Raw genomic sequence first — 288,358 nt, 5'->3', positions numbered from 1 at the left:
GGTGAGGAATTGGAGAAATCCTGGAACTATATTCTTCACAAAAACAGGCACTCAGATAAGCTGTGTAGAAAGAGAATGACCCAGATGTGTCCATGTTGAGGAGTAGCACCTTATGTAGTAAGAATCAATGCAATCATAGGCTCACCTATAAAATACAAACAGAGATAAGAGAGAAAATATTAAAGAAAGGCACGAACAGGCACTCGAGGATTTTTCAAGTCTATAGCCAAATTCATGGCCCAGTTAACACCGTTGCTGCCCTACAATGGGCCTTCAGTTCTGCAATATTATTTTTTATTTGTAATATATTTGTTTATTGCACACTTTTGTGAGAGCAATCTAAAATCCACTGTGTGACCAAGATAGGGAGGAGCCATTTCTCTGAGCTATAACTTGTAGTTTGTTGAGCACATATGCACTCTGCTAGGATTTAGGGACTCAGTGCTAGCAAACATACTCAGCCCTCACCAATAAGCACTGATGAAATTGGAATGCCAGGATTTTCTCTTTGACTAACAACATTTCTGCGAGTAACTGAGCAGTCCCCTGGGACACAGGATAACGGGGCAGATCTTGATGCAGAGCCAGGTGTGGTGTAAGGTGAAGTTCATCATTCCACTTCTCATCCGACAAGAAAATCCATAGCATTACCTGATGGTCTGATCATAAGCATCCAGCCCCTAAATGAGGTGAGCAGAGTGAATGTGCAGGGGTGAGAGGCAGGCCATTGGTGGTCTCTCTCCCAGTCCATGCCACTGAACATCCTTTCATTCAGACCACAATGCTTAAAGATGCAGCTGGAGCCAAATTCACTTGTGCAACTTAACAGCTTAGTAACCTTGAACATATTACTTGGTCTCTCTGAGCTAATGCATCTCAACCCTAACTGCAGTACCAAGCACATATTTAAAAATCCCTTAGATGGTATATGAAATTTGGTCATTGTCATGAATGTAAATTCTCTAACATTCTGGAAACATCTGGAAATATGCCTTCTGCATATTCTGTAGGACATTCAAATAAATACTGACCTGCTATTGGGTTATGGATGGTGCAAAAGGCACGACCCAAGAACAGAATCTGGGAATCTGCAGCTGCTATATCATGGGCATTATGGATGGAATTTTGCACAAAGTTAGTCCGTGGGATTCTGCCACAGTGAGTTTAGTAGATGCGTCATGAGGTTGGTGGAAGTATTTCCCCGGTATTTCATATGCCTGATTTGTCTCCTGGTTTAGAGGGTATTGTCCAAGCCCATGAAATTGACCTTCACCCCTTCTCTGCCCACCCCCAAGAGTCTCAGGGTTGAACTGGCCACCATGCCAGGAGTTGAGTGAAGAAGAAAAGTAAACCATTTGGGTGAATTCTTCCTCTACATAATGTACATTATTAGGTGAGATCCAGGCTTATCACATTTCAACAAATTCCAGAGTCAGGAAAGAATCAGTAGAACAAAGTGGCCTTTCTGAAATGAGGTGACTACGAATCATTGAAAAGCATATTGTAAGGAGTTTGAGTGGCTACCAACTGTCAGTTAGGAGAGCAGTGTGTCCCAGGTGTACTGCGGGCCACCAAACCCGCCCGCCGCTCACCTCCTGCGGCGAGCTGCCTGCTCCCATGTGTATCTCCCAAGTTTGCCACTCCCAACCTTTCCTGCATCTGGTAAGGCAGAGGGTGGCCACGGAACTTCCATGCATTTGATGTAAGCCTGTGACTTCCTGACTACTGCCCATGTAACATCGTGACCATTGCCTAGCATGGTGACCATACATCATGGTGCAGCGGGTAAGGGTTCCAGCTCTGGAACCAGAGCGTGAGCTCCAATATGGTTCTGCTATAGCGTGTAGCTGGCAGGCACACGGCTGTACCGCAACCAGTCCCTCCTCAAGCAGCGATGAGGCATTGATCCTGATGTGGGCAGGGAAGAGTGTCAGGAGGACGAGAGATGGTCATCATGCTCTTGCAGGCAGCTGCTCTATCCCACAGCAGTGCCATCAGCCCCGCTGGGTTCCCTGCAGGCAAATCTGGCCTCTTAGTGAATGTCTGGCTCCCCAGCATCCAGAAGTCTTGATAGAAGAACTTTAACACAGCACTGGAGGGGGCTCAGACACCAGGAGAAAGCTAGCTCTCACTGCAACTAGGCTAGCTCAGACATGCACCCCACTTCTCACATCAGCCCCTGTCCAATCACGGAGGAGTGCCTTGTGTCCCTGCATCTGTGGGCCCTGAGGGACTGGCGTCCTCCACTCACTCAGCATGGTCGTCCTGGCCCTTTATCTTGGGTCCACGGTGCAGCTTTGCCATGAGCAAATGGCTTTCTCCGGTGATCCCCATTTGCTCTGTTGGATCTCTAAAAACAGTTCCCAACACAAGCAAGTCTAAACATTTTCGAAGTGGTTTCATTGCCCTTTTGAGGTAACTTAAAATAAAAAAAATCAATTGGACTTGCAGAATTTTTCAAGATTTTATTATTCTCATGCAAACAAATTATAAGGATGAGAGTCAATGCCATGTTTTGAACTTGCCTCAAAAGTGTGATTTTTTAAAATCAGTTCTATTGAGGTATATTTACATACCAATAAAATACACTCATGTTAAGTGTGCGGTTCAACAAGCTTTGACAGATGCATGCACCTGTGTAACCTTCGCCACTTCTACCACTGGAATATCTTTCTCATCCCCAGACTTCCCTCCTTTCCTTTCAGGAGTCCACAAAAGCCAAAATATCTCCTCCCACTCTAGGTTAGTTGGACAGAATCATACCCTATGTAGCGCTCTTTCACTCAGTGTAATGCCTTTGAGAATCATCATTTCATGTGCATTGGTAGGGCATTTCTTCCTGCAGATGAGCAGGAATGCTGTACCCCATCACATGGATGTAGCACAATCTGCTCATCCTTCCACCTGCCAATGGTTCTCTCTAGTTCTCAGTGATCATGAATAAAAGAACAGCACAGTGTTTATGTGGACATATGTTTTTCTCTTGGAGAAGTACCCAGGGGTGGACTTCCTGGATGATATGGTAAATATACCCTTAAATTTATGAGAAACTGTCAAAAAAACTATTGAAATGTTTCCCAACATAGATGTACCATTTTCCATCTCCACCGGTGGCTACACATATTTGTTTTCATTTGCTTTACATCTTTGTCATTACTTAGTGCTGCCAGTCTTTCAAAATTTGGTTACTCCAGTGGTCTTAATTTTAATTTTTCTGATGTCTAATAATGTTGAACATCTCCTCCAAATGTGCACATGGACCACATATGTAGAACATATAATACAGAATATATAATATTGTATATACATCTTCTTTTGTGAAGTGTCTGCATGAATCTTTTGACTTTAAAAAATCACTTTATTGAGTTATAATTAACATACAAAAAGCTGTGCATATTTAATACACACAATTTGATGAGTTTGGAGGCAGGTATCTACCCATGAAGCCATCATCACAATCAATGCCATCAACAGATCCATCATCTCCAAAAGTTTCCTCCTGCATTCTTTACTTTTTTCTTTTTGTGATAAGAACACTTAACATAAGCAAATTCATATTAACATAAGCAAATAAGTAGTGTTAATTAAAATTAAAAATAGAACTAGCATATGATCCAGCAATCTCACTTCTGGGTATATATCCAAAGGAACTAAAATCAAGATCTTAAAAAGATACCCACTCTGCCCTATTCATTCCAACATTATCCACAATAATCAAGACATGGAAGCAACCTGTATGTCCATCGACAGATGAATGGATCAAGAAAATACATATTTACATACAACTGAATATTATTCAGCCATTAGAAAGAAGGAAATTCTGCCATTTGCTGCAACACAAATGAACACAAATTATGCAAAGTGAAAGAAATGAGTCACTGAAAAATTCTGTGTAATTCTGCTTATATGAGGAATCTAAGCAAGTCAAACTCATAGAAACAGTAGAATGTTAGCTGGGGAGGGTGGACAAAATGGGGGGTGTTAGTCAAAGCATACAAAGTTTTAGTTATGCAAGATGAATAAATCCTAGAGATCTACCAACTATTTTTAATTGTGTTGCTTTGCTTTTTATTATTGAGTTGTAAGAGTTCTTTATATATTCTGGATACCCGCCTATATATATGTATATATATATATATAACATATATATGTGTATATATGTATATTTCTATATACTAGCTACAATAAGTATCTAATTTTGATGAAATCCAATTTATCAGTTTTCTTTTCTGTAAACTTTGGGCTTATTGTCTGCCGGCCTCAGCCTGTCAATAACCAGTGTCAGGGCTGGACTGGTCCTTGTGGTTCTCATTATGATTGCAAGACTCCCTCAGCAATAACCATCAGGAAACTTTGGAAGAAAAGGTTTCTTACTGACAATATCTGGAAATTACACAACACACCTGGGCCCACAAGCAAGGTTTCTGAGGAGCAAGCAAAGGCCTAGGATTCTGTTCTTTATTGGGGTCCAGGAGGGTGGAGGCTTACTCCGTCTTGGTGAATTTAAAATATAAGAGCAGGAATTCAAAGCACGGGAAGAAAAAAACAAAACAAGAAACCCAAAAAGTCAGTTATCAAAAACAACCAAGATTGCTAAGACTAGGATCCTGGGGTAGGGGCAAGGGTGGCCCTGCTCTCCATCTAGCTGGCAGGGGTCTTACTGGAGAGAGTCCCCTTCCGAGAGCAGACCCCCACCATCGAAGCTTAACTCAGGCACCTGCCTTACAGAAAGAAAAGCCAGCGGTCAGGGCTTTCACGACAGTCTTTTTGTGTCCTACGTAAGAAATCCTTACCACCACCAATATCACAAGAACTTCTCCTGTATTTTCTTCTAGAGATTTTATAGGTTTAGCTTTCTCCTTGGGGTTTATTCTTTTCTCTTTGGACATCCAGTTTGTCTCAACATCACGTATGTTGAACGTCTCCTTTTTCCCTCCATTTCATTACCTTGACAGCGTCTTTGAAAATTCGTGTACTATTTAGGTTTGCTTTTTTTGGCCCCTATTCTGTTCCATTGATCCGAATATCTGTTTCTATGACAACGCTACCCTATCTTGATTATTGCAGCTTTACAGGAAGTCTTGAAATCAGTTATGGTAACTCCTCCAACTTTGTTCTTCCCCTTCAAGATCATTTTGGTGATTTAGGGTCCTTTGCATATTCATATAAATTTAGAATCAGCCTATCAAATTTGTAAAATAGACAGAATTTTGATTAGGAATGCCTTGAATCCATATATCAATTTTGGAGACAATATCTATCTAAATAATATTGAGTCTTCCAACCCAAGGACATGATATATTTCTCCATTTATTTATTTATTTATTCTTAAATTTATCTCAAAAAGAAAAAAACCTTATATAGTTTTCAGTGCATACGTAGTGAATGCATTTTGTTAAATGTATTCCTAAGCATGTCGTTTTTTGATGTTAACATCAATGTGACTCTTCTCTTAATTTCAGTGCCTCATATCAGGAGGCATCAATGTGTCTTATCACTGGTGATGTTAATTTTGGTCACGTGGCTGATGTACTTCCTGCCGGATTTTTCCACAGTAAAACTACTGTCTTTCCTGTTGTAATGGGTGACTATTTTGCAGGGAGACACCTTAAATCAGTGGAGATATCCAGTGTCTCCACTAATTTTAGCATCTTCATCACTTTTGGCTATAACAATTTTTGCTGTGGTATTTGCTCAATGGTGATTTTCTTTTGTATCATTCCACTAAATGTATTAATTAGAATTCCAGTACAAGAAAAGCTGACCCTTCTCCTCTGTTCATTGATATTAATATGGACTCATAAATATTTATTCTATAGCTTATTATTCTTGACTACCACCATTTCCTTTCTTCTTCAAATTGTTCCAGATTCAGTCGCTGTGATCTATGAAGCCCATGCTCTAATAAAGTCTTGAGGAAACACATGGGCACAGGGTTCCCTTACCTCTTCATATGTTGAAAACAGCTTTCCAGAAGTCTTGATACTTTTTTAAAATGCTGCTTTATTTTTGTCTTCCTTTATGTTCATTTTTGAAGAATCAGATGCCAGTCTAATTCTTTTATCTTTGTAAATTATTTGATCTTTTTGCTTGAGACTCTGAGAAACCTTTTTTATCTTTGAAATCTAAGCATCTCACTGGGGTGCATCTCAGAGTTGATTATTCTGAATTAATGTTCCCAGGTGCCTGATAAGTCCTTTCAAGGTACAGATTGAAGTGATCTTCTCTTTTTTTTCTGGAAGGTTTTCTTGGGTTATAGTTTTAAAAATTAGTCCTGTTCTCTTTTCTTCCTTGACCCCCAAAATAGAAATGGTTTTCCTACTTTGCCTGTCCTCCATTCTACTAAATTTTTTTGATGCTTTTATTTTTTTAACCTCATTTAAAAATTATTTTTATCATTTTCTTAACTTTTTTCAATGCTTCTCATTAAATTTTCATTTGAGTCTATCTCTTTTAATTCATTACTAAAATCTGAGATAACTTCGTCTTTTCTTTAATTTCTTTCCTGAGTTTAATGAACTCTTTTTTGTTTTATTTCTCTCTGGGTGTTTTTTGTTTGTTCATTTGTGTTCGTAGTTTTCAGGGTTCTTTCTCATGTCCTCAAATGCTCATCTGGGTCCATGCAACTCCACTCGGAGTTTCTTCTGCTCCATGATGATTTGTCAGGTGGGGAATCTACCTTAGTGGGTGTGTGTTGATTTGAACTTTGGTGGGGTTTTTTGCAACAACTTGTGGAGACATGTTAAACTTTTGCTGTTCATTTTTGTGGAACTAAAGTCGTTCACCAAATTCCAAGTTTAACAATGCCCCCCATTTTTAGTGAAGCAAAGTTCAGGGACTTCAGAGGATTTGGTTTTAGTGTGAGTATGTGTGGTGGGGGAGAGGGGCTATGTTTTTTCTGTTTTTGCAGCAGGACCTTAGAATGCCCCCTTCACTCATTCCCCTTCATCACCCAACTGCCAAGGTCATGTCTCCCTTCCTTTGCCCTGTTCCTTCCTACCTAGAAAATCATTCATTTTGAAGACTATCCCTTCATTGTGTGCATACTTTCAAGTCCCTTCTGGTACTCCAGACTCTTTCTAGCAGTTTCAGACTGAGGGCTGACTCAGTCTTTCTGGCCATGGTTTTGGGTCAGCCTGGGTCTGGGGCTAGCCTCCTTCTTTTCTCTCCCTGCCCTTGGGACTGGTCTGCCAGGGGGCAAGGTGTGTGTGGGGAAGGAGCATGAGAGGCTGAACCCCCGAATTTAGGACCCCTTACTTTTTAAGGTACTGATTTTGAAGTATGAGCATTTTCTGTTATTCTGAGGGTGTGGTTTTTGTGTGCTTTTAATCTTCCTTCCTTGCTGTTCTCCATCTCTTCTGGACAAAAACTGGGCAGATAGTGATGAAGGCTGTTGCCATTGTCTTCAGCTAGTCGGACCTCATTTATTATGTTCTTCCTATACTTACTTTTGCTTGATTTTTCCCTCCTCTCTCTCTTTTTACCTTTCTAAGTTGAAATATTCAATTACTTATTTTTAGATCTTTTGTTTACAAGTTATAAATTTTTTATAAACCCTGCTTTCCCTGCACGCCCCCAAAGTTTCTTATGTTGTTTTTTCATCTTCACTTAATTCAAACTATTTTCTTGTGTTTTCCTTTTTTTAAAAAAACCTATGGGTTATTTAAAAGTATCTTGTTTAATTTCCAAACGTTGGAGGAGTTTGGAATATCCTTGTTATTCTATTTCAATTCCATGTGATTCAGAGATTGTATTTTTGTATGATTTAATTCATTTGAAGACTACTGAGAAATGTTTGGTGTCCTGGGAGATGGTCTATCTTAGTGAATATTTAATGTATGATTGAAATTATGTGAATTTTGCCACTAGTAGGTGGCATGTAGCATAAATATCAATTAGATCAGTCGATTGACAATGCTGTTCATGTGTTCTGTATTCTTACTGATCTTCTGTATATTTACTCTATCAGTTACTGAGAGAAAAGTTATAATTTAGCTACCATGGGAGATTTACTTATTTCCATTTTCAGTTTTCTTAGTTTCTGCTCTGTGGATGTTGAAGCTCTGTTATGTGGACATACATTTAGGAGTATTAAGTCTTCTTTTTTTTTAAAAGATTTTATTTATTTATTTGACAGAGAGAGACATAGTGAGAGAGGGACCACAAGCAGGGGGAGTGGGAGAGGGAGAAGCAGGCTTCCCGCGGAGCAGGGATCCCGAAGCGGGGCTCAATCCCAGGAACCTGGGATCATGACCTGAGCCAAAGGCAGATGCTTAATGACTGAGCCACCCAGGCGCCCCTGGATGTGCGCATATGTATCATTCATTATGCAATGTCTTTCCTGACCCGCCAGTGTCCCCTGCTCTGAAGTCCGCTTTGTGTGATACAGTTATTCGTGCTCTGGCTGTCTTGTAATTAGTGTTGGCCCAGTCTTGTTTCCATCTTTTGTTTACTTCTAACATATCTGTATCTTTATGAAATGTGTCTTGTGCTTCTTTATTAATCTAAACTCTCACCTTCTACTTTGTAAATGGAGTGTGTAGACCACCTACATGCCATCTATTTGTTTATTGTCAATATTTTCCTTTTTCCTGCCTAATCTTGGATTCAGTATATTTTACAAGTCTATTTTTTGCCCATATAGGCTTATTCACTATACTTCTTTTTTTAGACAGTTCACAATTTAAAATGTATCTTTTACTTCTCGGAGTCTACCTTCAAATAATAATATACCATTTTTAGATTTAATGTAAATACCTCATAACAGTATATTTTAATTTACTCCTTCCCATCTTTTGTGCTATCATTTTTATACATTTTATTTCTGCATAAACTGCCCAAAACATTATCATTTTTCTTTAAAAACTCAGTTACTTTTAAAGATTTTTTAAAAGAAAAAGTTTTTATTTTTATACTTACTAATATATCTACAATATCTGATGTCCTTCCTTTCTTAATGTAGATTCACCTTCTCATCTGGTATCAGTTTTCTTCCATCTGAAGGATTTCCTTTAACATTTTTTAGTCTGCAGGGAGTTGAATCATTGCCTAATCTCATACTTGCTCCAATGTCATATTTACAATGTATAAGCTAGAGCCTAGAATGCTCCCCAAATTTGGAATTAAACACCCCTTAGAATCTCTGCCCCTTTCCTTCTTCCACTTGTTAAAATACTTTTAGAACCCAATGAGCTGTTGGAGTCTGTGGTACAATTCTCAGGTCCTACCTCTCGCCTCTAGTGCTCAATAATTAATTTACCCAGATGCTGGAAATGTTGGCTATAGACAGCTGTTACCTGAATCTCTCTCTGGAAATTGTTCTCAGATGAAGATAGTCTTCTCATCTAAGGTCATGGCTCTTTCTGGGGATAGCCCACATCCAATGACACTTGACTTCCTGTCCTTCCTTTAGGGCAACCCTGAGGAGCAATCTCATCTCCCCACAGAACCTGCAGAGGCCCTTTTATAAGTAGGTCACAGTTCAGCTTCTGCTGCTACCTTTCCTGCATCCATCACTCCCCCATGGGTGTTGATCTCAAGGGCATAACCCAATAGATGTCTTTCATAAAAATCTCTGTCTCGTGGTCTATTTCATGGATTACCTGATCTATGACATCTAATCAGGAGTGGTCTGAAGAAACAGACTCTAAAATGGAATCTGGGATCATCTGGATCATTTGCTGGTGGGCTGGCAATAAGGACTGTAGTGATGGTAGGTAGAGCATAGTGAGCCCCTGGTCTGTGGTAGTGACGCATTTACTAGAACCTTCATCAGTGGTGGAAGAGGACAAGATACCAGAGGAAGGAAATGTACTGGCTGGCACGAAATGCAGTTTCTCAGTTATTAGAGAAGTATGGGGAAAGAGCAATTGCAAAGATCATGGAATTAGATGATAGATGAGTGGGAGAAGAACTAAAGTGGCTAAGGGTCATTAATCATCAATTAGAGTCTCAGTGTGAAAACCAGGGGACTTCTTTAGCAGTATATAAAAAACCTTTCATCTTCTGATGAGCCGAAGGGCAGAAAACAAATCTGTGTATCAGGTCCAGAAACTACTTATAAATAGAGCTCCAGAGAAGGTTAATTTTCAACTCTAGGAGGAATGTTCTGCCAAGGTCAAAGCCATGATTGAGAAGAGTGGGACCTTGAGGCTCAGGATAGGGAAATCTGGGAGTGTGCAATGGAAAAACCTTGGATTCTAGACCCTGTGGGTCTATAGAAGGAGCCAAATCCTCCCAATTAAGTCTAGTGTTCTGTATTTGCTTATAGATGATGTGGAAGATTTTGGTTACAAAATGACACATGTGCTCCCTGACCCCTCCATTCCTTCCCATTCCCAGGATTGACACACACTTTCCCTCCTGGTCACTAGACCAATAATAAGGGACCAATCGAAATGTAACCAGGCTGGAAAAGTTCTGGTTCTGCCAAAGGAGAAAGGGACTATATACTGAATAAGCTCTAGGAATTAGTCAGCAGGGCTAGCACGTGCCAGCAGAGCGTGTATAGGTCAGGATCCTGAGGATGCTGAGTCAAGGCCCAGAATATAGGGCTAGACAATGAAAGTTTATTTATGTGGGAGAATGCTACCATGACACAGAGTTTAGCATCCTAACAGCACCTCAAAGAGTGAGTGCGGACAAGCTAGTAAGATAGCTCCGGGAAGCCTGATAAAGCAATGACCCACACCAAATTAAGCACCAATGCCAGAACTTCCATGTCACATGGTGATAGAAGGGATCAAAGACTCAGAGAAGTTGGTATTTTAATGTGGATATATGACCATAAAGGCCCAAGCAATAAGCTGTGCAGTGATGAGAAGGACACCAGCACTATGGAGAAGCTCAGTGGTGGTCGTCTTCTGTCAGATAGAGCTGATGATAGAAGATGTTTTTACAGAACTAGACTCACTATTATTCATGGGGATGATGGGATCCCTAAATAATAGAAACAAGATGACAATGCATAACCATCAGGGGCAGGGTGGGACAATTATTTAATAAGTAGCAAGATCGCAGTGGCAGTCAGAGTTTCTGATACCAAAAGAGCTATGGATGTAGTTACTAGAACACAGTATATGTCAGATCAAGATCGAGTGGCAGCCAACAAGGATTTATCAACCCAGAAATCAAGGATAAATGACCAAAAGGCTGAAAGGAGCCGCCCTAATAAAAAACATGATCCATGGCCCAGTTTCTAGATTTTGCTCATTTTTCAGACCCAGAGCCCATTGACTGATGGGGAGGCCTTCTGCCTAGGTAAAAGATCTTGAACACCATAACAGCCATAGACAATAATGATTTACCCAGGCTTTCCCCAGGGGGGATTATGGTCATTTATGTAAGTAATACACCCTGATGGAAAGAGAATACTACATATTTTGAGAACTCTTGGACAGAGGGTCCCAAGGATATATATGTCATCATGACCCTGCCCACCAATACCTGGTGTTATGTGTAGGGGGACAGATAATAAATGGAATTCTGAGGCCAGAGTGGTATATGGAGCCATCATCAGGTCCAGGGACATACTCGTGGATATTTCCTGGTCGCTGAATGTGTAACTGAGATAAATACACAAATTGTAGATGGAAGAACCTCTTTGTTAGTTCTTGGCTTATAAAATGAGAACTATTGTAGTGGAGATGGCCAAGCAGAAGCCTTTGAAATTATGTCTTACCTCCCTGCCAGCTTAGTAAATTAAAAATAATACTGCATCTCAAAGGGAATGTAGAGATTAGTTCTGCCCTCAAAAACAAACGGAACTCAGTGGTGGTACTCCCCATCATTTCCTATTTAATTTACCAACCTGGACCCCATGCCCAACTCACCTAAGTAGTAGCTGTACTTGCAGCTTCTATGACAGTTGTGGCATCTTTGCTAGAGCAGATTAACACAAACTCAGGTGCAGAGTATGTGACCTCTGATGTGGGAAATGTATTCTGTTCCATTTCTATTGAAAAAGGAAATCTCAGTCACTTGGAACAGACAACAGTATACATTTATGGCCTGTCTTCACAGTGCCATGAACCTTGCTACTCAAAGAGAACTACACCGTCTGGATATTCTGCAGAACATCACATGCACCAGTATATTGAAGACATCATGTCACCTGGGACAGAAGTAGCAAGTTCACTGGAGGCCTTGGTAATAGATGTACAGTCCAGAGTTCAGAAGTAAAGATTAAAGGGCTCACCATATTGCTGAAATGCTTAGGGATCTCGGACTTGCCCTCCCAATTAAGAATAAATTAATATATATCTTCTCACCATGAAGATGGCAGCACCATGATGTGGGTCCTGAAGGCAGCATGTTCCACACTTGGGAATACTGCTCAGGCCCATACACCAGATGATTCTTAGGCTGTTAGGAGGTCCAGGGTATGGTACAAGCCTCCTTGACACTCAGGCCATAGAACCCAGAAGACTCTGTGTCATTAGAGATATCTATGGTGGAAAGACTCTGGGTAGTTTATGCAAACCCCAGCAGGAGAATCACGACCTCAATTCCTAGAGCTCAAGAGCAAAACCTTGACATCTATAGAAGAGAGACATGCATTTTACAAAGCAACTCATGGAGCGCTGCCATGCCTGGGTAGACATGGAGGGTTTGGACAAGGGACATCAAGTGACCATGTAGCCAGAACTATCAAAGCCAGGATCTTGGCAGTGTTAGGATACTGTTAACTAAATAACCAGTTTGGGGGTGCACTCATTTGTTTTTTCCTTGGTGTTTTGTTCTATGACATTTTATGGCATGTAGAAGCACCACAAGTATCCAGAACCATCAAAACAACTCCCCCATCCCACCTCTTTATAGTCTCTCCTTTCTCCCATCATGAACCCCTAATCTGTTATCTATCACTATGATTCCATCCATACAATGGAATAACTCTCAGTAATACAAAGGAACAAACTATTGATACATGCAACATTTGGCTTTTCTTTTTTTATTGAAGTGAAATTCATATAACATAAAAAGGAAAACCATTTAAAGCAAACAACTAAGAGACATTTAGTACATTTACAGTGTTGTGCACCCACTACCTCTATATACCCCAAAAGACTTTCCCCCTTCCTTGTCTCCCCAGCTCTTGACAGTGAGTAAACTACTTTCTGTCTCTATGGATTTATCTATTCTGGACATTTCATATAAATGGAATCATACACTATGTGACCTCTTGTGTCTGGCTTCTTTAGCTTACAATAATGTTTTGAGATTCATCCACATGGTAGCATGTATCAGAGCTTCGTTTCTTTTTATGGATTAATAATATTCCACTGCATGTATATACCGCAGTTTGTTTATCCCTTTTCCATCGATGAATGCTTCAGCTACTTCTACCTTTTGGGCATTTGCTGTTGTGAGCATGCATGTACATTATTTGTTTGAGCACTTGTTTTCAATTCTTTTGGGTCTATAACTAGAGTGGAATTGCTGGGTTATATGGTAATTCTATGTTTAACTTTATGAAGAATAGCCAACCTGTTTTCCATGGTGGCTGAATTATGTTAGGTTCCCAACATCAACATCCAAGGGTTCCAATTTCTCCAAATCCTTGCCAACACTTGATATTTCATATTTTTTATTATAATAATTCAAGTGGGTGTGATGTAGTAACTCATTGGGATTTTATTTGCATTTCCCTAATGTCTAATGCTGTTGAGCATTTTTTCATGTGTTTACTGATCATTTGTAGTCCTTCTGTGGAGAAATGTCTCATGAAGTCCTTTGCCTACTTTTAAATTGGATTGTCTTTTTGTTATTGAGTTGTAAGTGTTCTTTATATACTCTGGATACAAAACTCTATCAGATATGTGATTAGGCTGTCTTTTTGTTTTCTTGATAATACCGTTTGATGCACAAAGGCCTTCAACTTTGATAAAGCTCATGTTATCTGTCTCTTTTGTTGCTTGTGTTTTTGGTAGGGTTATCCAGTTATCCCAGCAGCATTTACTGAAGAGACTATTCTTTCTCCATTTCATGATCTTGGCACCTTTGTCGCACATCATTTGGACATAGATGGATGGGATTTTTTCTGGAATCTCCATTGCTCTATACTCCTGTCCTTATGCCAGGACCACTGTGCCAGGACCACTCTGTTTTAATTGCTGTAGCTTTATAGTAAGTTTTGAAATCAGGAAGTTTGTGTTCTGCAACTTTGTTCTTTTTCATGATTGTTTTGGCTGTTCTGGGCTTCTTGTGATTCAATGTGAATTGGAGGGTTGTGCCAGGGTTTGTCAGCTTATGGGTGTTTCAGTAGAGGTACCAATTTCTTGAGTGTCCTACTTCACCATTTTCCGTGATGTCACCCGACAGATGATTTTTTAGTTGGAAAAAAAATTCTTAAAGCTGGAAATCTTGGATGAAAGGAAAAACATTTTTATAAAAACATATATGTAAAATTAATGTAAATCTCCCTGGGATGCCTGGATGGCTCAGTCGGTTGGGCGTCTGCCTTCAGTTCAGGTCATGGTCCCAGGGTTCTGGGATCAAGTCCCACATTGGGCTCCCTGCTCACGGGGAGTCTGCTTCTCCCTCTCGCTCTGCTTGCTGCTCCCCCTGCTTGTGCTCTCTCTCTCTGACAAATAAATAAAGTCCTTAAAAATATATTTATAAAAAATGTAAAGCTCTCTATATTCTTAATTACAATTATGCTTTGAAATGGTACATAGGGAAAGGATAGATTATAAGAAAATAAACCACATATTGAATGATTATTTTTAGGAGAAAGAATTGTAGGTGATATTTACTTTTTATTTTCTCTGTGTATTTTGTGTATTTAAAGAATTCTTCATGATAAGAGTGTATTGCTTTTAGAATAAGCAAATGTATACTGCTTCATTTATTTGTATGATGTTGATTACTTTCTTTTTTAACTCATAATGAGTGGGGATTAAACCAGATAAATTAGATCTATTTTAATACTTGACTCTTTCAGTTTTAATTTTTAAAGTCTGTATTTTGAAGACGATTCCCCTATAAAACTCTTAAAATGAAGTACTTTTCTTCTTTCTCCTATTTCTTTTAATAGAAATGGCATTTGTCCTATGGCATATAACCAGGCATTTCAGACAAGACTAAAGGATAAATACACATCCATGAATTTGAGATCCAATCAGTTTTCAGAGGTTATATTGAAGTCCATTATTCAAATCCCATTAGAGGTTTAGCATCAGGGGTGAGGTAGTACTTTGATAGAACCAGAAAATTCAAGTTAGGTTAACTACATTAAAGAAGCAAAATAGAAATCTATTTAACCATAACCTAAACTGAGGCGATGCCTAATGCATCCTGAAGAAATAATGGGAAAAATAGCAAACGAGTCTAAGGCAAGCATCACTATAATTTGAAATGTAGACCTCCCTGGCCAACCTCTTGAATTTTAATCAGTTTTTGCCAAATGCCTTGTTCAAAGGAAGAGCTGATCACAGAAAATACACTGGTGCCATTGCATTAGATAAAAATATTTTTGCTGCTATTTCCAATTAGTCTATGAATAATCAAAGATTTACCATTTGATAATTGTGAGAGTTCATACATTTTTAAAGTGTTTTCGAATTGAGTCCTACGTCTTTATATCCTAGATTCTAATGTGGAAGCAAGCTTAAAGGGCAAGTGAGCATTCTACAAGGAGGGAATGACAGGAGCCGATAATACTTGTATTGAAATTCCCACCTATGGAGCCCATCCCTGCCCACCTCAAATGCTGCATCCCACAGTGCATGCACTCACAGTGTTCTTGCTTGATCCCATTAGTAACCTATTCGTTAGTATTCATGTATTACTGACCTATTTATTCTTTAGGGTAGAGGCCAACTTTCATTGTCCTATAAGTTCCCTAGCAGCAGGGCTGAAGACAAGGATTCTTCTCCATGCGATGTATTTGTTTTAAAGATTTATTTATTTAATTGAGGGAGAGAGAGAGAGAGCATGAGCACAAGGGGCAGAGGGAGAGGAAGACAGAATCTCAAGCAGACTCTGTGCTGAGTGTGGAGCCCGATGTGGAGCTCAATCTCATGACCCTGAGATCACAACCTGAGTCAAAACCAAGAGTCGGATACCTATCCGACTGAGCCACCCAGGCGCCCCTGTCCATGTGAGGTATTGAAGGAGTCCTCTCAGGAACAGGGAAGTGAGCAAAGCACAATTGGGCAGGGTAAAACAGTAAGTAAGCTTATGTGGTCTTAACTGGAAACTCCCTTCTAGATGAAGGGAGTTGCTGAAGGAGGTGGAGTGATGCCCCCCAGGATCTTAGTCCTTTGTAGTGTTGCTAAAGGATACCTAAGCCCTAGGAACCCTCTTCAGTTGTTGTGGAGCATTTATTTGTACCCAGTCCAAGGGCCAGTGTCCTCAAAGGGAACATGAAATTATTGGGAACATGAGCAACTCAGAGTGTGGGCTAGTAATATGCAAGGCAGAGACTGATGAAAAGTGAGAGTGAGCCAGAAGTCCTGCTCCAGGAAGTGACACCCAGGTCAATATTGTTTGAAATGGCCTGAGGCAGAGCTAGAGGGATGAGAGAGAGACCAAGTCATACAGGGTCACCTGTGCCTGGTAAAGGAGCTTAGATGTTCCTCTGCACTCACTGGGGAGCCACTGAAAGGTTTTAGTTGGGGAATGACAAGGTCACTCTTGTATTTGAAAAATACTGTTCTTCCAGCTGGACAGTGGGGAAAGAATTGATAAGGAATACAGATGGGTGGCCCAGTGGGAGGCTATTACACTGGTCTGGGCAGTAGATGATGAGGACCTGAAGTCCCACATGGTGGTGGAGGAGAGAGTGGAATGGATTCAAGAATTATGGAGCTGAAATCGGCAGGACTTTCTAACTCACAGAGGTGGTGAATGACTCCCAGGTTTTGAGCTTGTTGAGTGGCCAGAACGAAAGATAACTAACAGTGAATAAGAATCAGTTAGGGGAAAAAAAAAAAAAGAATCAGTTAGGAAGGTGAGCTGGGATGTGCGGAATAAGCAATGGCCCAAGGACAGCTTGAGTTGGAAGCCATGGTCTAGGATCCTTGGCCCCACCAAGCCAGTGGAATGGGAGTGTCAAGGCCATAGGCCTTTCAGTATTCAACATGTGGAAGCCTCTGGACTCCTGATGAGGCTTAGAGAGGCCTCAGTGGATGGGCCTCAAGGAATGTATATGCACTCTGATGGGCCACCGATGACATGCATTCCATTCACCTTCAAGCACAGCATGAACATGGTCATGGTAAGTGGTTGTCTCACACTCTCTCCAGCCCTGGCAGGATCCCATCAGTGTTTAGTTATCTCATTTTCACTCCTACCTACAATTTTATCTCTGATGCAGTTTCTTAACCCGAAAACTTGTACCTTTGGCTTAGGCACCTGCAAGGCACAGATACAAGGAAATACGGAAATGCAGCATTTGTTAAAATATTTAAAACAACCCAGTGACTGCCACAACATTGCAGTTTGTAAGAAGCCACCCTGAAAAAAACACAGGGCATTGTATTCAAAAGCCACAAAATCCTAGGGCCTCCTTGGTTGTCTGGAGACACATGGAGTACCAAGGTCTGGAAAAACCTTAAAGACATTCAAATCCATGGGACTCCAGGGAGAGCTGTAGTCATTGTCATCCAAGCTTCTTTCCTTGACTCTCATCTGCTTCCGGACACCCTTTCCTTTATCTTTAGACCTTCATTGTCCTCTAGATTTTTTTTTTTTTTTTTTGGTCCCCACGATTGTCAAAGCAAAAATTGCCCCAAACCAAATTAAACAGAAAAAGAAGACTTTACTCCAGGCTATCTCAATAGCAAGGAGAAAAGATAACACAGTCTGAACTCACCTCTGCTGAAACAAAGGCTGAGAGCGTTTTTTTTTTTTTAGGGGCTGGGATGGGGGAAGGAGCACAGAACACCTGTATTTGCTACTTGGCCTTCACCAAAGGAAAAGCAAGCTTCCTGTCTCTTCCCAACAGGAGGTAGCTTAATGACTGGGAGCAAGGCATCCACCAGAGTCAGGCTCCCACCCCTGCAGAGGCGGAGACTGAGCACCATCTCCTCAGATGGGTACATGTCAAAGGGATAGCGCCCACCCCACATCCTTGAGAAAGACAGTTCTGGGTTGTAAAACTGGCAGGAGGCTTTAAAAAGGATTTACATCTCCAAGGGGCAGAGAAAGAATTTACACTTACATCTTCTAAGGAAAATGCTCTAGAAAAGGGAGGTCTGGGGCCAGAGCCAGGAAGAAGCTGTTTAATGCTTCCTTGGGCTGAGGGATCCATAAAGCCATCCTGGTCGCCATAATTAATGAGTCAGTCTTATCGAGAATGAGGTTACTCTCAGCAGCAGCTGAGATAGGCTGGAGAAGATCATGGACAGAAAATCAAAAGAATCGTCTTTGAATTCTGGTACAAAATCCAGAGTAAATAACCTTGTTGTCAGATTCTGCTTCTGTAAAATGGATAAAAGGGTGATTCATTTAGGCCATTTATTTTAATCCTGAAAACACGTTAGAACTGTTTTTTTCTCTAACGCAGCTGCGAGTTGCCCCACGCCGATGGGTTCGGTTGGGGAACACACACTACCTGGAACTTGCCAGAATTCAGTTCTTCCGAGGCTCCCTGGAATGTGCGGGGTAACCGTGCCCCTAGAGGCCCAGGATGCCGGGCATCTGATACAAATCTGGAACACGATGGAACTCTCGAGGCACACACCTGGGCCCATCCCTGGGGGTGACGACCTGCATGCAGGCACAGAGGTCACACGTTCACCACACCACGTCTGTGTGTGTAGGCTGGCTTGGGAGATCAGAGAACATGGAGAACAAAGGATCCTCATGAGCGACTCAGGCCAGGAAAAGTAGGAGGGCTCAGTCCCAAGCTCTGGGGCATCTACAGCCCAGCTCCTGAAAGTGGGAGGCGGTTGCCTGGCGGGAGAGATGGCCCCCAGGAAGGGGTTTTCCTCCTGGACAGCTCTCCCCCACAGCACCAGTGTCTACCTCAGTCCTAGGAGCCCAGAGCAGAGCAGGTGGACAGCCTCAGCCTTCTTTAGGCTCCAGTCCTAGAGAGAGATCTGAAGCCCGGTTAACAGCTGTGGGCAGAGCCCCTCTGTCGTGAGGCTCATTTGGGCAAACCAGTGAGAATTTCAGCCTTCTCTGGTCTTTGTCCACGAAGAGAAGTAAATGCACTCCCTTTGCTAAAGACACAGTACCCCTCACAGCCGTGAGGCCTCAGAGCCCCTCAGGTCTGCGCTGAGTCTCCCTGGGTGGCCTCTGATCTTCCTGCGTAGGACGAGGGTCCACAGCTGCTGAAACTCCCCCACTTCAAATGTGACCCCTAGAGACCCTGCGGGCAGCACTGGAGGGAGCTCCCCAACCCTATAAGGCCCCAGAAACAAGCCTGGCCCCCACCGGCCCACAGAGGCCTCGGGAACCCCCTGCACCCTCTCCCAGGAGGAATAAATGACTGTTCTCCACTGGAGGAATACAATTAAAATGCAGATCTCTCCGGGGAGGACCAAATATGTTTTATTCATGACCCACATTAAATACACATTAAGTATCTACCCTATATGACATTAATATATATTAATCCCATTTAATACTTGGGGTTTGGGAGATAAAGGAAGGATGGAGAGGACATTTAATTCTGATCACTGCCGACGCAAAGGAAGGCAAAGCACGTTCTGTCTCTAACGCTGTGAGGCCAAAGATCTGAAATATGGTACATTTCCACCAAAATGCTCCGCGGTGGAAGCTTTCTGCGATTTAATTTCGTATCTAGGTGGTGGGGCCAAATTACTCGACACATATTTGTAAAACACCTGTGGCCCAGTACACGCTGTGTGTTATTGTTCTTAGTAACGGAGACAAAGACGATAAATATTTGAGGATGTTCAGGAAGAAGCAGAGCATCTTAGGGATGACAGCCCATCTCCTCCCCCAGGGAGGGGTGCCGTGAAGGCTGGGGAGGGCATGTCTGCACGGCATCGAGCCCCCAGTTTACCTGTCCTTTCTCGTGAATCCTGGTGGGAGGGGGCGGCTAACAGGAAAACCATGTTTTGGTTTAATCCTGATTTCTGAAAGCTTCTCCCTTCCACTTGGCAGCCATAAGAAGTAGAATCTAACTGACGGAATTGTCTCTCTTCTCGGGATTCCTGGTGCACGTAAGTCTGCAAGGTTAAAGCAAGACGCAGGAGGGAGAGACCAAGACCCCGCCTTCCCTCCTCCTGATGCTGGTTCCTGTATCTGGATTTCCCTCTCTCCTTCCCTAGCCTGCTTCGATCTCTAGCCCCCAGCAGGGCCCATTTCTTCGCTTTCTGCCGATCTCGTTTGCCTGTCCCTCTGTGTTCCTGCTGAAATCTCTCCTTTTTCGTGGTGTTTCCCTGATCCCTGTCAACACGGAATAGGCAGTCCTCTGCGCTCCTCGGAGACAACAGCGTAGCCGAGGCTTCCATAGTGTTCTATGTGGGTTTTCTGTGGGATTGAAGGGACAGGATCGGCATGCTGCTAAGAAATGTAAACCCCCCCAAGGGCTTTAGAGTCTTCACAATCCAGGCACCTGGCTAGGCACGCGGAAGGGGTTCCTAAACATTTCCTGGTTGGACATGACTCATTGTCCCTCCACAGGTATCCATTGAGCACCTGGCCCCTCCACCAGAAGATGAGATACACCGTGGCCATGCTGGTGTTGTCCTTGCCCCCAGGGGAAAGTACCTTCATTACATGGGCCTTGCCAAGGGTAAGACCTGCCTCGTTTCCAGCTCCTGGCTTCCCTTCGCTTCTTCTTACCCCACCATAGAGGCCCCGGGTGTCCGATACACAGCAGTCTGAAAATGCAAAAAAACCCGCTCAGCCTGACAAAGAAGCCAAAGACAGCCCTGAAGGAACTTGGTGAGATGCATGAAGAAGTACCTAGGCCGGGATTTTTGACAGCCTCGAGACGAGCCAGTGATTAACCATGCAGCCTCCACTCACAGAACTATAATCGAGGGAGGAGGAAAGGAAATGTAACATTTTGACAGCAAAATAATGAGTGGGCGACGCACACTCTGCTGGCGCTCATCAGCAGGTGGTAGCCGGTTTAAAAGCGGCCTGTGCGCCCAGCCTTGTGCAGCGCCAGACCAGGTCTGCACGGAGGGTCCCCGAACCCTGGCGGGCCACCACTGCGGGGACACGCAGGAGGAAGTGTGACGCGGGCCACCGTGCAGGTGCAGTGGGGCACGTGCAGGTACGAAGCACAGGTCCACCGAAGAGGGAAGGAGAAACGAAGCGGAGTTCAGCAGGGGGCGTGCGGGAGAGGCGCCAGGACCCCACGGGCAGGCCTGGCCAAGCGGGGTGCACGCAGAGCACGCACCTGCCAGGGCTATGGCTCGTCCTTGGTCCCAGCTCCTCGCAGGCCAAGGGGGTGCAGCGGCCTTGGGGACACTCCACAATATTCCCTCATTCTTTTAAAATCCAGCCAGCGTTTCAGTATTACCAGTAAAAGTGATCCGAGGAAAAAATGCACCACTGTCTTGAGCGCTCTTCTAAATCCTTATCCCCCCAATACATATTCATTTTGAAAACTGAAGGAACAACGTTAAGACGGGGATAACAGAGTTCTCTGAGAGATTCCGCAACAGACATCCTCCCGGCAGTCACCCCCCTGTGGCCTCTCCTCTTCCTGTCCTCTTAACCTCTGAGGCTCGAGAGACACAAGCGGGGGCTCAAGGGGGCCCGCCTGACTTAAAGGGCAAAGAGTTTCCAGCTTGATTAGGCTCTCCCGGGGCTGTAAGGTCTGCAAGGGGAGGACAGCTGTTCTCACTGCGGGCAGGCAGGGGACATAGGCCACGCACACAATTATTAAACGGGAGTGTTTCCATTCTTGGAGAGAGTGCCCCAAACTGACAAGTGGTTTTCTTAACGTGGAGGAAAGACAGAATGACGGAGTCTGGCACAAACACTCTGCCCCCACCCCAAATGGGAGGGGAGCAATGTGGGATCAGGGAGCTTCTGAGGAACCCCAGGAATACCAAACACAGTTTTTCTCAAACCCACGTGCATGAAAGCACAAAATTATCTTCTTACGTGTCTCTTCAGGTAAAGGCAAAACATTTGCAGTAAATATAATTAGACCTGTTTTACGAATCTATTCACTAGCGACCAGGTTGGGGTTCTCCTCCCTTTCACCTGCGGCTGCCAGAAAAGGAAGCATGATTCAGTGTCAGGAGTTTCTGGACTGATGATGGACACATTAAGCCTGTTGACGCATCATCAGGATCTGTCGCGGGCTGTGAATCCGCGTCTCACCCTTGGCTCACCTCCTCCTTGAACTGAAGAAAAATGAAGCCTTGGGTTGGCTTAATGGGACATGATTTGCTATTATATTTGAATTTTTCTGGCTTACAAAGTCAGACTGATTTGTTTTAACACTTGAGACTGCAGTAGACAGGAAAAATTAGATCTGCCCAGTGGGAAAAGCAGAACGAAAACGTAACACCCTGTTTGGGTAACGTTATATCTCAGGGAAATGTCAACGTCCCCCTGTGGATCGAGGTCTTGCCAAGTGGCCTCTGGGGATAGTTGCTGTTCCTTTGGCTGATTATCTGGGGAAGCTTCCAGAAGGCAACATCATGGTATGATTTCCAATTAAGTCTGAACCCCTCATGAGATTGAACATCCACAACTCCTACTTTGGGGAAAGGTCCGGTTTCCATGGCAAAGAAAAGAGAAGATCGTCACATTGGAGCACTTGTAATTTTCTTCAAAGTGTTTTCTGTATCTATTATCTCATTCTGTCCTCAGAACAACTCTGTGCAGTGGCAAGGGCAGGCTTTGTCCCCAGCTGGGAGAAAGGAAACAGTGAGTTTGCCTTGCCAGTCAGAGCCAGGAACATAATTTGCTCCTGGCTCTCAAATCCAGCATCAGAATCAAATCTTGACACCAGATGAGATTTAAATTCGAGACAGCAGAAGAGGTCATTAGACTGCACTTCTAATTCTTCCTACACCCCCAGTGACTCTGCACGGCACGTCTGGCCACAGACTCTTAACTGCCACCAGCAAGCCTGAACTGCCACCATCCGTCCCCTCCAGGGAGCAAGTGAGTGCCCACCCCTGGCCCTTAGCTCATGCTGCTCCCATCACACGAACATCTGGCTGTTTTTCTCCATATCTCTGAAGACTAGCTCAAGTCTAACTTCCTCTGGAAGGCTTTGCCCTGCTGCCCAGAGTGATGGTTCCGCTGTCAGAAGCCAGAAGCAGCCCTGGCTCAGGCTCTACTCTTGTTATTTAGGTGTTTTTTCAAAGATTGGGCAACTGTGCATGCGCTGCCACGTGTCCCGATATCCTTAAAGCACCGTGATTCCAAGAGGGTGGGCCAGGGACATTCTCCATGCCCTACACACATGAAACAATTGTAACAGTTTGAAAAAGTACTTAATTAAGTGCTTAATTGTGTGGAACAAAAATTACATCCTGTAGAAGTCCATAATGGAGGAGATGAAGTGAGCCATGGTCCTCTGGGAAGATTGTGGGGAAGATACCCACTGGCCACGGGTCCCCCTCTGCCTGGCATACAGCACACACCACCCTCTCCATGGAGAGTGAGCTTGAAATGCCTGTCGTGTATTAAACACCTTGCCTTCTTGGATGCTGCAGTTAACACTTCATAGAATAATTTGATTGTTCCAATAAGAACACAAGGCAGATAATTACAAATCTGTCTCAGAAATAAGGAAATGGAGGTATAGAGAGGCGAGCAAATAGATCAAGATTGCAGAACTGGTCTGTTGATTTGAAAATCTAACCTCAAGGTTAGGATCCAATGTGAGGATTTTTTTTTAGAGAGGGAGAGAGAGAGCATGTAAGTGGGGGGCAGAGGGAGAGAGAGAATCTCAAGCAGGCGCCACGCCCACCACGGAGCCCGATGCAGGGCTCGATCTCATGACGCTGAGATCATGACCTGAGCTGAAATCAAGAGTCAGAGATGCTCAACCAACTGAGCCACCCAGGCACTCCTGTGAGGATTTGAAATCAGAAAAGACATTCTTATTTGTTAATAAGAAATGCACATGAGAGAATCCATCTTGAAGAACCATCACATTGCCCTTCCTTGCCGCAAATCCCCCTGCAGCAGGCTCAGGCTCCTCGCCACATGTACGTCTGTGGCCTGAGTCCTGAGCCCCGCCGCATGACCTTCCGTCACCTGGGCATCGGGCTCTCGTCCTGCTGCAGGCAGCTCTATTACTGATTTTTACTTCTCTGGTAAGTCTTCTCTCACTGCATTGATCATGTGGCCTGATGGGGAGAAGGACACTTTGCTGGAGGTGTAACAGCAACAGCAAAACTCTCTGCTTAGATCATCCAATGTTAGAAAGCATCTGGCCCAAAATGCTCAGCGAAAAGATGAGGAAGCTAAAGCCCAGAGAGATTAAGGGACTTGCCCAATATCACACAGCAACAATTCAGGCCCTGAGTGTTGAATCCTCGTGCACCAGCTGATCAGACTACCAGTCTGGTGGCCCAGGTGAGGGATGTGTGAATAGGCTCTTACATCTCCAAAAGTCTGAGAACATTGACACCTGAATGACAACTATTGTAAAGCAGGGGACTCTCCTGAGACTCAGGCTCTATGTGGCCTTTGAGAGATACTGTCACAAAGCCACCCAGAGAAGAGGGGTCACAGAGGACTCTGAACCACACGTATCACCTGCAGTCCACCTGTCTGCTAACCCGTGGCTCTCAGTGAACAGGGCCAAATCCACACCTTGGGTCCAAACTCTTCTCTCCTCTGACAGGAGGGCTGCACCCAGCTCGGCTCTTGACTTCGTCACTACATAATTGTTCACCAACAAATCTGGCCACTTCTCACTTGTATGAGATCACCACAGACCTGTACCCCCAGGCCTGATTTCTCCTCTGATTTCCACACACAGGAAGGAGACAGGACTTTAAGAGTCAAGCAGATACGGTTTGAGTCCCAAATCTTCACTCACTAATCCTGTAATCTGGGCAACAGGTTGGAGTTCTGTGAGCCCCAGTGTCCTCCGCTGTCAAATGGGAGTGCCGACCGAACCCCCTTTACAGGGTCTTTGTGAGGGTTAATGATACAAGAGCTCCATTCCACGTACCGTCTACTGTGGGTGAGTTCTCTTAATTATTACCACTAAATGCGGGTAGATACTTTGGTGTGACTATTCCATTAGAAACTTAAACCCAGAGTATGGAAATGCATAATGATTATACCTCCAATAAGACTACAGGAGGGGCACCTGAGTGGCTCAGTTGGTGAAGTGTCCAACTCTTGGTTTCAGCTCAAGTCATGAACTCAGGGTTGTGGGATCGAGCCCCGCATCGGGCTCCATGATGGGCGCAGAGCCTGCTTGAGATTCTCTCCCTCTGCCCCTCCCCCCACTCGCGTGCATCCTCTCTCTCTACCTCTAAAATAAATAAATCTTTAAAACAAACAAAAAGCCTACAGGACATAGAGCAAAATGGTGTTTCCTGATCCCACTTGATAGCCTGAGAGATGGGCCATCTGACCCAGCTCTCACTGAACCTGGACAGAGGCTGACGATTCTCAGCCTTAAGCGGCACCCTGGAATCTCCAAGGAAGCTTGAAAAACCACCTATGCTGGGTACCAGTACCATCCCCAGCTGTTCTCTTATTCTGAGACGCAGCCCGGGCGCCTGGACCCCACAACTCCCAGGTGCCGATCATCATCCCATAGGCAGACGGAGCGTGGGGCCAGAACAGACCCCGCTGAACCAAAACACTAATTTTTATCAGGAAAAAATGCTAGCTGCCTAAACACCGGTGAATGGCCTTTACATAGGAGTCTGAAAGAAAAGAGGAAAATATGCGACATTCTGAAAGACTGAGATCTTGCTAAGAAAAGCAGAAGTTTCTTGAGCAGGAGAATCTTGTCTCTTGTATGGTTTTTGCTGCTCTTTGAGCCTGCCTGCTGGGGTTCCTGTGATGGCCACGGCCACCGAGCCTCAGACACAGCTCGCTCCGTCTCTAGGGGAGTCTGTAGAATACACGGGGCTAGATGGTTCTGAGCATTTTATTTTCATAAGCTCATCACGGTTTTTCCTGAAGATGTTCAAATAAATTATCTTGCAAAAATGGCTTTAGCTTTTTCAGGTCCAATTTAGGTAACATCTTTGGTGCCGTTATTTTATAAACCAAGATTTAGGAGAAAAACCATGCTTTATTAGAAGGTGTGTATTTCGTGAGGCGGTAGGAGATAGGGTTTATGCAATCACATCACCTATATTATTATACTTCTACGTGCAAGGGAAAGGTTTTTGTTGGTTTTTGTTGGTTTTGTTTTACATGGTGGGCAGACCAGGACAGATGTTGACAGATCTCTGAAGGAAACCCTTCACTTGCCTACTGTTCTTCCTGATCTAAAAAGAAACCATAAGCCTGAGGGTTTGGGAGAGATTCTTGGGATTTTTGCTCAGGCATTTTTAAAGGTTGTTGCACATGAAACAGCGTCAAGGCTTGTGCACAGGGAAGTGCAGAGTTCAGACCAGACCGGTTCTCAGTTCTTTCCCCAGACTATTCCAAGTCTAGCTGGGAGCCTCCAGGTAAGCCACAAATTATGTATGCTGTTTGTATTTTTAAAGGGGCTTTATAATAGATCCCTATAATTTACTTAGACATGCGTGTGGGGTTTATTTTTTTTTTTAAGAGAGGAAATTTGCTATGAATGATGTTCAGTCTTTTCCATGAAACCGTTGGAGATGAGGCCCCAGTTTAGATCCAGCCAAGTCCGAGAGCAAGTCCCATAAACTGGGGAATGGAGGGATATTCCCTCGTTTCTGAACTCGGCTCCACACCGATTAGCGCAATGCCTTGCTCTTGGTGGGTACATCCCTTTTCTTGGATGCATTTCGTCCAGGATCAAGCAAAGTCATATTAATATGCTTTAGAAATGGGAACTGTTTAAGAGGCGTGGTGAAGTGCTCGGTTGAAGCTGATGGACGAAGGTGCGCATGGTCCTTAGCTTCTGTGGTCCACAGGGAGCGGGGGGCTCTCAGCGCATGCGCTCCGGGAACAGTGATGGTCCCCGCGCTGGATGGACGCCAGTGTGGGAGCCCTGGCTTGCAGACCTCTCCTCCCTGGGGACACCGTGCCTGTCCCACCCCCGGGGAGCACCTGCACTTGGACGCGCAAGCGACCTACATGGGTAAAGAGACTGCTAAGCCCTGATTCTTCCTTCCATAGTTGTCCCCTAGGCCACCACCTATGAAGATTTTATTTTCTCTTTTAATATTTCATTGGGTTTTCCTTTCGAACTGCAAAAGCGATACGTGCTATTGGTTGCACCACGTGAACTCAACAGTTCACGGCCGGGAGTCACAAAGTCAAAGTCAACCATTTCTCCATCTCGCCTCCCCTCCCCCACCCCTCCCTTCCCCCACCCCTCCTCCAAGGTAATCAGCATTAACACTTTAGTAAACGCCTCCTGAGCTGCTGTCTGTCCTCACACAAATGCACACAGCCACACAAACAGAACACACACACACTCAAAATACAAAGACTCCTTTTAATTCGTACGTATTTCTCAGCAAATTGCCTTTTTTCCAATCAACACTGCCCCGTCTGTATCCTCAAGAGCTGCATCATACTCCACAGACCAGGTTATTCATCTGATGTCCCAGACTCTCTCTTTTGTCACCACTGGCAATAATGCCTCAGTGAACATCTTTGGTTACATATTCTTACAAACTAACGCTATTGTTTCAGGAGGAGAGGGTCCCCAAAGGCGCTTTGCAGCGTCAAAATGCAAGTGTATTTTTACTTTAATATAAGGTTCTGTCGAGTTATTTCCCAAAACCACTGTAGCAGTTTATAGCCCTGCGGACAGCATAAACACACTAGCTTTTCCCCTGCCCTAACAGCATTACCGCTTTCCCAGCGCACTGTCCTGAAGATTTTAGAAGGATTCAGTGTCTGTTTCCGGGAGGAACTGCTTGTGGTCACAAAGAGAGAAAGACCTGCAGGGCGCGCTGTCCTGCGTCCTTGTTGGGGCCCAGGCTCCGCAGACGAGCAGCCCCGTGGGCACGAGGCTAGAGCTCGGCTCTGCCAGGAACCAAGGCCTGGCCTCACCGCCCGGCAGCCTGACGTCCAGACCCCACAGAACCCACATCTGCTCCCTCCCGCCGGCCTGGACAGACTTTGCCATGACAATGACTGTGCCCCATGTGCACGCAGCGGACAGAGTATCTCAGTCACCTCTGTGTGCCCGGGGCAGCGCTCAGAGCACGGGGCAGACAACGTGGTGCCCACACGCCAAGCTGGTTGTACTAGGAGGTTCTATCACAGCAATGAGTCCCTTGGAGCTAATCAATGTGATGGCATGCACCAAAGAGTTCTCACAAGACCTACTGAAGAGGGCAGAGTGAAGCCAGGCCACGCCACCTCCCTCTCTCGAGTGTGGATAAATAAGTATAATCAACAAGAAAAACAATAAATAGATTAAATGGGGCTCAGTGTAGCCCCACGTCTTGCCCCCGTCCTTGCCTCAGGAGCCGAAATGAGGAAAGGTCAGTCAGAAATCTTAAAAATTCTCCCTAATCACTTATGATTTGGAGCAGCCTTTTAAAAAAGCTCAAGGGGAAGATTAGAACGCAGCTTACCTATGGGACAGCTGGAGACAAGAGAAGGGACCCAGGACGTGCCACTTTGCAGAACCCTGATTTGAGCTGGAAGAACAAGGCTCTTTATCATTATTATTTTTGAGATTGAACACTTATTGAATATTAACTTTAAGCCCCATTTAAAGGTGTTCATTTGGATCATCTCACTATTTCTCAGCTTTGAAGGAGTAGGATATACCACAGTTTCAGGAAAATAAAGTAACTTAAGTTCTAACACTCATTTACTCATTCGTTAATTCAGCAAGTGTTAACCGAGCCTGTCTCAGGCACTGTCGCAGGGCCCAGCGTGCTGGGAGGGCGTGAACCCCCTTCCTCCACGGAGCGGACGATCTACCAGCAGGTGTGGGCACACACTAATAAACAGTCAAATAAATGATGTGTCTTGTTAAAGAAGATGTAAGTGTAAGGAAGACTATTCTAGACCATTGCACTACAGACAGGGATTGTGTTCAACTCCAAACACACAATGACGTGTGGGGATTTACAGCCAAGGAGCAGAGCGGGGCGGGGGATGGAAAATCATTAAGGGAGACATCAAAGGTAGGGGGATTCTTGCTAAATTGACCTAACAGGAAACTTGCTGAAGGCAGTGAAGGACTTAGACATCGAAGGTGGGGAGTGCGGACCTTGATCAGGTGTCAAGGATGTGGGATTCTCGCTAAGCTGACTTAGCAGGATTCTTGCTACAACTGGGCTGTGCAGGCTGATGACAGGGCCAAGGACAAGTCCTCCTTGAAAAGAGGGTCAGAGAAGTCTGTCGACAGTTTGCTCAAGGAGGTCCTTGTCGGTCTGAGGGATGAGAGAGAGTGAAACCACACATTCCCCACACCAGAGCCTTCAGGCTATAGAAGAAAGTAGCTGGGGAGCTATACTGTCTTTAACTATAGTTTGTTGGAAGGGGAAGGGAATCTGGAACAATTTTTTTCTCTTTTTAAATTTTAATTCCAGTAAAACTAACACACAGTGTTATATTCGTGTGTATAATATAGTGATTTGACATGTCCATACATCACCCTGCACTCATCAGAACAAGTGCACTCCTTCATCCCCATCACCTGTTTCCCCCGTCCCCCCAGTCCCCTCCCTTCTGGTGACCAGCAGTGTGTTCTCTAAAGTTAAGAGTCTCTGTCTTGGTCTGTGTCACTCTCTTTTTTTTCCCCTTGTTCATTTTTTTGGTTCTTTTTTCTTTTAAAGATTTTATTTATTTATTCATGAGAGACAGAGAGAGAGGGAGAGGCAGAAGCAGAGGGAGAAGCAGGCTCCCTACAGAGCAAGAAGCCCAATGCGGGACTTGATCCCAGGACCCTGGGACCACTACCCGAGCCAAAGGCAGCCACTTAACTGACTGCACCACCCAGGCACCCTGTTTTGTTTCTTAAACTCCACATATGAGTGAGATCCTATGGTATTTGTCTTTCTCTGACTGATTTCACTTAGCATAATACCCTCTAGTTCCATCCATGTCATTGCAAATGGTAAGATTTCATTCTTTTTTAGGGCTGAGTAATATTCCATTGTATGTATGCATGCATGTATATATTTATACATGTATATATGTATATATGTATGTATGTGAATCTATATCTATATCTATCTATATATCTCACATCGTCTTTATCCATTCATCAATCAAGGGACACTTGAGCAGCTTCTATAATTTGGCTATTGTAGATAATGCTGCAATAAGTATAGGGGTGCATATATCCCTTCAAATTAGGGTTTTCATATTCTTTGGGTAAATACCCAGTAGTGCAATTCCTAGATCATAGGGTAGTTCTAATTTTAACTTTTTGAGGAACCTCCACACTGGTTTCCACAATGGCTGCACCAATTTGCATTCCCACCAACAGTGCACGAGAGATCCTTTTTCTCCACATCCTCGCCAACACTTGTTGTTAATTGAGTTTTTTATTTTAGCCATTCTGACAGATGTGAGGTAGTATCTCATTGTGTTTTTGATTTGCATTTCCCTGATGATGAGTGATGTTGAGCATATTTTCATGTGTCTGTTGGCCATCTGGATGTCTTCTTTGGAGATATGTCTGTCCATGCCTTCTGCCCATTTTTAAATTGGATTATTTGTTTTTAGGGTGTTGAGTTGCATCGTTCTTTATCCATTTTGATACTAACCCTTTATCAGATATGTCATTTGCAAATATCTCCTCCCATTCTGTAGGTTATGTTTTAGTTTTGTTGGTTGTTTCCTTCACTATGCAGACATTCTTTATTTTGATGTAGTCCCAGTAGTTTATTTTTGCTTTTTCAGGATTGCTTTGGCTATTTGGGGTCTTTTAAGGTTCCATACAAATTTTAGGGTTGTTTGTTCTAGTTCCATAAAAAAATGTTGTTGGTAGTTTGACAGGGATTGAATTAAAAGTGTAGATTGCTTTGGATAGAATAGACATCTTAACAATATTTTTTCTTCCAATCCATGAGCATGGGATGTCTTTCCATTTCTTTGTGTCATCTTCACTTTTTTTCCTCAGTGTTTTATAGTTTTTAGAGCACAGGTCTTTCACCCCTTTGGTTAAGTTTATTCCTAGGTATTTTATTATCTTTGGTGCATTGTAAATAGGATTTTCTTAGTTTCTCTTTCTGCTGCCTCATTATTAATGTATAGCATAAACTATTTCTGTATATTGATTCTGTATATAAATAAACAGATTTCTGTATATTGATTTTGTATCCTGCAACCTTCCTGAATTCATTTATCAGTTCTAGTAACTTTCTGGTGGAGTCTTTAGGCTTTTCAATGTATAGTATCATGTTATCTGCAATTAGTGAAAGTTTTACTTCTTCCTTGCTGATTTGGATGCCTTTTATTTCTTGTTGTTGTCTGATAGCTGAGGCTAGGATTTACAGTACTCTCTCGAATAAAAGTGGTGAAAGTAGACATCCTTGTCCTGTTCCTGACCTTAGGGAAAAGGCTCTCAGTTTTTCCCCATTGAGCATGATATTTTTCATATATACCCTTTATGATGTTGAGATATGTTCCCTGTAAACCTACTTTGTTGGGGGCTTTTATCATGAATGGATGTTGTACTTTGTCAAATGCTTTTTCTGTATCTACTGAAATGATCGTATGGTTTTTATCTTTTCTTTTATTGATGTGATGTATCATGTTGATTGATTTGCAAATATAAAACCACCCTTGTGCCCCAGGAATAAATCCCACTTGATCATGGTGAATGATTTTTTAATGTATTGATGGATTTGGTTTGCTAATATTTTGTTGAGGATTTTTACATCTACATTCATCAAGGATATTGGCCTGTAGTTCTTGCTTTTTTGTTTTGTTTTGTTTTGTTTTCTTTATCTAATTTTAGTATCAGAGTAATAGTGGCCTCATAGAATGAATTTGGAAGTTTTCCTTCCTTTTCTATTTTCTGGAATAGTTTGAGAAGAATAAGTATTAACTCTTCTTTAAATGTTTGGTAGAATTTGCCTGTGAAAACATCTGGTCCTGGACCTTTGTTTGTTGGGAATAGATCTGGTCCTATTTAAGGTAAAAATTGTCAGAGCGTATTCATGTACACCATGTCAGACCCTCAGAAAGTTTTGGACAAAGTGACCTATATTAAGTTTGCAGAAAATGAAAACAAATATTGTCATCTGAATTCAGCAAACAAACTATAGTCAAAACAAAGGAGAGAGACTGAGAGAAGGAGCAAGGGGAGGAGGAAGAGGAAGGAATCATGGCAAATAAAGGATCACAGCCTATAAAAGAGAAAAGGAATTAATTCTTTCTTTTTATGACTGACTAATATTCCATTATATGTATATATACCACATCTTCTTTATCCATTCATCTTGCCATTTGCCACGTCATGGATGGTGCTAGAGAGTATAATGCTTAGCAAAATAAGTCAGTCAGAGAAAGACAAATACAATATGATTTCACCGATATGTGGAATTTAAGAAAGAAAACGGATGATCATATGCAGAAAAAGGGAGAGATGCAAAGCATAAAACAGACTGTTAACAATAGAGAACACACTGAGGGTTTCTGGAGGGGAGGTGTGTGAGGGGATGGGCTAAGTGGATGATGGGCATTAAGGAGGGCACTTGTTGTAATGAGCATTGGGTGTTATATGTAAGCGATGAATCACTAATTCTATCCCTGAAACTACTATTACACTGTATGTTAACTAACTGGAATTTAAATAAAAAGTTGAAAAAATAAAATAAAAATAATAGATTCCTCGGTGGGCGGGGGGAGGAATTAATGCTGGAGAAAAACTGTAGTCCAGAGCAGATATTGTAGGAATAATGATAGCTATAGGGGTATAATAAAACATAGAAATAGAAAACAGAAATATTTAATAAAACAAAATTTTGACTTAATAGAAAGTCAATAAAATTTTAAAATCACAGATTAAGTGATCAAATGTATAGATTAAGTAATTAAATGATAGATGAAATTATAAAAATATGATGAAAAGGGAGATAATAGAGCTAAGGAAGGAAAATGAGAACACAAAATATATCATTACATATCTAATCAATAAACTAGTAGATTCAAGTTATCTAATTTTGGGAAAACAGCAACATAAGAGACATGTATCCTTCTCATTACATCACATTAAGAACGACATCATGTGCTGTCTTGGCTTGTTCCATTATTAGAGATGTTAACTTTGCACACTTGGCAAGGGTGGGGGCTGCCAGGTCTTTCCCATATAATGTGACTGATTTTTCCTTTTGTAATTAATACACAATTTCTAAATAAATGTTTGGAGATGATACAGATATTTTTGACTTATCAAACTCTCACAAACTAATTTTAGTATCCATTGATAATTCTTAACTAAATTAATATTTACTACAATGTTTACAAAATGATTATTTCCTAACTCTGTCACTCCTACATTAATCAGTTGACGTTTCACTGTAAGGAATAGCTTTCCCTCCCTCCCTCACCCTCCCTCCCTTCCTTCTTATTATCTCAGATTCTTGTTTCATTCAGTGGGTTATGATTATGCACTAATATTCTTTCAGTGAACAAATGTCCCCAGGTTTGGCCAGTGATGGTCCCTGTGTTGTCAGGATGTGGCCCTATTTTCCTCTGAGCCCCTCCTTTCTTTCTGGCACAAAAGGTTGTTTCAGGTTTATCTTGAACTTTCTTTGCTCCAGACCTGGAATAAGTGATTGCTCCGAGAAGCCCTAGATGATTTAAATGGGAAATCATATTTAAAATGCAATGATCTGGGTGTTAGATGTGTGGAGAGTTGTTAGCATTTTACCATTCTGTAAGTGTGGATGTTTCTAGGTGACAAATACATGGTAAAGATCAGTGGATCCCATTGGCTTATGCTCATCACTCCATTTCATTTACTATAAACCTTTCCTTGGACTGTGGTAAGGTTGCTTGGCATATCAGGAAGTCTGTAAAATCTCAAATAGCGGTGCTGGTGGCAGAGAAGGAAAGGAACACCCGTATCTGGAGTAAGCATAAAAGCACATTTCTGGCCACCTCCAGGACGGAAGGGTTCTGATTCAATTCATCTGCCACCAAATGACTCATGGAAAAAAGGTACCATCTCAGGGGTCAGCATTAGTCTCAGCTACTGACAGTTTGGGCATTCAAGTGTGACAGTAGCTTGACCTGCCTTAGTGAGATGGAGCCCATGCTATTCTTTCATACAAAGCTGAAGTCCTCTGTCTCTGCCACCATGGCTACTATATTCATGGGCCCATTTTGCAAGCTCTGCAATAGTCAAAGAGGGAGCCTGATTGGCATCCATAGGTCAAACCATCATGTTCAGTAAGTTGTGTTAGTAGCTTCTCTGCAGTGAACCCTCTCTGGTGGGTACTAATGTGAGACAAAGATCCACACACTTTAGGTTCATTTCATGGGCCCACACACATACCCCAGACTTACTTTTCCCTAACTTCCAGTCATGTTCCTTCTAGGTCCCTGATATGGTTTAAGACCTACAATTAAGATATAATACTATGTACTGTCTTGACATTTGAATCTATTAACCATCCTAAGAGATCTTGGAAGGTCAAGGCACTCTTCTTACCCATTATGGTAACTATATCCACTTGGCCTCTGACCATAAATGCTTTCAGTAGGTCTGTGCAATTCTGGAGTCATCCTCATTCAATCTGTGGAGCCCACTTTCACGGCAGCAATTTCCAGCCTCAGTTCTTGCTTAATGAGAACAACCACACGGAAGAGCTTTTGAAAAATCCAAGTGCCTTCCTGTAAATGCTTTCCTTATTACCTTAGTGAAAAAAAAAATGTCCTCTGGGTCCTGTTGGGAAACATTTTTAGTGGCAGGTTCCCAGGTCTTACATAATAAATCCATCCTACTATTCCCTTTCCCTTTTATATTCTGACTCTTCTTCAATACTAAGCAACATCTTCATCTCATTTACTGAAGGATGTTACCATTTTCAAGCTTCAAGGAGCCATCTCAACAGATGACTAGATGACCTATAGATGTCCTTGAGCATTGTTTCCTATAGTTTGCAAGTATCCCCGAGTCAACAGTTTTTTTCCTAGCCAGTTTTTTTCCTAGTTTTTATCCCACCCACAGTGATTCAACATCCTCAAGATCCACTCCCACATACATTTCCCCAGTTTCTACTGGGAAAACTAACCAGCTCCCATATTCCCTTTTAGTGTATAATCTACTTACCTCCAGGCTTATTAGTCCTCAGCACAATCCAAACTAGGAAGCAGAAACACTGCTCTGAAATGTAGGAAGAGTGGTTTTGGCATGTTTTAATAAAAACTTCAGGTGAAGTCATGCTGCGTTCTTCAGGTAAGGAGAAGCTTCTTTTCTCTGACAATAGGGAAGATGCTGCTCTTGCATCCTGAATAGTTAGGTAGAATTTAGGATTTAAAGGTCCTTAGGCTCATCCATCCAGACCTAATCATCCTGGGTCCCATGTTGCCCCTATTTTCCCATCATTGACTTGTCAATGCTGTGCATTTGGTCTCTTTTGCACCCTTCCACTTTACAGTGAGATTCCGGACCTCATTTTCAACCATTTCAACCATTCTGTCATAAGACTACAGCAGGTGACACTTTCCCAGTCTAATGCTATGGAGGTGCTTTAGCTTTCATCTCTGTGACACTCTTCATGTCTTAAGTTAGCATTTTGATGTCCTGGGCCTATTATGTACTTTTTGAAATGTTTCCAATATTGTTAATAAAACTGGACTACTTCACAATTCTTATAAACATGATTTCCCCAATACTATGTGTTACAATCCCCACACATTCCAATGCCTCATCTTCCACCTATACCTTATCCCAATTAACCACAGTGATGCCACTCCATGCCTGGGATTATGAGCACTCTTCCACTTACCACCAGCATTGAGATCCTTATTGCCATCAATAAGCTCAAAAATACCAAAACACCATTTTGAGCATCGGCTTTCTTCATGACCTAGGGCCATTTCTAGTACCAATATCGTAGAATGAATCCAGCATTAAAAAACACAAAAAACAAAAAAAACCTGAGGCCAGAGCTTATGCACTATTACTATCTGAAGAAGTACACTTCCAGAAAGCTAAAGTAGGAATATGATCAGGTAGACAAGGCAGGGGGAGGCAATGTACAAATGTGTTATCCAGCAGGCTATTTCCAAGTGTGAATTCTTGCCTGATTCATAGGAATGTGACCCCAAGAATATATAAACTTCATCTCAAGATCACCCCTGTTTGGGGATTGTGGGAAAATAAGGAACCCTCTAATATTGGCTTTCTTTTTCCATTGTCCAAAAATGGAAATCCCCCGAGTGTTCATTGCCCTGCACTTTTGGGTCACGTATGTGCCAAGTAGGATCATATGGGGACATCCACAGAGGATCCTCAGACTGGGAGTGGAAATGCACAACATGGCAAGTAGTGACACACTGTCAGGTTATTTCTTTCTGAGACGGATCCTAGCCAACGCAAAACTGCACCAGGGCACAAGTGAGGCCCCAAAGATCTGAGTGGTGCCGAAGAGGGAGCGGATTCCCTAATCTTCCTGGGGATTTGAATAAAATGAATATTTATCTGAATTTGAACTCTTCCTTAACTTTTTTCCTCTTAATAAAATCAAAGATTATTAAATGTAACACTTTTAAAATTAAACATAATACGTATGGTCTGAACCTATAGTTGGAAATCTCTAACTTCCTCCTCATCCTTCTATTTATATATCTGAATAGGGAAATACCTGAAATGATATTCACAAAATGACAACACTAGTGTTTTTGAGGACTCAAGGTGATTTGTGAATTTCTTTATACTTTTCTGAATTGCTCGAGTGTTTTATAGTGAGTATGCATCATTTTTATAAATGCAATAAAGTCATCATTCAAATAATAATGTTGGCACCATGATCTTTGATGTCACCATGGGTAAGTGAACCCTGCTTAGTTCCTTTCCAGTCATGAAATTCAACCAAATTCATTCAGAGCAGGAGAAATTCACCTAGTATTTGCAGTAATAGGCAGCATTGCAAGCAATTTTCCGAAATTTGCTCCAAATGCCTAGAAACTTTCTGTAATGTTTGGGCTAATAGCTGGACTAAAAGGTCAGAATGTGTGATTTACAAGTCAAATATCCATTATTCCAATTCCTTAAAATGCTCAAACTTAGGATAGGAACTACCTAGTAGCTTATTAGAAGAACAAAGATGTATCTAGCTTTCCATTTGATGAATAGAGTTAAGACATATGCCAAATCTGAAAGGATAGGTGTTAATTTCAGAGTAAGGGAATTCCTCTTTGAAACCAAAATGTATCCTAACTACACACCAGCTAATCTCAGGAATGCTCATCATCTATATCAGCTAGGTATGGTTGCACAATCAAATCTAAACTTAGTGACTTAGCTACTCATTTGTTGTCTCTTAGAGTCAGTAGCCACCTGGGGGTTCTGATCTATAGGCTCTCTCATGCATCTGTGATTGGCAGGGGCCTTGAATGGGTCAGCTGCTTGCTTTAGGGTGGCCCGGCTGGGCTGATAGGGCTCTGCTCCATGAGGTCTCTCATGCTCCAGCAGACCAGCCTGGTGTTCTGACATGAAGGGGAGAAAGCAAATGCATGCAGATTCTCTTGGGGTCTAGGTTTGGACCGAGCACTCCACCACTTTCTCCATTATGTTGGTCAAAGCAAGCCCCAAGGCTGGCCCAGATGCAAGATTGGGAAATTAGACTGAGCTTGTTGGTGGGAAGAGCTGTAAAGATGCGCTGTACCAGAAAGGGGAGAATTGAAGCCACGTTTACATCCACTCTACCGTAAAATGTGAAAATTGGAGATCTCTCGAAAGTGTGCCATGTAAAGGCCATTCCTCATTACAGCTGAGCAAACTAAGCACTGACATAGCTCTGTAGCTTCTTCAACATTACAAAGCTAACGAGGGACAGAAGTGGAACAACAGTCAGTTGCTTATGTAGCAGCTCCAGAAGGCAGAATTATCTTATTTTACTTAAAACATGGATGAAGTGCCCAAAACACTCAAAACCAAGTAGACATCATAATACTATCTAATGAAGCAAAGTCCCTGATGGCCCTCACTTTTCCAATGGCTCATTTATTTTGTTGCCTGGTCTCCTGCAGACCTTCACCTTGCTCACAACTGTGCAGAATTGCTACCTCTCCTCCCCATGCATGGTGACCATTTAGCACTGACCTATGCTCTTGACCTTCCTCCTCAGTGTTTATTTTGCTGTCACTCTGTTTCTTCAGGACCCTGTTTGATGTGTGAAACAGCAATAATGCCATGGAATTAGGGCATTACTTCAGGGCCTGTGGTAGTCAAGGGTGAGAGGCTGTGGACCAACCCAAGGTGGTGGGGGACTCTTGTTGTTGCTTGAGAGCAAGACCTCCTCCCTTGAAGCAGCAGGATTGGCAGAACCATTCTGGAAGATGTTCCGGAAGATGGCATTTCATAGCAGGAGGGTGGAAGAATGGGAAAGGGGACCTGGAGTGTGGGAGGGGCATGGGATGGGTTCAGAGGAGTCCTGGAGAGACCCCAGGGAATATTTCCATGCATTCATACCGCACCTTTCCATACTGGTAGTAAACAAACCCAGAATTCGACAACTGTGGTATATTTACCCATTTGAAGAGCAGATTTAGGACTGGTTTGTTTGTTATTTTGAATTCCATTCTCTTTAATGGTAGGTTTGATAAATGGCGACTTACATAGATACTATAAAAAAGGATAATTGATTTTGTGATGGTTTTTAGAAGTAGTTCATTCACATGCAAATTAAAATGTGCTGCAGCTGCTGCCCTCACAAAGAAAACTAGGTTCAGAGAATTCAAACATTAATTTCCTATTCTGCAAGTGTTTGGCTGAGGCTTCAGCCTCTGCCCTGACCCCAGCTGCCTCCCACTTGCCATCGGGACAGAGGGAAGCTTCTCATCCCATCATGGGCCGTTTGGGAATCAAGGCTCCTTTCCACTGAGGAAATCACCTCGTGTCTTCTCTTCTTCCCCAAGCCCCTAGGCTGTCCTCTGCTTATCCCAGGCCACTTGCTCTGATTTCAGCAAAAACAAACAAAGAAGAGGATCTCTTTACTCTGTGTAGGAATGGCTCACAATCAGGCTTTGAATGAAAAAAAAAAAAAGAGAGAAACATGCAAGAAAGAGTCATTGTATGTGTTAATGCACCAGAGTTGAGCAAACACAACAAGCCCCTAATCTCCTGCGGGGTTTATATTCTATTTGAGAAGACTCTGAAACTATGAATAAAGAATTATAATGTTAGATGCTGACATTGCTATTAAGAAAACAGAGCAGAGAAAGGGGACAGAGAATGTTTAGGATGGTAGAAATACCCTGGGGCTGAAGGAGACCTCTGATTCTCAGACAGTGTTGTGTGTGGGGTCCACCCGGAGACAAGGACATAAGCCCATCTGTCATCCAGCCCTCCACGTGAGGTTTCACTAGAGGGACCACCTTTCCTCACAAATGAGGTGTTGGGAAAAAACCAAATGTGCAGGTCATTCAGAAATTTCCCCCAGAGTGACGTGTCTCCAGTGAGAATCTGGGATGCGACACCCCACATGTGAACAGTGGGGTCAAAGTGGCAACAAGATGACCACATCCCTGGAAGTGGCTCGTGACAGAAGAGGGACTGGGGTCCATTGACCAGTCTTCCCTGAACTCCTCCATGTTACGGTTACCTGTTAATAATTACAGGTAATAATGAGCTCAACGACATTACACGGCATGGTGTTTGTGTGTTTGTGTAAGTCAGAAATATGATAGAAAACAATGGAAACAACTCTTCCATCCCAATCTTGGAGCATCAGCTGTTCTGCACGAACATTTTGGAACTTAAGTGGACTGCTCTGAGCTTTCTCTAGATGAGTCCATGACTCGGGTTATAATCTCTCACAAAAGTGTTTAGGGAATAGAAATCTGTGATTTGCATGCACACCTCAGAGAGAGAGCGCACAACCAACAGGAAGGGCTCAAGCCTCGGTTTACCACAGGCTCTTCACAAGGGCTCCTTCAGAAAGCTCCAAGTTGCCGTCTGTCTCAGCGCACAGACAGACCCCATTAGAAGCGGTGGGAAAGCATCCAGTTAAATCTCTTTGTTCCCTATAAAGTATACATGACATTTAAAAAAAATATTAATTTAAAGGTAATGTATTACTAATGTGTAATAATTTTTTATTTTAAATAACGTCAAATCTATGGGTTTTAAGCTTCGAAGTTTGCAGAGAGGATTGTGTTTTTCACTGCATCTCACAGAGAGTTTTGAGCCAGTGACCCATGCTGTTGGGAGTTTTCGTATCACTGAAAAACCGATCACGCTTACCTCATTTTAGTGATAAGTAAATGTATGGGGCATCTGTGTGAAATACCACTCTAGCCCTTTGCACGAGCATCTCGTCCAGCCTTATGATTAATTTCATTTGTAAAGAGCACACAGTGGTAGTGGGGGCAGAATTTGAATGAAGTCCTACAGCTAATCAATGGTGGAGCCAGATATGAACTTAAGCAGCCTCGTATCAAAGATTTTTGCCTCCTCCCCAAGCTAGACCAGTGGACTAAATTATGCCTCAGGGTGAGCGCCCAAAAACCCTGGGAGCACCCAGGACAGGACAGGTCATGGCTGCGGAGAGCCTTGACAGCAGGAACACATAGGAAAACCAGCATTTGTTTTAATAATGAAGTTTCACACAAAATTTAATTTTTTAAAAGATTTATTTATTTGAGAGAGAAAGCACATGAGCAGGAGCAGGGGGAGGGGTGCAGGGAGGGAGAAGCAGGCTTCCCACCGAGCAGGAAGCCCGATGCGGGACTCGATCCCAGGACCCCGAGATCATGACCTGAGCTGAAGGCAGACGCCCAACCGACTGAGCCACCCAGGTGCCCCACACAAAATTTAATTTGAATAACAGTTCTAGGACTTAAAAAAAAAAAAGTTTGAGAAAAGTTTGAAAGAGCTAAAGAGTTGCATTTTCTCTGACGATTCTTGCTTATGCCATTTTCTATGGTGACTACATATAATTTTAAGTTGTGTTAAATTTAGTCAGTTGAGTTGTTACAATTTACGTCCCTGAAAAGAAACCACAATAATTATGTCAACATAAAATGCCATTTTTTCCTTTATTGCACTGTCCTGTGAGACGTGTTAATTTCCAGTTAGCAGCAAGCCTTGCCTGGAGATGTTACACTCCTATTGTTCAAACCAGGAGGCATCTGCAATATACAAAAACCAGGGGCTTGAGTAGGTGGACCTTCTGGTTGAGTGAACGTTTTGCTTGATTAAGTCCTGGGAGAAAGATTTTTGTCTACAGCGTTTGAATCTTCTACTCTGTCTTGCTATATCAGAGCCCAAATCCAGTGACTTTGGGACATCGGACTCACTGCCCTAAACATGTGCCCTCATTGCCAGAATCCCAGGGGCAGCTGTCGAAGGTAGGGATCCTGCCAACGGAAGCCTAAGCCCCAGCACACGGCCTGGAATTTAATGATGCTTGTTTATTTGCTTTACACACGTGCCTGCTATTTGCTGCTTTAGGAAGTGCTTCCATCACAAAAACAGAGTTTGGTTTTAGGGAGAAAAAGCCTTTGGCTACGTGACAAGGTCAGCCACACATCCACATCATTCCTAGATTGCTAACATCTGTTCGCTGTTCCTGGCCTTGAGCTGACCTATGCGTGAGGATCAAGGGAAGGGGCTACTTGTGGAAGCTGGAGCCTGATCCCTGAGCAGCCCCACCCGCAGGAGGTCCATGTCCCTTTTGCACACTGGAGCATAGCTGATGTCAGATGTGGACTTTGGCCCCTCAGCAGTAGACAAAGTCAGGAAGCAAGGGCCGCGGGAGGAAGCCAGGGGCATGCTGGGAGGATCCCCGGAGCATCACAGACAGCGCCATCCCCTCGTAGGAGTGCGTGTGCGCGTGCATGTGTGTTTGAGGGCAGTGGCTTGGGTGGTGGAATTTCTGTAACAGAAACAAGCCATGTTCACTGCAGTGGCCGACACCCTCTACGTAGGAGCTTGTCTATCACGGGAGAGGGTGGCTCCCAACCAACACAAGCAGACAGCTCCCGTTGGCCACAAAATAAACAGACATGTCCCATTTACCACAAAAGTTCACTCTGAGAAACGTTACCTCCATCCCCACCTTACCCACTGACACGTACACACAGGAGGCGCTGGGTTCCTAGGGTTTTTCCAGGGTCATCTTCTCTGTGTGGTTCACATACTTTCTCTTAAGAATAAGCCCTGAAAACCCCAAAGATACAAAAGTAGGGACCCGAAAGGCTATGTGCACTCCGATGTTTATAGCAGCAATGTCCACAATAGCCAAACTGTGGAAAGAGCCAAGATGTCCATCAACAGATGAATGGATAAAGAAGATGTGGTATATATATACAATGGAATATTATGCAGCCATCAAAAGGAATGAGATCTTGCCATTTGCAACGACGTGGATGGAACTGGAGGGTATTATGCTGAGCGAAATAAGTCAATCAGAGAAAGACATGTATCATATGACCTCACTGATATGAGGAATTCTTAATCTCAGGAAATAAACTGAGGGTTGCTGGAGTGGGGGGTGGGGTGGGAGGGATGGGGTGACTGGGTGATGGACACTGGGGAGGGTATGTGTTCTGGTAAGCGCTGTGAATTGTGCAAGACTGTTGAATCTCAGATCTGTACCTCTGAAACAATGCAATATATGTTAAGAAAGAAAAAAAGAAGGAGAAGAATGTAGCAGGAGGGGAAGAATGAAGGGGGGGAAATCGGAGGGGGAGAAGAACCATGAGAGACAATGGACTCTGAAAAACAAACTGAGGGTTCTAGAGGGGAGGGGGGTGGGAGGATGGGTTAGCCTGGTGATGGGTATTGAGGAGGGCACGTTCTGCATGGAGCACTGGGTGTTATGCACAAACAATGAATCATGGAACACTATATCTAAAACTAATGATGTAATGTATGGGGATTAACATAACAATAAAAAAAATAAAAAAATAAAAAATACCTGGAGACAAATTAAAAAAAAAAAAAAAAAAAGAATAAGCCCTGAAAGAAATGCCTAATATTATTGCTCATCAACAATAGACTCATTAGCAAAAGAAATACTGTTTATTAAAAATAGAACAGGGCCACATCATTAAGGAAATCATTTCACTTGCTAAGTTTTGCAGGAATATTATTATTAATAATACAATTCAAGAGAAACAAGAAAACAAAAGCTAAATGATTCTGGGAAATGCCATGATTACATATGATCTTTCAGAGAATCCCATCCTATGATAAATATCTCGCTTGCAGTAACAGGTGCGGGGGTGGGGCTGGCGACGGGCTTCCTGGTTCTGGGTTTTGTGAGTAGAGGTGGCCCCTTGGCACCAGGGCGCTTCCCAGGGAGGAACTGGACCCAGAAATGAAATGTGGGGAAGCTTCTCTACAGTGGCTCTGGAAGACTCGGAGCAGTCTGGTTCTTGTCTTGTCTTTCCTTGGTTGTTGATTTATTGACCTGTTTGGAAGCACAGCAGATGGTCACATTAGGAACCACAGGAGGTGTGCTGGACAGTAGTAGGTCTTAGTGGTCAGGGACCAGGGACTTGGCGTGATGGCCTCCAAGGTGTGAACTGGCCATCTTGGGCTGATGCAACTTCATCCCTTTCCTCCATGCTTCCCACAGGCTGATGGCAGCCTTGGTGTCTTGATGGGTTATGGGAACAGGGACACAGCGAAAGCATTTCCGACTAGGACACCGGTGGCCGGTGACTCAGACTCGCTGTTCTCAGTCTCCTGTCTATGTCACAGTGATGGTCACACCTGGACTAACAGTTGTCAGTGGCACAGTAAGGTACAAACAAGATAAAAGGTGTCAGACTGCCACATAGGTATTAGATGATGCTCATACCATGTTCGCCCTGGGAGGGTAACACAGAGCAAAGCTCAGATCTCACTCAGAAGTGATTTCGTCAGACACACTCCTTGTTAGCTAGATAGATCAGAGAACCAGAAGGTGCAGGGTGTCTGGGGATGAGGGTCCCGGAAATGCAGGGACTCAAGATGGTAAGTGCTTAGGTGACACCAGCTGGACCCCTCGTGGGCAGGAGGCCCGCCTCTGAATGCACTTCTGTTGCCTGTCACTGCCCAGGCTCGGATGCACATCTAGCCAAGGAATTCCTTCCCTGAGTGGATGTGGCAACGTGTGTGCGTGCCCCCCTCCACCCCGCCCCGCAGTGTGGTCCCCACAGTGCGACAGATACTGTGGGGTTTTAAGTATTTTGGCTTGGTGCAGTACAAGCCTGCTTTTTTTGACTTAAGATATTTCCCCACAATGTCAAGCTTTAATCAGGGATTCACCTTTTATAAAAAAGCACCTTGTAAAATATCTACCATGCATTTCCATAAATGATGTTTAAACATCTGGTGGATGTGGGATGCAGTTCTATCAGCTACAGAGCCTGACTCGTACAGAGACGGGACCAGTAAAGGTTGTGTCATCGGCCACAGCGCATCTCCCTCCTGCCCTGGCGCCCTGCTCTTGTCCTGTTAGTGTCATTGCAGGGTGGGTCAGGGGGTCTCAGAGACATCTCTGACTCCCTCCCCAGAGCACCGTGAACGCCTTGAGAGTAGAGGGCATGCTTTCACCTGCGTTTCTGTTCCTAACTCCTAGCACAGCACTTGGAACCCAGTGGAGACCAAAGAAATGTGTTTTAACTTGAAATGAAGAGAATCGTGGCTGTTAAAAGAATATTTCAAAAACATATGAAAGTATATGCTAAAGAATTGTACTCAACATAAATTATATAAAATATCAATAAATGATCTAAAATACCAAGTGCCATAATGATATGCAATTTGCCCAACTTGTAAGAGGATCTCATGTGGTTTGAGATTATTCTTCCTTTGATATTTCATGAATGTATGTATTTGAGGTGCAAAGCCATGAACCGAGAGAAATCTCACAATAGATAATAAAAAATCACTTTGAAATTTCCAGAATAGATGCTGGCATCTACAAAATGTGAAGGGAAGTAATAAGTATCAGGAAAAGCGTTTTTCTGAAGGCAAGCACAGCAAGAACCCCATTCACTGCATTTACAGTAGTCTAAATAAAATGTATGATAGTGACGCTTACATCAGACCAGGGTTGGTAAGTGCTTCCTATCAGTCAGTTGGCCAGTCTCACAACACATGTTAACTACATGCCTGATGTGGAGAAGGCATCGAGTGGAGGGATGGGAGCATGAGGAGGTCCCTGGGGTAGCAGGCATGGTTTGCTGTTATTAGCACGTAACGATGGTAAATAAGTGAAGTCACCATATACTTTTGTGTTAGGTTCTGCAGCACACACACGGAAGGCATGGAGGTTGTGGAGAGAGGAATGGTCAAGGGCGGGCTTCCCCGTGGGTGTGCAGCTGGAACCGAGTCCTAAAGAACGAGTGGACTTGAGGGGGAAGGGAAGAGGGGAGTGAAAGCCCTCGGCAGGGGTGAGGGAGGGCACTGGGAGGGTCAGGGAAGAAGCTGTAGCCATGGAGTAGGACCTTGAAGTCAAGAAGAAGAATGAATTTGAAAGCATAAAAACTGGGACCCTGGAGAGGATTATAAGGAGGGAAATTCCCGAGGGAAGGTGGTGCTGACGAAATCTTCATCTGGACGCAGAAGCCAGGATGCTGGCAGCAGAATATTAATCCCATTGTGTCTTAGAGTGATGACGACAGTTTGAATTGCAGCAAACCACCCCCTTCCTTCCCTGGGAGCTTCCCGACTGATGCTGGCAGACCCTTCATTCTTTTGTGGGCATCAGCCCTAAGAGGTCCACTCAGACCCCCTGCTCAGAAGGAAGTGGGTTCATCATTCTGGGAATGTTTGGTATCCAGGAGGATACTCCAGGAGGACCTTAACGCCAAGAAGAGGAAGAAATGGTACCACCACACCTTCCACGGGCCAAGCTTGTGTCTGGAGAGTTAGGCTCAAAGAAGAAGGTTGTCTGGGAATAATCTGGAAGAGGAAAAATTGGTACTACCTGAATAGCACTGTGTTCTTCAGCATCCCTAGGATCCAAAGACGAAAGAAATGAAAAAAGGTCATGATGTAACCTAGTGATGCTGAAGGCTATGCTCTTGTATGTAGAATGTGTGCATGCATATTAATCAGAATCGTGTATGACATTTTCAGGAGCCCCAGCCCGTGTCCTGGAGGCATCACCACATTAGGACTGTGCCGTGGCCCCTTCCAGTCACTCACACATTGTCTCTTTGGTAGCCTGGGTGTGAAGGACGCGTGTGTGCTAGGACACACACGAGCCCAGCTCGCTCCCTGGCCGCTGGAGCAGCTCCCGCGACTGCACGTTTGGATCCTTCTCGTTAACGTTACACTTTTCTGGTGCTGCTGTGGATCACATAAGCAGGTGCTGAGCAAACAGACAATGGGTCTGATGGTTGTCTCTGTGTGTGTGTGTTCCTCAGAGTTTCCTTAACTCCTTTAAAGCTCAATCTGTTCCTCAGTAACTTCTGCCAGGAAAATAAATAATTGAGAAGACGCCAACCGTAATTCAAATGTCCTGCCCCCCATTTAGCTGCAGATGGAGTTGTGTCTCACCTTTCTCTGCTGGAAGATTTGAGCGGACGCTACTCCCAAGACCAATGCCCGTCCTACAGTGGGCACGCTTGTCTTGCCCGGGTGAATATTACATGCTAATTGGTAAGCTTTCCTAATGCACTAAAGACTTAGAGCGCAGTAAAAATGATGGACACCTCTTAAGATATAAGCACCATGCAAAGGTAATTTGTGGACACCATTATTATTCATACGCCAGAGAAAATTTCAGTCCGTTACCTCAATTCAGTACACCTTGTCCTTTGCATACATAAGAAATACCTGAAAGGGGGTGGGATGCGATGATTTGTTACTATCTGGGGATTTAGAGTACTCCCTATCCAGTCATTAGCACATTCGTACTTTAATGAAAAATCCTTTCACTAAAAGATGTAGGTAATTAATTTACCCTATGGATGTAATTGGAGCCGCTGCTTTGAACTAGGCACTGAACCGCACCGAGCAGGGGCTACAACCGTAAATAAAATTCCGAGCCGGCCCTCACAAGACATTCCCTGTCGCTGGGGAGGCTGGTCGAGGAGCACGTTCAGCACACTGCGCCAGACGCTGCCTCGGGTAAGCACAGGAGGACGTGCAACCTTGGGGCTGGGGGTAGAAGCGGCAGGACCTGTGGGCTCCCGACTGGGTGTGGGAGGGAGATACGAGAGCGGGGTCATGTGTTCCCGGGTCGGGGGCTGTGTGGCCGGTGTGCTTTTCTGCTGCAAGGAGGCCCCCCTTCTGTTGTTCTGCCTCGTGTGACTGGCCGCGGGGGGAGGATGGGAACAAGGTGGGGTTTTTCAGGAACTGTTTAAACCATAACATGAAAGCAACATTTACTCTGCCTGCACTTACACCCAACACTGAAGAAAGTAAAAAATTGAAACCTTAACAATAACAACAGAAACAAGAAAGCTCAAGTAGATAAAGAGAAAAGTGGGAATGAACATTTATTGGATGCCTACCATGCGCCGAACGCTATATTCATGCTGTATGTTTAATCTTCGAAACAACCCCGAGTTACCTCCATGTTTCGTGTATAAGAAAACTGAGGCTCCAAGACATTAATTAGCGAGGCCAGGATCACAAGGCTCTTCAAGGATTCAAATCTCATTCTGAGTGTTTGAACTCCCTTGATTTTTCCCCCACAGTATCTCTACTTCTAAGAATAAATGCATTAAATGAAGTTTGCAGGCCTGGAAATGCTTGAGCAAGTTTCTGTCTGCCCAGGGGAAGCCATCGGCACTTTCTTTTCTACACCGTTGGCTGTGCCAGGCTTACCAGATCAGTCTCTAGGTTTGAAGAGAGAAACGCCCAGGCCCCAGCCCTTCTAGTCCTGGAAAATAATTTTCCTAAGTAAGACTGGAGTTGTTCTCGAGACTTCTTCACTTGAAAATGTAGAAAGAGGCAGGGGACTGGCATGCTATTATCAGATGCATCCCTAAGATCCGTATTGTTTCTACTTTTGATATCAACATTTCTTATACCAAAGACAGTCACTGGGATTTTTTTTTAGATTAATCCATCTATGTATAATTCATATGTCATAATTTGTTAACAAAGTTATATTTGCACCATGTGGTAGATTGCAAAGTGGAAGAATTATTCTGTAGCCACCCCCATTGCTATATGACTTTCTGGTCATCTGGTTAGGAAGTGGCTTCAATTGTCCCTCCCTTTGAGTCTGAGAGGGCCCTGGGACTTATTTTTCCTAACAGAATGTGACTGAAGAGACAGTGTGCCCCTTCTGAGCGGAGACCTCAGGAGCCCTGCGTGGCACTTCACCAATGCTTAGCAGAACGAAGCTGATCACAAAAACACGAACAAGGTCAGTGGAGATCAGAAGAGCTGCCCAGCTGAGCTCCACCTAATGTGCCAGCCCATTGGATCATGAACTAAATAAACTGCTGGGTTTTGAAGTGAGTTTTGCTATGCAACATGAGCTGACTGATACATACTTCAAACTAACTATGGAGTATCTTCTGTCCCTCCAGAGTTGAGTTTCCAGATATTTGGACAAAGGTAAAAGGAAGCAACAAGCAAGATTGAGCCCTTCCTGAAGCAGCATTAAAATCTACTTAAAGAGAAAACACACACACAAACACACACTCCCAGTACCTAATGAACCAAGCAAGACAGTAGATAATTATGTGATAATCTGTATGGACGAGGAGCCCAGAGAAGGCAGAGATAAGTAAACGGAATAAATCAGCTAATTTTCTTACCTAGAAGTTATTCAATTTCTGCCAGCATGGATCATCCCAGTAGCCAAACTGTTTTCCTTTGGGGAAAACTTGGCCAGTAATGACATTATTAGTAAAGACTACCTCAGTGATATCCAGTGGACTGCGCTATCCATCCAGTGTCATTTGCTTAGGTCTGGCAAGAAGAGATATACTCAAAGTATCTAGGTTAATAAATATTAATGTAGAGGAATTTTAATCCATTATTTAGTCCTCACCATCTGCATAATGTCCTCTCAGGTAAAACTAATAAAATCTTCATAGAATTTGCAGTTCGACAAAATCTCCAAACAGAAATCCACTGAAAACAGGATAGAAGCTACCCAGAGGGAGAACACTGACTCTTTTTTCTGAAAAACCTCAAAAGAATTTTCAGAAAATGTGACTGAGGCATCCAAAGCTTAGAAATCCATCCCACGTCCATAATGGGTCCTGAAGAGAGAAGTACTCAATCTTTTCCTGCAAGAAGATGGTCCTTCTTTCTTATTCCTCCCAAGGTAGTGCTGTGGTAAAGAAGTGTTGCCAATCCTATCAAAACCCCCATATGAATGGGACATTCCAGAAACATCTCCACATCGACAGGACAATAATATAACCCAAGAAACTAGGAGCCATTGAGCCAGTATTCAGGGCCATCCGTTCAACATGATGGACTCATAGGGATTTTGATATAGGATAAACTTCAAGAAAAGACAAGCTCCACAGGGTCAGAGATGTTGTGTGTTTGGGACACTCATGTGTCCAAAGTTCCTAAATATGATAGGCACTCAGCATACTCATCCAATAACCCAACACCACAGAAGCCACCGTACTCCTGCATCCAGTGAAGCGATACTATTTATTTCCCTCTATGAGTTGCTAGAAGTTAAGGTTATTTGGAACTTGTATCTCAAATGCCTAACCAGATGGAGTATTATTTTTAAAATCATTCCTGTCAAAATTCATTTCTTAAAAATCATTAACACATATTTGTATTTGCCCCTAGCATATAAGGATGCTCAGTATGTGGCAGAGAAGAAATGGATTAATAATAAATAGCCTTAAAAACTGGCTAGCCATTGTCAAAGAAGAATAAAACTTTATCTCTACCTCATTGCTCACATAGAAACAAAGCATTAAAGGATCAAATGTTAAAATGTAAAATAATTCAACCCAAGAGTACAAAATCAATATGTTATTATCTTGATTGTTATTGAATCTGAATTATATAATCCAGCATCTTCTCATAACAAAAGTCAGAAACACTAAAAAAAGATTAATGAATTTGAGCATGACAAAGTTTTAGACTTCTATACAGAAAAACTGCAATAAAAAGGTTAAACACAAATGCCAACCTGTGAAGAAATTTATATTTTATGGTATCTAATCCACTGTCTGTTGTACCATGTTTCACACAGATCAATTAAGAAATAAAAGATGAGGTTGCAAAGTGGAAAATGGGCAAAGGACATGAATGGGCAATTCATCATAAAATTGCAAATGGTAGATAAACATATTGTGTTTCTTTTATTACTGGTAAGGCTGAAAGTTGCAATGATGATATTTTACCTATCAGATTTGCAAATATTTTTAAAAGTGACAAAATGCAATATTGACCAAGATATAGGGGATGAATACATACCTGCGTTGGTTTAGGAGCACAAACAGAAACTTTCTAAATTACACAGTAGCTAATAACATTTTAAATGGTCACACAGTCTCATACAGACACACAGACACATGCCCTCAAACCTCCTAAGGAAAACATTAATTATCAGAGCTCCGTGAGGAAGGAGAGTATATTTCTAAGTGCCTCCCAATGTGCAGGGAGCCCATCACTCAAAGCAGTACAACCGGTTCTTGTCTTGCTAACTAACAGCATTGGTTTCTTTCCTTCATCCCTGACTTACAAGTTGTGCCCTTGGTTCTAGGAAGATTAAGCAAGTAACCCATTGCTGTTCAGTTCATGCGTCTGTCTCTCCTTAGCCGCACAAAACCCCAACTTAGTTTTTTTGTTTGTTTGTTTGTTTTTAACTTTTTATTGGAGTATAATATACATACAAGAAAGTGTAAACATGTCTCAAGTGTAGAGCTTAATAAAATTTCTATAGAGTTTTAGGGCTTATAACAGAGTTTAGCAAGCTTACTCAATAAAGGTAGCAGATAAAAACAACCACCACCACCACCTACCTTTACAGCAATGTGGCAGGGATAGAGATTTGTGTTCTGTGTGGTGGCGGTGGTGCTGGGAAGTAGCTGCCACACCAGGAGCTACACATCCCCGGTCCTTTGCCACATGTCACCGTTATGGGCAATGAAATGTGAGCAGACGCATGTGTTTTGTTTCGAGACCAGCGCAGTTAAAAAGCAGGAGTGTCTTCTCCACTCTTCCTTTTCCTTCTGTGGAGATCTTACGAACCACATGGAGTTGCCAGTATCTTGGAGATGGAGGTGTATGCCAGAAGTTGACTGGGGTGGGGGCTGCCCACAGGAGCAACTCCTGTGCAGGAAGCAGGAAACAGGAAACAGGAAATAGGAAGCAGGACCACCAGGGAGCTGAACTGAGAGGCAGTTGGTATATGGAGACCATGGCTGGTCCCTCGGGGATCTCTGGGGCTGGAGGGGCCCCCAGAGTTTTCCTGAATTGAGTTCTTGCTCTCCTGCTGTAACAAGTATTTGTAGACTGTGATAAGCTTCTCCCAGTCTTCTTACCAATTTTGTGTATAATGAATTTCCATATCCAAACATTAGTTTTTGTTAAACCACCTTGCAAAATGTGCAATCCACAATGTTAGTTATTTATTAATACTTAACCCCCCCCACCCCAGTTGTCATGCCATTTAAGTTCTGGAATAGTCTCTTTGTTGAGAGTAATCAAATAATGTAGTGCCCCCTTTCCCTTGCCTAAATTAGCATACAGCGGGCAGGTGGAGCTAGGATGGACGGCATGCATTATCCCAGATGTGGCAGAATTAGCTACAAGAGTAGCTCCTAATTCTTACAATAACAATGACATGAGCTTGGAATTCTTTAAATGTCAGGTTCTCATCAAAAAGCAGATGGCATTTTATTTTTTTTAAAGATTTTATTTATTTATTTGACAGAGAGAGAGAGACAGTGAGAGCGGGAACACAAGCAGGGGGAGTGGGAGATGAAGAAGCAGGCTTTCCACCAAGCAGGAAGCCCGATTCGGGACTCGATCCCAGGACCCTGGGATCATGACCTGAGCCAAAGGCAGACACTTAACGACTGAGCCACCCAGGCGCCCCAGCAGATGGCATTTTAAAAACTGCAGACAATTGCAGTCTGACGGACTTGGCAAATCAGAAGCGCTAACTTAAATATCTATGGATAGAGACTGTGAAAAACCTATATTTTTTGGCGGTATGGAGAATTCATGCCTTCTATCTATTGGATCATAGATAATAAATACCTACAAAGTGACTTCTATGTACCAGAATAATATTTTTTTAAAGATTTATATATTTGTTTGAAAGAGAGAGAGGGCACCTGGGTGGTCAGTCCGTTAAGCGTTTGCCTTCGGCTCAGGTCATGATCCCAGAGTCCTGGGACTGAGTCCCGTATGGGGCTCCCTGCTCAGTGGGGAGTTTGCTTTTCCCCCTACCCCTCCCACTTGCTTGTAATCTCTCTCTCTCTCTCTCTCTCTCAAGCTCTCTCTCTCTCTCAATTAAAGAAATAAATCTTAAAAAAAAAGAAAGAGAGAGAGATGGGGGAGGGGCAGAGGGAAAAGGAAAGAATGGTAAGCAGATTCCCTGCTGAGCATGGAGCCCGATGCAGGACTGGATCTCACAACCCTAAGATCAAGATTCGGCCACTTAACCAACTGAGCCACCCAGGTGCCCCCAGAATAATATTTTTATGAGAATCTTCAGGGAGTTACTCTCTCAACCTTTTTTAAAAACATATGACCTCTTGTTACACTCTTGCCCCCATCTCCAAGATCTTGTTCTATCTACTCTCTGTATCTTTTGGGAATTGCTAATCTGAAGTCACGTATGCTTGGTAATTTTTCAAAGATGGTTTTGGGGTTCACTGAGTAAAAGAACCCTTTGGCCATCTTGGCAATGTGGACTACTTAAGCGTACAAATGAATCCCATTTGGGCATTCAGCGTTGAGAAAATCATAGTCTTATTATGTAAAATCTGGCATCTGGGACTCAGTATTTGATAGGTGGTGCTTTACATTGACTTTATTATTCAATCCTCACAATAGTCCTGCAAGATAATTATTATGATCCCCATGTTTACAGGTGAGGAAGTGGAGACTAATAGGCAGGATGGTAATTTGTTGGAGGTAATATATTAGGCTAGCCATTTTCTTTTATGCCCAAGCAGGATTGGTGGTAGAATTTCCTATACACATTAGCAGGGAGCAGCACCTGTAAGAAGAGTGTCCAGGACAAAATCAGAATGTCCAGGAAAATAGAATTTGCTGGTTTGTCCCTGAATTACTGCCCCTATGTCCTCTGTTTCCTACCCCACCCCAGTCATTAGGGATAGTAGACACTCTCATCTACACATATGCTAACTGGATAATCCATATAATATTTGTGATTACTAAATCCCCACCCCCCTTCCTAATTTTCCCTTAACTGCCTTGGGAAAAAAAGTAAAGTGGCCCTTGGAATTTGGAAATGGGGGAAAACCCTTTGAATTCTAAAATCCACATGTAGCCGATCAGAAATAAGCTATGCTACATAGACTTCAGGAGACAAAATAACTCTCAGACAGACAAGGCAATAAAATAAATGAATAAATTAAATCTAAATAAATAATCTGTGAGATAGAACAAGAACATTATTTAGGCAAAGGTCAGGGCTTCCACAAAGACTGTGCACGAGGAGAGATTTATACAGCAGATGATACATTTCATAGATGATGAAATATACATGTGTGTATATATCTGTATACATACAATATATTATTGTTGGTTTTCCCACTAACAAGGTTGCGCATGTGGTCAAGATGTCTCAAGGGTCTTTAGTTGAGGAGCAGATTTTAATAAATGATTCTTATTAAAGTAATGCTTGAACATATACTAAAAGCCATGTAATAAGAACATGAAAAGTCCTAGGACACATTCCTCTGCCCCATTCCAGGGGATAGCCATGTATTGCCACATGCAATTTTGATTCTTCTCCTTTAATTATTTCCGTATTGTTAAATAGTATGTTGAATCACTATTGCTTGGTTTCTCATTGACTGCTGGTTGTGAGAGTCAAGGGCCCAGCACACCCAGACAGATTTCTGTCTTCTGCTCCTTCTGGTTGTTCTAATTAGGTCACTATTTTTCTTTCCTCTAATTGGCCTCGTTTCAAACTTACGTCTTTTATTTCCAGTCTATTTCTCTCTCTCTTTTTTTTTCTGGTCAGTCTTCATCAGTCTCTTTTTGAACCCACTCGATATATGAGTAAATTTGTACTTCTCTACCCTCAAATTCTGTATACCGTACCTTTATATTTTATCAAGATTGATCACATTTACTTTCTCTTTAGTATCTATAATTGAGCCTTCCAGGCTTTGTCTGTAACCTAACCCTAAAATTTGAAAAAGTAATGTGGTCATGCTATTACAAATAGGAAATAGTATTTCCTGCTTTTCTAGAATTCCGGTGTCACAATTGCTGTCACTGAACACCAGAATCTGTAGGATCGAAGTGAGAGGCAAGTCTTCATTCTTCATAGGACAGGAATAGATTAAGGTCTTCATGCTGTGTTTTAGTTTAGACTAACTCACATTGTACATTTTTTCCTGGAGTTTCATATGGACTTTAAGGGGGGGGGTGCCACTGTGTCCCATCCTTGTCTTCTGCACACTGTGTGGAGCCCGTTACTCTTAAAGACACTCTTGGAAGCTCATTTGGACTTCCTACTCTCGTTCGGACACATTTCTCCCAAGGGCAACAACCAAGCCGTCATCCCAGGATTTCTTTCCAGGGAACACGTTACTTTCTGTTTCTGATGACCCACACATTCCCTTTCCTTCATTTTCAGACCCGTTTTGCTGACGTAGGAATTCAAGAAACTCCCCCGGAAGGCTTTGGAAGGCAATTTCTTTTTCTCTTTCAGCTGAAAGTGATTTCATTCTGTTCTTAGACATGATTGAGGGGTTTCCTGGTACAGGACTGAGATTCAGAGTAACGTTCCTAAAAGTTCTGATGATTGATTGAGATTTGAGGATTAATTCGTGTTCATGGGTCCTTGGTGAGGAGATGTCTGAGGCCAGCTGGAACCTCTCTTCTCTGTGGGTCACCTGCTAGAGTTGTTCTCTCTAAGCTTTTATGGCTTCTCCTTAACTGACATTCTAAAAGCTCCTAAATGCCCATCCAGATATGGGCACCTTTTCATTAATCCCACTTGATATTTGATGGCCTGTCAGTGTGAAGGCTCAATCTCATTTGGTCCTGGATAATTATTGGTATTATTTATCTGATTATTAGCTCTTCCTGCTTCCTTTGGTGTCTCCCTACCATCTATTAATTAAATATTAGGCCTTCTGGATTAAAACTCTGGCCCTCATCTTTCTTCATATAATTTCTTGATTTTTGTTCTCTAAATTCTGGAGGATTTCCTCAGACTTTCCTTTGAACCCTTAAATTGAATAATTAGCACCCTCTCCCATAACACACATGATTCTATGTTAACTTCCAAGAGCTAATTCTTGTTTTCTGGTTGAACCTTTCTCATACCATGTTTCTTTATTTTTGCAAACATATTAAGTTGTTCCTGCATTTTCTTACAGAAGATGTTAAATGTTTCTTTTCTTTCCCTAATTCTCTGTTTCTGTTCGTGGTTCTACTTACCTCAATTTTTCTTTTTTATGCCACAGGATTTCCTCAAATGTCTGGTTGTTTTTTGTTGTGGTTTTCCTTTGTAGATGAGGCAGATAGAGGTCCAAACCAAGGTATTTGGAGCTCGTGAAGAAATGTTGCTAAGTGAGAAGCAGGAAGAGGAGGTAGGAATTTGGAGGAACATCTCGCATGTGAATCTTCCACTAACTGCCCTCTACAGCTTTTAGCCAGACTTTCGATGGGAAGCCCAGAAAGACCTTCTCAGCACAGAACTCATGGGTCCCCCAAGGCTGGGGTGACATCAGCTGGGGAGTCAAGTAAGTCCAGAGGCCATCATACCCTTTCCTGAGCCTCCTTGTCTAGATATGGTTCTTCCTTTTCGGCAGCCTTCCAGAGACTCACATTTTCTCCAGGAAGATGGGGTCTCGTTTTATTCATCTTTATTACCCACCCACTTCCAGTCTAGTGCTTTGCACAGAGTAGGTCCTCAATTAGTAAATGCTCAGGGAATGGATTAACAATAAGAACTAGGAAGGATTCCATGTTAACTTGTCATTTTTCTGAAATGAAGAATTCTTTATGCATTATTGCTTTTCACTTGAGAATCACAGATTGGAAAATCACAAATTTTACTTAAGGAGAAAGCAGAGAAATTGATGGACAAAAGCATTACGTTTAATAGCAGATGGACTTCTAAAATAGAAAGAGGGCATTACAATACGTACTGCAAACATTCTCTTCTCTTTTAAACCACAGATTGAACTCTTTTTAGGTCCCTGATTCAATAATTAAGTTTAGTAAAAACAGAACAGTATAAAGAGACATCTATGAATGACGACCATTTCATTTACTTTTCTTAAAACAGTACAAACTTTGAAGACAAAACTTTAATAATTTGACATCATACTGAGATTTAATTATCAAGGGCTCCCTAGGTCTGGACAATATGGGTAATAAATCCAGGAGACAGAGTACAATTCAAACGTTAAACCTTGGTGCTAGCCAGTCTTGAGAACACATTCTAGCGGATCGCTCTACCAGCTGGGGAAAAGTAAAGGACAGAACTGGACGTGGAGAGAGGGACGTCTTTGTTAAATTGTCTCCGCTCAGAGCTCTCAGGGTGTTGGTGGCAGGCCAAGGAGCTGAGCCCTTGCTGCCCGAGTGAGTCGGAGCTCCACACTGTGATTTGGAAGGAGACTCTTCCATGTGGACGCTGTCCCGGACGCCTTGCCCATCCCCGGCTCCTTGGCTGTCCTCCCCCAGCGCACAGGTCAGGGCTGTGACTTCCATCAGCAGAGGTAGGCTCCAGGGCAGCCTTTCGAGAAGGAGCCCTTGCAAAGCCATTCATTCCTGCCTTTTGTCTTATTTTTAAACAGTAGGCCTGGGGTGGAAACGAGCCTCTCCACGTTCTCCTAAAGTTTTGTTGAGTGGAATCACAGATTTCCCTAAATAGCACTTGAAAAAGCCAAGCCAGGGGATGAGTTTTGACTCCTCAACTCAAAACAGAAAGGAGCATCTGGAGCATCAAAAGCCTTCAGGGAAGAAATTCAATTACCGGCGGAACCCCAGGCACCTGGGGCTGGGAAGGAGCCAAGGCTGCAGAGAGTCCAGAAGGTGGGCCACGGATGAGTGAACGGCCAGGGAGGTGACTGTGCTCCCTGGGTTCTCTCTGGCTTGCTTTCCCACTCACTCCATCTGTGGATCCCACAGCCGGGACCTCAGTATGCCAAGAGCTGAGTGCTCGCGCAGCCGCTCTATGGGGGTGGCGAGCCCCCCACTGGTGATGGGCACCTGAAATCCCACAGGTGGTCTCAGACCCTGGTTCCCAGCCCCGGCCTGTGCTCTGAGGCCACCACATCAGTCCTGGTCTTGGAAGCATAGATGATACCGCTTCTACCATTGAAAACTTTTTTTTTTTTTGCGCCTTAAAACACTCTCTCCAAGAGACTCCTAAATTGCACACATTCAGCTATGATGGATGACTCCTGAATTCATAACCATCTTAGGAGGGATAAATTTCTCAGTTAGTTATTTACTCAAAAAGAGAACTCTGATAAATGACCTGCTCTTAGAAGTCACAGGTGGGTAATAATGGAAGTGCTGTGGTTAGAGAAGTATAAAGCACAAAATTAATAGGAGAGAAGCCAGCCCGGGTCAGGAATTATGGGGAGGGGAGCGGTGAGAGCTGGGGGAGTGCAAGGGGAGGTTGAAGGAACAGTCCCTGACTTAGCAGGTCCGCCACCACCGTAGCCCCCGAGGTCTCTAAAGCGCTTGCCCTCAGGCAGAGGAGGCGGCCGCTTCGCTACCCAGGGCAGAAGGCAGCGTCGGAAAAGGCAGTGAGCCCAGACAGATCATCTCTCCCCGCTGGCTGGTGCCAGAAACCTCTTCAGATCAGAGCGCGATGGGGCAGATCGGTGACCTGCACACTCCAGCTCCGCGACCCCAGCTGGGTGAGCTCGCGGAATCTCCCCACGGGACTGGTTTCGCAGGTGCTCAGCTCACGTGGTGGCTGTGAGAGTCAAACCGAACGTAGGAAATCACCTTATAAACTATGGGACTACACGCGCCTATATACATTTGTCGCATAGAACTTCAACTGCGGGGGCTCTTTCCCGCTTCGGGCATCCACATCCTCTCTCCAGGGCGGAGCTCCTACACAGTTTTGTTAGGACACAGTCGCATGGCCCACCTGCTTCTTGAGGGCAGAGTCAGTGATGCCATCCTGTCCCCCTGTCCACAGCGATTGGCCCATGGGGTGGACGTGAACCAGTCAGAGCCCAACAGAATCCTTATATTAAATTAGGTGAATAGAAGCTAAGAGACAGAGGATTATGATGGTTAATTTTATAAGTCAACTTGACCAGGCCTCGGGGCACCCAGACATGATTCTGGGTGTTTCCGGATGAGGAAAGCAGAGATGCTCCCCAATGCGAGTGGGCCTCACGCCACCCGTGAAGAAACAGAAGAAAGGGCTGAGCCTCCCAAAGGCAAGTGGGACACCCCCTGCCTGACTGTTTTGAGCTGAGACGGGGGTTCTTTCCTGTCTTCACACTCAGTGGAAATGTGAGATCTTCTTGGGTCTAGAGCCTGCCCGCCTCTGGACCAGAACCACATCATTGGCTTCCTGGGTCTGCAGCTTGCCAACTGCAAATCTTGGGCTTTGGCCTCCATAATCACCACGTGCGCACACACACGCACTCTCTCTCTCTCTCTTTCTATTGGTTCCGTGTCTCTGGAGAACCCTAACACATGGGACTCTTACACTTTTAAGTTATGGGCTGTAGAAATGTAGGTTTGAGGCTCACGTTGGCCATCTTTCCTGCCATATGAAAACAGGCTCTTAAAGCTGTTCTCATTAATTAGAAAGAAAATGTTAACCCGAGCACGCCCACTGTCTACTACCTTCATGCTTTTGTCAAAGTACCTTGGCATAGACCCAGGTGTCACCATGTCCAAGGAGAAAACCAGTCCCCCGTGGCCAGTCACGATCCCAGCAGATGCACATGGCACCACTCTAGTCACCAAGAGTCTCTGAGCGAACTCTGTTCTCTGTGAGGGCTGGAGAATGCTGTCATGAGCGGCTTGGACTGGTGACATGCACACACGAGTATTAAGCAGACTCTGCTTCACAGAGTGCAGGTTTGGGAGGGAGGCGAGCACTCAGGCCTGCCTCCACCTGCAGGAATGATCTTCCCAAGAACCAAGCCGTCCTACCTGGCGATCCGAGTACTTTCTGATGGGGAAGCGTGGGTGAAGAACCCTGAGCAAGCACACACACGACATTTCAGAAAGGTCATGGGCAAGACGGATGGACAAACGGACCGCCATTGTGGCAAAACATGTGGCTTCGGGTTGGTGTGAGGGATGGGGCATCAAAACGTTTCCTCCCACGGAGCCTGGAACTCTACCATCGGCAATGTATCCTGCTGGGTCAAGGCATTACTGGCTTCAGAAATAAAAACTGCTCTTGTCATTATAACTGAGTGTGAGCTTTCACGTCGGGGTCTGTGCCAGAAACACCGTGCACGTTATCTGCACACGAGTTCATCAGATCGCTCAGAACCACGAAGGCGTCTCACACACGAGCAAGCCGGCCGAGTGGTCCAGACCACGCAGGTGGCAGGTGCAGGGTGGGCTGCGAGTGGCGGTCTGTGGGCGCTGCTGAGCACGCTGTGGCCTTGGCAGCGAGCCCCCGAGGCTGGTGCTCCAGTTCCTGCCCCAAACGTCACGGAATCGGGTGCTGCTCTTCGCGTCGGACCCTCCAGAGTGCGGGGGCTCGACTGCACTGTGTGTTTTAGAGGAAAACGACCTCGACCCCCCAATTACCCGTCTCCCGAGTTCCAATGAAACCGGCCCTTCGTGAGCAGCAAGAACAGGAAGTCAGCAGCAACTGTCATTCTGGCCTCCCAGAAGAAGATGCTCCTGGGACCCGATCAGAATCTTGCCACAGAAAGGGGACACCCAACAGCTCACATTGTCACCAACCAGAGTGTGTCCCGCGGAGCCCCCAGGGGAAAGACAAACACTATAAAATCTTTATTGTGATTTTGTATATAAGATCTTGATTCTGTTCTTTGCTTATTGCCTGTCTCCTGGCAGAATGAAGGCAGGGGTATCTTGGCGAGGTTTTACTGCTCGATCCCAGCCCTTACTGTGGCGCTTAATACGGAGTGAGCATTCAGTACATGTTCATAGACTGAAGGATCAAAGGTGGCCTTTAGGTACATAACCATCTAGGCCGTACATGACACCTCTTAACGTGCATTTCTTTCTTATTGAGGTGTCGTGACCTTGAGTATTTCCAAACTTTGTGATTAGGGGTTGTGAGGAAATGAAGGAAATAGGGGGACAGTTCCTGGCTGTGTGGGATGTAGGTGCCAGGGAAGGTGAGGAGCAGCAGGACCTCAGATCTCTGGCTTGCGCAGCAGGGGATGGTGGTCCTGTCCACCAAGAGGGGGGCTTGCGGAGCAGGACTCGGTGGCTTTTCCCAGGGAAGCGATGATTATGAAAACATTCTCACGTCCGCGTGGACTCTGATTCCTTCGGCAAGCAGGTGGCGAGTCCTCAGTATAAAATACCTGCATCCCTGTCACCTCACTGAGTTAATGTTTCCCCCTCAGGTACTGATGGAAATTGGCCCCCACAGCACAGCCCGCACTGCTGGTTTCCGCGGAGGGAAGAGGCGCGTTGGGGGCTGGGCAGTGGGCCCGTGTCCTGTTCTGCGCCTGGCCTGGCTGCCGTCTGTTCTTCCTTCCCTGGTGCCACAAGCCCTGAGGATCCCAAGCCACACGTGTGCCACCAAAAGTTCCATTCCTGTGTTGTGTGAGCAAGGCTGGGGACGGCACAGAAGTCCCATTAGAAACGCAAATGGATGGAATGCTCATTGTATATGAATAATTCACGGGACTTACGGAATCACCTTCAGCCAACCTGCCGAGGTCCTGAACATGTTTGCGGAGCCTGGAAGTGGAGGGAAATAAATTCCACCCGCAAGAGCACATGAAGGGCAGTGTGTGTGTGTGTGTGTGTGTGTGTGTGTATGTGTTCTGTATCACACGTGTGGCGTGCGCGTGTTGTGTGTGTTCTGTATCACGCGTGTGGCATGCGTGTGTGCGTGTTCTGTATCGCGTGTGGCATGCGTGTGTGCGTGTTCTGTATCACGTGTGTGGCATGCGTGTGTGTGCGTTTCTGTATCACACGTGTGGCATGCGTGTGTGTGCGTGTTCTGTATCACGCGTGTGGCATGCGCGTGCCGTGTAGAGTCGTAGTGTGTGTTTAGAGTGTGCCGTGTGTGCAGTGTCGTAGAGCGTGTGCTGTGTGTGTTGCATGTTTATTGTGTGCTGTGCGTGTAGATTGTGTGGTGGGTGGATGCGTGTTCAGCATGTGTCAGGCGTGCAGTGTGCGTGACCGCACGCGGCCGGGACGGCGAGTGACAGGGGACAGTGAGGGCCTGGCGCCGTCCCCCCCCCCGCCCCCCGCCCTGAGTGGCCAGCCCACAGGTGGAGATTCTCTGGGCTCCAGCCCTTGGCAGCAGGCGCGGCCGGCCCACCTGTGCGTGCTGGGGAGCGGGTGCCAGGGGGCAGCAGGCCTTCGTGACGCACAGACGGGCTCCCAGGTGGTCAGCAGCACAACACTTTGCAAAACAAGCTTAAAGGGAGGCACCAAGCTGAGACGCGGGCCGGCAGAACAAACCTAAGATGGGAACGCGGGACGCCCCCGACCTGGGGCCCGCGTCCTCCCAGCTGGTCTGCAACACCCAGTCCACACACTTGGCCTGGCTCCCCCCGACCCTGGGGACCAGGCCCCATAATGTCTGTCCAGCCTCCACCCTCCTGTCTCACTGTCCCGACCAAACACCCTAAACTCCCACCCCTTCTGCCATCCCAGTTCTGGGTTTCCACTTGGTCCAGACTCTTCCTGTGACCTCCCCAAGCCCCACCTGTGTTTGAGGCCAAGACTGGTGCCCCCCCCCCCGAAAGCCGGGCAGTTCGAGGACTTTCTGTGCTTGCACCGGTATCTTCTCCCTGCTGCCGCTGGGCGTGCACCCGCCTGCTCGGCAGGTGTCTGCCCTCCGACCCGCCTGCCTCACCTCCACAATTAAGGAACGTCGGGGAAGGGAGTTAAGTCTCTGAGTGTTTCCACAGCCCCACAGCCGAGTGCCGAGTCTGTAGCTGCCGTGGACGGTGCGGGGAGACGTCTGTTCTTCCTCCAAGTCCACTGCAGCTCGAGCGCTAGGGCCAGTCCGCTCCCCGAGGAGCCCCGCTGACGTCAGTGCTGGGGCCGCCAGGCCAGTGAGGCCCAGGGGCGGCACCTCACCCCACCCGGGCCTGTGTGCACCTGAGCCTGAGGCACGAGCCACACAAGCGAACAACGGTCTGGAAGGTTCCTGCACCCTTTGTCCCGGAAGCCTGTGAACACAGAAAGGAAATCATGCCGATGAAGGGGGGTCGGAGGTCCCAGGTGGCTGTGGAACAGGAGGCTCGGCGGGAGGTCGGGGGGTCAGACTGAGGTTCCACCAGCTATCACAGAGAGAGGGCCTGGAGAGGGGGCTTGGTAGGGGGGTCTCACTCCGCATCAGGTCAGCGGTCAGGGGCAGGGCTGTGGACGGAACCTCGAGGCGATTTCTGTATGGAAATAAGGGGGGCAGCTGCCGTGCAGAGGATGATCCCTGAGGGAGGTGAGGAAGGACCGCTGGTCTGGAGGGAGACACGGGGGCCGGGACGCAGGAGATCCCCGCCTCGGCCACGTCGGGTGCCCGGAGCGCAGGAGCCGGGAGGACCCGAAGTGACCGCTGCAGAGCCGAGCCTGAAGATTAGCACCCCCACTTCTCCACGCCGGCCCCGGACGCCTCCTGGTTCCCGACCCTGTGGTCCCCAACTGTGCGCCGAGGTGCCCGGCCCCGCAGTGCACGCACACGGCGCCCCTGGTGTTTTCGGGGTTGACCGCACACCCAACACCCAGCACCATGTTGCCTCTGCAGAGCTGGGTGCTGGTGGTCGCTGGGAGCAAAAGCACGCACTGTGTGGAAATCACTGTGGAAGAAGCGAGAGACCCACCTAAGTCTGCGGCGAAATGCCCAAGTGCCAACACCCCAAAATTAAGTAAGTATGGTTAAGAACAATAACAGTATTGTTTTTTTCCCGTGTGTGTGTGTGTGTGACTTTGTCAGATACTAAGTAATTAAGACATAAATCCTTAATAAACTGTTTATTAATAAATGGAACTGTTGGTTATTTCTTTTGGCCTAAGGGGTCCATGAAATGTACCGAGACTCAAGGGGCCCCTCCCCAGGGTTTGGGAAATGCTGCCACGTTTCGTGAGCAGGTCGCTGTGGCTCATCCTTCTCCCGGCCGCCTACCGATTCCTTCCTTCCCCCTGCACCTTTTCTCTGGAATGGCCTGCTCCGGAGAAATCGGAGCAGGCAAGAGCTGGTGGGGCGATCTCATCGTGAGAGGGGCTAATGTGTTCGGCACCGACGCCCCAACATTCCTCTGCACCCCTCCTTCTCCATGAAGGGGCAGCCCCTTCACTGCTCTGGGACATTCATGCCTCAATTCCCCACCTGCACCCCCTTTCCTTCCTGCCTGGGTTAATGTGCCAGATTGAGTGAGCACTGTTACGGGCTGAATGTGCCCCCAAATTCATGTGTTAAATCCCAACCCCCAGCAAGTGCCTCCAATGCACAGGGCATTGAGTGAGATTCTGGGGACACAAAGAACTCCACAAGTTAGCAGACAAAACCTCACCGTAAAATGGGGCATCGAGACCTTCTAGAACACAAGATCGGCCATGATTTTGGCCCTCGTCCCTACTCTGGGTCACGCTCCGTGCAAAACTGGGGCTTATTTGCATCCTGCAGTCCCCTGGCAATGTTCACCTGCAAGCGAGGCCACAGAACCCGCGGGCCGTGCATCCTCAAGCCCAGGCCTCCATCCGGGGCATCCCCAGGCAGGCCAGCTTCCTCCCAGCCTTTGACCTGTTCCCTCCTGCACAAAGCCTCTGCTGTCCCCTCCCTGGTCTGTTCCCTCCCTCCCCATTCTGTTCCTGTGCATTCTGCTTCCAACACCCCCGAACCGTCCTGGCCGGGAGCTCTCTTCCCACGCAGACCCGCGTCCCAGCGGGGCCAGGCAGTGTCGACGGTCCTTTGCAAGCTTAGATGTGCCTGAGTCCAGAGTCCTCTCCCTGGTTCACAGTACCAAGCCGATTACAATCCTGGAGCCTGAGTTACTTTGTGGTTTAAGTCCCACGGTGCAAGGCGGATTTTGCAGGTATCTTTGGGATGATGAAAAATACCCGGACTTAACAGGAAGCAGAAAAATCAAGATTACCCCAGCTCACACTTAGAACAGCAACTGAGACCTAGAGGCAGCATGAACGTGTGTCACATAACCCTCAGAACAACCTGAGGGGTATGCACAGATGAGGAAGCAGGCAGACGGCTCATGTCACGCCACAAGAACGTGCTAGGGCTGGGGTTCGAACCCCCGCGGCCTGGCTCCAAAGCCCACAGCGTTCACCTGTGTTCTCCTCCCCCCTTGATGATTCATCTCAGAGGCAGCCCGAGTTCACATTCGTGAGATAGGTGTTGGTTGCTATCGAGTTTTACAACTAAGTACCATTTACAAATGTAGGCGCTTCCTTCTATTACAGTCTCTCCATGTAACGTTCCCTTTCCTTCCCCATTGAAACTTCTTTTCTTTATTCTTTGTTAATATTATTTTTGGAAGTAGGTGGTCTATACATGTCCATGCAATTTTATTTCCAATTAGTATGTTTATTTACTCGTCCATACTCCAAGTCTTTATTAAACACTGACTAGTGGCACTCACTCTGCCGGACCCCGCAGATAGGCGTCAAGCCCCGTTTTTCGCCTCGAGGATGCCCGAGCTGGGTGTCAGCGGTCCCTTCGTGTTGAATGTTTCCCGTGCTTCACCTCATTTAATGCCCACAACGGTCCTGGAGGACGGGCACTGTGATTCCGTCTTCCTAACAAGCAAGGAGACCAGAGATGAGAGCAATTAGAGCAGCGCCCCGGTGTTGCAGAACTAACAGTGGCAAGGCTGGGACTTGACCGGACCGGTGACTGGCACCAGCACTCACGGCCTCCCCGCTGCTGTCCAGCCTCTGGGGGCTGCCGCTCTGCCCCACGCCCGACATGCCCGACGGCGTGGACAGCCTGGAGGACGGTCTGCGCCACCCCGCCGGGCAGCAGTCCCTCTCGCAGGGGTCCCGTGGGTGAAACAGCCGTGATTACTCGGCCATCCGGAGCGTGTTCCTGCAGCGTGTCAGTTTGCATGTGCACCTGCCACGTCCAGCTCCATCCTCCTGCCCAGAAGGCCAAAGCCAGGAGGCACACAATGGCCAGAGGCCACGGTATAGAGAAAAGTGAGTTTGCAAATCGAAAGCCAGAGCCGGAGCTCTGTGCTGCTTTTTCTCCCGCAGAGCAGCTAGCCCATTCTCCCAACAATGCATTGTTCAGTGATGTCCTAGGCCATTCTGTTCTATGTCATCCTCAGTGACACCCTCTGAGCCGACGGCCACGTGGGCTGGGACCGAGGCCTCACGTTCAGCACGGCTGTGCCTCGATGAGCCAGGAGGCAGATGTCTGAGCAGCAGGGAGTCTACACCAGCGGCACAGCTGGGCCAGTGCGTGGATCCGTTGCCCGAGAAGCTCCGGTTGGGAGACACCCCTGGAGCGAGGACACTGAAGTGGGGGCTGTAGAGTCCCCCAAAGCCACGGCCCCCGAGGGAAGATGCTACCCGTCACTGGCGCTCCTCTCTGCCAGGATGAGCGGGAGCCGAAAGCTGACAGGGACTTTATATCTCTAGGTCACTTTGTCTATTTCCCAACTTTGCTTGTCACTTGCATGCCCTCTCCTGTGTTTCCCACGGCGATCGGTGGGCTCTGAACACGCGTGGACCCAGGACTGCGCTGGCTTGCTCCCTCGTTCATTGTGGCGCTGACGGCAATGCCCGCAGGCAAGTGCCCATAAACACAGCCGACGGCCACCTGCAATGTGCCCCCTCCACCTGCTGCTGGAGAGGCTCCCTCGCTTGCTCGGGGTGAGCGCACCACACGGGAGGCTGTCTGTGCCTTCGGTGGCTGTGCAAGCAGCATCTGGCCCTAACGCCCCCCAACACACACACACTGGCAGTCGCCCCTGGGTCTCCCTGTGCAGAGTGCATTTGAAGGGACAGGGACAGAACCGGGTTTGAAGGCACAGACCCTCTCGACATTTCGCAGGACTCGGAGACTGGCCACCACCTCCCTCCTCCCTCACTGCCCCGGCCTCACTGTCCCGGACAATGGAGGCCACCACCGCAGGTGCACTGAGTCCTCTGAGCTCACACTGGGGAAGGAACAAAGTGGGGCAAAGACAGGGGACCTTGGGCCTCTGACTGCGGGTACTGTGTCTTTGGTCGTGAGTGTGAGAAAGGTAGTGTTATGCGCTGACCTGTGTCCTGCCAAAAGTCATATGTTGAACCCTAACCCCAGGACCTCAGAATTCAACTGTATTTGGAGACGGGTGTTTAAAGAGTGATCAAGGTAAAATGAGGTCAGGAGGGTGGCCCTGATCCAATATGACAGGTGTCCTAATAAGAAGAGAAGGTCAGCATGCAGACACAGGGGGACGACCGTGTGAGGACACAGGTCAAAGACAGCTGTCCACATGCTGGGGAGAGCGGCCTCGGGAGGAACCAGCCCTGCCCACGCCTGGATCTTGGACTCCCAGCCTCCGGAAGTCCGGCCTCCCCCCACCCCCCTGCAAGCACCTGGAGCTGGGGCACCCCTACATGGGTGCTGGTCTCTGCCTTCTCTGTCCAGCACCCGCGCTCATGCTGCCCCAGGCTGCCGCTATCCCGGCCTCCCACCGCACCCAGGCCAGCTTGCTTGCGAAGCAAATTAAGCTCTACTCGAAATTCTCAGTCAGTGTGACAAAGGAGATTCCAGGCAGAGCCATGAGCCTATCAGGAATGTTCCTTAGGTCTGAGGTGACTAAGTGACCTTGTTTTCCCAAGACAGGTGTGTCTTGTTCCTGTGGCCCTGGCAAGATGCTTAACAGCGTCTCCTTTCACGCTCCTATCCTGGTTTGGATAATAAGTTTTTTTGGCAAAGTTATTCTACATACTTTTGCCTACAGGTGCTTCTAAGGGCCAATTACTAAATTAATAATGGAATCGAACGCATGGCTCTGCGCATTCATGGAATGCCAGCACTCAGTCTCCTTTCAGCCGGCAAGGGAAGGTGGGATGGGACGTCAACCACAGCATTTAGAGTTTATTTTTTCCAACATCCTACTAGGTCTGTTATTGCAACTGAGTCTCATGCAAGTCCTCTACAACCGAGAAGACAAATCCCTCTTTCCTAGAAGAAGATTCTAGAACGAGAACATAGGTTCCTTCTAAAGTCTTTGGGGTCTTCGGTCACACAGTAGCAGGGTCCACATGGAATTTTTGCCTCTTCCACACTTCCGGGAGAGTTAGCGTTAATTCTTCTTTCTTTGCAGGGTGTGTGGGAGGTAGAGGGAATCAATGTTTTTTTCTTTTTGTTTGTTGGTTGGTGTGGTTAAATATTTGAAAATAAATGATGGGCAACCCAAGATAGCAGATCTCACCCTGATAGACTCAGAGGTGGGAAGACGACTTCTCCTCTTTTCCTCCTAGAAAACAAAGGAAGAAGAAAATTCATGTTTCTCTGAAGCAGAAGCCCAGACACAGAATTTGCCAATTTTTCCCTTTGCCCCCTTTCTCACCCCCGGTTTTACTTCTTGATGCCTATGGACCATTTGCCCGTACCTTAGTCTTTTCGGGTCTCTGTAACAAAATGTCGTAGACTGGGTGGCATATAAACAACAGAAATTGACTTCTCACAGTTCTGGAGGCCAGGAGGTCCATGATCAACAGATTCGGCGTCTGATGAGGACCCGCCTCCTGGTTCACAGACGACACCTTCCTGCTATGTCCCCACCTGAGAAAGGAGCAAGAGAGCTTTCTTGGGCCTCGATAATAAGGACCCTGATTCCACTTATGAGGGCTCTGCCCTCACAACATAATCATTTCCCAAAGGGCCCACTTCGAAGTACTGTCACCGGGTATTAGGTTTTCAGCACATGAATTCTGGGGGACGCACATATTCAGTTCATAGCAGACTCTGGACAGAATCCTGTTGGAGAGCTGAAAGCCATTAAAGGCGCCATCCTGCCACTGTCCCTCTGCTGTTACAACCTCCAGAGGGAGGAATAAGGTCAGGTTTATATTAATTCTAAGTTAAAGAAGTGGCCCTGACTGAAGGGTTAGAGACAGGGTGGCAGGCACAGGACGCTGACATGCTCTACCTGACAAGGCAGTGAAGCCAGGGGAGGACAACAGATGTGTCACCTTGGTGATGAATGGCCCACGAGCACTCAGACATGTAGCCAGCTGGCATGAGACATGGCCTTTGACAATAGTGATTAATAATTACTTGAAGGAAAGCAGTTTTCATAATGAGGAACATAATGTTGTAATGAAGTATCAGGTACCTATAAACTTAACTAGAAATTGAACAACAAGGCTGTCCAGAAATGGGTGGAAAATCATCAAGAGCAACAAATAGGAGGGAGGAGATAATATGACGGTGTCAGCGGAAGAAGCTGAGTTCAAGTTACAGCAACAAGGTATGTTATGTGCAAATTGTAACAGCTTTATGGGGGGTGTGATTTAACCCCACCTTAACCACTGTAAGTATACAATCCAACAATTTTATTAAATTTGTAGTTGAGACATTATTACTATAATGCAGCTTGAGAACATTTCTATCATCCCTAAAAACTTCCTGTGCTCGTATTCGCAGTCAGTCAGCACTCCCATCCCCATAACCACCAATCTTCACTCTGCCTCTGTAAATTTACATTTAATAAGGAGTCTTCATGCCTGACTTCCTTCAATTAGCATAACTTTTTTGAGGTCCATCCATGTTGTAATATGTATCCGTAATGTATTCCTGTTTATTAACAAATAGCACTCCAACGTTATGATTATACCAAATTCTGAATTCACCAGTTGATAGACATTTGGGTTGTTTCCAGTTCAGGGATATCATGAATAATGCTGCTAAGAACATTCACGTACATGAGTCTTTGTGAAGACATACATTTTCATTTCTCTCAAGTAAATTCCTAGGCGTCTAATGGGAATTTTAGTGGGTGTGAAGTGGTTTTAATTCAATTTCCCTCATGAATAATGGTGTTCAGCACCTTTCCATGTGCTTATTAGTCATTTATGTGTCTTCTTTGGAGAAATGACTACCAGAGTTTTTTGACCATTTTTAAATTGTGTTGTTTGTTGTTATAATTGAGTTGTAAGTGTTCTTTATGTATTATGCATACCAATCCTTTATCAGATAGACGACTTGCAAATATTTTCTCACAGTCTGTGACTTATATTTTAACTTCTTAATGGTGTGTTTTAAAGTACAAAGTACAAAGATCTTGTAAAAATTGTAAGTTTTTAAATTTAAGAATAGCTGCCAACTGTTGCTAATCTCTATGTTGTCTTGCTGCCCCCTAAGTTTGGTTCCTTAGCTTTTTCTTTACCAAAGTAAACAATTTCCTCTATTAAATTCCTTTTGGTTAAGACAGGTGGGGGCACCTGGGTGGCTCAGTCAGTTAAGCATCTGCCTTCAGCTCAAGTCATGATCCCAGGGTCCTGGGAGCGAGCCCTGCATTGGGCTTCCTGATTGGTGGGGAGTCTGCTTCTCCCTCTGCCCCTCCCCCTGCTTGTGCTCTCTCTCTCTCTCTCAAATAAATAAAATCTTTAAAAATAAATAAAATTAATTAATTAAAAAAAAAAGGAATGACAGGTGGTTTCTGTTTTTCCAGTTGGACCCTGACTAACATGCCTTTAAAGTTCTGATAGTTTATTTGCTAAGGATAATATATCTTTCTCTGTCAGGAATGATCTCTCCAATGGCTTACACCTTCCTCATCCCAGGCCCCCCACAGCCTTTGCCAAACGAACTTTTATTCATTATTCAGATTTCAAATCAAAGGGCATTTCCCTCATATGTCTTTTCTAACACCGAATCTAAGTCAGATTTCTTACTCTTCCACAAGTGTTAGTTCCACGAGAGTACTCACTCCATTCCCCATCACTCAGCACAATGCCTGGCACACAGAAGCTCAATAAATAGGTTTGAATGCATGAATATGGCAATAGTTCACTGGGTCTTTGAATCCATTATTTCATAAGCTTTAAGAAAATCAGAATGAGGGAGAGAGGTGTTGAGACAAGGAGAGCTGAATAACTCTCCTTAATGAAGTAAAAGGAACCCTCTCAGGGCCAGACTGTTCTCATGTTAATTGATTAATAATAGCCTCTGGAAAGCCTGGATGACAGAAGTTTTGAAGGACCTGGGACTCTGGAAATCAGAAGAGAGGAGCTCCTCAAGAGCATGACAGTGAGCCTTGCTCCCACTGAGGACAGAATAAGATGGGAAAGAGGGTGTCCGGTGGCAGACATGTTGGGTGGCTCCCCGGGTATCTAGAATATGCCCCTGTTATGGACTGAATGTATGTTTCCCCTAAATGTATGTGTGGAAACCCTACCCCTAGTGTGGCTGCATTTGGAGTAAGGAAGTCATTATGAGTACATGAGGTCATGATGGTGGGGGCTCTGATCTGAAAAGATTAGTAAGAAGAGGGAGTTCGCCCCGCCCCACTCCTGTGTGCGCACACTCCACAGGGGCCATGGGATGACACGCTGGTCCCTGGCTGGGTTCTGACTTTGCATGTCGTGTGGCCGTTGTCCACGTGTATTCAATTTCTCGAAGCCAAAGGGAAGATCTGTCATCGGAGACTTGGTTTTCATCCAATTTCTTTGGCCTTGGGTGGGTGAGGGCTCCTTAAATCAGTAGTTTTCAGCCAACACTGCATATTAGGCTCACCTGGGAGGTGAAAGAAAACACCAGTTCCCAGGGCCTACCCTGGGCTGATTAAACCAAAATCCCTGGAGTACGGCTCGGACTTCAGGAGGGTCTAACGCCTCTCAGGGGTTTCCAATTCACAGCCAGGAGTAAGAACCCCTGCTCGGAAGGCCACAGACAGAAGCTGAGCTAGAACAGAGTTTCTCAAATGTTAATGTGCAAACAAACCACTTGGGGATTTTGTTTAAAAGCCTGATTCTAATGAAGGAGGGAACTTTGATTCTGCATTTCTAACAAGCGCCCAGGTGATGTTGACTCTGTTGGTGTTTTGGCCACTTTACATAGCAAGGAACCAGCATTAGGCTCAAAGAAGGAATAATTAAAAGAAAACTATGGATGGATCTTCACACCCTCCAGAACAGTCTACTTAGAGCTGCTGTTACCAGTGAGATGTTGTAGAGAAGTCAGCAGTTGGGCGTCAGCAGATCTGAGTTCCATCTTCGGAGAAATAAAGAACTCTGTACCATCTTGCGTGAGTTACATAAACATTTCAACTTTAGCTTCCTGATAAACTACATAAGTGGTTTGTAACAGATGATCTTTAGAGAATAAAAATAATGGTAATTAATATTGTAATCTTGCTGTGTGCACACAATATGCCAGGCTTTTACTACGAGAATTATTTAGGGTAATGGATGCAACATCGGTAGGGTTCCCAGATTAAATACAAGATACCCAGTTACACTTTAATTTCAGGCCAACAACAAATCAGTGTTGAAATTAATTATGCCAGAGGCAATATTTGGGACATACCTGTACTAAAAATCGATTCAGAGTTTAATAGGTCATCTTATACTTTTATCTGTTGAAGGACCCAAAGAGGTCTTATACCCATTTTACAGATGAGGAGCCTGATTCCAAGATCACCCAGCCAGTCAGTGGAAGAGCTGATATTGGAAGGTACAGAGTCTCCCTTAAAGCCCAGACTCCGCTGTTGGGCTCACTCCCTTCCATTGCTAACACTGATTGAGGCTTAGGCACACGCCCACGGGACAGGGGACAGCAGTAAGTGGACGACAGGAATGTCATTACCTGCTGGAAGGCATTGCTGTGCAGGTTTGTTTTCTTCTGGAATTTGCTCATCAGCCTTCTGTGGTCTGTAGTGGGTCAACCTCAGATCCTGCTTCCTCAGCAGTGCCTAGGATGAGCCTTTTTTCTGTCGAAATCAGGGCCTGAGTATTGCTCCGTCTCTCCCTAGTCCTCTGCCTGCAGCATCTGAGGTGGGGGCCTCTCTTCTCCAGAGTTTCATTGTAGGCCGAGTACAATGTGAGCCTCGTAGTTTGGGTAATGTTTACGTAAAGTCTGGAATGCAGGTTTTCCTTGAGTTCATTTCCTTTAAGAGATGTGTGTCTTCTAAGGCATAGAAGAAACACAGGATGCTGACATTGCTTTGTGAACCCATATCCAGTGTCTGGTCCTACTCACCTTCAGTGCCCCATCCCTCACACCACACTGAACCCAAAGAATCCCCACTTCCAACATACTGCTTCGAGGACCTTCTTCCTCATTCCCTTCCACTACACTTCACTCCTTCCCCTGGATTCCAGCACAACATCTACCTGACGCTCAAGTCCCGTTTCTTCCTGCTAAAAATAACAGATATGAGATGCATGGTCTGGATGCAAGAAAGATCCAACCCCTTTGGGAAAGTTTCTCCCTTCTATAACCTTCTATGACTGGCTGGCCCCTTAAGACAACCCCAGCTAGAATGCCCTCTTTGCTTCTTCCCTTGACAGAGGAGGATCTCCGGGCAGTGAGGATTGCTTTAGGAGGGGTCTTTCTTTCTGGTAATCTCAAACAAACCATTCTGCAACCATCCCTTAGTCTGGAAGGATATCACCAATCAGCCTTGGACTAGGAGCCCAGGGTCTTGATAGCATGGCTTCCTGATGTGACCTCGCTTAGTGTGTTTAAGAAATATACTTTTACCTTTTCCCTTTTTCGGGGTGGTGGGGGGCTTCCATAGGTTTATGAATGTGTTTTGTAAACTCTGAACCACCCTTAATCTAAGCGTTGTTGCTGGATCTCTGTCCAGCTTCGTCGAGGCAGTCAGCACTGGGCTCCCGCAGAGCATCGTAGGGCCCCTGGAGGAACGTGGTGTTACAGCTCAGTCGCCAGGTCGGGAACTAGCTCACCACCCACATCCTGCCAACAGGCGGACCAAGAGCAGACCTGCCTCTCACCAGACCCACGTCACAACAGTGGTAAGTAATTTCACCTACGCAATCACTTAATAATGAAAGAAAACTCCCCGAGAAAAACATCTCCTGCCTCCAGAGTTACTTGGCAAAGGTTGGGGCCCACTTTTCTGGACAGGACACACACTGACAGTTGTCACATTCATTGGAAGAGCATTTGTGAACAGTAGGTTTTAAAAGTGGCCTATATCATTGTCCAAAAAATCCTCAAACTGCCCAAATTAATTATCAACCTATTTTGTCTGTTAACCATCTCCTCGAATTGACACCAGCTTTCCATTATATATTAGGTGAGCAGGAAACAGAGGTTGACCGCCATGGATTAAGGCTAAGTGGGGAGAAAGGCAAGATCGAGGTCCAGACTTAGCACTGAGCGAGTGAGGGGGGGAGGCAAATGGGAGGCCACACGCCCAGGTGGGGAGAGCACTGCTGGCCAGGCTGGGGTCACAGGGAAGTCACAGAGAAAGGGCCCCGAGGGCTGGTAGTGGTTTAGGAAGGGGAAATGCGCGAGCAAATCCAGTAAGAGACGGTTGTCCCAGCAAGGAGTGCAGAACAACGGGGTAGATTCCAAGAGGCAGATCAGCCGTCTGTGTCAGGGAGCTAGGGACCAGATTTGGGGTTCAGAGGTGATGCCTCACCCCAGTCTCGAAAGTCAGAATGAGCTCACTGATCACAGGGAAGCAGAGCAAATCTACTGAGACAAAATCAGCAGGTGCCTCACACCTGAGGAGTTATTTGAGGAACACTGTGACAATACAGTTGCAGAAAGTGTATCTTCATTTCATCCGTAAACCAGTTTTCCTTTCCACCAGAGGACTGCTCTTCTGAGTGGATCCCGTTCATTTCTTCTGCCAAGATTTCCCGTGCGAGCGAGACACAGCACGTCATGGTGTTAATGCTCTGACTCCGTGAGCAGCCGCAGAACTTTTTAAATAGCTAAGTGACAAGCTTTCTACCACTGTAATCAGGTGCTTCCAAGAGGAGATCAGCTTAATAAACTGTGATTGCGGCTCGACTTTTCCAATTCAGGACGCAGAGAAAAACTTCTGGGAGCTCATCCTGTTGAAGCTGATACTGCTGACACCATTCTGAATGCGGTTGCAAATTCAGAGAAGCATTAAACATAAAATTATTTGGTTTTGTAGTGATATTACAAATTTTGGTAGAGCAGAATGACACTGTAAAAGCAATATTTTATTAAGAAAACTGTGGCAGCCTCTACTTTGTTAAAATACTGCAATTTGTGGTGTGTGTGTGTGTGTGTATGTGTGTAGGGGGAGGAGAGGGAGAGAGAGAAGGAATAACTGAAGTAAAAATGTAGGGGAGGAAATCTGATATTGGATACACTAAAAATACTTCAGCATGCTGTGATTAAACTCGTTTTTTAGTAAATGAGTCCTCTAAATTTTGATTGCATGTTGTTCAAAGTCAGGGGAAACTTTTCTTTTTTAGAGAGAGAGAGAAGTGGGGGAGGGGCAGAGGGAGAGAGAGACTCTTAAGCAGACTCCACGCCCAACACAGAGCCCGACGTGGGGCTCGATCTCCCAACCCTGAGATCACGACCTGAGCTGAAACCAAGTCAAATGCTCAACTGACTGAGCCACCCAGGCACCCCTTGGGGGAAACCTTTTTACTCAAAAATTTCAACTCCTGATACAACAAGAATAATTTTAGATTTTACAGCTTTTAACGAAAACAAAGCGTCAAGAAGGAGGCCTTGAAACATCCCTTCACAAACAAAGGGCCAGATACATAAATGAAAACATCTTAACTAGTGTACAAAATTTAGCTTTCAAATGCCATAAAAGCACTTTGAAAGAGCTCGACATTTTATTTTAAATTTTTTCTAGCATTTTAAATTGATGAATTACATTTCTATAGTGGAACAGAATACAATAGAGAACAACAACGACATTTAGCATTCAAATTTGGTCCCATTCCAAATAATTCGATATGGTTTATCTTATAAAAATTATTTTTGAGCCAATATAGTATAAACGGAGGCAAAAAAAATACCTGGGCTGATATTCTCAAAAGAAACAGAAGGGAGAACGTTCTCCGCTCGGCAAAACTGTGCTGTGATCACTAGGGGCTCAGCACCCGAAGAAGTGCAAATATTCCAACCATCATTATTCTGCCTATGTTTGCTTTTAATATTTATTAAAACAGTGTAAGGAATTTTTACTAACCTTTAGTATATACTGATATGTCATTTGAAAACAGTTTTTTCATGAAAATGGTCTTGAAGTTTAGCTAATTTCTGTATCTACCGAGCTAGTAAGTCAATTTGCCAGACACTGGACATAAATTCCAGGGTGACCTTACCTATAGGCTTCTTCTACTTTCTTCAAGATCAAGTTCAACCACCAGGCTTCTCGGCAGGGAAAACACTCACGTGCTGCAGGAACACATGAGGAGGTGGGCCCGACCCCTAGAGCACAGGGCGAGGGTGGGGAGGGCCCAGAGACAGATGGAGTAGGAGCAGCCCCCCTGGATGGAGGGTCTGACCCTTCGCATCTATAGCTCCTGGCAGTGAATCCATTTCTCAGGACTACCAATAACTGAGAGAGAGACAGAAAGACCTTTAGAGGAACCACACCCACAGAACAGCTTTGTGGGTCACTTTCTGAGGAGGGACGCCCCCCCCCGGCCGGCTGTGTGGTGCTGGGTGATCGAGGGGGAACCCAGACCCCCTTGCTCCCCACCTCCAAGCCTGCCGCCCACTCCATGCTCCTAGCAGTCTGGAGTTGAAGGGAGGAATAAATAGTCTTTTATACAAGCCATAGCTTTGTGGTCCTCTTCGGAGGAATATATTGGGAACAATAACTAACATTTTACAATGCCGGCGAAATGAAGCTGCTCAGCCTCAAATACGTGAAAAATAAGTTGATGGTGTTGGGTGTGCCGTAACGTGTAAGTGGACAGTGATCAGAGCCGCAGTCCACGCCAATGGATTAGACTGCTTGGGGATGAATTCTGCAGATCACTCATCCTTCAGATCCACCGAGATGCACGTTTATTCAAACAAAGCCCGTGAAATCGGTCAGTACACACCAAGGAGCAGCTAACTAGCACTTGCCCTGAGGAATCCTGGAGCACATGACTGCTGGCTGGACTTCTGGGTCTCACCCCACGGAAGAGAGACTGCAGAGCCACGACTTTTAAACCCGCAGATACCCTGCAGCCCATGGGATCTCCGCCGCACAGGAATGATCGCTCGTCCCCATGCACGACTGGTGTCCGAAACCTACATCTGTCTTGTGTTAACGAGCCACAGTGCCTTTCTGTGCCACAGGCCCTTGCTGGAGACATCTGATGTTTGAGGGGGGCAATCTAATGCCCACGCCCACGAACAGCCTGATAAAGGTGTTTATGTTCTTTCACTGGATGGAGCCAGAACGGTAGGTTGCAGTGAGCGCAGGCTGGATCGTAATCTACCAAAAGCAATTCTGCGGGCAGCTGGGATAACTCGGTGCTAACACCCTCTTCCTTTTGAACACGGATGTGTGTTTTCAGAAACTAGTTAAATGCATTGTCTGTTATGTTACCCAATATTCTCTAACTCGCTCCTATTTGAATAAAAAGCTAAAAAGCTGGGTAAATAAAGCAGAAAGTTTGAATTCAGGAAGTAAGAGAAATGCAAATCTAACTAAGAACTAAGGAGGATACAATCGATTAGCAGGAGTCAGAAAGTTTTCACTAGGCAGTAAGAGGATTGCTATAATTTAAGAAGATTTTGTATTCTACATTGTGCTTCACTTTTAAGATGTCTCAGAACTGTATGAGTACCAGAGGAAGTATAAATTCTAGTCAGGATACAAGAAATAAACTAGGATAATGGGCAAAATAAAAGTTTTACAAGCTTGTTCTGGTTGTTACAAATTGGTATCTCAGTCTTAGGGAATTATAGGAAATGTTTGCCTTCTCAAATCTTTTCTGTTTCCAAATATTCTCCAATGGATGTATTTATCGATGTGTCTATCTGAAATAAAGATAGGCTTCTAGAACTGGATATTAATTTTTCAAGATCTGGTTCAAGTTTTATGTCCTCCACAAAAATGCCCAATCAAATTCAACCCACAGTGATTCTTCAGGCTTGGGACATTATGTAACAGATTTTGTCTGTATCTCAAATTATCTCACTCAACGTCAGTCTATATTTTATTCACCATAAGCTATTTGAGAGTAGAAATTATACCTCATTTTCCCTTTTTATTGTATATATTTAAGGTGTACCATGTGATGATCCAACACACATATACATCGTGAAATAATCACCACAATCAAGCTAATGAACCCATCCACCACCTCACATAGCTGCTTTTGTGGGTGGTGGTGTGTGATGAGAACACTTGGGATCTGCCTCTTACAAAGTTTCAAGTATACAGTACGTATTGTTACCTGTGGTCACCATGCTGCACATTAGATCTCCAGAACGTATTCATCATGCACAACTGAAATTCTATACCTTGGACCAACATGTCCCCATGTCTTCCTCCCCACCAGCCCCTGGCAAACACCATGCTCCTCTCGGCTTCTATAAGTTTGACCATATTAGATTCCGTAAGTGAGACCATTCAGTATCTGTCTTTGTGTGTCTGGCTTCTTTCTTAGAATATCGTCCTCCAGGTCCATCCATGTTACACAAATGGTAGGATTTCTGTTTTAAGTCTAGGTAATATTCCACTGTATGCATATACCACATTTTCTTCAATCATTGAAGGACATTTAGGTTGTCTCCATAGCTTGGCTATTGTGAATAATGTTGCAGGGAACATGGGAGTATAGATAACATTTGAGATCCTGATTTCATTTCCTTTGGATAAATACCCAGAAGCGGGATTGCTGAATCGTATGGTATTTCTATTTTTAATTTTTTTGAGGAAAGTCCATCCTGTTAGACTTTTTTTAATAATAAGATACTTGTTATCTTTTTTTTCCAAAAATAAGCATCCTAACTGGTGTGAGATAATAGCTCATTGTGGTTTATTTGCATTTCCCTGGTGATTTCTATCTTATTTTTCAGCTCTGGCATCTTTTCAAGGACCTGGGTAGAGTAGTAATAGGTGCTTTGGGAGCTGTGCTGGTGCACGCTAATGGTACAGAGTCTCCTTTAGTCCAGAGCTGTCTGCTCGCCTGGGCCCAGGACAGAGTCAACGGCCCTGAGTCTCCAAGTCACACCATGTGGTGTTCGGGATGGACACTGGGTTGACCAGTGCAGGTGGGCAGACCTAGCAGCAAAGAGTCAGACTGAGCGTATGAACCGGCATATGGAACTAGTTCCTTCTGGTGCCCCGTTACCGAGGCTGACTCTGGTGCTCGGATACCAGCAAACAGTGAAGTATGGATAGGAGCATGTGATCCCCAAAGCACCCTCTCATCAGAAGCCAAATTTGGAAGGACACAGATGGAGCCCGGCAGCCGGGAAGGACAAGAGAGAAGCAGCTTTGTCACCATTGCAAAGCCATCTGTCTCCTGACCGCCTCAGGGCGCCCCGCTGGGAGCGGCGCAAAGTCAGATCCTCTGCAACAGAATCCTAGGCAAACAGCGGCCACATCCTGGCTCAGGTGAAGGACAGTATTCATGTGGTCACACCATCTGCACCTGTTTCTAGATTGGGACTAAAGACAAAGCAGCAGGAAGAGCGGGCCCTATTTACAGTTCCCCTGAGGGCCCCCAAGAGCTCAGGGGGCTTGCAATATTGATAAGCAACCACTGATGCTCCAGATGACTGATCAGATTAATCTGATGGAAAAGCAGGTGTTTTCTCTTCTTTAATAAAATTGTCATTTGAAAGGGACACCTTTGGTCCCACCTCTGGGGACTGACATCAGAGAGCACGAGATACCACTTCTCTTAGCTTTAGCTTCCCCTCTGCAAAAAGAAAAAAAGTGTCCCCGGGCTACTTTTCCATTGTTGCATAATGACCACACACAACACCCCTTAATTAGCTCACAGTTCTTCAGGCCAGAAGCCAGGCATTCCAAGGTCAGGTCTCTGCTCAGAGTCCGCCAGTCTGCGTCCCCATCTGGAGCTTAAGTGGAGGTGACAGGATTCAGTTCCTGGTGGTTGCAGGACCGAGGTCCCCAGCTGTGAGCCAACCCCGAAGGGCCACCTGTATGGCTTGTCACATGGTTCCTGCCATTTTCAAAGCCCAGAGAGAACTTCTCACGCATCGAATGCCCTTCATGCTCTGAATCTCTGTCTCCGGGAAGAGAAAGATCTTGCCTTTTTTGTAAGGGTTCACCTGATTAGGTCACCTGGATAATCTCCCGATGTTAAGGCCAACTGATCCGGGCTCTTCTGGAAACCCCTTCAGAGCAGCACCTTGATTAGTGTTTCAATAAGCGGGAGAAGCTGTGTGTTCACCAGGGGCTGACGACTCAGAATTCTGCCTGCCACAGTCCCTCATGGACCCACGTCTGTTGCCCCAGGAAAAAATAAAGATAGGATTTTCATTCATTGAAAAGCAGAGATGAAAGAGCTTTCCATGGAAGGTTTAAAAAACTCAACGTCAGCCTGGCAGGAAGGGAAAGCAAGAAGGAAAGAGGGGATGGGATATTTGAGGTCTATTATGAGCCATGTGCTTTTCATATATTGACCTAATATTCCTCAGTATATGCTATGGAAACATATTCTCACTGGTCGTTAATACTGCATAAAATGGTAGCTGTAGTCAGATAAGTTTAAAAAATGAAAAATAGAAAAAAAAAAAACTCAATAGGAAAAGGACTAACACATTAAATGATCTGAGAGTTCCTGCAAGGATGTGCGTTGCATATTCAGTCTTCCAAACAGGGAATAATGATGGTGATAAAGACGCAATTCTAAAATATACCATTGTTTACATGTTAATATTTCTGAAGCTGTGTCTTATTAAAGTTGATAGATGCATAATAGAGTGTGACTTACCCCCAAGGCTGCTGGTTAGTTGAGGATGCAGCTGACAATGAAGTCGGCCCAACAGGGCACAGGGAGGAAGCCCGGGCGAGCAGCTCTGGAGCAGCAAGGCCCTGGGTTACGGTGCCCGGGGAGGAGGTGGTCATAACAGCCCCCTTCCCAGGCGTGCATCCGCGGAAGTCTGGACCTCAGCAGCAGGCGTAGGGGCTGTCCGGCTGGAGCCAGGACCTCACGGGAACAATAGTCACCACCACACACACTGCCTGAAACAGGAAAGGGCCATGTCCCCCCGCAGTCTCCTGCTGGCTGAATCCAGCCAGAAACCAGGTGACAAAAGGGCCTGCGAATCTGGTGTCAGAGGACAGCCTCCTACAACCAGAGAAGGGCCAGGAAAGACGGGAATGAAGGGCAAGCAGGAGATGTCTGGAACAACTACGCCACATCTCCACCAGGTCCAAGGAGGGAGTTCTCTCTGGCTGTTCCCTGTTAGGAGGTTCTGCTGTGGGAAAGGGTGGGCAGGGCAGCAGGCGGGGGGTTTCCCATGAGCCAACGGTGTGACCCCCCCCTCCCCAGGACGGGTGGCTGGGTAAGCCCTCGCCAATGCACAGTCAGGTCTAAGGGACAAGGGCAAAGGGAGTTTTGAGGTCAAAGCCATAGATAGACCCCAGTTGGGGATTAGACTGGAGTGCTGCAGGGTGGGAGTTTCGGGGGGGTCAGGACACACGACGTAGGGACCAGGAACAGCCCGACTTAGGAGACTATGAAAGCCTGCAGCTGCTTTCCTGCAAACAGGGTTTGCTGTACCAATCAGGAAGCAACCTAGCAGCAGAAAGCCGCGAGGTTCAGCTGGGAAACCGGCCAGCCTCTCAGGAGGAGGGCGTGGTGGCCGGTAGCCGGCGACACCAGGGCCCATCAATTTTGGATCAACGTTTAGAGTTGGGTTTCCAGGAACTGCACCTAAAACCAACAAGTCAGGTTATAAAGAGGATGGAGCGGGGACGGGGGTGGGCAGCGGCACCGAATCCATCAGGAGCAGCGCAGATGACCCCGCCGAATCCCAAACCACGGGCTCCAGGGAGACCTTTCGGAGCAAGTATCGGAGATCAAGGTCTGGGAACTGGAGTCGGAGCTGCGCCCCAGGGTGAGACCAGCAGAAGAGCCAGGCGGGACCAGGGGTCTGACTCACAGTTGAGCTGAAGAACAGGGAGGAAAGATCCCTGCTATGCTCTGCTCCAGGCTGTGGCCAGGGTGAACTCCAGAGGCCAAGTTTCAAGGGGACCCATGCGGGGAGAGTCAATTACATACCGCTGCCAGGTAGAAGGTGCAGGGGTGAGGGGTGAGGGGCGAGGAAACCTGTACGAGGCTCTGTGACCCTGAGCCGGAGATCCTGCACCCTGGCCTCGTGTGTGAAATGCAGGTGCTGGAGATCACGGGCTGTTTGAAAAGGCTTGTCTCCCAGTGCAGCGCCGAGACCTACACTGCTGGGTAGCAATGACTCTCTGGGATTAAGTGTGCTATCAGTGGCCAGCACTGTTTGCCAGGAGCCAGAGTTCTCCGAGCCCACCGAATTCCTCAAACCCTTCCTCTGTTTTTCCAAGTCAGGCTTCAGATGGTCCCCTCTGCTGAGCGCAGCCAGGCTCTGCCCTCCTGCCCCTCCTAAAGCACCATCTGCATGGAGATCTTCTCATAAATGTAAATAAGGAGATAAGCACCAGGTACTTCCTATACATAATTCATCTGCACAATAATGGAATGAAAAGCACACAATATTTAACTATTAAATTTTCATGGGATGCGGTAAATATGCATATCTGATTTTTAAAAATACATTTTCATCATTTAAATAGCATTTTTATGGTAACAGTTTGAAGCGCTTCGAGGGATGCCTGATAGGTAATATTCAAAGTGTCTTTTATTTTTTAATAAACTCAAGAATTCAATTGAAAAACTAATAAAAAAAAAATCCTAGACTGTGTAACTGAGTTTAATTTAGAGGTTGTTTCTCAGTTCCACTGCGCTGGGACAAAGTCGTGGGGGGCTCATGTCATCCACAGATCACCCCTTGCAGGGTTTAAGATGAGCACATTTAAGCTTTGTGTAACAATTTCCTGGGAAACCCTGTTTTCAGAGAAAACGAAACAATGACCACTGACTTTGATTAGATAGGTTCACTTGCTTTGGAAGTCTCTGGCCGTCCTTTGGTAAGTGAGTAAGTAAGTCCACAGTAAGTGAGAAATCTTACTGGTCACACCACCCCCAGCCCACTTCACCAACACACCTCTGTCATCACAAATGCAGAAGCTGATCCCTCCGAAGGTCTGTTAGATGCCTCGTTCCAGGTCCTGTTACAGGTCAAAGAAAGAGCTGGTTCTGGAGGTGGGGCCCGTGAAGCTCACCACACGTTACTCCTCCTCTTGGCCCCTTTACAGGCCTGCACCTTCTCGATCTAACCCACGCGCCTAAGCCATCCTCAGGGTCACCAGCTTGTCCACAGACAACGGACTCAGTGGGCCCCACTCAGGGTCACACAAGCCAACCTAAGCACACCCCCAGCAGACGGCCACCCTTCCCCGCACCTGAGGCTGAAAACCCAGAAGAATCCACAGCCAGTACTTTCTGACTCCAAATAATTGTCATCTGATCCTGGCATCAAGAAAATCCAGCACGATTGGACTTGGGCCAATGTCATTTACATGAGGTCCTTGCCCCATCACGGGTTGCCTGGAAGTGCTCTGGAGGCCTAGAGGATGCCCACCTGGTGCCCTCCAGCCACTCCTCTGCCCAAACCTGCCACTAAAGCTGGTCCAGGTACCCCAGAAATGTCAATTCCCCCTCTGATTGCCAGGGAAGGGAGGGCAGTGGTGATTTTTCAGAAATGAATATTTTTATTGCCCCTTGAAATTCATTATCAAAAATTGTCTGAAATCACCTAGAAGCCCATGATCAGCCAAGGACAAGGGGCATCAGATGGACAAAGCATAAGCCACTAACGTCTTAGTGGTTCTCACTGTGAGGGGCTCTGCCCCAGGAACTCGGGTTTCCCCCACTGCCCAGCATGTCGGCATCACTTGCAGGCAATAGGCAGTATCTCACCCCAAAATGTATTGAAAGCAGCTGGACCCAACTTTCTACGTGTTTCTCTGTGTGTTCATGCTGCTGGTGAAGCTGTTTCCAATTTAAGCCATGTTCAGATTAGTTGTAGAAATGCAGAGATGAAGCCAAGGAGCTGCACCAGAAACAAGACGTGAGGCAGGAAGCCTACAGAATGTTGACCTTGGAGACACAGGCAGACCCTCGTGACAATGGCCTCTCCCTGGCCCTTCACGGTGCATGGACATATACCAGTTATATTGTTAAGATTATGAATTGTTTCAAGCATGCCAAGAATAACAGAACAAGCTCCCACCATGTACCACCACCACAGGGTGGGCACTTCCATGCATCGTAGCTGCTCATGCAACCTTCATAGTGGTGCATAGAGAAGACAAAATGAGACCTGAGACGAACAGTCACCTGTTAGGTGGGTGCGGGCTGGTGGGTGCGGGCTGGAATATGCAGCCATACACTGATTAAAGACTTCCAAAAACACAGATAATTAAAACTAAGATAAAGAATTTAAAATAAAAGAATATACAAAGATAGAGCAGGCACTGATGAGTGAGTAAATAGAAAGATCTGGTTGACTGGGCTTCATCAACATTAAAGACTTCTCTTCAAAATGCGCCATGAAGAAAACAAAAAGGCAAGTGTCAGAGTGGGATGAAATACTTTCAAATTATATATCTTATAAAAGCATACTTAGCAAAGTATCTAGGAATTTCACTACTAATTATATAGCCAAGAGAAATAAAAATATGTATCCACACAAAACCTTGGATGTGAATGTTTATAGCAGCATTATTTATAATAGCCTAAGCCTGGGAACAACCCAAATGTCCATCAACGGGTGAATAGATAAACAAAATGTAGTATACATCTATATCTATATTAATATCTCTATATCTATTATCAATCTATCTGTCATCTATCCATCACAGAGTCCTTTTGGCTAAGATCAAGTGTAGTACTCACCATTTAAAGGAATGAACTGTTGATACACTGTAACCTGGATGAATCTTCAAATAATCATGTTTGTTTATTATTTAAAAAAATAGTCATGCTGAGTAAAGTCAGAGGAGATAAATACATACTGTTGGTTTCCATTTATATAAAATTCTAGGTTATACAAATGAATACATGTTGACAGTAATAATGCCAGTGGTTTTGTGCTGCTGCGTGAGGGGAGGACAGGTGGGTGGGCAGGGCGACAGGGAAGGGCAGAGACGGGTGGGCGGGGGCGACAGGGAGGTGTGGGGCAGGAGGGGTGGGCAGGGGGACAGGGTGGAGTGGGGACAGGTGGGTGGGCGGGGTGACAGGGAAGGGCAGAGACAGGTGGATGGGCGGGGCGACAGGGAGGGGCCGGGCAGGTGGGGTGGGCGGGGCAACAGAGCTGGGCTGGGCACCATGATGTCCATGGGTGTACGCAGCTCGAAATTTATCCAGTTACAAAACTTTAAACATTAGCACTTTATTGCATGTTAATTTTACTTCACTAAAGTTGCTTAAAAAATACCTAAACATGAACAGAGTAAGAAAAATCACAACATAAAAAATCAGACACAAAAAAAGGCAGTAAAGAAAGGGCAGAGGAACAAAAGTAGGTGAGAACTGCAGACGGCAAACAGCAAGATGAGATGCAAAACCAACCATGTCGATAATTACAGATGTTGTTAAAATCAAAAACAGACAGAAACCAACCTTGACAATTCCCTGAGCAGACAGAAACCAAGTTAGTCATACAAGCAAAGCTTCATTTAGCTTATTTTGTAAGACTAACTTGACCTGGGCCATTTCTTGCTTCTGCCCCTGAAAATCATGAGCAAAACTTGCAGTGGTTCCCCAGGTTGATAGGAGGTCATCGCTAACAAATTCTCTATCATTTAAGAAAATTCTAACATTATAACGAGTCACTGTGGGGAATGTAGAGCTGCTGCCTTCTCACCCCACACAGGCACCCTGCAGCGTACCCCTGAGCCTCCTCCCGAGGAGGGTTTCAGTGCTCCTGCTTTGCAAACTGTCTTTTTGGTGTGTGCACAATGAACTCCTACCAATTACTAATTCACTGGTTTTACTTGTGTTATTTATGAACTTTTGACAATGTGAATGTTCTATACACTTCAATCAAAAGACACAGAATCTCAAACTGGATGAAAAAAGCCCCACAAAATCCAATTATATGTTGCCAACAAGAAAAACACTTTAGATTCAAGGATGCAAATAGCTTGGGCATAAAAGGATGAAAAAAGATATTCTCTGCAAACAGTAATTGTGAAGGAGCTGGAGTGACAATATCACAGAAAACAGACTCAAAGACCAGAACTATTGCTAGAATAAAGAGGGTCAGTTCATAATAAAAAGGGTCAATACACTAGGAATGCATAAAAATTATTAACATATAAACAACTAACAACAGAGCCACACATCTAATATTAATCAAAGGATAATAGACACAGTGTGTGTAATCCCTGCCTCCCGCCGCTCCCCATCTGTCGAGGCGAGCACTGGTACAAGGCCCCCTGGCAAAGCTTGCAGAGCTGCCTCGTCCGGGAGCCGGCGGCGTGCGGGGACGGGTAGAGACGCTGCTGCTCGGACGGACGGACGAGAAGACCAAGCAAAGAAAGGAAGCGGAGGGGCTGCAGAGCAATCAGGACGCCAGGGCTGGGAGGGCAGAGGAAGTGCTCTGTACTGCAGTTCAGAAGCCAAAGTCCGTGCCCTGGCTTCATGCCGACAGTACTCGGGAAGGAGGGGAGACAGGGATGATCATCCGCACGCACAGCTGAGAAAACGGAGACCCTCAGAAGTGAAGGACTTCCCAGGGGTGAGTTTGTGACCGAACCAAAACTAGCAGCCGTTTCCCCAGACGCCTAGGCTGGCATCCGCTCGGTCAGATCACACCATGCTCCGAGCGAGGGGTCCCTCCTGACTGTCCCTCGCGGGGTGATGCCAAACTCAAGCTATCCCTCAGACCGGCTCCTTAGGAAGCCCGAGACACAGGACATGCCTCTGGCCCCCTGCGTCTGTTATCCGAATGGTGTTTGTCGGGGGCCTGGCAAGGGCCAGGGGCAGTGCCGACCTGTGTCTCCCCCTCATCCATGTGGGTGTAGCCGGGTCTAGGTGACGTGACCTACAGGAAGCAGCTCCGTGAACCATGTCTCTGCCTCAGGCTCGGGCTGGGTGTGAGGAGCTAAAGAAACAAGGGTGATTAGCAGACAGCCCTGGGTGCTCAAGATATTTTCAGGAGAGAGAGCTCCCTCCCTTTCCCCATGGATGCCCTTGACCTTGACAAAAACAAGACGAGGCAGAAATGAGAGTGGGCAGAGCCTCAGTGGTGGAGGCCGTAATACCGTGAGCTTCCGAAGGCCCCCCTACCTCGGCCTCCTGCCCATAGGCTTCTAGGGAGGATCCAGAGGCAGCTCGAGACACCGAAAGCCCATCAGCCACAGACATCAGTTTTAGCAAATTGATGACTTCATGGGGGGCGGGGGTGTTCTCCACAGAGGACTAGAAAGGCGACAGGAAGAGCCAGGCCCATTGGATGCCAGGAAGTCCACAAGGAAACCTGGCAAGTGCATGCACCCAGTCCAGTCACAGCCCAGCTATGCAAATTTAGGCAAGTTATTTGAATCCTCGATGCTTTGACTCCCGTTTTCGTAATAACTACATTGCAGACGTACACAGATTTTGAGAAACTATATAAAATGCTTCATGCAGTGCCTGGCTTTGGAAGGCACCCAACACACGATGGCCAATCTTGGTGAACTATGAACTGATGGACCCATAGTCACTGGTTTATTATTGGTCTGCATAAAATTCCTGAACTGTGATAGGATACAGTTTATCATTATTAAAAATCAGTTTATGTAAGTATTGCTGATCATTTAGTTTCTAGACTCAAAACACACTGACTTCCACAGCAAGGTGGTGGTGAACAGTGGTACCTGCCATGACCTCTATTGGCTGAAGTGTCTTATCTCAGGATAAGACACTCATCGGCTTGTTGAAAAGATTAAATGAGCTTCCACTATTAGCACCATTTGTTCCTGAGAAGTACTTCCTGTGAAACTGTGCGTGGATGGCCCCCTAGGGACGTTAGGTGAGGATGGGGGCAGGGACAGAAGCCTGGCTGGCAGGGAAGAGACTCCCCTTTATTCCTGGGCCAGTAAGGAAGCAAACACAGCAAGGTTCTGGTCGAAACCACTGTGCTTGCCTGGATCTCCGTTTCTGGCCCAGAGCAGATTGATTTGATGGTAAAAGTGGCCCACGGAGTATCTGGGGACCTGCAATGGGAAGGCTGTGTCTTTGATTCTGTAGTTGGCGTGAAATCCCAGAGGCGGGGACTTCTTGGATGGGCAGGGTCCCAGGAGCACCGTGCAGTTGCTACACGCCTAGGGAACTTGAGAGAGTTTAGTGCTCTCCCACGACGCTCGAAAGCCCCTCCTTCCGAATTGGTGTTGACTGTTGCTGCCGTCTGCTTTTTCTCCTGGGTCCCGCCGATGATCGTGGCGGCAGTCCCTGAGTTCGGTGGCAGAAAGCAAATACCAGCAAGGAATTCCATTACCTGGGAAGAGAAGGGACGCATGCACGGTTTTGCTGTTCTGAAGCATTAGAAAAACTGCAAGATGGTGGCTCTGTTGCCTTTAATATGTATCGTGCCAAGCGGCACAGCGGATAAAAAGTGTCTGTTCTTGATGCACATGCACTTCGTAGGGTGGAAGGGCAGCTACCTTGCTTCTCTTCTTCAGATTTCAGAAGGCGGGAACCGAGGGCGCAGGACTCGGTGAGCTGAACCCCAGGAGCTCATCTGCACCCAGACCCACTCAGACGGAGAGACTGCGAGTCTGATCCCACGGCAGATGAGATTTGGGGCATCGCATGAAGCGAGAAAGCAGGAGGAATGAAAATAAGCTGAGCGAGAGCCTGGATCGTGGTGCTTTTAAATTGTGTCTGCACATTTCTGACATTCCTCCCATAAAAAGGAGGGCCCCAATCGCTTCTCTGTGAAGATGAGTAGGACGGGTCAGAAGAGACCCCGCGTGACCTCCGAGCTTGGGTCTTAGAAGTGACAGAGCTTCTGTCTGGTCGTCTGTCCTTGGGACCCTCACTGGGAACCTAGCAGCGGTTGAACCCACATCCACAGACAGAATGATCAGTGGTTCTGACTCATCACTAAACAGGAGCGGTCAGGTTGTTCCTCTAGCCAGAGTTTCCAGAAGACTCAAGGCACATCCACCTCTCCTGGGCTCCTGAGCCAAGCCAGGCGTTTCTTCTCTCTGGTTCCTTCTCTTGTCATATTTCCCTGCATGGCCTCCTTACCCTGACTTTGCCATCAGTGCTCGGCCCTCTGATCACACCATGGACCTTGGTCGGTGTACCTTCCAGCCAGGACACTCACTGACCATCGCAAAGGGCCACACTAACTTGTAACTGAGTTTTCCAAGACAGTGATTCCTAAGTGAGGGGGAAACCCTACCCTTATAAATGATGTTCTTTATGGTAGAGCTTTGTCCCCGTTAATTCCCAGGGGTATCCTCTCATGACGGTGAGTTTTCTCTGTGGCTGGACTTGGCTCCCCGCCACACCGAGTGATTAATCTTTGCAGCTGGAAGCATTTAAACCACCAGACTGAGACTCTGGGTCTAATCCTGTCCTTGGAGAGGGAAATCACACGCGGTCCTGGACCACAGAACAAGGACGTGATTCAGGATGGAGAACTAACCCCTGAAAGTAGTCTTCTGCTGTTGCCCTGGAGAGCTGGCTGCATGAGCACCAGTTTCTGCTAGCCCGTGTCTCACTCGCCTTCCAGGGGCTGAGACTATTACTGCAAACTGTCCCCTAAGGCCTGAGGTCTTACAAGGCTTTCCTTTCCTCTACACCTTTTTAACAACTGGAACGCTGTTTGTGAAATTCATTCTCTGTGATTGCTCCATTCTCTTTTCCAGATCACAATGACCACTTTTATGGCATTTCTTCTTTTATCGACCATCGAGGCATTTCTTGCTGTCTGCCTCACTGTTGTGGTTTGCTGAGATTCGCGTTATGGAATCCCCTTGCCAGGCCTCACACCGCACAGACTAAGCCCTTCTTACAGAGCAGAGGTAGCTAGGACATCCCCCACCCCTGGGCTCACGTGACCACTCTGTAAACGTTGCTGAGCGAGTGGACGATACGACAGAGGGTAACGCTTTTCCTACACGAGAACAGGAGGCCAGCAAGTGTGCCTCCTCCACTCGAATGAACCCCCTTCCCATCCCTGCCCAGGTTCACTGTCAGCTTCACCCGTCTCACTACCGACACGGCCCGGCATAGCAGATGAGCCCGAGCCAGCCGACCCTGGAGTCACACTCCTCCTCTCGAGTCAACTGCCCGCCAGAGCTAATGAGGGTGATCTCCTTAGAACACTTATGAAGGTCATTAGGAGCTAAAAGCATTTATTGCCCTGCTTACAACTGTGGTGAGCGAGTGATGTTGAGATTCACTCTTCTTCAATGACTGGGTAGCGGCCAGATTCTATGACTAGACAAATCATTAGAATCCAGGTCTGCTCAGAAGTGAGGGGGCAGCTCCATCACTCACCACATTGTTCAGACCACAAATAAACGTAGAAATAATCTCTGAACCTGTTTCCCTTCAAACCCACATCCAATCCAGGGCAAAGTTCTCCCGGCCTTATCTTCAAAGTGTGCCCTGACTCCGACTGCTCTCTCCCTGTTCCCTGCTACACCAGCCTAAGCCCCGTACTTTCCTGCCTGGCCTCCCAGCTGCTCTCACGGGCCCCACACCTGCCCCCTTTGTTCTGTTTCCCACAAACACCCTGTCACACAGGCCAAGTCCCTCCACGGCTCAAACAGGTGCACCCACTCCCCATCAGAATCACATCTATGGCCCAGGAGACAAATCATGAAACCCTCTCTCTCTCTCTGCCGTCAGTTCCTACAGCCCCTACAGCCCCAACGGGACTCAAACATTTTGCTGTTACTTGAACTCCGAGGTCATTCTCCCCGAAGGCACTCTCGCCGACATCTCACGGCTCCAGTTCCTTCTTGGAATCTTCCTTCGAACTTAAATGTTGTTCTGTATCTGGAATCCAGAGAGACCTCTCCATGAATTATGATTTGCTCCTTGGGGTCAACAAAGGAACTTCTGCCAACCTCAAAGCCTACAATACAGACTTACAAATAGTTGAAAACAGGTGTCATGTTTTTCACGGTTCTTAATCATTTATTTGGATCTCTCCATTCATAATTCCCAACATGAACACACTACTCCAACGTGGGTGGGATGGTCTCCTTCTATGTACTAGAACCACAGGGCAGCCAGAGACCGAATTAGCTCATGTGATTAGAACAACACCGTTGACCAAAGAATCATGCGTTTACGGTGGACTGCAACCCCTGGTCTTTCTCACTCATGCGCCTGGTAAGCTGTGTCTCTCTTTCCTGCCCGTGTGTTCCAAAGTAGCCTTCGACCCTTCACCTTCAATTAAGTGTAGCATCTAATTAGCCAGCCTGTATGGATGGCCTAGGACCAAAAAAGCACGACCAGGGAAAATGAGGAGGGGGAGGCAAAGGTTGAAGGAATGCAGAAAATGTGGTGGTACTGTATAATGAAGAGAGTAACCAGCTGAAGGGAAGGACTGTAAGATGGTGTAGCTGAGGTATGGGGACAGCTTAGACCCCGGTGTCACTGCCACCAAGAGAACCCCTGTCAATGAGAGGTGGAAGGAGAGGCCGTGCAAGAGCGGCCTGTAGGAGATCCACTCAACCCACATCCGACAGTGCTGTGAGTGAGAAATAGGGGCTTTCTACATCCAAGGTTTGAGCAGCTGGGGTTTATTTGCTCCTGCAGCAGAGCCCGCTCTGCTCGGCTGTACACTAGGTATCTCAGGATGCGGCCCCAACGGAGAGAGACCGCGAGGAGGGCGGCCCCGATGAGAGTACAGCGGGTGCCAAGGTCTGCGTATTAGTAGGACAGAGCCAAGCAGATGCGGGAAGTTTACCCTTTTCCTCCGAAGTCACCCAGAATAACTTTTGCCAACATTAAATCTTCAATGACAAGCTGTAAATCATTTTTGCATGTTATTAGTCCTAATGATTTTTCAGTCCATTGTGACATATTTCAGGCGTCTCCATCAAATGTCAAGAAATGAAATGTCAGACTCTGAGTTGCTTTGCATAAGCAGTGAGAGGACATCATGCACAAAGCCTGCCAACCAGAAGAGAGCTTTGGACTGGGGGCCAGGCTGTTGCTAATCCCAGCTCCGGGCCAAGGTCACTACCACATAGCAGTTGGGCCGTTACTGTGAACAATGAAGTCAGAAAAGACTATCTTAATGGTTTCCTCTAGTTCTGACACTGTGTACTATTGGGATTCTCACACACTCTGGTGAGTAGTATCTCCTAAAGGTTGCCACGCTGTATTGCCCAAGAAAGCTCAACAAAACAAACGGATTGAACACATCTGCAGCTACGTATTAGCAAAGCAGCAGCTCTTGGAAACCCTGCCAGGAGATTTCCACACCCCTGTACATGGTGGGGTACTGGGAATGCTGGCTTTGGCCTCATGAGATGTGCTGAAGGCAGCCTTGGTCATAGATCTTCCAAGAGAGGAGGATCTTCCCAGTTTGCTCACAAGAATGCTCTGGGTCAGCCTTGTAGACATCTGGCCCCGCAATCTGGTCCTTGGGCAAATCACTTAACCTCTCTGAGCCTGTTCTTCATCTGTAAAATAGATTTAATAGGATTTACTCTGCATGATGGTTGTATGTATTAAATGAAGGTCTATGTATGAAAACCTCTAACAAAACCTATTTCATGGAGTAAGCCTTTACAAAGTTTAATGAATAGATGTATGGGTGGGTGGGTTGGGTGGGTGGAGAGATGGAAAGTGTGCTTTCTAAAACTGAACCTAACTACTTACTATGGAGATATGAAGTGTTTCAGGATACCATAAAAGGTTATGGCTCAGTTGGGGTGCCTGGGTGGCTCAGTCGATTAAGCACCCAACTCTTAATTTCCACTCAGCTCATGATCTCAGGGTTGTGAGATTGAGCCCCATGTCGGGCTCCATACTGGGCGTGGAGCCTGCTTAAGATTCTCTCTCTCCCTCTGCCCCTACCCCTGCTCCTCCCCACCTCTCTCTTCCTTTCTAAAAAAAAAAAAAAAAAAGTTATGGCTCAAACCAAAACACTGCTTAAATCTGTTTGTATTTTATTTGTTGCTATACCATAGGGAATGACTTCTCTAACTTCTGTATCCGCTGCCTAAAGAAGTATTTTTTCTCATTATTTGTCCTAAAGCTAACTATTTCAAACTATCCAAAAGGCCCTCTTGTTCTGCTATTTTTGGATTTTGAGACGTTCCTATTCAGCATTTCCATTTACTTCATGACTTCACAGACTTTGATAGGTTTTAATTTTCAGCCTTCTTCTTCTAGCTTGAAGAGTTTTGTTCTTTTTAGTTTATCCTCATAAGACAGCTTCCTTATCCTCTTGATCACTTAAAATGTTCTTCTTTGGGTCATCTTCAGCACGATTATGTCTTTCTTAAGAAGAAGCCCTGACTGTCAGCTTAGAAACAGAGGATGGGAGGGAGACAAAACAGGGAAGAGTAAATGAGATGTGAAATTGATGTTCTGAAAATATGAATAACATGTTAATTGCCAATTGAGTGGTAGACACATTGATGTGCCCCCCGCCCCCAATATTCTGATAGAGTATTAGAAAGGGGAGCTTCCTTAGAGGTCATCTAGTCTGGTGTTTGCCACACGTGCTCATTCATGAGCATCACCTGGACCATTTGCTAAATTACAGATCCCAAGGCTCTGTGTGCACCTGTGCCATCCAATATGGTGGCCACAGGCCACAGACCCAATTACGCACTTGAAATGTGGCTACTCCCAAGTGAGTTGTGTTGTCTGTGTAAAATGCACACTAGATTTCGAAGACTTAGTACAAAGAAAGAATGCAAAATGTCTCATTATTATTTTATATTGATTACATGTCGAAATGATATCATTTTTAAATATATGGGTTTAAATAAAAGATATTAGAATTAATTTCACTTACTTATACTTTTTTTTAATGTGGCTGCTAGAAAATGTGAAATTACATGTATGGCTCATATTATACTTCTATCGGACAAATCTGGTCCAGACATACTGAATCAGAGTCTCCATGGGTGCAGGTAATGCCTATCAAGCATTCCTAGTGACTCTTATAACCAGGACCGTTGGGGTAGCCCAAACGTTTGGGCTGTTTTGTTCTGTGCTGTGTCGCCAGTGCTTAGACCCGTGTCTGGCACGGAGCCCCTTATAAGTCTATGTTGAGTAAATGAATGGAGGATGAGTGGGGCCACAATGCTCATGAAGCTACATGCATCATTTCAACTTGCCAGCAGGCAGAGCTGCTCCCTTCTGTTCTCGAGACTGTAGAGAACAGGAGCATTGACCTACAAGGGAAAGCAAAACACACATCACAGGTCATCTAGCATCTATCCATTGCTTAGAAGAACACAACGCAAACCCCATTAGCATCTTTGCATGCAAATGTGGCATTCAGGTCATCCTTTCAATAAGTGTCTTAAGAATAATTTGTACCTCTAAGAAACATAATCACCATCACAGGCTTTTTTTCAAGTTCCACCTGTTGGAAATACTGCCTCCTCTCCCCAAAATGAAGAGGACAATGGTTTTTTTCTAAACTACCTAAGCTGCTCAGCACCCAGAGGATTGACGTGCAGCTCCTTCTGGGGCTAATGGTTTCTATTTTTAATCACTGCTGTGTGCACAAAGAAAAAGTTTTGAAATAAGTTGTTTTGCAGAACTATAAACAGCCTCTGGCTTCTGCATGTGAATGTGACAGGGCAGTAAACTTTTCAGAAATCAGGAATGACAAGGGAACAACTGCATTTGAATCACCAGGCAATAACAACAACAACAGCAAAACAAAACCTAATTACTTTCCTGATCCTCTGTGTCCTATAAATTACCCAGCAGGCAGTTCCAAGTAGGAAGCACCATTTCATAGGATCATTACCAAGTGATGGAGGGGATCTTCCGTGTGGGCAAACATTCAGTAAGACGGGAGGGTGACTCATAGACCATTCTGTCCATTGTTAGAATCAGTCCCCACCTGCCTCTGTGCAAGCTGACATAATCCATTGTCACACCACTGCAGAAAAATCTAATTGCAACCTTGTTCCCCCAGCCCCTGTGGAATTGATCACCCGCAGACTCAGCTTTGATTACCTAACACTTGGAGGGAGGAACACAGAACAGACGAAGCCGGTGTTCAGCTTTTAGTAGAATGGAAATTTGTCCATTCAGTCACATGCCTCTAGTGATCTGGGGACCGCCTAGTCCCAGGGCTCACCCCAAAGAGTCCAATTACACTGAGTGGGAAGCCCAAGAATCTGTATGGCTTAGTAAGCTCCCCCAAGTGATACCTATGCCCAGGAAGCTTTGAAAATTGAAAAAAGACCAGTATAGAATCATGTTAGCCACACTAAGTTTTGTTAATGCAAAGCTGAACTATGTGCATGTACAAAGAAAAGTTTCATGTTCCTTCCCAGTCCCAACACAGGACCTTTCCCTCTGCTTCTGAAGTAGCAGGGACAGTTCTGGTAGGAGGACTATCTATGTGGTTGCAGGGCTCCAGGAGACAGTCTCACTAAAGACCCCCCCTCCCAGATTCCCTGATGTGAACCAAAGCTCTGCAACTTTCCTTTGGGCATTCTGCTACTAACCAGTCGGAATCAAATCGAGCCGGTCATGCCCCTTGGGCCCTGTGCCCTCCCCCCCTGTAGAGCCTCCACTGATAACCATTCAGTGTCCTGGTCTAGCATAGGCAAGCCTCCCCCCCATTCTGTGGCCCCATGTACTATGGGGCCACTGCACCTTGCGTCCCATTCCTAGACATGTTGGTGCTCACCACAGATGAGGAATCTCAGTGATGGGAACTGTCCAGGACAGCGTCTATCCTTGTGTGCTTTGTCTGAATCCAGAAGGTCAGGTTGACCAGGGGAGGGGAGGGCAAAGGGCACTCAGGTGTAGGCTATAGAAATAGGGATTTGGCATTAGTACCCCTGGGTTACATAAACAACAAAGTAATTCTGTCTCTGTCTCTCTCTCCGTGTGCATGCATGCATGCGTGTGTGTGTGTGTGTGTGTGTGTGTGTTTTCTGTGTCTTCCTCAAGATTCTTCATCAGGAGCTCCAACTTCACCCTATTTTCAACCAAGCAATGCCTCTCCTCAGGTGGGTCTTTACATTATACCCCCCACCCCTGAGCTCCTGCAGACTGCCCCTCTCTGGGGGTCCTGCTCCCCTCCGAGAGGTCCCCTTAGAACAGACCCGTTGTAACACAACCCCAGGCATCCCTCATACAGGGACTGTTCAGAGAATGGGAAGCTTCACTTCCCATCATGGAGTCCCAGCCATGTCATCCTGCCTTTGAGCCTCCCGGGGAGATATCAGATCCAGGCTGTCGGGCACGTTTCCACGGACTTGGGAAGCCTCCTTGCAGTTTTCTTGAATAAAAAACTCATCCCCCATCATCACGAGGGTGGTCCAGGGGCAGAGTGGAGGGGAAATGCCCCATGACCCTGACAACCTCCCCAAGGGGTTTTCGTCCTCACCCACCCCCTTCCACCTCACCGTCTCTTAGGGCTGGAGATCGACAATTAACTAACATTGATTAACCAGTTTAAGTTCATTCCTCAAGCAACTGGTAGGTGATCTAGCTCCTCTCTTTAAAACGCACAGATGCTTTTTGTGTTCCTAGCCTTTGGGGCCTCAGCCAAAACTAACAAGAACCTCGTGTTAATATCCTGTTTCTCATATATAATTATAATTCAAGGTGATATTTATTCTAATGGAAACATGTATTTATTGCAATAGAGCTATCAGGGAATCTAGGAACAAACACAGGAAGGACTGTCTCACCTTGTCTGGGACAATTAAGGGAATCTTTACAGAGGGAGTGATATCGGAGCTGAGTCTGAAGGTTGAACAGGAGGAACTCGGGCTCTGGGTGTAGACAGGGTGCTATTTCAGGTCGGACACAGCCAAATTCGCCCCCGACCGTGACAGCGCATGCTTCTGAGAAGGATTCAGAAACGATTTCCAGAGGCTGCCACACAGTGGTTGTCAGGTCATGTGTAGGGAAAGGAAAGGGGAATGGGGTTAATCCGCATGGATTCCAACAGACCGGATAGAGAGAAGCGACACCCCGCATACCAATATGCTTCCCTGACGTGCGGGATGCGGGACTTTAAGCCACTGAGATATTCACATGTCGGCGTGGACCTGTAGGTGTGTGTACATACAGATATGCCATGGGTTTAAAATCTATTTTTTTGGCCCCTCTATCCAAAACCAACTCATTTCTGAAGTATAGATAATCTTAGAAGAAGGAAGACACCTGAGTACAAAGCCCAGTAATTTCCATCTAACCCATGGCCAATGTTCCACAAAGCGTCCTGAAGGCGCCAAAGGGGAGAAAATATCCAACTAATCCTAGAGAGAGAAACACGCTGCACATGAGACGTTCTGTGGAGTTGCCGCCAGCTGTCTGCAGGCCTGGGAAAATGAAAATCTCCCCCATACAGCATCTCCTGCAAGCAGATACGGCCTCTTCCGGAGCCGAGACACCCATTCTGCCTGCAGGTCCTGAGCACCAGCGGCTTCTGAGAGGGCTGCTGAAGCCCAGGGGCGGAGCTCAGATAACCAACAGCACTTCAGAGCTGGGGCTGGTGGCCTCAGAGATGAGTTCTCACAGTCATTTTACAGACCAGACGAGGAAACCGAGCCTCAGGGGCGTCCTGTTGTCTTGCCCCAAATCCATCCTCATTCCCAGCAACACAGAACCAGAGCTCAGGTCTGTGCCTTCAGGAATCAGGGACAAGACCGAGCTCCCGGCCGAGTACGGCACAGGACACGTGTGTCCTATCTCCCCACGGTCCCCGTGGAAGCCCCAGGGCAGAGAGCAAATGCACGCCGTTACATTAGGAACCTGCAAGGACAAAGAGAACCACTGAGGAGATGATGCCAGACGCGAGATGTCCACAAACTTCTAGAAGAGGCCAGCAGATGCATAGGTGGTAAATAATAGATCAGAGTGGAAAAGGCTGAAGCCTAATCTCCTGCAGAGAAGGAAAGCAATAAAAAGCGAGCCGATTCGCACCACTGAGCTGTGAAAAAGCCTCGGGCATTGAACGCTCCGGGCTGCCCTGAAATCAGGACTGTGGTGGGGGCTGCAAAGAGGAGGTGGAGGTTCGTACGAGGAATACTTAGAAGCCCAGTTTCCCTCTGTCCCTTCACAAACACGGACCTCTTCATGCACATGCCCCAGAGGCCCTGCGGACACAGGGCTTCTTTAGGAACGGGACCCCGAGGAGCTGGGGTGAAGGGACAGCAGAAGTGGACGGGGAAGGGGGCAGGAGGGAGAACCCCAGGCAGAACGCATACTTTTTTTTTTATTTATTTGAGAGAGAGAATGAGAGAGAGAGAGAGCACAAGAGAGGGGAGGGCAGAGGGAGAAGCAGACTCCCCGCTGAGCAGGGAGCCCGATGCAGGATTCGATCCAGGGACTCCAGGATCATGACCTGAGCCGAAGGCAGTCGCTTAACCAACTGAGCCACCCAGGCGCCCAGGACGCATCTGACCAGTGTTGTGGGCGACGGGCTGCTGCCTGCCATCGGGCTTTCTGGGAAGATTGGCCAAGTGGCTCTCAGGACCCTCTGCCCTGGGGGGCTGGGGAGGGGAGAGCCTGGTGCGTCACCTCCACCTCCCATAACGTGAGGGTCCGTTCACCTGCCCCTCCGGGGTGCTGCTGCGTAAGTCCTGTGGAGTTTCCCCTCCAAGGCACCTGGGAAGCTTGGGGTCGCAGTCACGGGCTGCTGGCCAGGCGCTGTCGGGGTGTACCTGCGTGACACCTGGCCACACCTGCATGGAACCTGTCACCACAGCAGGGCCTGGAAGAAAGGTGAATGGAGAGGATTTAAATCTCTGTAAAACCTCTAACAGTTACTGAGCTGGAGGCTTTGGGCCTGGGAGTTCCAGATGCAGGGAAGGGTTTTAGCAAGGGGCTGAAAATGAGCTTTAATTGAAAACCGGATCACTAGAAAGACATTTCCCCAACCCACTTCCCTTGACTGGGTCTCTGGAAACCTGTGGCTATATTCATACCCTCAGGCAGGAGACAGGGGGATCTTCCCAAGAGAAACAGAGGAGCATAAAATAAAAGGCCTACCAATACTGGTATTTCCAGGTCCCTGCAACCAAATGACCATGTCCCAGCCCAATAGCCCTAAAAGGAATCCCACCACTGAACAAGCTTCAACCGTGCACGTGAACCTTCTGGTCTTCTCTGCCCCTTGCTCTCCAATAAGGAGGGATTGTCAGAGTCTACCAGGAAACCGAGGCAAGCCCATAAAAAAGAAACAGCTTTTGTTTTAGAAGTTCTCTCTTATATTCATGGACTCTCTTCTCTTCCAGTGCATTTTAGTGTTTGGCTGTGGCTATTAACAGTAGTCTCAGGGACACAAAAGCATCTTGGCATTCAAGAGGCGGCATTAAGATTAAGAGTATGTGAAGATGCCAGAATCAGATTAACGATAGTAGCGTGAAATTGGGAAGTCACTCGACGTAGCTGTTGCTCAGTTTCCTCATCAGCCACATGAGAAATCATAATGAACCCCAACTGCTCCTGGTGCCACAGATCTCTGAAGAAAGAGCTTGCGTTGGTACAGGGCACCATTCACTTCGAATACACAACAGGCACGACCGCATGAGGAAGCCCGATTCTGCAAAGCGACCCGGGAACATCGCAGGGCTCCGCACGCCACCACCACGGTGACAGGACCAGAGACGCACACACCCTGCTTGCTTCTGGAGAAACCTTCTCCTCCCAGCTCTGGGTATGCATAGCCTCACCCCGAGTCTGTGAAATACTCTCCCCACATCCTTCACAGTATGTAGGTCAGCCACCCATGTCACAAGTTGTCCCTTATCAGCCAGAAATGCATCCCATTGAGCTTTGTGCATCTCTGAGCCCTCACGCCTCCACATAGCCCGGATCCTTCCACTGTGCCTTCTAGAGCTCGAGGTCATCTGCATAATCTATACCTCAACCTCCTGTACGGACATTGCTTCTCTGTTCTCCTCCCGCTGAATCCTGGCTACCTGTGGAAGATTCTGCATCATCCTCCTCAGCTGGTCCTTTCAGACGTCGAGCCCGCAGGCAGGGATGTGGAGCAGGTGCGTCCAGCTCCTCACTGCGGCTTCTAGACCAACATACCTCCTTCCTTGTGAAATAAATCTCATTCTCTGAAGCCCTTGCCATTAGCTACCTGTCATCATGACCATAATCTATGAACCACTGGGCCAATCCCCTCTTTCCTGAAGACCTCTGTCTGTCTGTCTGTCTCCTCATGTCTAAGGACAGTCTCTCCCTCCACCTGTGCCCTGAATTCAGTCCCCTCCAGTTTACTAAAAGATATGACTGCGGCAATTTTCCAACCTCTCTTGCATCTTTCCATTTCTCTGGATTACTTCCATGATAATACAAAGAGACTCCCATCTTTTAAAACAGGAATAAAAGAAAAGAAACTCCCTTGAACTCACCTGATTCTTGCTTATTCTTCACTTGTCCACTTCCCTTTATAGCAAGACTCAGGCAAAGAGGAGCTGCAATCCCTGAATCCACATCTTGTCCCACCATCATCTTCTGAAACTACTCAAGTTAGACTGTTATCTCCACAATAACACCAAAACTACCTTCAGCAAGGTCAATTCCATGTCATGAAATCCACTCAGCCTTTGACACCAAAGGCCCTTTTTTGGGACGCATTTGCCTTCATCTGGTCTCTGGGAAGCCACACCCTCAGCCCTCCTCCCAACACACTGGCCACCCCTCCATTCTCTCCATAACCACTTCCCCACCAGGGGACTCAGTCCTCAAACCTCTCCATTCTTCATTTATGCAAACCTTCTAGGTCATCTCATCCATTCTCGCTTTAACTTCAATCCATTCGCAGAGTCGGCCAAACATATATATTCCCTTCCTGAGTTCCGCAGAAACATCTCCTCCTAGGAAGATGGCGTCTCATCAGCCTGTCTGGCATCTCCAACATAACAATCTCAAAACATAACTCTTGATTTTCCCTCCCAAATCTGCCACTCCCACAGTGTTCTACAAATCAAGTAATGGTTAAGTCCATTCTCTCATTTAATCAGGCCAAAACAACTCAATTCCTCTTTCTCTCTTAGAGTAACTCCAACATGCCATATCTATCATCTATCCTCTATCTGTCAGCTATCATCTATCTATCATCTATCATCTATCTATCATCTATCCAGATCTAAGAAGCTCCTCAGGGAAAGTAGAAAACTCTTTATGTTTATACTTATCAAATATCTCTGAAACTCACTCCTCTATGAATCAAAAATTAGCTCTTGGTATAATTTCTCTCAGCACAAATTTCCCACTGGTTTCTGTGTCTCTGTAAGTCAGATGACGGGAAATGCTCTAATCAAATAGCCCTGGAGCTACCATCTGACCCAGCAATCCCACTTCTGGGTATTTCCAAAGGAATTGAAATCAGGATCTCAAAGAGCATTTGCACTCCCATGAGCATTGCAGCATTATTCACAATAGCCAAGATATAGAAACAACCTAAATGTCCATTGACAAGAAAATGTGATATATATATATATAATGTAATATTATCTAGCCTTAAAAAGAAGGAATTCCTGCCAATGGTGACAACATAGATAGGCCTAGAGGACATTATATTAAATGACAGAGAAAGACAAATACCATATGACCTCACTTATATGTGGAATCTAAAATAGTCAAAACTTGTAGATGCAGAGAGTAGAATGGTGGTTGCCAGGGGTGGGGCGGAGGGGGGGGCAGGTGAGATGGGGATGTTGGTCAAAGGGTGCAAAGTTGCAGTTATGCAAGATGAACATGTACTGTAGATCCACTAGACAGCATAGATCCTATAGCTAAAAATAATTCTATACTTAAAACTTGCTAAGAAGGTAGATCTTATGTAAAGTGTGCTAATAATAATAATAATAATAATAATGGCAGGAGGAAACTTTAGGAGTGAGGGACATATTTATGGCCTTGATGGTGGTGATGGTTTCACAGGTGAATACTTACTCCCAACCTCATTGAGTTGTATTCATTAAATATATACAGCTTTTTACGTGTCAATTATACCTTAATACTTAAAAAAAAAGAAGGAGAGTACCCAAAGGACTTGACTCAACATATGCTTTATTACACAGGCAGAAGACGGTAAGTGAGCAAGTCGACCTTCTTCCCTCCCTCCATCACTGCCAACTTCAACAGCCTCTGTTGGATTGACCAGTTGATGAAGACCGTAGCACCCCTCTGGCTGGGGTTTCTTCCGGGCCATCCTGAAGTTCCAGAGTATTTAGAGGAGCTATGGAAAGAGCCAGCATAAGAGTCCGCTTGTCTGGGTCTCTGTCATTCGGGATCAATTTCAGGATTAAAATAGGCAAAGTATGTGCTGGGGCCTCTTCTACATCGTACACTCAATAACTATTTCCCAAGCACACCGACGTGCTGTGCCAACCTTTGTGTGGATGCAGGGATGGAGACTGTGACCTGCCCTCTCAGGGCTCAGGATCCAGAAGGGAGGCATTCTCACTTGTTTAAAACAAAACAAAACAAAAACACCTCATGTTTTATCCTCTTTATCCCCCTCTGCCCAAACCTACTCCTGCTGACTACCCTCTGACTACCCAGTGCATCTGTTACCAGTATCCAAGGCCCTGTCTCCTCTGCCCACATCAAGCAGACCTCGGCTGCAACAAGGAATTAAAACTGCAGATTAAATGCCCTCATTCTTAGGCAAAATGACTGGGAGTCCACTTTAAACTCCTACAGTTTTTGAATATAATAATGCTTTTTATATTAAAATAAGAATCAATATTTTACACTTTAAGAAACTTTATATATGTACAAAATTTTATTCATTGAGATGGTCTTAAAGCAAATAATAGGCTTTTCATCATACATCTATTTTTCTTTGAAGACTTAAATTCTTTCTTGTTGAAGTCCCTTGCAACACACAGCATGACCCAACGTTAGTTCGAACACTTGCAAGGAGTTTCACGAGCTGTTTTATGTTTCCCTTGCATTTCTTTTTTCCACATTAGAGCACCCCACACTGTTTCTGTAAATTGTATTTGCTAAGTGTACAAGGTATCAACAGAAGTTTTCTGAGAAATAGTTCAGAAGCAGGAACCACTGTGTTGGAGAAACAACTGATTACATTTTGGGCTTTTCGATGCTATTATTTCCAGAATTGGAATTCTGAGAAACCAAGGGAATGTTTCTATTCAGTGAATGTGTATCAATAAATGCTGGAGTTTCATTTGAAAAAATACCACAACCAAAGAAAATTCCCTAAGAGCTTTATAAAAGACCAAAATTGTCTTTGAAAAAAACAAATAGAGCCCAGAATTTTTGTTTTCTAGGACATTTTTTGGATATAAAGACATGGACACATCATCATCTAAAGTTCTTCTCATTCTTGGGGCACCTGGGTGATGCAGTCGGTTAAGTTTCTGACTCTTGGTTTCAGCTCAGGTCATGATCTCAGGGTCATGAGATCAAGCCCGGAGTTGGGCTCTGCACTCAGCAGGGAGTCTGCTGGAGATTCTCTCTCTCTCTCTGCCTCTCCCCCCCACACACACACTCTCTCTCTAAAATAAATAAATCTTAAAAAAAAAAAGTTCTCATTCTCAATAGCTCCCACATAATCATCACTTGATCTAACATGTTTATCTTAAAAAGGCAATTGCCAATGGATCACATTCCAGGTTTGGGTATATTTAAGGCAGGTGAATTCCTTGGGCTTGAATTTGCACCAGGTAAGGTTACTCACCTGCTCCTCCTCCAGGCTCCATCAACTCTACAGACAGACATTGAGCCCAGACCTGGGGCTTGTCTTTGTTTTACACTATCACTCACCTTCTCACCCACCATCACCAGGTCTCATCGCTTCTGCATCCACACAGGTGCATCTGGACCCAGTCAGCTTATCTCCACCTTCACTACCCACTCCCATCTGGGGTGGCCACAACCCTCCACCTGCACTGAAGAGATAGGCTCCTTGTGGGTATCCACAGCAGCCAAAGTGCTCATCCTAAAGGATTTGTATATCACTTCCTGTTCAAAACCTACAAGGGCTTATGTTCGCAAACAGGATATCACACAGAATCCTTATCAGGGGCCAGAGACCCTGTGTGATCTGGCCCCAAGCCCCCCTTCTCTTGGCTCGCTATGCCCTAGTGACACCAGTCTCCTTTCAGTTCCAGCAAAGATCTTCTCCGAGCCAGGGCCTTTGCACGTGCTACTGCCTCGGCCAGATATGAAGTTAGAGCAGGCTCTGCAAATTACAACTTAAACTGTCGAGTCAGAGAAGTTACTTTTTGAGACCGAAAGAGTGAGTAGACCACCTTGTTATACTGTCTCATAATATGTGCCCTTGAATATATTAAAGTCACACTAATTGTATAATTACAATTATTTTTAGTCTGCCTCCCCACTACATTATAAGCCCCATGAAAACAGGTATATGTCTATTTTCCCATGAAGGATAGCTCCTTTTTTTGGAACCCCCCAAAATAAATAATCACCTACTCAATAAATATTTGTTAAAGAATAATGTTATTTTCTCCTTCTAAAAGCTGGCCTGCCCCAGAATGTGTTACTTTTTCTTTTTAATTTAGATTTTTTAATAGAAAAGACTGTTTCAGAGAAACAGAGAGCTCTCCCTCTCAACATCATTTGTTGCAAAAGAAATAAATCTTTGTGTTTGAGCTGTTACCTATTTCAGATTTATCTCTCATTCACATAAAACTCAATGTTAGCATTCTGGACCTGCAGGGGGCTTCCCTTCTCTAGAAGAAAACCCAAGTTCCTTCCACCTGGGAAGGACCATGTTGAGTTCAGAGCTGGGAAGACTCGCCGTTCATTTGCTTCAGGACAGAGAAGGGGGAGAGCTGGGAGGACGGGGCATGGAGGTGGCTCACCTGCCTCACACTCCCCTGCAATCCAATAGGACTCTGTGCTTGGCCACGCCCAGCTGTAGGAGAGACGGGCAGCTAGGTTCTGGGACAAAAACAAGAGAAATTTCTTAATGGTCAGTTCCCGGGCAACTCCAAACTTAACAAAGAGTTGTGTTTCAAGTACTCCTCTCCCTTAACTAGGCTTATTGTGGTGATCATTTTGCAATATATACAACATCAAATCATTATGTTGTACATCTGAAACTAATATAATGGTATATATCAATATATAGAGAGAGCGTGAAATGTACAAGAATAGAATTAGGGTCAAAGTCCCAAGGGCTACTGAGGCGGCACTGGGTGAGAAGGAAAAGTCACAGGAGGCTTCCTTTCTTACAGGGTCGGGGGGCAGACACACCAGACAGGTTCACAAGGTGAGCAAGCAGCCTATGTGCCTGGCATGCTTTTTTAGGGGCATAGCTAGGACTTTGATTGGCATTGCATGCGTTTAATTTCTGAACTGCCTAAACTGACCCATTTCTCTGCCTTCCAGATGAATATATAAGAAAGCCCTTACCCCTCTTAAGAAAATTACATGAAACCAACTTTTCTTTTTTCTCTTATTGAAACATATTTGTTTCACATATAACACTGTGTAAGTGTAAGGTTTACAAGGCATTGCTCTGATACATTTATACATTGTAATATGATTGCCGTTATAGGGATAGTGAGCACCTCTAGCCTGTCACGTAAGTATCATTGCTCTTTTGTGCTGGGAATAAGTGGATCTCGTCTCTGAACAGGTTTGATAATGCTAGTACGGAACTGTCTAGGTTCACTATACTGTGCTTCGGATCTCTGGGACTCTTCCACTGCTTGGAGCTTTGTGCCTTTGAATCTCTGTGATGCTCCTACCCCGGCCCCTGGTGACCACCCTTTTACTCTCGGCGCTTCGAGCATGGCGCTTTTAGATGCACGTTTAGGGGACACCACGCTGGGTCCCAGTGTCCAGCACTCACTTCTGCTGTTTGCTTCTGCCTTTCCTCTCTATTTTCCTAGCTCTTTTTGTTTTTTGTTTTTTTTTTTTGCCACTTCTCCCCATCGCTCACTCCTTTAGTTCTGGATCCTTCCATTCCCCTGTCTCAGACTCAGGGCCTCGATCATCTGGGAGGAGCTGGTCCAGCTAATTTCCTTCTCATGCTGGGCTGCAGATGCCACACTTCCACCCTCGTTTCATTTGTGATGAATCAATCCAAAAATAAGTATTGAGGGCAGAGTATGTGCCAAGCATCCTTGGGCACGGTGGGGCCCAAGAGGATTTTGTTCCCAGGATGTCAGAGAGCTGACCAAATTAGCGAAATTCTAGGGTCGGGGTAGGCTGTGGTGTGACCCTGGAGCTGTCGATGAGCTCCGTGGCTTTATTTGCCGTGTTTACCCTCTCCACGCCTGCGTTTTTCCATCCATAAAATCGACATTATAAGAGGGCCTGCAACGGAAGGTGCCAGCAGAGGCCACGCGAGATAATTGGTAGGAAACCTTCACTACAGAGGAAGCTGCATAATGCTAAGATGTGTGGAGCTCTTATCACCTCCTCAAACTCATGCTGAATTGGCAAAATGACGATACCGACCGTCCTGACATCCGTGGAACAAGTGATGGGTTTTCAACTCATCTGTCATTTCAAGGCTGATGCCCGGAGCTACAACGTCGGCTCCAACCTGCCCGCCACCCCGCCCCCGGCCCCACACCTCCCGCTAGCATCTGAGTGAGAAAGGCACGGGTTGTACGTATCAAGTAGGCAGCAAGGTGGTCTCGGGACCCCAGCCCCTCTGCCTAGTTTAAAGCCATGGGGTCCGGGGAGGGTAGTGGTTCCCTCAGCTGCGGTTTGGGGCTTGGAAACGACAGTGTGTGCTGGAAGCCCGAGCACACGGGGCGGGGGGCGGCTTTGTGTGTGATTTTAACTGGCGTTGATGTGTACTGTGGCCGGTGGAAACTTCCTCCCCCAGCGGGGCGACTGAGGATAATGCTCATGCACCACATATGGCCACGCCTCAGTGAGGATTTCGATAAGAATCATGTCTTTTGGAGACCAGCTCTTGGGGAGAGATTGCTCTTTTTCATTGTTTTGCCTGGAAATAGGAAATTCCCTTCCTGCAGTGATGCAAAGCAGTCTTCTGATCCTCGTACAAAAGCACACATATGCTCGCACAGCGTCCCTCCTCCAGATCCCTGAAGCTGGGCTCCACTTGCAAAATTCATGAGTCACAGGATCCCGGTTGCACAATGATATTGATGATGATCTGAAGGATTTCTAACTTTTTAAAATGCTTTCTTCTCGGTTCTTACTTCATTCTCGAGCAAATGGGAGAAGCAAGCCCTGACATTACTGATCCTTACGTCACCTATGAGGACACGGTGGTCCAGAGGCGCTGACGTCACAGAGCCCGCAGGGGGAGAAAACAGAGCCAGCATGCTGGTCCGCTGACTTCTGGTCGTGTTTTCTTTCTGCCCTCTGATCCCGCCGCCCCCCTACCCTCATTACTGAATTGCCCCTCTTCTCTCTATATTCAGGGAAGAACCACTCATCCAAGCTTTGGTTGTGACATTTCTCTAATTTTTTCCCTTCTAATCTGGTCCTAAGCGTACACAACTGTCCTCCCAATGTCTTCACTGCTCCTACTCCCTCTTGCTGCAACGTGTATCCGTCCTCATTACCGCACTGTCCCTCCTAAAAATAATCTTTGAGACTCTATGATCTATAAAACAAAACCAAACTCTTCACGCCACACGAGAGGTCCCTCCCTACTTCTGTAAGCTCACCTCCAGGAAGAGCCTTCCGTCCGGGTGGCTCATGGACCTGCTGCTCTAGGAGATGCCACGGGCACAGGCCTGAGAGCCAGCCCTGCCCCCCTTCCCGGGGACACCCCCAGAGACCAGCTGAGTCTTGCTCGTCCACTAGACCTTCTCTGGCCACTCCAGCCGGCAGGAGTCTCACTCTCTAGCTTGCCTACCTCCCACCCACCACACTGCAAATCCTGCCTTATGTCCCACAGACATTATTTTGTTGTTCGCTCTCCCCACAGAACCCCAGAAGCTAGAGTCGGCAAACATGTGCTATGGTCGTCTGTACACAATAGACAGTGGGCACTCGTAGGCTGCTTGAGCTAAGGGAGAGTTCCAGAGCACGTGGGAGAGGAGAGGCAAAGGGATACAGAAACACGGCCAAGAATTTGCAGTGTGATCCCCCCAACAGCCATAGCAATGGCGCTTAGAAGGCAGCCATCATGGATGTAAATAATTCAGTCTCCCAGCAAACTGGGTTTTTGACACGAGGAAAGAAAAAGCCGTGGAGCACCCTAAGACTTCAGGATAAGGGAACAAGTTCCCTGTGGTCCCTCGGAAGGCACTATTCAAAGGCACACAGTGTGGCTACCAGCTGTCAGAGTCTGCTGCAGGAGAGAAAACTGGGGGTGTTTATGTCTAGAATTATGTTTAATGAAAATGTATTATTTCCTATATATCTCCTGCTGGCTACTCTCAAAGACCTTGCTGTGCCCCATGACAAACCCTGGGTGAGCTCACGAACCCAGTTCAAAAGGCAGAGCAGTACCCGCTGCCTGATGCCCCCTCGTGACAGGCGGGGGTCCTCATTCTCGGGAAGAATAGCACAAAGGGGGTGGCACTGGCGTATCGATGACTCCGTGTGTCCCTGGTGCTTTTAGCCTGGTCACTTGGCTGGCCTGCCCCCACTGGCCACCTCTCCCAGGCCAGTCCCTCACTCACGGCACCGGGGCATAGAACCCTGTGAATGGCTCCAGGGCGATATCTATTGCTCGTGTTCTGTCTTGGACATGTCTGTCCTGAGAATCTGAGCAAACCTTACAATCCAGTTTCTACTACTAGATAGCTGGAATTTTTTCAGAATCCATCCTCGCTAAGAGTTTTTTCAACAAGACAAATGGTCAAGGCCATGTCCAATATTACCTACCAGTTCAATTTAGGTTAACGGAACATCACTTGGGCATTTGGCTGGCAACCTGAGACAGCTCAATTACACTTTCAACTAGACCGGAACCATTCTGGAAAAACTAACATTTACACCAGGCAGGGGATGCTGGCTAGAGGCGGGTCTCAAGATTCCCAAATACATCATAATTATCAATAGCTAACATTGGCAGGCTGTTTACCTACACACCTGGCATTGTGTGAGGACTAACTGAATCCTCACTACCATCCTCTGAGTTAGTATGACTCTCATTTTATAGATGAAGAAATATACCATCTCTCTTTTTCCCACACTTGCTAGTAAAGGCCCACACTCCACATTTCTACACTGCCCCTTGCAAAATGATTTCATTCTGCCATAGGATACCATTTAGAAGGCATTGCTCTAGTGGTGGGGAATTTGGAGTTTGAGAGGGTCTTTGCTGTCTAGAATCCAAATATTCTTAAAGAATGAAGCAGCATCTGAATTCTGAGCCTGACTCAGCCATTAATCAAGACCGTCTTAGGATGTCCTCTAGTACATTAGACAAAAGGCAAGTGTGGCCATCACTGACTAAGCCAGTTATGTCCTGAATGTCCAGTGTATTCTAGCTCCAGACCCAGTATCATGGGAAATCCAGAGCAGCATAAGATATCAGCCCTGCTCTCAAGAAGCTTAGAATATAGACACGGAAGCAAAATTCACATGTGAAATGATCACCAAAAGCTTAAGTGGCAATGACCAGGAGCTCAGAGTTCCTGAAGTGCTTGGAGAGGCTCACAATGGAGCAGAACTGGGACTTGAAGGGGGGTCAGAGCGGTGGGCACAAGAGAAGGATGCACCTTCCCAGCAGGATGAAGGGCTGGGGAGAATGCTGGACATGGCATCTGCGGGGTGATGCGGACACGGTGTCACAGCCCTGGGCCAGTCTCAGGAGAGAAGGGACGGGTGGGGAGCGGGGAGTGGCCAGCAGGGGCACACTGAACCTCCCAGGGCTTCTGACCTGGCCTTGCCTTGTGCCTCAAAGCCTCCGTCCAACCAAAGGACCAGGGTTCCTTCTTGATTTGCAAGTTACTTCTGTGTGACTCATTGTACTGATCAGTTCTCAGTCACAACTGAGATCAACAAAACCACGAAGCCCAGGAGCTCCTGGGTCCCATCGGTAGCCTGTGACCCCAGCCTTAGAAGAAGGCAAGGAGTCTCTGCCCTGCTGCGCCCTCAACTTTGTCTCCATGGTCTTTATCACTTTCATTCCCTGCTCCTCATTTCTTGTCCTCTCTGTCCTCTGACCGCCCTCCTACTCATCGACATGTTTTCTTCTATTGTCAGGAAATGGTAAAACCTAAGTGTCTCCTCCACTGGTCAGCATATATTCTACCTCCCTCTTAACGTGTTTCCTGGCCCTTCCCCTTGTGAGGACCTTCCCCACCTCTGAGACTCAAAGCACTGAGGCTCAGTGCCTCTCCCCAGCCCAAAGTGGGGCAGTGAGCCCCCTCACCCTGCCCCGGGCGCTGTGCAGGGAGGACCGGGCTGGAGGCATCTGTCACCATTGTCCGGGCTCCTCATGGTGACCTGGCAGTGAGCCTCCTCCATGTTTCCTGGGGATGGAAACAGCAAACACTAATACAAGGTCAGATCTTCCCACCATCTCATTTCTATCCTGCCTTCTGGAAGGAGGAGCCAATGTTAAAATTCCCTCCCTGAACACTCAGCATAAGGCTGGGGCATCCTGGACCCAGCTGCCTGTAGGTTTCATCGAGAAGCCATTTCTCCAGGCGGTTCACGTAGCAGCCCAGAGAAAGGAGCCCAGGCATCTCACAGGAAGCCTGTGTGTCTTCCGAATCAGGTATTTACAGAAGGAGAATCTCCCCAGAAGAGACAAAGGAGGTTAAACAGGGTCGCACTCTGTCCCATGACGGCTCTCGGGGGCACGAGTCTCCACCAAGCCAGGCGGATCCCAGAGTTCTTTCCCTGGGTAACAAGGACCTTCCCTCTTGGGTGATCCTTTCTTTCAACAATCCTTCCTCTGTCCCTGTTTCGTTGGGTCTCTTGTCCCCGCATGACCTGACTTCTGCATGACCTGTAGTCCCGGAGACACGAAGTGCTTTAGTTTCGTTGCTGTGTTGAATTTCCCTCCATCCACCAGTGTTCACTACGTGGCCCATGGAGCCAGCTCTGAGCTGGGCCCTGAAACCATTTACAAAATTCAGAAAAACCGGGCCTTTAAACTGGAGGGATCCTAGCAGTCACCTAATCCAAGCCCTCCGCTTACAGGTGAGGAGCCCAGTGTCCAGTCTGCTGGAATTTTTTGCTCAAGTTCACATAGGCTTCTCATGATGAAGCTGAGAAAAGTACTCAGCTCCCCATAAATCTCTGGCTGCGATTGTGAAACCAGATAAGGAAGTTTATTAGTGAAGGTCTGAGAAACGAGGTGACGAAGCCTATGAACTTGGGGCAGCTAGCGGACATCTCTCACACTCAGTCGGCTGAAATCTTCAGGGTCACTTGTTTTCACTGGGTTCTGGGCAGGTGGACCTGGACGGTGATTGTCCTGCCCGCCTGCCGATCCCAAGATTTCTGTTCACTGACAGAAATCCCTGATGGAATACACAGTCTCTTTCCAGGGCGTGTTGAGTGGCACATAGATTGCAGGGAGAGTAAATATTTTACACCTCTCTAGGGAAAAGGCAAAGATAAGCACCTGCCCCAGAAAGCAGCGAGAAGTGTCAACAGCAGCTTATCCTATTCCCCACATTGGAGAAGAGGGAAAAGATGAGCTGTATTTCACAGATGCCAAAGCTTCTCTAATTTGTCTGGCTCTGCTCTCATTACTAACCCAGAACGGCATGACAGAGCCCTGGGGGCTGCATTAAAATTCTCCAACAGAGGTGTTCATCAGTAAGCACCAAGGATGGGAATACAGAGGGGGAAAATGATCCCTCAAAGATCGTAATGAGGCTAAACAAAACCCCCAACAAATAACAAAGCGGAATCGCTGGGCAAATCAGTGACAAACTGATAATATTAATTGAATGTGAAAATTTTCTGCCTTAGGAGACATTGTGGCCCAGATGAATGCCTGAGTTCTCAGATCTGGGAACGGGGTGCTTCCAGATGGTAAGAGAGAGAGCATATTGCCCACTGGGGATACAAACAAGACGGTGGTGAGCTCACTAAACTTGGATTCCCCACAGGTCAACGTGGGAAGGTCCAGATTCTCATAGTTGGAAAGAACCTCAGGGTTTTTTCCATTTCAACTTGCAGTTAAAAAATGGACTGCAGTGTTGGCTTTTAGTGACTGCTGGTTATTTTCTAAATACTAACAAGTTATTAATTTGGATGTTCTCATCATTTCCTAATACTCTTTCTTTCAATCCTGTTTTATTGGCCTGGCTACCATGCTATTGCATGTGCACATATAATGTGGGTGTGGTGGTGGGTGGGGGTACAGACATGTTCATGCCATGGCCCTCAGGAGCTTACAGTAAAACAAGGAACATGACATACTTGATATTCTTGAAGAGTTTATCATTTCCTCCCAAATGATTTTGCTTGTTGAAAGCCCCTCCCTCTATATAAATAACCAAAACAAACTGAAAGTCAGGAAAAATTATAAACATGTTTTCCCATGTCAACTCACCGCTAACATTCCCAAGGTCATCTGGCTTGGATCCTGGTCATCTGGCCAGAATCCTACATTGTTTGGAAGTGGAGAAGGTCCCCTAGAAACATCATCATGGGTTTTGAGACAAGTCGTGCGTCTGCATCACACCTCCTTCTGAGAAGAAATAGGGGACATGCAGGGAAAGGCTGGATAAGAAAGCAAGGAACCTAGTTTTGGAGGGGAAAGAAGTAATGACTTATGACCAGAAAAACACAACAAAAGAATTTCCAGGACACTATTCATGAGAAGGAACAAAGAACAACCACACACACCCCAGACACAAAGTGAAAGCTTTTATAAGCATTTTCAAATAGGGTAAGAGTGGGATACAGCAAGGCACGCAGAAAAGCAGGACAGAGGAGCAAAAACAAATATTACAAAATGAGGTGCAGAAGGAAATGATCAATGCTTAGAGATTATAATTTAAAAATAATCTTGACAGAGACAGAAAGATGAAAACAATAGATTTAGAAAAAGAATCTTTGTAGATTTTAAAATAAAAGGAAAGTCCCATAGGTTAGGAATTCTGTAACTGCTTTGTGGTATATGGTTGAACAAATAAATATATTGTAGATAATGAGAATTAAGGGTCTCGCTGTCAGAGAAAGAACTTACAAGTAAGGGAAAGGGAGAAGGCTAGAAAAATTCTGTGGTGCTGGATTGGAGTTGAAGGTATCAATGTGGACTTATAACTTCATTTTAATATACGTACTGAAAAACAGATGGGGCATAAATACCGATGTGTGTATGCATGTGTTATATGAATATATATACTCTCAGCTGCATCCACTGAGGGAACCTAGAAGCAGCAATGACAGCCCAGTATCAATGAGCACAATTATCATCCATGACTTGGCTTCTAAATACTATTCTCAAAAAAACAAAAATAAAAAACACCTAAAACAAAAACGGAACCAAGGCTCTTTAGTTGAAGTTGTTGATTCCAGGACTGAAACAAAAAAAAAATTCGAGATGAGCCTGGAGCATCTTGCAGAGCTAGAAAATGAGGAGGCAACGAACAAAAATGCACATATTAAATGGGGACAGAAACCAGCCTGAATGAGCTCACAAAGGCCAAAGTCAGAACAACTTGAGCACATAAATAAGTAAAATAAACAACAATAGTATTGGATTGTAACTCAAAGAATAAAATGAACATCTGTTGAGTTCACACTGATAGAAATAAATAACCGAATAAACAAAGGGATGAATGGAGGGGCAATTCTTCCTTACAGCCGAATTCTAATTAATAAATATAGAAACAAACAAACAAACAAAAAGTCACCAGTAGAACAACAGAGTAATATTGGTACAAGCAAGATCCACTGGTAAAGGCTAAAATTCGTGCATGAAAGTTTAAGCAGAAACAGGATATCTAGAGAATCCCAAAGTATTTTCCCCAAAATATTTAGGCTAAAAGATTAACTTCACAGCAGAGAATCATGGCAGAGGCCACTTTGGCCAAGGGACCGAGGCTGACATCACCAGTAACACATGTCGACATGCTGTGCCATCTGATAAGGTGCCCAGAGAAGGACATGTCCCCTCGGTGGGATCCTTCCTACTAAGGCACAGTCTTGATCTGATCACGAGAAACAAGAGGAAAATGCAAATACCTCACCAGTATTCTTCAAAAGTACCAAGGGCATGGGAGTCAAGGAAAGACTAAGGAGCGGTCACAGACTATAAGGAGACCTAACCAAGGACACTCGTGAAAAAACCTGGTGAAATCCGAGTCAGTTCTGTACTCCCCTCAATGGCATCCTATGAAGGTTCATTTCTCAGTTTTGAGAACTGTTCTATGATTATCTAAGATGTTGACTGAAGGGGAAGCTGGATGAAGAGGATATGGAAATTCTATACTATTTTTGGAACTCTTCTGTAAGTCCAAAGTTATTTCAGAATAAAAAGCTTTAAAGACAGGAAAATTCCACTGATGAAAATAATAAAAAATGGCGATAGTCAGTAAATTAATGGCATCAGGCAGCCCAAATTACATGGACTTCTTAACACTACCTGGAAGAAACCACCTGTCCAAACAAATGTCTTTAAGAAAGAAAACGATAAAGACCCTGTTTTACTGGCTGGACAGCATTGTGTGTTTAGCTGACCATCCCTGCGTGTGGGTCAGCTCTCGACTTCTCCTCTATGAGGCTCTTCCCCTCCTTCATCCACGCCCCTGGTTCCATGTAGGGTGAATTAGCACTTAGGCCAAATCCTTCCTCTTCAATTATTTCCCAAAAGGCAAGAAGCAGAACACAATCCAGTCTGAGGGGCTTCCCTGAATCCCAATTACAGCATTGGCTGAGCGGAGGCAGCCTTCTGAGGAGAAACCCCGAATTCAGTCTGTGGTGTGCTCAGATGGCAGATGGTGAGGGACTTGGCTGGATCCCGAAACAAGGGAGGAAAATGGAGGACCGTGTTCTCCCTCAAGCCAGGACGCCAGCAAGGAGATGGCTGTTCCGTACCATCAGCCGACCTCCCAAGTCTGGCTCCGGGCTGAGCAACAGCATTTGGGTCCTCATGCTCAGAGACCTAAGGCCCTACTCATCGGGGCCTTCCAGAAAGATGGACAAGTGAAGGGACACATCCTGTTCTTTGCCTTCTGCCCTGTTTTTTGCTGAGGAGGCATAGAGGACATTGATGAGAAACAGAAGACAAGGAGCAAGGAAGCTTTCCACTGTGTGAATTCCTGAGCATCTGAGAATGTGAATCTTGCTTTACATGCTGTTGCATATGTAACCCTTCAAAGGATTTTGTATCTGCCTTCTGAGGACAGCCTCACAGCAACCTCCTTCCAGGTGAGGAAATTGCCAAGCATGTCCATAACCTACAACATACTGATTGTCTGCTATGTGCTAAACTCTGTGCCAGGGACTGGGGATGCACATACTAGTGAACAGTTAGCCGTGGCCTCTGCCACACTGGTTACCTGTGGCAGAGACACTGACGGCTTCCCAATAATACCCCTTTGCAAACTCCCATTTTCCTTCCTAAAGTGTGATGGTAGGTGAGCCTGACTTGGACTCCATGGTCAGGACAGACATTTCAGAGGGTGTGAGGGCGTTGCAGAGGGGCAGAAAGGATGACAGGGAGTTGGCCAACTGCAGAGAAGGAAGGGTCCAGGAAGAGGGGGCCTTGGAAGAGGCCAGAACCCATGACGCTGGGATGGAACAAACAAGTGGGTGGGTCACACGGGAGGAAGTGAGAAATGACAGAAGCCAAGCCGTGTAGGGCCTCCAAGGCCACATTAAAGATTGGCATTTTAGCACAAGTGTGCTGGGAAGCTATGGAAGGGTAGCTCTCTGCAGATGGAGCACCCACATATTATTCTTGCCCAGGGTTCCAGGCAAGGCAGGCAAAAGCTGGGATGAGAACCAGAGTCTCCTGACAGCCCATGTTCTTGGCCGATTACCTCCCTGCTGGTGAATTCAAAAGTCTATAAAACTCCAGGCGAAACCTCTAAGTACGCATGTTGGATTGGCCTGTATGTATTTATTTTACTCCGCCTCAAAGTGTCAGTAAAGGAATAAAACTGTAATAAATCCACAGATTAAAACCACAATGAGATACCACCTCACACCAGTTAGAATGGCAAAAATTAACAAGACAGGAAACGACACATGTTGGTGAGGATGTGGAGAAAGGGGAACCCTCTTACACTGTTGGTGAAAATGCAAGCTGGTGCAGCCACTTTGAAAAACAGTGTGGAGGTTCCTCAGGATGTTAAGAATAGAGCTACCCTACGACCCAGCAATTGCACTACTGGGTATTCACCTCAAGGACACAGATATAGTGAAAAGAAGGGCCATATGCACCCCAATGTTCATAGCAGCAATGTCCGCAATAGCCAAACTGTGGAAGGAGCCGAGATGCCCTTCAACAGATGAATGGATAAAGAAGATGTGGTCCATATATACAATGGAATATTACTCAGCCATCAGAAAGAATGAATACCCACCATTTGCATCAACATGGATGGAACTGGAGGGGATTATGCTAAGTGAAGTAAGTCAAGCAGAGAAAGACAATTATCATATGGTTTCATTCATATGGGGAACATAAGCAATAGCTCAGAGGACCATAGGGGAAGGGAGGGAAATCCAAAGGGGGAGAAATCGGAGAGGGAGATGAACCATGAGAGACTCTGGACTCTGGGAAACAAACTGAGGGTTTCAGAGAGAAGTGGGGAGAGGGAGGGGGTAACAGGGTGATGGGTATTAAGGAGGGCATGTGCTGTGATGAGCACTGGGTGTTATACTTAACTAATGAATCACTGAACACTACATCAAAAACTAATGATGTACTACACAGTGGCTAACTGAACATAATAAAATCCACAGATTAAAGAGAATAGAGGAGAAAACAGCACAAGACAATAAATAACAAAATAAGAAAATTGTGGATAATGAAAAGCAGGCAGAAGAACGGAGCCAGAGGAAACCCAAGTGTCCACAAGGAGGAATGCTAAGTGGACCAACGACAAGAAGCAGGTCAGGTTCCGCCTGGAATCCTAGAGCTGCTCAGAAGTGGGGGGGGCGGAGGTCTCAGGCTAACCAAGCTGGGGCCGAGGAGCAGTCTGTACAAGGAGGAGTTCGATCTCGGCATGCCTTCCTCAAACACACGGGACGCGGAAGGGTGATTTTGGGGGGAAACTGCACCAGAGTCTCCAGGACCGCCACCCCCCTTCCCAGTGCTGGTCACGACACGCGCCCCCTCCCCAGTGGGAGAGTGGAAAACAGCCTGAGATAAGACCACGGATTTAATTTTGGAGGAAGGAAATGATCCCAAAAGGAGATCACGTGATTAATACTCCATCATTAACATTTTTCCAGTTAAAAGAAAAAAATACCTGTGGTGGGCAGAATAATTACCCCAGAGGTGTCTGGGTCCTAGCCCCCAGAAACCTGTGGCCATGTTGTCTTCTGTGCCATAGATGTGATTAAGTTAAGGGTCTGGAGATGGGAGAGTAGCCAGGTGGGCCCAATGTAATCACCGGGGTCCTTAAAAGCAGAGAATCGTTCCCAGCTGTGGTCCAAGAGATGCAACACTGGAGCCGTGAGGGTGAAGGAAGACACCATGAGCCAAGGAGTGTGGGTGCCTCTAGAAGCTGGAAAGGGCAAGGAAAGCGACCCCACCCTGGGGCCCCCAGGAGGAACCAGCGCTGCAGATACCCATGTGGGACTCTGGGCTGCAGGACTATAAGATAATAAATCTGTGCTGGTTTAAGCCACCAAGTTTCTGATAACTTGTTACAGCAGTAGTAGTAATAGAAATTATAAAAAAGAATAATAATTACTATTACCGTAGTAAAAAAAAGAAAAATTTACCAAGACATAGCAAATAGTATGGAAGTCACTTTTTGGGGTAACTAGTTGGAAGCAGCGGGCTCCGGGCAGTCACACAGAGCTCTGTTCTCTGTCAGCAAGGTGTTTTCCTGTCTGATGTCTTGGCTCTCTGCCACTGGGATAAAAAATGTGCTCTTCCAATTTGTTCAGCTAGCACAGTGTTCCCCTTACTACCCTATAGGAATAGCAGGATCCCACGTGACGCATGAAAGGGAGAGTTTTGTGGCTTAGACCAGAGAAGGAAAGAAAATGAATTTAAAATTCCTCCCCCAGGGAGAGGCACTTTCTCTCTCTTGCTCTCACTCATGCGCCTCCTTTTAACTTGGTATTTCATGCACTATTTGCAATCATATCAAAGATGATAGGAAATGCCATGGAAGGAATGTTCCCCTGCTGCTGGTAGCATGCCTCCCTCGCCTTGACTTTTCAGCCTGTGCCCCTCATCGACGGGGCGTCTCCTAGCGCTTCAACACGAAAGAGTCACAGTGATCTCTTAGCAAATGTGACAAATGTCTTATATCCGTGGGATAAGCATTCAGTAGATTTGTGTTAATTATCTACTACCGCCTAACAAACCACCCCAAAACTCAGACTTAAAGCAATAAACATTTATTACCCCACAGTTCAGCAGGGGTTTGTAACACAAGGACCATCAGGAGTCGCTGTCAGATGAATTAGGTAAAGGCTCTTCCAAGATGGCTCCCTCACATCCCTGGCGAGATGGTGCTGACTGCTGGTGGGAGGCCAGTTCCTTACCATGTGGACCTCTCCACAGGATGACTTAAGTGTCCTCACAAAGTTGTGGCTGGTTTTCCCTAGAGCAGTGATCCAAGAGAGAGCCAAAAAGAAGCCACAATGCCTTCTATGACCCAGACTTGGAAATCCAGGCCCATCACTTCCACAGTACCCTCTTGGTTACAGGTCATCCCTGTTCAATATGGGAGGCAGGGGGTGGACACCAGATGAAAATTGTTGGAACCATGTTGGAAGCAGGTACTCTAATTGTAGAAAAAGAAAACAATGACAAAGCTAGGTTTTAGTGGTTTATGAGTTGCCCACACTGCATTTTCATGTTGACTTGTCCTAAAGCCTTCATTATCAACCCACTAAGCCAGTCTTATGCTCCATCCTCCTCAACCCCAATCCTTGCCTTTTGCTTGTGGTCAGAGATTACAATCCACTGGCTGAGAGCTGATCTTGATTGACACATGGGAAGAAGCGATGGATGGCAGTGTTGGTGAATGATTTGAGTCACTAAGTCATTTCTCTAACCTTCAAATTTCTTCTCACACTTAGGGTAATGGGACCACCCCAGCAGACTTTCTGAGAGACAAGGGAATTTATATGTGATTCACACAAAGCAAACTTCAGCTGACAAGTTGAAGGCCTCCCACAAATTTGATTTGGTGAGTCACTTTGACTCTATTGCTGAGTTCACTCATCTGTTGAACAAGAGTGGAAGAGATCAGTGGTTCTTGAATTTGACTGATTATCTCATTCTTCTGTGTTAAAATCAGATTCCTAAGCCCCATCCATGAACATCATGATTCAGTGGGTATTTGATGAGGTCCCAGCATCTACATCTTATATAAACTACTTCAGATGGTCTGATGGTTTAGGGATCATTAAGCTAGCTCAGATTTTCTCGACTGGAGATGGCAAACCCTTTTACTTTGGGGAGAGGAAAATCGTGGTGCTTTCTTTTTTTCCTTGAAAAGAGTTTTTACATTGTTGAGAATGGACTAAATGACCTAGCAGATGGTCTTCCAGCTATAAATAGCTAACACTTTATGCTTCTAGGTAGAAAAAAGTTTATGTATGGTGGTGTAAAATCTTATACAGTAGATTTGGTCTAGCATGATTTATCTAGAGTTTTGTAGTTATTACCACTTTCTTCTAGAGCAGTAGTTTGTGAACGCTAGTGTCAAAAGAATCACCTAGCCTAGAATTCTCCCTGGACCAGGGTTTCCAAAATTTCCCTTATCAGAGCCACCTGGTGGCACTTATTAAATGCAGTACATAGGAACTAGATCTCTTCCCTGGTTCTACTTTGGAATATCTAGGTCATTTTGTGAACAACAGTTCAAAGCAAGTCTGGGAGAGTCTGTTCTTAGAAGCTGTAAGTGGAGGGTATCTAGAGGTAATATACCCCCACCTTGTCCTTGGGCACATGAGGTGAGAGAAGCCACCCACCTGGCTATGGTTACATAGGTGGCTGTCTAAAGTTCCACCTAAACTGCATATTGTCTTTTTTTTTTTTGAGAGAGAGAGAGAGAGAGAGAGGCAGGCAGGGGAGGGGGGCAGGTGGTGGGGAGGGATAGAAGGAGAGGGAGAGAGAGAATCCTAAGCAGACTCCCTGCTCAGCACAGAGCCTGACTTGGGGCTTGATCTCATGACCCTGAGATCATGAACTGAGCTGAAACCAAGAGTCTGTTACCTAACTGACTGAGTCACCCAGGCGCCCTTGGACTGCATATTGTCTTAAAGGGTTTTTGAATATTAGGTCTCTAGAAGCAATGTGGGCCTGACGCATCTGGTTGGTCTCACTGGAGACAAATTAAAGCAATAAGATAATGCAAGTCAGGAAGAGAAAACTAATTAGCAAGTTCATTTTATGCCCTGTCAAAATTTTAAAAAAAGAAGGAAAAAGGAAAGCTAATAAAGGCCCTAAAAAAATGTTATTTAACCCTGCGAACCAGATATTTCCTGGAGTCCAAGAACTAAGAGTTCCAGTGGTAATTAGGGGAAGACAAATAAGCTATTCAAATTATAAATAGGAAACATGCTTTCTAACCACCGGCTACTCTCTCCATATTATTTCAAGGGTGACCAATTCCAGTAATAATCACAGGAATACCTAATTTGGTGGAGATCCCAAATGGATTGTAAATTATGGTTTTATGACAATGGAAACAGGCACCCACTAGACAGCTCCATGGAGACCATAACCACAGAACAAGGAGAGAGTGAAAGTGTTTATGATGTTCAGTCAGGAAACTGGCCACCTTGATTCCAGACCCCTCGGGGGGTTTCATGCTGACAGGGAGCTAAAACTGGAGCCCTCACCCAGCCCTGGATGGGTGACAAGCTCCCGGACTCTGCATCGGTATTGACCTCCACCAGCCTGATGTACGGACTCTTGACAGGTGCTTCTAATCCTGAGGCCCCCTCCACGGACCTGGGTGGACCCCATAAGTCCAAAGGACAGTCCAGGATCCCTAGGAGAGGGTAGGAAAACACACTGTCTTAGAGTCTCATCCCTGGTTTCTGCTGGAGGCTGTGGGGGCTCAGCTCTGCTGTATTTCTGCTACACTTGCTGCGGAGAGAGCTTCTGAGAAGGGAGGACTCCACCCCCTTCCCACCATCCTACCTTCTCTCCATCCCCTCCCTCCTGTCTCCCCAGGGAAGAGAGAGTGCCGAGTGTGATTGGCCAACACTTGACATTTTTTGAACCATACTTTTAAAATAGGTGATGTCATTGTATTCTAAGCTTGGGCACAGAATGCTCCCTTACACTCTCCTCCTTTCTGTCTACCCCAGGCAGAGGAGCACTCTCCCCTGACTCCCTCTGTGGGGTAAGGAAGGAGATGCCCTGCTCTGATGACCCTCCCCCATGTTTTCTCTCTTTCTGCCTGTCTTCAAATGAGCTCGAGGGTCCTAACTTCTTGTCCATGTAACCAATTGAGAAAATAGACTTGGAATCCACTAACCTCAATTCTGTATGACCAATTATTGTAAGCCTACATTGGGTCATTGCAAGGTTCTTGGTCGGTAGTTCAATTCTTACCTAATTTATAAAATGTAGGTAAATCCACCATTGCTCAGAGCCCCGCAGGGCAAAAAAAGCAAGACATACCAGGAATCCTCAGTAAGCAGCATCCAAGGGCTGTGGTCTCTATAGCCAAAGCCCCTCAGTCTGAACCCTGACACTGTTCCTTCCAGGTTTGTGACCTTGAACACACATTCACCTTGCCTGGTCTGGTCCTCATCTGTATATGAGGCAAAATAATGGTTGCCAACTAAAAAGATTATTGTGAAGATTAAGTGAGTTAACACATGTAAAGCATGATGTTTAAAGTGCCTGGAACATAGTCAAGAATAATTGTTTCTGTTATTGTTCCATTATTATTAACATCAAGATAAAAAGTTATCACTTTAAGAATCAATGTTCGAGTTGAAAAATGCATGGCATCTCTAGAGTTATAAGGGCATAAAGTAGATATGTGGGATTTGGTTGACATTTCGCTCAATGTTCATCAACAACTACAAAATCTAATTTGCCCTTAGATGGTCTCAGTAGAAGTAGATCATCCAGACCGAAGAGGAATCGTCCTGGGCTCCTCTCATTAGGTAACAGTGCATCTGAGGCAGTGCCCCTCTGTGAGGCCACAAAATTAAGGAGCATTAGCAAATGGGAGCATGATCAAAGGACAGTAATCAGGATGCTTAACACGGCAAAGAAGACAAAGTGTTGGGAAATCTGCAGAGTGCTGGCATATGCTCCGGACTCTCGGGCAGGGTGATCTAGGGAAAGACCATTAAACTGGGGAACATCCTAAGCTCTACTCGTGTCTCCTGCATGACATGCTATGTGACCTTGGCTAATTTCATTCATCTAGCTGATCTTAATTTTTCTCATCAATATGCTGTAATGACTCTCAGTTCCTTCCAGCTTGAATGTTCCAGGATGCTGGAGGTAACACTGGATTTGGATCCCAAATCCTCCCATTTACCGGCCCCCTCCCGGTTCCCCTCCAGAGCTCTGGCTGCTAAAACAGAAATACAAACAACCGAGCCAAATGGGAAATATGATAGTAGCTATACCAATGGCAAAGTCATTTGGAGAACAAAGCTTGGCACTGATATGGAAGCAACGGGTGCAACCACCTCTTTGGCCCCTGGATTGAAGCCAAGGTCACAGATCACAACTGATCTACTGATCCAGCCACAGGCTGCCAAGTTTCAACTAGGAAGAGTCCAAGTCTGTCCAAGGGCCTGACAAGAGAGAGCAGGGACTCTGCCACCTCCCTTCCTTCCCTGACTGCAGGATTCTCTAGAGGGAAGATAATCTCCTTCCACTCCTTGGAACATCATGATCTTGCATTTGTCGGAGTCCCTTTTCTGGGAAAATGTGATAACGTAACGGAATTTTGACTTGTATTTCTGAGATTCAGCACCACCCTTGCCGAAGACCCCATCGTTGCTTTATTAACATGTTAATGGTTTCTTGTACGCCACGGCATCAGGGTGCTCAGATCCGGTGCGTTCATTATGCCAGCCGCGTTCGTGGGTGCAGTGTGGCTTGAAGGGCCATCGGAAGGGAATGCTAACAGACCAGCCCTCCTCTCTGAAACAGGAAGAATGTAAGAACAACCAAATCAGTTATTAAACCTTTAAATAGAGACTCTTTTCTCTTCCACTTCCTTTATAGAAACACTTCTTAACCATTTAAAATTCTTCAGTCTAGGTAAATTTATCATGGTTCAGTGAAAGAAATAAAAATCTTGGGATGGGAAATGAAGAATTATTGACGGTGTGCTTCCATGAGGTATTTGAATACAAGGTCTCCATCAATCCTTCCAGCAAGCTCGCGACGTAAACAGCATTTGCCACATTTACAAACGAGGGAGCTGGAGCTCCTCCGTGGCCAGGAAATCAAAGAGCTGCTTTTGAATGTGGGTCTTCCTGATTCTAAAACCCATATTCTATGTGACCACCGTTCCCTGGGTCACGAATGCATATCTCACCACTCTCCGAAGAGACATGAAAGAAAAGTTGCAACTCAGGATAAACGTATCCGCGGTGCACCAAAATATCTCAAAACACATGGCACACACACAGCTTTGAAAGCACATCCAAACTGGAAGGCGGCAGTGTCTACGTGTGCCCTCGCTGGCTTGTGGGGAGGGGAGCTGACGTTCCAGGCTCCAGCACTTCACACACGGCCTGGTACCCCACGAGCCCTCCAAAAAGAGTTTGAAGGGTGAAGCTGTTAGACTGCCTTGATCCTAGAAAATGTCACAGTGAGCCTCGCACGCTGCCCACTGTTGTTTCTGGTCAAAACAAATCCACTTACTAGAAGCAGAGTGGGGTCTGGAGATCCTTTTGTCGAGGTACAAATGAGGCATCTTACTATATTACGTGGCGTGATTATCCAGGAAATTCAGAGAACTTACAGTGCGTTATAATACTACGGACGCAAGAAATCGTGAGCCTGTGTGAGCAGTGTTGGAGGCATTGATGCTCAGATGGTGTGAAGTCCTGTGTCTGTCCGTGACCCACACAAGAAAGTAAGACGTCTCCACGGTCTTCATTTCAGCTCTGTGTGCACACCTCTGCTCCGTGTGCAGTGAGGGGTAAGGAATTCTGGGCCCAGGGAGAACACAAGAGAAAGTGCCACCGATTTCCTTTCAAGCTTACAGACATCACTGCCATTTCCCTTGCTGATCAGGATTTAGGGTCATTTCCCAGAAGAGTGAGTCTCAGTCCTACTCCTCTCTGCCTCCATTATTTACTGGCATCTCCCTTCCCTTCATAATTGGAATTAAATCTCCCTTGTGTTCCATTCACGCAGCGACGCAGGGGTTCTCAAATTGCCATGTATTAGTCTCAACCTCCAAATAAAAGAAACCATTACTTTCTCTCTGAGTTTCTAAAATCTCTAATTCAGCAAAGTCCCTAGTTAGTGGGGCAGGAAATAAAAATTCACTGCCAATGGGTCTTCCAATATAACTCGGGATCCACCCCTAATGTGCATCATTCGATTCCTAGACCAGTATATTTTGCTGTGATAGAAAAACATTACTACACGTGATTCCCTGTCTCACTGTCTCTGGGTTTATGTGAGATTCTGAAGGACAGCACCTAGCTTCCAAGGTAAAATCTCCTTGGCATCATATCTAAGCTTTTAAGAGCCCGTCTATCACTGGTAGGTCAACAGCTTCTAGATGACACACCATTTCATAAGATCACAGAATCCCACGAGCATCCGCTCATTGTCTTACTTCTTTTGCTGTAAAGAAAATCCCTTGATAAAGACCAAACATTTGGGAGTTGACAATAAGTATAAGATGTGAGGCCCCTGAGTGATGGGACAGGCCATGTTCCCCTTCTCCTCGGTTCTTCAGAGAGAGCTAACTGAGCATCTAACTGATGCCAGTGTGTCACACGGAGCCTCCCAAGCTCAGTGTTCATCAGGGTCCATGAGTAACCTACCCCGGGGTGCCGTTGTTTGCCGGGTGGGAATAGCCGTGCACTAGAACCAGGCACTCTGTTTATGAGAGAGGCATTCCTGCAAACTGCTCCCACCTTTAGAACCTGCCACCACACATGCCACAAATGTCATTTCCATTTGGGGACAGAGAGCTGTTGGACCAGCCCAGGCCATGCCCTGCTACTGGGTTCTTGAAGAGTCCCCTGGTGTCCATGGGTAGCCCAGCAGCAAGCTAGAAGCCATTCCTCCAAAAGAGGATGTCAGAGTTCCTCCGCGTGCCCAGGGGCTCGCTGCGGGCTCTGCACAGCACCCCAAATGTTTCAGACACTTTACGTACCATTGGATCTGTGTCATAATGGGAAGGCAGAGCTTTCTGCACTGGGGCCTGGACTAATTGGAGGCTTTGCCCTTGCTCTGGACTCTACTCAATGTTCATAGCTTTTCCAGTTGCCTGTCAAATTAATTGGACTAGCACATTTCAATTTAACAAATATTGCCTCTTCCCTAGTGATGGTAGGAGCAGAAGATGTAATAACTCCTTGTCCTTAACTTTTTGGGATGATCCTAGCAAGCATTCGTAGAACATCAGAAGTTTTACTAAAGGGTCAGGCTCCTGTATTTTCCTAGAAGTGATATTCAACTGTGTAAATACGTACACCCATACATACATACGTATATACATACCATGTGTCAAAAAAATAATCATATCTCGGGGAGGGGGGTGGGAGGATGGGTTAGCCTGGTGATGGGTATTGAGGAGGGCACGTTCTGCATGGAGCACTGGGTGTTATGCACAAACAATGAATCATGGAACACTACATCTAAAACTAATGATGTAATATATGGGGATTAACATAACAATAAAAAAATTTTAAAAAAATAATCATACCTCTAGAGCTGTCCAGTTGATAATATAAAGAATACTATTTCATTACATATTCCCGAATTAACAAAACATTGAACAACATGAAAAATATGAACAACATACTAATATATATTAAACACTCATGAACTCGTTACCTGGCTAAAGAAATAAAGACTCTTCTCGAATTACCTTTCCCTCCCTCCACTTCACCACAGCAACACCCCAAAGGAAAGCACCACCCTGGTTTGGGTGTTCATTGATCCCATATATTTCTTTATGTAGAATCACACCTGCTTTCTCACGCCGTCCCCAGCCTGGTACTCAGTAATATACGCAATGAATGGCTCAGTCCCTGTATTTTCTAGAAAATGTCTGATAACTTGGGACTGGTCTTACCAGGAGGTGAAGGCTTTCCACGTGAAGTTACTCTAAGGTACTCCCAGAACACAGATGACCACTCACATTGCACACCTAAATCTCCAACTCACTTCCATGGTTCCGGTCTGGGGTCAATGCCTGCATCGCTAAGAACACAGTTCTCAAATGGTCCTCATTAAAATGTGGGGGGTAATCAGATAATGGGTCATCAACTCCATGATGTCATTTATCGCTAAAGAGCAAAAGCCACTGCCCACATCCCCCGTTTCTGACAATTAGCCTCTCAACAAATATTAGGAGCACAGTATATGTTCAAAACCACATGTTGAGCTTTCAGACCAGATTTCAAAACCAGCAGTAAGGAAATAATAAGGAAAAGTAAGGAAATAATACTCCCCATCTTGTTGACCCAACAATTGAGAGGAGGAGGAGAACACGGAGTTATTAAGGAGGGTTTCATAGAGGAAGTAAGATTCGTATTGAACTTGCAGAAGTTGTAGATTTGGGGATAGATCCTCAAAAACAACCACAAGCTTTCAAAAGTCTCAATCCTTCCTCAATGTAGCACCATCCTCAAACCAGTTAAGCGGAAGAGAAAAAAAAAAAGCAGAAAACAACCCTAAAAATCATGAGTTCATGCTGGTTCACTCTAGCAAGTGCATTTGGGTATTTTAATTTGAAGGAAACGTTGACTGGGCATCGGGCCCTTCATTCATCCTGTCTCTGCTGTATTACATCCCTTGTCTTGTGCCAACCACACACTTTATTGCCCCAGAGCTACAAGGCTTAATGGACCCTGCCTGACCCACATGTCATCCTGCATTTCTTTCATCCTGAGGTTCTTGAGCACTGTCCAAAAGATCCAAAGAACATCACCAAGTGTTGGCAGGGTCAGCTCTGTCCTGTTCCCAATAATAAAATATATACCCATATACATGCACATGCAAAAATTTTAAAACTATTACATCTGCAAGCTAAAACAGGGGCACCGTGTTAATTTTGATCAGAAAGGTCCTTCTTTCCCCATTCTGTACTTGCAGATCTCAAACCCCTGTCACTGACCTCTGTCAGGATGCCTGCATGAAAACTAGCGGGGGGGGAGGGGGCATTTTTTAAAACTAGAGTTTTAGGCCAAACATGGAAAATAATCTTTATTTAGTGGATATGAGGTGATATTCAAGAATCTGGATTTAGACTGTGATGGTCTTTTCACGTATTACTTTGGTTAGATGACAGTCCTCAGGTACTCAATCAAACATGAATCTAGGTGTTTTTGTAAAAGTATTTTGTGGATGTGATTAAATACTATAATCATAATCACTGCAGGCCCCATCTGCCAGCAGCAGAGACCAACACTGAGCCGCTGACATGGCACCATTCCCTGGGTGATCAGCCAGCTACCTGGTGGCGGTTTGATTGCCCTGAACCCTCTCCATCTAGATACAGATTTGCCTTCCCTGTATGCAATGCTTCTGCCAAAACTACCATCTATGGACTTCCAGGATGCCTTATCCACTGTCATGGTATTCCACACAGCATTACTTCTGGTCAAGGAACTTACTGCACAGAAAATAAAGGGTGGTAATGGGCCCATGCTCATCCACCGGTCTGACCACGCTCCCCACCCTCCTGAAGCAGCAGGCTGGACAGAACAATGGGATGGCCTTCTGAAGACTCAATCAGAGCACCAGCCAGATGGCAATGCCTTGCAGGGTGGGGGCAGGGTTCTCCAGAAGACTGTATGTGCCCTGAATCTGTCTAATGTATGGTGCTGTTTCTCCCATGGTCAGGATTCACATGTCCTAGAATCAAGACCTAAAAAATAGGAGTGGCTCCAAGTGTTAACAACAGTGATCCACCAGCAAAATTTCTGCTTCCCATCCTCGTGACCTTCAGTTATGCTCATCTAAAGGTCTTAGTTCCAAATAAAAGATGGCTCCCATCAAGAGGAAAAGAAGCAATGATTCCATTGAACTCAATGTTGAGATAGCCACCCAGATACTTGGGGCTCCTCATCCCTCTGAATCAATGAGCAAAGAGGAAGTTTACTGTACTGCCTGGGGCCAATGACCTTGATTACTGAGGGAAAATGTAGTAGATACTCCACAACAGAAGAAAAGAAGAGGATATCTGGAATACTAGATACCACCTCGTGCCTCACTTAGTACAATCATGCCTATGATTAGAGTCAATGGAAAACTGCAACCGTCCAATTCTGGGGGGACTGCTCATAGGCCGGATACTGACGGTTTGGAACAATTCACCAGGCAAAGAACCATGACCAGCTGAAGTGTTTGCTGAGGGTGAAGGCAATATGGAATGGGTAGGGGAAGAGGGAGTTGTAAGGACCAGCTACAACCATGTAACCAGTTGCAGATACAAGGGCTGTAATAGTTATAAGAATTTCGTCCTTATTTTGTTAGGAGTATGTTTGTATAGGTCTTCACCAAATATTTTCTTTGTTTACTTGTCTATATTATTTTCTTCTCATTTCACATAAGATGTACTAATAATAGTTAACTTTATATCACAGTATTTATGCTACAGGATATCAAGGGAGTAAAGTGGACTTCCCCCAAGGACTCTGCATCCTCTTCTGGAGAAGGGGGAGCTTGTCTTAGTTGTACACAAGATAGTTGTATCTTGTTGGGTGGAAGTACAAGTATGTGGTCACCTCTCTTTAGAGGTTAATTTTGGCTTCAAGAGTTGTGTTTGGTGCCAAGTTCACAAGGCGGTAGATTGGACTGTGATGGTCTGTTGATGTCGGCTTAGCTATAGTCCTGTTATCCAACAGAACGCTAGCCCGTCTAGCTGTTCCTGTGAAGGTATTTTGCTCACATTCTTTTAGCTGGTATTTATAACTACCTTGTTCTACTATCGGAAAACTTTTTTCTTTTTTCAAAATATTTCTCAAGCTGCAACCTCAAGATTCACTACCACAATAACCCTATAGCCTAGGTAATTACTGAGTTATCATCCTCGAATGACAGCAAAGAGGAAGAAAAAAGGACTTTCTCAGAACCATAAAGACCCAGACTTAAAAACAATTAAATGCACCTCTAAAAATTTGTTTAGTCTGGGGGCGCCTGGGTGGCTCAGTCATTAAGCGTCTGCCTTCGGCTCAGGTCATGATCCCAGGGTCCTGGGATCGAGCCCCGCATCAGGCTCCCTGCTCAGCGGGAAGCCTACTTCTCCCTCTCCCACTCCCCCTGCTTGTGTTCCCTCTCTCGCTGTGTCTCTCTCTGTCAAATAAATAAATAAAATCTTTTTAAAAAAAATCTTGAGTTTAGCTAATAGTATTGTCATAAAATTGCTTTTCCAGTTTTGATAAGTGTGCTATGGTTCTGTAAGATGTTGTCACCTGGGAAGCAGGGTAAGGGGGTCCACGCAAACTCTCTGGATAAAATGTGCATCTTCTGTGTGAGTGAAAAATTATTGCCAAATATAATTTTTTTAAAAATAGAGACTAAAGACTTTTTAGAGGAAGAAATATTAAGGGAATTCACTGCCACCAGACTTTTACTATAAGAAATATCAAAGGAACTTCTTCCAGTAGAGGAAGAATGATACCCGATGGGAATTTTCCTATACAGAAATGAATGAGACCATTCAAAATGGAAAATACATGGTTAAACATGAAATAATAGTTATAATCTCATTAAAGGTTGATTGCTTAAGCCAAAACTAATTAAAATAAGAGCGAGCTTATATTAGTTATTTGTTGATGCATTAATGCTTACACTAAACATTTGGCTTAAAATAACAAACGTTAGCAACCTCACAGTTATCGAAGGTCAGGAATTTGGGAGTGGCTTAGTTGAGTGATTCTGGCTCAGGATCTCTCATGAGGCTGTGGTCAAGATGTCCGGGAGGATGCTGTCATCTAGAGGCTCGATGGGCCGGAGGATCTGCTTCCAAGATGGCGCCCTCCCACGGCTGCTGTCAGTCACCTCGGGACTCAATGGATGCTGGCAGGAGGCCTCTGTTCCTCTCCACATGGGCAGCTTGAGGGTCCATCCCGTATGGCAGCTGGCTTCTCTCAGAGTGAGTACCCAAGAGAGAAATCAAGGCAGAGGCTGCAATGCCTTTTATGACCTGGTCTCAGAAGTCACAAATTGTCTGAGACCCTAATCTCTAGAATAAAGTCACTAAGTCCAGGCCATGCTCAAGGCAGGTGGCTTACACTCCACCTTCTGAGGGAGGATTTCAAACAATTTGAGGATATGTTTTAGAACTATTATATGTAATTCTTAATCTCAGGAAACAAACTGAGGGTTGCTGGAGTGGGGGGGGTGGGAGGGATGGGGTGGCTGGGTGATAGACATTGGGGAGGGTATGTGCTATGGTGAGCGCTGTGAATTGTGTAAGATGAATCACAGATCTGTACCTCTGAAACAAATAATGCAATATATGTTAAGAAAAAAAAAACAGAACTATCATATGTTAAAGGAAAATGTCTAACAACAGTGGCACAAAGGACAGAGGTGGGAAAAGGAAGTATGTAATTGTAAGTGTCTTGGACTAAAGTGAAGTGGTATCATATTATGTGAAGGCAGACTGCGATAAGTTAAAACCATATTTTGTAAACCCTAGAGGAAGCACTAAATTAAAAATATATTGCTAATAAATCAACAGCAGGGATAAAAATGGATCCAGTAAAATGCTCAAGTAATCAAATAGAAGGCAGCTAAAGGAGGAAAAGGGAAAAAGAGCAGATAGGACATACAGAAAAGAAATAGCAAGATGGTACATTTAAACCCAGTCACATCACGACTGCATTACATGTGCACAACTAAACCCACAAAATAAAGCCAAAGATCATTAGCTTGGATTTCAAAAGTAAAACTAACTAGACACCAGCTACAAGAAACACACTTTACATTGCAGCTATATTAAAAATATATCATTAAATATATCATTAAAAATAAATATCATAAGAAGACTAATCCAAAGAGAGCTGGAATGAGTATAATAATGTCAGACAAAATAGATTTCAGAACAAGGAATATTTACTGGGAAGAAGGAAATTTCACAATAAAGGGGTTAATTCACTTTCTAAAAAATCCTAAATGTGTACACATCTCATATGAACTTACTAACAGATTTAAAATATATTATGCAAATATGGGTAGAACAACAAAAAGACAGAAATGGATATGCCCACAATTATAATTGGAGGTTCTAGCACTCCCTTGAGGAATTACTAGAACAGGGAGCCAAAGAAAACAACCAAGAAGGATAGAGAAGGCTTGAAAGACACCATCCCAAAGCTGACCCATGGACACTTAGGGAACATCCCACCCAGTGACAGCAGAATAAACATTTGTTTTCAAGTGCAATCAAACCTTTATGAAGAGAGACTACGTTAATACATTTCAGGGCAGGTGCATGTAAGCCAATGCCTCTTCATGGAGACAAAGTTTCGCTGGGACACAGACACACTTGCTTATCTATTACGGAGGGCTGCTTCCACACGATGGTGGCAGAGTGCATAGTAGCAACAGCGGGTATCTATGGGCCCATAAAGCCTAAGCTCCTACCATCTTGTCCTCTATGGAAAAGGTTTACTGACCCCTGTTTAGGAAGATTAAAATCATAAAAATCATGTTATCTGATAACAGAAGTAATCTATATATCAGTAACAGATTCCTAGAAAATTCTCAAGTATTGGAAATTTAAAAAACACATTTCTATATAATCCATAAGTCAAAAAAGAAATCACACATTAAAGTAGAAAATATTTTAAACTGAATGAAAATGAAAACACTATATAAAAATGTGTAGAATACAGATAAAACAGTACTTAGAGTTAACTTATGGCATTAAACGCTTATATTAGAAAAGTAGAAATGATCTCAGATCACTGATTCTACCTTAAGAAACTAAAGACAAAACAAATCCAAAACAAGCAAAAAGAAGGAGATAATAACCATGAAAATGAATATAAAAGATAAAAAAAAAAAACAGGAAAAACTAAACAGAGAAAATCAGTGAAACCAAAAGCTAATTTTTTTTATTATGTTAATCACCATACATTACATCATTAGTTTTTGATGTAGTGTTCCATGATTCATTGTTTGCATATAACACCCAGTGCTCCATGCAGAACATGCCCTCCTTAATACCCATCACCAGGCTAACCCATCCCCCCACCCCCCTCCCCTCTAGAACTCTCAGTTTGTTTTTCAGAGTCCATCGTCTCTCATGGTTCGTCTCCCCCTCCGATTTCCCCCCCTTCATTTTTCCCCTCCTGCTATCTTCTTTTTTTTTTTTTTTAACATATAATGTATTATTTGTTTCAGAGGTATAGGTCTGTGATTTGTCAGTCTTACACAATTCACAGTGCTCACCATAGCACATACCCCCCCAATGTCTATCACCTAGCCACCCCATCCCTCCCACCTCCCACCACTCCAGCAACTCTCAGTTTGTTTCCTGAGATTAAGAATTCCTCATATCAGTGAGGTCATATGATACATGTCTTTCTCTGATTGACTTATTTCGCTCAGCATAATACCCTCCAGTTCCATCCACGTCATAGCAAATGGCAAGATTTCATTCCTTTTGATGGCTGCATAATATTCCATTGTGTATATATACCACATCTTCTTTATCCATTCATCTGTCGATGGACATCTTGGCTCTTTCCACAGTTTGGCTATTGTGGACATTGCTGCTATAAACATTGGGGTGCACGTACCCCTTCAGATCCCTATATTTGTATCTTTGGGGTAAAAACCCAGTAGTGCAATTGCTGGATCGTATGGTAGCTCTATTTTCAACTTTTTGAGGAACCTCCATACTGTTTTCCAGAGTGGCTGCACCACCAAAAGCTAACTTTTACAACAGAGAAATACATTTAGTAAAACTCTGTTCAGGAAAGACTTTGTTCAGGAAAAGGGAAGGAGAAACAATCTGCCAAATTGTTCAAGAATAAAGGAGAAATTCTCACTATACATCCTACATTCTTTTTTTTAAGAATTTTTATTAATTTATTTGTTATTTATTTATGAGAGAGAGGGAGAGGGAGAAGCAGACTTATGTCGAGTGCGGAGCCCAACTTGGGGCTCAATCTCAGGACCCTGAGATCACAACCCAAGCCAAAACCAAGAGTCGGATGCTTAACTACCGCACCACCCAGGTGTCTCTACATCCTACATTCTTTAAAAGGATATAAGGGAATATTATAAACAGTTAATAAAACAAACTCAAAAACTTAGGTAAAATAGGCAAATTTGTTGCATGCTCAACCTACCAAAGGTAAATCGAGAAGACATGGATGCAGAGTAACTGAAACCCTTGCTCATTGTTGGTGAGATCACAAAATTACACAGCTTCCTAGGGAAAACCATCTGGCAACTTTGTATGACGTCAAACAAACACTTGCTGCTGGTCCAGCAACCACACTCCTGGGTATTACCCAGGGGAAAGGGAAACATATCACTAAGTAAAGACTTGCATGCCAATCCTCATCTCAGTTTCATTCATTATGGCGGAATCCTGGAAACATTCCAGCGTTCATGAACTGGTCAATGAACAAACAGCAGGTTACATAATCACTAAATGGAATACTACTCAGCAAAGAAAAGGAATTAACAATAGCTATGATTTCACCATTAAAACATCCTAGACAATGTTTCAACTGTGATGAATAGCAGGGGCTGCCAGGACCTGGTGGTGAGGGGAGGGAACGGACTGCATACGAAAGGACACTTATGGAGTATCAACATGCTCTATGTGATCACTGTGGTGGCAGTGACCCCAGCGAATGCACGTGTCAAGATTCATCAAATTATACGTGGAAGCTGATGAGCTCTAATGCACAATAAAAGTGACGTGGTGGTTGAAGAAAAGGAGTGACATGCCCACATTTGTATTTTCACAGATTTCCTGGGAGGCTAGGGATTTTGATTAGTACACTTTTTTTTTGCAGATAAAGCAACTGAGACACAAAACTCCAAATCACACAGTGCGTGAGTCTTCTAACCCACACCACATGATCCACAATCCGAAGGCCAAATCACGGCAGTAACGGCTTTGAGGGTAAACTTACATCCATGGGTGGGACGGGGTAGGGATTACTTTTCGTAGTTTTCAGGAACCGTTCCTGCTCTTTCGGGATAGCAGCGAGCAGATTTCCCATCAGCCAGAGTGCTGATTTTAATGTTAATCGAGCCTACCAAGGTCTCAATGTGGTGCCTCGGTACGCATTAAAAGCCCGCTCTGCTTCAAGATCCTGTGAAAATTCCACTTTCTCTAGGACTATCCGGTGGAGTGCAGTCTCATCTTCTTCCATTCCTCAGAACTCCTATATTCAGCAAATATTTGGGTATACAATGTATTGTGTCCCCGCGTCTATAAAGATGAGGCCCCCCTTCTGGAAGGGGGTGGCAGAAGCAGGCCCTACACAGGTTAACACGATTCCCCTGTCAGACGAGGCAGGACGTGTCACCTCCCATCTGCGGCATTTCTCTGCCTTGAGTTATGAGTAAAGAACACGTAACACGTAACAGAACAACTGTGTTGTTCTTCTCAAGCACAGAAATGGTGTTGTGTGCCTCATGATCCCCCATCCCCAGCTTGTCGCCCAAATAAAAGGGACCATAGTAGCGACACAGAGTAGCGAGGAAGGCCCACTGAGCCCCACGAGGCGCAGGTGCAGGGCGTCGGCCAAAGACGACAATCCATGGTGGAAAGATAAGGAGCATTTCAACAGCGTTAACAAGGTCAAAAGACCCCTTGTCAGTGCTCATCTGTCAGGGCTGCCGTGAAACTGCATGAGATGGGGGCTGTTTTCTCCATTTCAGACGAAAAACCAGAGCTCAGAGAGGTTGCGAACAACCACCGGGGGCGCTCTAGCGGAGTTAGGGAATCCCCCTGATCCCAGACGGCAAACTGCACCCAGTCAGTCAAGATTCAAGGAGCACCATAAAAGGTACAGCAAACACACAAATGAATATAAAGCACGGACTCCACCCTCAGGAAGACTCTGTCCACGTGAATGGTCGCTTCCACATATTTGGCCAAGTATTTCCAAGACACAGTGACCTTCGCTCAGCTTTGCAGGCAGAGGCATTCAGGACTGGGGTCCAGATGCTTCCACGGGGCACAGTCTCAGGCTGAAGGATCCGGCCTTCCAGGGCCTCTGGCCAGGGGTCTCGATGTCCAGCTGGGCTTCCTGCCGCTCCCCTGCAGGCCTCGACCCCCATCCCTCCGCTTCTCGTCTCCCGGGGCAGTGCCGCCGTCACCCCCCTGCCCCCCTGCGCTGGCCACAGCCAGGGGCAGGGTCCGCCTCACAAATCAGCAGCAGCCCTCACATAAACAGCACGTGCTTTGGCAATAAGTATTAAGAGTTTTATTTTTTTTAAGATTTTAAAAAAATTTTTTATTTGACAGAGAGAGAGAACGGGTGAGCACAAGCAGGGGGAGCGGCAGAGGGAGAAGCAGGCTCCCCCCTGAGCAGGGAGCCCGATGCGGGGCTCAATCTCAGGACCCCGGGATCATGACCTGAGCCGAAAGTGGACGCATAATGACTGAGCCATCCAGGCGCCCTCAAGAGTTCTAAAAACATTTATACTTTTTCATTCCATAGTGGCATTTTCTGAGAAACCCTCCTGAGTGTCTGAGAACACTGCCGGGGGTGGGGATGCACAGAGCTGTGTAATTACTAAATATATTTTTTTAATAATGGGAGACTTGGAGATAATTTAAGCATTCAACAGTAGGGTGCATGTTTTATAAACTGTGATTCATCAATTCTATGGACTATTATGCAGCCATGAAATGACTGGTATAATAATTTTTGCCCCACTTTACTATTTTCATGTATTTCCTTCCCAGTATTTCTACAGGTTTCTTTTTTTTAATATAAAATTAACTGTAATTAACAGTGGTTGCCTTCTCTACTTTTCTGTGTTTTCCTGAGTCCTGGCTGAAAAAGCATGAGCTCTGAGCCCAAGCGGGTCCGTATCCCACCAGGCCTGGTGCCTGTGCTCCCCTGAAGAAACCCTGCCCACCTGCCCACCCGCCCACCCACCCACTGCCCACCTGCCCACCCACCAGCCCACCTACCTGCCCACCTGCCCACCCACTGCCCACCTGCCCATCCATGCGCCCACCTGCCCACCCACCAGCCCACCTACCTGCCCACCTGCCCACCCACTGCCCACCTGCCCATCTACCTGCCCATCCACCTGCCCTCCCACTGCCCACCTGCCCACCCACTGCCCACCTGCCCATCCATGCGCCCACCTGCCCACCCACCAGCCCACCTACCTGCCCACCTGCCCACCCACTGCCCACCTGCCCATCTACCTGCCCATCCACCTGCCCTCCCACTGCCCACCTGCCCACCCACTGCCCACCTGCCCATCCATGCGCCCACCTGCCCACCCACCTGCCCAACTACTGCCCACCCGCCCACCCACTGCCCAATCACCCGCCCACCTGCCCATCCACCTGCCCACCCACCCACCCACCTGCCCACCCACCTGCCCACCCACCTGCCCAGCCCCGGCCCCTACATGCTGGTCTTGGTTCCAAATTCACATCCTCAGAAACGCCTTCCTGAACTATCCTGTCAAACCCACCTGGTCCCACCTCCATAGTCTGTCACCACAATTAATTTTCTCCGGGACATTTACCAGTGTCCTAAACTGTCTAGCTGGTGCCCTAAGTGCCATGAGGGCCACTCCCCCGCGTGCAGCCGCAGCGGGCACTGACCAGGTATCTCCCCTGGAGGGAGCGGACTTCAGCAGCAGACAGCCCTGCCCTGGGGCCACGTTCTCCTCTGGTCCTCACCCTAGTCCTCCTGCTCTCGAACTCTGGCACCCGCTGAGCGTCAGTGCAGCCCAACAGTCTTCCGGAAAGCTCTCCTTTCCAACATGAGGATGATGACGGTACACAGAAACTGGCTAAGAATGAGGACACCAGAGATCTGGCCTCCGTTTTGCTATTTCTCATAAAAAACACGTAATAATTCTGCTCTGTTTCCACATTTGTCAAACGGGGGAGGGGGGAATACCACCTATTTCATGAAGATAAATAGATCAGAAAAGCCCTTCCAAACCCAAAGCACCTGACATTTCTGGGAAGAGGCGCGGGCAGCAACCCCCAGCCCCCAGCTGCAGCCCTCTCCTGTCTGGAGGACTTCCAGTCCAAGCCACAAGGGCATCTCTGATTTCCTCGGGTATCCAAGGCACCGCTATTTTTACCCCAGTCACTGCGGGGCTTGGAGTCCCATTGACCGGAGCCACTGCTGGACGGCCCTTGTGGAGGGGGCCACGCTCCCACCCTCTTTGCCCTTGGCTCATCTTCCACTAACAAGCACGGGCGGATCCTTGACTCCACGGCAAAGAACCAGAGCATGACTAACTGATCCTACATCCCAGCCATCTCACTAAAGAAAGGTGTCCCTTGGTCTCTTTGTGGCCACACCCAGCTTGTCTGCAGTGAGTCACCAGGCTGTCCCACGTCACTCATTGGTGGTTCCAAATCCAAAGTGGTGGAGCTTGGGGAGGTGGGGGGCAGGGGGCAAAAGACAGCCTCCCTCCCGCCCCTGCCCAGGGGCCCCCTGTCCCTGCCAAGGCTCAGGGTTCTCCCAGAGGCTCTGAACACAGCAGCAACTTGAGAATCAGCCAGGATGGAATTCAAATTCTCGTTCTGACACGTGCCAATCAAGAGACTTAGGCCAAGTTACTTATGAGCCTCGATTTTCTCCTCTGCAAAATGGGATGCATAATACAATTCACATAATATTAGATAAGAGTTTAAGTGCACACCAATTTTCTAGGATAATTTCTGGGACCCAAGTAGATGCTCATCAACTCCCTACTGTCCTCTGTCATGCAGGGGCTGGATCTTCGAGGCCAGCCCCACTCCCACCCCACGGAGCCACGGGGATGATGAATGTCAACACGTCAAAGCTATGGAGCATCCTGCATGAGCACAAGACTTCTAGAGATGCGACAAACCTCTTTCAGGCCAACGTGGAATCCAAGGACTGGGTAAGACTACTATGTCTGCCTTCGAAGTGATGATGTTCCCTCCAAACAACCCTCCTGTCCTCCTGCATCCCTCCCGCCCGCATCCTCCTTACCCCCTTCCCTGTCAAAGTCACCTCCACTCAGGCTGAACAGCTCAGAGTCAATTCTGAATTCATGTGGTTGGTGCCTGGGCCCCTGCTCCCCGTCCCTCCTCCCTCCCCATCCGCCCTTCCCATCCTCAGTGCCGGGATGGGAGAGACCAGGTAAGAGGATGACCTAGAAGGGGAGTAAAGGTTTGCAAAGCAATCACTCTCCTGCTTTCAAATATTCTTCATAAACTCTATTCTCACCCTCTAAAAGCTAGTAGATGCATCAGAACTTCACTTTGAAATGCGAGCAGGAGCTCACCTTCCTGGCTGGAGTTAGGGCCACAATCACTTAAATCTTAGAATTAACTCAAACTCTGCATTTTAAAAGGCAAAGCATTAACTCAAGAAAAGGTCCAGATTTCTCTTTTCTAAATTGTAGATTTAGAATTATAGATAACCCAAATTGTACCTTGATGCTTTTTTTAATCAGAAAAGTGAAAATCACTTCCTTCAGATTATTCTTTTCTTAATAAGAGGCTTCTGCACAGGCAGGGAGAGGACTTTCTCTGCTCCTGTTCAGTAAGTAGAAAGGAGAGTAAACGGCATTCTCTAGGACAGAAATAGAAGCTTTGGAAAATTGCCTTAATAGCAGGCTGTGAGTTCAGGTGACATAGGGGTGACCTCCTACTCTTCCTTGGCGCTGCCCTCCCCCACACTCCCACACCTGCTCCGATGTCACCAGGACACCCCACTCCCCCCATACTCCACACTCATGCATTCCTGCAGAGGGTGGAGGTCATTACAAGTAGAAGACGAGTACAGTTTCTCACACTCCCTCCTCCTCATCCTCCCAGAGAAAGCTGAAACACCTGGGGGACCAGCAGCAAAGGAGGGGTTACCATTCCCAGACCCAAAGGGCCAAGAAGAAGAAACAGTGCATCCTGGGAGAGCTGGGGGCCACCCACCAGAGCTGAACTTGTAGAGGGAAGAGCCACTACCAGAACCAGGGGCCAAAGGCTGGGGGAACAGCAGAACAAACCCCCATCCCCTATCTCTCCCGGCCATGCCTTTGTCTGAAGCAAATTGTACAGCTTCCCAGGGCAAGCCAGTGCACACACCGTACATGCACGCAGAGAAGACCAAGAGGGTACAGAATGGAGGAGCGTGGCAGGGATGAAGAATAATCACAAATATATCTATTTTTTAGGAAGTATAATTGATAGGAAAGCCTGCTAATTTGCCTTCTATTCTGTCTCTTCATCTGTCACACTTATCAGAAACCTAAATTCAGACTAAAGGAAAAAGCCAAACACACCCACGTTTGCCTAATTAGAGGAAATGCCTGGACCAAGAAAAGAGAGCCAAGGAAGCACTGACTTTTTCAATGGGAGCTCTGAGACAGCATGCAGGGGAGAGAGAGAGAGAGGGAATGAGAGGAAGAGAAAGCGTGTGATAACCACAGTCTCCCGTCCAACCCTCTTAGCGGCAATTTGCCTGGCAAAGCCCTGAGTTAGCACCAGATCTGTACTTTAACACCTCCGATAAAAACAAAACAAAACAAAACAAAAAATAAAAAACTAAGCTATATTTGCTTAAAGCTATTTAAAATGAAGCAGTTTGTTTTTTTCTAAACAATGTTTAAATAAATGCAGAGACTGTGCTGGTTCCCCCTGGGAGGAATGTCATCCCAGAAGGCTTAAATTCAACCTCTGCCCTAGAAAGGAACTGCACGATCCCGGGCCAGTGGGAAATGGGCTGCATCTCAGGGCAGGTCTCAGTCCAGTCTGCAGTCAGGCTACACTGCATGCTGCTGGTGGGGTTTACTGGCCGCCTTCCCCCAGAGCGTGAGCCCCACCAGGGCAGACGCGCTCGTCTCTTCTTCCCTGCTATATTCCCTCACCTAGCGCACTGCCGCCATGTGGAAGGAGTTCGGAAATCATTAACTCGGTGAACGAAGAAATGAATGCAAGATCAGTGAGACCTCCAGGTCTAAACAAGGCACTGTTGATAATATGTGTTATAACAGATACAGAGTTCATTTCCGAGACCCCCAACGCTGACGTCCCTACAGTCTCATCCTTGGGTTAATGTGACCAGCGGCCGCTCTCCTCTGCACACACGTTCAACCTTAGCTCTTCTTCAGACCCAAGAAGCACCTAAAGAATGACCACAATCAGGCAGTCCTAGCTTTCTCTGGATGGGATCTCCTTCCACCACTGGATGGCAGGAGATCAGATGTAAACTCTGCACCTCCTTACAAGCCCGAACTTAAATTTCACAAAGATGACATTGTGAACATCTTGGAATAAGAAACACTCAACAATTATTGAGCATCTACTCCTGTAAAGCTTTGTGCCCCCGGGGGACCGGCCACTGGCCTGGCTGGAGAGAAAAGGCAAGTACGAAAATGATTCCAACACCACAGGATCGTAATCGATGTGCAAACAGATTTCCGGAAGTTCGCTTCCAATCTCCTGCAGTGCACGCGTGCGCCCAGAGATCCAGGGTTTTACCCCTTCCCTTCGGATCTGCCTGATATATTTCACATCAGTAGATCCACAAGACAATAAGGAGACACACCAGTATGTTCCTTTGCAGATGTAATTATGTAAGCTTCTGGCAAACAAATAAACTCCTGGCTAATGCAAAACTTGTTTTCAAAATGTTTTTTCTCTTTTTCTGCCCAGAGCAGGCTTACAGATAAATACTGAGTGTGCCAGGAAGTTGCTCAATTATTCATGTACTAAACTTTTTAAGTGTAGCTGGGAAAGACAATCTCCTTGAATTTACCTACTTGCCCAAAAGCAATGTGTTATTCATTGGCAGAGAGGTGTCTCCATATTCATCTTATTTACCTGTCAGTAGTGTGTCTCCAGGTGAAGCATCTTGAAATGCATTTTAAACCACTTAATTTCACCCCAGTTAGTGTCTGTCTTTCTCAAGCCCAAATTCAAAGGATTCTGCCCCATCAGTTGTTGAAGCTGGGGTCAGAGATACACATTATCAACATCCAAGAGCAGACACCCATCCATCATTCAGTCCACAAGTCATGGGATATGAGGTACAATGAAGAAAGGACAGTGCAGTCAAAAACGAAAGATCCTATTTCTTGCCGAGTACTGCCACGTGTCAGCTACGAGACCTTGGCAATCATGTGATCCCTCTGGGGCTCAATCTTCTCTCATCTTACAACTAAAGCCTTAGAAAAGTAATACGTGCTCTGCCGGCCTCACAAGACTGAGATTACATATATTAAAATGTCACATGTATTGAAGAGATGATTTTATGGAAGTATGTGCCTATGAAAATATCTGTATTCCCTAAAGTAGGTATTTGCATGCATCTTCCAGAGAGCAAAACAAAAACATCCCTGGCTGAGAGAGTTTCCGTGGGCTCCAGTCTTACTCCCAGCTGCAGAGCCTAGGGGCCAGTCCTCTAGGGAGTGATTGCACATTTACCTGAATGTTCTATGTGGCCAACGCAGTGAAGGACGCCAGGTGTACAAAGCCATTTCCTGCCCTTAGTGAACAGACAGAATATTGTAGGAGCTAGAAAAGTAAGAAGAGAAGCTGGTCAAATGGCAGGTTAGAAGCTATTCCGAGATTTCAGACCAAAAAAAGAAAGACGCTGTATCACTAAGGCAGTGCAACGGACAACGGAAAGCGCAGTGGAGTTGAGGAGGGCCAGTGGTGTTTGGCGGTGTTTCTGGCGTGGACGGGACGGTCAGATGATGGCTGCCGGTGGTGGGGATGTAAGGAGAGGAGCAGCCTGAGATGAGTGGAAGGTAGAGACCTAAGGTCCCCCTGGATTTTACTAAGCGCGCAGAGGTGACCACGGAGTGCGTACTCAGAAGACACAACTCTGCAGACCCAAACAGGGCCAGGAGTTTGTAGAGGAGACTGAACAAGAGCTCTGCTGGGATGGACAGAACATGTAAGAATCCTACCATCTAGAATTCCGGTCACCTGAGGGCTGTCAGGGAGAACGGGGGAGGTTGAACGTGCAGCCAGCTGTGCCCTCTGAGGGGCTGGCGGGCGAGTCTCCTGACTGAGCATGCAGCCAGCCGTCCGGGTTGCAGATTCAGCAGCAGGTTGGCCAGTCACTTTGCATCCAGCCTGGAGGTTCAGCAGGCAAATCGCTGTGAGCCGTCACACTTCCCCTGCCCTATGAGGTCTAAAATCATGAAAGAAGAGGGGCGCTGGGTGGCTCAGTCGGCGGAGCACTGGACTCTTGATTTCGGCTCAGGTCATGATCTCAGGGTCCTGAGATCGAGCCCCGTGTCAGGCTCCACGCCTGATTTTTTTCTCTCCCTCTCCCCTTCCCCCACCTCCGTGTGCACACAGTCAATAAATAAATAAATAAATAAATAAATAAATAAATAAATAAAAGAAACCTGCATTTCCCATTTATGGCCATCTTTTCCTTTCAAAATGTGCATCTCTAAGTGGGGCCCGGCATTCAGGAGACTTGGATCTCACGCCTGTGAGCAGTGTTTCACCCCCGGGGAGCTGGGGCCCAGACGGAAGCAGTGCTTGGCCAAGGCGCTAAGGTTGCAGGGCCGGTCTGAAAACCCGGGCTCTGTACCTCCAGAGCCCGCATCCCAGCGAGGGTCGGAGGCGTTAACACGCTCGTTGCACAACCGGTTACAAGTCAGACACACCCTGGAGGCTAAGAGAAAGCCACAGAGGCGGGAGCCCTGCCTTCACAGAACTCGCTCCGCTAGACCACCCGGCGTCCCGTGCTTTCTGGTAAACCAGCTAACTAGCGGCTTCTCGAGGGAGCCTGTGTTCTCCATCTGCCTGACGGGGTCACCACACGAGATCAGAACTCATCAGGGTTGCAAGCAGCCTATTTCCTTACGCCAGAATGCTTGAAGAAACCCTTGATTTCCTGTCCTCCCATTTCTCACACTTCACACGAGCGCTACTGCGTATTCTGGCCCCCTTGTCTCTTCTTTCCTCTATTATCTGTAATAATCTGGAATCCGGCCTCGCACCCTGAGTCTGAGAAGAGGCAACACTGCCTCCTCGTGGCCACTTCTAGGCTCTGCAGAGGGGCAAGCCCATCAGCGCCACCCTCCCTGCATCCGTCCAGAGAGGAAGAGGAAGACATTTCCTTCAGCTTCTGGCAAATGAAGGCGGAGGGGAGAAGGACGAAGTGTGAGCACACCTGAGAGGTCTGCAGAGCTTGCCCGGCACCTGCTCTGATCTCACCTGCACGTGCGGATGCTGTGGTGCTCGTCCCCCAGCTGGGGTCTCCTCTCCCAGGACAGAAATCTTCTCTCAGGGAGGACCTAGAACCAGTCACTCCTGGCTCACTATCGAAGCCAAAACGCATGTGGAGCTCTATCAGATATATATAGAGAGAGGTAAATTAAATTAACTTCAATCCTTCCTGGCAACTCTCAAAGGTTGTTAAAGGTAATCTAGCTTCTGAACCCCAACAACACTTCTCACATCCTTTTTTATCTCCTCCAAAATTCTCCATCCTTTCCCCTTGATATACCGCCTTCATTCCATGCATGTTCTAAAATGAACAAAACGACCTCCCCTCCTGCTCTACTCATTCCAGTCCCTCTCAGTCCTTACTCCCCCTGTCCTTTCTGCCTCTCGGTTCTTCATTTTAGACACAGCCCCATTCCCTAGGTCTTTTCTTTCTCCTTCGGCTCCAGCCCTATCCATCTGTCTCCTCCTTCACCTCTGCTCACAAATGCCTGAAGCCCCCGCCGGCCTGGCAGACACTCTTGGCATTGTGGACAAGGGCATGAGCCCACCTGAACTGTCAGGCCCCTGGGATGGGCCAGCAGGAGGCAAGCCCGGGAATGTTCTCCTACCTGGGAGGTTCCGTCGAAGCCCCTCCCCCTCCAGTGTGCTGGGTGTTCTCCGCGGTGCCTCTCCTGGCCTCCTGCGTGTATGTGGCCACAAGAATATACAGGAAACGATCTCTAAACCTCGTGAGTGAGACCTGAAACCATTTCACAAGGATGGAGACTTACCGGCCAAAAGGAAGATAGAGAAGCCTCTGAAGGTTATTAGCTTCTGGCTCTGGGCTGAAGCTAATTATCAGGTAAGCTAACGAATGTGCCCCCAGGAGGGTTTGAGGACGTCCAGCAACACCCGTTCTCAGTTTGACTATCACAGGGAGTCCAGCGGAATAACGGACCCACTGAGTGTCAGGATGCCTCACCACCGGCAGAATCCCCACGCTGATTCCCTGACCTATGGAATGAGGGGTATTATAGCAGGGAAAGCCAACAGAAAGCTCCAGGAAATGCCTTTCCTTCACCAAAATTGTAAACCCAAAGCAGTACCACATGCCTTAGGCATCAGTGTTACCAGAGCCTGCAGGGGAAAGAAAACTACGCATCTCCTTCTGCCTTTCCTGTCTGAATGGTGAGAACACCAGAGGAGTCAGAGAGAAGGACTGTGGTCACTGCACCCTTAATCAGGTGGCGATGTCCACCCTTGCTGTGGTTCTGAATGTGGCATCTTCACCGAAGCAAGCCAGCATTGCCCCACCACCCAGCGTGTTGACCTGGCATGTAACTTCCCCATTTCTCCCAGTAAAGGTGATCAGAAACAAGGTGCCTCACATGGATGGAGCGTCAGCACATGGTCGCACTCCTACCTCATGGCTGAGCCAGCTCTCCTGCTTTCTCATAAGACAGACCAGAAGGAACCTGAATGTCTTCACATCTCAAGTATCACGTTACCTTGATGGCACTGTACTCACTGGATCTGATGAGAGGAAGAAGCAAGCCTGAGAGAAAGACCTCCCAAAAGCTTGAAGACCTACCACATTGACAATGTTTCTAGCCTCAGCAGCTGAGAATGTCAGAAGGGCCCCTAAAGTGGGAGAGACAGTGTTACACTTTGTAGCACCCATTTCAAAGACATAGACACAACTCTCCATGGGCTTTTTACATCTTGGAGGCTGTAAATAGGATATGTAGGCATGCTCCTAAATATAATTATTTTTTTAAGATTTTATGTATTTATTTGAGAGAGAAAGCTGAAGTCAGGGGGGAGGCAGAGGGACAGGGAGAAGCAGACTCCCTCCCTGAGCAGGGAGCCCAATGCAGGACTCGATCCCTGGACCCTGGGATCCTAACCTGAGCTGAAGGCAGACACTTAACCAACTGAGCCACCCAGGAGCCCCTAAATACAATTATTGAGTAACCTTGAAGATGGCTGGTTTCAGGGCAGAGAGTAAAGAGCAAGAAGGTCTACCTCCTAGACCTCTGTGTCAGGTCCAGGCAGTGATTCTAGCCGTCTTGTCCCCTAGGGCTGTGTGTCAACATATGCAGTGGTATTTCCTGTGGGATAGACAAATGATGCATTTTATAGAGATTTTGACAAATCCCAGTGCAAGAATCACTGCATAGTCCCCTGTGCTTGGAATGAAGCCATGCCATCTTCTGCCAACAACTATCCTCAATTTGGTAAGCAGTTCTTGGCTTCCTATTGACCCTGGTAGAAACCTCATGTTTACCCATAAGGCACCAATTAATTGTGCAACCCGAACTGTCCATCATAACTGTGCTTTTTCTGATCTACTATATCATAAGATTGGATATTAATAGTAATATTCAATTATCCATGAAAATGGTATGTATCAGAACAGGTGCAAGCTAGTTGCATCGGTAACTAGATCATTCACTCACTCACCTGGTACCTGTGCCTATTGCTGTGTGTACTGCTTTGCCCTTAACAATCACCTGTGGCCTCATGGGGGTTCCCTATGAAAAGCTAACAAAAAGGGCAATCCTGGTTTACAGGTGGGTTTGCATAATATACACATAACCAGCCAAATGTACAACAGCCCCGAACAGGGATGGCTGTAAAATGCAACCATGAAGGGAAATCCTCCCAGTGGGCAGAATCCAGGAAGTCAATTTGCTTTTTAAAAACATTTAAGAAGAAGGATCAAGAAGAAATAGAACAAAATTTTCTTACAAGGTACCAAGACATTATAAAACAGTAGTAATTAAAACACTACGATATCAATGCCAACAGAGCTATTGAAGAGAATAAAGAGGATACAGAATTGCCTGCTAATATACAGAACATTGAGGAATGGCATTACAAACCAAAGAAATACTAAGCTGTTCAATAAATAGTGCTGGGAAAATTGAGTATGCATATGTAAAAAGGCTAATATCCATGTCGCACCATCAATGAAAATAATGTATAATGAGTTAACTACCATATATAAACAGCAAACCCTGCAATCTTACCCCAAAATGGAAGACAATGCCTTGGGGTAATGAAGAAAGTATTAACAAGACACGAAAATCACAACCAATACAGAGAAAGATGGATATATTTGCAGAACTGGGCGTGTATTATGTAGTTGTAGAAATGTATTTGTTCATTCAACAACTGAGCAACTCCTACAAAACGTTCATAACCCTTCCAGCTTCGGCAGGTGGCAGAGCAAACTACATCCCACAGCCTCCGCCCCATACAGTGTACTGGCCGATAAGCAAGCAAGCTGAACTATGCTGCACTTAAATAGCACAATGAAAATATTACTTTTAATATCATCAACTCCATCATAGGGGATCTTTACTTCCAGACAAATTATTAATCAATGTGTCAATGCAGTTGTGGTGACAGACGGCAGACCAGGAGGTGAGAGTTTCCCGGAAGGCATCTGCCCTACTTGCTTAGTCATTCAGGAAGTATGTCTTGAGTGCCAGACACTATAATAAGCCTGGGATACAAGATGAATAAGAAATCATTTCTCCTCTACCCACGAGCGGGAAAGCTCTGAGACCAATGATGGATGGAGGCAGAGCGAGAAAGAGAAAGCACAGTGCAGGGCAGCGGACATCACGATGGTGGGAAGCTTCTGTTGCCATGTGGGCATATCGAAGCACCTATCCCAGATCCCGCAGTGAAGGCAAAGAAAATATTTTAATTCAGATAATTGGGTGAATCTTAAGTAAGTCAGAATTCTAAGTCATGCATTGCTATAAAACTATAATCGTGTGCTAAGGCTGTTATTCCAATTACCAGCCAATGACGTTCGGAGGCTCAGAACAAAAACAAGGATTCCATAGCACTCTACAGCAGCAGGTGCTACGGCGGGGTTTTCTCAGGTAAGGGTAGTGCACCAGCAAAGTATTCTTTTGGGGAAAAGCAAAAACCAAGAGGCAAAGACCTTGAGTTTCGGTCCTGATTTTGCCACACGCTGTCTAAAGACTGCAGTAAGCCATTCATCCTCTCGGAGTTTGGGAATCACTACCACAAATGTGATGCACTTATTGTGACCACTAATGTGACGGTGGTTAATAAAGCAGCACACGCACAGGATTACCAAGTGACGTGTGCTCATGGAGCATTTCTCACTGTTGAAAAGTGCGTCCTTTCCATAAAATTGCTTCACTTTGTTTTTATTGAAGTGTAATTTTCATATAATAAGATGCACACATTGTAAGTGTATCGTTCACTAAGTCTGGCAATTGTATACGTCCATTTAACTACCAAGAACATCAAAATGTAGAACCTTACCATATCCAGAAAAGATCCTCTTTTCAGAAATGAATCTCACCAAAAAATGCACACACACACACACACAAAAAAAAAACAAAACCCCAAAACCAACCACTGTCCTTGCTCATATCAGCCTGTCTGTGGAGCAGTCAACTGTAGTCTGATTTTCTTTTCTGGAAATATCCCGGTGAGATTTCTGGCCTCATGCTTGTGCTGGCTTCATAAAAACAGTGGGAATCACTTCTTCCTCCTGCCTCTTCTGGAAGAAAATGTACAACAAAGGTAATACTTCCCTTTAAGTCTTTGATAGAATCACTAGTTAAATCGACTGAGCCTCAGACGGTCTTTGTCGAAAGGTCTTCGTGTGTGTGTGTGTGTGTGTGTATGCGTGTGTGTGTGTATTTCAGATTTTCTCTTTCTGCTGGTGTTCATCTTTGTCAAAGAAACTTGCCCGTTCCACATTTACTGTTGACTCCTTTGGCATGTGGTGCTCCCATATTTCATTTCATCTCTAGATTGATAGATTTATTGATAGTCCTTTAACATTTTCTCATACTGATTACTTGTGCCTTATTTCTTTTTCTACTTTTTATTGATTAATCTAGCTTGGGGTTCATCAATTTTGTAAATCTTTTCTGCATGTCCACTTTTGATCCTGTTGATTCTATTATCTGTCTTTATTTCACTGATTTCTGCTCTTACCTTAATTACTTTCCTTCTTCTACATATTTCAGGTTCCCGACGCTCCTCTTTCCTAGCTTCCAGACACAGAAGTTTGTACAAAAAGGGGAAAAGGAAGAGATCAATGCTCTGGATGTAGAGAACTATGTATTTGCTTTCTAGCACTGCTTTGGCTGTATTGGCACTTGGATATGTTGAGTTTTTGTTGTCACTCAGGCTCTAAATATTCTCTGATTTCCTTTGTAATACCCCTTTGACTCACAGATTTTTTTTTGTTGCATAATTTCCCATTTGAGATTTTCCAGATATCATATTATCAATGATTTTTTAACATTCGTGGTCAGAGTGTTTCAAGACCCAAAAACCAAAGGCACAGGCAAGGCTTTCCTGGGCTGCGGGTGAGCTGAAGGAAGACGGGGCGCCGGCACAGAGCAGTCAGCTGGCCTCCTGGGACGGGGGGACTCTGCTTATATAGAGACAGCGCCCGGCACGTTCCCACCCTGGTCCAACATGCTAATGAGGGAAGAGGAAATGAGTGCCTCATCCTTATTGGTTGGAAGGGCCTCATCCCTTTTTTAATTTTTAAATTTTTTTTATTTAAATTCAATTTAGTTAACATACAGTGTATTTTTAGTTTCAGGGGTAGAGCTCAGTAATTCATCAGTTGCATATAACACCCAGTGCTCATCACATCACGTGCCCTCCTTAATGCCCATCACCCAGCTACCCCACCTACCCGCCCACCTGCCCTCCAGCTACCCTCAGTTTGTTTCCTAGAGTTGAGAGTCTCTTCTGGTCTGCCTCCCTCTCTGTTTTTATCTTATTTTATTTTTCCTTCCCTTCCCCCATGATCTTCTGTTTTCTTAAATTCCACATATGAGTGAAATCATACGGTATTTGTCTTTCTCTGACTTATTTCACTTGGCATAATACCCTCTAGTTCCAGCCAAAAGTTCATTCTTTTTGATGGCTGAGTAATATTCCATTTTATATATATACATATACATATATATATATACACACACACACACACACACACACACACACACATATACCATATCTTCTTTATCCATTCATCTGTCAATGGACATCTGGGCTCTTTCCATATTTGGGCTGCTGTGGACATTGCTGCTATAAACATCTGGGTGCATGTACCCCTTCGGATCCCTACATTTGTATTTTTGGGGTAAATACCTAGTGGTGCAATTGCTGGGTCGTAGGGTAGCTCTATTTTTGACTTTTTGAGGAACCTCCATACTGTTTTCCAGAGTGGCTGCACCAGCTTGCATTCCCACCAACAGTGTAGGAGGGTTCTCCTTTCTCCACATCCTCGCCAACATGTGTTGTTTCCTGACTTGTTAATTTTAGCCATTCTGACCGGTATGAGGTGGTATCTCATTGAGGTTTTGATTTGTCTTCCCCTGATGGAAGGGCCTCACCCTGACTGGTCGATATTGGCAGGCGGCCCAGGCAGCTCACTGGTGCTTCCTGGAGCCAGGGTCCTCTGTTTTAAGGTGGGCGTATATACCAGGTCACATCCTGGCCTCATCCCAGGTCTGCTCTGTGAGAGAAGGAGTTTAGCAAGAACATCCAATGGGAAGCGCCCCACATGCAGTGTTTGGGGCTTGTTCCCCTGGTCCCTAATGGTCTCAAGAGAATACACTTTCTATGACGTCACTCTTTTAAAACTAACTGAGACTTCTCTGATGGCCCAGCATATGGCTGGTGTTGATAAATGTTTATGATTACATTTGTATTTTGTGTGCAGTGTTGGTGTTAGGTTAAGGTAGTTGACAGTTATGTTCAAATCCCCTTTGTCTTTATGACTTTGCCTAGCTGTTTTTTCAATTCCTGAGAATCTCCCGCTCTGATTATGGCTTTATATATTTCTCCATTCTCCAACAAAGACTGACTTCTGCCAGTGTTCATTTCATATACTTCAGAGCTCCGTTACTAAGTACATACAAATGAAAACTGCTACTAGTTCACTGTCAGAATTTCCATCATTTCTTTGGATAGCTTTCACTTCTCTGCTGAAATTCTCCATCTGCTTCTATGTATTGTTCATCTTTCCCTTTAAATCCTCTAATACATTTACTGGGGTTACTTTATAGCCCATGCCTGCTAATTCCATAATCTATGTCTTTGGGCCTGATTCTATGACCAATTTTTTTCTCCTGATAATGGATCACGTTTTCTTGCCTCTGTCTCTTTAGTTTTTAAAATCTCATTCTGTATTTTCCATGTAGAAGAATAACTGAAAAGTAAATAGACAGTATTTGCTCCTTGAAAAGGGTTGGAAGCTGAAGCAAACACATCTGTAATCGAGCTGAGCTTTGTTGCAGCTTTGATTGGATTCAGTTCACCACTGGCTTCAAATACTTTGAGGGCTGGGTCAAGACGTTCCCGTCAGCAAGGCTTAGGATCTGAGACCTGGTAAGATTCGAGCGTCTCTCTAGGATCTGCAAGCCAGCAGCCAGATTCCTGAGCCCCAGGAGACTCGGCTCCATCCTGATACGACAGGCTTTGACTTGCTGCTTCCTGCATTTGGTACCGGCCCAGGCTGCCTTGGGAGAATGGCTCTCAGTTCTGCACTCCCCGAAGCCCTCAGTAGGGCCCTGCCGGGTGCTCAGGAAAGGTTCTGCACACCCCGGGGACTCACTCGACCTCTGTTCTCCCCTCAGCCCTTGGTGCTGCCACTGTGCTCTCAGTGAAGGGCTCAGGAGAAAGATTTGGGGAGTGGGTGTGGATTCACTCTGTGAGCAGGCATCCTCAGGTTCCTTAGAACCATCTTGTCGGCCCCACACGGCAGATGAAAGTTTAAAAGACGTTTGGGGGGCGCCTGGGTGGCTCAGTCGGTGAAGTGTCTGCCTTCAGCTCAGGTCGTGATCCTGGACTCCCGGGATTGAGCCCCAGTCAGGCTCCCTACTTAGCGGGGAGTCTGCTTCTCCCTCTCCCTCTGCCCCTCCCCCTGCTCATGTTCTCTCTGTCAAACAAACAAAATCCTAAAAAAAAAAAAAAAAGGGACGTTTGGGTACAACATCCTACCATTTCTGAGGTAAAGAGAAATGTGCCAAGGATAAAAGCAGCCACCGCCTCTCTTTTTTCTAGGAAGGGCTTGTCTCTTACTGGAATTTAGTTCCATTCTTACTGGGATCTAGTTCACTCAGGTTTTCTCTGTTCTCAGGTCTACAATGCTTTTAAAAATATCTATGATTATGGAAAAAAAAAACCCCTATGATTATGTAACTTACCTGAACTGTCCTCACTCTCAGGGCAGGCACAGTGGTCTCCTGCAGCTTCCTACATCCAGACTGATGATGCTCGGCTTCATATCTGGACATGGATGTGAATAAATCACCCCTGAGGTGGGTACTAAATGCAGATTTTAAATTGTTACCGTGGTAAATTTGAATTTCAATCAGTTTTACGCACCACTGAAAATAAAATTCTTTGCTACCTACCATGCACCCATTTCTAAGGGCTTCCACATGAAGAGATGTAGATGGTGCGCTGCCCGAAGTTCCCAAGCTCAAGGGGACAAGCACAGGGAGGGACAAGCAGGCTCCGCACTGAGCAAGGAGTCCGATGCAGGGCTTGATCCCAGGACGCTGGGATCATGACCTGAGCCGAAGGCAGATGCTTAACCAACTGAGCCAATCAGGCGCCCAGGAGAATCTGTTCTTAATTCACACAAAGGCTCCACTTACAAAGGCTAGCCTTGGCCCCCGTATTACTATCCTCTGCGGCTGAATAAACTCCTGCTCCTAAATAATAAACATGCACCACACTTCTCTTGCCTGTTGTGTCTGTTTCCCAGTATAAAGAATATAAATTGCAGTGCACAAATTAATGACGGTGTCCAGCTCCTTTATCATGCCAGGTCCCATGGCTTCCAATGTACACGTCCATTCTCAAGTGACTGAAGTTCCCCCAAATCAAAAACAATGTGGGAAATTCCTGAAAAATCCTGGCATAATTTTTGAAAAAAAATGGAGACCTTTTTACTTCATGTTAATATTTATCTTTTTGTCGAGACAGAAATTCTCTGCTGATTTTCTTGATTATGATGTATCTCATACACTTTACTTGTTGAAAAGGGCTCAAAGCGGGCATCGTTGCTATTTGCAAGAATGTTGCCTGAGTTATCTAGAATAACTGGTCGTATGCCAAGGCCAGATACTGAAAAGGAAACACTGGCAAAGGTAGAGAGAGGACCTCAGCTACTAATAGATAAGCCACCGCCTCTTTGGGAAGCTTCATGCAGTGTAGTAGAAGAAACCTTTTCAAATAAAATTCTTTTTCAATAAACTTCCTGACAACTACTTTGCAATCTCATTCCTTTAAGTGAGGGTGAGTTTAACCCTACTTATATATTATTTGGAGTATAAGTCTGAATAACTATGACATAAAACCTGAACCAAAATTTTCACTTAAGTCTATTTACCTGTCTGTGCACAGATTATATGAAAGTCTATAATTCATTTATTTAATTAGTTCTATCAAAAAATATTCATGGAGTTCTTATGATTTTTTTAAAGATTTTATTTATTTATTTGACAGAGGGAGAGACACAGCAAGAGAGGGAACACAAGCAGGGGGAGTGGGAGAGGGAGAAGCAGACTTCCCGCTGAGCAGGGAGCCCGATGCGGGGCTCAATCCTAGGACCCTGGGATCATGACCTGAGCCGAAGGCAGACGCCTAATGACTGAGCCACCCAGGCACCCTGAGTTCTTATGACTTTTTGTTCCCTGTTGTCTTTCCAGTGCCTGGATAATGTGCCCAGCACAGAGTTCCCAGTTCATATAGTCTAATGAAGAGACACCTAAGAATAATATTGAAAAATAAATAAATATCATTTCTAGAAGTGATAAACATGGTCTCTGCCTAATTTAATATCTAAACCAGAACACTTTTGAGAGTAATTTATGATTACTGCCTGGGAATAAACAAGTCGGATGGTCATCTCAGTGAAAAGTTCTATGAAGAAAGTGAGCTGAGGTTCTGGCTTGGCATCGTGAATAAATGGAACAGGGTTTAAATGGGTAGGGAGGTAACTCAGGGGCTCAGGAGAAGCCCCGAGCAAGGGCTGGCCCTTGACGCTGGGTCTGAGTGCTGAGAATGAGTCCCTACAAAGACTGGAGAAGAGTGATGCCAGTGGAGGGGGGGTCCCCAAGTGGGGGGGGAGCATCCCAAGTGCAAGGACCAGAGAAGGAAACTCGGTGCTGTGTTCAAGAAACAGAAAGAAACACTGTGGCCACTGTCAAGCTAAGGAAACAAAATGGCAGAAGCCAGAGCCGGGGAGGTGGGGGGAGCAAGGCTGCACCCCGCTCTGCTGTCCACTGTCCGCAGGGACCCTGCTGAGGTGGTGACTCGCTGAGGATATAAGTGAGAGAGAAAGGCTCGCAGTTAATTAGAGGGAAATAGTCATGAAAGTTGTGCGCTAATGTAATGTTCTTAAATCCGTCTAATTATATTAACGCAACCAAGTTGCTGTTTGACAAAATGTCAAGATGGTTTTTTTTCCCCTAAAGTGAATTCTTTCACATGAATAATGCCTTCCTTTTTGCACAAGTTTTCATATGGCGGTTATATGGAAGTACATTTTTATTTATTTGTGTGTGTGTGCAAAGCATTGTCCTGGAATATTCTAAGGCACTGGAAATTACTTTGAGGGGTTATTTGGGTTTCTAGGTTCAGTACAAGTTCAGCACAGAGGGGTGTGAATGACCAGAAGGGTGATGTTGTTGTGAGTAAGTGGAATCAGGACCAGTAAAAATGTCATAGGTCAACAAAGCATCTTGCTCGTTAATAGGAAGGGCTGCATTAAGTTCAAAAAATCAACTGCAGGACACGATGCAGGGATGTGGCTTGACAACAGTTAGCATCACTAAGACCTCCACATTTTCTGGCAGTGAGTTCAGCACGTGATAACGTTACTTAACAGTCGATGCCACCTTAGAGTGCAGTCACAGACACATCATTCCCAAATAATGAGGAAAGGCCATGCGCTCTATTTTGCTCAGACCAATTCTGCAGTAAAGACTAATTAGAAAACCAGAGTGAGGCGAATTCTGGAAATCATGCCACTGGGGAAAAGGTGGATGAAATCAGCTCTGTTTTGAACTCAGGAAGAGAAGGTGATGGGAAATTGGGTTGCTGGCCTCACAGATTCAGACAGGACAGCCGTGTCTACCATACTTCTCTGAACTGCTCTAAACCAGTCTCGGCACACTTACCCCAAAGGTTATGTAGGAGTCTTCAGCTTCATCATATGCCCTGTAAGCTTATTTCAGGGTAAAATATTAGAATTGGGCTTCCATAATGCTACTTCTCAAAAGTCTATTTCCAATAGATGGAGATCCCCAGGGAAAGGAACTTGGGGATGTGAGGAGAGCCACGGGCCGTGCCCCAGCTCTAGTCTGAGCAGTAATGTGATGACCAGCACTTTCCGCTCCACAACAGTCCTTTTCAGACAGTTAACAGAGCAGCCCTAGGAGAAGGCGTCTGAGTTTACAGACAGCAGCATCAGGAACCTTCTCAATGTCTCTCTTAGGAGCTGTTTCCAGATGGTACCCGAGAGAAACACGGGGTCACCCGGCTATCAAGAATTCTGAGAGCAGGGAAAACCCGCTGATTGACTGACAGGTGCCGAGATACATAAGGGTAACAACGATGATGAAATAAAACTAATAACATTAGCAGCCACCAAATAGTTCTTAATGCCGGGCATGGAGCTGAGTGCTCCGTGCTATCGTTTATCCTCACGGAATCTGTCAGTGGCTTCTATCACTGTGCCCTCCTACAGATAAGGAAACGTAAGGACACGTCTGGGGAGAGGGGAGATGAAGCATCCGGGCTGTCTGACATCAAAGGCTGAACTCTCAACCACTACAAAATGGAGCCTCCCTTGAGGGAGGGACAGCTGAGGAAGGAAATCCTGTTGACCAGAAGAGCTTCGAAGAGCTTCGCGGGACTCCGGCGAGAGGCCACCGCCAACCCAGGGCAGCCAGGTGACTTTGTCTCCCTTTGCAACATCTTCACTCTAAGGCCAGAGGGATCTTTAAATAATTCTGTTTCTCACTAAGGAGGTAAATACAATGATTTCCCAGGAGAGAAACCCTCATGGATTTGGAAGCTGGTACATACCAGCTAGGATTTAACGCAATCACAACCGTCCTTAGGAAACGGTGCGGGCCAGCTAACAGCAAATATATTTCATATGTATCTGATAACTTACCTAGCAAACCTAGTTTTTAAGACCGTAAAAGCTTTATTCTTAATAATAAGGTCTTGGCTGGATTTTAAACGAACATCAAAAACCTATACAAACTTCCACTTACAAGATTAATAAATTCTGGAAGCCTAATGTACAGCATGGTGAAGCTAGCTAATAATACTGTATCATGCACTCTCATGTTGCTAGGAGAGTAGATTTTAAATGTCCCCACCATGAAAAAGAAATGGTAATTATGTGACATGATGGAGGAATTAGCTATCTACTATGGGGACAATCACTTTGCAATCTATAAATGTATCAAATCAACACCCTGTATACCTTATATATTTTTTTAAAGATTTTATTTATTTGACAGAGAGACACAGCGAGAGAGGGAACACAAGCAGGGGGAGTGGGAGAGGGAGAAGCAGGCTTCCCGCCGAGCAGGGAGCCCGCCCGGGACCATGACCTGAGCCAAAGACAGATGCTTAACAACTGAGCCACCCAGGCGCCCCCAACACACTGTATACTTTAAACTCACACAACGTTATAAGTCACTCATATCTCAATAAAGCTGGGGAAAAATAAATAAAAATTTAAGAAATAAATACATAAGTAAATACATAAATACACGGGCCGTGCGTATTATTAATATTAATTATAGAGAGAGAGAAAGAAAGTCTGCAAGGGGTTATAACCAAAAAGATGTTTGAGCAGGTGCAAATTGTGAAAAACCACAAAAAGGATGAATATTCCGTGTTCTGAAGCAATGACGAAGCATTACAAATGGCAGCTTAGGTGGGAAGCATGTGTTTTCTCTGAATGGCTGGAAGGGCATCTCCCATTCTAAATGCACCTGGACAACCTGGACAATCTGGCTGCTCCCACAGGGACAGCTGGAGCTGCTCCCTCTCCCCCAAACCGGAGCAGGCTGCGGACTCACTGGAACCAGTGGAGGAGGCCACAGAAGCCGGGAGGTGGTATTTTGCCCAGTGACAGGTAACTAGAGCTGTAGGCGTTACACTCTTTCCACAGACACTGCAGAGAAATGGAATAACTTCTCCAGGGACACACACTTTTATTAGATGGCACCTAATCCACCGTTATTTCCACAACAGCCCCGGCCGCCATCAGAAAGCACAACCAACCCCCCCCCCACTACCACCACCAATGTTTACCACTGAGTTAACTGGATTTTAAACCAGGCTGCTTGGTTGTTCTGGCAGTATCTTCTCTGGTCACAGTTTGCCGGCCATATGTAAATTTTGTGCAATGAGAGTCCGTTATAAAAAGTGGGATTAAAAAAAATCCATCACTGCCTTAGTTCTTCTGTACATTTTCCCCGAAAGAGATCCGTGTCAACAATTCATAATAATATTAGCTCCGTTTTGCCTTTATCATGGATCCAATTAGTTGCTATTAATTTTTCAAAAGAAACTAACCTCTCACTTTTTGAAAGGAAAAAATGGGAAGGAACTTCAGGACCGAACACGAGCCCACTGGAATTCATTAACAGGGCTGTGAAAAGGCTGGGCTTTCACCAACGTAATCTACAGAGCACTGTGGACCAAAACATGTCATTTCTCTCTGTGGATTTCTTCCTTTCTTGAGCCCTTGTTTAGGAAAAGGAGGAAACACTGGAAAGGGGGAAACAGAGGCTTAAAGGAGAGCTGAGTGTAGGCAAAGTTGCCCAACGGTTCGTTAGGACCGTGAACAGAGAGAACCGCTCCCCAGCGACAGCAGGAGAAGCTCGGTCCTCGGACCCGCGTTCTTCCTGCTTGAGCACTGTCCCCGCCTCCAGTGCTGGGGACGCCCTGGGCTCAGGCTCCCCTCCCGCGGTGAAGCGCTCCGTGCCTCGAGTCCTGTTCCTGACCTACTGCTGTTCCTGCCCGCATCCTGGGGGTCCTGTGTGTGGGTTTCCTTTTCTGCGCCACACTGAGCGCAGCACCCCGCGCAGCAGGAGCTTGGTAAACATTTGCTTAATGAGTTCAGAAAAGGAAGATGTGTCTGTCATCTCTATTATGTTTGGCTGTAAGGGTGGAGGAATAAAGTCATGGTCAGACCGAGTCTCCTCACTGGCAGCCCATAAATAGTGCCTCCCCCACTCCTGGCCGCGCTGCTTCTCTAGCTCTGAGCCTTTCCGTGCTCGCTTGGAGAGGAAGACTGCTACTTCGTGACCTTAGTCTGAGGACGTTCAGGTGCTGCAGCTCCAGTGGCAAACCCCACACTTGACAGCTGACTAAGGAACGTGTAGGTTCCCTGACGATGTGTAAACATACTGAGAATGTATGGAGAGTATATGAAAAAATAGGAACACAGACATCCTGCTATTTCCTCCAGTTGGTTATGTGTCAAAGAGATGAAAATGAGGCTAAAACCCTAAACCACCCTTATGTTCCTTATCTGTGGCTCCATTACGTACCTAAATAGACATCTTGGAGGAGTTCTGACTCACCTTGGAAAGGAGATGATCACAGAAACTCCATGGGGCGGGGTGGGGGGAACAGGTGCAAACAGATTTTGAATTTTCTTTTTAAAGTCATCGCATTTTTTTCTGAATCCCTTGGCATTATGGGTACACTTGTAATTAACAGGTTATCACATCCAATTAGCTGGAGAAGACGGAAAATGGTTTTCCTAAACCTGATATATTAAATTTAACATTTTCTATCTAGTTATTGCAGAAAGAAATATTATTTCTAACAACCTTCATCGTATCAAACTAATGGATCCTGCAACATCTCCAAGTAGGAGGAAAAAACTCCTTTGGGGAGAGAGTGGAAGCATATATGTGTGACGGGACAGCCACCCTGATTGCATTTCCAGAAGAAAACATTTTACTTTCTTTAAGTAGACAGAAGCAAGATTATGCATTTCTGGGACTAATGAATCTCTTCTCCATCTGCCAGATACTCACCTAAAAGGGTAAATTTTCTTTCTTACTGTAAGCTTATAGTGACATGGCAGCATAATTCGGCGGGGAGAAATGCCCACAGAGCGGGAGGAGAGGCGGTACCAGCGGAGTCCTGTCGCCCGAACGCTAGCCAGCTTCACGGCTCTGCTTTGCCTTCACCCTGATTTTCACAATCCTCTTTTGGATTATATCTTTTCCCTGCCCACCATTCCTATTTGCACATTCATTTTCCCAGTTCAGTGTTATTCCTTGTCGCCTTGGTCATGAACCCACGGCTCTCTCCCAGCATCCCTGAACATGGCTACAAGAGACCATTTGTATGAGACAGATCTTTAATTCCACAATATTCCACAATATCAACATCATTCCTCAGCCTCAGCCATTCCCAGCTTCCCTTAAGGAATGCTAGCAAATCCTGTCTTGCACTGAGGCAAACTCGATCTCGTGAGCTTGTAACAACTCCAGCCGTGTCGCCATGTTGCTGAGGCGGCTGGTGAGACAGGAACTCCGTGTAACGGGAACGGTTCAAGTTGAGGCTGCACTGCCATCTTTCAGGGGTGCCTCAGAAAGCTTCTAAGAACGGAAGGTGTTTTTCAGTACACACCTCCAGAGGTGGCCTACTTCTCACGCTACAGACCTAATTGTCTGTTATGAAGCATGGTTTTATTTAAATTCCATTTCTATATTTACTTCATAGCCACACTTAGGAAGCATAATAGCCACAACATTTTGTGGTCTGAGACCAAAAAAAAAAAAAGACTCTTTAGATGTCCATCGACAGATGAATGGATAAAGATGTGATACATATATACAATGGATTATGCAGCCATCAAAAGGAATGAGATCTTGCCATTTGCAATGACGTGGATGGAACTGGAGGGTATTATGCTGAGTGAAATAAGTCAATCAGAGAAAGACGTGTATCATATGACCTCACTGATATGAGGAATTCTTAATCTCAGGAAACAAACTGAGGGTTGCTGGAGTGGGGGGTGGGGTGGGAGGGATGGGGTGACTGGGTGATGGACACTGGGGAGGGTATGTGTTCTGGTAAGCGCTGTGAATTGTGCAAGACTGTTGAATCTCAGATCTGTACCTCTGAAACAAATAATGTAATATATGTTAAGGAAAAAAAAAAAAGAAGAAGAAGATAGCAGGAGGGGAAGAATGAAGGGGGGGAAATCGGAGGGGGAGGTGAACCATGAGAGACAATGGACTCTGAAAAACAAACTGAGGGTTCTAGAGGGGAGGGGGGCAGGGGGATGGGTTAGCCTGGTGATGGGTATTGAGGAGGGCACGTTCTGCATGGAGCACTGGGTGTTATAGCAAACAATGAATCACGGAACACTACATCAAAAACTAATGATGTAATGTATGGGGATTAACATAACATAAATATATATATATTTTTTTTTTTTTTTTTAAAAATGACTCTTTAAGCTGACAAAGGAATTAAGAGTTCGGGGACACATGATATTCCCCTCAGAGAAGTTGACTCATGATCCCCACCACCACATCTCACAGAGCACCCTCATCTCCAAGCTTAGAACTCAGAGAAGTTCAGCAAAGCAACATCACCGACCAGTGAGATTTCTAGCTTCAAGCAAGCAGCCTCTCCTCCGTGGGCTCAGAGACCTCTTACACATCAGATTATAGATGAGAAAATTAAGTCCCCCCGCTCCAGCTTCCATTGCTTTGACCATAGGATGGGGTGTTCTCCTGGCTGGGGCTATTCAAGCCCAAAACTTATTTGAGTGGTTTTACTAAAGGTATATCTCTGGGAGACTCTTAGCTTCATGACCCTGAGTCATTAATCTCTGAAACTGTTGTGGCACATCCAATTTCTCTGGATTAACATTTATCCTTCTTTAACTTGTTATTTCAGGTGACATGTGAAGTGAGTAGCTCATTGTCACCTACTTCCAGCTACTGATGCACAAACCTTCAGCAGACACAGGACTCGCCACCCTGGGTCCCCTGCAGGCACCGCCTCTGTGCTCCCTCCTAAAGGCAACATCTGTGCTGCCAGAAAGCAGAACAGTGGGAATGAGGCTTGGTCCCCACGTCCCAGGACCCCACAGCATGTGGGGAGGAGACAAGTCACTTAGAAAGGACGGGGTAACACCATAAATATTAAACGCCATGGCTGTGGTACATGGAAGAATTAACAACCTGGTCACTCTTACAGGAAACCAAGATCTACTTATTAGGACTGTAAAGCACTAGATAGAATTATTTTTTTACTTTCAAATGAGAATTTTAGCTCCACTCTACTCCCTTGCTTCACTTCCTGTGACAGCTTATTCCCATCAAACAATACACCACATTTCACCTACTCTGTCCCCTAGAAACAGCTGGAGTACTCTCTCCCCCATCCCATCAAGTAGACCCTAGTCTTCTTTGGAAGCCTTGTCCAATATATTCTACAAATAACTTTTATAAGTCTAGTCATTATTTACTTCAGCACATAGTGTTTTTCCCTCCCTTCAAGGTCCATAGCACTTAGTAAACATAATATAATTACATTATATTACACATTGTATACATATGAAAGTTGGATCAAAGATGCTGGGATAAGGTTCCTTTTGATTATTAAAGCTAAATGGTTTAATATAGCTTTAGTTTTCCCATTTTTAAAATGAAGAAGGCAAAAGCCATTTCAAATATGTGAAAGGGATCAAAAGGTATAAACTTCCACTTAGAAAATAATGAAGTATTGGGGATGTAATATGCAACATGGTGACTGTATTTAATAATACTGTATTGACTATCTGAAAGCTGCTAAGAGAGTAGATCTTAAAAGTCCTCATTGTAAGAAAAAAAGTTTGTAACTATGTATGGTGACAGACGTTAAAACTCGATTTATTGTGGTGATCATTTCACAGCATATACAAATATAGACAAATTAATTATTTTTTTAAAGAAGCAGAAGGGAAAAAGTGGTTGGCAGAGTGGACTAAGAAAACATGACCCAACTATACACTGTCTGCAAAAAACTCACTTCATATATAAATATATAGGCAAACTGAAAATAAAAGATGGGAAAAGAAATACTATGCAAGCATTAATCAGAAGAAACCACAAGTGGTGGGGTGCCTGGGTGGTTCAGTCCATTAAGTGTCCGACTCTTGATTTCAGCTTAGATCATGATCTCAGGGTCCTGGGATTGAGCTCTGTGTCGGGCTCCAGGCTCAGTACAGAGTCTGCTTGAGATTCTCTCTCTCCCCCCTGCCCCTCCCCCTGCTTGCCCTTCCCCACCTCGAGCTTGCTCTCTCTCTCTCTCTCTCTAAAATAAATAAATCTTTTTTTAGAAAAGGAAATCATGAGTGGCTACACTAATATCAGACATTAGTAGACTTAAGAGAAAACAGAATTCACAGAGGCATAGAAAGACATTATGCAATGATAAAAGCAATGATGCTATGTCTCCACCAAGAAGACACAGCAATTCTGCATATGTATGCAACAAGCAATAGAGCTGCAAAATACGTGAAGTAGAAACTGACAGAACTTAAAAGGAGAAACAGACAAATCCACAATGGCAGCTGGAGACTCCAACACTCATCTTTCAACAATTGGCGTAACTAGACAGAATCAGAAAGGATTCAGAACCCAATAACACCATCAACCAAGACCTAATCAACACTCCATCCAATAAAAGTAAAATACACATTCTTTTCAAGTGTCCACGAGAAACATACGCCAAAATAGACCTTAGCCTGAGCCATAAAACAAACCTCAACAAAATTAGAAGTGAAATAATAGAGTGTATTCTCTGACCATAATAAAATCAAACAAAAATAACAGACAGATAGGGCGCCTGGGTGGCTCAGTCGTTAAGCGTCTGCCTTCGGCTCAGGTCATGATCCCAGGGTCCTGGGATCGAGTCCCACATCGGGCTCCCTGCTCGGCGGGAAGCCTGCTTCTCCCTCTCCCACTCCCCCTGCTTGCGTTCCTGCTCTCGCTATCTCTCTGTCAAATAAATAAATAAAATCTTTAAAAAAAATAAAAATAAAAAAATAACAGACAGATAAAAGGAAAATCTCCAAATACTTGGAAACTAAACAACACACTTCCAAATAATCCATGGGTAAAAAGGAAGTCTCAAGGAAATTCTTTAATGAAAATGGAACAAATCAAAATTTGTGGGATACGGCCGAAGCAGAAGCTGGGGGGACACTCATGGCCCAAACAGCTACATCAGAAAAGAGATAAAGTCTCAAATCAATAATATAACCTCCCGCTTTGAAAAGCTGGGGAAAAAAAAGAGTAAGATAAACCCACAGCAAACAAAGGAAGGATATAATAACTATAGGAGCAAACATCAATGCAACTTAAAACAGGAAAGCAATAAAGCAAATAAAAGAAATAAAAAGCCAGCAAGGATGTGAGCAACAGTAGCTTCTCCATTGCTGGCGAGAACACAAAGCTGTTGGAAGATCTTGGAAGACCTTGGAAGACCTTGGAAGACCACATATCAGCTTCAAATGAAGCTAAATATAGTCCTGCCATACGATTCGGCAGTGGCTCCAAGGCATTTACCCAGCGGACTTGAAAACCTATGTCCACACAAAAACCTGCCTGTGATGTTTATAGTAGATGTTTATTTATAATTGCCAAACTGGAAGCAACCAAGAAGCCCTTTGATACACGAATTGATAAACAAACGTTGGCACCTCCATACTGTGGAATATTATTCACTGACAAAAAGAAGCAAGCTAGTAAGATACGTGGATGAATCTGAAACGTGTATTGCTAAGCAACAGAAGCCAGTCTGCAAGGGCTAAATAGTATAAGACTCCGTTTATATGGCATTTCGGAAAAGACAAAGACACTGACGACGTACATTAGTGACGGTCAGGGGCTCAGGGGAGGGTGAAAAAGTGAGCCACACGGGGCTGTTGAGGGAGGTGAAACTGCTCTGAAGGCTGCTAGAAGAGTGTGTTTAAAATGCAATTGTCAAAATCCCCAGGCAAAACAGAATGAACCTTAATGTACACAGATTTTTAAAAATCTTTTAAGAGGTGTCCCTGGGTGGAGTGAAGAATATGACAAAGTAATCTAACTGTATTACAAATGTATGAGTCAACTTCACTGAGGAGCTGGGGAAAATGTAGCCTTGAGTAATGCTGGAAATGCACAGAATCTGTGAGCCTAAAGGCAAAATGGACCAGCCCATAAGCACTGCGCTGAGTTGATAAAGGTCTTTCCCAGAGTGTTACAGGTCAACAATTCTGAAGTCGCTGTACACGTAGGCTGGAAGGGGACACTTCCAGAAATGGGCGGTGGATGGCGGGAATCAGCTTTCTTACAGTTGGAGTGGGAGGTACTGATTAGAGAAGGTAAACCGATCCACGTGGTGATAGATCAGAAGTGGAGACCTCAGTATGAGCTCACGCTTAGCGTAGTCTACACACAGAATGGTTACTTGCAGAAATATTTATAGATACCTGTACATGCAGGGGTTAGCATAAACACCACAGTTTTTTGCACTGTTGGATGAAAGAGCCAACAGGAATGACACCCCAGTTGCAATGAGAGCACAGCCAGCACCCAGATCTTGGATTCTGACACCATCCTTCAGTAAAAGAAACCAGAGCTCCGTGGAGAAATGGCTAATTCTAGGATCGGGGCAGGAAATATACAAGATGAGCCCAGAGTATCCTGGAGTACCAGAAAGTAATAAAGTGCCCCCCCAAAAAAATCACATTGATAGGGGTATGCCAAAGGGACACAAGAATCAAATAAAAGAACCCTCAAGATGGGAAATCCTGAGCCAGGGAAATAAAGTAGGGTTGCGTTATAACCCAAAGTACAAAACAAACAACCAGAGGTTCATACCAATCTAAATACTTGAGTAAATAAATAGTGGGAGAGAAGAGACAACTCCCTTGCAGAAGAATATTCCAAATCATTTATGTAGCCGTGCCGTCAAGGGTGAGATCAGAGTTATCCTGAAGGTAAAGGTGTGGGGTAGAGACTGGCCCAAGGGAACCAAGATGGGCTCACCAGACTTTAGGCTTAGGCTTTCATGAATTTACAAATTTAACTACTACGTTTCCAAAATTAGAACATCCTGTTTAAATGAAGGGGTTAAAAAGGACACTTGCATAATCCCAAACCCTGAATCACAAGGTGCTCACAGATAAATTCTGCACTGGTTTCTTTAAGTGTGCATAGTACCCATAGCTGAATAAATGCTAGCATCTCTTGCTTAACATCCCTTTGTGGTAGACCCTTCCAGATATCCCTTCATGAAATCCAGACATCGGCATGAAAACCAGGAAGCAACAGCCTACTCCATTAAATACAATTCATATCCATGGAAAACCTCCAACCAGCTTCCTAAGAGATAACTAAAACATAGCAAAACACAAATACACAAGTAATAAACTGTCAAGTTAGAAGGTAAAATACTAAAAAATACAGTGTTATAATCACTAACGTGATGGTTAGCAGCAATTTTTGATTAAGTGAGGTGTTGTTGGTACAGGAACATCAGAGATGCACGATGCCTTTGTCCACACTCACCACAGTTTTCATGGCATCCACAAGTGTTTCTCACATTCTACCAATTACATTTGGAATATGACTTGAAACTTTGCCCGTACAACATTTTGCAAAAATATACACATTTAGTTTTGGGGGCCATAAATATGTATTTTCTATATAAGCATTGTCAACAACAGCAACAAAATCCTCAGTAGTTAGAGATATGTGTTCTTTGAAGTTTGTGCAATAAAATCAAAAGTAATAAATCAACCCCCCACACACACACACATTTATCTGATTTATAAAAAAGGTGACATGGCAGCACAGTGGGGGAAAGGATGATGTTTTCAATGAGCAGTGCTGGGACAATTTTATACTTATATGAAAAAATATACTGACCCCATCACACAATAGGGGAAAAAAATCAATACCAGATGGATTGCATATCTAAATGTAAATGGTGTAACATAAAGCTTTTCAGAGGAAATAGAGAACATCTTCTTGACCTTAAAGTAGGCAAGCTTTCTTTAAAAGGACAAAAGAAGAAATAACCATAAAAGAAAAAAGTCATAAATTAGACCATGTTAAAATTAAGAATTTCTATTCATTAAAAGACACCACCATCAAGAGGAAAAATACAACCCACAGAATGGCAGAAGAAAATCATAATAAAACATATTCAACAGAGGACTAATATCCAGAATAGATAAAGATCCCCCACAAATCAGTAAGAAAAAAGAGAGACTCTAATTTTAAAAGGGGTAAATGACTTGAGCAGACACTCTGTAAAAGAAGAGATCCAAATAGCCAATAAACATATAAAAAGGTGCTCAACTTCACTAGTCAGCAAAATTCAATACCATGTCGTTCTTGCTAGAGGTAAAATTTCAAATACTGAAAATACTAAGTAACAATTAAAAATGGAAAGCAAACAAAAATCTCATATATTGCAGGTTATAGTGTAAACTGTTACAGCCACTTTGGAAAACTGTTTGGCATTATCTACTAAAACCAAACATATGCACACTTTATGACCCCACAGTTCCACTCCCAGGTTTATACCCAATGGGAATGCATGCATATGTTAAACAAAACATACTAGAATGTACACCGCAGCATTATTCACAGTAGCCCCAAACTAGAAACTACCCAAATGCCTATCAGCTATAGAATGCACAAATAAATGATGCTGTGTTCACCCGGTGGAATGACAACAGCTGATCCTCAAATACAGGTTAACACAGGATGGAATGTCATTGAACTTAATACTGAGCAAAACTCCCAAACATGAAAGAGGACAGAAATACGGCACCATTTATATAAATTATAAAAAGAGAGAAAATAATTTATACTATTAGAAGTGAGAAAGGCAGTTATCTTTGGAGAAGGTAGTTTCTGGAAGGTTGCATAAGGGAGATTTCTGAGGTGGCAGAAACGTGCAGCTTCATCGGAATGCTGGTTATATGTGTGGTTTGTATCCCATTTGTGAAAATCCATCAAGCTGGCTGTTTATGATATGTGTACATAGACATATGCATACATACACATACATATATAACGTTTCCATAAAAACTAAAGGGAACTATTTTAAAGCCTATCAATTGGGTTATTCAAAATAAGTTGTCATTCTTTGGTGAAAACAAGAGAGTCTACACGTTTAAGAGGGAACTCTCTAAACCTGCAGAAAATTAGAAGCTTGGGCACCAGCTTTAAAACCTTAAATGACTGACCACTGACCTTGAATAAAGTCTGAAACCTTGTGCGTCTCATAGATGCCCTTTCTGAGCTGGCCCCTTCTGCTCCGCACCCTTACCCTCTGCTCACCTACCGCAGCCCTACCATGGAGGAAGGATGCTCCTCCTACCCCGGCTCAGCTTCCCAGGCACAGCTCAGTGGCCCTCACCCCAGACCTCTCTCCCTCCCCACCTCCCTCCGCACCTCAGACTGTGCTCTACCCTCTGCCCACACCAGCTTCCCTCTCCCTGTCCCCCATCCATCCACCTCTCTCTGCCCCCTTGGAATGTCAGCACCCCTCCCCGGCCCTCCTATTTATTTGGAGAGCCCCCCTGCCCCAGATTTCCTTCCAACACTTCCCCCTTTGACACCTGATCATTTTCCACCTCCCCATTCTGTTTACATTTATCAGGTGGCATTTTTCTCTGACAATCTTATTTTCTCCCCATTTGTTCATTTATTCATGTGTGTCTGGTAAAGTTAACTCTATTACAGTGTATATTTATTTTCTTAATTGTACCGTCCCAGCTTTGGCCTTCGGGGGCCCCTTTGGGTTGGCTTTTGCGTGGTTCTGCAAGTTCCCACCGTTCTCTGAGCTGGGTCTTGTTTTCTGGCACAGTGACCTGCTTGGGTCTCCTCTTCTGCTTTTCCCTGCCCCAGCCCCAGACTCTGCCATTGCCCCAAGGAGCCTGGTTCTTTCCAGGGCAGGAGCCAGGACTAGGGCACTGGGGGGGGGCTCACTGCTGGTGTGGCTTTGTGGCTCTCCCGCCTTCTTCTAGGTAGACACCAGCACCTTCAATGCCAGTTGACACTGTAAGCTTCTTCCAGAAGTCTCCCTTTCCACCTTCTCTGATGATAGGAAACGTGGCTCCCCTGTCCTCCATGAACTTACTTGTCAAATCCACATCTCCCAAGTGAGCCATCTGCCAGCACCACCAAAAGTCTGAGCTCCGGGCCACCTCACCCCCCTGGGCTCCAGTCCCCCATCCTGGGATGTGGGGGACAGATGTGGTGGGAGAGAAAAGAAGATCAAGGAGACAGAACTAGGAGATTTTGAAATAACAAAGGAGAGCTCTTGGTTGCGCCAGAAAAGAGGGAAGTTGAAATTAAGGAGGGGACTGAGTTGGAAGGAATGAGCCTCCAGGGCTCCCTGACCATGTGTGGGAGTGGGCTGTGGTGGGCTCTGCCCCATGGGGACAACTCTGCAGCTTAGCTCCGTGTTCTGCGCTATCCACAGACGCAAGCGCTGCTGTGCTGTTCATCCTCATCTAAAATAAATGCCCAATTATAAAATCAATTCCAGGGATGTCCATCTGTGTCACTGGGGCTCATCCCTCCTAATCCACCCCAGCAGCCCTCTGGCTGCCCTTCGCAAATAAATCTCTGTCTTTAAAAAGTAGCAAAAGCCCATCCTGCTTATAAATTTACTTCTGTCTCCTAAAGCAAAGGGCACTTTTGAGAGGCCCCAGCTTCTTCCTTTTCTGAGCACATGAGCTTCCAGGCCAAATGGAGGAGCGAGAGAATGGCCTGTATTAGAAATGCAAGACTAACGGGGGCGGGGGGGGGGGGCGGGGGGGCGGAGCGAGAGAATGGCCTGTATTAGAAATGCAAGACTAACGGGGGCGGGGGGGGGGGGGGGGGGGGGGACGGAGCGAGAGAATGGCCTGTATTAGAAATGCAAGACTAACGGGGGCGGGGGGGCGGGGGGGTCAGCAGACATCTAATCAATGCGCCTCCAGCACTGGCCAGGAGAAACTGCAGGCCTGCTGTCCAGAAATCCCTCACCCAATTGCATGGGGAGCTAATAAACAGAAATCATTAGAGAGCCATCAGACCCTAAATCTTGTGATGTGAGCTGCAGAGGGGGTAAGAGAGCAGATTCCGCAGATAATCGTGCAAAAGGCGCCACGGATTTGCGTAGGAGCAAAGGAGCAGGGACGTGCTGCCTTTTGGCTCCAAAGTCCTCGCTGTTTATTCTGTCCCCGACAAAGATAAGCTTGTGGGGACGTAGCAGTCTAATTTTTCAAAGATATTCCACAGTTGATGGCTCCCAGCACTTGAGAGAGGCTGAAACAAAGAGATTGAAGCTAATTTTAATTCTTCTAATTTGTGGAGTCGAAGTGCCATGCACAGAGAGAAAACGCACGGGCCTCATGGAGGTGTGGAGCTCAGTTATCAGTTAATGTGTAAAAACCGGCATTAACCTGAGAAAAGTTGTATTTGCTTCCCCAGACCTCACCTTGGGCATTCGCAGCATATCCTGAACTGTTCCGAGACACAGGCTCACTAGAAAATGCTGGCTTATTGTTAAAGATAAAAAACAGAGGAAAGAAAGCAACAAAGGCTCATGTCAGCTGAGACGCGAACAAAGAGCCTTGAGTTCCTGGGGAAGGATTTTCATCATTAAGGACTCCTTGTTTGCTTCCACCTACAATCTCTCTCCTGACAGTAACTGCCATGCTCCAATTATTTGCAAAACATCAACTGCCAGAAACTCCTGTTTCTGACCAGGGACCTGCATTTACCTTAACTAAGTCTCGAAGAAACGCACAGAAACCTTGCTTGGCGGAGACCCTCCCTGAGGCGCCTCCTTCTAACAAACATTCAGGCTTCACGGGGACTGGGGACGACTGAGGACCCCCAAGGCTCAGAGCTGGATGGCAGGTTCAAGTAAGGCGGGCAAGCTGCCTGTAGCAGCCCAGTGGTCCTGAGGAAGGGACCAGAGGGAAGCTTCTCACGACAAGCCTCAACCCCGTCTATCCAGATACAGCTCACGTTCCTCCGGATGAACAAGCAAGTGTCCCAAATGTGAGGCTCGTGGCAAACATTCGTAAAGAAAGCGTGTCTATTAGGGTCTCCGCGGCTGGGGCCAGACAGTGACCCCCTGCAGGCACCTGGACAGCAGAGGGCTGTTGGGAATATCTTCTCTGTATGACACCTGCTGTTGGACTTCTGGCTCAGCCTACTGAGATAACCCCCCGGGCACAAAGTCAAGAGCGATCATTCTGGTCTGGCTATTGCTGATAGTAAAATGTAGCCCCTGACATTTTTATAGCACAGCACACGTCTTTTTGAGGTGGAGATGCCTCCCAGTCATGCAGAGTAAGGAAGCTTCCTCCGGTGAAGCTAAGTGGGAAAAGTCAGTATTTGGCGCATTTCTGAGTTTTCGTGCCTGGAGTCCGCAGTCGGTGGATAGAGCCAAGGGCAGTGCTGGCCACAATCCGGGAACAGGACGGCTGGATCCCTTTTGTATTCTGTGTTTCGAATCTTACAGATACTTTGCATTTGCATGCCCTCAGAACAGGACTCAAGCCCACCCCCTTTACGGGAACTGTGCATCACGGAATCCCCTAACTGGGTCATGTTCTCCCTCACCTCCACGCGCTATGAGCTGAATTGTGTCCCCCTTCCCAAAATTCAGATGCTGAAGTCCTAACCCCAGTACCTCAGAATGTGACTGGATTTGGAGGCGATGATCAAGGTTAAATGATGTCCTTCTTGTGGGCCCTATATCCAATCCGACTGGTGTCCTGAGAGAGAAAAGATCTGGACCACAGAGAGACACCCCAGGGATGCGTGCATGGAGCGAAGACTACACAGGAATGGCCGTCTGCAGGCCCAGGAGAGAGGCAACTGGTGCACTGGGGTTTCATCTCCAGAGAGAAGAAGCAGAGATTTCCAGTTGACCTGCTCACTACAATCACCCTAACATTGTCCCAGCAAGTCTGAGCCATTCCAAGGGCCAAGTCCCCTTCGCAGTGGACTTGAGGAGAAGCCCACTGGAGGACGTGACTTTTCGATTACTTAGCTTCCCTCTGTGTGATTCCTTTCCCTGCCTCTCCCATTTCTCTCTCCGTCTCTCGGCTCCTGGGCTCCTTCCCGATACACCTCTCAGGTGGCATTTCTGTTTGTGGCTGCAATTTTTAGTTTGGTTATGAAGGGACACTTTAAATTTTCACCAAATTTGTCTAAAATAATTTGAGGATTTTCACATGCACTGGTTACCTCTAGCCTTTCATAAGGGGCCCTTTCTCATGGACTCCTGAACATGGTTAACTGGTTTTGTCCCCTTCTGTCGCTTACCATTCTCACGGGAATTCAGAAGCATGAAGGACTTGCATTCTCCTCTCCCAGACTCCCAGAGGCTAACACTGTGCTCCAATGACAGCCCGTTCTTCTCCAGCTAAGAGTACGCTCGAGGGTCTGCTGCTAGACCCTCAGGCCCACCTCCCCTGCTCCACCCAGCCCACCTCCCCCTGCCAGCTTATCTCCCCCCTACCTCACCCTTCCCACCCAGCCCACCTCCCCCTGCCAGCTTATCTCCCCCCTACCTCACCCTTCCCACCCAGCCCACCTCCCTCCCCACACCCAGCCTGCCTCCCCCCTACACCCAGCCTCCTCACTTACAACCCTTTCCCCTATACACGCTGCTCTCCCTCAGCTATCACAGAGGACCTACATCAACCCTGCAACATAATCACGTGCATCCAGAACAAGCCCATTTTCTGGAATCTAGGCTGTGTGCACAGAGTTTTTCTCACTGATTTAAGAGAAACATTTGCCTTCACCCCAGCATCAATAGGATGACCCCTCACATCATTTCCCTCCCTTCTATCACAAAATAGCTGAGAAAGCTAAAAACAGCCAAAGCATCTGGTGGCTTTACTGCTTGCCCATAACACAGGAATCTTAACAGGTGTGATGAGATAAAAGTCATGTTTAAGAATTACAGTTCTTGCTTCATTTTTTATATTAAAGGGGAAAGAAGAACTCTCCTGGCTGAGATTTGCATGGAAAGCAGTCTGGTTCTCCCTTCCCATAACCATTTGAATAATTAAGACGTGGGAGATAAATACATTAACATTTCTTCAGGCCACTAGGCACCAATGAGTATGGAGAAATTATTGTTTTTTGAGATCCTCAAAGGATCTTAAAATTTGAAAGAAAATTACTTCTGAGCAGTAACTTCCAAGCTGATACATAGTTAAACCTTGATTCAACGTGGATATTGCCAGAGGAGACATTATATCTCCTTTGGGATTTCTGACAGAGCTCACACCAGTCACCTGCTCCGTCTGGCCTCGGGTCGGGCAGCAGCTGGAACACGGACTCTGGGGTCAGACCACTGAGTACAAACTCTGATCCTGGGCAGGTTACTAACCTCTCTCAGTTTCTTCCTCTGTGAAATGGGGATAACAATAGCACAGACTTTATCAGCCCTAACAATGCTGCAGTGGAACTTGGCCCAAACCCTAGGGCTGTAGGTATCTGCTCAAAAAAACACAGAGAGGCACGTGCAAGCAGACGGGAACGAGATCGCGAGGCCATTCCCCAGTCCTAGGAAACCGAGTGGCTCACCATCTGTAAAATGAGGCACATGCACTGGAAAATTTTGACAACTTTTTGTTGCTTTTTGAAAGAGGCGATGCCCATCGACTCTCATGGATGGTGTCCTGAGGATGTCTGAGGGGCAAGTCTAAAGGATTGCTGGAGGCTAGTCAACGCGCACACGTTCTGATCAGATACAATCTGGCTTGACTGCTAAGGACTAATACAACACAGTGGATATGGAGAAGAAAAGATATTCAACTGTGGTGTGCTTATTCTTTTTTTTTTTTTTTTTTTAAGATTTTATTTATTTATTTGAGAGAGAGAGAGCACATGAGAGGGGGGAGGGTCAGAGGGAGAAGCAAGCTCCCTGCCGAGCAGGGAGCCCGATGCGGGACTCGATCCAGGGACTCCAGGATCATGACCTGAGCCGAAGGCAGTCGCTTAACCAACTGAGCCACCCAGGCATCCTCTTTTTTTTTTTTTAAAGATTTTATTTATTTATTTGACAGAGAGAGACACAGCGAGAGAGGGAACACAAGCAGGGGGAGTGGGAGAGGGAGAAGCAGGCTTCCCGCTAAGCAGGGAGCCTGACTCGGGACTCGATTCCAAGACCCTGGGATCATGACCTTAGCCGAAGGCAGATGCTTAATGACTGAGCCCCCAGGCGCCACGGTGGTGTGCTTATTCTTCATGGCCTCCTGGAGAAATTCCATGAAGCAAGCAAGCAAGCATGTGGCAGAAGCAAGCCCGCCGCCCAACTGAGTACCGAGTGCCCTTGCCATCCGAGACAGGCGGGCTTGCATGCATCTGATGGACTGAGTGCTCCTCGTGCGGACTGCTGCTTTGGGGAAATGACAATATCCTTGTGTCCGCCTGTATCCTGAGTGCTCAATTTCACACCTGTAGCTCATTTAAACATGCTAGAAGCTTCTAGTGTGACATGGAGAGGGTTAGAAGGACCCATCAGGTCACTCAGAAACTCCATTCAGAGGAAGTAGAGGGACTGGGCAGCCAACTTAGGTTATGAACGCAGACAGAGGTGCCTGCAAGTCATATGAATAAAAATTTTTTATTTTAGCATACTCTGAGTGATCGCTAAGTAAAAACACTTAAAAATCTGCTTTCAGAGGGTGCCAAATTATTAGCCCATTTGGGATGCCCACATAACCAATCCATCCTTACCTGCTTTAGTGGTTATGTAGATTTCTTGGGTTGTTTTCTTTTAAATCTCAAGTTTCCAAACAACTTAAAGCCCCAAGCCCACCTTAATTAAACCTATTGAAGAGCAAAAGGAAATAAGCTCTAAAGGTCCCCTGTTTGGCTCATAAAAGCTCAGCACAACAAACCAGGAAATATTCAATTATTCCTAGGACACCATAAACATTTTATGGCTTGATCATGTTATTCCTCCTCAGTCTCTCCCAGGCACGGATGTCTGGCCCGCACTGCACCCTCCTCCTCTCTTTGCATTTGATCTTTTTTATGTACTTGAAAGACGAGTTTGCTTTTCAACTTACTCTCTCTCCCTCAGTCCAGTGCCTTCGGGAAGGGAGGCGGGGAGGCGAGGAAGTGGTTCTTAGTGGCCATGTCTGTGCTGCTTTCACTGCTCTGTGGAGAGGAGACACCCTGAGTCCCGAAACCGCACACCAGGTAGGGAGGGAGGAACCAACACAGGCCAGGCACCCTTGCACGATGCAGACCCCAACAAACCAGCAACATCGCTCCTAAGAGAAGTCTTTCTCTAAACCACACTCCGTACTTAGGTTTTCTCCCTACACCCCATTCTGCGTTTCCTGCCAGTCAGCCTCTCCCCAACGCCTTGGGCTAATTTTATCCAAAGTCAGTGACAAATGAAGGAAATCGAGTTAAATAGTCAACTAACAAGAGCAAGTCTGAATTGGCCTGACTTTAGGTCCCAAGTCTAGTTCCTGGGTTTCGGCTTTGTTCTGAAGTATAAAGAGCTAACATCTACAGACCAGTTAATGCTCCCTGTGTTCTAAACACTGTACACGTGCCATCTCCGGTAATCCTCCCAACAACCCCATTTTACAGAGGAGGAAATCGAGGCCCAGAGCGGTTAAGCCATCTGCCCCAGGTCAGAGGGCTGGATGGAGGTGGAGCCAGGATTTGAGGGCAGGAAGCCAAAGCCTGAGCCTAACTCGGTGTGTCCTGCTTACCAGTTCATCCCTCTGCAGGATCCCACCTCTGGTAACCGGGTCTGTGCGGCATGCCCATTCCCTAATCTGAGTTCTTTTCTTAAGGTCTCAAGACCCCATGCCTCCCTGAGGTCTGCTTTCCTCCCACCATTTCCCTTTGGGGAAGAAGTCCTTGCCCTGAGTTTCACCCAGACATCCGGGGGCCTGTTCTCTTCCTGTCCCCAAAGGCTTATGAGCCTGGCATACTAACAACCGCGTCCCAACCACCTTCCAGAACCACTGCACCTCCCACCGTTAGATGTCCCGATGCCCACGCTCCACAGTCGTCACCGTCCCCAGGTGATGTGCTCTACTTTCCTGAATGGTGTGCATGCCAAGCCAACTAATTCGGGTTTCATTAGAAACAGCACCAAGGACCGCTTTCTGTTTACTATTCCTAAAGTTACCCCGGGGGTTTTCTAAGCACCTAGATAGACCTCCAGAGACTCCCTCCGCCTCTACCTGCCAGTAACCCTGGCCCCACTGTGGTCTTAGGAAGATTGCTTGGCTGTGTGGTGCCCGGGAGGGTCTGCTTCTCTCTGAGCCGCCATCTTGACACTGCATGGAGTCAACATCCTGTGAAGAGGTGGCTCAAATCAAGGTCCAAAGGGAAAAGCTAAAAGCTTCCCTCTTCAGCCTTCCTGGGCAAGAGTCCTCACTCCTGGTTATGGGATGTAAAATGCTACATGGGTACGGGGGAGCTGCACAGCTATTCTAGATATTATGAGTGAAAACCAGCCCAGTCTATATAAACTTCAAGTAGCTTGTGAGATGTCGCTGGGCCTGAAGCCCTGCATTGCTGTTAAACGTGATGTGTGGTTCTGAAGTCCATCTTCTATTTCTGAAGGTCACCAGGGAGTAGCTCAGTTGGAACTTCCTAAATTTTCCTCATAAGAAGAGACAGGGAGAGAAGCATGCTCTCTGCCACGCGAGGACACAGCGAGCGGCCAGCAAACCGGGGAGCAGGTCCTCACCAGGCACGGAGGCCACCAGCACCTCGATCCCAGACTTGCGGTCTCAGAACCGTAAGGAATCAATAAATGTCTGTGGTTCAAGCCCGCCGTCTGTGGTACTCCATTACTCACCACCCCCTCACTGAAGACCTGCCTGGTTTGCACTGAAGACCATGTATTTTGTTCCCTACCTTGACCTGTGACCCAGGACCAGGCAAAAGCAGCCTGAGCCTTGCTGCCTGACTGACGTACGCCAGGTGGGCGATGGGGTCGCGGAGTGTAGGCCTCCGCCCTGCTCAGGGAGCCGGCGGCCCTACCCCCCGAGGGGCCCTGGCCGCCTCGCTTGGCAGGATGTCATAACACCTGCGGCAGCAGGAATCTGGTACGTGGTGTGGGTAACTGACAGATAAAGAATTAAAACAGACTCATCAGAGCATGGAAGAAAGGGGGATGTGCAGAGGGGTGCTCACACACACCGGGGTGTGCCCCCGGGTGAGGAAAGGGGGCGGCTGATGGGGGCCACGTGGGGTTTTAGGAAGGGTGCAGGACGACAAGGGTAGAGTCCACGGTGGGGACCACGGTGTCGGCTTCGAGTGGCAGGTCCTGGGTGACATCACCCCCGCTCAGGAGCTCGTTATTTGTATGGACCTTGGGCAAATAAACCACAACTCACTTCAGAGGTCTCTAGGCACTAAAATTATGCAAGCCTAAAAGTTCTAAAATATTTTCCAAAAATTATATTCCCTCCCATATGTGTTTTATGTTTGTCCTTTTTTTAATCTCAAAATTCCTTTAAGTTCTATTATCTTTTTTAAAATCAGCCCAACTCACTGACGTGTAGACTCTGGGCACCCACTTGACCTCACAGAGTCTGTGGCCACGAGTCCAGCTTGCCCTGGGTCGGAAGGTAATTTAAGGACGGTTTCTAGGGAAGATTTATGATATGTGTGAATTTTAGAATGACCCATGGGGAGCCTTGTTTTCAAAAATATTATGCATAATACGTGTGGAAAACTCTCCTTCCATAACATAAACACTTAGAAAAGCTGGCTAAAATTTAGCAAATAGGCCATAAATGTAGAACTGAATGTACAATTTAAAAAAAAAAAAAGCTCAATCCCTAGGGACCTACAGCATAGAGAGCTGGAAGACAGAGGGGTCCCCCAGCCCTGGCTCTAAAAGAGAGGAGGTAAAACTTCCCTCAGGAGGACGGGAAGGGGATGAGTAGGATGGAGAGGGGTCCCCATGGGAAGATGGTTGGCAAGGTTCTCACAGCATGAAAGTCACGAGGAGGACATTTCATCGGGATTGTTTAGATTTAGCAGAACTAGTCAAATATGTAAAAACATTAAGAATCAGAACCTTTCAGCCATAGGGAAGGAAGAAATCTGGGACGGGAAAATACTAAAATAAACTCTATGAAATGTTGACTTAGAATCAGAGGAATTGATCTGAGTTCATGGTTTTTAATGTATCTACAGTAGGTAATAAGTAGAAATACAGATGCAAGTGTGTGTGTGCATATACGTGAGCACGTGTGCGTGCATGTGTGTGTACTTCCCTGCTATGTCCACCGAGCAGCCTGGAGACCTGGGCTCCCATCAGCGCTGAGCACTCCTGGTGCTCAGACTTCGGCCTCTCAATATCATCCTCCACCATAAGAAGTCGAGGCTTCTGGGGGATACACCAGATTCTGGGTTGGGGCAGAAAAGTACAAGATGATCTTCTTGAGCCAGAAATAGGAAGTGAGCAAAAATAGCAGGACATAGCAAAGGACAGGGATTGGCTGAAAAAAGGCTCCCACTGACCACATTTGGGATGATTTAAACACAAAAGTAAACAATGATAGTAAGGGATCAGGACTCCTTGAATAAAATAGGAAACCATGAGTTTCTGCTGAAATCATTAATAAACCGAAAATTTGATGAGAAAGGAGATATTTTCATGGATTTAAAATCTCTCACCACAAAGTACTTATTAATTATAAAGAGAAGAAGAGCAACGTCACAGCTGAGAAACCTGGCATGTAAGTACCACCTTACGTGATCAAAGTGGACATAATTCATAAAGGGACAAATTGGAATTATGCATCAGCTGCTGGAATACAATGAAAAGAACTCATGGCATTTCTGAGATACAGTAATAATTCAACAGGAATTAGGAAATATTGGACAAACCCAAACTGAGGGGCATTCTATGAAATAACTGGCCTAAAATCTTCATAAGTGCCAATGACATTAAGGTCAAGGAAAGAGGGTGCCTGGGGGTGCAGTCGGTTAAGCGTCTGCCTTTAGCTCTGGTCATGATCCCAGGGTTGTGGTTTCGAGTCCCATGTCAGGCTCCCTGCTCAGCAGGGAGTCTGCTTCGCTCTCTCCCTCTGCCCCTCACCCTGCTTGTGCACCCTCGCTCTCTCTCTCAAATAAATAAATAAAATCTTAAAAAAAAAAAAATAACCCATTCAATAGGTAACCTTAAAAAAAAGGTCAAGGAAAGAATGAAGGACTCTTGCAAATTAAAGAAATATGACAACTTAAATAATCTGTGATTCCGCACTGGATTGTTTTGCTATAAGGGAAATCACTGGAGCATTGAGTGAAATCAGAATGAGGTCCCTGCATCAGATGGTAGCGATGCAGGGACACTGCTTTGCAGATTTTCATAGCTGTGTGGTGGTCACGTAGAGGATGTCCTTGTTTGCAGGGAATATACGTTAAGTCTTAGATAATGATGCTGCATCAGTGTTGTCTGGGCTGTGACTGCAACTTTTCAGAAAGTGTGAGATTAAAAACATTTTTTTAATTAAAAATTAACCTTAACCACTACAAAGGATAGGAATAAAATGTATAACTTCAAAGCCAATAGAGGGAAAATATGAACTATAAAAATTTGATTCATTTTCATGATAGGAAAGGGGTATGGGGGAGCAAAATGAGTAAAAGTCAAATAAACAAAAAGGCACAAAACAAGGTTGTGGATTCAGGCCCATATAAATAAACCTACACAAGAAATGTAGTTGGATCAAAACTCCCACCTAGGGGAATTCTACCAAACATTTAAAGAAGAATTAATACCTATTCTTCTGAAACTGTTCCAAAAAATAGAAATGGAAGGAAAACTTCCAAACTCGTTTTATGAGGCCACCATTACCTTGATCCCCAAACCAGACAAAGACCCCATCAAAAAGGAGAATTACAGACCAATATCCCTGATGAACATGGATGCAAAAATTCTCCCCAAAATGTAACATAAGAAGGATACAGAGTAGTCGAACAATAAAATTGCAAGCTTATTCTAAAGGACACGCATAGAACGCAGCACCTAGAAATTATTTCCAGACACACATCAAACAGTTCTAAAATAGATCATGTGCTGAAACACAAAGAAGCAAATCTTAATAAATACCAAATAATCAATATTATACAAAGCCACGGATTTGAATCCCGTGGTATATCGCCATGCCCTCCAATCCAGGACTAATTGCAGGCAGAGGAGGCGACAGTCCTTTCTGATGCTGGATAGATCACATCAAAGGGCCTGTCCTGCATGCTCTAAAATAACTTTCCCTGTCTTGGTGGTGGAACAAACCTGGTCTCTAAAGAGCCCCGAAATCTTTCTGCTGTGAAGTCAATGCCTTGTTATCCCAAATCGGTGCAATAAAACCAGACCAGGCTGAGAACACAGCCACACCCACCCCCTGTGTGTTCTCGAAGTCTTGCCGAGGCCTGGGACTTACACAGACCACCAGGGTCCCACCTGCTGCCCCTCAAATTTGGACTTATCAGTCACTTACATTAATAAATATCCTTCTAGAATCAATGGAACAGAATAGAGAGCCCAGAAATGGACCCTCAACTCTATGGTCAACTAATCTTTGACAAAGCAGGAAAGAATGTCCAATGGAAAAAAGACAGTCCCTTCAACAAATGGTGTTGGGAAAATTGGACAGCCACATGCAGAAGAATGAAACTGGACCATTTCCTTACACCACACACAAAAATAGACTCCAAATGGTTGAAAGACCTCAATGTGAGACAGGAGTCCATCAAAATCCTAAAGGAGAACACAGGCAGCAACCTCTTCGACCTCAGCTGCAGCAACTTCTTCCTAGAAACATCGCCAAAGGCAAGGGAAGCAAGGGCAAAAATGAACTATTGGGACTTCATCAAGATAAAAAGCTTTTGCAAAGCAAAGGAAACAGTCAACAAAACCAAAAGACAACTGACAGAATGGGAGAAGATATTTGCAAATGACATATCAGATAAAGGGCTAGTATCCAAAATCTATAAAGAACTCATCAAACTCAACACCCAAAGAACAAAGAATCCAATCAAGAAATGGGCAGAAGACATGAACAGACATTTCTCCAAAGAAGACATCCAAATGGCCAACAGACACATGAAAAAGTGTTCAATATCGCTCGGCATCAGGGAAATCCAAATCAAAACCTCAATGAGATACCACCTCACACCAGTCAGAATGGCTAAAATTAACAAGTCAGGAAATGACAGATGTTGGCGGGGATGCGGAGAAAGGGGAACCCTCCTCCACTGTTGGTGGGAATGCAAGCTGGTGCAGCCACTCTGGAAAACAGTATGGAGGTTCCTCAAAAAGTTGAAAATAGAGCTACCATATGATCCAGCAATTGCATTACTGGGTATTTACCCCAAAGATACAAAAGTAGGGACCCGAAAGGCTACGTGCACCCCGATGTTTATAGCAGCAATGTCCACAATAGCCAAACTGTGGAAAGAGCCAAGATGTCCATCAACAGATGAATGGATAAAGAAGATGTGGTATATATATACAATGGAATATTATGCAGCCATCAAAAGGAATAAGATCTTGCCATTTGCAACGACGTGGATGGAACTGGAGGGTATTATGCTGAGCGAAATAAGTCAAACAGAGAAAGACATGTATCATATGACCTCACTGATATGAGGAATTCTTAATCTCAGGAAACAAACTGAGGGTTGCTGGAGTGGGGGGTGGGGTGGGAGGGATGGGGTGACTGGGTGATGGACACTGGGGAGGGTATGTGTTCTGGTAAGCGCTGTGAACTGTGCAAGACTGTTGAATCTCAGATCTGTACCTCTGAAACAAATAATGCAATATATGTTAAGAAAGAAAAAAAGAAGAAGAAGAATGTAGCAGGAGGGGAAGAATGAAGGGGGGGAAATCGGAGGGGGAGAAGAACCATGAGAGACGATGGACTCTGAAAAACAAACTGAGGGTTCTAGAGGGGAGGCGGTTGGGAGGATGGGTTAGCCTGGTGATGGGTATTGAGGAGGGCACGTTCTGCATGGAGCACTGGGTGTTATGCACAAACAATGAATCATGGAACACTATATCTAAAACTAATGATGTAATGTATGGGGATTAACATAACAATAAAAAAAAATAAAAAATAAAAAAAAAATAAATAAATAAATAAATAAATAAATATCCTTCTAGAATATAGGAATAACCTTAAGTGAAGACATTTGATTGATTGCTTTCCTCTTCACCCCCAAGTTGTGCTTTTGAAAGAAAAGGAAGTGATTAGAGTCTGGAACACAACAAGAGAGGGGTGTGTGTGTGTGTGTGTGTGTGTGTGTGTGTGCGCGCGTGCGTGCGTGTGTGTGTGTGTGTGTGTGTGTGTGGCTCTGGGCACCAGGTGGGAAGATGGTTTCCAGCAAATGTGAAAGAAACACAAAAACAGAGGCAAGTGCTCTGGTGCCAAACTTCCCTTGCTTCACAATTTCCCTAAATAAACATAATAGAGCTTATCTTGGTTTTATCTTCAATTCCATGGCCAGATCCATGAGGCAGAGATCTTGAAGGGCAAGCCAGCATGGTGGTCTCTAGTATCCGCTGCACCTGAACGGCGTCTGGGACGAAGCAGGTGCTCAGAGAACCTTCAGGACGCCTTCCAAGCCCTGCCCAGCACTCAGGATATCGCTACCTGCTGAACACGAAGGCCAGCCATTTCCTCCTCCTCACCGTGTTTTCTTCGTGGGGGTGATGGTGTCAGACATTGAACTCTCAAGTTCCTCCTGCTCTGAGTGCTCCAAGACTAAAATCTCCTATGGACCCACGGCTGAACATCAACACAGTCACTTCTCAAAGCGCTGAAAAGAAAATGCGGTGGATTGAGAGTTAAAGGAAAAGCCCGTGCGTGCGGGTTTGCGAGTTTCAGCGAGACTTCTGCACGCTCCACACTATGGAAGCCTCTAGCCTGGCACCATCTCTATCTGGATTCCTTTTGGGCCTGAAGGACAGGCGGTTTTATTTTGAGATGCATATATCATAAACTCCTGGCAATACATGAACTGGCTGTTAAAATAGGACGTAAGCGGATATTTAGGAGATGGCACCAATTTGTTGACAGTATTTTTAGAAGAAAAACACCAGCAGAATTGTTAATGAGATATTTTGTGAATGCAGAGATACCTCTGATAAATGCTGCCACGCTGTACAAAGGCCACAATTTCCCCCAAACAACCGTTTGGCACATTAAATTCAACACCGAAAGAACAGTTTCCAATTAATCTTCCAAGTACACAGAAGATAACAGTTTGATTTTTATCTGTATTGCATTTTCAAGGTAACGCAAGCCAATGCTCACTTAATTTGCCTTGGCTTTGGAGGGTAGATCAATATGATAAATAAATCACATTGAACAAGGACTTTATTGGTATTTGGCTGAATATTAACAGGCTCATTTGGTCTGCCTCAGCCCATCTGCGGGGAGGCAGCGGGAGGCGCCCACTGTGGGCGGGGAGCGGGCAGGCGACGGCGGGTACTCATCGCACTCGGGGACCCTGAGTCAACACTTCCCAAAGTGACAATGGGCAGATAATGCTGAGCACTTAAGGATAAATGGCAGTACAAATTTCCAATACGTGACTGAAGCTTAAGTGGGACTTCTCCCATTTTAGTTGTCTCATCTTTCCTTTTCCATATGTGCCCGTTATTCTCAGCCTCTTAGACTGGCTGCGCACGCACGGCCATGGTGGCTCACTGTGGCTCATCGGGGAGCACTGGGCTGCGTTGGGGAGGGGGCTATCACTGGACAAGAATCATCTGTGAACTCTGACCCATCGAGCTGTTTCAGTTCCTGCATTCTTCTCTAAATCAGAAGAATTCTATAAATCAGAGGAAAGAGAGAGGACAGGGATGCTGATAATAATGACCATAACAAACATCCCTTCATCATTTTTAAAGAATATTCTTCTTTAAATCACAACTATCTTTTTTTTTTTTCCTTTCCTTGACCCTCAGCATAAGCCTGTAAGAGAAAGTATGACGGGGATTATCTGTGCAACTTCTAGCTAAGGAAGCTGAAGTTTTAGAAGTTAATAGTAATAACCTACCGCTCGGGAGTAGCACCTGACATGCTCAAGCCCGAGGTGTAGACTTGCTACTCGATTTTCAGTTACTTTGATTCTCACAATAACCCTTTGTGCTAGGTACTGTTAGTCTCCCTATTTTAAAGACGGGGAAACTGAGGCATGGGTTGACCAAGCACCATGACGGAAGTCACATCCTGAGCAGCCGAGCCAGGATTTATACAAGGCATTCTACTTCCAAGGCGCATCAAGTGGGCAGCATGACGGAGGTCAGAACTCCGACCTCCAGACGCAGAGTCCAGGTGTTTTCTCACCAAATTCTACCTCATTGTGCTACAAACAAAATCCTTAGAGGCAAAAAAAATCAAAGGGAGTATCTAAGATATCTGTGAGTAGGCTGTAGGAAGAAGATGACCTGAGGGTACTTGAGTTTTTATTCCGTCCATTTCTCTTCAATACGGCCCCCGAGGACTGGTCCCACTGACCCGGGTCCATGCCCCCGTGCAGTGGCTTGGGCACTTGACTGCATTTTCCTGGTCTGGTAGGGGGCCGTGTTGTCCACCTTTCTGCCCCTCAGCCTGGGCTGCCCCATAAAACGCCCACTCAGGTTTGTTGAATGAGTTGGTGAGGGTTGTGGGAGGAGGGAATTTTAAGGTTCCTGAAATTTTTAAATATCTACACCACGATCCTCCATGTATATTGCCACGGTATTCTTATTCATTGGCTACAAATGCGTGCATCAAGCCTCCTAGAGTAAAGGGGATGCCCCCCAACCCAGAAAATAACTCTCAGTTTATTTGCCACGTTTTCTAAACAATCAACTATATTTAAATATGGAGGAGAATTGTGGTAGTAACACCTAATGCACCCAATAAATGTGTGTAGCCTTCTGCTACATAGGGCTTTAAATTTCTAAGAGATGAAGTAATTACACATTATATGAACTTGGTGTTATAATTTGAATTCACTTGATCATCCAGGCAACAGAGACATCATGTGACAGGAACACAAACTTGGGTCAGAAAGGCTGGCTCCCTGTGACCAGTGGAGTCGATCAGGACAAGCCACTGGGCACCTTTACACCTCAATTACGTCATTTGTAAAATGGAAACAACTAAACAAATACAGGGAAAAGTTTCACTGAACTTAAGCACGAAAAACTGGCTCTCCCTGATTACTAAAAACAACAACAACAACAACAACAAAAACACACATTCAACTCTTTCGGTGAGCTAGACTGGATTACTACAATAATTTCTCCATCCACCATTGCTAGCCACCCTCTTTTACAGCTTTCAGAACTTGATGACCAGAGTCTAGAAAAATCTAGGAAAATCAGTCCTAGAGTTGGGTCATGTCTTCTGAAAAGCAGCAGGGGTAGCAGATTCATGCAGATTTGGGAGGCCTGGACCCAGTGCTGTTCCCATTTATCTGCAGTAACGTCACTGCTCCCCATGTCCAGGTTTGAGATTTATTTACTCCTAACTGCATTCCCAGGATATCACTTTCCCAGTATGTCTGTCCAGACTTACTTGTCAGTAAGTCACCTCACTTCCCCCAAGCTGTCCAATGAGAAAATGCCTCTCATCATTTGGGGGATCAAATGCAAAATAATAGGAAAGTGCTTTCAAAAGTGTGATTATACAGAAAAGCTTGCATGGCCCTGTCCTGGCAGGCCCAGCAGGGCTGCAGGTGGGGAGGGAAGCAGCTCTGATGAGCCTAGTGGAAGCACGTCACTGCCTGAATGGGAGCTCCCACAGGCTAGGACTTGACGGTTTCCCAAAGGACTCATCTCCCCACTTGCCCTGAGGATGGTCAAGGCACCTGATCTGGAACATTCTAATTGTATGAAGGCATGGAGTTCCCAGGAATTGATAATTTATTAATAGCTTATTATTTAATAGTATTATTTTCATCCCATTATCTAGTAGACAGGGGCCCTGGAAAAATGGGACAGAAGAAGGTGTTTTCCAGGGAGAACTGCGAAGAGGAGGAGTTCTGAGACAGGGCAGTGACATGGAGGGACCATCTGGTGAAGGACCCCAGGGTAGGGGAAGTGCACTGAGCCCCGAGGGAAGGAGAACCTTGTGCAGAGTTTGAGATGCTCCAGAAGTTGGCTGGGGGGGGTGCCTGAATTTTGTTAGGGATGGTTCTTGTCAGACAGAAGGGACTGAGATCAAGATCTCTACCTGGACGAGCCCTTCAAGGTCCAATTCCCATTCCCTGGGTTCCCACAGGTCTTCTCAGACACTGCTGGTCTTGAATCACTGTCAGTGATCTGCAAGTTCACGGGTGTATCAGTCTTGCCCCCATCTGGATTGTACCCTAATGGAAATGCAGCTCATTTGTGTTTGTTTTCTGGACCATGCCCCTCTCCCAGTGCCGTGAGACCTGGCCTACAGGACATGACCAGATATCCTGTGACTGTGAGCTCGCACAGCCCGATCAGACTTCCTCTCCCCAGAAACTAAAACAGAGGGGTCAATGCCATCTAGCTAACCAGCAAGTCTCTTTTACTCTGGCATCTCAGGTTCACTGATGGACGTCTTACGTTTTCATTTCTTTTCCCACTTGGCCTTAAAAAGAGAGAGGGAAAGAGAAAGACTGAAGGAGAGAATCAGAGAGTGTGTACACGTTAATCTCCTATTTTCACAAAGCTGCCCTAATATGTCAGGGGAAGGAGAGCCAATGTCTACTGTAGGAAACACAGAAAAACAAGATTTATTGACTCATAATTGCATTCCTATTATATCACTTACCCAACATGTTTGTCTTGCTGAATTGTAGTACATCTAGGGAGTAAAAAACCCACAGGATATATAGCAAAGTGCCAGGCATGACAATTGAATTAAGTAAGCATAATTTACCAGTTCTAATAAAATCACTTTTATCTGTGTGTGAGTATTAATGTGTTCTGACACGCTCCTAATTTCTATTTTGTTATTTATGAAATAGAAACCTGACAATTCACTAAATAATCATGAGCAATTCCTTTTAAAATCTGTTCCATTTGCTGGATACAAATTATTTTTTATTTAAGAATTGTACTGGGCTTCAATGATTCAAAGTTTGCAATAAGGAGTAAATAAATCAGATGATTGCCTGATGACATAAATGAAGGGGTCCTCACCGAATTATTGGTCCACTATGGCTGCCCCATGGTGCCTAAAATTCCACCACCTGTGTTACTCCTGAGCTCAAGAATTTAACAAGGAGGTCCTTGTACCAACCTAGATCTCCATCTGAGTTTTAGGAAATCGGAGGAGAGTTGCTTTTCGTGGGGCTAATTACAGAGATGTGCACAGAGTGCAGGGAAGCCAGATGGGAGAGTGTAGGAAGCCGGGACTAGCACCTGCAGAGCTGCCCCAACCCTGAGCCAGTTCAAACAAGCTGAAGAAGAGGTTCCTAAGGCCCAGAAGGCAAGGAATTCTATAGGACAACCCTCTTCAAGAGGAGCAGAACCTTTGGGTCAAGGGATACAGCTAGACCCCGGAGACAGAAATAAATATCCTGGAATTCCCAGCGTGGCACAAAAACCCTGAGCCTCCGCTTCTCCACTTCCGATCTCTTCCAAGGGCTTTTCATTCTTAGACTGATCAGCAGATAGATAGCAGGGACCACAGGGAGTGAGGAATAAGAGAGATGGTAAGGGCTGGGAACGACCGGGTGCCTGGGCCCTGCCAGAGAGGGCAGGTTGGGGGTGGGGGGCTGCAGGTGATCTTTGGGAAGGTCGTCTGAGGGTGATCAAAGATCAACCTCACAGCACCCAGGGGTTTACAGGAGCCCAGGGCTGGTGAACAGTGTGTTCACCCTCAGGGCCTGTGAGATGGGGCAGGCTTGGGGGAAGCCAACAAAACCATGTGATTTGAACTTTGTTTTAGTAGTTTGACAGAGGAAATTCATTGTTATCTGTAATCCTGCATCCTTCTAAGGGGGGAGAAACCAAGGGCATGTTTTAATTTTTACAGTCTCCTTTTGATAGCCACATTTTCACGTGTAAATAAGCGTGAGGTTGGCTTTCTCAACCAAAGTTTAATTTCCTTTAGGGCAGACTCTTTGTGTTGCCCCAAGAGTGCAATTTGTGCAGAGTTTCACCTCAATAAATATTGGCTCATTGATTAAGGGGTGAAGAACAAGTCTCACTGGAAGTGACAAAAAAAGTTATAAACTATTTTAAAGAAGTTATCATTGCTTTTCATCACAAAGAATAATGTAGCCCAATATTAACCAAAGTTACAACTTAGAGGGTTTTTAACCTACTTTTGGAAGAGATAAGAGTTCTGTTGTTTAATAACGTGTGGGTAGTTTTTGCTGTGCCAAAGGGAGTGCTTAAGAGATTTAATGTGAATTTCTTAATTTACTTTATTAAAGAGACTGAGCATTCCCTTTGTGGTCTCAATTTGAGTATTAACTGGTATTTGAGTATTAACTTGAGTATTTTTTATACCCCCTTTTCCAGAAGGAACAAAGATAACTCTTGGTCTATCCCCTAGTCTACCAATCACAAATTAGAAGATTCTGAATAAGGAAGGAGCAAACCTCCTTCCAAAAAGGGATTTAAAGCAGCTAGTCTGAGTGGATGAGATTTTACTAAAATCTTTAACACAAAGGATTAAGCCAAACAGTGAAGAATAAAGTTTGGGGTTTTCCTTTAAAGAATTTTGTATTTATTCATTTGAGACAGAGAGATACAGATCGAGAGAGATAGTAGGAGCAGTGGGGAGAGGCAGAGGGAGAAGCAGGCTCCCCGCTGAGCAGGGAGCCCGATGCGGGGCTCAATCCCAGGACCCTGGGATCATGACCTGAGCCGAAGGCAGACACTTAACCATCTGAGCCACCCAGGCACCCCAAAAATAAAGTTTTTATAATCAGATTTACTCCATAAAAATACTAGGAGGATGAGTTCTGGGAAATAAATAAAAGTTGGAATATAGCAAAATAAGGGAGACTGACCAGTGATTCTGAATATAGTCCAAATGCCCCAAACTCAAGAGTCCAGCCCCGACAACCTCCTGCGTACATGGCTGGCTCTCAGCGCCCCCCTTCTGCTTCCTGCACGGATTCCCTGAGCTACACAAAGACAGCTTCTGCTAATTTTTTTCAGCTCAATCATCATTTTTTTCCCATAGAGCAAGAAAATTTTCCACTCTCCCTCCCAATTTTATGCCGCTTTCTTTCTTCTTCGACTGATGGAGTAGACAGAACTCGGGCTGATTTATTTCCATCTCCTCTGGATATTTATGATATAAAGCAAGCCCATTAAACAGCAGACATGTGGAAGATGCATTAGGAAAGCAACTGAAAGTTTCCATTAAATGTCTAGATAGAATCTTCGAAAGTTAGAGGTACAAAGATCCTTAGAAACCACCTCATTAAACTATGCACCAGCAGCATAAAACAGAGTAATTCAAAGCATTAAAAGTCCCTGCCAATGTCCTTCTTCTCTCGTTCATTTTACAGCTTCATCTTCCGGCACTGGCCCTGAGGTCAGGTCCTGCCAGGATCCGTGGCCCTGCTTCCATTCTAGGTCCCAGTTTGTCAGAGTTTTGGGAAACTTGGGACCTTGGTATTAACCTTCACTCTTAGAACCATCCAAACCTGTAATATATCCCCTACGTCCACGGGCCTCGGAGCAGGGATATCCTGCCCAGGAGGTGTCCTTAATTCCCTCAGCCAGCTGAGAATATACTAGGCCGTCTGATATTTCTCCCTTAGCTCTTCTCTCTCCTGCTTTAATATTAATTCCTCCAGGCCATCGAATCTCCATCAGCTTATCCTCATTTCATCCTTCATTACAGAAAAACAAGAGGTACAGAAGTCCTAGTGTGGCTGGGACCCCAGCCTGGGGCGGGGATTCTGGTGACCCTGGGCATGACTAGAGGCTGGAGAAGCAGCCTGCAAAGGGTGTTCTCACAGAAGTACTATGGAGATTCCTAGCAAAGAACTCACTGGGGAAGAAAGTCAAAATTCTCAAGCTGGGTCCCCACAGAGTGGGCATTGCACAAGACTAAGAAAGAACAACCCAACTACAATGCAATGTCTCTCTCTGCAGCCTTGACTGGCATCAACAAACCCTAGGTCTAGATGGCCGCCATGAATTTTTGAGTAAGAACTAGAAGGGGCAGGATGTCTGCAGAATTGGCTCCAGCAGCTTTGGCAATGGCAATGGCGGTCAGTGTAGACACGAGCCCTTTGACATCTGACATTGGCAGCAGCCCCAGTGAGTGCTGGTGGCATAGATGCTGATTTGGCAATGGGAGGTATGTGAGCCAGAGGGTAATGCCCAGTGACAGCCAAGGAAAACACCTTGTAAACACGTGAGAATTCCAAAGACAGCTAACGGAGTCTTGTAATGCTTCCAGACAGGTGGAATGTGCCTCTTTGGAGAAGTTTCCTTTTTTCTTTTTCCTTTTTTTTTTTTTCGTCCCCATATGATTTTTTTCAGCTAGAGAAGGCTTTCTTTTTAAAAAAAAAAAAATATTTATTTAAGTAATCTCTATAACCAACACAGGGCTTGAACTCACGACCCCAAGATCAAGACTCATATACTCTTCTGACTGAGCCGGCCAGGAGCCCCGAGAAGTCTTTCAAATAGTTTCCAAACTAAAGTTACTGCTGTTGTTCATTAAGACCAACAGTGTATCATCTATATGCTGGTCCCCACACTTCACCTTTTTTATATTATGTCCATCATTCAATCAATTTTGATTTAATTTTAAAGGTTGTATTAGCTGCACTGAAGCAGCGTAACAAACCACTGCAAAACTCCGTTGCGTACAACTTATATCTTGTTTACTCGTGAGACTACTGGATACCTGGAGCAGCCCTGCTGCAGGCTGTGAGGGGGCTGCTGTTGGCTCCAGAATTTTCGTTGAGTTCCATTGCATTAGTGTCCAAGTTCTCTTTGGACCACCGCCTTCGAGGCCATGTTCTTATCATGACGGATCCCAGGGGAGCACGAGGCCAAGCCCACCGCTCAAGCACATCAAGTTCATTACAAGTCCACTGACCAAAGCTAGTGGCCACGTGCATGTACTACAGGGCAAGAAAAATTCCCTCTGCGCTCTGGCACACGGGGAGACCACGCACCAGAGGGAAGTGGTGAAGAAATGAGAACAAGGCAATCTACTGCAGAAGATTTCATTAACGGTTACTACTTCAGTGGAAGCAGAAACAATCTTTTGCATTACCCCTTTTATGGAAAGTACTGTTTGCTAACTTGGCCATTCATTTATGGTAACTGGTTTGGCATAGACGCAGCTTCGGGAACGCTCGTTGGATAAATGCAAACCTCAGAGGGAGGTTTTGATTTTATTTCGTCCAATGTTTCTGTTTTCCCCATTTGCTTTCCTTATTGTGAAAATGCCCTGCTGCGTTTTCAAACTTCAACCTAACTTTAGCCAGACTAATTTGGGGAAAGGGTAGTTGACTTACAAGTATTATTTCCACCTAACACCTGAGTTACATTCAAGGTCAGATTCCAATTGACCACGCTCCTGCTTTTCAAACCAGTAATATCCTTTTACTTTTTAATATGAAGATAAGCCTCACAAAAAGCTTCATTTATCTTAGCTGACTCGCAGCTCGCATCTTGTAGAAACCAAGCCATGTGGGTGAACATTACTACACAAGCTCTCGGGAGCAGGAATACCGTGAAATGTATGTGGAACGAAAAGTCCAGTAATGGCCCTCCAACACTGGAGACTCTTGACCTTCTCCACCAGGGAAAAGACAGGAGTAGCCAGGAAGCTGAGCATCCATAAAGCAAGTGTGTGGAACCGCTCCTCACAGCTGCCTACTCCTATGTGGAGAAGAGAATGGATCTAGCAAAAGACAGAAAATCCATATCCACTATTTTTCTAAATGGCTTATTATATCCAAATTATATGTCTGTATGGTACTAGCAGCCTTCACTTCTCGATGGATTAGCATCTCACCATGACAGTGTTTGCGTTTGCTCATCAGGCCCAGAGATGATTGCTTCCGACTTCTCTGAGGGCAGAGAGGAACTAATTTGATTAGCCAGAAAGCTGGAACTGCCACCACTGCTGTGGGAAACAGATGTCACCATCAGCTCTTTTGCCATCAAGTGTATCAACTGTTTTTGAAAAAATGCCCAGCAACACAGGCAACATTGTGAGATGTCTCGGTCCTGAGTGCAACTCAACACAGTTAAGCAGGGTGGAGGGCTTGTTTTACCCGGTTGAGGAGCAGGTGAAGAAAATGGATTTGGTTCCAAACATGTGGATCCACGAGAGGCTTACCCTGGAAAATACGATGACAGGGAATCTTTACTTCCTGACTTCCATAAGCATATATGCCCGAGAGCTGTTCTGATGCTGCTGCGCATGCACTCCAGCCTGGAGGGCTATGGTCATGTTCTACAACTGTGTCTCTGGAATCACCTCTCCTAGTCTGACAGCCGGTGACTGACTCTTCCTGTCCCTCAGTGATGGCCCATGGTCCCGGACAGCAGGCCTCACCACCCCCTCATTTGATTCAGAGAAAATGCATTTCCCCTGCACAAGATCTCCTAGTTGACATTTCCCAATTGTGCAGGAACTTTAAAGTGTGACTTGAACCATCCCACTGGGGAATTATGAAATGCTCGTGCCTAACAAAATGTAATTGTGACCTCTGAACCCTCTGACTGTAGTCTAAGGCAGACCCTCAAAACACCAGTAAGAGTGAAGGAAAGAATGAGGGGACACGGCAGGGTGCATTCACAGCTCTGGAACAACTGTATCTCTGGGGCTGTGAACACCTCTCCGAGAAGTACCGAACTTCTTTATTTTCTGCAGTTAAATTAGTGTCAGCAATGAGCTCCTGTCTTTCTGAAACAGTGTGAAATACAATTCAGCGTCAGCCTCTCATCCAGATTGCCCTGAGCTACCAGAAAGGCCATTTGCTTTGACTTTTGCCCAGAGCCATGCTATCCATGCTCAGGATGTGGCAGAGAAATGTGTCATGTTCCAGAGTCCTGATCTGTGGGTGGGAAAACCAGGCACCACGTCATCTTCACCTCTGTCTTTGCCCTGTCATTTCTCCAGTCTCAGAGAACAAAATACTTCTTTTTTTCACTGCTGTGTCAGTTATTTCTTGCAAGATGAAGTAAGTGGGTTCTCTCTGCTCCCAAATGCCCAGTATCAGTGAACACGTATCTCTCCAATACCTACAATACTATATGCCAATGTCCTCAAGACCCAAAGAAATAGTTTATGTTGCAATAATAATACTATTACACATATATGATGAAAACTCAAACCCTAGACAAACATTAAAGGACCAGTGTCTTCTGCCTTCGCTCCCACCTCCTCACTCAGTGCCACCTGACTTCCTGTTGCTCTGATGGTTTCCACTCGGCACGCCAGAGATCACGCCCGGATCACCGCATCCTTATAATGCTATTTGGAATGGTGAACATATATCACATGGACCACGTGTACAAGCAGCAACAGAACGTATGTATGGTAGCTCGTCGTCCTGATGGCGACGCTGGGAGGCAGCCCCACAATGAGTGGCTGGAGGGGGACTGGAACAAGGAGTCTGCCTGCAAGGCTCTCTCTACAGCCTCTCAGGGTGTGCTTGTCATCCGTTTATGATTCATGCCTTTTAAATAATGCCTACTGCCTCCCTACTAGGATGGCAGCTGGTGGTCTTCCCTTCTACTCTTCTTCCCCGCGTCCTTTCTCCTAACATCATCTTTGCTCCCTTCTGCTACTGATGACTCTAGAACATACTTCTGGGTCCCCCAACTTGGTTATCTCTCAACTTTCCATTATATGAAATAAGGAACCCAACGCCTCTACCATTTCTTCCAGCTCCTTCCTTCACTTTACTTCCCAATGCCGCATAGAAATATAATTACTATTATAAAGATTAATAACTAGAGATACGGGACAATAGTAAATGTTGTCTTCCATGCTGCCTCTGTAAACTGTTTAATACTTAAAAATCAAAACAGCATTCTTTCCAACACTGATAGTACAAAGACTAATTACCAGAGCACCGAGCATGGTCAACCCTTGAACAACCACCCCTGCACGCACAGTCAAAAATCCAAGTATAATTCTTGACCCCCAAGACCTTACCTACTAATAGCCCACTGTTGACAGAAGTCCCACCGATAACATAAACAGTCAATTTATACCTATTTTGTAAGTTATGTGTATTATACGCTGTATTCTTATAGTAACGAAAGCTAGAGAAAAGCAAATGTTAAGAAAATCAAAAGGAAGAGAAAATATACTTCCAGTACTGTATTGTATTTACTGAAACAAATCTGCGTGTAAGTGAACCCACATGGCTCCAACCCACCCGTGCTGCTCAAGGGTCAGCTGTCCTACAGAGAATGGAGGGCCATCTACACGATTAGAACAGCGCCACCCAATATAAACTGTTACAAGAATCTAGGTAGCTCGTCGCTCTGGACTTCGTCCTGCTCAAACTCTGGCCACATTTAAGTTTGTTTCAACCAGGGAGATAACTTCCTGGGAAAGCCATTACAGTTTTCCGTGAGATTTTAAGTACAAAAAGAAGTCCTGACATCACTCCTCCGTAAGATCTGCAATTTCTTCACCACGCTCCTTGCTTCTGTCTTTAAACTTTCCCCACAGAGCCGCTTACCTTCCGACCCCAGTCTGGCCCCACGTCTTCCCAGCCCCTGTGCCCCTGAGCCTGGGGATGCTCTCTGCCGCATGCCTGTGGGAGTCATGGTTCTTTCAATCACTCGCACATCACTGGAGCTCACTCTTAGTCATTTTTTGTTGAGAAAGAACACATGAGAAAAATTGCTCTGAGATTTTACATGACTGGAAACGACTTTATTCTACCTTATCACTGACTATTTCGACTGGTAAAGACTTAAAGGTTTTAAATCATTTTCCTCCAGCTTAGCAGCATTTTTCTCTTGTTTTCTCCCCACACTGCTGATGAGAGGCTTCATACTAACATTGTCCTTCTCCTTCTTTGTAGAAAAGCTGTTCGCACTTGGTTTTATCCTCTCTGAAGTTTTTAGAAACTTCTCTATGCCAGATTTCTTATGTTTTGATGAGGATGTGTCTAGCTACTGGATTCTTCTCCACTCCTGTGGTTAGTATTCATGGACCCTTTCAACTGAAGGGTCCATCTTTTTGCAACTCGGGGAAATTTTCTTCTATCATTTCTTACCTCCTCTCCTCTCTTTCTCGAACTCCTCTCATATAATCGATCCCATAAATCAATCCCTCTGGCCATCCACTTCTCTGTCATACCTTCCATCTCATTGCCTTTCTGCTCGGTGCTCCAGAAGACTCTCATAGCATTTTCTTTCACGCCTTGCACTGAATTGCTTATTTCAGCAATCATATTCTCAAAATACAAGAACTTTACCCTTGTTCATTGCATGCTTTGTACTGAATACAGTATTTCTTCAAAATAAATTCAGGCACCAGAAAACATTAAGAACTTTTTTTCAATAGTATTCTCCAAGAGTTCCATTTCTTCTGCAGTTAAATGTTCTCCTTGAGTGAAATAAGCAGCCCAAGAGAAACCAAGGCGAACAAAAGTACGGTAACACTTGGTTATCCATTCACATGCCTTAACAAATGATCTGGTTAGTTAGCACAGGTAACTGCAGAGAGTTCCACCAGCTGCTGCTTCCTGCCTTAATGAGAGAGCGGCCATGAGCTTGTGTGTGGACACGAGATGGTTACACAGCAGACTTAGCAGGCTCCACTACGGCCGCCAGGCCAACAGACTAGCCTTACTTTCAATGGCAAGTGAGGAGAGTTTGCCCTGAAACACCAACACCCGTTCCAGGAACCTCGAGCACCGGACCCCACGAGGACGCTCTGTGTCTTTAGGGACTTGCGACTGGTTTGCCCTGAATCTAAATGCTCGCCCAGGGTCTCAGCAGGTTCAGGGCAGGCCAACGGCACATCTGCTCTGCAGGTAGAAGGTCAACTCTTCAATGTGAATTGTGTCCCCTCCCACTCACCTGTGCACACCTGTTGATCCCATGCTTATACCTTGCCTGGATTCCCTCCATGTCTATAATTTCTCCTTGGCTCATGCACACTGAAGCTTCCTCTGCTTTGTTCACCTGCCAGGCTCTTCCCACCTTTCAGGAAATCCCCCCCGCCCCAAGTCTCTGATCTACTGACCATCTTCAGTGAAAAACACTAAAGAATATTTTTATCTTCAAGAATTTCTGACAAAAAATGTAAATGTATCTTAGAATCACACTGTGATTGTGGCCTTGTCCTGCTGGCATCTTAGAAAAGCCCTGAGCAGGTAATGAATGGGATACAGGACCCAACCCCCTCCAGGGGGTGGATAGGAAGAGGGAAAAGGAAGACAGTGGTGTCTGGAGAAAAAGAAAGTCAAAGAAATACTAAGACCAGATTCACTACAGGAAAGTAGAAAGTGCACTGGTTTGGAGCAAGCTGGAATTTGAACAGAAATCCAAATCATAGAACTGACCTCTGTGACACCTGCTTTTTAGATCTCTCATCTATAAAATGGATGGGACATGAGAATAAGATGAGCTGATCGACGCCAGATGTTTTATATTTGCCGATGTTTCACAATGTCCAATTTGTTAAGTATGTCCCTTGAATTAGAACTATAAAGTTTCTGTCTCATTGGAATATTAGAGAGAATGTCACTTAGATAAAAATCTTAGTCCTTTCAGAAGATTTGGGATTAAGTTTAGAATACTGGGTTAACCAAACAGCTTCAATGGATGAGCTGCTCTGTGCTACAGTCCACATTCTTTAAGAGAAGAATTGTCTTGTATATGGTAAGACTTAATTAAAATCACTGCCCTTGAGATCTCATGGCATTTGGAAGAAAAGGCAAACAGAAGCTAACAGATGCATGGAAAGGACTTTTATTCTCTATTCCTGTTTTTATTTTTCTCTAGTACGCTGAGATTCAAATCTTTGTTGTAGAAACTCACTTTGAATCCAGCACTTGGTTTGTTTCTATGGGCCCTTCTCCACTGCTCATTCCTTATTTTGGATCTTCGATTGCTTTATATAAAGATTCAAAGTTGTTTCTCATTTTGAAATTTGAGAGTATTTTTTTATTGTCTTGATTATGTCATATTACACTTTTTATTGAAGAGTTAGAAATCCATGACTCTTACTTGGTGTCCATAAAAGTAACACTAATTTCAGTGAATTTTCTTCTGCTTAGGTCTCCTGATACAATTATTCTTGAAAGTTCTCCTTTATTAGTTAATTCTTATATAAATGTTAAACTATTTTCTGTATTTATTTTTAAGCCTCTTGGCTATTTTATTGGTGGTGAGTTGTTTACTCCACCTAACACCACTAATCAAGCACCTCCTACAGGTCAGACTGGGTGCCGGGGAATTTACATATATTAATGCTCATCCTCACACCAAATTCAATAGGTGTATTACCCTCGCTTCACAAATGAAGAGAGTGAGGCCCAAGAGGTTAAGTAACTCATGTGGGATCCTACAGGTGCCAAAGGCAGAGCCAGGCTTCAAGTCCCAGTGTGTCTGACCTGAGGCTCCTCGCTCCTGTCGCCATATTGGAGTGCCACTGCATGGAACAGCTCTATCGTTCTACTGGGTGCTCAGTACCTCTGGTTCCCACACATGAGATTATCGTTTCATTCAAAGGGGTCTTTATCATTTAAAAATCATTGATTAGTCACTGACATCCATTTTAGCTCTAAAACTTTGTATGCATTCCTCCTGGTTTAGTGCCATTTTAGAAATGTTTCACAAGGAAATGATCTCCCATAACTATTCTGTTTTAGGATTAGAAAATAGCATTTTCCATTTTCAACTTCCTTCCCTCTCAAACTCATAGCTCTCCTTGTAAATGTCAGAAAGTCATTACCGGATCTCAGATTTAAAAAAATTCTAGACGGTTCTGTGGAACCATTCTTTAAAGAGGACACAACTCTAAATGTATTCATTTTGTTATCACTGAAATTTTATACCCATTGATTAGCAATTCTCCATTTCCTCCCTGACTCAGCTCCTGGCAACTACCATTCTATTCTTTGCTTCTATGAGTTTGACTATTCTAGATATGTCAGATAAGCAAAATCATGCAGCATTTGTCCCTCTGGGACTGGCTTATTTTACTTACCATAATGTCCTCAAGGTTCATCTACATTACCACATATTGCAGGATCTTCTTCTTTTAAGGCTGAATAATATTCCAGTGTGTGTGTGCATGTGTGTGTGCGTGCATGAGTGTGTGTGTATCACATTTTTTATCCATTTATCTGGTTGGTTCCTCATCTCGGCTATCGCGAATATTGCTGCAGTGCAGCTGAGAGTTCAGTGTGATCCACAAGACAAAAGCAGATCACAGAAATATATTTGAGTTTCTACATTTTGATATGAAGGAGGATATATCTTATGTAAATCAATGAAAGAAATGTTAACTCTCATTTAGTATTTCAAGAATTTAAACAAAATAAAGCTAAGTTGTCTGTCAATTGATCAGAATAGACTAGTGTCTCTAAGGAGAGACAGACAGAAACAGAGAGAGGGACACAGATGTCAGAAATTATCTACCAACAATCTATAAATGAGAAGCATGTATTTTCAGTCACTCTACAGTCTACCCAGTGGCTTGTTTGCAGATGGCAGACGTGCTCCCCTTTACATGTTTTTAGCACAATACATTGGCATATTGAGCTTCTCTAAGTGAAAAATGTTGCCAATACTTGCATACTTCATTTTAAATCTCTGTGGTACATAAGGACACTATAATGAATTTAGCTCAGTACACAAAATCTTAGGTCAAGGCTGGAAGTGTCGAAACACAAAATTTCCTGACTGAGGGGTCACGAGGAGCAGTGCTCTGGACACAGTAACAATCTAAATGGGCATCACCCTTCCTCCATTGACAAACTGACCCTTTGATCGGATTGGATGCTTTACACACAAACTACGGAAGAGGCAGAAATTCGGGAGAAACTGCTGAAATCTGGAGTTAACCCAGTAAGAAGGATGAAAGCCTGTCTCCACGATGCCAGGACAGGCCTTGCCTGGGTACCTCTTGTTTCTGCTGACGGGGTGAGGGGTGGATCGTCCCCCAGTGCCACCACGTGAGAGGGCACTGCCTTTCATCCCCCTCAAGGCTGCAGCCCCCACCAGCTCTCCCAACTGTAGGCACTCCCTGGTCCTCTGGGGACACATCAGCAGAAAGGTAGTCTGTGGGATTCCAGAGCCAGCATTTGCAAACAGAGCGTGGAAGGGAGGACTGGAGCTGATCGTCCACACAGGGAGGCATCACAGCAGCGAGAAAAAACGTGAAAACATTAGGAGGTGAAGAACAAGTTCTCTGCAGAGCTGCTAGGTATGAGCTGGGGAAGAAACCTCCCCCAGAGGCAGAGGGTCCAAACCACCGTCCTGACTCCTTCCTGTTCCATGTCCTGTGTCTGCACCTGATGTCACAGGCGCTAGCGAGGACGAGTCTGGACCAACACGACCTTCATGTCCCTTCAGCTGAACTGAACTTGAGACAGGTTTCTTCCTGACCTCTGTTTTCTTACTTACTTCAGAAAACTTGCAAAAAAAAAAAAAAGCCTTTTACCAGTTTTATGACCCAGGAATGTCTTTCTGGAGGACCCAGGTGCCAACCCTTTGAAATGTCATTGTCTGGGAAGATGGGGACCCTATACCCCTGGTCTCTGTGGGAAATAGGAGGAACCTTGCTCCAAGTTGTAAAGTTACCTCCTGTCAGGGAGACAGAAGGAAGCTTATCTGTCCTTTGGGGAAAGCCGATGAGCAAACACAGAAGGCCTACAACCCCCACCCCAGCTCTTAAAAAATCCCTTACCCTTTGTTTCAGTGGGCTTCCAAACCCCATCTATGCCCTCCTGCACCCACCCTATTGCTCTCAGTCATAAGGGAATAAAACCAACTTCCATCTGCTCATCTCGTCCAGCACAATTTTCGTTGAACACCATGTTGAAAGAACTAGCAATGATCTTCTAAACAATGAAACAGTCTGCAGAATGTCATTTTAATCTGACTCTCAAAGTGGTCACTAAAACAAAAGCAGAGGGATTAAAACTAATTTGCACTAAATGTTTATTTTTTTTAAGATTTTTTATTTTATTTATTTGGCAGAGAGAGAGAGAAAGAGAGCAAGCACAAGCAGGGGTAGGGGCAGAGGGAGAGGGAGAAGCAGACTCACTGAGCAGGGAGCCTGACGCAGGACTCGATCCCAGGACCCCCGAGATCATAACCTGAGCCGAAGGCAGATGCTTAACCAACGGAACCACCCAGGTGTCCCTAAATGTTTGTATTTTTAGAAAGGTTTCTCTAGTGCCAAAATACACAGACTTTACAGGAACGTTCTTGCCACCGTCAGGGACTTTCTAAAATCCTTGCGTTGTTGTCAGACCTTTACTGTTTTCACTTGAATTACCTGCTTTGCATTAGTGCAGATATGGCCAGAACCTGGCACAAGAAGGTAAAAGATGCACACTGTCCTAGTCGAAACGGAACTCTGTCCCACTGGCCGTAGGAGGTTGTGTCCCAGGATCTGGATTTGGAACGCATTCAGTCTATCTGTGTGATGTGATTGTCTCAAACTTACTACATCTGTTGAATAACATTACATATAGTTTCAAACTTATTACAATCTTTATCATTATATTAAGAAATGTATAAAGATGTAATGAAAATCCTATAAAATAAATAAGCAACAGCGGCATTCACCTAGCAGCCGAGGTGGTAGCAAGAACACAGTGAGTTTTGAAAGGAAGCAAGCTGTTTTGCAGTCACACAAGGCCGATAATACGGATTCTTAGATGACATTTATCATGCTCTTCTTTTTTTATTAATGCCCAAGTGGATTTTCTATTTGAACAAAACAAATGCTGTAGTCATAACACAATAATAACCTGCAGTGTTGCTCAAGACAAAACCTCACATGTAAGCATTTCTTTTAATTTACCACAGAATATATTCGAGGTAAAATATGTAACAAAGGGGATTCAAATCCCTTAATACAAAGCAAGGGAAGCAGGTCATCTCAAAGCCCATCATCCAGAGAGAATGGGTTGATACCATTTGAAAACCCTGAATGCATAATAAGCTCTGGCTCCAAAGAAAAACAAATAAGGAGAACAACTCAGGACAGTTAAAATTTTAAATCCTCTATAGAACATGGTGTAAGTTCAAGGTGTACATTGTGCTGATTTGATACATTTATCTATAGCAAACCAATGACCTCCATGCCCTCCTATGATGACCATTTCCCTTTTTGTGGTGAGAGCATTGAAGATCTAGTCTCTCAGCAACTTTTAAGGATATGACACAGTATTATTAGTTATAATGGCCATCCTGTGGATCCCAAGAACTTGTTAATCTTGTAACTGGAAGTTTGTACCCTTTGACCAACATCTCCCCATTTTCCCCACCCCCTGGTCACTGCTACTCCACTCAGCTCAGGTTTGTAAGAACCCACATATAAGTGATACCATTGAAACTCTTTACATTTCAGCTCAGAGTTTTCTTTATGACATAAAATGACAATAATTAACTAATAATGGTGATAATAAAATTATTACACAACAACTACCAGCATGCGTTCGCGTGGCCTCCTTCTTGGGGTGCCTTTATAGCAGTCACTTAATTTGACCCTCATAACAGCGTGTTTGTGTTTGTGTTTGCATTACTTATCTCACTCAGCATAATGCCCTCAAGGTTGGGTGATAAAAATATTTTATAACTCGATTGCGCTGGTGATTACAAACTCTATACCTTTGTCAAAGTTCATAGAGCTGGTACACTCCAAAAAAAAAAAAAAAGGTGAATTTTACTGTATATAACTTGTACCTCAGTAAATCTGAATTGTAAAAATATATACTGGCCATCGTTATCAGGATATACCTTGTTCCAGAAATGCATGTGCATCCAAACATGGAGAATACAATGTCTGCTCTGGGAATAATGTTTAATCTGTGTGTTTCTTGAGTTATCCAGATTAATATTTCAAAGAATCTACCTCGGAAAGAAAGACTGAGAGAAAAAAGAAAAGACAGTGGTTGGGAAAAAAGAGGCAAAGATGCAGTTTGGTTAGTTTTTCTGATGGAGGATATTTGATGTCTGAATGTTGGAGCAATGATGATTTATTATCTTACTGACTGATCTTGAGATAGTCACTCAGCCTGCTTGGGCCTTGGGTTCCTCACCTCCAAATGCTACAACCCCTCCAACTTTTTCTTCCTCAGAAAGCTGTTATGAGGGTCAAATTAAGTGACTCCTATAAAGGCACCCCAAGAAGGAGGCCACGCGAACCCATGCTGGTAGTTGTGCTATAATTTTATTATCACCATTATTAGTTAATTATTGTCATTTTATGTCATAAAGAAAACTCTGAGCTGAAATGTAAAGAGTTTCAATAATAAAGTGGAAAACAGAAATGCAGCAACTTGATGAAATATTTTCCTTTCCACCCTAATCCAACTATCACAGTCTTCAAAGAAATATTATCCTGAAAAGTAAACCTATGGTAACTTCTAACACCAGAGTTCCCTGTCAGATGTGATCCAAATGGTAATGTGTTTTGGAAGAGATTCTATTTCTGCAAAGGCACAAATACTGTCGTGGAAAATATGTGCCATCTGACAACCTAGAGAAGGTGACAGAAGCTTAAGAACACAGCAAAGGAGGCTCCATTTCATCAGAGAAATAAAGGCTCCCTCATTTGAATAAAACTGGATGAAAAATAAATGAAAAGCAGCCCCCCCCACACACACACACAGACACACACACACACAGCAGACTGGAAGATGCACAGCAGTCTTAGCTGCGTGCCCACCCTACTCACACAGTCCTGCCAAGTAACACGCCTCGTAACAGAAGAGCAGAGGGGCTGCCTCTCCCAAACAAGGCGAAGTCTGAGCTGATGAGGGACCAGCAGGTTGCGGCGAGGTTCCCCTGGAGATTCAGAAAGCCCACGGGGATACAGGACCATCCAGTGGTATAAGACAAGGTTTGCACCAGAATCGTGGAAACCTCACGTTACTAAATGTCTTCTGCAAACACACGCTGAAGGCTTTCTGTGAGCTAGGCACAGTGCAGTCCTGAGGACGGGGACAATCAAAGCAACACAGAGAGAGAGAACGAGACCAGACCAGAAACAAGAAACTAGTTCCCCGAATATCACATGATGGTTTTAGTATGTAGTAAGGATGCCGAGACCATCCCAGGGGGCTCAGACGACTCATAATGTAGAGATAAGACTTCGGATATTTTTCTAATGATCAGTGATGAGCCAGGCGTATTTGTAGCACTTTCAAACGGAACAAAATATCACAAAGCAGAACAAGCTTTCAAAGAAAGATTTTGTTTCTTTATGAGTTGAAGATCAATTAAAAATCTGGATCTGTTCCTCACATTTCTATATTCCAGAAAAGGAACCTGACCTTTTCAAATATTTTCAAGAGAGTGAAAGGACAGGTTCGCTAACCTTCTGAGAACTGCTTGATGAATCAGGGGCCCAACTGCTTGTTAACCTAGGAAGAATAAGCAGAAGAGGGGAAGTGGTGTAGTAACATGGTGGTCTATGGTTAAGGACACTAGTATCAGGGAGAAATCAGTGCCTTGGCTCACGGGGTCGTCAGAAAACACCTGTGCGAGGCTTGCTTCCTACACTGGCCTTACTCCCTGGGGTAAACTTCCATCTGAGACTCCAAAGAGATCTTGAAGACAACCTCTTTATTGGCAGCTGGCCGACCTAACACCACCTGAAAATAATCAGTCCCCCACTCATACATAATTAAACTTACACGCTCACCTGCTTCTCTCTTTCAGGAGAAAAAAATCCCAAGAACTTTTAAAGAAATCTGGCTCTAAAGTTCATCTTCTCTCAGTTGGACTCGTCAAATACTGTGATCATTCTCAGAGATTCAGAGCTCTCGGGCCACTTCTAGTTTGATAATTTAAAAACATGGTTTTCATCACTCCTATATGTTTTGGGGCCATTTGCAATTGAGAACTGAGGTCAATATACTTTCCTGTCCATGCTGTAAAACTGAAGATACAAACAGACAATGGCCAGACCACTTATGACATCAGACTCTGACCCCCAGCCAGGCTGAAAAGCCAAACCACAGCCTCTGCAGTCACCGGGCCAAATGGTCAGGACTGGTCAGGAACTGCCAATTTCTCTGTTTTTTTGCCTGGTTTCCAACTCTGGGCCATCACAGAAAGCCCAATATGCCCCCAAACTAATGAAATAAAATGTCATGTTTCTAGACAGCCAACCTCCGGCTTTCCTGAGCCAACAACCTCCAATCAGAGCACACCGTCTCTTTTTTTTACTGTAACACTTTCTCTCCTGCCCGCCTGTGAGTCCCAAGCAAACAGGGGATGATAGCTGACCTTTGCTGTAGCAAGCTATGAACAAACAGCCTCTGTTGGTTCTCATTTGAGTCTTCTTTATTTCCACAAGGTAGAAGTTCATCTTCTCTCAGTTTGATTTGCTAAACACTGTTGTCATTCTCAGAGAATGATTACGATCTAAACAATTCTGGGAAAAGGCATGTTTCCATTCTATGATAAGCAATACCTGGATAAGGCTACACCACTCATCTTCCAGAAGCAAGTATGTTTTTGAAAAATAGCTAAGACACTGAACCAACTGGATAGCTTACTTGTTAAAACTAACAAGTTAAAACCAACTAACTCGCTAATCAATACTCACTTCTGGAATTCATCTTACCATGCCCACCTATCCAAAGCTATCAGAGGCTCTGTCCAAACCAAAGAGTTGCCCTCCTTGCAAGATCCTCCTTTAATCATTCACCCAGGCTCCCACCCTCCCCCGGCTTATCTCTTCTTTTATTAAGACTCTGTTGGGGCACCTGGGTGGCTCAGTTGGTTAAGCGACTGACTTCGGCTCAGGATCCTGGGATCAAGTCCCATGTCGGGCTCCCTGCTCAGTGAGGAGCCGGCTTCTCTCTCTGCCTGCCACTAACCCTGCTTGTGCTCACTCTCTCTGACAAATAAATAATTAAAATCTTAAAAAAAAAAAAAAAAAAGATCGTGTTCTCCCTTACTCCAGTAAGTTTAATAAATTTCATTTTGCTTGTTCAACACATGCTCTGGTGGTCCTTTTGGGAAACTGACGGCTGATAATCCCGGAGATTTTGCCAAGATCCAACCAAGACCTTCTTGCTGTTGTGGTTCTACAATCTCTACTCAGAACAGGACAACTGGGGACAGCAACCTTCTCTGAGGCTCCCAGAGCGGCACACGCAGGGGTCTGAGCTATGATTTCTTTTTGTCAAGCTCCCAAATGCCAAGTTTGCTTCGTTTCCCCAGGGATGAGTAACTCTTTTTAGGAATTCTTTGATCATCTGATCAAATCTGAAAACTCTTATCTTTGGTAGACACGTGTCTTCTTTTTCTGCTCTTCTGTTTTCTCTCTCTCGTCACTTTCTATTTTAAGTCTATAAGAGGAAATTCATAGAGAAGAAAATTGGCATGGAGCTGTGGAATCTCCTTTGCTGTTGCCTCCAAGGCTGGTGCAGTCTTACCGAGAAACTTCGACAGGTGATTTGGGTCACTTACATTGGCCTATATTCATAAGAGGTGCTGGTCTGTAGCCTTCTTTCCTTGTGTTACCTTTGTCTGGTTTTCACATCAGGGTAATCCTGGCCCTGTAAAATGAGCTGGGGAGTATTCCTTCCTCTTCTATCCTGTGGAAGAGTTTGTAAAGAATTGGCATTAATTTTGCAAGTGTCTTGTAGAATTCTGGGACTGGACTTTTCTTGGTGGAAAGTTTTTCATTAATAATTTGTTCTTTTTATTTGTGATAAGTCTTTTCAGATTTTTTAATTCTTCTGAGTAGTCCGTTTGGGCAGTTTGTGTCTTTCCAGAATCTCTTCTATTTCATCTAAGTCAGCTAACTCATCAGCATATGATTAATTGTTCACATTATTCCCGTCATTAAAAAAAAAAATTCCGTAAGGTCTATAGTAATGTTCCCTCTTTACTCCTGATTTTACTAATTTGAATCCTCTCTTTTTCTAATTTAACTGAAGATCTGTTGATTTCGTTGGTCTTCAAAAAATCAACATTACTTTAGTGGATGTTCTCCATTTTTCTCTATTTTATTAATGTCCACTCTAATTGTTATAATTTCCTTCCTTCCACTTGCTTAGCTTTAGTCTGCTTCTTTTATAAGGCCTCAAGTTAGAAAATTAGATGATTAATTTGGGAGCTTTCTTATTTTTTTATATAGGAATCTACAACTTTTTCAGTCACTTAAAAGTATTTCCTAACTTCCCTGTGATGTCTTTCTTGACTCATTGGTTCTTTAGGACTGTGGCTTTCAGTTTCTAAATATATGTTAATTTTCCAGATTTCTTTCAGTTACTGATTTCTAATCTCACTTCACTGTGTTCTGGACATACTTTGTATAATTTCTGTCCTTTTAAAAGTATTGGGGTTTATATTATGGCCAAGCATAGGGTATATCCTGCATAGGAAAGAGAACATTTCATGTGCACTTGAGAGGAATGTCTATTTTAAAATTGCTTGGTCAAGTATTTTATAGATATCTGCCAGGTCTTATTGGTTTATAACGTTGTTCAAGCCTTTCTTTCCTTTCCGATCTTCTGCCAAATTGTTTTATCCTTTATTGAAAGCTAGGTATTGAAGTCTCAAACTATTACTGTTGAACTGTCTATTCTTCTCTTTGATTCTGTCAGTTTTTGCTTTTTATATTTTCAGTCTCTGTTGTTACATGTATATGTGTTTATAATTGTTATATCTTTTTTATTTAAATTCAAGTAATTAACATGTAGTATATTAGTTTCAGAGGTAAAGTTCAGTGATTCATCAGTTGCATATAACACCCACTGCTCATTACATCTTGTGCCCTCCTTAATGCCCATCACCCAATATATCTTCTTAATACATTGATCCATTTATCATTATTAAATGTCCCTCTTATCTCTAGTAACACATTTTAAGGTCTATTTATCTGATATTAGTATAGCCACTCAAGGTTTCTTATCATTGCTCTTTGCATGATATAACTTTTTTCATCCTTTACTTTTTGAATCAAAAGCGTGGCTCCTGGGGTGCCTGCCTGGCTCAGTCAGAAGAGCATACAATTCTTGATCTCAGGGTCATGAGTTCGAGCCCCACATGGGGTATAGAGATTACTTAAATAAATAAAACTTTTTTTAAGAAGTGTGTCTCCTGCAGACAGGATATAGTTGAACTTATTTTTATATCCAGTATGATAATATTTCTTTTGATTGGATTGTTTAATCTATTTACATTTAATAATATTGATATAGTTGGATTAACGTGTCATTTTACTTTTTTTATATATCTCATATCTTTTATTTTTGATCCTATGTTCTTCTTTCAGTGATTTCTTTTGCATATAGTGAGTATATTCTAGTGTAACATTTTAATTCCTCAATGATTTCTCACTATGTTGTTTGAATTATTTTCTTAGTGGTTAATCTTATTGGGATTCCCGTGTGTGTGTGTGTGTGTGTCTGTGTGTGTGTGTGTGTGTACGCATGTGTGTGTGTATAAGCAGTCATTTTTCTCTTGTTTTCAAAATTTTCTTTTTATTTGGCTTTTGACAGTTGACTATGCTATGTTGACATATAGAAGTTTTTAAAATTTTCCCTACTTGGAGTTTGTTAAGCTTCTTGGATGTGCAGATTTATGTTTTTCATCAAATTTGGGAAATTATCAGCTATTCTTTCTTTGAATATTTTTCTGCTCCAATTCCTTGCTCCCCTCCTTTAGATATTCCCATTATGCATATGTTGGTGCACTTAAATATGTTCCTCATTTTCCTGAGCCTCTTTTTTTTTTTTTCCTCGTTCCTTCAGATTATATAATCACTGTCAAACTATTTTTGAGTTTGGTAATTCTTCCTTCTGCCAATTCAAACCCATTGTTGAGCACATCTAGTGAATGCTTCATTTCAGTTATTGTATTTTCAACTCTCCAAGTTCCATTTGGTTCTCTTTTATGATTTCTGTCTATTGACAGTCTCAATTTGATTAGACCTTGTCATCACATCTTCCTGTACTTCTTTAAGCATGATTTCCTTTAGTCTTTGTGTCTATCATGGCTACTTTAAAATCCTAATCTGTTCAATCTGACATCTGGTTCCTCTCACAGGTAGTTTCTGTTGCCTGTTTTTTTTTTTCTCCTGTGTATGAGTCATATGTTCCTTTTTCTTTGTATGTCCAAATGTTTTTTTTTTAAAAGATTTTATTTTATTTATTTATTTGAGAGAGTGAGAGAGAGAGTGAGAGAGGGGGCAGGGTCAGAGGGAGAAGCAGACTCCCTGCCGAGCAAGGAGCCTGATGCGGGACTCGATTCCAGGACTCCAGGATCATGACCTGAGCCGAAGGCAGTCGCTTAACCAACTGAGCCACCCAGGCACCCTGTCCAAATGTTTTTTGTTGATAACTGTACATTTTAGGTAACTCTGGAGTATTGTCCCTTCCTCCCTCTCTAATGCTTATTATCGCTATTTGATCTTGTTTATTTAAGTAACGGGCTTAAATTATATGAAATCACAGCAAGGACAAATTGGCCACTGTACTCAACCGAGACTGATAGTTATCCATAGTGCACATTTCACTTATCACCAGCCTTATCCTGGTAAATCTGTAAAGAGTGGGACAGGGATAAGAGCCCAAGCCTCAGGCTCTCTTTGGACATGTGTGAATGCCTTACATTCAACCACCTTCCACAGTGGCTTTTGAACATTTCCTGATCATTGTTTGCTTATTCTCGGGATGGTATGAAGCTTTTTCTTGCCAAAGAGATATAGCTCTTATAGTAGTTGAAATATTATTTTATTCTTTGTTTTCAGTTTGGGGAATTCCAACATACTGCTAATGAAATCACATTAAAATGTGTGCCCCCATCACTAGAAAAGTTTTGCAAAGCCTTACCACTTGCACAGAAATTTCACTGCCCATATTGCCCTCAATCTTAAGAAAATATAGAAATAATAGGGGCATCTGGGTGGCTCAGTCGTTAAGCGTCTGCCTTCGGCTCAGGTAATGATCCCAGGGTCCTGGGATCGAGCCCCGCGTCAGGCTCCCTGCTCTGTGGGAAGCCTGTTTCTCCCTCTCCTGCTCCCCCTGCTTATATTCCCTGACTCTCTCTCTCTGTCAGATAAATAAAAAAACCTTAAAAAAAAAAAAAAAAAGAAATAACAGTAGTATTCTTGGGCTAAAGTTAGCATCATTTTCAGAGATACATGAACTTCTATAACCTAGGTGTTACCTTTGACTTCAATGATAATGCAGTCAACTCTTTCTGGGACCCAATGCCACTTCTGAATGAGTTAGTAGCAGGTCAGCCCATTCCTGTAGTAATTTTATCTCTGATTCTAGATTGTTCTCTCTGGCAAGCAAACTTGGACAAATATTGCAAAAAACTCGCATAATAAATCCAGTCTTATCATCCATGAACATGAGCACCCTTTGCTCACTATCCTCCTAAACAAGACCTGCATAACATAAAACCTGGAAAATTGATTTTCTTAAGAGACATCTGAGAGAGATGACCCTTAAAACCTTATGGACATGATCTTATCAGATACTGTTAAGTAGCACAGCAGGAAAATCTCAAGGGTTTGATCCTTGAATATACACTTGCCTCCCCCCATCCTTGAAAAAAAAAAAAAAGACACACAACATTTTCCAATCATTGAAAATCTGCCCTGTATAGAGACCTCAAGCTGAAGACTATTTGAAATTCTCTAAAACTAGATAACCACTGGAAGAAAACAGTTTCTCTCAAAGACTTCCAGATCAAGTAGACATCTACATAAAGTAGAAAGATTCAACCCAAGACCCACAGAACAAGATTCAGATAGCTGGAGCCACAGATTCTCAAGCTTTCATCTGCATGATTTTGTTTATTATTTTCTTCAGTCATTACATACTGTGAGGTTCTGGGGATGGTTAAGTGATACTCTTTGTCTATTAACTCTGGTGCTTGTAAGATCTTTATCATTAATATATAATTTTGCATCCTTAGCCACTCTTTGGTATAAGTCCAATATAGAAATATAATTTATTAATGATGTAGCCAAAATATATACACAAACAAAACCATTTGGTTTATATTCACTTTTCTTTCTGTGCTGCCATCTTCGTTTGATACCACTTTCTTTTAATAAGGCAGTTGGATTCCTTGGTAATTGGACTCAACTACTAAGCATTTTTAAGATTGCAAGCAACACAACAGGACCGCCAGACATAAATCTAAAATCCTCTGTAATACTGTACATAAAAGGAGAGTTTTCTGTCTCCCCAGAAACAGCATTCAAGTGCTTTTCATAGGAGATGCCTTTGTAATAGAACTTTTACCAAAAAAAAAAAAAAAAAGTCTGTAAAAGAGCAAGAACAGTTGCTGTATATTTTGAAGCTATCTCACTTTTACAGACCTTGTAAGAAAGGGAAGGTGCCCTCCTTAGGCTCAAACCTATGCTTTTCTGCTTGAAATCTATTTTGCGTGATCTTTATTCTAAAATGTCCATCACCTGGCACAGAACCACACTTGATGAGTGGTTTCAAATTTTATCATGCTCTAAGATGGCAGCCTATCACCCATTATGTTTTGGCTGGAACATATCATCAGATTGTCCTTAATGACTGGTTTGGGATTGGTAGCACAAAAATCTATTAGCTATGACCCATAAATTATATAGGAATCTGTTTTCTCTGTATACGGATTTAGGTCTTCAGGATAGTCCTAACTTGAGAGGAGTTCTCAGGTAGTGGTTCAAAATTGAGCTGTTTAGAAGTGACTGGCCTCTCAAGGTGGAACTTGTACTTAGTTATGAGAAGATGTTACTTACACATCTACAGATCTCTCTTGGATTTTTTTAAAGGATTTTTTATTTATCCATTTGAGAGAGCAAGAGAGAGAGAGTGGGGGTGGGGGATCAGAGGGAGAGGGACAAGCACTTTCCGCACTGAGCGCAGAGTCTAACCCGGGGCTCAATCCCAGGACCCTGAGATCATGGCCTGAGCCAAAACCAAGAGTCAGACACTTAACCGATTGAGCCACCTAGGTGCCCCTCTCTTGGATTTTTTAATATGATGAAAAGTTCTGGAAAAGAAAGATATCATTAAATGAGGTAATTTAGTGAATATTCTCATGCAGCTCTTCAGACTAGGGATGAGATCTTCTTTTTGTTTAACTTGGGTATATCGTTTAATTTGGCTTTGATGTGGACTACACACTCTGACCATACTCCTTCCTGGAGTGTTTGTTTGCATCGTGGTGCTCAAGTGGGTGGTCTCCAGGTTTTAGTGCTGCTACACAGCCACTATCCAATCAAAGGATCCAACAAGCGATCTTCTAATGAAAAGCACAAGAACCTCTGACACTTACAAAGGCTGGAATGCCTCCCATGAGATAGTCTGCCTGTACCCATGACATAGCAAAGAGTGGTACACATCAGGATTGATCATGTCCCCAGAAGACAGTGGTCTATCCCCCAGCCAGGCTGAAAAACTATCAAAGGGAGAAGAGAAAGAACTGAAACCAACATACTTTATTGATGTGCCAAATTCTGAGAATAAACATGTTTTACTCTTTCTGGGCTAAACATTTTGGAACAAACACACTTTCTCATTCCTTGCTAAACAGTATGTTAGCAACAAGCAAAAATATCTCAGATGCTTGCTCAGAGGAATCACTGCCCCAGGAAGATAGCTCTGTAAACCAACTATAAAAACTTCTCAAGACTTACAGCTTGCCCATTAATACTCTCTTCAAGACCCTCACCTCTCTGTGCCCACCTATCCCAAGCTATTATGATATAAACTTGTCCCATTACCAATCAGTATCCTGTATAGTGGGCTTCATGAGTCAGGGTTCTCCAGAGAAACAGACCCAGTAGGAGATGACAGACAGATGATGATGACAGACAGATAAATAGATGGACAGATAGATATAAAACTTATGAGAAATTGGCTCATAATTACAGAGGCTGAGAAGTCCCGTGATCTGCTGTCTACACACTGGAGACCCAGGAAAGCCGGTGGTACAGTTCAGTCCCAATCCAAAGACCAAAGACCCAGAGGAGCTCATGGTATAAATCCCAATCCAAGGGCTGGAAAAGATGAGATAAGATGTCCCAGCTCAATCGATGAGGCAAATAAAAAAGGGACAAATTCCTCTTTCCTCTACCTTTTGTTATATTCAGGACCTCAGTGGAACAGATTGAAGAGAGGGCAATCTACTTTACTGAGTTCACTATTTCAAATGCTAATCTCAGGGTGCCTGGATGGCTCAGTCAGTTAAATGTGCGACTCTTGATTTCCGCTCCAGTCATGATCTCAGGGTCATGAGCTCAGGGTCCTGAGACTGAGCCCCGCATGGAGCCCTACATCTGCACTGGGCTCCACGCTCAGGGGGAAGTCTGCTTGAGATTCTTTCTCCTTCTCTCTCTGTCCCTCCCCCCCTAAAAAATGCTAATCTCACCTGGAAATGCCCTCACAGACACACATAGAAATAATGTTTAATTTGGATACGCTCTGGCCAGTCAAGTTCACACATAAAATTAACCATCACATAGACCTACCTTAAAGTCTGCCAACCTGGGTGCTAAAATCCTACAAATATCCTCCCTTGGTTTTCTCCTTCTGAGACCATACTAAGACTTTCAAGGTGGTGCTTTCTCTGACTGCTGTAAATTTAATAAACTTCACTATTCTGGTTCAACACATTTTACTGATGGTGTTTTGAGGCGTTGACAGCTGACAGCTCATGCATCCTTCCAACACATGGGAATCTGCACCCATACCCAGCATAGATCCTCATTCTAAAACCATCCCTGGCAGTATGAATTTTCTCTCTTAAGGGAAACCTATAATCTATTCTTTTGTCAATGGGAATTCAATGGGAATCTGGATTGCTTCCAGTTTTTTCATATTAGGAATAGTGCTGCTGTAAACATTTTCTCCTGGTGCACATGTCAAAAAATTTTTCTTGAGTATGTATCTAGGAAGAGAATGGCTTCTGATCGATCACAGGGTATGCAAATGTTCAAATTACAAGAAAAAAATGAATGTTGTTTTCCTAAAGCAATTGCGCCAGATAATGTTTCACCAGCAGTGAGTAAGACAAGTTCTTGGCTCATATCCTTTCTATAATTTAATATTATCAGGTTCCTTAATTTTGCCAATCTGATCAATAACGTAATGGAATATGTCTTCACATGTTATTGGCCACTTCTTTTTCCCTTTACAGTAAAACGTCCACATCATTTGCCCATTTTTCTACTTTATCTTTTTATTGTTCTGCAAAAATTTTAAATATATTTTGATATTAATATTTTATTATGTATGTTCCAAATATCTTCTCTCAGTTTGTGATTTTTCAAAAATATTTATACTGCCTTTTCATGAGTAGAAATTCTTAACTTTATGGACACCTGGGTGGCTCAGTCAGTTAAGCATCTGACCCTTGGTTTCAACTCAGGTCATGATCTTACGGTCATGGGATCAAGCCCTGCGTCAGGCTTAGCCCTCAATGGGGAGTCTGCTTGAGTCTCTCTTTCTTTTCCCTCTTCCTCTCCCTCCACATTCACATCCATGCATGCTCATGCATGCACTCTCTAATAAATAAATCTTAAAAAAATTCTTAACATTAAAATAATTAGATGTGTCATTCTTTTATGGTGATCATTTCTGTTTTTTGTTTAAAAAGCCTTTTCCCAGGCACCTGGGTGGCTCAGTCAGTTAAGCATCTGCGTTTTGGCTCAGGTCATGATCCCAAGGTCCTGGGATCAAGTCCCGCACTGGGCTCCTTGCTCAGCAGGAAGACTGCTTCTCCCTCTGCCTGCCGCTCCCCCTGCTTGAGCTCTCTCTCTGACAAATAAATAAAAAGCCTTTTCCCTAATCAAAATCAAAAAGATACTATATGTTTTCATTTCAAAAATGTTAAACAGTGCCATACTTATATTTTATGGGTGGTAACAACGGACCAGAAAGAAATCATGGACTCCAATGCCCCCTTGGACCCCACAGGAGAGCCTCAATATTGCCTCTTGCAGAGGTGAAGCCTGAGTAGGACTTGTCTCAAGCCACAAACTGAAGTGGCATCCCTGACGAGAGTCGATGTCTCTGCCTGACCCTCCGAGGTAAGAGGAGCTCTGTGTTTTCAAATATGGGACGATCTGCAGTCACCCCAAATCTTCTCCCCTCTTTGGAATGTGACACTGCTCTATATGGGTGAATCTACCAAAGCCTGGAGGATTAAAGCTGTGTGTGATTCTGCCACCTGGTGGCCGTATCTTGTGCCATGATCAGCCCCAAAGTCCCTCAAACCTCCCACAGATGGCAAAGGATGGGAAGCAATATGAGGGGGGATGTTACTTGCCAAAGACAGCCTCTATACATTGGCCCCTAGGTGGCTTGCTTCAGTCTGAGACCCATTTGCTGCAAAGTCTGCCAGCAACTAACCTCAAAATTCTACGTATCCAGTTGTTTTAAACATAAACCAAATAAGCACATGTTCAGCCATATAGAGTCTGTCTGCTTTGTATACCCCACAAAAGTGTGCCCAGCGTCTGCTAGCCACAGACGAGATAAATCCCAGGCCTGTAAAGACCCCAAGCTGCTGCTGCCCTTTGGAAGCACAGACCCCGAGACTCCCCACTAGGCTGCTGAGCCACATCAAACTGACACGTGACCCCACTCCCCCACTCCCCAGCTTCTGGGCAGTGGCCCCACGACATAGCTCTGGAAGGTCTCACTCCCTGAGGGACTTCACAGCCCGCAAACCTATCAAAGCATTGCCCACATAAAGCTGTGTGTAACCCTGCCACCTTGTGGTCACATCTTGCTCCAGGATCAGAGATAGCAGAGAACGGGAAGGATGCAAGGTGAGACGTTACTTCTCTGGGCATTGTCTCCTGAGCCCTGAAGTGACATGAGAGGTCATGCTTCTGGGACAGGCAGTACGGAGATAGCACTCCCCAGAGCAGGAGAGGAAGGGGGCAAATTTACCCTATCCTCCCGTCTTCTGTTTCCAATTCGTCAAAAACCATCTAGCGAGGAGTTAACACCTCTGTATAGATTTGGTGCACTATCCAGCCCCCTTGCAGCCACTCAAGATACCAGAAATGACAAGGGGAGCCAGAAATTCTGGGCATGCAGTTAGCTGGCGGCAGCTGAGGGAAGCCCCAGGCAGCAGAACTGTGTGAGAAACAGAATCTGCTGGCCGCTGAAGTATCCTAAGCAATGTGGATCCACAAAGCAGACAAGAGAATCTAAGAAGTTAAATATATCAGATACATTTATTTAGGACATAGTGTTGAGAGGGAAAGGAAAAACAAATTGCAAAAAAAAAAATTATATAAAATGATAATCTCAATATTGGTGTGTATCCTTCTTTCCATGCTTTTTCTAAGCACAGGAAGACTGTATACAGTGATTAGCCTGAAAATGGGGAATTTTACATGGTCATGCTTTTCAATTTAAAAAGAGATGTGTCTTTACCCAATTTTTAAAAATTGAATGTGTATAAAGTAAAAGTAAAGACCGCAATCCAGTTTGTAGGTGCTGGATATTGAGTTCTATCAAACATAGGGTATACCTTGACTTTTTCAAAGGAAACATTTAGAGGACCCCTACCCGTGACCTCCCAGAATGGCCAACTCTGTAGTGAGAAGTCAAAGAATATGATGCCATCGCTTCCTACAGCCTGCGGTGGGCAGCAGTCACTGCCCGCGGTTACACAGCGTCCCTTTGCAAACAGGCCTCCTCCTATAAGTCAGTGGCTCCACGAGGATCCTAAGCTATGTGACACTCAACTTGCAACTGCTCATCTGCAGGATGAGCCAGGCTTGCATGTTGGGCAGAAACATCTCTAAAATAAAGCAGCAAGACACAGCTAGTAATAATTTTCCAGAAAGTCAAAAGGACCAAGTACAGAGCTTTGTTTTTTTCAGGAATGCATTTGGAGAACACTACCTCAGTCATGAAGTGATCCCCAGAGGAAAGAAGCCTGGAGGCAGAGAAGTTAAGGGCGGGCTCACACAGGGGAATGTTCTTGGCACCTGGGTCCACAGAAGAGCACAGGAATCCAGACGCCCTGATAATGGATTTTAGCAATGAACTTTGGCTGACGACACATGGACTCTATGGGGGTAGGGCTGGGACAAGCAAGATGGACCATGTCAAAGTCAACACTTTATTTAGACTATGATACCCAGCACTTCCTCCCACCTGTGTGTCTCATGGACCAACTCCCCCCCACACACCCACAGCCCCTTAGCCTGGGTCAGTGGGGGCTGCCAATAAACCAGGGCACCTGGGTGCGCTCCTCCCACACAAAGAAACCAAGGTTCAAAAGGGTGACATCTCTCACCTGAGGTCACCTAACCACTAAGTGGACACTGGGGTTAAGACCCAATGCTTATTGCAGAAGTGCTTCTAATGACCATCACCAAATGTTCAGAGGGACTCAAGTGGGGTGGGTGGCCAGAGGCTGGAGCGGGGCGAGGTGAGCGTGGAGAAAAGCAGGCGTGATTCAGGTACGAGAACAGATGATGCAGAGCCGTGAAGGGACAGAGGAGCAGCCCCGAGCCAGCAAGAGAACCAACACATACACAGCACCATTTTTGGGCAGATGAGCAGGAGATGAGACCGGAAAATGCGTGGCCCAGAATTTCACAAATGTTGAATGCCAGCTTGAGTTTTAGATTTTGAAAACGTTTTCAGTGCACATTAGTCATATTTTCTTGTTTCTGATGGTGCACTCTATGGAAAAACACGGAGAGGGGGCTGTGTTGTTGGTATGCTACTCAGGTTCCCTAACTTGGATTGCCTTTAACTTCCCTCTGATTCCATCTCAAGGCTCCAGGACCCCAGATGGCTGCATTCTATTATCCTCATGATCACAGAGGCGTAATTAAATGCCCTCAGATTGCAAAGCACTGCCTTCTAAGACAGCCGCCAAAGTACCTGCTCTGAGACTGTCCCAAGTACGAGGGGTCAGGGCATCTCTGTCACTGTGTGAAGCAGAAATCAGGAGCCCTCACTTGGTCATTGTCATGCAGAGCAGCGGAGAGAGGGGACAGCGCTCTGCTTAAGAGACACTTAGATATTCAGGACTTCAGGCGCAGATGTTTTGGAGACAGTGCTGTAAGTACATTTTCAGACAGAGTTCTATTTTGATGGTTTCAAAGCTTTCCTTGAAGCTGGTCAAGACACAGAGCTATTTGCATACTGAACGTAACACAACAATGTGCCCTCACGTTCCGTGAATATACAATTACTGGAAAGTGACCTCCACTCCCTCCGGGGTTATCCTGCTGTGTGCATGTGCTCTCTCCTCCTGGGAAGGTCACGGCATGCACATGCTCTGGGGAAGAGACACACGGGGTCCTGGAGCCACAAGTAAGCTTAATGAACGATTAAGTCCCAGGAAGCACCTATGCCCCTGGCCTCTGGGACAGTGCCAAGTTTTGATCTTCTGCAAACTCAGGACTATATGTGTCCTCAACCAATGATCTGGGAAAGAGACACAAAAGGCACTCTGCCAGAAATCAGGAACTGGACCCAGAGACAGAAGAAGAGTGAAAGGTCACGGTCAGATCAGGAACAGAGGACAGGCGTCGTTGGCTCAACTCAGCAGTCTAGCTTGAGGTATCTGAGCCCACAGTGGTTTCTGTTCCCTATTGGAGAAGGTGACCAAATAATTTACTGGTGACACTTCTGAGAGCAAAAGAAGATGCTATAAATAATTACCCAGAACAAATCTGTCCAGGGCAAATCTGGACACAAGTCACCCTCCTATTAGATCCTGTCCAGTCTCTTCTTCCCCAGTGAGCAGAGGCCCCCAATCCTGCTGCACACTCCCTGTCCTCAGACTGGCCGCCTACTGGTCCCAACAACTATCCAGAGCCGGCTTCCCCATCCTGCCAACACTGCACATGTGTGTGTATGCAGAGATACACGCACACTCACACACATGTGCACTGGGCACATCATTCCGACCCCAGGTTCTTTGACTCTTTCTGGAGGTCTGTGTTCCCCATCTGAGCCAGCCCGAGTTTCCCGCATTCTTCACAGTAGACCAAGTCCGTCCCACCCCACTCCCCTTCTCTCTGATCTCCAGGAGAGCTCTGTGGGGTGTCCTTTGGGCCCCAGCTTCCAAACAGGGTGGGAGGATGCCAGCAAGGGAGAACAACCTGAGGAGGTGGCAACAGATCACCTCCTCTCCCACAGGATGTCAAAACCATTTGCCTTTGCTGAATGCCATTGCAGCCCTCAGAAAACACCCCTCCCCTGCAGCTGTGTTTGGCTCTGGGAATATTGTACAACCACCTACTCCCTCCCCAGCTGGCAGGTTCCTGGTCCCACACACATCCTGGCAAAGAACACCCTCCCCCAGTCCTGCCTGGCTCTTGCTGTTGCTGGCTGAGCTGGAAGCAGGAGCCTGTCCCCAGCCCCTGCTCCTGTCCAGCCACAGAGCCACACACCCTCCTGACCTGGGCCCACTCTCTTCCTCTGTAAAATGGGTGCGACTGGCCCGGCAGACCTACCTCTAGAGGTAGTTAGGGGAACGAAGCAAGAATATAGGTAATGCACAAACAGCTCATCTGCAGCGCAGAAGCTTCTGGACTGAGGGGCTGATTGCCCACCTACCCCAGCCTCCGCCCCACTTTAATACTCGATCATCATCGATAATACCAGCAGAATCATCAATGGCAGCCCCTGCCCCTCTCAGCGGTGTCCCATTTGGACAGGAAAGTTCAACGGGAAGAAGAGAAAAGCAGTCCTGCCAGGAGCCAACTGGTGCCCCGCGAGTGTGGCAGGGACACGGACATCAACACCACCAGACAGGTCCCCGTGCGAGCGGCCCAAGACGTGGAGACAGAACAGGAGCACTCCGCTGGCCTGTCTGAACACAGATAAAACGTGAGCAAAGCACCCCTCATCTCTCCTACTAGGCCTTGTGGAGCTTCCCAACAAGTGAAGACGGTCGGCCTGGGGCAAGTCTTCTCTCTCCTGGATACGACTTATTAGGCTTCCCACTCAGACACTCACTCCATATCCACAGCGAAGCGTCACTTCCATAACCCATCCCCAACATCACCTGGCATGGCCCACACCCTAGAAACCCTTCCTGATGCCCCCTTAGCCAGACAGCCCCCATTCTGCAGCCAAGCTGCGTCCTCAAGCTGATTCCAGCTTATGCGGGAGCAGAAGGCACGCTGAGCACAAAGCCCGAGCTGATGCCCCGTAACCTCCCCCCCTCACACCCAGGTGGGGTGTGTGTGTCTTTCCTCCAGGAAGCTCCCACCTGTCTGAATGTGAATGCTCTGCTAGAGGGAAAAACAACCTTAGCTTGACAATGGCCAGGGCCCCAGGATCCTGAGAGTCTTCTTTAGCAGATGAAAGTCCTTTTGGACACCTCCCTGTGTTCTTACCTCCCCCAAACCCCAAGTATTTAATCAGTCACCCCTCACAACCCCAGTGCAGCAGCTCTTTCTGCCTCCTGGTCCTGTCCCCGTGCTTTCATAAAATCACCTTTTTGCACCAAAGACGTCTCAAGGATTCCTTCTTGGCCGTGGGCTCCGGACGTGACCAACCACACTACTGCACAAACTCCATCACTATGACCTGGAGGGACCTCCTCCGCTCAGGCCTGCTCCCGGAGGCTCCAGCTGCAGGGCTGGGACAGTCTGCTCCCACTCGCTCCAACTCCACAGCCGGAGGACCAAGGCAGGGATTTCAGCCACGACAAACACTGGGCCTCAGAAACAGCAAGTCCAGTCCCCAGAACTCCCAAATCAGGCTTGCTTAAATGCGCCACCGCCGGCCTACAGGCTGCTTTCCTGTTCAGACCCTCTCCCCCCAAACTGCCGCACCTGAGCCTCACGTTCCTGCACCCGATGAAGCTCTGGAAGGAAAAGCCTCGAGAGGATCGTCAAGCCCCACAGAACACCCACACGAGCTCAGCTGATTCCACCCGTGTGCAGCGTTGAGCAAACTTGGTATGTGATGATAAGTGTTAAATGATACTCTTCCCTCACAATCACGTTCCAGCTGCAAATTAGATCTCGAAGACCAGCAAGACGCTGATGGCTTCCGAGGGATGTAGAGTTCCTGCAGCCGAATCATTACATTTTCCAGAATACTTAACATAATTAAGCTTTGTTCAGAGAGCAGCTCAGTTATCCACTTGGGATCATTTATGACTCATTGTAAAGCTAGAAAGCTAAAGGTCTGTATTTTTGTTTTCCAAATCATCTTGTATCTATACCAGTAGGTCAACATAACTGAATAATCTGGCCTTTTCTTTTTTCAGCCCTGGACACTGAAGTTGCTCATCTCCGTGCAGGTCTAATGGCCGGGACCCAACTGAGGATGTCTGGCTAGTCAGGGACGAACGTCTCCTGCAGGGGACAGGGGACAGGAGGAGGTAAAGCTACCACCGTCCTGGCAGTGTTCCTGTCGCTGTGGGAGGGGTCTGTCTGCACCTGGCCTGCCCCAGCTGTCCCCTCCCACTGGCCCGACTTCAGACCCTTCACTGTGTGGAGAAGATATCTGTCCCTGCGGAGTCAGTCCAGTAGAAGGAAAACTGTGTGAGCTCTGAATCCAGCACACGCAAGTTGGAATCCTGCTAAGACATAGTGTCAGGCTCAGGAAGGTTAGGTATCTCGATACAGTGGAGGAGTAACACCGACCTTGGAACTCCTCTGTGATGATTAGGTCGGAGAAACAGAAAGCGTTCAGTGATGGGCTGGTACATGCAGATGCTTGACAAATAGTAGTGTCCACTCTACTGTTCTTTTCCTAATACAAACTCGAAACAGCGGTGCTGGGTTACGTTTTCCTGCTTTATGACGAGCATCTGCAGTGGGCAACACAATTCCAGTAGTCCGTTGGCTCACTGGCTGCCAGCAGAGATTGAGAGTATCTGCACAAGGCTAGGGGGACTGGGTCCTACCCCTGATTCTTTTGTCATTTCAGAATGGAGATCCTAAGTGAGTGGATTCTGCTTGCTAAAGGGACAAGTCAGAGTCTCCAAAGAGGGAATATCGGAGGTAAGTCATTTTTCCAAAGTGTACCCCCTCCACTCCCCATGGAGCAGAGGTTCTCAGCAGGGACCAGGGGCGGGGGTGGTGATTCTGACCCTCAGGGGATGTATGGCAATGTCTGCAAACATGTTTGGTTGGCACACCCTGGGGAGGAGCAGAGGGAGCTCCTGGCATCTAATGGGTGGAGGCCAGGGATGCTGCTCAGCAGCCTGCTGTGTAAGGAAAGCCCTACAACAAAGAATTATGCAGCCAACAATGTCAACAGTTCTCAGGTGAGCGATGTGTGACGAGAGGTGGTGAGAAGGATGTGAAGGAAAAGACCAGAGAGCTTGGCCAGAAGATATGGAGGGCATTCCCTCGGCAGAGTCGAGCTCTGGGGCAGTGGGGTGGTGCACAGAAGAACCTCGGAAACATGGAAATGAATTTGGAGTCATCCCTTCTCCAATTGCTACTCTTTCTCCATTTTCCTTTAAAGTTCCAAGAAACCCTCCATGAAGGGAGAGAAGTACAAGAGTGGGGAAGTTTGCTTGCTACTTCCCCTCCTGGTCCACAGCTTTCCCTACAGGGTGCAGGAATGTTGGAACATTCTCCTTCTAAACGTCAAGTGGATATTAGTATCATGATGAGAACAAACTGTCCAAATAGGATTCTTTTTGAAGACGTCTGATCTTCAGGGAGACATACAACGTCCACATGAAGAGGCATGGTTGTGAGTTGTATGGATCTCCTATATCCATTTGGTGACTCGTAACAAAAGCGTGGTTCAAAGTGCCTTAAAGCATAAAGATAATTTTACTGGTTACTCAAATTGGAAAGTACACAGGCTTGACTTGAGCCAATGGTTCAATGGTGGCCTCAAACATCTCTCTCCTCTGCCTTCAGGTAATGCCAGCTCACCTCCAGGTCACAAGATGACTTCTAGTAGTTCCCAAGGACAGGAGATGCAAGTGACCCTAACTCGCATCCCAGAAAAGTCTCCGAGGCTTATTCTGATCATTACCTTAGGTCATCTGCCCATCCTGAACCAATAGCTGTGGCCAGCAGAATGAGATTAACTGACTGAGGAATGGTCAATCCCACACCAAGCACATGGTGGATAATGGCAGAAAGAGTGGTTTCTCGAACCATCTAGGGTATTATTCCATATGATTATGCCCAGGAAAGAAGGGAACAGATGCTGGGCAGCAAAAACCAGATGAAAGCTCCACCTGCCAGGTTCAACCCATCGGCAGTTATGTGGGAGTCCCTGTTGTTTCCTCAGTGTGGCACTCCGGGCTGGGAGTACACCCTCGTGTAAGACGTGATAGATGGCCTCAAGAAGTTCAGTGTGAGAATTATACAAGAGCTGAGAAGCCAACTAAGTGCCAAATTGCAAATGGTAGAAAGTCAAGAAAGGATGCTCTGGCTTCCAAGAGAAGAGATTGCACTCAGCCTCAAAAGGTGGGATTTGTATGGAAAGCATGAACGGTAAGACGTGATTTGGATCAGAGACTTGCCAGCCTGGAGCAAAGAGAGAGAATGAGTGAGAAATATCCCCACCTCTAGATCGATTTCCTCTACTGAGCACCCGGCTTCCACCATCCACAGTGACCATGCCTTCTTATTTATTTTGACAAGCTCATTTAATTTGAGCAGAGAGAACATCTCATTGAAATGGAAAAGATTTGGGTAGTCAATCCCTTTATCAGTTTTTCCTTCCAGGAGAAGCATTCTACCTATCACTTTCCTTCCTCAAAGCCATTAGTCAATCAGCAAGAAAGGGCACCAGTGCTTTTGCTGTGTAGGCTGGTGACAAATGAGGGCATTAATTTCCCTGAGCAGGCACTTTGGTTTGCCATTTGCCTAACCAGCAGCAGACAAACACCGTGTTGTAGATGATGTCTCTAAGATTATAGTGGCCTTTGATGAGAGAAAACATAGAGAGGTTGGAAATGTTAAGCCTGTGGACTTAAAGAACCAGCCACGCAGGTTTGCTTGTCTATGAACCCACAGATTGACTGCAGGCATGGGATGACCCTTCCTCGTTATTCTGCTTAGTATGAAGGACAACCACAATTATGTCTTATATAGACCTCACAAACTTCCTTCCTCCTACTCAAGGGCATGCAGTGGCTCCCTGCCCTGTTGGAATGCAGGCAGGTTTCAGATGAGATTCAAGGTCTCTGCAGGCTGACTTCAGCTATGAACTTCAAATCCTTCACTTACCAACCGATCCGCCTCAGCCCCTTACTCAGGTCCAGCTGGCTCACTCTTGCCACCTAGGAAGACCATCTGCAAATCCAAATAGCGTAAACCGTAAAACACTGACCCACAAAGAGTGAGAATGAGTGTAACATAGCAGTGGTGGCAACAGCAGCACCAATATGGGTAATTTCTTTGGAATTCTTGGGTGAAAACTTACCAGATAAATATGAATAGTTTCCTAAACCCAGAATTCCCACAGTTTATCAAGATTTCACACAGAAGTGACTGGTCAGCTTCATTGTATCTGTGGAAGAAAACTTCATAAAGCCTCCAACTGAATTTCTTAAGACCTGGAAGCTGAGTCCGTTTTCCATCAGCTCTCCTATAGGGCAGAGGCAGGTGCTTTGTCTCCTCACATTTAAGGAAGCTTTAGCCATAGCTTACCAACCTCGGTAGACTTCCTAATCCCGGCTGATCTTGGTAACACTGCCAAAAGTCACAGGGCCTGGGAAATACATAACGCCTCCCAGTGTGGTCAGGAAACTATTCCCAGACGAGGTATTATTAATCCTTGCGTAGGTAAGAAATCTTGGAAGTATAGAAAAATGCAAGAGAATGCATGAGAACTCCGCTGCCAAGCTGTTCCCCCACCTAGCCCTCAGGAAAGGATGCCCTTTCCCTGCTAGTCCCCTGAAACCAACAGGGTTTTATTCTGTTCTATTGAATTGCATTTCGCCAAAAAAGACGCTGGGGTCCTAACCCCCAGTCCCTGTTTATGTGACCTTATTTAGAAAAAGGGTCTTTACAGAGGTAATCAAGTCAAAATGATGTCATTATGGTGGGCCTGACTTATCCCTATGAGCGTGGGGAAATGTGGACACAGAAACAGACATGCACACAGGGAGGCCATGGAAAGATGAAGGCAGATGGGGGGGGGGGGATGATACAACTACAAGCCAAGGAATGGCAAAGGCTACCAGCAACTTCAGAAGCTCTTGGGCGGCGGGGTCGGGGGTGGGGGGGGGCATCAGATTCTCCATCCCGGCTCTCAGAAGGAACCAACAGTGCTGACCCCTTGATCTCAGACTTCCAGCCTCTGGAGCTGCGAGAAAATACATTTCTCTTGGTTTAGCCACCTAGTTTGTGGTACTTTGTTCTGGCAGCCCTAGCAAACTCAGACATTCCTTCCCTACTGTGGTTCACAGGCCAAGATGGGTGGAACCGCTCCATGAGTCTCTCTTCTCCCTGGGATCACTCACTGTGGGGGAAGCCCTATTAGGAGAGGCCCACACACCAAGGAAGTAAGTGCCCCTGTCAACAGCCACAGGAGTGAACCTGGAGGCTGAACCCCCAGCCCCAGCTGGAATGACCACAGCCCTGGCCAACAGCCTGACTGCAACCTAGTGAGTGCCTGACCCAGAACCACCCAGCCAGGTCAAGTCTGTTTGTGGTTAAAGCTGCTAAGATTGGAGTAATTCCTCCTTTTTTTTTTTTTTTAAAGATCTATTTATTTATTTATTTGAGAGAGAGCTAGACAGAGTATGAGTGGGAGCAGTAGAAGGAGATGGAGAGAGAATCTCAAGCCGACTGCACACTGAGCATGGCGCCCCACACAAGGCTCGATCTCATGACCCTGATGTCACCACCTGAGCCGAAACCAAGAGTCGGATGTTTAACCAACTGCACCATCCAGGCACCCCAGATTGGAGTAATTTCTTATGCAGCAATAATTAATATAGATGACTTTCAGGATTTCAGAGACTGAGATGTTTTCACACATATTCCTCATCAACAAGCTCATTTGGAAGGCAGCACAGGATTAAGCCATTTTTATCAGGAACAGAGCTGTGTCAAAAATTAACATACTTGATTCAACAGTCTTGCACAATTCACAGCGCTCACCATAGCACATACCGGGGTTCTAGAGGGGAGGGGGGTGGGGGGATGGGTTAGCCTGGTGATGGGTATTAAAGAGGGCAGGTTCTGAATGGAGCACTGGGTGTTATGCACAAACAACGAATCATGGAACACTACATCAAAAACTAATGATGTAATGTATGGTGATTAACATAACAATAAAAAAAATTTTTTAAATTAACATACTTGAGCACTGGAGAATGAAGACTGAACACAAAGATGATCACACAGGGTGTGGCAGTCCACCAAGATGCCCTCTGCAGGACCACTGCATTTGGACCCAGCTGCTGGCAATCTGGGCTGAGGGCTGGAATTGCCCTTGGTCACATGGAAGTGCCTTGCCCATGGTCATGACCTGTCAGTGACTTGCTAGTGCAGGAATCCAAAGGATGAGCCCCCTTGCCTCAAACTGGGGGTAATCTGAAGATACAGCCCAGCTCCACACAGAACTGCCTGAGGCGTCACATACAACAGTGCAGCAGCCACCTTTCCCTCCACCCAATCCCACGGGGCCTCACCCCCTTCCCAGTGTTTCAATTGTTAGCTCCCTTTGTCATTTGTTTTCTATTTTTCTGCTTTCTTTTTTTTCCAGCCAAGTTAGCGAGTGCTTTGTGTATTTATTAACTTCGCAAAGCAAGAGGGTTTCAACTTGGTATAGAGTGTTCTAGTTTAGTCTCTGCTTTTAACTTAACCACTCCCCTCCACAGGCTCATTTTTGGTTGACTTTGCTGCTTATTTCCCTGGTTTTTTGAACTGATACTTCATTTATGTTCATACTTTCATTTTTATTGATAAAGTCTAGTGCTATGAATTTCCTTCCAATCACTGCTTTAAATATATCATGCAGATTCTGGTATGTAATTTTCATCATCAGTGTTTACAAATTCTGCAATGGTAATTTACATTTCCCTTTCCATCCAAGAATCATTTAATAACACGGTTATTAAGGAAGGAAGGGCCTTCTTCCTTTTGGACTTTGTTAATAATCTCGAGTTTTATTATACCGTAATCAAAGAAATTTGTAGTATGTCACTTCTGGGGACTCACGGGTGTTTGTTAACGTTTACTATTATACAGTTAAGTGGGTGAATGAGCCATGCCCACTTGAGAAGAAGGTGCATTCTCTATTACCAGGACATCTTATTCAATATGTACCATAAGATTTCCCTTGTCCTCCTGTGCAGGCACTCTGTATCCTTACTGATCTTGTCAGGGTGATCTGTCCCACATGGAGAGGGATGTGTTACCGGGCTTCTGTCTAGGTCTCCTTGCATGTCCGTAATTCTGTTGCATGACAGCAGTTGCTGGTTGGGCTCACTGTTGCAGACATATTCAGTCCTTTTTTTTTTTTTTAATTTTATTATGTTATGTTAGTCACCATACAATACATCATTAGTTTTTGATGTGGTGATCCACGATCCATTGTTTTCATGTAACACCCAGTGCTCCATGCAGTACATGCCCTCCTTAACACCCATCACTGGGCTAACCCATCCCCCCACCCCCTCCCCTCTAAAACCCTCAGTTTGTTTCTCAGAGTCCATAGTCTCTCACGGTTCATCTCTCCGTCCGATTTCCCCCTCTTCATTTTTCCCTTCCTTCTCCTAATGTCCTCCATGCTATTCCTTACGTTCCACAGATGAGTGAAACCATATAATTGTCTTTCTCTGCTTGACTTATTTCACTTAGCATAATCTCCTCCAGTCCCATCCATGTTGATGTAAAAGTTGGGTATTCATCCTTTCTGATGGCTGAGTAATATTCCATTGTATATATGGACCATATCTTCTTTATCCATTCATCTGTTGAAGGGCATCTTGGCTCTTTCCACAGTTTCGCTATTGCGGACATTGCTGCTATGAACATTGGGGTGCATATGGCACTTCTTTTCACTACATCTGTATCTTTGGGGTAAATACCCAGTACTGCGATTGCTGGGTCATAGGGTAGCTCTATTTTTAATTTTTTGAGGAACCTCCAGACTGTTTTCCAAAGTGGCTGTACCAACTTGCATTCCCACAAACAGTGTAAGAGGGTTCCCCTTTCTCCACAACCTCTCCAACATTTGTTGTTTCTTTCCCTGTCCATTTTTGCCAATTTAACTGGTGTAAGGTGGTATCTCAATGTCGTTTTGATTTGAATTTCCCTGATGGCTAATGATGATGAACATTTTTTCATGTGTCTGTTAGCCATTTGTATGTCTTCTTCAGAGAAGTGTCTGTTCATGTCTTCTGCCCATTTTTTGACTTACTTGCTTTTTGGATGTTGAGTTTGAGTAGTTCTTTATAGATCTTGGGTACCAGCCCTTTATCTGTAGTATCATTTGCAAATATCTTCTCCCATTCTGTGGGTTGCCTCTTTGTTTTGTTGACTGCTTCCTTTGCTGTGCAGAAGGTTTTTATCTTGATGAAGTCCCAAAAGTTCATTTTTGCTTTTGTTTCACTAGCTTTTGGAGATGTATCTTGAAAGAAGTTGCTGTGGCCGATGTCAAAGAGGTTACTGCCTATGTTCTCCCCTAGGATTTTGAAGGATTCCTGTCTCACATTGAGGTCTTTCATCCATTTTGAGTTTTTCATCTTTGTGTATGGTGTTAGAAAATGGTCGAGTTTCATTCTTCTGCATGTGGATGTCCAATTTTCCCAGCACCATTTATTGAAGAGACTGTCTTTTTTCCATTGCATATTTTTTCCTGCTTTGTCAAAGATTATTTGACCATAGAGTTGAGGGTCCGTATCTGGGCTCTCTATTCTGTTCCATTGGTCTATATGTCTGTTTTTGTGCCAGTACCATGCTGTCTTAGTGATCACTGCTTTGTAATATAGCTTGAAATCAGGCAACGTGATGCCCCCAGCTTTGTTTTTCTTTTTCAACATTTCCTTGGCGATTCAGGGTCTTTTCTGTTATTAATAAAATGATGGAAGAAATTAGGAAAGATTTCTTGGATGATAATTGCTTAATTTGTACATAGGTGGAGTTCCAGAAAAATGAGACAACCCTCTATTCCCATCTAAAGATGTATGTGGAAATGCAGTGGTAGAGAAGATTAGATGGATTCATGGACCTGATCATGGAGGCAGCTGAATGAGTTTGAGGTCTTGGGGGATCCCCTAATCCAAGGTTTCTGGAGAAACTGGCCCAGATAATATCAGTAACATACCCTGATAAAAACATGTTCTGTGTCTGTATACACTTGGAAATAGCAGGTTGACTAATGCTAAAATCATTTATGTCAGAAACATGCTCTGAGCTTCAACATACTGGTTTGCATTATGAATCTTCAAAATGGGGATACAGTATTTAACCATCTCTCTCAAATCTGAGAAATGTTTGTGACCCCTTAGTGCAAATTATTAATTATAGGGTGCTGCCAAAGACATGGGATTTCCCTTGGACCTCTCCCCCCCACACTTTCCTAGAAACCATGAAATGCTGACCTGCTACCTGCTCCCCTGTGTGGACGGATGGAGAAGCTGAGACAGAAAGGAGTGAGGCAAACACTAATATTGCAAAATAGTACCCTGCTGTGTGTAAAGTATCCCAACGAAAGAGAAGAGAAACAGACCTATTCCCACACAGGGACAGCCACCAGCCACTAGGGTTGAAGTCCTTTCACGAGTGAGGTGAGAAAAAATTACCAGTAAAGCTTGCCATTGAAACTACACAGAACTGTTCTCTGTGGGCCCCCGGCACTCATCCGTGATTAGGCATGAGGGCTGCCTTACCACAGTGGCGAGGAAAAATAAGGGGTATGCCCTCCTTTGCTGGGAAAGAAGAAAGTGGCCCTACTGCAATGGTGCTGTGGAACGCTACGGCTCGGTGGTTCTGACAACACCCAGGTCCTGAGAGGAGGATCCAGTCACAGGACACTTGCTGAGCCATGGTCACAGATACAAAGCCTACTGGGGAGAGGGGAAGTGAGAGGAGGAAGGGAGGAAAGGCAGGAAAGGGTACGCTCATGTCTGGTTGTAACTGCAGAGCCTGGGAGCTCGACATCCGCAGGACAGCCCTATAGAGAGGGGAGGCTGCTGAGTTCCCATCCACATATGGGTCAAGGGCTGATCCCAGGGCATAAACTCCCAGTGCCTCCAGCCTGCCCTACTCATGTGCAGGTGGATGCAGGGGCACAGGGTCCCTCCCCAGGCCACCAGGGGAGCACATGGGGTAGGAGTGGGGACCATCACCACCAGGTCAATGGCAACCAGGGCGCGGCCAAATGGCAAGAACTGGGAAGAAGACTGGCACCAGAAGAAGGGAAGAATCACAAGGGAAGGGTGGTGCTGAGACTGCCTCTGTCCCACGTAAGGGGGACAAGGTCAAGGACCCCCCCCAGGTATGCTCTCCTTCCGCACATTCTGCCACTCCACACAAAATCGCAATGTGTTATCAAATGCACCTCCCACGCAAAGAAAACAACAAATGAGATATAACTCCAGTTGAGCCTGATATCACCAAAGTCTTATTAACAAATGGTCTGTGTCGCTCATCAGATAAGAGCATGGAGTCTGGAGCCACGCTGTCTCCCCCAGAGCCTGCTCTGACCCTCCTGCTCTGACCTTGGATGAGGCACGGGACCTCCTGGTGCTTCAGGTTCTTTATCTATAGACCAGGGAGGATAGAACATATGTCCATAATCCCACATACACAATTCTGAAGCCCAAAAGCTCTGAGAAATTACTTTGGGGTTTTTTTTTTTTGTCATAACTTTTTGGCAATGCTCCTGACCTAAACTAAAATGAAGGAATTTATCGTCTCAATTTTCCCATTTATTATGAAGATTCATATATTGCTCTAGAGAAATAACAACATGTTTAATTATAGGGTGCTGCCAAAGATATAACATTATATGTGATACAGGCACCATAAACAGCTAATTGGGAAAAAGAAATTGTATTCCAAACCACATCTGGTCTGAGGGCTTTGGATAGAGGAGTGTGTAGCGCTTACCATGGATCAGGCACTCTTCCAAGCCATTTATACATACTAAGTTATTTATTTGTTGCTTGAATCTGCTAACATTTGCAACTGAAATCATCACCAATACTGAAACTTTCCAACCACACAAGTGACATCCAACACCGTGGGCAGGAAAAAGCTCATGAGTTAGAGGCTTTGTGTGTCTTATTATGGTTAGAAAACACGTAACATTACATTTACCATCATAACCACTAAGTGTATAGTTCAGTGGTGTTAAACACATTCACGTTGTTGTACCACAGATCTCCCGAACTTCATCTTGTGATCCTGAAACTCTATCCCTACTAAACACTCACTCTCCCTCCCTCCCACCTCAGCCCCTGGTAACTGTTCTCCTTTCTGTTCCTATGATTTTGACTACTTCAGAGTCCTCATAGAAGTGGAATCACACAGTGTTTGTCCTTTCGTGACTGACTTACTTCACTGAACACAGTGTCCTCGCGGTTCATCCATGTTGTAGCAGGTGTCAGGATTACCTTCTTCTATCAAGGTACATAATATTCCACCATGTGCATGGACCACATTTTGCTTATCCATTCATCTGTTGATGGACATTTTGGGCTGCTTCCACATCTTGGCTATTATGAAAATGCTGTAATGAACCTGGGCGGGTGAGTATCTCGGAGATCCTGATTTCAATTCTTTTGGATGAACACCCAGAAGTGGGATTGCTGAATCATGTGACAATTCTATTTTAAATTTTTTGATGAACCTCCCATCCTGTTTTCCACAGTAGCTGCGCCATTTTCCACCCCCGCCAACTGTGCTCGGGGGCCCCAGCTTCTCGGCATCCTTGCCAATACTTGCTGTTTTCTGTTCTTTTGACAGTGGCCATCCTGACAGGTGTGAGGTGACAGCTCACTGCAGTTTGGATGGGCATTTCCCTAATGGTGAATGACGTTGAGCATCTTTTCACATATTTATTGGCCACTGGTGGATCTTCTTTGGAGAAACGTCTATTCTTGTCCGTTTGCCCATTTTTAATTGGGTTATTCTTTTGTTGTCGAGTTGTACAGGTTCTGTATGTATCTTGGATATGAACTGCCCATCAGATATATGAATTCCAATTATTCTCTCCCATCCCACAGGTTGCCTTTTCACTCTGTTGACTATTTTTTTTTAACACACAGAAGTTTCTAACGTTTAATCTGCTCCCATTTATCTATTTTTTATTTTGTTGCCTGTCATGAGTTAGAGGGTTTCCAAAAATCTAGAAATTGACTTGGGAAGCCAGTGGCCTAGGGAGGAATTAAGAAGAGGAGAATATCAGCACCACACGGAGAGCAAGTCGGGGCCTCGAGCCCCTTGTCTATGGATGCAGTGGGTCGTGATGTTTTGCCAGAGGTGCAAAAGGCCAGCTCCACAGGCAGCGAGCTGACTGCCATCCAGATGAGAAGCCTCGGCATGGAATGAGAGGTGTATGCAGGGACAAGGGAGGCAGATGGCCACACCGGAGGGAGACTGCAGTTCAGAAGGCTCGCAGCCTTTTTTACTCTAAACAACTCCCCTTAGTCACTGTTGAGGCCCAGGACAAGTACTGACTGGGCTCACGTATGAGGCTACGCAGGGAACACACGTGGTCAGGATTTAGGGGCAGGACAGGTTTCTGAAGGTCTCACGTTGACAAGATCACCAAGTAGTCCCCAGAATGTGCTCCCTACTGACATTCTTTCTGCGGTTGTGAGCTGGAAGATGGGTCCAGAGGGAGAACAGATCTGCATGAGGCAGCTCGCATATCCCACCAACTCAGACAATTGGCCCAGATACTGGAATCAATGTGTTGAAAAGAAATAGGGGAGATGCACCCCACCCCTGGCCCTGTGCAATCAGAGGAGAGGAACAGAAACAACACAGGAAAGCATATGCTCGGCTGCATTTTATTTTAAAACCTAGATCATTACCCTTGTCGCAATTTCTGCAACATCAAGAAACACAGAAGGACCTAGTGTGACATCTAGATCGTCTTCTGGTTTTCAAAGTTACAAAAGGTGCTTTTCTTGGATGTTCAAGGGCCAGTACTGAGCTATAACAAGGTGAGTGGAAGAGGGGGTAGGAGCAGAAACAAAAATAACAAAGATCCCCCGGCACATAACAATTAAAGGAACAAGGAACTTTAATGAACAATTAATCCTAATCATGCCAAAGAACAATTAGGACATTATCCGATTTTACTGATGCTGACAGCTCATGAAGACATGAGTGTCTTCTAGGCCTTAGAAGGTGCTCAAGAAGAAACGTCTGAGTTGAGTTTACTGGAAGTGAAAAACCAGCCTTACCCCTGAGACAGGGAGTGCGTACTTGGCTGGGTAGAGTGGAAAGAACAGTAAACCAAGAGCAAGTCACTGGGGCGGGAACTGGAACATGGGCCATGCAGGTGCACCATCTGACCTACAGACTGCTCTGAAATACTCTTGTCACACAGCTCTCTCAGTCGACCCCATGAAGAAACATACAAGCACACGCAGAAATGCTCAGGCACTCTTCTGTCCAATTCTTCAACTGAAACATGAATTACTTAATTCAACCCAGCTTTCACTGCAGGCTTAAATAAAATACTGGTTTCAATTACCAGCTGCATCTGTACGGGACGTACGATTATAAGGTGGTGCGGCTGATGCCTGACTTCGTGCCTCGGAGTTCTGACCACTTCAGAGAAAACCCCCGCAAGACCCCGCAGGGCTCCCTCTGAGGGTCAGCGGCACTCGGCATGGCCACGGGCCTACTGCCGCCTCTCTCGTGGTGCTGAATCCGTGGCTGACATTTAGAAGCAGCCAAAAGTCACTCTGAGTTGTTTTAAGGTAAAATAATATGATTTCTGGTCAAAAACTAAACTAAAACTGATCTGGCTTAAGAGGTTTCATAAAAAATGTCTAGAGTTTTTAAAGGATTAAAGCCATTTTTTTGGCCAAGTTTTGGAAATCTGGCAGCCTCCCAAAGAGGACACTTTTAGAACTATCGTTTATTTCAATCCACAGTTCTGCTAGGCCCCGAGAAGCCCCCGTCGCCTTATGTCCTCCATGCGGGGCCCGAGGTCCGCTGTTGCAGCTCTCTGTTTGGGCAGCTTCCCTCAAATGGCCCCGCACACAGGCGTCTACCACCGGCGTCACCCCCCAAACAGCAAGACAGAGCTCATGTTTGCTAAGTTTCCTCTTCTCTGCTTCCAATTTCTATTTGAGCAGAAAAGGAAAATTATTTTTAAAAAATAATTAATACCATGTCACTCACTTCCTTAAGCCCCTTATGATCTTTAACCAGCACAGAATATCCCAGCTCCATCTAGTTGAGCCAAGCTGTTTTGATCTTCTGTAATTAACAGCTTCACATTTACAAGGAATGCTTACACTTGCTCACTAAACTCTACAAGCTAAGCTTCTAGGCAGTGTTTATACCTGGTCGCTAATTGCATTTATACCAGCAAGGAAGCTTTTGGTATAACCTGGCAAGACTTGCTTTAAAAAAATTTTAAGACAAAGCTTTGAAGATGTAAGGTACAGTCTCCCCACTAAATTTAACACCTGAGCACAAATAAGCTCACACCTAACATTTTATAGTTGTTGTGTTTAAGTCTGAAAGAAGAGTCTGTGGCTAAAAGAGTAAGTCTCTTCTTTAACATGGTTTGATTTATCGTTCTGCTGTGTTTCAGGCAAAACTCTGAGCAGAAGATGTTTATCATGGGGGAAGGAAGACAAGCAAGGGTTTACCTTGCTTGTTGTCTATTCGAGTTAGAAATATCATTATTTTCCATTAAGTGTGATGCTCTCAGCTACAGCCTGGAAGTGAATTTAGCACTTTGGGAAATCATATGTATTTTTGCAAGCAACTAAGGCACGATTTAGTCTGTTACTAATCCAAAGCAATAAAGATACCTTATGATACTTTTCAAAATTCATTAAAATGGCAAAATTCTACCCAAGCTGAAATTTGCTTTCATACATCTCACATTTATTATGGCAAGTATCTCCTCACTCCCATTCTCACCATGCAATGGCTCATCTTTCCAGACCAAGAAAGAAACAGTTCTCAACATCTAACATCTACATTCCCAGTCACAGAGCCTGATACGTAATAGGTGCGCAACAAATAACGCCTTGAATGAATCAGTGCAAGATACTGTCCTAGACACAGACACAGGCAGAGATGCTGAAGGTGCAAAGCATAAAATCAGGTCCCTGCTCTCAAAAGCCTGTGATGCAATTGGAGAAATAAGGCAGCATACATGTAAAAGTTAGTGTCATATTTTCCCTAGAATTCTTCTGTAAGCCCAGGAAGAAGAACCTAGCATATTTAAGAAAACCATGGAGCCTGGCTGCAACACTAGCCTGGCCAATGCAGAATTTAAGAGTCTGAAATGGGGAGGTGATGGAGGCCATGGAGGCCGTGATAAAGAGTTTTATTTCGTTCTAGCACAAAGCCTCGACATGGTTTAGAAGGTGAACGCTGTAAGGCCATCTGGTATGTGTTTATGAAAAGTCACTGAGGTTGCTCGTGGAGACACAGTTGGGAGGTGGGAGAGGAAGCAGCGAGGCCTGTGAGGGAGTTACTCCATCACTCTAGGTGTCAGGTGGGGGTGAAAAGTGGCCTAGAGTAGCAAAATGGAGAAAGCCAATGGAACAGTGATCTACTTTGGAGGTGGAACTCTGGCTGGATTTTCAGACAGATTGGGTGGTCAAGAAAAGGGGGAAGAAGAAGCACCCGGGTGGCTCAGGCGGTTAAGCATCTGCTTTCAGCTCGGGTCATGATCCCAGGGTCCTGGGCTCAAGCCCCACATCAGGCTCCCTGCTCAGTGGGGAGTCTGATTCTCCCTCTGCCTCTGCCCTTCCCCCCACCCTGCTCCTGCTCTCTCTCTCTTGCTTGCTCTCTCTCTCTTGCTTGCTCTCTCTCTCAAATAAATGAAATCTTAAAAAAGGAAGGAAGGGAGAGTGAGAGAGAGAGTAGGGGAAAGGAAAAACAATTAAGAGTGTTCAGTAAATGTTTAACTTGATAACCAGTCATCTCCCCATTTGAACCCCAAACTGGTTCCCTCCAGTTCCTCCTACTTCAGAAAAATAGCATCTTACTGCAATCATGAGCTTCATCTGCACATGTCAATTTCGAGATGCTTATTTACCCAAGCAGGGATTTCACGGAGGTGGCTGGACACCTGCATCAGAATTCAGAGTAGTGATCAGGACTGAAAACAGTAGCATCCAGAATTGTAAAGCAACAGAACTGGATGAAACTGTGTAGAGAATTAATGCAGACAGAGATGAAATTAGATCTCAGGATGAGGCCAGGACACTCCAACATTTATGATGCCGCAGAAGAGAAGGAAACAGCAAGGGAGACTGAGAGGAAGAGGCCAGAGAAGGAGTAGAAAACTCTCGAAATGTCACAAACAAAATAAATTTCAAGGAAAGAGCAACCAGCTGGGTCGGATGCTGCTGAACTGTCACGAAAGATGAAGAACACAAGTGTCATCAACTTTGAAAAGATGGAGGCTGTTGGTGAATTTGACAAGACTAGTTTCTATGCAGTGACAGGAATACACGCCACATGGAAATGTTTGCAATGAAACAGACCCCAGACATCTGCTACTTCAGCCATTGGCAAAGAAAGCAAAGGCACAGAGAAGACAGGGCCCTTTGCCCAAGCACAGACTTGAACTTGGGGTGGCCATGAACACGCAAGTCTTTGCCCCTCTTCAGTATATGTGAAATGAATGCCCCAAAAGTCAAAAGCAGGGCAGGGGACTGCATCACAGGACAAAGCTCTCATGCATAACGTGCCTTCCAGTTCCTCTAGCATGCATTAGCTGTGCATAGTCTATGTTAGGGGCCATTGATCCAGGGCCCATGGACCTATAAGCTTAAGAGAGACTATATGCAAAATTTTGTGCAAATACATTTTTCTAGTGAAAGGATCCCATAGCTTTTATCAAATTCTCAATAGGTCCATGTCCACCCCTCAAAAAAAGAACAACTAAGAACTTTGTTCTACACCAAAGAAACTGTACAGCTCACCAGACCAAGAGAAACCTTCTCCGAGATCAAGCTCCTAGGAGAGCATCATTTATCCTCATCCAGGGCACCAGGCAACATCTGCATGCCATCAAGGAAACTCCAAATGGCCCAGGAGCCTAATAAACCACCCACCCATCACATCAAGCACTCCTCTAAGCTTAGAAAGGCTTTGATTCCAGGGAAATGTCAGTTCCGGGCATGGAGCTTCGGAGGCTGATAAATGCTGAATGATCCATCAGCTTGTGTGAGGACAGCGCAGAGCCTTAGCGGGAGGCCACACGAGCCCTGCCAGACTCGGAGCTCAGAGCGTGGGATGCGTCTGGCGGAAGCCCTCCTCATGCAGCTTCTGACATCAGCTCCCAGCGGGGTCAGCTGTGGAAGCTGGCTCATAAGGGACCCTTGGCATTCTGAGAGGTCGAAGCCATCTCCAGGGCTTCACCCCACTTTGAACGGCTGCTAGGACGTTCAGCAGTGATGCGAGCCTTCTTCTTCCAAGGATATAAAGGGATTTTAGAGCATCTGTGCTCTTGGACGCACCGGAGGTGGAGCAGGAATTGGCTGTCCACGCCCTCAGACTAGTACATTCCTTGCAGGACAGCACGAGTTGGCTGCTCTAAAATTCCAGCCTCGCCTAAACTGCAGGTTTAACTCCTCAGCTGCCACCACCATATCTGGTCACTCCAGAGCCACAACTGAAGCCTAATTAAGAATCTGACATTTAACCACTGGTGGAAACATGGCTGTCTATACCCTGAAATCCCCTTCCTTGGGAGTATTCAAGCCTGCCCAGGAAACACAAAGATGTCTCATCTTCAGTGCCTGGGGGCGCAGCAGGGGCTCAAGGTGGGAATGATGTCCCCCACATTTTTCAATCACTGGATTTCAGGACAACAGATATTTATTCTGTTACTTCTCTTTTTAGTTTTAAATCCCTGGCATCCAGCACAGTGCCTGGCATATGGAAGCAGCACTTTTTTTTTTTTTTAATCAATAAAAGAATTGTTGAGAAGCTAGATGGATACTGCATCCTTCAGGGTCCAGTCAGAAAACAGAAACCGGGGCAGAATTTCAAACAAAGGGAATTGATACAGAAAACTGACACAGGTATTGGAAGAACTGAGATGCCCAAAGGGGGCGCTGAGGCCACCGGGATATGAGCAGCAGGTGCCATCCCCACTCCCAGGGGTAAGGTGGGCGTCCCAGGAGCAGAGTGAGCCACGGGGCTGGGGGGGGGGCTGGGGTTGGGACTGCAGTGGGAGGGGCTGCCCCACAAGAGCAGGAGCAAGAGGAGGAGACCGGAGACAGAAAGTGGGTGTGAACTCCCTGACGTCTCCTCTCCCTCCGCCCTCCCAGCCTGCGCCCCAGCACCTGTGTGGCAGGGAGCAGGGAAAGGTAACCCGCCATAACCAGGGCAGAGAAGAGCAGGGCGCTGAACTGGCAAGTGAGGCACACAAGGGCTCTGAAGACATGAGGAGCCCAGCGGTGAGTGTCCCGCCTCTGGGAATTCACAGGATACGCCTCTTTTGAAGGATGCTGTGTGTCTGTGTAAGTGCCAAAGGATGGTATAAACAAGGAGCTCTCAGGAGATTCAGAAGCAGCAGCAATACAGTTGCTCCCCAGAGGTAAGGCCCAGGATGTTCACTGCTGCCTCCCAGGACACAGAGGGCGTTCTTCCAAATTACAGTGGACTGTACTGCTAGTGTAGAAGAGAATGGTCTGAAAGGATGTCCACAGAGGACGCGGCAAGAGTTCTTGTCCTGGAAAGATGACAGGAATTAAGCGGAAGAGGAGGACACGGACATTCTAGAATGCAGAGGCTGAAATGAAGAGCATAGACAGAAGCTGCACCGGAGCATGTCCCCACCAAACACTGGTGCATCGACACTAATGATTCCGGGGGTCTCCACGGCAAGACTTATGTTAAATCTCTGAAGGTAGAAATGGTTCTACCTCACTGTCTTCTCCTGAGCCTCCCAGCTGCAAAACCGTCAATCAAGTGTTGGTTTCCTATCCTGTCATCTCCCTCAGGATCCGCATCTCACCCACCCTGTCACCTCTTCAGTCCAAGAAGGTGGACTGTCTACATGTTTTTATCTCCTCCTTTCTACATCCTCGAAATGAAAGAGCTATAAAATAAGAACCACCTAGAGGTCATTGGGAAGCAGGAATGGTGCCAGCATGGGAAAACGTCTTTGAGAAACTTCTGGATAGAGCAAAGACGACAGGTGGGTATGGGATTCAAGTGCAAACAGCACGGCCCGGACAATGTCAGCTGGAGGGGTGTGGGAAGGGGGTGAGTGGCTCCCCCCAACTTTGTGCCTCAGCTCACACAGAAGACACTTCCATTTCCCCCATGTTCACCAATGAGAGCTCACTTCAGTCTTTTTTTCCCCTTTCCAAGGGAGGACGATGCGATAATGTGACTGGCCAGGACCTGACACTCCCATTTTACCGGGTCTCAGAGGCAGGAATAGGACAGGCACTTCCCGCAGCCTGAGGTCACAGAAGATGCCCCTGCTGGCCTCCCTCCGTGTGCCCTTCCCCGCCCACATGCGCCAGCCAACTGGAGGGGTCCTCTCTCCCTTCCAGCTTCTCTGCTCACAACAGCAGCGAGAGTCATCAAATCCAACGTGGGCTCCCCAGCGTGGGGCTTCAGTTTCAGGGAGGTCCCACCTACCCTCAGGGCTAGACCTCATTTTTCAATCCAGATTCTTCCTAACTTTTCAATGGAGGTATTATTATTCAGAAAAGTACACATTTTGAAACCATTTTAACCAGCCTCTTGGGGCTTACTGGACACTCTAGTCAATTTAGATGAAGTAGGTGTCTGTTCTCTTTGTTCTACCAGCTTTTTCTCTGTACACGTGTCTCAACGGTTAAGAGCCAGGAGGGGTGAAGGGGAGTGGGGGACCCTGGAGCCCTCAGCAGGAGGACCTGCATCCCTTCCCCCACCAGCTCCTTGAAGGGAGGCTTCCTATTTATTGGTGCACCTTCCGCACCAGAGTGAGGTTTACTCTGGGGAAATGGAGCTCTGACTTTTACAGCTCCTCAGATCATTCACACCAGATTAATCTGGATACGTAATAAAAAAATTAACAGGCAACAAAGAATCGCCAGATATTAGCATAAAACAAACAGCCATAAAGGGAGGGCCAATTTTACAATACGCTCCATCACCAAGACACTTTACTGACATGATGAGTATGCACCTCTGTTAACCTGGAGGAGTGCCTGCTGCAGCCTCGGGCAGGGGCGGCGAGCGGTTTGTCCGCTGTGTGCGGTACCTTACAGTTACAGGCCGGGCCAGCGCCCCGAGATCACCACCGGAGCCAGACGCTTAACCAGCTGAGCCATCCAGCTTCACCAGCCCCCGCAAAAGGTTTTTTATAAGGCCCTTGGAATTTTAGTTACTAATGATTTTTTTCTTTTAGTAGTGTTAATTTAGAAGTCCACTCTTCAGCTTTGCATTAAAGGTAATGATGACATTCACGGAACTGAACTGCCGGCTCCAGCCCCGCATCCAGCCCTGCCTCCAACGCCCTGCTCAGCGGGGAGCCTGCTTCTCCCTCTGCCCCCCGCCCCACACACACACCCCGACTCCTGTGCGCTCTCTCTCTCAAATAAATAAAATCTTTAAAAACAAAACCTTTCCAGGGTAACTGGAGAGAACGCATGCTGAAGGTCCTAGGAAGGTAGCTGTGGATTTTGCGTAGTACACCACCTTCCCTGTTGATATTTGTCTCTCCTTAAGCTTCCTGCATTGGTGGTTATCTTTCTCTCTCTCTCCTCTAGTAATTTAGAAGTTTCATATCTTATTTTCATTGACTAGTGGTTGTCCAAAATTTAAGCGGAAGACCTAAAAATATGCTCACTGGAATAACTCAGAACATATTAGTAATCGTAACAGGTTAATTTCACCGTTAAAAAGGCATATTCTGACAGGTGAAGTGCATGCTGTTTACAAGAGACTCACCCCAAGCCAAACGACCCAGGAAACACTAGCAAATGAAGGAATGGGTGGGACGCAGGAAGAAATGCCCAGGGGCAGCAGGTATAGCAAGACCCACAGGAGAAATCAGGCAAACGTTCATAAATGGAGCAAACAAGTAATCTCATCTTGGTTAAAGAGAATTCACAAAGAAAATACAACAGTCACATATCCTCAGGCACAAAATAAAGTATCAAAATACCTATAGGAAAAGATACATAAATTCAAGGAGAAATTGGGAAAATCAGAAACACATTTCTCAGAAATAGATTAAATAGAAAAAAATGAGATCTAAGAATTTGAGTAACACAACTAACAACCTTAGTAAAATATTTAATAACTACATATAAAATTTTTACACCCCAAACCAGAATATATATTTTTAGAGTACTCGAGGAATATTTAACAAAAATTTTATTAGTTAATAAACATAAGCTCTATATGTTCTCTGTAAGACAGAGATCATTCAGAACATATTTTCTGACCATTGCTCAATAAAACCAGAAAAGGACAAGAGGAGAGTCCAAATAAATCCAACCACTCAGAAAGCATAAAACTTTCAAATAGAACCTTGAGGCAAAGGAAGAAATCAAAGTAAAAACTGCAAATCATGGGTTAAAAAAACAACACCGACAAGAACCAAGAACCTCACAGGCCACGACCAAGGCCACAGCTGCACGTTGGCCACATGTGTTTGCTGGTCTAGGATGTGCCCGCCCGTCGCACCTGCTGACCCCTCCTATGGGTCCTCCCCACCTGACTGTAGGAGCTACTGGGAAGCAGGGAAATCAGCCTCTCATCTCAGGTACTGTGTGTGGGCTGTGTCACTCCCGTTCCGACTTGTGTTTGTGGTGTCCTGGCACACAAAGATCTCACATTTTTATGTGGGCACGACGGCCAGTCTTTCCTTTACGCGTTCGTGTTTCTAGTCTTACTCAAGCACATATGTCTCTTTACTTTAAGATATAAACCACTATCCTAAAATTTTATTTTTAAGGTTATTGATATTTCTATCCTGAACACATTTGAAATTTATTTTTGAGTATGATTGGTGTTGGAGGGCGAGGTTCTTCTGATAAGAGGCCAGTTGTCTAAGACTGATCCCAAGTGGGGTTCTTTCCCCACTCGATCTGAATGCAACCTTTATCACGTATCGCCCACTGGCTCCCTCTGCCACTTCTAAGGATTCCTGTGATGACATGGGGTCTACCTGCATAATCCGGACCCTCTCTCTATTTCAGGCCAGCTGGTTAGCACCCTTAAGACCATCTGCCCCCCCTTAATTCACCTCATTGTGTAATGTAACATAATCATGAGGTTCCCTGGATGAGGACATGAACATTATCTTGCCGACCATGGAGTTATGGATGGATCTCTCACCTCCCTCTCTGAAACCAGAAGTTAGGGCCAGTCTGGCCCTGATGGCATGAGATCATGCGGGGACCCTGCCTGATCCCATGAGCTGGGAGCCATGGACACAAAAGGGCCTGTGACAAGGGGAGGGCCCTGCCCTGGTGATCACAGCTCAGCAGAGGCCAGCAGGGAGCTGTGTGGCCACGCTTTATCAGAGTCACTCCTTTCCCTCACATGGGCACAGGAGAGGGAAACAGTGGACAGTCCCCCTCCCTGAGGAGGACATGTACCCCCACCACCTGCCCCTCATACGCAGTCCCCTTGCTTTTGCTTCCCCAACTTGCTCTACATTTTAGGGAGATCCGTCTCTCAGCCAACTTTCTGGAGATTTTGGCCAATGAGAGGAACCCATGGAAGGTGAAGTACAAGGGAGGAGTCAGTCATGCCTCCCTCACTCTGCCTCAGGCCATGTCACCATCTCCTTGACTGTCGCCCTCCCCAGAAGCTTCTAGAACCTGCCAGCTCGCCCAGCTGCTGCTGCTGGCAACACTCTTCCTCCAGGTGTCCCCCAGACAAGATGGGACACAAGGGTGACTTCGTGTTACTGTCAATCTTCCTGTGCCCCTCATCTCTCCACTGCCCACCATCCTCATCGACTTTTCTGGTCTTTTGCCACCTGTGTAACCAGTCCCCTGGGCTGAGCTCCCCCTGTCCAAAGGCCTAGCATGGTTTCCGTTTTCTGACTGGATGTGGACTATTACACAGCAGTAAATCCCCTCATGAAAACATGAGTATAAGGGAATGGGGCCCTAAGAGCCCAAAGAGCTGTCATTAGTCAAAAGTAAGTAGGAATCAACAGAGAACTTAAGTAGCTCAGACTGTAAGAGATTATTAAAGGAAAAAAGCATCAAGACACAGTGAGGTCTGAATTCTCAGGATAGAAAATACTGCTCCCATTCTCTCACTAGTTTCCAATGGACTGATTCACTTGAGCAACGCAGCTTTGTTCAAAAGCGAATTCATATGTCAAGAAATAGCTATAGATGCAGTCACCTAACTTTGGCAGTTACACAAACAGCCTCGGGAGGCAGTTCCAAAATGAGAAGTTGTGTGTCCCATTTCCAAAAATCCAGAAGCTCTCCAAATCTGCACTTTGGGACACTGAGCGACTCTGACACAGGTAGTTCATGGACTATGTGGTGAGAAACTCTGGATAAATCAATGACCTCCATTACTTTAACATTTATGGCCTCAGTTTCCCCATCTGCCATATATGAATAATACGACCTCAAAGAGATGTTGTCAAGATTAACTAAGGCATTACAAAGCAACTGGCAAGTCTGGCAGAGAGAAAAGGGTTTGCATGTCAGTTAATTTTTGCTGACTGGGTGTTCAGGACAAACCTCTTTGATTTTTTTTAGTTTCGCAACATATGCTTATGTTTTGAGGTGTCAGCATTGGTGACTCGGATCTAGACTCAGTACCTGTCCCAAATTCCTTTCGTTGATATGGAATAGAAAGTTAATCCAAGACTAACATCAGTCTAAGCCAGGAAGTGTCGATTTGAAGTAGAATTTAAAAAGCTATCTGAATGATAAGAGGTACTCATTTAATTTTTTTTAAAGATTTTATTTATTTATTTATTTATTAGAGAGTGAGCGAGAGAGAAACAGCATGAGAGGGGAGAGGGTCAGAGGGAGAAGCAGGCTCCCCGCTGAGCCGGGAGCCCGATGTGGGACTCGATCTCAGGACTCCGGGATCATGACCTGAGCCGAAGGCAGTCGCTTAACCAACTGAGCCACCCAGGCACCCAGGTACTCATTTAATTTTTAAAAATGTTTCTCAACTTTGCAATTTGGTACAATAAACTAAATGAAAAGGAAATGACCAAGACCTCAGTTAGAATATTTAATTAAGACTAGTTGAATTATTTATGTTAAGGGAGTCAGCTCATAAGAATGTTTTAGAAGCTACTTCTTAGAAATTTAGTTATAAAATGTTAAAAGCTCTGTTACAACTCTTCAAAATCCCAGCTTCTTCATCTCCTGCCTTCATGCCCCATCCTCAGAGATTAGCCAATTAAGAACCAGCCAATATACACAAACACAGAGACCCCTTGATAATGCAATATCCAATTGTTACTTAATCATCATTAAAATGGTTTTAAAGAAAGTTAACATGCTAATAGCATCAATGGTAACAAGCCCCATTTATTTTTCACATTATGTGAATAATTATTGGTAGAGCTCTCTGTCTGAATGGGGCTTTATTGTCTCTGTGGGTGAATATCCTGCAAATTCAATCCCCAGCTTTGTCACACCTTTCTGCAGAGTACTGGGGAGTGGGGGGCGGGCGGGCAGGCGGGTGCTGGGTACCAACTGCAAATGAGGGGGGAGATACAAGGAGGAGGGAAGAGAATTTGGAGGGGATCAGAGAAAAGCAAAACAGAAATCAATAGGCTTTGATTGGAATCTATGAATTTGAGTATCTTTTATACCCAGGAAATGTTTCCAGTGGAAAAGAAAAAAATTTAATAGATCAGTGTCTGAGAGGAGGTTGCATTCAAAGGCATCAGGAAAGTCTTGGGTTGGCCAGCACACCACCAGTTTGGAAATAAAGGGTTTAGCAGCTGTGGAGATGCACAGCTATCACGAGCTGGGGAGAGGAGTTCCAGTAAGGAAGCATCTGGGGGTGTTCCAGGTCCAGCTTCGGTTTCCACGATGCCCAGCAGGAAGAGGGGGCCCCAGACAGAGCCGACTGCATGCACACCAGCACCCTCACAGGGCCCCAGGAGCAAGCTGCTTTGATGAGCGCAGCAGTGAGGATGTGGGAATAAGCCAAAGAGCTTCCTTCCCTTTGCCCTCCCGTGGGCTGGAAAGTGGCTCAGTGGGCAATCGCCAACTCCGAAACCACAAGTCTAGAATTCCAAAGCCAAAGCCAAGAGAGAGAATGTGGGCTCCAATAAGAAACGTAAGGCAAATGCTCCCGTGAGCTGGGGCGAGTCAGTGAAGCCAGGAAACTCCAAGCCACAAACACATCGACCCCACCGGCCCACCATCTGCCTGAACAGCTGGACCGGCAGAGCCAGCCACACTGAGGCAGGAGCCACCAAACCTAAGTCCCTTCTCAGTACCTCACGGAAAACTGAAAGGGAGCTGAAGAGAACGGATGTGAGGCACCCGCGTAGCTGTTTTCCAGAAACTCTGTAACAACAGGCCAACGTCAACACAGTAGACAGCTCATGTCTGACACGTAGTAATAACCACACCACCGAAATACACATTTAGTTCTCCAAACATTATTACTGAGATGATCCCAAGGATATGGTGAAGTTACTAAAAGCTATCACACAACTGAGAGTTTTCTGGAAATTCATTTATTGGGTAATCTGTAGGTACAGCATGTAAATTCTGTGGCAACAATCACTTAGAGACCTAGAAGAACCCCCGGTAATGAGGGAGGTCCTGCAGAACACAGACACCATGGAGAGGAAGTTGCAAATTCCCTTCAGTCCAACTCCTGATATGGTAAAGTGCTAACCAGGAACACTCCTCTTATATCCAAATGTACACACGCACACAGATACACAAGTGTCCTTGCCAAGAGATTTCAGGAGCAACATTATACTTGAGAATCTTCCAAATGATCTCTCAAACACCAAAATCTGCAAACACAGCCAGCTTCTCTGTAGAGACAATTGGTATTTTCTATTCCATATGCATAAGTTTAAATTAATGTCATGATTATAACTTGTGTGATGGGAAGAACTAACATTTGTTGAGCATTTCCAGTGCTCTAGGCACTACAAAATGTTCTTTATATATAATAATGAATCCTAACAAGAACCTTTGAAATAAAGCAATTGTTATAATCCCTACTATATCAACAGGCAATCAAAAGTCATAGATTCAAAGTGCATCACCCAGGCTCACCCAGCTAGCAGAGACAGAACAGGACTTGAACCCTCTGGTCCTCTTAGGTCCAGCCCAGTGTTCTTGCTGTATATTTTTTCAAATTTTTTTTCCATAAAATTTTTCTTGGTAAACATTTTGGCCTCCATTGGACCTTAGAGCGTATCTCTATCTATATTTTACTTTCTATTTTGAATAGTTGAAGATTCAGAGGAAGAAATGGACGGGGGGGGGGTCCCATGTACCCTTCACCCCGTCTCCCCCAATGGTGACATCTTGTGTAACTAAATATACACTACAATATCACAGCCAGGAAACCAGCATTGTCACAATCCACTGAGTTCATTCAGACTTCACCAGTTCCACATGCACTCAGCCCGGTGTGTTTGTGGCTCTAGGACATTTTACCACATGGGTAGCTTTGTGTATCCACCACCACAGTCAATATTTTTAACTGCGTCACACAAGGTTCCCTCCTCGTGATACCCTTTATTGCCACACTTGCTCTGTCCCCCTCATCCCTAACCCTCGACAACCACAGACTGGCTTTCCATTTCTGTAATCACGTTATTCCAATCATTTGGGGCTACTATAAATAGAGCTGCTGTGAACATTTGTGTGCAAATGTCTGTGTGAAAATAAGTTTTCATTTCTCTGGCATAAATGCCCAAGAGCGTAATTGCTAGGTTGTATGGAAAGTCCGTTTTTTGTTTCAAGAGGAGCTGCCAAATTACTTCTCAGAGAAGCTGCACTAGCTCACATTCCCACCAGGAGTGTATGAGAGCTCCAGGTTCCCTGCATGCTTTGTCCAGGGTTTGGTGTGATCACAACTTTTTATTTTATCCATTTTAATAGATCTATAGCAATCTCTCATCGTGGTTTGAATTGCATTCCTGGCTGGCTAACGAAGCTGAATATCTTTTCACGCTCATGTCAACTTTGTAGATATCCTCTCTGATGAAATGTCAGTTCTTGTTTTTGTCCGTTTTATAATAGGGTCATTTGTGAATTTTGAGGGTTCCCAAATTCTAAATGCAAGCCCTTTATTGAACATGTGATTGGCCCATAAACATTCTCTAATATTTTGAGTTGGAAAGGGCCTAAAACATAAAATCCAGCGCAGGCTGCATTCAATGGATTAAAGGGATTTTCAAGAACTCCAACAGTTACCCTGTGCTTTATTAAAGCAGCAGCAGGAAGCCAGGACCCCGCTTTCACAGAAAAGAAGCTAGAGACGGATGCAAGATCAGGAGTATTGTAGGGTAGAAGTGTGAGCCGTGGACAGGACACACAAGAAGGGTCTGCCAGGGGAGGTCCCCTGCAGAGGCTCCTGCCAGTCCTTTTAGGGCCCATCCCTCATCGCCGCAGCTCAGGCGCCACCTCGTGGGCTCTGCGATCTCAGCAGGGCCCTGGGAAGTGCAGGTTCCTGTTTGGACAACTTACGTATTCTCACCCCAGCGTCTCTAGAGGAATTAGCGACACGTGGTATTTACTCCCACTTGCTGTGACATTCGTCACAGATGGCCACTTCCAGGAGGAAACCCGGTCTAAGTGGCACTCACTGCCTTATCCTTTGGGGCTGGCAAAACACCAGAAGGATGAAGGCTGGTTGACACACCACCGATGCACGTGAGTCTCAGGCTAACACTTCACCAACAAGCCTTCCAGGTCTCCTCGCGGGCTGTCCAGCTCACCCGACACAGGTGGGTGTTACCTGCCTCGAGAAGGTGCCGCAGCAGCCTTTCTTGGACTCTGCTTACCAGGATGGACCGAGAGGGCATTTCCCTGGTGTGTGCTACTCTAGCATGGGCCAGGGAAGGCAGATCTCAGCCCTGTCCCGTGTTAGACAGTCGAGAACATCAGAACCCAGAGAGGACTAAGGAAAGGGGGGGCTGCATTTTTTTTATTCTGAATAAAAAATAAAGACTTTATGGGACACATGTTTAAGCCACTTGAAATAAGGACCGTTATCACATTCAGGTCATCGAGCCCTGGATTCTTTCTTACTTTGCAGCCCAAGAACATAAGCAACGTAAATGTGGTGGGACGTGGGCATGGGGTAGAGGGGAGAGCATGCGCCCATCCCCACAAGGCCCCCTGCCTGAGACGTCTCAGATCACAAGTCACAAAACACCAAGACTGACGAGAACAAGACACTGTATGCCAACTACACTGTAGTAATAAAAACTGTAAAAACACGGAAATCTCCCTCTGTTCAAAGGCTGGATGATACGTTATTGCATGTATATACCACATCATCCCAAGGAGACAACTATCGCATGATTCCACTTCATGAGGTACCTAAGATCATCGAACTCACGGAAGCAAGACGAGACGGTGGTTGCCAGGGCTGCGGGAGGGGAGCATGAAGCTGCTGCTGCTGAGTGCGGAGTGGCAAGAAGGAGCTCCAGAGCTCAGCTGCACCTGCGCCTGCCCGTCACAATGCTGCCCGTGCACATGACCTCTGCGAAGAGGGCTCTCATGTTAACCGTTCTGACCACAATTAAAAAGTAAAATAAAAAAAATAAAACAAGCAAACTAAACTGTTGAATCAGTTGGAAGTATTCTTTTTTTTTAGAGACTTTATCTGAGAAAGCATGGAGGGGGGAGGGGGGAGGGGGGAGGGGCAGAGGGAGAAGCAGACTCCCCACGGAGCAGTGAGCCCAATGCAGGGCTCCATCCAGAACCCTGAGATCATGACCTGAGCCAAAGGCAGACACTTAACCCCATGAGTCACCCAGGCGCCCTTCATTTGGAAGCTTTCTTAAAGTACAGCTAATTCATTGAGATGTCACACATCACCTAGAGTTGAATCACCAGAGTTCATTTATCTGATATGAAAAAATGAATTACATTTTCAATCTTGCAATGGGGAGGAAGCACTGAGAAACCCACTACCATGTTGCATGGGTGGAAAAAAGTCCAGAGACCAGGGACCTGCCAGAAGACACACTAGTTAGTGCTGAACCAGGATTAGAATCTAAGTTACTTACCTGGTTCCTCACGACATCGGCATCCTAAATACCCGGCATGTCCCAATGCCTTGTTTCCATGAGCTCTTCGTGCCAGAGGTCAAGGGTTTTTAATGGGCAATGAAACCAGCATTGTCCCTTCCCCAGCCTTGGCAAGTTAAAAGCTGAAATCATAAAAGCAGAAACCTCAGCAGATAAGAAAGTGCTCACATGTTTTTTATGTAAGGACTTCAAAAACCCAACCTGGCTACTGACTCCCCTGCTCCCCCAGGGCCAGAAAGAGAAGCCAGGAGGGGCATTCCCTCTGTTTGGTCTTCCCTTCCCTGAGGCCATGGAGGAAAGCTACCTGTGAATGTGGCGTCTGCCTACTTCCCACCATTGCTGGAGGCTGAAACAGCTGAGGGCTCTGAAGGGCTCAGAGAGGGATCCCGGGGAAGAAGGGAAGAATGGCGTGCCCGGAGGGTGGAGGTGCGAGGTCAGGGGCTTAGAGAGGAGGGCAGCTTCACCAGGGGGCCTGGTGCCACCAGCGGACCAGCCGAGGGCCCCGGTCCCCAGGCCTGGGGTGGGGGAGAACAGTCGGGAAGGGAAAAGCACCGCAGAGTGACAGCTGAAATCCAGCCGGGCCGCTTGCCCACAGCTGCGCCTGGGGGCACAGGCTTTAGTTTAGGGAGGAAATCAGATCTGCACCTTCGGGCGACTTGCCTACGGCCCAGGGAAGTAATACCTGACAGTTTCATTTTAGATTTTTGCAAACTCTGCCAAACTGGCAGGTACGGATTTCATTTCTTCGGGACTGCCCTTTTTAACCCCTTCAAGGCCGGATGCTGAGTCCCGGGAGGCCGTGCACCCAGCAGACGGAGCGGCGCCCAGAGCGAGGCCCGAGGCGCACGTGCATCTCCCGGCGCCGCGTGTGCTCACGACGTCCGGAACAACCAGACTACTCAGCACTGGGGACGCCCGCGTTAATGAAGGCACCAGCCGCCGACCCGGTATTCACCAAACCTCAGCAGTGGGACGCAATAAAACTTCTGAGGTTACGGCCAAAACGAACGTTTTGATGAGTGATGCCGTAGGAACAAGGCTCCTTCCATCCTCCGTCACTTCCGCCTTCCACCCGCGGATGCCCAGCTCACCTGGTAAGGTAGAGTCTGGAGGGCTCCAGAGACGTCGGTCCGCAGGCCCCAGGCCCCAGGCCCGGAAGTGGCCCTACAAATCCCACTCGCATTTTATTGGCTAGAACTTGATCACGTGACTGGACCTAACTGCAGGGGGTGCTGGGAGTTGTAGTCAAATTGCCCAGGAAGAAGGGGAAGTACAGGGGGGTGTCAGCATTGACATGATTTTCCCTAATAACAACTTTTTCTGAGACCACTAAGTACTTCCATGAAGCTCTTCTGAGGCCTGCCTGTGGTGCTCTATGAAATGCTTAATTTTATTTTTTTAATTTCTTTTCAATTAATTCTGGTTAACATACAGTGTTATGTTAGTTTCAGATGTATAATATAGTGATTCAATGATTTCATATATTATCCGGTGCTCATCATGACAAGTGCACTGGGGGGGAAGGGAGCGAGGGTTTGGGTTAAAGAGGCAATGGGGATTAAGGAAATGCTTAATTTTAGCGATTGGAGATATCCACCAGTAAACACACCGTTTTAATTATATAGTGCTTTAGAAGTTTTGAAATGATTTCTCAAACATTCTTTCATTAGATCTTCTTGTCACTTCTAGCAGTGTCTACAAACTTCGTTCAGACAAGAATTATTGACTGCCCATTTTCCCAGGCTCCGGTCTGGGCAGGAGGGATGCTTACCAGACCGAAGATGCCCTACCTGCATCATGCCTGCATCCTTGAAGGACAGCAGCTTGTATTCACAAGTAAAACGCAAATCAACAACGTGCAAGATATTTTCAGACGCTGCTAAGACCCCCAAAGAACAAAAACAGGGCAGGGAGATGGAGAGGAGGCTGCACGGGGACAGGTGTTTAAAATGTACCTGGGATTCGTGTTAATCGGGTGCGGTAAGATGACAGACGGGCTGTTTATTATTCACAGCTCCCAAGAGAAGAGGGCCTGCTGTGCCCACCAAGGCCCCATGGGGAAGCACCAGGGGGGAGACAGGAGCAGTCAGGGGAGAGCATGGCAGGAGGCTTTATCGTGGGTTTCACAGGAAGGAATGGGTAAGGCAGGGTAGACACGCTGAACAAGTGTAGGACTGGGTGGTATGACTAATTCTGGGCTATTGGGGTCCCCAGTCAGCCAGCACCTAGCCCTGGGGGTGTAGGACAGCGGGAATGTGGACTTGCAACATGACAGATAAGGAAGTGGTTAGGGGTGTGGGCCCGGTTTGTGCTCACAAGCAAGTTGTTTACTTTCTTTAGGAATTAGCTAAGCCTGGGAGGGGTAGTCTCTCCAGGATTAGCAAGGCCCCAAGATATCAAAGCGTCATGAAGTACAGAAATAAGAAACATGATTCATATAATGGGACACTAGGTACCTTCACTTGGAGTGGAGGCTCAGCGAAGTCCTCCCTGTTGATACTGCAGAGGAAATTAGAATCCCAAAGAGGTGCCTGCCAACCACACAAAGATGGGGAGGGGGCACACCAGGCAGAGGCAGGAACAAGGTCAGGCCCATCTCAGTGTGCCTGGAGCAGTGAGTGTGGACAGGGCAGCAGGGGATGGAGACATACAGGCAGGGCTCTGGAAGCCATGGCCACTGGATTTTATTCTGACTGCAAGAGGAAGGCATTAGAGGGTTGTACAGGGAGCAGTGTGGTCTGATTTGCATTTTTAAAAGGTCACTCTTACGGCGGGAGGAGAATGGATTGAATGTGGGCACTCCTGGGAAGCAGCAAGATTGGGTAGGAGGCAGTGTGCTACAGCATCACTTGGGAAGTGAGACAAAGAGCCATCCCCTGCTTTGTTATCTAATGCTGACACCTCGTCCTACCTACACTTTATGTGACTTAGCTCCAACATGGCCTTCAGCAAAGACATTATTCATTTATCACTTTTCCACATAAATCTAAACATTTCCAGTTCTCAAAGTGATCTTCACTTTTCTTGCCCATCTGCTATTGCTGACAGAAAGGACCCCAGGAAATCCAGTCATTTAGCTAAAAACTACCTATGCATTGTCCAGTATATGTGCCCAAGTTTGGTAAATATGGAAAATGTAAGTAAAGTATAGTTTAACCTTGGCCAGACCAGACTAGGAGATCATCGAGTCGCCATCCGGTGCTCTGTGCTCAGCTTGTGAACACTGTAGTAATCCTCCATAATTCACTCTAGGGTAGTCGGTAGGTGCCCTCCAAAGCACTAGAAAGGACAGTCTACAGGACTGCTTGTCCTGTGCCTGGGAGAACTGAGGGTCAGTTTGTTGGTTGGTCGGGAGAAGCAAGTTTCCTGCCCACAAAATCCGCTGCCATTGTGGTGCGCGGCGGGGGTGGAGAGCCAAGGGGCAGAGGGAGAGCATCCTGGTCTGACCTTGCCGTCTGTGGACTACCCTCATCAGTGCCCATGCTCTGGCCCAGCCTTGCATGCTCAGCGCCCAGGCAGACGCCCATCTCCCCGGCCAGTGCCGCTCGGAAGCCCGGGCTCTCAGACCAGCAGTTTGCAGCACTTAACCTCCTCTGCTGTCTGTCCCCTCGGGGCCTGGGAAATGTCTGTGGGTTCAGAATAAAACACGTGAACAGTTCCCAGATAGACAAAGCCTCCAATCCAAATCAATGAGGTGGTCATCATCAGAAAAGACCAGAGCTCTGGGGGGGGGGTGCCCCTTAACAGCTGGAGTCAACAAATGGGTTTCGAACCACAGTGACCCCACGTCAGGACACCGGTTGAGGGGACTGCTTCTGTCACAGAAGACAGGCAGCACTAACGGGACACGCCCCCCCCCATGATGGCATCTTATGACCACAGGCTTTGTGCTCTTCAGGCTTGTCCTGCCGATTCTCCCCCAAAGGCCTTGAGAGGAAGCCTACAGCCAGTAGTCATGGTCCCTAAAAGCTACACAGAAACCCTCTTTAATAAATCTGCTGCTATATGTACAGGCACTGGGGATGTCCTGTGCTTAAAAGACACAGAGGAGACTCCTGCAGGCAGGAGAGTAGAGCCACCATGCCTCCCGCTCAGTGGCGGGCTGTGTACTTGTATGCACTGCACTCGCTCTTGACCTGCTTCAAATCAAGCCCAGCAACCGCCCCACAGGTGCTGATTCAGACTCAGGGGAAGCAGATAGAAACTCTCAGAGAGGTAGCCCCGGGAGGGCCAGCAACGCAAAGGAGCTTGGCAAGTATTTGTTGCAGAGCTAGTCATTCTCTGCCTTCCTATTTCCTGGAGGTTTCACAGAGCCATTTGATTGAACTTTTGCCCAGCTTCTGCTCTGCATTTGCACATTTCTCACAAACCAGCAAAAATTACTATTCATTGAGAAGCCATTACATGTTAGGCATCATTTCTGGTCTTTCTACATTCTTTGATCCCTCGAACAACCCCGTGATGTGGGTACTCTTTCTATTTCCCGTGGAAACACACACACCGACATTTAAGTAAGTTATTGAGGGCCCACAGCTGGTGTGGTGGGACAAGACTCCACCTCAGATCCGTCTCTAAACCTCATATTCTATCCATTGTGTGACATTCCCCTAACTACCCACCCCACCCCACTGCTGACCTTGGTCCTGAATTTGGCTCAGAGCCTGGATTCACCAACCCCTTCCAGGGTCCTCTCCCCTAGGTCTACAGCACACTTTTGCTTTTGGCCTAATTAAGAGAGAAATGTTGGACACGTTGATAGTTAAACCTGATGTTCTTTTATGGAAGATGGGATGTCTTGCACGTGGCAGTGACATTCCACAACTGGGAGCCCGCAGAATCACGGAAAAGCAGTGGTCACACAAGCAATGAACGCCTTCTGACAGGTTCCCAGGCTCCCTGGGATGTGATATGGTCCAAGAGTGCAGTCTTCCCTACAGCCCACAAACCTCGTGGGCAAGAATGTGCCTGGATAGCATCCGTGAGGACAGAGCCAAAATTTCAATGCTTGGAAGGAGATGTTTTATTTTCAGGAAATTTGTATACTATTAGCAGTTCCAGATTCCAACAGGTAAAACCAGTGGATCAACTTACAACACCTCTGTTCCTTTACACCTGTAGGAAGCCAATATGTACTATATTTGAGTGGCCGTTTCCCTGCTTTCTCAATTATTGAGAAAATCTGCACTTAAAAACTGGCTAGTATGTGCATCAAGAAAATGCAGGAATTTGAACCCTGCTGACACCTGTCTTATCAGAGTAACTATTTCATTTAAACATTTTGCTTTCCTGTGTGTGGAGTCAGAGTATGTTCTTAGAGATCCTCTAACCCAAATCCCTCATTTCTAGAGATGAGGGAATACAATTACAGACAATCCATGAAGTGAAATAAAAGTCACAGTCAGGTATTATTTACAACTTGTGAGGAAATTCTTCTGTCTTCAAGAGAGAACGGCATTCCACAGCTGGCTACCTGCGCTTTTGCAGCATTTCTGAGGGGAGAACTGCGGAAGTTGTGCTGTGGTAAGCTTAAATACATTCTGAATTTTCGTCCAGTGTGAAAGGAAACTAGAACTTTGCATTGAAAGACCTTTATAAATCAACAAGCAGAAAGAATCAAAAACACCTCAGTAGCAACACAGCTCTGCGTACATATTACAAAAATTACCTTTGAGTGATTAATTTTTTAATTACTAAACTTGGAAGAAATACTATATACTCTATTCATTTTATCTTCAAGCTTTGCCAATTTCAAAAGAAAATATTTTAAGTAGCTAGTAGCACATTTCTTGATTTTGATTCTTGTTTGTCTAGATCCCACAAAGTAGTTCTTTCCCAATTTCTAGAAGAGGCAGCTCATGTTCATCATCCTTAAAAATACAGCCAGATGACTATCTGGGAAGAGGAGATTTCCACAAACTTCTCACGGTTTGCTGTTTTAGAGCTTACGGTGTTGTGTTTTCATCGTGAATCAGCATCTCTTCTCCACCGGTCTCTGTATGTCTTCAATGTCCAGGGGCCATTCTTCCATCTTTTGGCATCTTGGTGCCTGGCACACTGTCTGGCTACAATCCTCCTCATCCTGGAGCAGAGCTGTTCCAGTCTGTCTGGTGCTGGGAAGCCATCCACCTGTCCTGAACCCAGGACCTGAGCAGATGCACAACATCCCAGTAAAGAGATGGGGTTGGAGGGGGAAGGAATCTAAATCTCTAGAGATTTCCAAAAGGACTTATTTCCTGCCTTTTCTGTCTAGAAAATTAGTTTTGGTTCAGAGTGACAAGCTGGACAGAATAAAGACCAAAATGCATGATTGAGCTGTTGCTCAGTAGACTGTTACCACTGCTGCTCAGTGGAGTTACCTTAGCTTCCTGAGGAACTGTTTCTAACGTAACGTTGTTATGTTGCTGAAAAATCTTTTAATTACAATAATTTAATACACTCTGCTAAATGAAACCATGTTGGAGTCACATCAGACTCCAGCAGAGCTGTCTTGTGCAGAGAAAGCCATTAGCAATTTTGAAAGCAAGTGGTTTGCTTTCATTCAGTCTCTATTTGGGGGCGGGTGCCCCTTTTTAAGAAATTATTTCTCCTTAAAATGAGGCTCTCAAAAATATGTCTCTTAATCACTAATTTTTCTTGGTGAACACAGAAGTTCTTCATCTTAAACTTCCTCCTCACAGCCTCCTCCCAACTCTGAGACCAGGGAAGAGGTGAGAAGAGGGGTCATCTTTGTTTGACGTTTTCCACAGAAGCCTCCCCCCCAACCCAGCACCCTGCACCAGCAATTGGTGGTTTGTGAAGCAGGTGTAATAACACCTGTCCCGGGAGCTTCCTGCCTCTCATCTCCCCCACCATCTCCATGCTTTAGAAAGAGTTGACCTGGATGCTCAAGGTTTTGGGGGTGTACTCATCTTGGAGCAATGGAAGAATGGGTAAGTGATGGAATTTCTCCACTGAGTGCCTTCTCCTGAAAACAGACTGGTTCTGGCTACAATCTTCCTCATCCTGGGAGCAAAACAGAAGCTCACATAGGCCCCTCAGAATGGGTTCCCCTGCTATGGCAGATGCTTCAGAATAAACACTTCCTTTCTTTTTTCTTTTCTTTTTTTTTTTATTATGTTATGTTAGTCACCATACAATACCTCATTAGTTTTTGATATGGTGATGCACAATTCATTGTTTTCGTGTAACACCCTTTCTTAGTCCAGAGTCTCATCTGCCAACCAAAGCCAGCCCTCTGATTGTTTTCTTCTGTATTTGTCATCCACGGTGTTAGAGCATGAGTAGAACATCAAAACCATGAATGATCATGAGTAAGTGAAAAATGCCCTTCTGTTACCACAGATAGACCTGGGATGGAAAGAGTTCACATTACCAAGTTCAGACACATGCTTCAGTATTGACTTGACCAAAGGCCAGAGAGGCCTGTGAACCTCAGAGCCAGCTGCAGATGACTCCAGAACCACCTGTGAATTGCCTTTCCACTGCGACCTATCCCCGCACACCCTCAGAACTTAAACGCTGCCCTAGAAAAGTAGGAAGGAAGAACCCCACACTGATATGAAATTTCTATTTCCCTGATAGAATGGTGCCTCAAATCAGAGATTAAATTTTGAAAAATAAGTTACATTTCATAACCTGATTTGTAAATCAAATTGAGCCCAGAATATGTGGAAGCTTATCTAGAAGCTGCAGGAATACTCCTATAGTCACGAACTGATAAAAAGCTCTACAAATAGAACCAGGTCCACTGGAAACAGTGGCTATAATCCAAGATGGACGACCAGACTCTCAGACATCATGGCTGGCTTGCAAAATCAAGTGACAAAGCAGACAGAGCTTCAAGGTGTGTCTGGGCAGATGGAATGAAAGAATCCAGAGCTCAGTGCGATGGTTCATTTTATGTGTCAACCTAGCTAGACTACAGTAGTACCCAGTTGCTTGGCCAAACCCTAGTCTGGATGTTGCCGGGAGGGCATCCTGTAGATGTGATTGACATCTACAATCAGTTGAATTTAAGTAAAAATTACCCTCCACAATGTGGGTGGGCCTCGTCCAATCAGTTGACAGCCTTAACAGCAAAAACTAAGGATTCCTGGAAAAAAGGAATTCTACCTCAAGACTGTAACACAGACATCCTACCTGAGTTTTCAGCCTGCTAAACTGCCTTCCAGATTTCAGACTTGCCATCTCCCATAATCACATGAACCAAATGCATAAATGCTCACGAATAATACATTTTTATCATGCCAATATTTTACAACAAAGCAGCAATTCCTTAAAACCTCTCTCTCTAAATATATATATATATAGATGCAGCAATACACCCTATCGATTCTGTTTCACCAGATAATCCTGAATGATACACCCAGGAGACACCATAGAGACCAATATTCAAATCTGAGGGCGGCACAGAAATGATGAGGAATCTCAGAAACCTCACGGATGTTGGTGTATTGTGAGAACAGCATAACTTCCCCTGTTCCAGAGAGGGTCCAGAGGCAACAGAGACTCTGGCTGCAGAGGGGGCGTTGAGGGTGATGTTAGGAATGAGTCCTCAGTTGTCTTTCTGGATTGATGACACAGAATACCAGATCTAATTAATGCTTGCCCTCAAATTGGATGTAATCCTGGGGAAAGGAAAAGGGGAACCCAGAAATTGGGGGGACTGGCAGAATAAGGGCTTAAGTACAAATTAAGCTCAGATATTTTAAATGTCTGTGGTCTGACACTTATATTTACTATATACATCTATGGTTTTTAACCACAAATTTTATTTCCCAATACAGGTATAATCTAATTCCCTATACACACTCTATTTGTTGCCAATGGTAGTAGAAAGCTCCAGTGATAGCTTAATAGAGACATTGCATAATGACCGTAGGAATAGATCCCTCCTGCAGGAACGCCCTCACTCCCCAGGCAGGCATAGTCACATCTCTTGCTCTAATTCTGGCCTCTCGCTCTTCTGACAGTTTAACCTGAATTCTTGAGTTTGTATCACTCAGTCTGCTAGCTGGCATTGTGGTCTGACCTCCCACATTCTCCAACCAGTGTTCCTGGAGCCACAGTGCCTGATTTCATCACCCTGCCTTACAAAAACTCTTTGAACTTGATCTTTGGATAAGCTGACTTACAGCATCTAGCAGCCCGACCTCATGCCATCCCTCAACCCCTGTCCTGCAGGACACAGACAAACAAGACTTTGTGAAGTAAGCTCCTGCCCACAGATGTGCAGAGAAGAGCGGGTGGAAGGACACAAGACTCTGAAGAAAGGAAGGTAAAAGATGGGCTTTCCACATTTCACATCAAGCTAGATGAACATATCAGGGTTGCTAAGGCACCGGCTCACATATTTATTCAGAGCTGGCCACAAAATAATTTTCAGTTTCAAAGCAATGGAGAATTGATATGAATAATACATTTTTGTCTATGCCAATATTTTAAAACAAAGCAGCAGTACCTTATTTGCTCAAATCTGTCTGTGTTTTACATTACATTCGAGCATGAGTGTTTTAGCAGAAATTTCATTTGAAATGTGAAATTGTTTATGCTGCTGATGCAGATTCAAACAACCTGCCATCTATAGATTTGCCATTGTAATGGATTTTTAAACACATTAATTATCACAGAATCACTGCAGAGAAGAGAGACCACAAATGTAGCACAAGTGTGCTTCTCTTCATGACATTTCCCAAGGAGATTTCTCTTGCAGGGACTGAAGGTCTATGAGCAGTTCCGATCCCCTGAAGAGACCAGGCTCAGACAGAGAAAAGAGAGACTCTAGCTCAAAGCCAAACACTCATTTGCTTTACCTCTGCTTCAAAGGTTTCCAGGACAACAGTTCAAACGAAAAGGAAATGTAACCGTAGGAGGAACACAAGAACAAATCTAGAATTCTAAGCTATTAATCCCAGTGGTGTTTCCAAACCATGCTCCAGAATGGTCACATGTCACACGTTGTGTCCAGGTATCCCAGTGAGCTCTATTCGTACCAGTTGTTGGAAGAAAAATCCTGTGGACACTCAGGGTCTGGTCGTCTTGCCACACTAGTGAAGTTTTATGTGTCCAACGGTCTGGTGCAAATCAAAATATACCCTCCTCTGTAAAGGACAGGTCATTGCGCCCTTGTATCTATCACAGGCTACAAGAAAAAGGCAGGGTGCTCGGCATGTTTCTTACTCAGCTCTCTAATCCACTGCTATTTGGGTGGAGCCATGGTCTGAAGTATAATATATGCTATTTCCAAAATCCAGTTAAAAGCGTGTTCTAGAGCAGAAGAGATTTCTGCCACAAATCCAGTTGCCCTCCCCACTGAGCTACCTGCCCGGCACATCCAAGGAGCTGGGGGTGCCACAAGCAGATAAGTCTCTGGCAAACCCCACTCAGAGAGTCTCAGCGCAGACCCCTAGAGAGCCAGAGTAAGACTATGTCTTTTACTGCATAAAGGTTCCTGACTAGTAAAGCAATGCCTGGCTTTTAGCAGAGATTCTGTGCTTGACCATAGTGGGGAACTCTGGAGTGGGTATTGCCCATCATACAAGTCTGTATTGGGCCAAAGAGGCTGAGTCTCTGTAGCCTGCCTCACTCAGCATGGGGGTTGCCCCAGGAAAGGTGACAGAGTGAGGCACTTCTCTGCAGCCGGGGTAGGACCTGTGGGGGCTGACCGGGAGTCCGCTCACTGACTACACTGCCCACAGCTGGGTAGAACGTTCTCTTTTGAAGGGGGATCTGGGCGAGAATCTCCATGTGTAGGATTGTCCCCCTGATGAAGTGATTCCTTTATCATTAGGAAATGTTCTTGTCTTTGATAATACTCTATGCCCCAAAGTCTAATTTGTCAGGTATTCACGTAGCCATTGTGGCCGTGTTAGTCTGCTTGGGCTGACATGACAAAAATACCATAAGACTGGGTGGCTTCAACCACAGGAACCTATTTTTTCACAATCCGGAGGTTAGAAGTCCCAGATCAATATGCCAGCAGGGTTGGTCTCTGGTGAGACCTCTCCCGGTGGCTTGTACACGGCCACCATCTTGCTGTGTCCTTACGTGACCTTTCCTCAGTGCACGTGTGGAGGCAGAGTCCTGGGATCACTTCCTCTTTTTATAAGGACCCAAGTCCTAGAGGATTAGGGTCCCATCCTTATGACCTCATTGAACCTTAATTACCTCCTTAAAGGCTCCACCTCCAAATGCAGTCCCATTGGGGTTGGGGCTTCAACATACGAATTTGGGGGCAACACAATTCAGTCCACAACACCAGCTTCCATATGATTAACATTTGCATGATATGTCATTCTTTGTCTTTTTACTTTTAACCGATCTTTTTTTTTCATGTTTAAAACGGATCTCTCACAAATGGCATTTACATGGTCTTGCTGTTCTTCTTAGTGTATAAGCTGCCTTTTAACTGGAGCATTTCGTGTGTTTCTATTTCATGCACCTGTTGATACGGTTAGGAGAAGTCTCCTATTGCTGTGTGTTTTCTATTGGCCTCGTCTATTGTTTCCTTTTTCCCACATTCCTTCCTTCTGCTAGATTTATTAGCTGGGTTTGTTTTTTGTTGGGTTTTTCTTTTTTAGTACTCCTAAATCCATGTGAATACCTTTATTAGTTTTTTTTTTTTAGTTCTTCAGAGATTTCCCAACTTGGCACAAGGGGGCAAGGCCAATCAGTCGCTGGCTATAGGCCACCCCAGAGAGAAGGCGTGACCTGGGGCAAGGTGACTACACAGATGACCACGCCACATGGCTGGCAGGAGCCACCTGTGAGAGAACGACAGCAACCGGGGAGACCCGTCCTTGCCCCTGTGGGGTAATCTGTGCAGACGCACGCTTTTTATGCGGAACGCTAGGGGTGCCATCTTGGTTGTTCTAAGTTATTTGTTGTTTGTCTTTTGAGAATATTGAGGTTTGTTTCACCGGGCAGTTAGTTTACTTGCAAATCATCCTGGTCCTTTTGAAGCTCATTTTTTTTAATTTTGTTACAAAGAGTCTGTAGCCGTGGTCACATCTGAGGGCCACTGGCACCTAGTGGGTAGAGTCTATGGATGCTGCTGAGCACGCTGTTAAGCTCAGGACAGCCCCTTTCCTCAACCAAGAATGATCAGTCCCAAAATGTCAGTAGAGCCAAGGGTGAAAAACTCTGACCAGCAGTGGGCTTTACGCTCTGGCTATTTAAGTCCTTCTCCCAAACCATGGCCTTCCCTGGGGTGTCAGCTGGGTACCCAAAGTGTTCAGCATGGCCCATCCACTCTGGTCAGAATAGTGTCTTCCAGGCCTACGAGAAGGCCAGTGTCCCGTGTTGCTCACAGGTCACTGGGAGTTGGCTCCACTTGGCGATGCGGACTCTGACCCCGTGAAAATGTAGTTTGTATTCAGACAGGTGACCCTTTGCAGATTCCCGGAGCTCCCCTTCTAAACAGGTGCCTCCTCACCAGCTCCTCACCTGGCCAAATCCAGCACCAGCAGCCCCAAGCCCCCGATCCGTCTCAGTTCAGTAAGACTGATGTGTTCTCTGCCTTCCCCTCCCTACTCATGGTCCAGAAGCCCGCTAGGCAGAAAGCAAGATGATTGCAAAGCTCACCTTGGCTTTTCCTTCTCTCTTGGATCACAGGCCTGTTCTGCCTATTGTCACATCTGAAAACAGTCTTTTAATATATTGTGTGCAACTTTACTGCAAGCAGAAAAGTTTAGTTCAGTCCCTGAAACTTCATCATGACCAGAAGCCAAGTCTCACAAGCTGGATTTGGTGAATTTCCTTCTCCTTTCCCTCTCTTGCTTCCCCCACCCTACATTTCCCCTTCACCCTGCTGCGGGTTTATGAGTGTGTATGTGTGTGTGATGCATGTGTTTTCTATAGACAAACGTCAATAAATCTCTCGTGAACACTGAAAATCTGCTCTTGTCACGAAACACAATTCACTGGTCCCCAAATTATAAATAGCACTCTGACTTGGGCGCCTGGGTGGCTCAGTCAGTTAAGCGTCTGCCTTCGGCTCAGGTCATGATCTCAGGGTCCTGGGATCAAGTCCCGCATCGGGCTCCCTGCTCAGCGAGGAGCCTGCTTCTCCCCCTCCCTCTGCTGCTCCCCCTGCTTGTGTTCCCTCTCTCAAATAAGTAAATAAAATCCTTTAAATAAATAAATAAATAGCACTCTGACAAATAGACTGAAGAAAACTAGTTGGAAATGTCTCAATATTGCCCCCTTAATATTTTGATTTCATTAAAAAAGTAGGTCTGCAGTCTCAGAGCCTGCCTTGCTGCCCAAAATGGGCCAAGCGCCTGGCCAGGCTGCCCCGAACTCTCAATCGTCAAGGCTTTTTTTAAAGGTCAGGTTTGGTCTATATCCAACACACGTCCCCGCCAGGTGCCCCCAGCAACCCCTCCCACTGCAGAGGAATCACGCCCGCACGCGCGGCTAGTGTCCCTGCTCCCACGCACCTGTGATGGAAACGTCTGAATAGATTGTTCCACCTGTATCCTCCCAGGACTGTGGGCGCACACACCTGGGATCCGAGCAAATCGTGCGTGTGTCATGTGAGAGTGACTGGATTTTGTGCACATCCCTGAACCTCACATTAACCACCTTCTTCAGCTTTAACCCAAGTTCCTTTCTGCTTGAACAGTTTTGCACGGCCTTGCACGTGGCAAGTTCTCAGAGAGCGTCTCCTTGTTTATATGCAGAATGTACGGCAGCCTTGGTCATACCACAGTCCGACGTCCTTATTGGGTGTGGCGCTTCTACACTTCTGGTGTTTTGGTTAACTCTTCTAACCATCATTGCATTTTTCAGACCATTTCATTTTCCGTTTATTTCCATCAACTCTAGCAGCTGATGTTCTTTGAGGAATCCCATCTTACAAAGAGATGGAACTGATCGCTGGGAGTCGGTCGGTGACTATCTGGAGAGTATACACCCACAAAGTGTTCTGAGATGTGGCCATGGGAACGTGCAGACGCCGGCGGGCGGCCAGCCTCCCCTTTGGCGAAGTGCCTTCCTCCGGTGGAGTAGACCCAGAGCCGCCAAGTCAAACACACCCTTGATAACATTCTAGCACGTGCCAGACCCTCAGGGTGACTCCTGAGGAGGGAAACCAGGAAAGCTAAATACTGAAACTCGGCAATAGTGCATCCCATCTATCACCCAATGTTTTATCACGACCATTTCCCTAAGTCAGTAGGGTCATTAAATATCTGCGGGGCAACTTTGTTAATCGATTTAAAATATCCCATGAGAGATATGATCCAGCAATTGCACTCCTGGGTATTTACCCCAAAGATACAAAAGTAGGGACCCGAAAGGCTACGTGCACCCCGATGTTTATAGCAGCAATGTCCACAATAGCCAAACTGTGGAAAGAGCCAAGATGTCCATCAACAGATGAATGGATAAAGAAGATGTGGTATATATATACAATGGAATATTATGCAGCCATCAAAAGGAATGAGATCTTGCCATTTGCAACGACGTGGATAGAACTGGAGGGTATTATGCTGAGCGAAATAAGTCAATCAGAGAAAGACATGTATCATATGACCTCACTGATATGAGGAATTCTTAATCTCAGGAAACAAACTGAGGGTTGCTGGAGTGGGGGGTGGGGTGGGAGGGATGGGGTGACTGGGTGATGGACACTGGGGAGGGTATGTGTTCTGGTAAGCGCTGTGAATTGTGCAAGACTGTTGAATCTCAGATCTATACCTCTGAAACAAATAATGCAATATATGTTAAGAAAGAAAAAAAGAAGAAGAATGTAGCAGGAGGGGAAGAATGAAGGGGGGGAAATCGGAGGGGGAGAAGAACCATGAGAGACGATGGACTCTGAAAAACAAACTGAGGGTTCTAGAGGGGAGGGGGTTGGGAGGATGGGTTAGCCTGGTGATGGGTACTGAGGAGGGCACGTTCTGCATGGAGCACTGGGTGTTATGCACGAACAATGAATCATGGAACACTATATCTAAAACTAATGATGTAATGTATGGGGATTAACATAACAATAAAAAAATTAAAGAAAAAAAGATCCCATGATAGAGACCCACCATGTGTATGCCATCGGCTAGCCATTCCCCTACTCGTGGGCCATTTCAGTTGCTTAGTGCCTTTTAATTGTTATTCTCCTTGCAAAACTGGGGAAGCTGTGCAGAAATGTTCTACCTCTGCTACCTCAGAGATGGAGACAATCCAAAGTGGGCTTTAAAGAAAGATCAGAGTGATGGAGAAAGCTTTCAGCTGTCAGAACTTTTTAGAATCACCATATAGTCACTCTCCCCCCTGCAAATTAAACAGGGACACATGTTTAAATGTTATACATTGGGTTCCTAATTAGATTAACCTGTTGAGGAGAAAATGAAGCAGGTGGTGGGCAAGAATCAAGTCAGAGGTGTGGAAGATGTGCAACAAGATGGCCCCAGAAGTCTGTGGCCATGCCTGGCACCCTCAGCGGTCCCGGTGAGGGAGGACCGGCCCACCGTGCAGCACAGGAGGAGGGCCCTGCACGGAGCGCTGGGAAGCCTGCTGGTCCAGACGGATGCAATGTAGCAAATGGTTTTCTCTTTGCCCAGTAAGGGCCTGGGTTCTCAAGCCCCCTTCCCACTTCTGCATGTCACCAGAGCTGGCTGACCCCCTCTACGGTCTCCCCGACAATCCCTTATCGCCTCTGTCCTAGCAGGTGAGCTCAAGAATAATTAAAAATGGTGTGATGACTTCAGTTGAGATGTAGAAGTCCGAGATTCAAAGTCACCTATTTTCTTGAAAGAAGACGAATAATATCCACTTTGGGTTGAATCTATATAATAGGAAAATAGGAGAACAAAATAGCTTCACGAGCATAATGCTCTTCTTTATTCATGGTAGAGCCTCTATTTACAGATCCTCCTTATTTGGATTATACTGTTCACAGTTCCAAGGGGACATGAAATCCTGTCTCTGAATAGACAAGGGCAGCTTTAACAGGCAGCCGAGGGAACCCAGGTGTTTGCCGCTTCTCGTGGTCGCTCTCCTCAGGTGTCACTTCCACGCCGATGATCGCATCAGGAGGGAAGGGGACTGTCCGGTTCATCTGCCCAAACCCCTGCATATTTGTTTCTCTAAACTCAATTATTCTGCAGGCTCATATTATATTGAATTACACATCTCACAATATTCGAAATGGCTCATTTGTTCTGGGAATCACATGCCTCTAATTGTATCACAAAAATGCTGACACCCGGCAGAGCGGTAATGAAACCCAGCACACTGCGCCACGGTCTCTAGAATGCAAAGCAAGAGGGCGTATTTAAACATTGCTACAGCGCCAGTCAAGTGCAAAATGCATGGGAACAAATGCTATTAGGTGTAATAATGATTTGTACTGATGCCACTCAGTTCTCCACAGAGCTTTACTGTAAACCTTACCACCTCTGGGTTAGCGTCCCATCTCACAGTGTGAAGGACTCACTCGGTTGTTCTTTCAAAGGCACCTAACCACTTCTAAAGAACCATTTTGCCACTGACAGTTGATTACTTGAGAAACAGCAGTGTCTTCCTGTAATGGACACCTGGTAGGCCACCCAGATTCTCCTTCAGGGCAGCAGGATTGTTCCCCCAGCTGCTGAGCCTGCTGAATGGCCTCCCTGGGCTGTCACCCTCTCTGCAAACTGCCCTCAAATGAAGGCAGCTCCTTCACCCTGGGTCATAGCACCAGGGGCAGGGGGAGCCCACACCTAATGACCACCCAGTACAGGAGGAAACAGCAGGGCACTGCGGGACCACCTAAGTGCCCGGCCTCACAGCCCCACACAGTCCGGCCAGCAGAGGCGCTGTGAAGCCCATCAATGCCAACTTGGCCTCTGCCCTTCCTCCTTCCATGGCTGTTGATGTGGAAAGTGTTCCCTGGTCAACTTCCTGCTCCCTGAGTGTGCTTGGCACCTTTATCCCTTCTCTATCAAGTTCAAACTCCTCAGCCTGGCTGCTGAGCCCCCTAAAATCTAGCCCAACCTTCTCCAAAAGTTGATGATTAAAAAGGCCAGACTTTTCACGCTCTCCTGTTGAGGCCATATTCATTTCTGCTTGTGTCTTTTCATTCTTTTCCAACATGGGGGATTTTGCACCCTAACTGTTCATTGTTAAGCATAAGATTGATAAACTCAATAAGGACAGCTCAGAGGCTCCTTGGAAATTGATATAAATGAGAGGAATACATAAGGTGGCAGCCAGTTCTGATGGAAGAAGAAAAACTATCTATCACTGTGTCCACGTCTTGGAGAGAGACTCATGTGCCACAGGAATATCACAGCGATGATCTGTGATCCATCCCTGAGCACCACAGAACCAACCAAACCAAACAAAACCAGAGGGAGAAGAAAAGATGAGAAAAGAGAGACGATGGGAATATACCAAAGGAGAGGAAGAAGCGACTCCACATGGGCAATTGCCCCAAAATACCCAGGCTAGTCTCCTATTCCCTCCAGGGCCAGCTCTTGAGAAACACCAGATGTCTACATGCTTGAGGAATTTTCCCCATCTGATGTCTGGTAATGGATTCGCCTGTGTGGAGGGAGGATGGCACAGTTGAGGGTAGGGATTGTGAGATACTTTTACAACCTGCTTAGCTCTCAAGTCCACATGGGCTTCAGAGGCTGGCGGCTTGGTCAAGATCACAGAGTTAATGACAGCAAATCAGATCCGCCTTTGCACAGCGTTGTAGCACCTCTGAACAATCATCAGGCTGTCACCACCATGACAGAGGCACCAGAAACCGTAATTTAAATTAAGGATTAAATCTGTAATGGTGACATTTCGGGCCAAGTGCAGAGTTTTAGTTCACATTAAACAAATGCAAATCCTTCATAATCCTTTTTCAAAAATACTTAAAACTGATTTTCACTCCAACAAAAGCCAAGTTTCCAAAATGAATGAATATAATTCAAAACTCTCATCTTAATTACCTTTTCTTGAGTATGCTCATTCTTTCAGATCATTTTTCCTGGGGCCTGAAACCTTTAGCACAGGGCTGAGCTAGCAGAGGAGAGGCATTTGGGGCTATCTGGATCTAACAGAAATTCTACACAAAATAGTCACTGAACGGTATTACAGAATACCTAAGTTTCAGCCAACAAAACAAAGGCTGTGAACACATTAAAATATTAAAATATCCAATGCGTTGTGAAGTGGATAAATAAGATTGTCATGCAGAATTAATCATTTCTATTGTGAGCTCCAGTGTGTTACATGAAGTTGTAATGCCCACTGTCATTTACAACAAAGGGGAGCAGTCCGGTAAGAAGAACCCATCAACAGACTCACCGATTTCCATAATGAATGTTTTTAGGATGTGGTTCCTTGAAAATCACTGTAATAGAGCCCATGAGGTTTATCGACAACACTGTATTACAGGATTTTCTGAGGAGCTTGTAAAAACACATGATGCCTGTGCCCACAACCAACGTACTTCATAGACCCATCGGGGGCAGAGCCAGCATCTGTTTTTCAACAACTTCTCCAGATGAGCCTGTTGAAGAGCCTAACTTGAGAACCCCATCCCAAAGCATAGTCCTAAGCTTGGGAAATATTCCTTCTCCTGTCTTTATAAGCCTTTTCCTTCCCTAAGAACTCTGGGAATTCTGCCTCCACACCAATCCTGGTATTTATCCAAACCCTGAGATACATCCCAACATGCACCCACTCACCAAAACTCTCTACAAGTGAAAGGGTACTGAAGACAATTTTGCCAATGAGAAGGTCTCAGCTTGAATGCCATCCTATATGCGGAAGGTGTGTGGTTGCATTGCTAGGGGGCTGGGTGCAATTAAACATAGTTCATGCAGGATGGGAGCTCACAGCAATATCAACTGCTTCTCCCTTTTGTAAAAGTGGGGGGAAAATTACCTGATAATTCAATCATCGTCTGGTTTGTAAACAAAATTTACAAAACAAAATTCTTAGAGTCGTTGTTAACCATTTTAATTTTTATAACAACTAGGAGAGCACACCATTTAAGGGGAAGCAGAGAAGAAATAATTCTCCTGCTCTTTGCTGAGTGATCTGAGCTGCCCTTCTTGGTGAATACAGCCACATATCTTTGCAACACTTAGCCCTAATAAATTACCTTTTTAAATTCTCATCACAAAGACGTTTTTTCATGACATTAGGCTCAATTTACATATGTAGTCTGCTCTCTTCAACAACATGAGAGCCAAGCAAACATCTTTTAACTATTTCAAAACTTACAGAAATGAGAGACAAAAACTCTATTAAATATTACAAGGTCATAAAGTTCATTGGCTCTCTTCAAACTTTGCTGCTAATTGTGTATAAATCGTCAAAAGAAACTCAAACAGAATCAATGTGCGCTCTCTCTCTCTCTTTCTCTCTTTCTATCTCTCTCAAAGCATCTCCTTTTCTGGCTGAAAGGCACAGATGGGAAGGAGAAAATCTTAGACCTGAGAACAGTGACACCCTCTGGCCATGGATTTCCAAAAAATGCTAAAACCAAAAAGGAAGTGCTGTCCCTGTGTGTGCTGCCTTTATGGTGGGAAGAATACGAGCTGGAGCTTGGGAGATACCCAAGACCTACACGCGTGCGACCAGAGATGTCCCCAGTGCCATGTTTTCCCCTCAATCCTGCCAGGAGGCTTTGCTTCTGACCCCAATAAGCATTCAAGTCCTGCCGCTTTCTCTCTCTGCTCTCCTTAATTTAAAAGGCAGACACCATTCAAAGTGTCCATAAAAGACCCTGGTATGCCATGGGCATTCCTGGTTCGACTACAGTTTTCTCTAATTCTATGTTCACCTTGAACTCAGGAAACTTAGACAGACATTGCAGGGGAGTCTGATGATGGTGTAGATGACTGTCCTCATGCAGGCCCCTGCTGGATGCTTAGGTTGGCATACTTGGACTCAGAAATTCCAATTCCAGGTCTCCCGTTCTGATCCTTCTGAGTATCTTACTGGGGCTCATTCTTCGCAATGTCCCAAACCCAGGTTACCCGGGGCCTGTCAAGATCCCTGACAGTCATCACTCTCTGAGCTGCAGTTTCTTGTAACTATTGTATTCGTTGTCCTTTCTCTCCCAGAGATGTCCATAGTTCAAACCTTAACATGAAACACCCATCAGGGATTTCCAGTCTTACATCTCATCTAATATGGAAGGAGCTAGTCTCCTTCTCTCACAGATACATGGGATTCCGGCAGGCGGGGGGAGGGAGGGGGGAGGCGGGAGGGGGGGGCGCGGGCCGGCAGTAGGTCTGCTTTGTAAAGAAGTAGGGCAGACCTCCAGCTTCATCCTAGGGGTTCATAATCACAAGGCGGCCCCCTGGCTCCTAAAATAGTCTATCTTCTCCCTGACTTTGCAAAACACTACAAGAAAGGACAGGTCCTTTCCTTAAGATTCAGATATTCAGGATCTCAGCTTGCACATACAGTACCATCATAAGAATTAGGCAAAGATGCTCCATTAGGGCAAAAAACATGGGCATCCCCATTTTCTGGAACAGTCCACAAGGACTCATGACTTGCAAAGCAGAGGATGGTCTGAATTCAGCCCCATTGCTCCATTGGCCAGATGCTGTTGCACAGGGCACAGCCTGTCCATCAGAGTGGTGGCCCCACAAATTCCCTTAGAAGACAGAGGCACTGACTTAGATGCAGGCCTCTTGAAAGCAGGGCTTGAAAGCATGGAAGGGAGAGCAAGATAAAAGGGCAGATGCTATGTGAAACACAAACTTTCTTTTTTTTTAAGATTTTATTTACTTATTTATTATCAGAGAGAGAGATTGAGAGAGAGGGCACAAGCAGGGGGAGCGGCAGGCAGAGGGAGAGGGAGAAGCAGGCTCCCCTACGAGCAAGGAGCCTGATGCGGGACTCGATCCCAGGACCCTGGGATCATGACCTGAGCCAAAGGTAGACACTTAACCAATTGAGCCACCCAGGCGCCCCCAAACACAAACTTTCATTTGCTGAATAATTTCGTATCTGGAGCTTAGCCTGACTGGGAGAAGTAGGGGTTCCTGCAGGAGACTCAGGTGAATATTTCTTTGTATTCCTGAGATACCACTGGAAGTATTACCCACAGTAAGTCTTCCATAAGCTTTTTGGTTGATAAGAGTAAGAGAGGGGTGACTAGCTGGTTTCCATGTGCCTAAAGGGTTAATTAGAGCCATATCTGGTTAAAAGTTACAATCCACATGAATATGTCCCAACAGGCCACTTACTTAGCAAATGTGGTTTAACTGGGTCATCTGTAGGTGTCAAGGATTCAAATATTAAATGGGAAATATGCACGTACATACAGTGTTGTACATTACGTACATAAAGGACACAAACAAATCCTCGTATGTAATCCTTAAATGGCAAAGGGAAAAAAATACACCCCTGCCTCATCAATTTCATCAAAGACTAAAGAACACAGAGCATAAAGGTAATTTGGCTACTTGCTTTGGTTTCTTTGGCATATTGATCTACCATTAACCATGAGGGTAGAGAACAATAGATAAATTCTCTAGCAAACAGCAAAGTGTTTAAGTATTTGAACAGAATATACACATGACTAAACATTTCAAGGAGCTACATAGCATTGTTGTCTTGTCATAAAACGCCATATAAACTCTAGCTAGACTAAATCTCTCCCTAGGGCACAAATAAAAAACAATAAATTTGTCTCTAAGGTGAGGATTTAAATCTGTAACAGGACTACTGGTCCAAAGGCATTTGTTAATAAAAATTCACAAATATTCATGAAGCAAGAACAGCAGCTCTAACAGTGCATTTTCTCCTCTGGATCAAGAAGGTGTAACAAAAATGCTGCAATCCAAATATTTAATAAGTAATATCAGGGGACTTAGTGTCATATATTGTGAATAAAGACACTAGCACTAAACATTTCCATGAAATAAAAATGGTAATTTGCAGCCCACACACCAGTGCAGACAATAGAAAAAAAGAAGAGTTGTATTCTACATAGTTCAGAATTGCACTTAGAGGCAGAATTTTGGCATGGTGGTGTGAGGGGCCCAGCGACCGCTGTCCCTGGAAAATCTACTGCTTAACTAGTGAAAATTGTTTTTTAAAATGATCACCTAGAGTCTCTGGGAATTGTCCTAAGGGCATTTAGGAAATGGAGAAACACTTGTTTGAGAAAATCTCCTAAGTCGTAAGAATTCTTACTCTGTGTAACTATTACACAGAGCCAGGTGCTCTGGCTCAAGCAGGTGCAGACACCTAGCTCCCAGTCTTGGGCTAGTTTCACTTGGGGAGAAGTAACATACCACTGGCCCTTGTCATACCCCCAGAATCCCTGGCAGGCATGGCTGAAAGGATGAGGCTTCATTCTCCCTGCCAGCCCTACCCCAACTGACTCCATCCCAGCTCATCCACAGGAAGCAGTTCTGCACCAGAAACAAAAGCCCAGAAGACCAAGGGGCTACCACTCCAACCCAGCACCTGCTCATACAGCAAGTGTGTCACTCCAGGAGAAGCAGACCAGAATGTGAATGGATTAAGCAATCCAATCAAAAGACAGCTTGTCAAACTGGATTAAAAAAAAAAAGCAAGACCCAATGATATGTTGTCTATATAAAACACACTTTAGATTCAGAGATGTACAGGGTTGAAAATAAAAGGATGGGAAAACATATATAAACAGTATCCATGAGAGAGGTGAAGTGGCTGCATTAATATCAGACTATGTGCACTTTAAAACAAGAAATTTAATAGAATTAAAGAAAGACATTTATAATGATAAAAAGGTCTATCCATTAGGAAATTATAACCATTATAAACATGTATGCAACTAACAAAAAGGCTCAAAAATACATGAAGCAAAAACTGACAGAATTGAGAGGAGAAATAGAAAATTCAACGGCAATAGTTGGAGACTTCAGTGACCCACTTACAATGATGGGTAGAACATCTATGCTTTTTGCTAGATTCATTCTAGATTCACTGTGTATGTGGCTTAGGATGCAGTAAGAACTTCCCTAAAATTCTCAGAGGAATGGCAAGGGTAAAGAAAACAGGGGAAGAGGCAAATGGGAGTGAGAGACAAAAGGAGAGACGGAGGGGGGTAGTAGAGCCCAGGTAAATGGGTACATTACTTTAAGATAACAATTGTTCTTCATAAACTCACATAATATCAAATACATGCAGCACACAGCTCCTTGGCATTATCAACACTACACAAAACAGTACAATCTCTTTGACCATAAGGTTGCCAAATAAAATACAGGATGTCCTGTTAAATTTGAATTCTAGATAAAGAATGAATAGCATAGCACAGACATACCAAAAATATACTAAAATGTATTGTTGTTTACCTGAAATTCACATTTAACTAGGCCTCCTGTAGTATTTTTATCTGCTCAGTCTCATGACTCTATTTGAAAGTCTATCCTGTATGTGAGCTAGCCCTTGCACTCAGCATAGGGGACCAGCAAAGCCTGGGTGCAGCTGAGTGTAACAAACAACACTAGTCCAACTGTGTGTGGACAGGATACCAGGGGAAGTACCAAGGACCTGAGGAGCGGCGGGTGGTGGGTAGCATCTTGAACTTAGGAAAGTGTCAGCCCCAGAAGAGAGCACGTTGTTGGCTCTCTGGGGGAAAAAAAAACAATCACCAGAATTTTGGTAAAAAGAACAGCTTACTCAGCTGCACCTGCCTTTATTACGATGATTGTAAGCACCATGGGATGGAGGGAGGGGACAGAGAGCAGGGGAGGTAGGTATGCCCCAACTGGGAAAGTGAGCCTAAAGACATGCATAGGAAGAGACACGCATGTGGAAAATGGGAAGTGTACAGCATATTCTTTGAGCGGGTGCCTGCTGAAGTCAAGGAAGGCTTCACAGAGGAGGAGGAACTGATGCCCGACGTCAGGGACGACAGGAGAAGAAATGCACACACGTGGGCAGCAACAGACAAGATCGTGACACCATTTCCACCCACCCAACGCTTGGAATGTTTAGCAGCTCTGTCACAGAAGGCGAGGCCTGTTCCCGTTATTTTGTGCCCTATGTCACATTTGGCAGGACTGCTGGGGACAGTTGTGCCAACCGTCCATAGCACTGAACTGAGGTCACCATTCCCATCACGGCGCACTGTCCGCAGCCGCATGCTGCCCATTGGAAAACAAGGGCTCAAAGGGCCCATGCGAAGGTTTAAGGTATAGTCAGTGACCAAAAAAGGATTAGCAATGGGCGTATAAGCCAGTAAAAGCTTTCCAGAAGAAAAGTTAGCCACAGGTGAACAAGGGCTTTAAATCTTTTGAGCCAGCAGTTCCTCCCGCTCTGGGAATTTAGTTTTATAAAAGAACCATGAATGTGCACAAAGATTTAGAAACAAGCATGGTCACAGCTCAGTGCTTCCAGTAACAAGCAAGAAATAACCTCAATGTCCAAAAATGGAGGATTAATTAAAACCAGCCTAAATCATTTACACAGAGAACATTTAATATAAGAAATTGGTTCCCAGCAATTCCATCTCCTAGGTAATTGAGCAGCGAATGAGTGATTGATGAGATTGAATCAGGCCCACCTCCTCACCCGTCTCAGGACAACTCTGAAGGGCCATCCCAGAACCAGAGCACCCTTTAGAATCAGCGAAGGCAGCCAGCACTGAGCGGAGCATGGACAACCAACATGGGACTGTCGCAAGGGTGCTGGATCCAGGGGACAGAACGTAATTATCAAGATGGCACTAGTTTCACAAAAGAAGACCTAATACCCTGCCGAGGCCCCAGGAGACATCACTAACGTGCTGCCTTAGCACGGTGCTTAGTGTGGGCCACTGCTGACTCCAAGTTGCTGAAGTACAGCCAGCAGGATTACCATGGTAGACAGTGGTGGAAAGGATCAAAAGACTCGGAGACGTGGTGTGCTAGAGGAAGCTGCCATGCAGGCAAGAAAAGCCATGAGATATCAGTGCTCCAGGGAGGACCCGAAGGACATTTCTTAAAATAAAAAATAAAATAAAATAAAATATTTGGTGGAAGGGCACCAGGACAACTGAGGAGCGACATGGTGGCTGCATCTATAGGCCAGGACTGATGATCGCAGATGCCCTTAGAGGACTAGCCTCCCTATTTGCAATAGGGATGAGTGACACTAACTGTGAGGAGCAGGGTGGGCCAATTATAATGAGCAGCAAGGTCAGGGAGGCATCCAGGAGCCTGGCTGATTGAGAGCTATAGGGATGGTTAGCAGGTGAGGACATCCCTGGCAGGAATATAGATGGGCCCCTAAAGACAGTACTCTTCAACCCATACAACCAGTAGAAATTAGATATAGTTGACCAGGAAGTAGAGAACAATTGCCCAACAAAACATTATGATCTCTTGCCCTGCTTCCTTGCTAAGCCACTTCTCAAACTGGAAACACATTGACTGAGGGGCTGATTCCCACAGGAAGGGACCTGTAACACCATGGTAAGTATACCCAGGGACAATTCCCCCAGTCCCTCCCCAAAGGGACCACAAGGTCCAAGTTGGCCTAGAAGTTAGGAATTTCTGCTATAAATATGGCAGGTGACTCAGATCTACTCCATTTGGCTTTACAGATCCACTCTCCTCTCTGCCCACTGCCCCAGAAATCTGACTTGCACTAATTTCACTGATGGCCTCCCTCGCCCTCTGACTTGGTTGGGTTCAGCCAAAGAGGGGCCCTAGCAAGCGTTCAGAGAGAAAAAGGCAAGCGAGGACAGGCTCTTAGTCCACTGGATCCATCTCTGCAAGGTTGCTTCAGTTTGAATATATCCTCCACCCCATGGCCCCTGATTTTCTAAAAGCAGCCTTTGCCTAAGTGTCTATTATTCCAGGCTCTAGATTCTAGTAAACATGTCCTCCCCATGTCCCTCTGACCTAAGGGCAGTAAAGGTCTTCCTGTTGTGACTCCCTTTACCCAGCCCAACTTTTATAGTCCCATTATTAGATTAACCTCAAACTATCCCAATGCAAGAGTGTCCCTCCTTCTTGTTGGAACTCTGCCTGGTGCAGCAGCCCAGACCACCCCTCATTGAGGAACCTCCACTTCGGTGGGAAAAGGCTGAGCCAGTGATCAAAGCCATCTTGTGCAATCACTCCCTGCCTCCTCCCTCTTCACTTATCCTGAGGTCCTAGGCACCTTTGTTCATTGTGCAGAAGCAGCATGCCCTAAAGTCCCAATGATTGTGAAGGAAAGTCCTTTTGTAGCAGGATTGATTGGAAGTCATTAATCCAGTTTTATATAAGAGAATACCAATAGCACAATATAAAGCATGACTTTTAATTAACAAAAGCAATTAGCACTAATTAAAAAGCTCTCACATTTGTCAAAGAGCCATTTCACCTTAATTGCTAGGTGTGCTAAATAGGCAATTAAAAACAAATTAAAATGAAGACCACAGATAAAAGGGAGGCAGGCTGATAGCACATAGGTGGAAATGCTCCTCTGCTTCAAAACACGCCAAAGTGCCCAAAGTGCTTTTCCTCATCATGCCAACTGCTGTCCAGTATGTTTAATAAGACAATATCATAAATACGTATCAGGGAGGTGGGCTAAAAATATAAAGCAAGCAGACTTGAATTCTGACATGGGAAGATAAAATTCTTTCTGGAATTTTATACAGTCCACAAATGAGTCCCCACTCGGTGTTTCCTTTGCCACCTTCCACAAGGACCATGGAAGCCATCCTGCACTCCTGTTGCTTAGAGGGATGCTGTCTCATAAGGCACGTGGTTTTCAATGCTCAGGTGGATGGCAAAGACATGAAGTTAGTAAATACACTCAGTACAAAAGCTCAGTAAAGGATGTCATACCAGACAGAATTTAACGGAACAGGTAGAATTTATGTCAGTCCTTGAAGTCGGTGTTGGAAATGTTTTCAGTAGGAAGAAAGAGGTGAGGGTATTCTAGGCAAATAGAATAGTATTAACAAAGGCTCAGAAATTGGAACTGAAACAGTTGGTTTTTCACGTATCCCGTGTGTTTAGTAATATTGTAAAATATGTTGGTAGGAAGTATATCTGTTAACTGAGTTGCCCCCATAAGGGAGCAATTGAATATTTTCAACTGGATAAGTCATACAGTATTCCTGGTAACATGACTCCAATGGGCCCAGCGATGGCTGACTCTTCTCTGAGTGCCAACAAGAAAAGAATTCTCTAACTCTCCAAGAAGCAACGAGCTTCCAGAGAACAAGCCCGCCTGCATTAATGTAAATGTGTGAACATCTGTGAGGTACTGCATCTCCAAAGCCTAAGTCCAGGGGAGATGGGACAGTGACAACAAATTACCAGATTAATGGAAGACAAAGTATGAGCGTATAAAGTTCTTTACGTGACTTACAGAAATAAATCACAGTCAGTATTATTGAGCTGTTATAACTTCCCTGACGGAAGGGCAAAGTTTGGAGGCATTAAACTCTGTTTCAGTGGTTGATTTTAATGAAAATGAGAAAATTCAAGACTTCATTATTTTGAAAGCACTAATATTACAAAAGGTCTTGAGTTGATGTTGCCATCCCAAATGAAAAATCTCTACCCTCGGGGATTTCTGAATCTTTCAGGAGGATTGCAATTAAAAAGCAAGCGTGAGGGAGATGTTTGGTTGGGGGAAATCACAAATAAATAATAAAATGACAGGTATCTTGAGATTTAAAGCCCAGGGCTCAAGAATTTCTACGCTGAATGATGGGACAAAGTCAAGGCATTTCCATATCACTTATAATCCTAAGTCAAATTCAGTGACCCAGGAAAAATTGAAAAGTAAAAAAGGTACAGGGGGGAGGGAGTCACACACATCTCTCAAATTGCTGCCAAGCTCTGTTCCTGAGAAGATACATCCATCATTTACCAAGCCCGTGGGTCTTTTTCAGTGGTTGACAAAAGGGAGCTAGAGGATGGCACCTACACCAAGGGAACATCTGGAAATATTAAGGGGGTTATTGTTTGGAACAAAATTGTGGGGCAAAGTTGATATTAGTGTGAGGGAACCAGAAATGTTAGACATTTTGAAATATGCAGGCTAGACTGATCCAATGAGAGCTGTCCTGCCCAAAATACCAATAGCCCATCCCACTGAGAAAACCGTTAGAGCACCACTGACTCAATTAAGCCAAGTAAACTTGTGACCATATACTCTTCTTCCTCCTTGCTTCAGCCTCAATGAAGTCAAAAGGTTTTTCCTGCAAGAGCGAGAATAGACTAGAGGAAGCCACCTGGTAAGGATGTTGTCTTGCTCACATAACCAGTTGCGATGTTCTTCTATTAGTAGAGATTCAAGGAACATAGAAAAGATGAATAAGATTTTACACATCCTCTAATCTAAGCCCAATCATCAAATGGAATTCAACTCAGAGTAGGACCAAATCAGTTCTTCCTAAACTTTACAGATTGTCAGTATCTAGGGGCATGAGCACTAAAGAGTATGGAGCTTCTCCTTGAGATGATGAAGACATTCTAAAATGGACTGTGGTGGTAGTTGCACATATCTGTGAATATCCTAAAAAAAACAAACATTGAAATGTACTCTTTGAATAAGTGAATTGTATAGTGTGTGAATTACATCTCAATAAAGCTGTTTTTAAAATGGAGGAGAAATTAAAACATCTGTAAAACAGAAACTAAAAGGGTTTGTTGCTATCAGAACTTCTCTACAGGAAATATTAAAGAGAATCTTTCAGACTGAAACAAAAGGACACTTACAGTAACTCAAATCCACATCAAGAAATAAAGAGCACCAGTAAAGAAAACTACATGGGTTAATATAAAAGACAGTATAAATATATTTTTTGTTTGCAAATCCTTTTTTTCTATTTGTCTTAAAATACAACTGCCTAATGCAATAATTACAAATCAGATTGATTGGCACACAATATATAAAGATGTAATTTGTGAAAACAACAACACAAAAGCTATACAGAAGCAAAGTTTTTGTGTACTATTAAAGCTAAATTTGTATTTGTCTGAACTGTATCTTATAAATCCAGAGCTTAACAGTAATCCCCCAGGGCAATCACTAAGAAAATAACTCAAAAATATACAGTGAAGGAAATGAGAGAATCATAATTCTATACAAGAAAAATATATCTTTAACACAAAAGAAAGCAACAGTGGAGGAATTGAGGACCCAAAGAGACTTAAGACACACAGAAAACAAATATCAAGGTAGTTGGTGCCAATCCTACCTTATTGGTAATTACATTAAATGTAAATGGATTGAAATCTCAAGTTAAAAAGGCAGAATTAGATTGGCAGAATGGTTAATCTAACACGATCCAACTATATGCTGTATACAAAGTACACAAAGGGTTAGGGTTAGTTAGGTGGTGAACATCTCTGCCTCCAGATGGAAGAGGAGATGTCTCATGGTGCCTCAGCAAGGGATATCAACTTCCCATTGCATCCACTACCAGTCGAAAACAAACACCAAAACCATATACCAACTGCCCGTTTGACAGTGCCTTAAGATGCTAACAGACAAATTGCTAAGTAAATGTGCAAGAAAAGAAATTAGAGCTGAGATGCCCTTCAACAGATGAATGGATAAAGAAGATGTGGTCCATATATACAATGGAATACTACTCAGCCATCAGAAAGGATGAATACCCAACTTTTACATCAACATGGATGGGACTGGAGGAGATTATGCTAAGTGAAATAAGTCAAGTAAAGAAAGTCAATTATCATATGGTTTCACTTATTTGTGGAACATAAGGAATAGCATGGAGGACATTAGGAGAAGGAAGGGAAAAATGAAGGGGGAAAATCGGAGGGGGAGACGCCATGAGAGACTATGGACTCTGAGAAATGAACTGAGGGTTTTAAAGGGGAGGGTGGTGGGGGGATGAGTTAGCCCGGTGATGGGTATTAAGGAGGGCATGTACTACACGGAGCACTGGGTGTTATACGAAAACAATGAATCATGGGTCACCACATCAAAAACTAATGATGTAGTGTATGGTGACTGACATAACATAGTAAGATTAAATTAAATTAAAAAAAAGAAATTAGAGAACAAAACCACTCATGAACAGATATTTTCTAACTTTAAAAAATAGCATGAATCCAATAATGTGTAAAGCATATTATATATATCATAGCCAATTAAGGTTTATCACAAAAAGTCTTAAAAAGTCATTCTTAATATAATTCACTACTTAATAGATAAAAGAGGAAAGGTACATGATCATCAATAGGGGAAGAAAAATATTTGATAAAATTAAATGCCTATTAACTATTTTTTAAAATAAAAATACTTAAGGAAAAATAAATAAATATACTTTAGGAATCTAGTGACAGCAGAGAAAATACCTCAAGCTTGATAAAGTGTGTGTATGGTTTTTTATTTTTTAATATTTCTGGTCAGCACTTCTATTCAACATTACATCAGAGATGATAGCCACAGCAATAAGAAGAGAAAGAGAAATAAAAGTTATAAATGAGAGAAAGAAATAAAATTTTCCTTTTCTGCAGATGACATATTGTCTGCCCTGCTTGGAAAAGTTTGTCAAAAGATTATCTTGGGCATTTTTTCATGTGTCTGTTGGCCGTTTGTATGTCTTCTTTAGAGAAATGTCTGTTCGTGTCTTCTGCCCATTTCTTGACAGGATTATTTGTTTTTTGGATGTTGAGTTTGAGAAGTTCTTTATAGATCTTGGATACTATATCCTTTAGCCCTTTATCTGATATGTCATTTGCAAATATCATCTCCCATTCTGTAGGTTGCCTTTTAGTTTTATTGACTGTTTCCTCAACATCACTCGGCATCAGGGAAATACAAATCAAAACCACAATGAGATACCACCTCACACAGGTCAGAATGGCCAAAATTAACAAGTCAGGAAACAACAGATGTGGGCGAGGATGCAGAGAAAGGGGAACCCTCTTACACTGCTGGTGGGAATGTAAGCTGGTACAGCCACTCTGGAAAACAGTATGGAGGTTACTCAAGAAGTTGAAAATGGAGCTCCCTACAACCCAGCAACTGTACTACTACGTATTTGCTCCAAAGATGCAAATGTAGGGATCCGAAGGGGTACGTGCACCCCAATGTTTATAGCAGCAATGTCCACAATAGCCAAACTGTGGAAAGAGCCCAGATGTCCACTGACAGATGAATGGATAAAGAAGATATGGTATATATATACAATGGAATGTTACTCAGCCATAAAAAAGAATGAAATCTTACCATTTACGTTGATGTGGATGGAACTGGAGGGTATTATGCTGAGCGAAATAAGCCAATCAGAGAAAGACAATTTTCATATGGTTTCACTCAACTGTGGAATATAAGAAACAGTGCAGAGGATCATAGGGGAAGGGAGGGAAAACTGAATGGGAAGAAATCAGAGAGGGAGACAAACCATGAAAGCCTCTTAACTCTGGAAAACAAACTGAGGGTTGCTGGAGGGGAGGTGGTGGAGGGATGGGGTAATTGGGTGATGGGCATTAAGGAGGGCACGTGATGTGATGAGCACTGGGTGTTATGTGCAACTGATGAATAACTGAACTGTACCTCTGAAACTACTGATGTACTATATGTTGGCTAATTGAATTTAAATAAATAGAAAAAATATTATCTTGGATTTTTTATGTAAATATTCCAAATTTTTAAACACAGTAGTAGTACCCTGGATCTTGATATCCAACAAGGTAGGATTCAGGTCTCAGAGCACTAAATGGGAAAAGAAACATAACATATTGTAATGTTAAATGCTATACTTCACAGTTAATAATGTAACTGATGGCTATGAACCTCCAAACACAGGAACGACATCCATAAGCCAGACACAAGAGATAATGGTGAAACATGGGGAAATAATATGACACTTGGGACCCAAACAGGTCAAGCAGACTAAAAATTAAATATACAGAATGCCTATGCAAATAATCCTCACAAATTTAATGTTCTGCATCCTACTTTTAGTAGAAACCAAATTTGCAAGATTTCTAGAAAAAATATGTTGAAAACACTGCATAACAATCTGTGAGATCTAGCTAAAGCGATGCTCAAAGGAAAATTGTAGACGTACGTATCAATAATGATATTCAAATATATCCTTCAGGGTCCCAGCGGAATACAGATGGCACACTCAGGGGGTGTGACTGATTACTTGTAATTTGTAGGTGTCCAGCAGGAGCAGGGAGCTGTTACCGTGCCTACGCCTGAAGTGTCAAGAAGGAAGAAGGTGACTGATCCCAGAGAGAGACCCCCATACCTGCACCTGGGTGGCTCAGTCGTTAGGCATCTGCCTTCGGCTCAGGTCATGGTCCCAGGGTCCTGGGATCGAGCCCCACATCGGGCTCCCTGCTCGGCGGGGAGACTGCTTCTCCCTCTCCCACTCCCCCTGCTCGTGTTCCCTCTCTCTCTCTCTCTGTCTCTCTCTGTCAAATAAATAAATAAAAAATCTTAAAAAAAAATTAAAAATAGAACTACCATATGATCCAACAATCCCACTTCTGGGTATTTATCCAGAAGAGTTGAAATCAAGATCTCTAAGAGACATCTGTCCGCACTCCCATGTTCATTGCAACACTACTCACAATAGCCGAGATATGGAAACAACCTAAAACGGATGGATAAAGAAGGTGTGATATATATATAATAGAATATTATTCATCCCTTCAAAAGAACGAAATTCATCCATTTGCGACAACCTGGATAAATTTGGAGGACATCATGCTGCCTGAAATAAGTCAGGCAGCGAGGGACAGATACTGCATGATTCCACTTACATAAGGAATCTAAAATAGTCAAATTCATAGAAACAGTAGAATGGTGGTTACCCATCCTCTCTTTGCCCCTTAAACATTCCTGATCTAACCCACAGGGACTCTGGAGGCTGAAGCCAGCCCGACAGCCTACTAGTACTGTGGCTAACCAGACAGAAATTTCAGACTGGAGGGCCACATATCTGGCTTCCTTACACCTGCCTTCCCATGCCTAGCACAGGGCTTCAAGCATAAGACTGCGTCTTTAAAACAGACGAGGAGGGCAGACTGGCCGATGAAGGCTGCTCCAGAGAACACATTTGCCTTGACTCAATGTACCAAGATGGTATTTCTGGCAATCCAGTGGGGGGGTGAGAAAGCTGTTTAATAAAGGGTATGTTTCTGACCAAAGTTCTCATAAATCATGTGAGCAGTCACCAGCTCTGATTATGCTCATGGTCAGATGGAGACTGCAGCCCATTCCCTCTCAAATAAAAGTGCCAGAAGACATTTTCCCACCTAAAGTTACTTTAAAATACAGACATCAGGCTGTTGAGACTTGAGAGAGCTAGAGCTTACTGCTGAGATTCATGGCCTTGTTCTCAACAAAGCACAGGAAACCTCTGCACTGCAGCTAACGTTGCATTAGTCCATGCCCGCGCGGGGCTCCCAGGAGCGTCTGCAGAATTCTGGATGCCAAGAACAACCACAGGATACCCAAGGGGATATACAATCCAAGCTTGTTGGAGTCCAATTTCTAACAGTGTCGGAAACTAATTTCTTCCAAGCCTTGACTGTCGGTCTATCACGACATAACCACGGCCAGTGTTGTGAATAAAACAGGCTGCCCTTGGGCGCCTGGGTGGCTCAGTTGGTTAAGCGACTGCCTTCGGCTCAGGTCATGATCCTGGAGTCCCTGGATCAAGTCCCGCATCGGGCTCCCTGCTCGGCGGGGAGTCTGCTTCTCCCTCTGACCCTCCGGACCCTCCCCCCTCTCACGTGCTCTCTCTCTCAGTCTCTCTCTCTCAAATAAATAAATAAAATCTTTAAAAAAAAAAAAAAAACAGGCTGCCCTTGAACCTCTGCTTCAATTCTGTCTATGCCCAGCCTGCACTACAGGAGGGGTCCAGGGTTTCCCTGGTGAGTTTCCTTGAATTTCTGTGCAGTCCCCAGGCTGCCTGAGAAAGACAGGAGAGATCGGTAATGTCAGCACGAAATGGGAGATGGAAAAGCTAACAGCTTCCGTAACTGCAGAAGTCTTGCCCTGCCAGGGAAATCCCTAAGCCGGGGAGGATGGGATGTGGACCCCGATGACACTTCAGCAGTCCTGCAGGTGAGCTGCTGAGACTAACAGGAAGATGGACTTATGACGGAGCCCACCTGAGCCCCACCTGCTTTCTGTGTGCATCCGCTGTACAGAAAGGGCCCACGTTCCATGTTCACATGACTCTGGACAACTTCCCACCACACGTACACTCACTGAGCACACACACTACTCTGGCAAGGGCTGCTCTGGACACTGAGGACAGGGCTGGAAAGGGTGAAAAACCTCTACTCCAGGAGCTTTTGCTTCACTGGGGAAGAGAAAACAAGAAATGACAAATTCTTCCATTGTAAGCATTGTAAGTATAGATGGTGGTCAGGGCAGTAACAAAACAGCCAGGGATCTGGACCATGAAGAATGCCAAAGGTTTTCTCCTTATTGAACTTGGTCAGGCTCCTCTCATCCCCTTTCCATTTAGACCTCACCCTTTGGTGCCATCCTTGCTGGGCCTGCAGAACCCACTTTTTGCAAGAATCCTGCTAAGGTCATTGAAAGAAAATCCCCCAGCCTTGACATCGGATCACCCTGGCATGCCTATAGCAAGATTCCCATCAGGTTAGCAGTGTAGCTGGGGCCCCCCTACCCTTTACATCTCCTCTTACTCACTTTCCATCCACTGACCCCCCTCCCCAAAACTACTGCTTGCCCATAAATCCCCACTTGTCCTTGTGTTCAGAGATGAGCCCAATTGCTCTCCCTGTTGTGAGCCTGGACCCCTATCTCATTGGTCCTCAGTAAGATTTCCTTACTCTTTTAACAAGTATTAGCATAAATTTTTCATTAACAAAAAACAAAGGAAGAGGCGTATTGTTTTTGATAAGGTGAGTGAGGCCTCTCTAACAGCTTAGGCCTGAAGGATGAGGAAGGGTGAAGGAGAGGAGCAGGTGCGAGACTGGTTCTGGCCTGTCCCCAAGCCTCACCTGTGGGGCTGTGTGATGGGGCCTAGGGGGTGGGAGCTGTTGAGGAGGTGGGCAGGGCCACATCTCACTTGCAGGCCTTGCTAGGAATATTCACAGATCCTTGGAAGGGAGAGCCACGGAAGGTTTGTAAGGAGGGGCGCGTCATGCTCCAAGTGCCTCTCCAGAAGGTAGTAGTTAACTTTTGGGTTTATATCTATTATCCATCTGAGGCCGAGCATACACCATGTGCTGGCCCATAGCAAATTCATGGTTTGTCTAAATTGTTAGCTCAAGACTCAGGAAGAGCTACCTAACATTGAAGTTTCCCGTGAGGAGCTAGAAAAGGACAGAGAATAAAGCTACAGCCTGAATTCGGAAGCTCTCTTTATTGAAGCAATATCGTGGGCAGCTCGAGGGACCTGTACTTCATTACACAGTGCAGCTGTGCCCAGCTCTGTCCTCAGCATACTGCTATTTCGGAAGGATGCCACATCCCCAAGGAGTCAGAGGAAACAGTGTGTGGGCTTTAGAAAAGCTAAGCTATCCTGCCGGTGCGGAATCACATTTTCAAAGCAGCCGTCCAGTAAGAGCAAAGCAGGGCTGAGTGGAGGGAAAGATTAGGACTCGGTTCTTTTATTTCTCACCCACCCACCTCCCCCTTACCTCCCATCTACTCATGGGCCATAGGGGGAAGAGCACATCTCGGGGGATTGGTGGGGCTTCTCACATCCTAAGAATGCTTCCCCAAATGGTTAGATGATGATATGTCAGAGGACATCCAGATACCAAAACAGCACATGAAAAGATGCTCAATGCCATTCGTTGGAGAAATGCAGATCAGAACCACATGAGATGTCACTTCACACTCGCTATGGTGGCTATAATTTTAAAAAATGGAAAATAACAAGTGTGGGTGAGGATGTGGACAAGTTCAAAGCCTCACACACTGCTAGTGGGAATCATATGCGGTGCAGCCGCTGCAGAAACCAGCTTGGTGGTCCCTTACAAAATTAAATATAGAGGGGTGCCTGGGTGGCTCAGTCAGTTGAGCGTCCAACTCTTGATCTCAGTTCAGGTCTTGATCTCAGGGTCGTGAGTTCAAGCCCCATGGGGGGCTCCACGCTGGGCATGGAGCCTACTTAAAAATATGTATATATAGAATTACCATGTGATCCAGAAATCCCACTCCTAAGTATATACCCAAAAGAATTGAAAACAGGACTCAAATACATGCACACACATGATCATAGCAGCACCATTCACAGTAGCCAAAATGTAGAAACAACCCACTGGCCATCAACGGATGGATGGGTAAACCTGTGGCATGTCCATACAATGCCATCTTACTCATCCGTCAAAAGGAATGAAGTCCTTATATACGCTACGACATAGACAAGCCTCCAAACCATGATGCTGAGTGAAAGAAGCCAGTCATGAAAGACCACTTGTCCTATGATCCCACTTATATGAAATATACAGAACAGGTAAAGCATCGAGACAAAAAGCAGACCGGTGCTTGCCAGGAACTGGGAGCAGAAAGGGAGAATGGGATCTAACTGCTTCATCGGCAGAGTTTTTTGGGGGGGTCATGAAAATGGTTTGGCACTGAATAGGGGTGCTGTTCCCACAGTGCTGTGAATATACCAAATGCCAGTGACTCATACACTTAAAGTAGTTAATGTTATATGATGAGATTTTATGTCAATTTTTTTTTAAGTTTACATTCAGCCAATACTTTCTGAAACAAAACCACTCCAGCTCAACCCCCTGTGACTCAGTTTTCAACATCGCTAGGTCAAAAGAACTCCATCGTTCTGCAGCGGCTGACCTTCCATGTCCTTGGCCCGACCTCGCCCTCAAGCATGCTGCCACGGGGTGGTCAGCGGGGTGGAGACACTAACACCCCGTGGGTTTCTCTTCTACCTTTGAGGAAGTGGATGTAGGGACAGTGTTCACATCAAGGATTCTTTGAGGCCCAAATACTGAAAGCATTAGTGTGATCTCAGGCACTGAATAAACTTGAATGTGGACCAGTTAATATCTTTGACTCTAAGGAACAATGCCAACCCTTCTTACCTAACTTAGAGAGCTTTTTGAGGACCAAATGCAATGTTACAGGTGAATCCGTTCTGAATAGAGTCAAGCATGGTAAAAAGGTTTTGAATTTATTGTAATTCTATATACAATACCTTCTTTTCCCCTTTAGGATGTGTGACTAGTGAAATATCACTGGAGATCAAATATTCTGATTTACGTCAAATTGCCATACACATGAATTACAAATGCATTGGGAAAAGACAAACAAAAGTCTTTCCCACTCATAAATTACTGGAGAGTAATGAGATTCATCCCTGAATATCAAGAAGGCACTTTGTGGTCAGTATGTACATCACCAACCATCCAGCAGAAGATATGGGTAAAATCAACAGGGATTTGGAATTAACAGGATGCCAAATATTGATGTGCTTAGAGACACTTTGGTTTATAAGAAAAGACAAATGCACAATGAATGAGCCATATTTAACAGAAAGCTAACTTCTGGCCTAAGTGTGTATATTTTCAGGGACTTGGATAAGAGCCCCTGCCATGAACTACCTGTCCCTCTGGCTCTGAATCCTATTCTTCTCCTTTCATATAAACAAGAGAAAGATGATGGTACCTATGTGGAGAACACTCCAGGAGAGATTTCTTCAAGAAGACAAAAGTGATTCACTGCCAAGTGCATATGAATTTATCCAGAGTAGATTTACACAATGGGGAGAGAATTTGGGGTTGAATTAGTGATAAGTACCTACAGCAACAAGGAAAGAACAAGAAGGAGGAAGAAGAGGAGGATGAGGGGGAGGGAGGGAGAAAGGAAGGAAGAAAGAGAGGGAGGGAGGGAGGGAGGAAGGGAGAGAGAGAGGGAGGGAGGAAGGAAGGGAGGGAGGGAGGGAGGGAGGGAGGAAAGAGTGAAAGAAGGAAGCTATCCTATACAGAAAGAAAAGAAACCACACTATGCCACAAAGCCCAGCTCTAAATAGGCTTTACACGGTCATGGTAATATCAGCACCACATATGAGTCAAGCCCAATGCAGCTTCCCCAAGGTAGCCACCGGGCACCTTCATGTTCGCAGAATAAAAGAATGAAAAGTAGTGGAGATACAGCAAAACTCCATTAAGGTGGAACTTGCCCTTAATTGCTTCAAATTATTGATCAAATACTCAGCAAGAAATATAACTTTAAAAGCTCCCAACCACACGCAATAACTCAAACCATTAACAATGTGTTGCCAAGTGGAAAGCTTTTGAGCACCTGCTTTAATGAAAATAATTATAATTAGCAAACTGATTAGAGTCAAAAGCTGCTACTTGAAAGCAGTTTTTCTGAAATAAGATGAGCATTCCCCCGGGGAATTATAATCATTATTAATTTGCTCAGACTTAAAGATAAAGCCTTCCTAACACAGCTGATGCAGGTGCTTGTAATGGGCACTGGATATTTTGCCTGTCCGGGATCCATTTTCCGTTTTTCTGATAAACAGTGAGTGGCCTTCTTGAGTACCACGTTTCCCCCATTCTGTGTCCCTTGCTCAGATGTGGCTGTCTCCACCTCTGCTCCAGGACAAACCAAACACTCAGTTCCCTAGGCAGGATGACGCAGGACCCAACCCAGTTCCAATTCAGGGACATAATGTTGGAGTTCAGGACAACAAAATCCTCATTCTGCTGGAATTGCTAATGATGAGAGAGCTAGCACTAGCCTCAGCCTACCACATTCTGTGCAGTGGGACAGCCCAAACCCAAAAAAACAGTCTTCAAAGTAAGGAAGACAGGAGGGAAACGGGGAGCGAGACACCATGAATGGATTAATTATGTGAGTTCCTGGATCTAGCCATGCTTGAATCTATCCCTGGAAGCTTCAGTTTAGTCATCCAATAGATTACCGTTTTTAATTAAAGCAATTAAAGTTGGAGTTACTTATGAAAAAGAGTTCTAGCCAATACCACTCCTTTGCTTTCCCAAGAAAGTCAACCTTGACAATGGTACAAATGTAATTTCCAGTACAGCTCTGTGCAAACTGAAACTCCACAAAAATAAGGAATAAATTGAATGTTTGATTATACCTCTTCCTAGGAAATGAATAGTCTTTATATCTTGCAGAGGGTACAACCAAGATCGGCAAAATGCCTGCAGAGACTTCCTGTCCAGGGCCACACAGCCAATTTATCTCTAAGTCAATAAAGAGCAGTGCCCAGCTTACCATTGAGAGCAGTGTTTCATGGAACAGACACAAAGGAACAGAATATTGTCTCTTCCTTAGCTGTACAGTCACTTTGAAACTTCGGACATGCATCCTACCTCAAGGAGACCTGGTGATGTGGACCAGCAGCATAAGCTAGTGGGAGATACCCTGTATTTATTTCCAGAATTGCATTCTCTACTGGGCAATGTCTGATTGGGTCCAACATAAAGTACTCCCACTGGACAGAGGTCTGTACTAGCTGCCCCCTCAGCTCCAGCCCAGGCATGTTTGTCATTGGCTTAGGTACCAATCCCATTACCTCACTCAAAGGTATGACAACGAAGGGCAGGAGCCATAGCAACTTTATACCAAGTTCACCCTTGGGGAGCTACTTGTCCAATAGACGGTGTAGCCTTGCTCCTAGGGTTCCATGCCACAGCTCCTCTACCACGCTTGTGAGGTTCACAGAGCTTCCATATCTGATATGGCTACCCCTTCTCACCACAGACTTGATAGGTTCAGTGGCTCAAGTGACAGGATAGCTTATACCCTGGCCTGGACTCTCTGCTGAGCCCTCTGTTGAAACTAATAGCCTTCCCACTCACCCAATTCCTGGGGCAGGAATATTCCTCAGAGTGGTAATGTGCTGCTTCCGAAACCTGAAGAGACATACCAAGTCCAGTGCCTCTTTCTCAGCAATAAGTGTGTCAAGGTTCAAAACTCTTCATTCATCTTACAGGAGAAACCCCATAAACTGCACTGATATGGCAGGCCCCCAAATATTCATGGGGTTTTATCTCTTATCTTCTGGCTCCCAGTGAGTTACTGGGGCATTTAGCAAACTTGCTACTTTCTGTTCATCAGATCCAATTAGCATTTTGTCATCAATTTTATTGACCAGTATGGTGTTGTGTTGGGATGTTTAAGGTCTCTGTGGACTATATTATGACAAACAACTGAAGAGTCCACACAGCCATGGGGCAAAACAGAGAATGAGAACCATTGTCCCCACTTCCTGAAGATATGTTGATTTTTACATTCTTACTGATGACCCAAGAAGAAAGTATTGGTTTCACTCCTAGGTATATACCCAAGAGAAACGAAAATATGTCTATGCAAAAACTTGTACAAAAGTGCTTATAATATGTTATTTATAATAACCAGAGTGGAACAACCCCAATGTCCAATCACTGATGAATGGATAAACCAATGTGGTACATCCATATAATGGAACACTATCTGGCCATAAAAGGAATGGAGTACTGACGGACATTATAACATGGATGAACCTCAAAAACGTGCTGAGTGCAAAGAAGCCCATCACAAAGGAACACATGCTGCATGGTTCTGTTCATATGCAACGTCCAGAACAGAGAACCCTATAGAGACAGAAAGTAGAATAGTGGATTATTAGGGCTTGATGGGGCTAGGGAGATGGAAGGCTAACAGGTTCAGGGTTATCTTTCTAAGATGATGAAATGATCTAAAATTGACTGGGGTGATGGTTGCATACATCCGTGAGTGTACTAAGAATCATTGAATTAAACACTGTAAATGGGTAAGTTGTACAATGTGTGAATTATCGCTCAATAAATCTAGTCAAAAAGGAGGGGGGAGAAGAAAACATCTGTAGGTCAACAACCACATATCAAAAGCCAGAGGCTGTGCTGGTCCCCTCCATGAAAGTCCCACAGCCAGCATGGCCACTGCGGCGGGGCTACCACCCAGTTAAGCTAATGGCTTCCTACAATTACCTGCCATGCCTCTTGTCCTCACAGGGACCAGATAGGTGGATTAACCAGCAGGTGATTGGTACCACCATCCAGCATCCTTTGTTTTTGGTGATGCTAATCACTGCAATTACTCCAAAAGTGAGTGGGTCTCAACAGCAACCTCCTTGTACCTCCTGCCATAAAGATCACAGATCAGGGAACCAATCATAGGGCTCTCTCAGGGGTGAAGTCCATCCATCCCAACTAGAGAGTCAGAAATAACACCATTCAGCTGTCATGTTATCACTGGAATTTGTGCCACGTATCATCATTTCAGGGATTTCATTCTTGTTGCCTTCACAGTATATTTTATTCTTCTCAGCAGAGCTCAAACAACAGGGCGCTAATGAGTGACGGCCAGGGAGGCAGTGTGTAGGATAGAGAATGTCACGGTCGCCTTCGACAGTGAGTATCTACAGGATACTCCTGGTGTGCTCTGACTCAGTTAAGTTCCATTACCAGGTAGTGATCAATGCATCCAACAAAAAGTAGCACGACTAGGGGTGCCTGGGTGGCACAGTCAGTTAAGCATCTGACTCTTGGTTTCAGCTCAGGTCATGATCTTAGGGTCATGTGATCAAGCCTGCATCAGGCTCTGTGCTCAGCGGGGAGTCCACTTAAGGATTCTCTCTCCCTCTCTCTCTCCCTCTCCCTCGCCCGCCCCCACTCTCCTCTCTCTCTCTCTAAAATGAATAAACAAATCTCTTTTTTAAAAAAGTAGCATGATGGTATTCAAATTAATTTTCTTAAATCCCACCTATCTAAAACAGTAACAATCACCAAGATGTCAGCACATCCTGTCTACTATAAGGT

At 45.3% G+C, this 288,358-nt stretch overlaps 2 long non-coding RNA genes across 4 annotated transcripts; both read right to left on the bottom strand.

The window, feature by feature from the left end:
* Positions 1–66,971: 66,971 nt before the first annotated feature.
* LOC144379687 (uncharacterized) lies at positions 66,972–75,451 on the bottom strand. Its single transcript, XR_013443023.1, has 3 exons — positions 75,368–75,451; positions 67,988–68,159; positions 66,972–67,851 (listed from the first exon to the last, which is right to left on the bottom strand). It is a non-coding gene; the product is annotated as an uncharacterized LOC144379687 (long non-coding RNA).
* A 26,221-nt stretch (positions 75,452–101,672) lies between these two features.
* LOC118520837 (uncharacterized) lies at positions 101,673–247,820 on the bottom strand. Of its 3 annotated transcripts, none has more exons than XR_013443020.1 (3): positions 247,763–247,820; positions 246,651–246,793; positions 101,673–101,801 (listed from the first exon to the last, which is right to left on the bottom strand). It is a non-coding gene; the product is annotated as an uncharacterized LOC118520837 (long non-coding RNA). The 3 variants fall into 3 exon arrangements; XR_013443022.1 differs by lacking the exon at positions 101,673–101,801 and adding an exon at positions 214,009–214,435; XR_013443021.1 differs by lacking the exon at positions 101,673–101,801 and adding an exon at positions 246,015–246,121.
* Positions 247,821–288,358: the final 40,538 nt, after the last annotated feature.

The sequence above is a fragment of the Halichoerus grypus genome, chromosome 12 (genome assembly GCF_964656455.1).
Source record: "Halichoerus grypus chromosome 12, mHalGry1.hap1.1, whole genome shotgun sequence".
Taxonomy (NCBI): domain Eukaryota; kingdom Metazoa; phylum Chordata; class Mammalia; order Carnivora; family Phocidae; genus Halichoerus; species Halichoerus grypus.
This window is presented reverse-complemented; position numbering and strand designations above follow the sequence as displayed.